Source organism: Mytilus galloprovincialis, chromosome 5 (genome assembly GCF_965363235.1).
Source record: "Mytilus galloprovincialis chromosome 5, xbMytGall1.hap1.1, whole genome shotgun sequence".
NCBI lineage: Eukaryota > Metazoa > Mollusca > Bivalvia > Mytilida > Mytilidae > Mytilus > Mytilus galloprovincialis.
Window position 1 is genome coordinate 45,992,435 of NC_134842.1, and position 288,358 is coordinate 46,280,792.

Below are 288,358 nucleotides of genomic sequence, written 5' to 3' on the forward strand. Positions count from 1 at the left end.
GGGACAGCAGAAAGATGCCTCAGGGTGCAGGAGTTTCTCGCTGCATTGAAGACCCATTGGTAGCCTTCAGTTGTTGTCTGCTCTGTGGTCGGGTTGTTGTCTCTTTGACACATTCTCGATTTTCATTCTCAATTTTAGTATTAAATAAACGATATATACTAAGGAATTTGTCGGTTTATTCAACAAAAATGTATAAATACAAATTAGATTGTCACATAATAATTACTAAGTATAAACATTAACAAGTTAATAGGTAAAAAATAAACAAGAATGTGTCCCCAGTACACAAATGCTTATCCGCACTATTATTTTGTATATATAACCTAGACCATGAAAATGAGGAAGATCTCTAATTTGGCCATAAAATTAGAAATATAATAGTATAGGGAACATGTGTACTTAGTTTTAAGTTGATTGGACGTCAACTTCATCAAACACTACCTCGACCAAAAACTTTAACCTGAAACTGGACAGACGGACGAACGATTGTATTGCACCAGGGACTAGGAACATTAAACTGAAGTACTAGTAGTGCAATTTATGCCTTCAATTATACATATAGCTAGTGAGAGGGAAAACAATTTCAACTGCCGTTTAAGGTGAATTTTCAACAACTACCCTAATTGTTTTTAGTACTAAGATATATTGACTTAGTCCAAAGACCTGGGCCCGTATGCATAAAGCTACTTAAGTTAAGATTTTCCTTAGTTAACACTTAAGTTAAGGAAACTCCGCCCTTTTTATCTAAGTGGTATGCATAAAAAATCTTAAACTAAGTATTTCCTACGTAAAATCTTAGTTGTTTTAAGTCACGCCCACAAAACCCCTATTTTTTTCACTTACAGGAAAAATTCAAAAAGTTTTAAGATGTACCCACAGGTGGATATCTTTCATAAAGGGGAGGGATTATTAATGGAATCACTGTTACGGCAGTCAGAAGTCTCCACTACTACTCCCATGGAATTCAAAGTTTATATAAGATCATATAAGGTATTTATGATACCTTACTCGTATCAAATTAATTTTTTTATATTTCCTTATATATTCATGATGAGATATATTGCGGTTTCAAAAATATTGCTAATTACGTTAAGATGTTGAGAATATCCTGACTGTAATAATTTGTTTTAGTAAAATTTGTAGGATGTTTTTAAAATTTGTATATGGATTCCTGGACAAATTTCTACCCTCCCCCCTTTTTTGTTGAAAAAAGGAAGTGATAAAAATGTAAATTTCACATCACAATAGATGTTTTTCAAACCATAAGCATATGTAAGCAAGGGGTCTGGAAAGGGAGATGACAGTGCACAATAAGCTGAACTATTAGTAAATATTTTATTGAAAAAAATGTTCTGTAAAATGATTTGCTTACAATGCTACCCTTAGACCTGTGCTACGCCACTGAAACCTTGATCGTGTACTGTTAGAGTTTAAAACATATTGTTGTATCCAGAAAATATTACACCCATTAAAAGATGATTAAAGATTAAGTAGAGGAAAGTAGTATTACCTAAATATTTTTCTTCCAACGCTCATCCGTCAAAACATCAACCTTAAAAACCGTTGTCTTATATACATGATATATGCGCCAATCGTTCATCATTATACTATATAAAAAAGAAGATGTGGTATGATTGCCAATGAGACAACTATCCACAAAAGACCAAAATGACACAAACATTAACAATTATAGGTCACCGTACAGCCTTCAACAATGAGCAAAGCCCATACCGCATATAGTCAGCTATAAAAGGCCCCGATAAGACAATGTAAAACAATTCCAGCAAAAGAACTAACGGCCTTATTTATGTTAAAAAATGAACGAAAAACAAATATGTAACACATAAACAAACGACAACCACTGAATTACAGGCTATGTTACGTTCTATTGAATTGTGTTATATGCCTGTATCAATTTAACCACAGCTCTTTAGAACAAAAGCATGCATTGATCAATAAATTTAAATAATCATAATAAACTTTTACATGGATGAGTATACATGTGATGAGCTAGACTAAGTATATATCATATGGTAATTAGAGAAAGGTTCCGATTTAGTTAAGTGAAGACTTAAGTAAGTTTATGCATACCACCTAAGAATTTTACTAAACTTAGGAAATTCTTAGTAAAATCTAAGTTTAAGGAATACTTAAGATGTTTTATGCATACGGCCCCAGACACTTAGGATTATTTGAAGAGTTATAAAAATCTTGTGTCCATGCATACTTCCATAATGTGAACAGTAAACCTATTAGGTATTAAAGATGTAGCTAAACAATGTAGGAGGATAACCGACTCTTTATATATCTTGTACCAAAACGTTAATGTGTCAAAAATACCGGACATTAAAAGAAAATTTTATAAAAAATCAAAATCATGTAGACATACACACCTATTATCAATAAAAAAAACCTTTTAAGCCTAAAAAAACTGAAGAAGATAGCTAGACTTATATATCCGGACAGGAACAGATGAACGAACGGATGGATGGACGGACGCACAGATCTAAATTGACGAACGTGTTCGAAATTCACGTGGGGAATGGGAACAAATGTAAAATAGAATTAAGAGGGCATAGTTTACCTGTACATTGAACAGGTTAAAATTACCAGTCCATTCCTGGATTCGGTATAGGTTTGGCAAGACATTTTGTCATCTACATAGAAATCAAGAGAAACAAAATACATATTTAAAATGGCAAAAAAATACAGTCATGTTTTATTTGAAAATCCATTAAAATCATTAGTGTACCGATATATAAATAGGCTGGTAATACATAATTTACAGTATAGCTTAAGTGTCCTGAACTCAATTTCAGTATCAACTGCTCTTAATTTACATGGAATTATGTTTATAACAACTGCACGAGCATAGCGCATGAGTTAAGTACTGTAAACAGAATTATTGCCTATCAGCTAATTTTTGATCTTTTTCTATTCAATTTCATTATTTAGAAACAATGCTCGTTTAAGGTTTCCCGCCACAATTGCGAGGAGCACGAAATAAATATTATATATAAATCTATTTTCTGTAGATGGTTAAATAGCAGAAAATTTCAAAGTGCAATTATTTAAGTTTTGATGAAATGATTTTCTTCAGAACTGCAAAAAGAGTTTGAATGTATTGAGAACTTATTATAAAATTCATTTGTAAGATTTCGTTGAATATTTTAAAATATTAATGAATAAAAATTCATTTACCATATTTCGAGGGACACAAATCCGAATTTGTCTGTACAGTGTTAGAGTATTGTGATCATGGTGGGTCTAATTTCACGTACAACATAATTTTATTTAAGAGAGACATTTATTAATGACTGGATACGACGTAATACTATCCGTACGTGATATTCTGATCGATTATGTATCCCTGAATAATATTATACCCGTGCCGTTCCCTATGACGTATTTCAATGACTTGCCAAAATTATGTAAACTATCGGATTATTTTGCAAATTTTTAGACATGAGCGCCAACGTAGACCACCATGCTAGTTTATTATGTTAAAGATACAGAAGAGTACAGTTGATGGTTAAAAATTTCAAGATGGTCTACGTTGGCGCTGATGTCAAATTTCGTCTCCGAACATGACGAAATTGTAGAATTTTTACACTTTTCGTCGTTTAAACCTTTTCAAGGTCTAAGTTTGAACATAATTGAGTACATATACTGCATTTCAAATGTCAAGATAAACTGTTTAAAAGCAAATGAAATATAATTGAATGCTTCGAACACATATTTGGTAAAAGAATTCATATTGTAATTAAAGTTGTCAATAACATGAATATTATATTCATGAAATTAGCTAGTTTTATGGTTCTCTGTATATTCATTATCAATCAATCCCTTAAATACTCGTTTGTTGCATTTATTCATATTATGCTTTGCATTTCCAAATTTAGACCTGTAAAGCGTGATTGGTACAGGTGGTTTTTTGTAAAACGTTATGTAGGAAGTCAGATTACAATAATCAAAGGGGGATAACTCAATTGTTTAAAAAAAAAGTATATCAATAGTTGTCAGTTATAAGTAGTTCGAATTAAATGTGTGGAGAAAGATGCAATTATAACATGCATAAATCACTACAAATTAGTAATATACCTAAATAATTACATAAGATGTATGTTTCATTATAATACGTTATTTTTACTTGCTAACTGCAATCTCGATTTATTCCTTAATCAGCTTCATTACACAATGAAATTTATCATTCATGATGATGGTTCTGTACTTCATACAAAATGTACTTCGGTCAACACCCCAAATAAGTTACAAAAAGAAGCATTCAATTCTTAAAAAAATATGCTGTTATTTATACTACAAAACAATAAACTGAGGAAACGAATAATATATAAATACTTTCTGAATAGGCCTAGAAATGTAATTTCATTAAAAAAAATTGAAAAATTCCACTATGTTAGATTATCAAATTCTCATATAAAAGTACAACAACGAATTGCTATCGTTGATTAGATTCGTTAAATATTTGAGATAAGTAGATAAAAGTTTGGTAAGTGATGCATGCAGAACAACTATAGGTTGAACATCCCGCCATACTGCTGGTTTGAACTTGGTGCAATTGCTGTTCTGTCGAAGAACGATATGAGACGATTTTTTTTTTAAATTCCCTTTCGGTCTTAACGACATGTTTGTTGTCATTGTTGTCAGTCATGAACATTATAACATCATTGACGGGTGTTTGATTGAGATTACCCTGTCAAACGGCTTCATGTGCTAGATATACTATCTTCCTCTGGTTTTGATAAGGTATTAACCTTATGTCCACGTTCTTTTTATTTCTTTGCCCTCTTTGATATTTTGGAAGGCTTAAAGCAATTCAGTTCTCTTGTGAGATTCCCTCTATTAACTTATGTTCGGTTATGTTTTTAATATCACTATCGTATACTCAATCGTAAATACAAATGCGTTTAATTTCATTGCCTTCTTTTTCCATTTTATTTGATCACAATTTTTTTTATTCTACTATGGACATAAATGAATTAAAACTGAAAAAATCTTTTGCTCAACTGTTTATAATAATTATTGATTTATTGAATAGTAAGATATGTCTTTACTTTCAAATTTGTCTTTCTTATCTCGAAGTCATTCAAAGTCAATATCTTTCTTCATGCCCGCGTCACACTGTCCCGATTTTTACGCCGATGGCAACACGATAATGGAAATTTTCAAAATCGGGACTGATCGTATACAGATCGGGCTATTCGTAGTGCCGTCTTTAACCATCGTAGAACCATCGGCCACTTTTTCTAACCTTCGGGGACAACTTCGGGAAGGGTTCTAAATTTTTTAACATGTTAAAAAATCCCCGAAGGTGCGTCCGATGTTGAGGGTTCGTATTGAGTTCGTATCACCATCCTCACGATCGTAATGTCACCGGGAATGCATCTTTGCACATCGTATTGCATTCGTGTTTCCATCGTTTCCATCGGGCAGTTTTGACATTACGATGTCTACACGAATGAATCACGAAGATACCCGAAGGTCTTACGACGGCAACACGACTTCGTGAAGACATAGTAATCCCGTCGTGTTGCCATCGAATAAAAGTACGAAGGCGACAAGATGGAACTACGACGGCAATAAATCCAGCTAAATGTAAGTTAATTTTCGCGCTAAAATACATTTGAAGTGCCATGCGCGAAATACACTGGTCAGTCTAATACGACAGTTAAGAAAGACGTTCACAAAACATGGAGCTCTTATCATATGATTCTATGAGAACAAGAAAGGCGACAGCGTTGTTTCTATTAATTCAAATGGAACAAGAAGAGCAGCTATTACAGGCTCAGGATTTACTTTTACAAGTAAAATATTATTTTTTGTCAATTTTTCATATCAAGTAACATAATGAAAATCATAAACGCGCCTCGTACACCAACACTGCAGGTAAAAGTATACAGGGAAACCAACTTTTTCTTCATTATTTTGATGTTTTATGTATCGTCTGAGTTGTTGTCACACAAATGTTTACTCCATAACCATTTTGTTTTCTATATGTCATATTTTGCCGCATTTGTTGCTTTCCCAACATCCTTCCTTTTGTCTATATTATTATGATATTATCCTGGAAAGAGCTCTTTTTGAATAAAAGGGATCAACGAACCCATTACCTTACCTTTAAGATAGATCAGTAAACATTGGCATAATTATGGGTGATTATTCAGACTAGTGCACACATTTTACAGTTCAAACAAGGCAATACCGAGCGTGGCATCCCCTTGTATGTAACATATTGGGGACAAATATGGACACTATATTTGTATATGACACATGCAGAAAATGGTAAATTGAATATGCATATTTGATACATAAACTATCTTTTTAGAAATCAACCAAAACATTCAGTAACTGGAAATACCTTTAATATTGTCTTTAGAACCAGCAGTTAAAAAAAAGAGCAACCAATTTCCTGTGTATTATGCTATTTCAAGGAGAAAAAACAAGTCCATCTGCATGACCTTGAACGTAAAAAATTTCAGATCATTACAAGGAGGAACAATATACCAAATGTGGTTAAAATCTTTTGAAGCATATTGGTTTTAGAGTGTCCAAAAGGGTGATATTGCTTGTATTACAACTGTCACTGTGACCTTGACCTTTGAACTTTAAAGTCAATAGCGTGTAAGATATTCTTAACAAGTAACATCATACCAAGTTTTGAGCATTTTGGTTCTAGAGTGTCCATAACAATTTTATCTACACGCAACTTACATGTAGTAGGCGAGGGGATAATAAACAAAGTTTTATAAAAATTAGAAAAAAAAGAGCGATTTCCAGCCTTGCATGGCAGACTTGTACAGAAACGATATGTTATCGAAATTCTGTTCGTATCTTTTAGACATCGTATGACCATCGCGCCATCATCGTAATCCATCGTGTAGCCTTCGTAATCCATCGTGTAGCCTTCGTGATCCATCGTGTAGGCTTCGGCTGAGATATGAAGCTTAAATACCCGTCTTCGGTTAACCTTCGTATGTCCACCTTTTGCTATCGTATATAATTTCGGCACCATCGTATAGACTTCGTTATTCATCGTACTTGCTTCGGTCACTTTTTGATATTTTAACGAGATCGGGACCAACTTCGTACGAACTTACAATTTTCGCATTCGGGTGTCCATCGTATATAAAAATCGGGACAGTGTGACGCGGGCATCAACAGTTAACAACATGGAATTAGTAAACTATCATATATATTTATATTAGGAATTTTAATAATTGTTTATCGGAAGAAGGCATAATCGAAATAGATAACCTCAATGATTGAAGTCTTGAAACTTTAAATAAACTTCCGTGTATATTGTTTCCGCTTTATGAAGGAATGTTTATCAGTTTTGATCATGATCGTAAAATCCTTCGAAACTAATTGTATTTTTCTTAAATTGGCAAAAATACATACTCAGTATTAAAGATATAAGCATAATCATGTAAACTAAGCATAATTAAAATATTTGGTAAAATGCATCCCATTCAAGTTGCATATGATCTAAACGATAAAATGCTAACATTATATATGATGAAACGTTATATTGACTGTCATAAAATGTTGTGTAGATTGCAACTAAAATAATGTGTGTTGATATAAAAGTGATAATTAAATAAAACAAAAATTAAAAGAGGAGTTTTTAAAAGTTCTTGTATGACTTTTACTAAAAAAAAAATAGTTTTGGATTCATAACTCATTAATTTCTATGTTCACCAAATATCTTTTTTTTCAATCACATGTTTTAATCATTTAAAAAAAAATTGTCAAGTTTTTTGGGGTTTTTTTTTTAAATGCAAAACAAAGCTTTCTGAAATTTCTTGTTGCACAAATTTACCATTGGTTCATCAGTAATTCGAGTTTAGTAAGCTTAAATTTCATAAACTCATTATTCAAATGATTTACACAATTTGAAAGTAACAACTATGCGTAAGAATTAGTGTTTGTGAAAAAAATACTTCTTGCTTATATGTTCTTCCCGACCGGGTCTTCTAGATCCGTTTGTACTTTATTACCAGACACAAATTAAAAAGTGTATTGCACATTTTTTTATGAGTCAGGAACCAACAACAACAACAACAAAAGACATGATTATATAGACCTGGATATAGAAAGATGTTGTATGAGCGCCAATAAGACAAATCTCCATGCAAGTAACAATTTATAAAAGTAAACCATTATAAGTCAATGTACTGCCTTAAACACGGAGCATTGGCTCACACCGCACAGCAAGCTAAAGTGCCCCTTAATTACTAGAGGAAAACCATCAACGGTCTTATCTATATAATATAAAAACAAGAAACGAAAAACACGTATTTGTTTCATATTATGTACAGTGAAAGTATATATTTTGATAAAATATAAAAATTAACACCGGAATCTTAAATCATGCAAAGAGGAATCGCGGCTCATCAGAACCCTTAAATTTTCTTGTATTCGAATATACTGTGTGTGTCATAATGACAAGGCCATTTTAATCCTTGAAATTAAAAATGGAATTATCATAAAATTTCCAACTTAATCCTGCAAATGTGTATAGCCCTTATATTTAGGAATTGTTTTTTTTTATATATATATTTGCATTATGACTTATTTTCAGATGGTGTTATTAGTATTTAAATATGAGCCAAGTTATAATACTTCTTTTTTGGTATACAAGCTATTTTGCTTGATTATCTATTTTAAAAGATCTTATTTGTGTGTAAAAAAAAACTTTTTATGTAGAGGCTTGGCTAAAAATATATAGTTATATTGTCAAAAACCTATGAATAAAATTTTAAATCAAATATGTCAAGTGCGGAATGTAATGGGATCGGGGTTTTCATGAAGGGCTATAGTTGGCCCTTAGACGTTGAATTTTTATGAATCCGACCAAATATCTTATCATTTAACATAGACAAATGATAGATATACTTGTAATAAATTTGGGAGTGAACATTGAACATATTCATTATCAAAATGGCCATACTTTGTACAATATACTGTTCTTTTATAAAAGGAACTGATTTATTTAGCACTTATATTTTTGTAATCATCGTGACCCATTAACGACCCAAATTGTGACCTTTTTGGGGGTGTCTTCTTTTATAAAGTTGATATTTTAGGCTGTATTATGCCATAATTGAACCTTGTCCTTAATCCCTAACTTGGGTTGTTCATTCGTAAAAAAAAACAGAATTACAATTTTTAAAAAGGCTAAAGAGCATTTCAAGTTTCGTTTGTTTCTCTTTAAAAATGATGATGTGCTTCTAATCATTTTGTTCACGGAAAATTTCTATATAAAACGTTAGGGTTGGCAATGTTTGTTCCTCTTATTAATGTAGAGCTAATTACTCCATGAATGATAAACCTAGTGATTTTGCCATCTCTGTTTTGAATATTTGCAGATTGTTATCTCATTAAAAAGTCAATTACGTTACTAAGTATTTTAATACAAACATATTTCTGATTTTTTTTAAATACACACCCCACCTATCTAGACTCGTTTATCTATTATTGAATAAACTTTATTTTTGATAAATGGGTACTTAAACTGTTCACATATGAAAACTCTGAAATAAAGTACATAATAATGCATTAAACAAAAATTAAAAACAACAATCAGTTTGATATTCTGTCGGAGAGGTTCTGCAATACAATTAATACTAGTTCGAGTTTCTATTCGATTAACATAGAAACACATAATGCTACATTGTATACATGTAGTTCTAGTTTCCTTTTCAAGCTTAAGCTTAAATTAAAAAATATTACGTAATAATAATAAAATCAAAATAACATGAAGTTCTAATTTCTTTTCCAAATAAACCTAAAATACATGTTGTAGTTATCTTTTTTAATTCATGCACATCCTGATTGTTTACATAACAATTATCCACAATAAGACTTGGTAATTGCAATTACTATTAAATGTTTCCATACAAGCAACAAAACAATTTCCTCCAACTTTTGATATATAGTTGTGCAGTACGTTGCCCGAATATTTGTCTCTTCTCAGTACTTTTAAAACTATAAAACGTATAAATTAAAACTGTATTGAACAATGAAATGCTTTTCGAAAGAGCAATGTACACATATATCTATATTCAAAGATCTTTTCCAAATCGTTGATCGAATTGCATATACAAATAATGTCTTTGTCGGTTAGCATACATAAATAGGGGTGGCTCACAATTTGCGTACATTTCTAACTTTAGATTATGATATTCATTTTCGAGTTGGTGTGTTTAAAATGAAACAAAAATTTCTTTTGGCACTTTGATCGTCAGACTAGTCTTTATTTTGCAGACACGTGTATAGGTTCTCACCCATGACATGATACTGCAACCTTTTTTATAAGAAAAAGCTGTCTATACATTACTTCCTTCAAGAAAAATTTGGGAAACAAACCAATAGTTTTGATATATTCGATTAAAAGCTTTTTTTAATATTCAGAAAGATTAACTGCTAGTTTAGTTATAAGTAGATTTTTTTTTAACTTTTATTATTTAAGTCATAGCTTTTGATAAATGAATTTGTTAATACGCATATACGTCAAAGTTTTAAAATGTTTGATGAATTTTCTGAAAACTAATATCTTATCACAACTGCACCCTTCTAATATGTATGTATAAGATCAAACGAAGTACTTACCTATAAATTTATGAATATGTCTGGGTTTTTTAATTTATAATTGGCATTTGTGCAGTAGAATGTAGGTACTTAGTAGTCCCTTAAAATTCTGAGATTGATTGCGAAAAAAAATGTTTGTTATATTGTTGATATAGACACCCCTATCTTCATTTATTTATATTAATCGTTATGTTATAGTTAAACAAACATGGAAGGTAATGTGAACTACATTACTAAGATAATTTCTATTTGTGATCCAAAGTTGGCGTCATAGAAAAAATACCTATTGGGTGTAACGATTGATAAACTTGATTTTTAAATGCTATATTCCAACTTCACGATAAACTGTTCGGCAGATAAAAAAAAACATTTTAATGCATAGAGAAAATACTTGGTACCTTGTATATGTACCTTAAGCAGTGAATAATATTATTCATTAATTAAGTACAAGGTGTTTTTATACTGTACTTTAAATATTAAATAATAAGTTGTGAACGCTTCTTGTGTGTCTTAAATATTTTAACAGCTCTCCGTCGTTTTTTTTTTTGTTTTTTTTTTCGTCATTTGATCTTTTCATTCGTTTTTATTTTAGAATTGGATAAAAGTTATACGATTTGGATTTGCACACAATTTATTCTCGAACATCACTTATCGAAAATTGATATTTAACTCTTAAATCTAGCATTAGAATACACTTTCGATGAATAGGTGCTTAATCAGTAAACATTCAAAGACATTAAGTACACTATTGGTTCATCAACAAAAGGGAAACATTGTTGGTATGATATTCTATCGAAAGAAAACTTATTCGTTTTCAATGCTATGTAATTATGATATGGTTATATCATTTCGAGTATTTTTCCTGGTAAACTTTATGATGTATCTTGATATCATCAATCTCCCTTCAATTACTCAGTTTTATTTTACATTAAATTTTCAAAAGCTACAATTGTACTTTTTAATGCATATTTTTACTTTCCAAAGTTAAGTATATTAGCAACAAACGGGAAAATGTGTGCAAACTTCTCTCTAGATTACTGAATATTAAGTTTCATCCTTCAGGGCAAACAACTGTAAAACTAAATATTTTAACTGATGCACCCTGGGTTTTGTATTATCTTTTTTTTATATTTTTGTACTCCCTAATTTTGACCAACTGATTTCATTGACAGTTTAAATTGAAGTTTGACAATATCCATGAAAGCTTTGGTATAATCAGTAGTTTGTATATGTGTCTTAGTTTACCTGTTAATATCAACCTTGTAAATCAAATAAACACATGTCACATAATCCAGTGATTAAGTAATTTTGGTTTCAATTATTTGAAGAATCGTAATACTTTCCGTTATCAGGAATAAGGGTGTGAAAAGGATGTGAATTGTTGGTCACAGAAGTGACCGCCTCTTTTACTCTCTAGTATTTAAATATTCAAACTACGTCTCTCCTCAAGTTGTATTCTTTTTTTTTTTAATATTTTGTCAGGAAGCAAGTGCGTATTAGTTAACAGTTAATAGCAATCATATACATTTTGTTTTATTTTTAGCATCATGTGTCAGATAGATCTTTTTTTCTCTAATTCAAACATTGATTAACATATCATCAAGTAGAGGTAGGTTTAGACATCTATAATAATTGTTTCAGAAATTTCCATAAAACAAAATTGAACCTTCCAATTGTATTTTACAGGAATCCGCGGAATAGAAATTCAAATGCGCATAGTGGGATTAGAAAATAATTTTGATTAAAAACTCAAGTTCTCTAAAAGTCTCTACTTGTTATAATAGTGGGTTTTTGTTCTAGTTATGTAACTAGCAATATATAACTAAGCTGCAATGAAGTATTACGAATATTTTAATTAGAGAATGTGTTCATAAATATGCGTAAACAAATAATTAAACATAAAAACAAGAATAAACGTACTATGTGGAAGTTAATTCAGTCGTTATTATATCAAAAGGTTAAGCGGCACTGATATAAGTTTCATATTTCAATAACATTTACATTGGGTTTCCGTACATCCATGACGTAAGTAATTGTGCAAATTTTTAATTATTACAAGTAAAAAACAACGTATTACGTCTGTCACTCTAAAGGCAATGCTTTATTTCAACTATTAAAGTATGGATGGATCGTTGTCATGTACAAGTAACCAAAGTCATCAGGTAACGTAAAGAGCAGGTGTTTTTTTAGTTTTTTTTTTATCTTTTTATATAATTAACGAGAAAGAATGGTTTTTAATCAAGCCTCTTCTTTTAAAGCTCTAATTATTCCTTATTTAGTTTGAATCTCACATCAAGGGTCTCCTCTCTTTTATGGCCAAGTTTCTCCGGTCCCGAATCAGACTTTTATGAACATGTTTGATCGACATGACTTTGCGTTACTGATTCTAAACCATTCTACTTCTTCAACAGAACAAGTCTACAATAAATCAATATTGTTTTACCGGACAGATTAGGAACATTTCACCGTCAGCATCAAAATTTTTATTCATAAAATTGTTAGGTTTAAAGTATCCAGTCTAAGGTCTATTACTAACAACAAGGAGTCGAAAATATACATAAGAAGGAAATATACAATGAGTAGATTTGAGTTGGATTTTGTAAATTGTTTATTACGGTTCATTCTGGCTATTCCTACATTATGAATTTTATAGGTAAAATAGTAAAATTTTATGTAGGAATAGCCAGAATTTTTTTTTTAAACAATGGGATTATGTAGGAAAATGTTGTAACAACACTAGACTAATGAATCAAGGTAAATCCAGGTAAATCTTGTGGAAAATAAAGAAAAAGAATAGTTTATATTACTATATTTTATTTAATAATTCCATAGCACATTCATTCATTCATTTCTTTATTTCCTCTATCAAGAGATTCAATGAACAACATATATGTTAACAAATTAAATTTCAAAAGTTTACAAAACAGGCAACACAATACAATATTACAATATTAGAATATTTACAATAACTATAGCATATTACTAATACCAAAAGAACGTTTTAAGAAAATTGCTCTCACTAACGGCAGTTCGTGTACCTAGCACGCTACTGTATCCTCCTTCTCGTTACTCTGCTATACTCAGCAACACAGAGTACAACGTGTACGTGGCACAAACTAAGAAAACTGTCAGTGTCGATATTTACTGTTGATCTGTGCTTGCCCAAAAGAATGCAGTATAAATGTTCATCATCGTATGAATACAGTTCGACAAATAATTGCAATGGAAACCTTTCAATAATAAAATCCCACCATGCGTCTCTGATTGATTGAGTACTACAACACGCATGTACCTACACATCTAGAAATGGTCTGTCGCATAGCTTGCAAGTGCTTCCCGTGTTATTAGGGATGTCAGTTAGTAATTTTGTTATGAAGTATGCGTTTATGATTTCTCTTGATGATCTAGCGCATTTCCAGAAATCAGGGACTTTGACCGAGAGTTGAATATTTCTAAAACGAGAAAAGTTATTGTCACTCTGTATTCGCCGAGTCCATTCATCAGTTTGTACTTTGACAACCGTATTATTTACTATAATTTTCCAAGATTGCCGTAGTTTTGTAGGGAAAACTCCATCTCGCATAAAGATAATCACATATTCATGAAGATAATATTTATATAAGATATCCATAATGAATTACAATTATTTAGGTGCAAACATTAATTTATGCAAGTAAATAATATCAATTGAAACATAAATTAAATTTTAATGATTATTCCTTGAATCACAGCACTAAATTTGATTTATACCTAACAAAGCACCAAACATACACAAAATTGACATTAATCATACACTCACACAGTAATGCATTGCACTTATAAATTGAATATACAAGAGACTAAAAAGTCTTAATCGATGTACAGGACATGAAAAGCAACATGCATCTCCATACTCGACTGGAGTAAGCTCACAATTTTGTAACCTTGTTTCAGTGTTTGCAGTCTGTAATCTATTGCCTTGTATTTTCTTTTTCTTGGAACATGTTTCCAACCGGCTCTCAGTACTGGATAAGTTTGAGAACATTGAAGGCTTCTTCTTGTCTCAACAACTTGGTCGTGCATGCTGAAGATAATTTTGTGAGTTGCCGCTACTAACTTCTTTAGTTTACTATGTCATCCTTCTAGATGGTTTGTTGTTTTTTGACCTTCTGTTGCGTAGTTGGTTGTTTTTTTTTCAGGAGTAGGTTTCAAAGTCTGTAAAAATAAGGGTTAGGGTTGGTGTGCTAATATCTGCATCATCGATGTCCCCCAGTGCGTTAAATCAAACCGCCATCTTCAACTGTATTGGGTGGTAAAAATGGTAGAACTGCAGCTCTTCGAACAAGTTGGTGAATGTCGCCCTTTTCACTGTATTCAGTCTTTAAACCATGCTTCTGTGCAATTCGCCGAATACACAAAGTGTAGTGGAAAAAGGACCTATTAATATTGATTCTTGGAAAGATTGAGGCGGCTGTGAAAAATCTATTTTGTAGTCGAGGAACATCGCGGCTATTTGTAGTAGAATGTTGAAGGACATTTTAAACCAGTTCATGATAATAGCTTGGCTTAATCTATTAGGCCAATTTGTATTAATAATAATTATGTACTGTTAGCGTTACTTTTGATAATATATTCATGTTGAAAAACGTATTTTATTAAAAAACAGAATAAATTTAATAACTTCTATAGGCTGGAATTCAAGGTGTGGGTTACTTTTAAGTTTTCTTTCAAATACGTTTTTCCAGACTTAAAATGCTTTTACTAATTTTTTATTTCCAGAAATTCTACAGTAATTGAAAAAAAACACCTATTAATTTTAAGATAATATTTGATGCATGTTTGCAAACAAACAAATTCCATTTTTTTACGTATAAAAATACTTTTTATTTAATTTTCACATTTAAATTTACCTTTTATCCAATTAGACATTAATGACTAAAACAACAAATCTTGCAATAACAACATGTATTGTTCTTCCACTAATCCCCCATGTAGGAATAGCCAGAATAGTAAAATACAAAATGTAGGAATAGCCAGAAGACACCGTTTATTACATCTTTGCTGTTTTAGTTCTGTTGATTTTCGCATTCATAGCAAATTTTCTCGTTCTTATAATATATCATGTAGTAATCTTGGAAGTGGCAATTAGTCTGCACAAATAATCGTATATAGGTTCCGTCCAACTAAGCTGCATGTACTTGTGAAAGAAGTGAAGTCAGAAGCAGATAAAGAGATATTTGTCTAAAACATATCTTTGAAAAGATATCTCTATCTTTTAAGGTTTTTATGCATTGTTCTCATGTTATTGTGAAACATCTTAACACAATAAAGCCATTTTTATCAACTATTTAGGTTAACTGAATTCAAGTTGGTTTGTAGACTGCTGTATTTTAACTTGCTCACATACCATATTTATATTTCACGATATAAAATAAATATACCAAGCCTACAATTGAGTTCTACGGAGTGCGTAAAAAAAAATTGAATAGTCTGATCAATTTTGAAGTTCAAAATTATATTTACGATGTGTTAACATGAAGAAGATGTTATCAGTTATAGGCTATAGCTACCGTATGGCCTTTAACAAAGAGAAAACTCCATACTATTCAGTCGGTTATAAAAAAAACAATGAAATACCAAATATGAAATGTCTATTCTATAGTATACATGCACATTGGATCACTTCTTTTTTTATCTTTTGAGACGGGAAAATTCGTGTTTCTCGTAATTTAGTTGGATATGAAGTGTTGTGTATATGTTTATGTCTTTTCGTCATTTTTTTTTTCATTTTACACCTTGGATTTGTCGGTCAATCTTCGACTTATGAATTTTGATTGTCAGTATGACCGGTATCTTCATTTTGTTTATACTTACACATATTGGTACATGAGAGACTGTCAAATTTGATTGATCTATAGAGTAAAATAGCATAGCATTCAATTTGCATGTTTTCCTCCTTTTTTTTTTTTTTGTTAATGTGCTCTTGATAGGTTCGAAATACTATTTCACCGAAAATTAGAACTACAAGTTTTTAATTAACCAAAATTTATGCTGTTTAGAACATAAAAAAAGCAGATCCCATATGTATAAGAAATTAAAATTAAAACTCAATTGATTAAATGTAAATTTGCAATAATAGTTCATTAGCTACGTGGTTTACAACGATTCAAAGTATGACTTTTATTGCTTCATACATTCATAAAAGCGGAATGGTGGAAAGACAGGCTAAAAATATCGATAGTTTATAATTGACTTGCAAATCAACTCATGTAAGTCTATATTCATGCAAAGCGTTAATCTAACCTTTACAATGATGGGCTACGCATTGGGTAATCATTGCAAAGTGAACCAAGGCAGCTAAAGTAGAAAATAACGTCATAATAAGTGCTGGCCGATGTATCTATATTAATTATTTTTATGTTAACAACCAAATGACTAAGCGATTACCTACTAAAGCCAAAGTATTTATTTTAAATAAATGAAATCATTCACTTTTCTAAGGGTGTTTTTTTCAAACAAAGTCCTCTACAACGTTTCATTGTAATCACTTGTAAAAAACATGTCAACTGTCTATTTAGAACCCTTTTCAAGGTTTATTGACATGCTAGTTCCTGTAAATAATCAACCACTTTTATTTCAGATATAAGAAACAGGGATTTCTAACAAAATCATGGATTTATCAACAACCTTCATCTTATGTCTGGTAAGGAGCTGTATTGTTCTTTGAGTATATTTTAATGCTGTCAATGAATTTCGCAATACTAGTCATACTTATATTTTGAAAAATGCTGAAAAGCATAAATTTGTAAGCATTTTGTTTAATTCATATCAATCTGTATTATAAGTCTGGTTGATCATTATTGACCTTTCATTCCGGAAACATAGTTTGAATTTTACGTACATGAAAGGGTAATTTTCTTTTGAATACAGATGAGTGGCTTTCGACGGTTTAAAAGTACAGACGTTTTTAAATAAACTGTTCATTTCTAAAATTGATATTATAATTTCATTTCAGTTTTGTTGTTGTACAATAGTCCAAACCACTTCAAATATTACAACAGTTCTACCACCAACAGCAAAGTCAACAACAGCGCAACCACCAAAAACACAGTCAACAACAGCGCCATCACCAATAACACAGTCAACAACAGCGAAAAAACCAATAACAAAGTCAACAACAGCGCAACCACCAATAACACAGTCAACAACAGCGCTACCACCAATGGCACAGTCAACAACAGCGCAACCACCAATTACACAGTCAACAACAGCGCAACCACCAATAAAACAGTCAACACCAGCGCTACCACTAATAACAGTGTCAACAACAGCGCTACCACCAATAACACAGTCAACAACACCGCAACAACCAATAACACAGTCAACAACAGCGCAACCACCAATAACACAGTCAACAACAGTGCAACCCCCAATAACACAGTCAACAACAGCACAACCACCAATAACACAGTCAACAACAGCGCAACCCCGAATAACACAGTCAACAACAGTGCAACTCCCAATAACACAGTCAACAACAGCAGTGCATCCGACAACAGCAAAATCAACAGCATTACCACCATCAACATCAAAGTCATTAAAAGCACCAGCAACAAGAACACTTTCTTTAGAATTCAGTGAGTACATGTACAAGTATCGTTTAGATAACCCTCCCAACATTTTATGAAACGAACCATTAAGAAATGAAATATTTGGAGTAATATTTAATACTTTGACATTATTTATAAATTTACTTTGAAATACTATATAGCTCTGACTAATTGTGACTACTCATAGATCTCAACTTTTTTTCATTTTATCATTTGAGTGTGTGCATATTTCTGTCAAATGAGTCAAGCGCTTTCAAACTAGTTTTAACAGTTTTTTCATACGTTTTAGGATCACATCGCACTCCAATGTTAAGAAAAGGGGCTGGAGTACACAAATTCATATTTAACCCCGCAATATTATAAATGTGCCTGTCCCCAACACAGAATGTGTTGCGGTTGAGCCGGTACGGTTTGAGAAAAGCAATCGAGTTAAGATGACCAATTATAATCTCTTTATTGCTATTGTACCTTTTACGACTGTGTCAATTTCGGATCAATTTTATTGACAAAGGCACGTGTGTCCTTAGTTTCTATGAATAATGTTTCATATCACTCGACTGTGCTATTAAAGGAAAATTATCATTCAGTAAGATCAAAGGAAAATTTTGTAAAAAAGCGAGTCAGAATAATAAATAATTCAATAACCTAGACATATCAAGAAAAATCGTAAAAAAGCTCAATCGGAAATAAAATATTTGAACATGATTTACGATTGTCACAATCAAAGATGGATGAGAAACCAATTCTGATGCTGACGAAATGTTTAAAATCAAACGCTTATTAAAATCGTTGACAAAATTATTGAATTTTTCTAAGCTACAAACAAATGTATATATAGGAGGAAACAGCCTTTGAAGAATACCTCGGCGACCATAAAATGTAGAGAAAAAATTGACCACGTATATTGGAGACAATTTTTTTTATTATTGAATATTCAATTTCATCTTTTGTGATTTACACATATTTGTTTTGGGCTACATTTTTTATTCTGACTTTTGTACGTATTCATATCCTGCATTTTGTAAGATTACATACAGTGTATTTACCTTTTGTAATGGTATATTTCTTTTAACGAATTTCTCGGTAGGTAGAATTATGTGAAAAACAATATACATCAATATAAAATTGGAAATGGAAATAGGGAATGTGTCAAATCGACAACAACCCGACCATAGATATGTTTTCAGTATACATATTTGTTATCATCGGAAATACGGAGAAATTAAGTACACGCGTTAGATATTTTTTATGAAACGTTCATGCATCTATAGTACGATAAATTGATCGATGAACTGCACACTAAAATCATAAATTATGACCTTTGAGTAACTTTTTCTGGAAATACTGGACGAAGTTATCTTTAAAATGACGCGCTTTTGCTACTGAAATGTACTTATCTTAGTATACATAATTACTATTACAGGACATGCTTCATCCAAATGATGTTGTCAGTCTTAATGATAGTTTTTATGTCTGTTTGACTTGTCGCATGGCAGTTTTGGAAATAAAAGCATTATCGCAAACATTTAAAAGTTAACTTATTCGGTTAACTTTATCTAGGAAAGAAGGAAAGGTAATTATATATGTTGGACTGGGAATCGCGATGGTAGTCCGAACCGCGATGGTCACGTTGAAGTGCGATGGTCCACGCTAAAGTGCGATGGTTAACACGCTGAAGCGCGATGGTGACATTAACTTGTTGATGTTTACGCTTAAGTGCGATCGTGGTTACGCTGTAGTGCGATGGTCTATCTGGAACATTGAGTAAAAAGAAAAATGTACATGGGCTGTTAAAATGAAATCAAATTATTTAGATTTTACAAAAGTAGCTGCTAGCCTCGCGTTTGGAAAAACTTGTAATTTCTGTTCAAGTCATACCAAAGACTTTAAATTTTGATTTTGTTAATGTAATTTTAAATTTGCCAATTTTCCAGTTAGCGCGCAATAGTAAAGAGTCAGATAAAGGGTGTTCAAAGGCGATTTTTTTTTATTAAGGTATTTCTATACGATAACACTAAACAGGGTTCATATCAGTTTATCAAATGTTATGACAAACACAACAATTATTCCTATTTAGTATTTTAGGAAGTACACATAGGGAGCAGTCAGGTGAATTTCGGCCTACCATGTTGCAGAAAATTAGCACTATAACCGCAATAGAATAAGACTAGAGCGACGGTGTTTTTATAAATCAGAATTTATCTCCAGATTAAACAACATTAACAAAAACATTATTTCTTTTTATTAAATTGTCAACATTAAATCACGAGAATCTTACTAAATGATAAATTAACTATAATATTTGAAATTATATCAGTGTACTTTATTTCACTTGTATCTATCGTGTGGCATTATTCCTAACATAGGATAGTCCATTTGCTGACAAAAATCAATATTCAGTCCCGTTGCTCCCCATATTTTGCTGCCTGACATGGTTAAAAATATGTTTTTAACTCCCAAATGTAATGCTCAAAACTGTTGACTTGAATCGTACTTTTCTTTCTTTTTCCTTTAATTTCCTTTGTGAGCATGAAACATTTATCTACATAACCCTATCCTCCTGCTTGAAACTCAATGTTGTATTTGAAAGTTAATTTAGAAAAAGTCACAATATTCGAACGTCATGCAATACCATCGCACTTGAGCGAAAGGGCCATCGCACTTCGGCGTAGACCATCACACTTCAGCGAGACCATTGCACTTTAGCGTGACCATCGCACTTCAGCGTCCCCATCGCACCTCTGAGTCCTTCATATATATTTTATATGCGGATTCATATGTTCTAGTTTATTTCAAAATTTCATAAAGTTCTGTGATATCGTCCGTTTAATATCTATATATATATGTGTATCTGTTAACTGTTATCCTTTTAATTATTTAAACATTTGAGATAACTATATGATTTGTTTTCAGAATGTGCAGCTAACGGTGTTATCACAGATATATCGGGCGTGGATAAGGGAGAGGTTGTGCTCCTTAATGGTTCTAACTATTGTCACTTAAATGAACCACATTGCGACTGGAAGGTAAAAAATGACATTGACAGCAAACAAAATGTTGAATTGTTGAATTGCTGAATTTTCTTTAACAGACGAGAGTAAAAAAAATCTGCAGGCATAAGTAATTGTATGAACCCATTCAGTTTTAATTTTGTCAAGGAACAACTTTCTAAGTGTGAGAACGCGTCAAATCGAAATTACTTTTTAGCGACTTTATGTACAACGTATAGTTATACAAAATATAAACAGCTACACCACGAGCGTATGATACTTTTCCTCCCATATATATTGAACTTGATATGAAACTACGATTAATCATTTTATGCATATGAAAATTGTTTCATTTTTGATGTTAAATGTCCTTTGGATGCGGTAAAGGAAGTCTTTAAAAAATGAGCTTATGTTTACCAATTTAAACAGTGTTTAATCACAAGGGGATGTGATATGGCTGCCAATAAGACAAATATCCACCAGATTCCATAGTATGTGGATATAAGACTGAAGTTCCCATATATTATATACGTAGATAGGAACATAGTAACAAAATACCAACCTTGTGGCCAATGCAAGTTGCTTGTATGTTTCCAAGGACAAAGTCATCCAATGTAACAGTAAAACATCAGAACAAACTATAAAGATCAACTAAAAAGGGTTTAACTCATCACATCGAGAGAAAATAGGGAAATACAGCTAACAAAAGTGTGGATGAGGCAGTGTAATTATACACCCCAACAACAAAAAAGACACTAAGTACATATATTAGTCGTTTGCAGTTATTTGAACCTAGTTCAAGAGAAAAAAAACAACTAATTAAACGAATTCTGCATCTAAGATGTCTATATTTTTATCATATATCTTTTTCTATTTTGTTAGAATAAGACAAAACTTAATGTACTTCGTGTGAAGGGCGAAAACAGTTCAAATATAGCTGGTGGAAAGAATGCACAGTTTTATCACCTGGAATGTAAATCCGCCGGTGCTTTTGTAGCATCAGCAAACACCAGCATGCAGATAAAAGTGTAAGAAAAAAATTAGCATAAAAGTTAATCTTTGTGTCATTTCTTAAATTAATGTTATTACATTTTTAAGTTTTAAAACATTGAGTAAAAAAGAGAAAGATTGATTGATTGATTGATTGTTGGTTGCTTAACGTCCAGTGGCAAGAGAAAGAAGAATTCAAAGTAATAATGCAAAGTAATAATGCCAACAACAATGACGATAGTCAACAAAACACGACAAAAAAAACCTGAAAACTGAGTAACAAGAACCCCACTAAACACCTATAGTCCGGCCGATTGGTGCAGATATAGAGCAGAAATGCTCACTTGATGAGGAAAGCATGAAACTTTGCATAGTAGTCTTTGGTTATATACCCTTTGATTTCAGCTATGGACCCACTCTGAAAAATCCAATATGGCTGCCATTTTCAAGATGGCGGAAAAACGGTATAAACATCAAGCTTGTCCTAAAGGTATTCTACATAATTTAGGAAATTAAAGTAATGATTCTTTAAAAATGGACTTTGTGTTAAAACAATTAATTTGGTTGTTTTTGCAAATATGGCTGCATATATATACAAAAAACAAATAGTAAAATTCAAAATGTCAATCAATATGTTACATGTTATTTGTAATTGTTCTTTAAACGCTTTCAGTTTTAATGGTTGGAATGAAATAGGTTGAAACGAGTCGGTCGAACGTGAATATAGATCGGTTAAATGTGGTGGAATAGTAGGTAACTCATCTGAACTTTGAGGCAGTGCCGAAGGCACCTTGTCTCGTGTCTCTCCAATGCCACGTCTTACGTCACCTATCGCGTTTTCATCTGCCGTTCTCACTACATCGTCAAATTATTCTGTTATCAATAGGTGTGACTTTCTTCAGGCGGATTAGACGATTGTCATCATTTAAAATGGTTAAGGGACAACTATTTCCTTTTCCAACTACGTGCAAAACCAATTCGCAACTATTCAGAGAGCATGGTCATAAAATGCACTCCTGGTCAGCACTTTTATTAGTTTTAATGGTAACAGTCATTTCTGAGTTTGGCGGAACTGTGATGGTTCGTCGTATGCAAACTTGCTGAGTTGAAATCTCGTTTCCACTGTTAACAAATGCCGCATTTATCACTTTATTGTTGATGGTAAGTGTGGGAGTACTCAGGTTTATCACTGCGCTCAATGTGTCCAAAATATCTAGCCTAAGTATAACATCGTCTGTTAATGGCTCTTTGCACATATCCAATTGTATGTTTACTCTATTAATGTCGAGAGTCGTTCTTTATAATCTTCACAATAACAAGCTGTTAACCCAAACCACGTAGCGTTTCCGTCTTCAAATCTCCATTTTCTGCCTGTAATCATTTCTAATTTATCATTGCAGCAGTATCCACAATCATGCTCACCTTCTGATCATGTATAGTACGTCGTACTGACAAGCTCTTTCAAATGTTTCGTCTTATGACAATATCGGACGAGGCCGTGGGCCTCTGTTCGATTTTGTGATGGTTCATGGCCAATTGACTTTGGAATCGTGCGTTGGCCTACTTGCCCGACCCTTTGCTGTGTAAAGACTCCATTTTGAGGTAGCACTTTGATTTGCTCCGTATCCTGGTGAAGGTGACCGTTGTCTGAAATAACCAGGAATTCTGGAGTTTGTCCGAGGAGATGCTAACCGTTGTCTTAAAGAACTACATTCATATGATCTCTAACTTAGTGGGGTGTTGCTGATCGATAGGCATAAAGATTGAGTGTGTTTCTATCTGACGATCAACCGCGATTGTATTGCGTAGGAGATCTTCCACGTGTATATTGATCAGGTGATCTTCCATTAAACTGGTGATCTTTCATGATTATTTGATCAGAAAAACCGAGGTTATATTGATCGACCAATCCACGGTTATGCTGATTAGTTGAAAGCATAACATCAGCTAGTTTTTCTGTGAGGTTATGCACCTCATTATCCAAAGGACTTCTTATATTTCCTTTATCGCTCGGTGATACTGTGCCATCAACAAAGTAGACTTGTCGATGGTCATAATTGGCACTTTTTATCCAAATATCGCCATCTGGTTTGCTATTGAGGTTTTCAATGGTTTTAACGCCTTGTTGAATGTTTATGGTTTTCTCTCTATTAGGATTACTGCTGTACCCATATTTTGATTATTTTATTTATTATGTCTGTTTAGTTCACGCATCATTGTAAATATAACGGAATTTGATGAGACTGTCGTACAAAGTGAGAGTTTAGCGCTATAAAACCAGGATTGATCCACCATTTTCTACATTTGAAAATGCCTGTACCAAGTCAGGAATATGACAGTTGTTGTTCATTCGTTTTTGATGTGTTTTGTCTTTTTATTTTCCCCTGAGTTCAATATTTTTGTGATTTTACTTTATACATGCCATGAAGAATCTTTGTCTTTACATCCTCGAAGGAATTCGTCGGTTCAAATCTGGTTTGATCGTCTTTCTTGCTGAAGCGCTGCTCCAATGCTTTTTTTGTTAAGGCCATGGAATCATCATCTGTGTTAACCTTGCGAGCTTACCAAAGGCAAACATCGCCCTGGCAATCTGGGGCCTACACACATTTTTCCTGTTTTCCCATTGTCATCTACCGACAATTCAAGGATCCTCTTCAATTGAGTTTTTGCATTTTTTGGAGCTGTTGGCTAAGGCTCCGGTCCCTTTCACCAAGATTTTCTTGCCATCGGATATATTTTCTCTCCAATGAGGAGTCTGAAGAAAAGCTGTTGCCACACTCTTTTGGTTTCCTCTGTCCTTTCCTGGATCGGTTTCCTCTGTCCTTTCCTGGATCGGTGGGTGGAGTCAGCTTGCTGTTATGGGAAGCCTGTTAGAGCTCCAAGAGCTGACGAGGTTGTTATAATTGGAGTGATAAATGTGGGAATTGCCATTGACTCGACGGGGATAATACCGTAAGAAGGCACTGAATTCAGCATCGGAGAAACTTGATAGGATCCGCTTGCAGCCAATTGTTTCTGTAATGGTCTGCTGCTCTGAACCAAATATTATTGACTCAAAGTAGATGTTAAGCCTTTTGCTGGTACCATTGATTAGTACTAGAGGTTTATAGTATAATCTTAAATGGAGATTGTTGTTAAATAATTTGAACTGTCTCATGCAGGGCCAAGGGTCCTGACATAGGACTTTTGACTTAAGGTGAAGACACCCTCAACAGAGTTGGCGCGGTTGATGGTTCATGCGAATAACAATTGGGAAAGACCCAAGGCATGGATTTTGTTGAGTACTTTTGGTAAACTTGCGTTGTACTGGCTAAGGTCAAATTTTGGCTTAGATGATGTGTCCATTGCAGGAATTTTAACTTCTTTATTTCGATTGTCTACTAATTCATTTACAACAGATGCCAGTTGTTGGAAGGTACCCTGCTGTTAAAATGCACTTTTAAATTGAACTGTGTCTCCTTCCTCAGTTGTTGTCAGCTTGTCCATCCGTATCACCATATAAACATTGAATATCTTATTGGTCTGACTATCAATTCCACCAAGCAATTACCACTTGCCTTGTGGTCTATCCTGTCTTTAAACTGCTGAAGTTGCTGAGATATTGCCCCCATCTGTTCCTTATAAATATTCATTGCCTCCCTCTGTTCAGCTTGAATCGTAATGAGACCAACACAACACGGTAAATCTCACCTGTTCTTTGAGCATTAGATTTTCTATCTGCTAAAAATTCTTGGTACAATGTTTAATAGTCATTTCTGTCGTCTGTTTAAGCGTTTTCAGCTGTTGGTTTCTCCATATCCCCAAGTGATTCAGTTTTTGCCATTCAATGTTCTTGTCCTTGCTGTCTTCAATTCCTGCCATTTCACTGATATAATATCTCAAATTGCAAAGTATTGCAACCCAAGAAATAAGATAGGCACTGAATGATATTTTAAGGCAGACAAATCCCAAATCACAGCTTTTATGTGTGACCCAAGACAACACATAATGCAGCTTTTAATGAAAGCTACTACTGCAGCTTTTTATGAAAGCTACTACTTTGTGTATGAAATGACAAGAAAGGCAAAATCAAAAAGGAGAGAACTGGGACAGATACTAAATGACACTATACATAAAAAAAAAATAGTAGTATTCAGTTCAATTCTCAATAATTAATATTTGCTTATTTTTCAAGGTGGCCATTTTGGAAATAGCCGCCATTTTGTATTTCAAAGATAGATCAAAACAAAATCTTACTTATCTTACTAAGTACACCAAGTCATTCAAATATGTTGATTTTTGTGCTTCAAGCATCAAATCCACTGTGTTTTGTGCAATACTGGAAAATATTTTAGAACGTACGGCAGCCATCTTGAAATAAGCCGCCATATTGAATTTTGAGAGTGGGTCCATAGCTAATATTGCTCAGTACACAAAAATGTACCATCATGCAAAAAATGGTTCTTTCCTCATTATTTGAGCAATTTTTTCACCGATCGGCCGGACTACTAGGGTCATCTAATGTCGCCTTTTAAGAGTATGTTAGAGCTCTGTAAGTGTTTTGTAAATAAAATGTTTCAGAGCAAGATTTCTGGTATTCTCGGAAATGCTGTCTTTTAACTGTTGTAATACAAATCTCTCACAAATTTTCTCACATTATATGACTTTGTACTTTTTACACGCCATACACACTTCTGTGTTGGTTGGTGACTGTATAGAGACTTCAGGATATCATTTATGTTTTTGGTTTTTTTTATGTTGATACTTGTTTAATGTTTTCGTGCATGGATTTCATAATGCCCGCGTCACACTGTCCCGATTTTTATATACGATGGACACCCGAATGAAAAATTGTAAGTTCGTACGAAGTTGGTCCCGATCTCGTTAAAATACCAAAAAGTGACCGAAGCAAGTACGATGAATAACTAAGTCTATACGATGGTGCCGAAATTATAGACGATAGCAAAAGATGGACATACGAAAGTTAACCGAAGACGGGTATTTAAGCTTCATATCTCAGCCGAAGCCTACACGATGGATAACGAAGCCTACACGATGGATTACGAAGGCTACACGAGGGATTACGATGATGGCGCGATGGCCATACGATGTCTAAAAGACGTCGTGTACAGCTTACGATGCATTTAAATTACATGTATATGCCGAAGGCATCACGCGTTTTAAATTGTTTGATCAATATTGAATATATATTATATTGTACATTTCATTTCTGGTTTAATCATAAGACAGAAGTCCGTGGGCTTGAAGGGTAAAACTTGACTCTGAGTCTCTGCATATAATGCCACTAAAATCAGGGAGAGGAAGAGGAAAAGGGAGGGTATGAGTCTAACAGGAAAGTACAAGACCAAAAGAAAAATAGATATAGAGGTGAACTTTAAATGTGTGCACTAGTCTGAATAATCACCCATAATTATGCCCATGTTTACTGATCTATCTTAAAGGTAAGGTAATGGGTTCTTTGATCCCTTTTATTCAAAAAGAGCTCTTTCCAGGAGAATATCATAATAATATAGACAAAAGGAAGGATGTGGGAAAAGCAACAAATGCGGCAAAATATGACATATAGAAAACAAAATGGTTATGGAGTAAACATTCGTGTGACCTCAACTCAAACGATACATAAAAAAAATCAGAATAATGAAAGTTGGTTTCCCTATATACGTGTACCTTCAGTGTGGTGTACGAGGCGCGTTTATGATTTTCATTATGTTACTTGATATGAAAAATTGACAAAAAAAAAAACATTTTACTTGTAAAAGTAAATCCTGAGCCTGTAATAGCTGCTCTTCTTGTTCCATTTGAATTAATAGAAACAACGCTGTCGCCTTTCTTGTTCTCATAGAATCATATGATATGAGCTCCATGTTTTGTGAACGTCTTTCTTAACTGTCGTATTAGACTGACCAGTGCATATCGCTCATGGCACTTTAAATGTATTTTAGCGCGAAATTAACTTACATTTAGCTAGATTTATTGCCGTCGTAGTTCCATCTTGTCGCCTTCGTAATTTTATTCGATGGCAACACGACGGGATTATGAGGTCTTCACGAAGTCGTGTTGCCATCGTAAGACCTTCGGGTAGCTTCGTGATTCATTCGTGTAGACATCGTAATGTCAAAACTGCCCGATGGAAACGATGGAAACACGAATGCAATACGATGTTCAAAGATGCATTCCCGGTGACATTACGATGGTGAGGATGGTGATACGAACTGTTTACGAACCCTCAACATCGGAAGCACCTTCGGGGATTTTTTAACATGTTAAAAAATTTAGAACCCTTTCCGAAGTTGTCCCCGAAGGCTAGAAAAAGTGGCCGATGGTTAAAGATGGTTAAAGATGAACTACGAATAGCCTGATTTGGGTACGATCAGTCCCGATTTTGAAAATTTCCATAATCGTGTTGCCATCGGCGTAAAAATCGTGACAGTGTGACGTGGGCATTACAGATCAAGAGTAGAAAAATAATATACTTTTACATAACATGATATATATTTCAATGGTTTTAATCAATTAGTCCAGCACCAACAGATTTTAACCAAGAAATCAAGAAACCTACTGAACCAACCAAGACCATCAGGCTGGTTATAAACGATAAAAAAGGAAGCCCGGCAACATCAGTTCACATTGGCGATCCATTGTTGTTAAAAATAACTGGACCAGGTAACATACTGTTTTGCGCATTTTAAATGTTGACACATTTGTGGATCCATAATTTGATTGCAACACATTTTCAGAATACATGATATGTTGCACAATTTCCTTTTCTGTTTTCATCAGAGACCTGTGATGAAATCATTTCTTTTATAGTTCAATCACATATAATTTTGTATTTAAAGCTCATTATAAAAATTTGTTATAATATAGTAAAAAAAGAAATGGCGCAAAAAGCCATTTTCATTATTTAAATTGTCATAATGTTACAAAGTACTAGACTAAGTATAGCCAATCAGAAGACTACTTAGAAATACTTTATATATAACTTAATTACAAACTTAACCACACGTGAGTCTTAGATCAATTTGGTAAAGACTAATGATTTCATATTTATAGAGAGATTTTGAGTATACCTAAAAAATACAGCAAACCAACAAACACACGTACATGAAGACAAGTGTATATAGTAAAGACACATTCAATCTGAATTTACATTGGCAGTAGTTGGTGACGTTAAAATTAAGTTATCGAATAGATCTGTGAACAAAGCAACACATATATATTGTACCGTATCATAATTTACACGTGTACCATGTGCATATACGTTATGAATATCGACACATAGGAATAAAATCGACTGTTTACAGTTATTTGACAATCGACACAATATTATGATTAGAGACTTGCATAAACGAGGACGAAAGAGTATTAGTGAAAATTCAAAGTAATGAATTCATTTACGTAAATTGTCACAATCCTCAACGAATAACGTACAACATGTTTTGTTCTTTTATAGCTGGTTATACAATCGAACCTATTAGTTGTGCTGCATCATCATCTTTGGATAAAGATTACGTTCTGTGGACAAAGTAAGTTTCTATGCAATAACTGTATAAGCTTTGTCGATATACTTACCTTGTAAATCAAAAGATTTGATGTTTAAACCTTTGCTCCTTGTCAAATACTTTTATAAATAGTAGAAATATGCCAATGGTACAATGGATCATCAATAAACAGGCCTTAATAGTAAAACAACATGTTTTTGAATTATGCCTTCACTTTGTTTATCTGACAGATGCAAACTAATGCAAGTAGGTACTACGTACATGCATTATAGATATTTGTGTATATATATAAAAAAAAATGACAATTACTATAAATATATTACAAATTTGTACTTATAGTAACATTTCTTATATTAACAGAAAATTTGACTGAGCAAATAAAAAAATAAATATTTGTAATAATTTCAAATGAAGGTTTCTGTGAATTTTCATTTAATGATTGATTTGACTTCATTTACCTTACAAGATAAAGTAATCGCTACACAACAACAGATAATAGATACTTGTTTGTTCTTTTCAGCAAATCTTGTTCTTCAAAGGATACAGCTGTAATAGAAGATGACTGGAAACACAACACAACAATTCCTAATATGGTTTCGATATCAATGTATGGTTTTCGTTTTGTGAAATCCAACACTGTGGTTGTAACATGTTCTGCCTTGTTTTGTCCAATAGGGTTGCAATGCTCTGCAAACGTAAGTTACCTTTAATGTTATGTTGATTTGAAATAAGAATTGCATATTGTTAGCTCTTTTGCCCATCCGTCGTTGTTAACTTTTACAAAAATCTTCTTTAAAACTACTGGGCAAAATTTAACAAAAAATTCGCCACAATCGTTACTGGGGTATCTTGTTTTAAACAAATGCGTCTGGCGATCTCGTCTTTCGTTCAAGATCCTTGCTGACATCACTAAAATAGAACATGGGGGTAAAAAATAGAGTTTTGTCTCTTATTTTAGAAAAAAATAACTTAATTCCTGGGAGCGTAATTAGATCGCGGTATGAATGTTGTATGATCGTAGTATGGTCGTGGTAGGAGCGTGCTATAATCGTAGAAGAAGCGTAGAAAGACCGTGTTGCAGTCAGAAAGATCGTGATGGTCGTAATAAGTACCTGATGAGCGTAGAAAGATCGTGATAATCGTAGTGAGGTCGCAGATTAAGCGTAGTTAGAACAAACAAATAAAATATTTATCTCGTAATTCACGATATTTTTCTCGTAATTACGCGATAATTATCCCGTAATTATGCCATAGTTTTCTCGTAATTATTTATTTTGTTGTGTGACCCTAATAGGCTTTCGTAACAATGCGACATCAGCAGTAAGATTTATATATATATGAGAATGTGGTCTGTAAATACATTCATAGAGTTGTAATATTAGATTTAATCTTTCACTGGGGTAAAGCTGATGACCGTAACTGCATTCACGGTCATCCCAAGATGTCGGATGAAAAATTAGGTCAGTTTCTGTATTGTCTGTTAAAGTGTTTCTATATCATTTTCTTTACAAATGATGTAAATTTATAAAAGAATCACTCGAAAATCACTAATTACTTCCGAGAAATGTGCATGAAACGGGAAATTCGATTTGAAAAAATCGTTAAGATGGCCGTAAATCATAATCAAAATATTTACAAGATGACCGTAACATAAAACAAGGATGACCGTGATTGGTAAAAAGATGACCGTAACTTGTAAAGAACACTGTGCGGGACAAATTTGCCATTCCGGTATCGGCAAATCTGACTTTGTCGGTTTACAAGATATCAAAAAAAAATTTTGTCCAGTGATAGATTATTGAAAAATTAAAAAAATGCCATATGTCCCAACTTGTCACTGTTGTCACTCTTGTCACTGCAGCTGATTAAAAGTACATTTCCCATGGGAAATTTGATAATTCCCATGGGAATATTAGAATTTCCCATGGGAACATTGAAAGTTCCCATGGGAAAAATTACTTTTCCCATGGGAAGTTTAGAGTTCCCATAGGAACTTTAAAGTTCCCATGGGAACATAAGTAAATTGTTTGTTCCCATGGGAAGTTCTAAATTTCCCAAGGGAAACTTTAAATTTCCCAAGGGAAACTTTAAATTTCCCAAGGGAACTTTTCTTCCCAAGGGAACTCCTTTTCTTCCCATGGGAAAATACTTTTCCCATGGGAACAATATTTTTTCCCATGGGAACAATAATTTTTCCCTTGGGAACAATAATTTTTCCCTTGGGAACAATATGTTTTCCCATGGGAACAATAATTGTTCACATGGGAAGTGATATACCTAAAAAGAAAACATAAAAAAAATCCTCTAATTGCATGAGTGAAGCAATTTCACAAAACGGACTAAGTTATTATGGGTACAAGTATTTCTTTGAATCTTAATTGTAGAAATATATAATTGTGTGTTCTACGATTTTTGTCTTGGCATGCTTAATTGAAAGTAAATCACTACGTATCAAAAATTTAACTACTATAAATTCAGAAATTATTGCTGTTTTTATTATTGTGAAAATAGTGACAGGGTTATAATCACAATAATATACACTTGCATATTGAAATTTTTTATGAACTAAACAGGATTATTCTAAATTTTGCACACAAAAAAATGATGAAATTGAGAAAAATCGCACTTACAATTGCTAGCAATAATTTCTGAATTTTCAGTATATAGTTTTGCATATATAGCTTTCACACCATTGCACACAGTGTCTTATGTTTATCCATTTGAATGTTTTTGTGTTTTTTTCATGCAGACATTTAAATGTTGATAGGTCTTGCTCATTGTTGACGGCTGTTCAGTCACTGGCTGAAAATACCTTTATCTCTGGTTTTTAGTTGTCTCATTGGTAATCACATACCATATCCTTACTTAATTTCAACACTTCTTAATTTAAGTTATATACATTTGAGAATATCATTTTCAAAAAGACAAAACATTACAATTGGTATAACAAATAAGGCACTTGTGTTTTAATATTTCATCTTTCACTGAGATAACACCATCAAGTAAAATGTGTAAAACAAAAACAGAAAATTAAACAAACAGCAATAAAATAACTCAAGCAAGTGTCAATAAACCTGCACAAATAACATGAATAACATATCTAAGGTCATAAGCAAGTGACAATAAAACATACAGCAATAATATATCTAAGGTCATAAGCATAAACATGCAGCAATATAATACATTGTATATCTAAGGTCATAAGCAAAAGACAATCAACATACAGCAATAGTATATCTAAGGTCATAAGCATAAACATGCAGCAATAATATATCTAAGGTCATAAGCAAGTGACAATCAACATACAGCAATAATGTATCTAAGGTCAAAAGTATAAACATGCAGCAATAATATATCTAATTTCATAAGCATAAACATACAGCAATAATATATCTAAGGTTCTCTGATATTTGTCCTAAAAATGTTTGGCTCTAGCACCACTGTTGAAAAAGTAATGCCCCTTTTTTCAACAATTTCCTCACAGGAAAAAGAGTTTTCCTCAAGGGAAAAAGATTTCCCTTAGGGAATTTGCTGCATAATTATTTCCTTTGAGGAAATTCTTTTTCTTTTGAGGAAATTTGCCGCTTCAAATTTTCCTTTGAGGAAATTTCCTCTAAGGAAATCATTGTTCTTCAAATTTCCTCTAAGGAAATTTTTGAACATCAAATTTCCCTTAAGGAAATGTTTTTCCTCTATAAAAATTTCATAACAGTACAAACATTGACAAACAGTATAAATATATTTTCTCCTAGACTGAATTATTGATCATGTTTATACAAAAGATTATATAAAATAAACACTTTTCATGTCAAATTAACTTGTCTTCTGTTTCAGCTGCTGTGTATAATTATTCTACCCCCTACATAACAGTTCAGTGCATAAATAATTCCATTCACAAGACATCTTCCTTCAATTGGTTGAATAAATTTTGGCAACTTGTTCTTCAAACATCTTCTCTGTATATTTGATATGATGGAGAGCCATGTACATAATATTATGTACATAAATGGATAACGCATGTGTTTATTTCGACAACAAACATGACAAAGACACTTTTTTTTTCTTAATTTCTCCATAATCCATCAGTGAATATGTAGGTTGTTACATTTTACACCATTGTGTCCTTGTGCATCTTTGATAGTACTCCATTTTGTTTATAGCAATTTTGTAGAATTTTTTCTATTTCTTTTTCCAGAAAAACACACAATTGAGTTCATTTCACATTAATTAATCCAATTAGCACATTATGTAGAAAAGTATTAACAAATAAGTTTCCTCTTCAGTATAGACTTGCAGGACCTGACGATGATCATAAAAACCAAGATATCTGACCTATAAATACACAAAATAAAAATAAAAAGTTATAAACATGATAAATGGAGAAAAAAACAGCAATATAAATAGGCTTATTTTATCATGTTTTAATTAAAGTCATAAGAAACCTCAAATTAAAAAAAAATATGTATAATAATTATGTTTTTTTACTTATTTTTAATTGCTTGCTTCCAGGAAGCAATTCGCCGATACATATTTTCCATATACATAGTGACCCGAGCGTAACCCTCCTCGTAAAAATCCGGTGACCACAATATGCAAGGATCTGTCATTGAAATAAACAAATAGCTGATTATACATGTTAAACACGTGCTCAATACCCATGCTTTTTGTGATTTGTTTACTATAAGGTGGCAATCGGTAAAACTCAGCTTCAAAACACGGCATTTAATGAGCAGCATTATTTGTTAAATCATAACAAACAGAGAGAAAAAAAAAATTGACGATTTATATGATATACTTGTGAAAATAATGATAAAATCGTGCACAGAGGACTAAGTTTATGATGTATACATGCATTGGTTCAAAAGTTGGACAAACTTTATTTTTCATCACTCACTCGTTTCATATGACTTTAACATTTGAGAAACTTTCATTTGATATTCTTACTTGTCATGCTTTATATGAGTTCTCTTATTTCAGTGCTTTGTGTCCAAGATTTAATATTCGTTGTTTAGTGCCTTGCAGTGATATTTAAAGTTTAGCCACTTCCAAAAGTTGTTATAGAATGTTCATATGCTGTGTTATTTGAACCACTGTCCTATATTATGGTCAGGTAAGAGGTTGAGTGCTCACAGACATGATATTTTTTTATTAATTGTTATTGTTTTTGAACATGTTGAACTAAATTGGATTGTTTAAATCTTTTCATGTTGGGATCTTTATTGGCTGACCTATAAAGGAAGTGTTGTCTCATTATTGAAGGCCAGCCCATCATTGGCCTTTAATTTCTTGCATCCACTTCTTTGAACTCTGGTGGATAAGTCACTCATTTACCATACCACATCTTCTTATTTTTATAAGAGTCATCATTCAAAGGCAATTACTTTTATCATGTTTATTACTGTAATTCAGAAATTATCCAGAGGTTTTTAGTAATGCGATTAATGTGACTGGGTGAGTATCGCAAAAATAAGAAATCATATTTTGATAACAGAAACATATATATATCATGTATATACATGATATATAATTGATGCAGTTTTATTTTGTAATCACAATAAGTTGTCCATTCCCTGAAAAATCACAATAATAAAGGCAAGCAATAATTTCTGAATTTACAGTATATAGAAGTGGTCTTACCATTTAGGCCTTGTTGTATTCTGTTTATCTTGTTTTGTCGCTCATTTCTATTGAAACTGTTTATATTTTTCATTATTTTTCTATATTTCTTGTCCTATAAAACATAAAAAGGGTAAAAACTATTATTAAACATCAGTATTTTCTTTATATACAATAATATTTAATAAGAATGGAATATTTGTGCTATTTCATTTCACAAACTTTTTGTCAGTCATGACTTTCAAAGACTTTCACCCTGGTCAATAGTTTAAAAAACAAACATTCCCATACTTTTTCTTGGTGTTCGTACTACTTTTTCATTGGACAACAAAAACATGATTCAACTATTCTTCTATGATTTGTTTTGCTTGACTACCTTAAACTCTGAAATATTGTTTACACTGTATAATCTGTATGTGTCTCACTCGTCAAAATTTCAAATTAATATATAAATAACCAATAAGAATGCTATGCATGGCTCAGCTTGATACAAACATACACTTTACACCCTGAACAGTTGGAGCAAGTATGGACACAACATTCAATTCAAACTTTTCTCCATTGGTTAGAGGTATAGGGGGAGGGGGAGATCTCACAAACATGTTTAACCCCGCCGCATTTTGCGCCTGGCCCAAGTTAGGAGCCTCTGGCCTTTGTAAGTCTTGTTTTATTTTAATTTTAGTTTCTTGTGTACACTTTGGAAATTAGTATGGCGTTCATTATCACTGAACTAGTATATATTTGTTTAGGGGCCAGCTGAAGGACGCTTCCGGGTGCGGGAATTTCTTGCTACATTGAAGACCTGTTGGTGACCTTCTGCTGTTGTTTTTTTATTTGGTCGGATTGTTGTCTCTTTGACAAATTCCCCATTTCCATTCTCAATTTTATGGATACAACTCTGAATTGTAAATTTGGATTGTGATTCAATAGTTGATGCAGCATAGGTTTCTGACATTGAATGAATGTGGTCCAAGTACTTAAAAATTTTGAATTGACAATTAACCTCTAAAATGGTCCAATATTCAAAATCTTAATACATGGTTAGATGCAGCATATCAACATGATCAAAGAACCCAAATAATTCATTATTTGATGAAATCAAATAAAGTTCAATTTTGGACCCTTTAGATCTCAATGTGGACCAATTTGTTAACGGGCCAAAATATCAAAAATCTAAATGAATGGTTAGATTCAGCATATCAAAGAACCCCATATATTCAATTTTTTGGAAATCAAACAAAGTAAAATATTGGACCCCAATTTGGACCAACTTGAAATTTGGGCCCATACTAAAAATCTAAGTAAATATTCAGATTCAGCATATTTTAAAACATGATTAAAGAACACCAAGAATTTAAATATTATTAAAATCAAAATAAGTTTAATTTTGGACCCTTTGAACCTTAAGATAGACCAATTTAAACAGGACCAAAAAACTAGGAAGCTTAATACACAGTTAGATTTGGAATATATATATCAAAGAACCCCAATAATTCAATTTTCTATAAAATCAAACAAAGTTTAATATTGGCCCCTTTTGGCCCCTAATTCATGTAATTTCTAAACTCTGGACAAAAACTCTGGTCACAAACCCTGTGTTTGAGTTTCATAGATTTCTGTTAACTTATACTAAAAGTAATTATGCGAAAACCAAGTGTCTTCGGACTACGACGACTACATGATAAAATTAAGAATGGGAATGGGGAATGTGTCAAAGACCCCCCTTTTTTGGACTATCAATGCATTTGAATGGGGACATGTAATTACCCCCCCCCCCTTTTTGTCCTGGGTTAGGAAACCCCTTTTTAAAATGACTGGATCCGCCCCTGAAGGGTCTATCATTAAGTTTGACAACTTCAGACATACTACTTTACCAAAAAAATTGACACATTTCATCCAATTTAATTCATTCTTTACTTGCTATTTCATCCATAATATTTTAAAGAAAGAAATTTGGAAGGAGTATGATTTTAATTTGCAAGTTATACACTATCCAAACTAGAGACCTAATAGAGTAGATATATACTTGACTAAGGGAGCTACCATTTGATTTTTATGGGGGGGGGGGGGGGGGGGGGGGCTAGGATGAAAAATTTTATCCTGCATTTTTTTTTTAGCTGTAATCTCTGTCCTGCCTTTTTATTTTTCACTCTGTTCGTTCCTGCCTTTTTTTTTTTTTAGTTTATCCTGACTTTTTTTACCTAAATTGTCGTCCTGACTTTTTTGCTAGTGTCTCATCCTGCCTTTTTTTTTTCTCAAACAGTCAGGGGACTTACTTAAATGAGTGATTTTCTAAATCACTGATTTAAGTAACATTATTTCCATAAAGGTTGGAAGTTAGAGTTGTCTTTCTTTAATAATCACCTATTTAAGTAGTACAAATTAATCACTAGAAGAAGTGATTTAATTTTATTGTAGCTTTAAATATAGAATACTAATGATCCAGGGACTAATTTTGTTTCTAAACTTATCAGAACCAACATCTGTGTTGTCTAGGATGACCAGGTCATTTCAGGTGATGACCTTGTACTGAATCTAGGATAATGACATAAAAATCACTTGTTTAAGTATCAGACCTCAATTTCCTTCCCAAAAATCACTTCTTTAAGTATCATTCTTTTAATTATCCCTACTAATTTCAACACCCCCGAACAGTGAGATTTTTATCGCAACAGTAGAATTTTATTACATAATCTGAAAGATGAAACCTTGAACTTCACAGGAAAAATACTCCCACTGCTGGGAAAAATCTTTGAAGAAAGTATCAGTTCATTATGTAAAGCCATTATTATAGCATTTTTTCAACTAAAATAGAATTTTCAGCTAAATGATAGCATCAAAGGCAGAAACCTTTCTACTTAAAAGAAGCAAAAAGTTTTTTTTTTTTTTAATTTTACTAATTAAAAGATATTATTTAAACCAGATGTGTTTAAAATTTGGAAAAAAATACAAAATTTCAATTTGTGACAAAACCACAATTTTGCTACACGAATAATTGATTTAAAAATCACCTATTTCAGTAAGTCCCCTGACTGTCAAAACTCCTGTTCTGCCTATTTTTTTCAAATTTCATCCTAGCCCCCCCATAAAAATCAAATGGTAGCTCCCTAATTTAAATCATACTTGGGGTGACTGGCGACAAAGATTTAAGGAAATAGATGACAGTTTACCTACAATGATCTAGCTTCATGGCAATGGCATACATTACAGACTACATCATGTACATGGTCATTCTTAATTGTGTTTAAACTTTGGGAGTTCATTTTTTTAATGTTTAAAGCTAACAATTTCAACTACATACATTTATCAAGATTTGATTCTACATTTATATATAATTGTGTATGTCACATGTATGTACATGATGTATTTTAATGTAAAGCATCTGAAAACTCATTAGCCGTTTTCATAGCCTATGCCTGAAAACAGAGATTTCTTATTAAGGAGAAAGCCCCGCCCCCCCTTTTTGGTGTGAAATATTTTGTTGATTATATAGGGAATCACTGAAGCATGACTGGAGCAAGCATCCCCCTCTGCCCCCCCCCCCCCCCCCTCCCAAAAAAAATAATTAAAAAAATGGAAATTTCTGGATCTGCCCATGTCAACCTTTCACTCAGGTCATTGGTGAAGAGTTGTCACACAAAATAAATGATATCAAATGTTCATATGTATATGTTTTAGCTCGTGTAGGTGTAAGGAGGCAACCATTTGATTTGTAGGGCGAAAAGGGTGAATAATCTTGCCTTGTAAAACTTGTGCTATAAATAAAAATTAATACATTTCCATTTAAAAATCCGTCAGCCCAATCTCATCCAGTGAAATAGATTATTATCTGTTTTCGAAATTATATGGAAGTACTTAGTAGTTCAGACGCATTGCAAGGCATTTTTTCTAAGGAGACGTGTAGACTCATTTAATTGGGGGAATGGAACCAATAAATTGATAGGATCCGATATGATCTTCCCAGTAAGGAGCACCTATTTTTTTAGGTAATTATTATTAGTGTCGGTGATCTCACAAGTAAATCAGAGAAAATATTGCATGCAAGTTAATAAGCAGAGAAGAGACAATTATCAACTTGTGTATTATTCATTTTCTCGCAGTTATTTACGGTAAATTAACTAAATGTATATATATCCCAAAACAGGTGTTCGGTTCTAGTACTATACAATTTAGTAAAACTGCTATATTTTGGGGCCGAAAAGGGGTCTTACTGAACCTACTCCTTTATAAATCTTAAGTAGGAATGCGTGGGTTCCATTTCATGAGACCTACACGGATTTTTTATAAAATAAATTTAAAAATTATAAATACAGTTTTCAATTCTTTCCCGGCATAGATAAAAAAAAATATGAAAATAAATAATCTTTTGAAAATAATACGATATGGTTTAATTATTTCACTTCATTATAATGATAAATCCTTTAGATCTGAAATGTTTAATTAAAACGAATTTATCATTTTGATCTACCGATAAACTTTAAATTGAAGTGACATGGTCAGTTAAGTAACCTGATTAGTTGCATGGCTGATTACCATCTTACAGGTGACCCAGTAATTTTCCATATGACACTAGCGTGTACCCTCGGGGTGTGTATAACTTATTTTTTGGGGAACATCCTGTCCACGTGTAATACTTAGCATATATTGCAACATTTGACATTAAACAAATTTTCTTTGTAGCATCGGAGGCAATTTCATGTTCAACCACACAGAAAATTTCACACAAAAAATATGATAAAATCATAAGAAAAAGAATAAGAAATACTAACAAATAAATTTGGCATTAATAAAACGGGGATTCGTGTATTCAAGAGCTTATTTTCAGTGGACAACAACAAATGGAAGTTTTTAACGACCTTGACTGGCTATAATATATATATAGCACTTGCACGGTCGTTCCAGTGGACATATTTCATACCAGATTACTTATTCTTTTTATATATATAACAATTATTGTTTAATCTGATACACGTACCTATAATGTACAGTATTTTGAACAGCTTCAAATATATGGGGTCCGTAGTAATACCGCAACGGTACGTCTAAACACTGCTAAGGACTCCTTAGTGCACTAAGGACTATACAATGCCACTAAGGACTAGAAGGAGTGCTGTTGTGTGTATTATTTTTACATATTATGTTAGAGATTGATATTTCATGCATAAATTTCAAATTTTATAGAAAAATAATCATAAATAAACAAGATATTCAACATTATTTAGGCACGTGCCCGTTTTTCTTTGATATGCCGAAAATCAATGAACCGTTTGACACGTGCCAAATGACAAAACAATTCATTAAACAATCATAATCTTTTTATTTTAGGTAATAAACAATTGTATCTAAAAAAATGTATGCTTAATATTTATAATTAAATGTGTTGTTCTTATGAAAAATGATTACAGAACAAATAATTTTGTTTTTGTTTTACTTCTTTCCCGACAAAGTTATTTGCCACAGGTGCACGACTTTGATGTGCGCCTACTAAATGACTAATAAGTTAGAGTGTGGTCAGCTTGTTATGTTAGAAACGTCGCACGCTACTGGTGTTACTTTGGTAAAATCACGGACAAGACACATTCATCTTCTTAATCTTAAGAGATATGAAGACAAAATAAATATATATATTGATAAGTGTTTTGTTTTTATTTTAATTTCGACAAAGATGCGTGTATATATACAAATGGTTTCACTAAAACAATACGCTGGAATTGAGAGAGAGAAAATTATGTGTCGTTCTTGGGGTTTATCCAAACCACTAGTTTTCAACCAGCTTGATATTTGTTTACAAAGGCTTCATACGGTACTTATTTGTTTGTATATTTCGACATTTTATTATTCTTCTAAAAGTAAAAGAAGTTAAAAAAATCATTTCCCGATTTTAAGTCAGATTAAGTTTCATTTTCAAATATATAAAAGAGACAAATGTTTTAAAAATGTTCCACAGTTTTTAGTACAGTATTTACGAATTTTTTTTCAGTATGTGTAAATTTAGAGCTAAAGATATAATTCTGACAGAGAAAGAGAATGCTTCGTATGAATGCCTTGAAAATATGCCTTTACCCAGAGACATGTATATGTCTCTGGTAACTATAAAGCGAGATCCGTGAACAGAACCCCCAAATGAGACCCCATTAGTTGTGGCTTATTTTTGGTCTTTTTAGCTAGTTTCCTTCCCCTACATTACTTGTAAGTTGATCGTTTTTGTAAAGCAGCACTCGATGTCTGACAGTATATTACCAAGAAATGCACAAAATATTGAAAAAGAAGGTTTAGAAAATTTAAATAATGGTATGCACACACACTCCCCTGTCAGCACAGACAATTGTATTTTTGTAAACGCGCCAAACTCATTTCTTCCACAGTGAGACAAGCTTTACAATGACAATGTTGATGGTGGTGAAAATCTAGTCCAAATAATTATTACGTCTTGCAAGGCTATTTTATTTCTGGAACGCTTTCCTCTGACGAAGCCGAAATGTGAAACCAAATCAACAAGAAGTCTAACATCTATCACCAATGGGTCTTCAATGCAACGAGAAAATCCCACAACCCGAGAAGGGGTTCCTAACCAAAGACAAATGGGGGGGGGGGGTCCAACTACATGTCCCCATTCAATACAATACAATACAATATGCTTTATTTGAAAAACACTCCGTCACATTAACATGTGAAACAAGAGGTAAATTACAAAATACAATCACATACAATTAAAAAAAAAAAAAAACAACTTAGAAATAAAATATATATTATATATATTATAATATTTTAACATTATAATATTTTAGTTAACTTTGAAATGAATATAGACACATTTTTAAATATTAAGTTAATATTTGTCAATGACAGTTAGTCCTTTCATTTTTGCTTAATTCTGATATTTCACATAGTACTCTGGAATATGCTGATTTCTGATATTTTTTAACTAATAAAGAATTGCATTCAAATAAATAATGGAATTCATTGCCAATTGCAGTTAAACACAGATTGCATGTCCTTTCTTCTTTTGGAATGACTTATACCATCTTCCCAGCTCTACTGGGATTTTACATTGCAGCATCTTAATTTTGAAATATATTTACGTTCGAATGGTGTTAATTTTAAAATTCAAATGCATTGATCGTCCAATAAAGAACAATGTAGAAAGGGGGGTTCCAACATGTCCAACCCTCAGACCCTCCTGGATCCCTGCCTGTGAGGCATGCTTTAGCTTGCCATTAATGTATACTAGTTGAGTGATAATGGACGTCATATTAAACTCTTTGATATTAAAAAAGAAACTAAAATAAAAATCATACAAAGGTCACAAAGGCCATAACTTCTGGCTCCTGAATTAGGAAAAGTGCAAAATGCAGTCAGGATAAAAGCCTTTACTGTAAATTCCTGAAATTACAATTATATAAATCATCTCACATTTTTGCGCATTTCTTGAAATTGGTCATATTAATAAATGCATGCAATATTTTCAGAAAATTTCAATATATAGGCTTTTTAAAAAAAGTCAATCTTGTGCATGATTTATCAATGATTATACTTGCACAATTAACGCATGTTGTTCTCAAAACTAAGAGGTGTCTATGCTATTTATGACAATTTTCATGGTTCAGTGGTTATAGTTAAGTTTTTGTGTTTTGGTCTGTTTTTCTCATACTTTATGCAATAGGTCTACTATATTTGTTGTATGAAATGATTGTAAGGTGAACATGTCTAGTGGGATGATGTCATCTGACCTTGACCTCATTTTCATGGTTCAGTGGTCAAAATTAAGTTTTTGAGTTTTGGTCTTTATCTATTAAATACTATAAGCCATAGGTCAACTGTATTTGGTGTATAGAAATATTTTATGATCTATATGTCAGTGGCACAGGTTTTATTTGACCTTGATCTCATTTTCACGGTTCATTGATCAGTGTTTTTGTGATTTGGTCTATTTTTCTTAAACTATAAGTAATAGGTCAACTATAATTGTTGCATTGAAGCCTTGTTAGCTGTATATGTCTGCCTGGCATGGTTCATCTGACATTGAGGCTTAAATTAAAATATTATTTGTTTGCCCTTTACCGACCGACTCTATAAATTCGTTCCGACTGAAAATCTTTTATTTGTATTTACCAGCAATATTTTGTTTTAATTATTTTTTGTTCCTCCCGAAAATCTTATATTTGTATTTCCTGCTCAAAACTTTTTTACCGGAATCCACAGGTTTTATCTTCCCCGCATAAGGTTAAGTCCATTTGGTATCACATCAGCGTTTGGCATGAACACTTGCATTTAGAGATTCAAAGCTTTTGATTGAAGTCGATGTTGAAAGTATAACCAACGTTGCCCTTTATACTTGAAGAGCAGGGTTCATTCAAAAAAGTTTGTCCAATACAAAATTATCAACGTGTGTACAAAATATTTTGTTAACGGATGTTGTATCCTATATAACATGTATAAGGATGACGTTTAGTGATTCGTATATCCGGATGATTATGTTATTGCTGCCTATTACCAGCTTTGACATTTTATATATATCTGAAATGAACCGAAGTCCTGTAAATTGGAGAATAATTGGCAGTAAAATCGCCAAGTTTTCCTTGCAGACCATTTATAAATGCGATGTAAAATATGTGACATTTGAGTTTCAAGTCTTTTAGCTTTTTTTTTATAACACCCGGACACACTCAGTCTCTAGGGTTGTAAATAAAGTAAGATAAATGCTTAGTTTTAGCTCTTTTAACTGGTTGCATGATGACGATGGTGGGAAATGCACTGCTGGGCAGTGGCTTTATATTCTAGTCAAATATTTTTTTTTTATTTCACAGATATCATATCTGATAATTTCAGTTCAAATTTTGATAAAATTGGTAGAATGTCGGAATGACACATACTATAGATAGGGGTTGGAGGGTCCGGATCCTGAAATCCCGGGCTTTAAAACATGAAATCCTGAGCTCCCGAATTTAAATAAATTTAAATTCTGCATCCCAAAAATTAAAAAAAAAACCAATTCCTGGAAATCCTGAAATCCTGAGCTTAAAAACACCCAATCCCGAAGTCCCGATAAAGGTCCTACCCCCTAATAGATTGCACATAGTAAAGCTGTTTCACAAACCATGCTAGGGAGATATATATGATATTAATAAATCTTTCGGTCAAGTTAAGCGTACAAGGTACATGTACGTAGTACAGAATATCAGTGCAAGTTAAAACTCTTTAAAAGTTCCAGGCATATAATTGTTGAAAATATGCTCGAGCCCTATATTTTGATATTTAAAAACAAATAGAAGTGCATATAAATTAACTTCACATTATACATGATAATTTTTTTTCATAACTTCCTGGGACTATTCAGAAACTTTAATAAAAGTAAAGATTAGTAAAATCGATCATTCTTAAAACAAGAGCAAATACAGACAAAAATGATATCATTCAGATATTGTATCTATAAAATAAAATATTATACCTACCTGCCTACCCATGACAAAAAATGTACCGAGCCAAGTTATTTTATGGGAAAGAAAAATAAAATATTTTACCTACCTACCTACCTTGTTTAAAAAAATAGGGTCGGAAAAGGGCAAACAAACAATATTTTAATTTAGGCCTGACCTCATTCTCATGGTTCATTAGTCTTTATTTATTTATCTTGGTTAATGTTAAGTTTATGTGACAGTTGTGATAAAGCTTTATACTTAGGACTATCAACATATTATCAATGATTAGTAAAAGAAGGCGAGACATTTCAGCACGTGCACTCTTATTAAACACACATTAATATACATCATGTACATTAAACAGCAAAAAAAAATATTGATGCAAGATGCCATTCAATAATAACTTTTACTCTTTTATGTATAGGACAAGAACTATAGAAGATACAGAGAAATTATAAACAGCAGAAATGATAGGCAATTTAAAATTTGCAGAAGCAAACTAAACCTAAATGGTAAGGCCACTTTTATTTATTTTTTTAAAGTTGTTGAATTTGAAAGATGATAATCATGATTACTATAAAAATTAAAAGATGTGGTATATTAAATATGAAAACTATCATGGCTTTAAGAAAGCAATTGTAGGCCTGTGACGACCTTCAATAATGAGAAAATCCATACCCTATAGTCAAAGTAGGCAGCTATAAAAGACCCAAAGATGAAAAATTGAAACAATCCAACATGTCCAAACTGTAAAACTAATTGCCTAGTTTATTACAAAATAAATTACAAAAAATAAATATAACCGGTATGAAACAACAACAACAACCACTAAATTTTAGTGTCAGACTAAACTTACAAAAACTACAGGCTCTGAACTTTGGACAGGCACAATAGGAATATGGCAACCTATGATGTAAATTTCCTGCAAACACAGACTGGACTAATGTAAATCAACTAATTTTTCGCGACTACTTTATTTTGCGTTTTATACTTTCTAGTCTACATCACAGCTAATTATTTTTCGCAAGGTTCAAGTTTACTTAATGAATTTTAATAAAGAAAGCTACATATGAAAAACATTTATTGCTGTTTCTCTCTCCATTTATAACATTTTATTTGTTTATTTTGTGTATTTATAGGTGATCAGACATCTTGGTTTTCACGATCAATAGGTCATTACTGAAGAGGAAACTTAAAGTTGAAATTTATTTACAAAGTGCATAATTGGATTAATTTGAACTGGAATGTGTGCTTTCCTGCAAAAAAGAAACAGGAAATTTCATCATTATCACATGATAATGCCAATAAACAAAATGGAGTTCTATCATAGATACACAAAAACACTATTGCATAAAAGCAACAACATATTATATATATTATTCGAAAGAAAGGAGAATGCAGAACAAATACTATTTTGTTGTTGAAAAAAGGAACACCAGTTTTATCCACTCATTTACATCGCTCCCTCATATCAAATATACGGAAGAAGATCATTGAAGAACAATTTGCAAAAATGTTTTCTCTTAGAATTGAAGGAAAATGTTAAGTGAATGGAATAATGTATTCACTGAATTCTTACGTAGTGGATTGAAAACTGTACACAAGCTGAAACAGAAGAAAATTTTAATTTAAAATAACACTAAAAGTGTATATTTTATTATTTAATCTGCAAATATATAAACAAATTCTTTAGAACACCACAAATGGTATGACATTCAAATTGGTTGCTTATTAATGTATTGCATTGAAACAATTACATGAATTACAAAGAAAACAGAATCATTTGCTACAAATTTTTGTTATAAATCATAGTTAAATTTTATAAAAAGTATGAACAATACCTAGATCTAAACAGTCAGACTTTATCAATTTTCAATGTCATTAAAATGTTGAGTCAAACATTTATGAAAGTTTTGAATATCATTTGCATCAACTATACAGTCTTGTAATAATTATATTCATACTGTTTGTATACATGGTATAGCGAAGAAATGTTTAACAAGAACAAATAAGGGAAATTTGATGTTCAGAAATTTCTTTAGAGGAAATTTGAAGAACAATGATTTCATTAGAGGAAATTTGTTGTCTTGAAGGAAATCTTTTTCCCTTGAAAAAACAATTTCCCTTGAGGAAAAAACAATTTCCCTTTGAGGAAAAAACAATTTCCCTTTGAGGAAAAATCTTTTTCCTTTAGGGAAATTTGATTTTCCTTGAGGAAAACAACTATTCCTCTAAGGAAATTGTTAAAAAAAAGGGGCATAACTTTTTCAACAGTGGTGCTAGAGCCAAACAATTTTAGGACAAATATCAGGGAACCAATACCAACCAAGTTATCAACTTCATTTTGACTGAACTCCAAAAATTAAGGTGAACAACTTTTGCACTCAGCGGAATTGCAAACTCGTCCCGGAGACAAATCTGCTTTTCTGAGATGTTTTACAAGGTTCCAAAAATGTGTTATCCCCTACAGCTTTCCATCCAGCTAAGGCAGAAGTATATTCTCTTTTATTCTCATATATCCAGTATTTGCAACAAATTGTAATTTTTCTGAAGAAAAAAATTCAAATGGAAAATAATGTTTGTATTGTACATGTTGTAATATAGTATGTTCCCATGGGAAGAAAAATTGTTCCTATGTGAAAAAAAATTGTTCCCATGGGAAGAAAAATTGTTCCCATGGGAAGAAGATTTGTTCCCATGGGAAGAAATATTGTTCCCATGGGAAGAAAATTTGTTCCCATGGGAAGAATTAATTCCCATGGGAACTTTTTGTATTCATCTTTTCCCATGGGAACTTTAAAGTTCCTATGGGAACTCTAAACTTCCCATGGGAAAAGTAATTTTTCCCATGGGAACTTCCAATGTTCCCATGGGAAATTCTAATATTCCCATGGGAATTATCAAATTTCCCATGGGAAATGTACTTTTAATCAGCTGCAGTGACAAGAGTGACAACAGTGACAAGTTGGGACATATGACATTTTTTTAATTTTTCAATAATCTATCACTGGGCAATTTTTTTTTTGGATATCTTGTAAACCGACAAAGTCAGATTTGCCGATACCGGAATGGCAAATTTGTCCCGCACAGTGTTAAAGGATGACCGTAATTTGTAAAGACTGACTGTAATTTATATAGGACGACCGTAACTTTTATAGGATGACCATCAATTCTAAGACATATCCGTATTGTATTCAAAGCTTTTTTGTTGAGTTTGTCGATCTCAATGATAGGGACTCGGTTAGCGGATATAAATATGTTTCATAAATTTCTTTTTTTAAACTATAATATAATTGGCCATATTTAGGATTTATAACAATGATAGTAAATTGCATATTTCTCGTAAACAATGAAATATTTATTGATATCGACGTTAAAATTTTAACACAAATTGACAGCGATATACGACGAAAATTTGAAGAAACATGAATGTGTCCCTAATACACGGATTCCTCATTTACACTATCATTTTCTATGTTTAGTGGACTATGAAAGTGGGATAAAACTGTAATTTGGCATTAGAATTAAAAAGATCATACCATAGGGAAAATGTGTACTAAGTTTCAATTTTATTTAACTTGAAGCTGGACAAACGTACAAACAAACAGACGAACGGACGAACGTACGCACAAACCAGAAAAAGATAATGCCAATAAATGGAGCATTAAAAACATTAATAATACTTACGAATATTTGGTAATCGAGCCCATGTGTATGGTTCCAGAGGAAGCAGATTAAAATCTTAATTTGTCTTGATATATGCAGGCGGAAACACTTTTGAAATAGAACAAAAGAATCGAAGCTCTGTGTTTATCGAGAAAGCGATAAATGTTAACTGTAATGTTAGATATAGTAACAAAATTTTAAAAAGTGAATAGAAACAAATAAAACGACAATTTTCTTATTTTAAAAACACCATTTGCATAAGTTTTCAATGTATCTATTACATAGTAATGCAAAACAATAAGATATCACGTCGACGACATGGTTCTTATCGGGGCCTTTTATAGCTGACTATGCGGTATGGGATCATTGTTGAAGGCCTTACGGTTACCTATAGTTATTAATGTTTGTGTTATTTTGGTCTTTTCTGGATAGTTGTCTCATTGGCAATAATACCACATCTTCTTTCTTATATATGGTATATAGTTGGATGTAGAAAATGCATTACCTCCGATTTTTTTTTTATCACGGACGGAGAACATATCAATCTTTTAGTTCAGAAATTTTCGTGTCTGCCCTTCCATTATGTGAATCAAGAAAAAAATCCCCAAAACAGGTAACGATTGTATCGAAAAGAGAAAAATCGAGTGCACCTTTTTATGTTAGGGCATGTTTGGGGTGTATATTTTGTCTTTAAAACGTACAAAGCAAGAGTATTTTATATAGCATCTCGCTTCAGATTCTATCATTATTATATATCAAAGCTACAGGTTGACTTTATAACGTAAAGAAATGACAGTACGAAAAGATGAAATATATGGGTCAAGTGAGATACCTATCTAATGAATCACAAAAACAGAGTAGGTGTGTTCGAATAGCTATTTTTTCTAAAAGTACTTGACGACAGTCTTTTAATTTGGATGATGAAAATGGATATCTTCGAAAAAATATTATTTTCTTGAGTGTGATAACTAGGGTTTATAATCTTCAACCACTGAAAATGTTTAGTTCGCCCTTCCACGAAATATTTAATTAGAATTTTTTTAAATGCTTAAGAATTTTCAAAAATTCCATCTGACATCCGAACAGACAATATTTTTAAGTTGAATCAATGCAGACAAGATCATTAACTAATGCTCATTTAGCTAGTAGATACATTTGTCTTTTAAAATATAACTGACATATAACGATCGATCGTAATGGTGCTATGTGGATAAATTTATCAGTTTTCAAGAGCAAAATTGGCAGAGCGTCATCCCTACAATGGCTTCCATTTTTACGATTGTGAGCATGAACTGGCGTAATGGGGAGATACTTTTTGAAGAAGTAGACTCCTGACTGTATGAATAACATTTCTGTATATATACAAATTGACAACGTTCCGCCATGTGATACGCTTTTCGTACAATACTATTTTAAGGATCTACTTTGCTGGAGATCACCCTCACTAGTTTATTCGAATGATATTTTCAAAATATTTCTGTTATTTTATTTGCACGACAAAATGAAAGACGATATAATATCAATGGGTGTACATGCAATTTTTTGGCATTTTTAAAAATGTGTATTTATTATGTCATTAAAAGGAATCCCAGAAACAAAACAAAAAAGTCTTTTGTCGAGCAGTTGAAGGCTGTGCACCGCATTTTTTTCATTATGCTTGTAAGGTGTCATTTTATCGCGCTTTTGTAGCATATTTTCCCTTTCTGTTCATTTGCATGTCTTTTGGCAAATTCATTTTAAAAATTAAACCCTCTACTGTAAAAAAGATACATATGGTAATCTTTGCATTTGAAGCACGTCTTATTTTCTTCTACCTATAGGATAAAACTCTCATATTAATATGTGTATACCAACACGATTAATCATTTGATACAAAAAGATAGTTATATAAATACGGATATTTCTTAGAATTGAGGGTCATCCTTTAAAAGTTACGGTCATCATTTACAAATTACGGTCATCTTAAAAGCAGTTACGGTCACCCTTGTTATGAATCGCTGATTCTGTTACGGTCATCTCGATTGTGATTTACGGTCATCTTGGCGATTTTTTCAAATCGAATTTCCCGTTTCATGCACATTTCTCAGAAGTAATTAGTGATTTCCGAGTGATTCTTTTATAAATTTACATCGTTTCAATGTATGATTTGTAAAGAAAATGATATAGAAACACTTTAACAGACAATACAGAAACTGACCTAATTTTTCATCCGACATCTTGGGATGACCGTGAATGCAGTGACGGTCATCAGCTTTACCCCAGTGATCTTTTATTTCTTTCGTCTCAGTTTCGGTTTTCTTTATTTATGAAATTTAGCCCTGCGTAAATGGTAAACCCACTGTAAGCAGTAGAAGAAGGAGAAATGCCGACCAAAAATCGAAGAATGTGTACCTACAAGAATCTGTGTCCACTTCTTTTACTGTTGTTGACTATAGAATAGACACAAGTGGCTGTTCAGGTATTTAATTTGCCCATTCAAAGTAATATATTAAAGATAGTTCCTTCATATCTCATTGCAACGAACATGAAAAGAAAATTCGTATTACCATGTAAAAGAGGGACGAAAGATACCAAAGGGACAGTCAAACTCATAAATCTAAAACAAACTGACAACGCCATGGCTACAAATGAAAAAGACAAACAGAAAAACAGAAAAACAATAGTACACATGACACAACATAGAAAACTAAAGAATAAACAACACGAACCCCACCAAAAACTAGGGGTGATCTCAGGTGCTCCGGAAGGGTAAGCAGATCCTGCTCCATATGCGGCACCCGTCGTGTTGCTTATGTGATAACAAATCCGGTAAATAGTCTAATTCGGTAGGTCACATTCAGGAAAGGGAAGGGGATTGTAGTTACGACGTAAGGAACATATCCGATATCATTTGTGATACGGTTATTCCATAACGGTCAACCAACTCGTGATGGCGTCCGTAAAATTTACGAAGGGATGATTTCAACTTCACCATTTGGAACTCTTGGTTTAATAGCTTCCTTGTGAACAGCAACCCTCTATCAAGAAAATCATGATAGGAAATGCAAGCACGGGAATATCGTATCAATTGGGAGATATAAACGCCGTATGCAGGTGCTGCTGGAATGTTGCTACTTAGAAATGGAAAGTTCACAATTGGAAAGCTGAAATCATCTCTTTTGTCGTAAAGTTTTGTTTTCAACCGACCCTCATTGTCAATTTCTAGATGTAAGTCAAGATATGAGGCCGAGTTAACTGTATCTGTAGTATCCTTTATCTCTAGCTCGATTGGATAGATGCGTTCCACATAGTCACCAAATTTTGAATTATTTAGTGAAAGAACATCATCTATATGTAACTTATTACTTTGACAAATATGCATAATACATGGAAACACACGTTTTTCAAAGATTACAAATGCTATCAGACTTTTGGTAAAATAGCTTTCTCGCATAACTAGATTGCATACGCTAATATATAGAGAGAAGAAAACAGCATAGATTCAACGTATTTCTATATATGCATAGTAGAATTTCTCGTTTAAGACAGTTTTTGAAAACATATACTATATTAAATGTTGGTAGAATATCCTTTTTATAGACATAATTCTCAAAGGTACCAGGATTATAATTTAAGACGCCAGACCTGTTCGACTACTTAAGACTCAACAGGGACGCTCAATTCAAAATGTTGTCTAAGCCAAATAAGTACAAAGTTAATCATTTATGTTGAAATGCAATACTAGTATATAAATACATGGTACTTACAATTAAGTCACAAACACATGTTGCTCCCTACTGTTTGAAAAACCGAGGTGAAATATTTTGATTTATAAGCAAAGTATATAAGCATTTGATATGATCCTTCGTGATATTATTAAAATCCTTTCATTAAAAAAAGAGAGTGAGTAAATATTCTCTGGAAGGGTAGTTCATCAAACATGATTTCAAGGTTTTGATTACTTCCTATCACAACACAATTGAATTAGAACTTAGTTATGATTCGAAAATGTTCTGATTGTTAATAGTATTTCTCATTTCAGGTTCATTTGTGAGTGTGTTCACGTATGTTACAGCATGTGCACTGTTGTTAGCGCTCAAATAACACTGTGACCAATCCGATTTTAGTTCATCAAGAAAAGAAAATATTCAATATTGACATTTTTCTATTTATGCTATTATCCGTCTCATGTATTTGTATGTATTTTAATGTAAATGCTGTTGAATTAATAAATGCAAACAATTAAGATGTTTAAAAATCTACTAAAGCCGAATAACTTTTCTATTTGCTTTAAGAAAATTTGCACACAACACGTCCTTTTAAGAACAATAACCAGTGGTACGATTATATCTATACCGCAGCTCAAATAAACACTGTTGATGAGGCAATATATGTGATGTGATTGAATTTTAAAAGGTTTTATTAACCGAGGATTTCTGAAATATAGAACAAACGTCATGTAAGCAAGCTATACTGTTTGATGTGTTTTTATATTCTTCACTCTACTCCTCAATTGTCTGTTCACCGATCATGGGATTGACATTGTGGATAGTAGTTTACAAATAAACGTGAAATAAGTTAAGCATGAAAAATGAAATACAGCAATTACATGAATTATTCAAATAAATGAAAACAATCTTATATTATCAATTAAATTTACGTTCTGAACTTGCACTATACATTGCAAAGTCTGCTGATATTTTATAACAGAACAGATGATTTAAGCCATCCAATGTGAACTTTACATTTCTAAAAGCAACATGTCGGCAGCACATGAACAATGCTGAAGATTGACTATAATATATCTCCGACTTAATACGATATTCCAGAAATTGCGTTTCCTTCAATAAAGTTAAAGAGCTGCTGTTTTCAAATTTTAAATTTTAAATTGTCCTATCTAAAAATTGTCACAGATGGTGGGTATATAATTAGTGTTGTAGCAAAGATATAATCCTCTTTTTCTTGATGGCGAAATAAACAGATCCTACATGTACATGTACTTATCATCGATTTTCAATTATTGTGATCAAAACAAGAAGTAATACCTCTAAATCAAAGTAGGTCATATCCGGTTGCTAAGGAAAAAGCATTGAAAAAAATAATACATTGAATTTAGCAGCCGTTAGAATTAAAACCCTACATTTCACTGCATTATGTTATGAGGCACTGGATCTTGTGTTGTTGATTTGTAATACAAACATATATATATACACGGAATATAGTGATTCTTTTCCAAGACTTGACCTTTTGTGAAGTCATATGATCGAGATAAGTGGGAAATTGGTAACATCGTACATTGAGTATTCAAAAAAGATGTTAAACCTTTTTAATATGCCACAGGTGTAGCAGGGTCTGATACCATGTTCATGAGCTCACCCTACGTGATTGGTAGGGTTCGTGCTGTCAAGTCTTTAGTGTTCTATTTTGTGTCTTGCGTACAATTTTTTTTGTCTGTATTGTCTTCTTTTTTTAGCCTTGGCGTTGCCAGTTCATTTTTTATTCTATGAGTTTGAATGTTCCTCTGGTATCCTTAAGACGAAACTAGCCTTAAAAATGAAAAAGAAACGATAATCTAAAAAAAATGTGCTTAATCGACACAGGTTCATCCAATCATATTGAGAGTAGATAAAACCATAAATGTGTAACATAAAATCTTAATCGAGGAAATGGTCAGATTTGCAAATATGAGTAAAATGTTAGAACAAAGTGCAAGAAATGTCACAATTTAAACAACATTAAAATTATGTCTATAATTAAGCTACCGCAAGGGTATGTTATACAACAATTTTGGTACACAAACAGCAGGAATTAAAAATATACAATAAAATATCGAAACAAAAGTAAATAAAGGGCTGCGCTTAAGCGCATGATACGCCCGTTGCTCTTTTAACTTGTCTTTTATGCTTTAAATGAATTTATATGATCAACTAGAAATATATATACAAATCAAAAGGGATGTTACATTAATATATTCACCAAAGTTTCATAAAATCCCCCTTTTTAAAGTATAAAAATTCATTACTTAAGAAAACGTAAAATCTAAAATTTATAAAAATGAAAAGGGAGCTTATGTCAATAGATATAAACAATTTATCAAAGTTGCATAAAATTTTGTGAAAGAAATATATATACAAATCAAAAGGGATGTTACATTAATATATTCACCAAAGTTTCATAAAATCCCCCTTTTTAAAGTATAAAAATTCATTACTTAAGAAAACGTAAAATCTAAAATTTATAAAAATGAAAAGGGAGCTTATGTCAATAGATATAAACAATTTATCAAAGTTGCATAAAATTTTGTGAAAGTGTTAGTTATTGTCCCAAAATTGGAAAATCCCCCTCTTTTTTAAGCATAAAAATTCATAACACGGAAATGTAAAATCTGAAATTTATAAAAATTGAAAGGGAGCTTACATCAATAGATATAAACAATTCACCAAAGTTTCATGGACATTGGTGAAAGCCTTTTTGAGTTATTGTCCGAAGTGTTAAAAATCCCCCTTTTTTTATGAATAAAGCCCCATAAATCCAAAACTTAAAATCTGAAATTTATAAAAATTGAAAGGGAGCTTACATCAATAGATATAAACAATTCACCAAAGTTTCATGGACATTGGTGAAAGCCTTTTTGAGTTATTGGCCGAAGTGTTGAAAATCCCCCTTTTTTTTTATGAATAAAGCCCCATAAATCCAAAACTTAAAATCTGAAATTTATAAAAATTGAAAGGGAGCTTACATCAATAGATATACACAATTCACCAAAGTTTCATGGACATTGGTGAAAGCCTTTTTGAGTTATTGTCCGAAGTGTTGAAAATCCCCCTTTTTTTTATGAATAAAGCCCCATAAATCCAAAACTTAAAATCTGAAATTTATAAAAATTGAAAGGGAGCTTACATCAAAAGATATAAACAATTCACCAAAGTTTCATGGACATTGGTGAAAGCCTTTTTGAGTTATTGTCCGAAGTGTTGAAAATCCCCCCTTTTTTATGAATAAAGCCCCATAAATCCAAAACTTAAAATCTGAAATTTATCAAAATTGAAAGGGAGCTTACATCAATAGATATAAACAATTCACCAAAGTTTCATGCACATTGGTGAAAGCCTTTTTGAGTTATTGTCCGAAGTGTTGAAAATCCCCCCTTTTTTATGAATAAAGCCCCATAAATCCAAAACTTAAAATCTGAAATTAAAAAAAAACGAAAGGGAGCTTACGTCAATAGATATAAACAATTCACTTAAGTTTCATGGAAATTGGTGAAAGCGTTTTTGAGTTATTGTCCGAAGTGTGGACGACGGACGGACGGACGGACGGACGGACGGACGGACAGACGGACGGACGGACAACGGTATACCATAATACGTCCCGTCTAAAAGACGACGGGCGTATAAAAACGAAACTAATCTAACATACGAACGCGCTTTTCGTCTACATCAGAAATATCATTGGCACTCGAATCAAAATAGTTGAAAAGCAAAATCATATAGGAAGTAATATTGAAAATAACATATTAAAAAATCGGAAAAGTATGTGACGTTAAATAATAAATAAAGCATTAACATATACCGTTTAAGAAAAAGCAATTGTCATCACCAAATAAGTTATTATTCAAATAACTTGCCTTGTGCAAGCTTTGGTCAGTTTAATTAATATACTATTTCATCACAGGCACTTGTCTTAGAAAAAAAATACCTTTATACCTTAATATAAGATAAATCAATTTACATTTACGACATGACAAGTTGTAGTGGGGTTGACAACCGTTAAATCGGCATGTAACGGAACTTCGCGTGCAGCTAACAATTTTCAAAAAGGCGAGTTAAGTACCTTGTGTTATATTGAGGTATATAGGAATTTTTTTCTGAGTCAAGTGCCTGTGTATTTCATAAGATATTGAGGGCTGATTTCTGATAGTATGTATTAAAGTGTTCAACCTGCATAAGATATTTAAACACAGTTGTATTGACCTTTGCTATCCTTCTAGAGTCCATGCTGGTTCTCTCGATCTTTTACGATTGCTTTTGTAGTACGGCCGAATTGTCTCAAGAGTTCATCAACACTGTCACTTACATATCAACACTTAGGTTATCCGTTTAAATCCCGCACATGTGCAGTTAATTTCGACTCCAAACTTAATTGACAGGGATTGTTAGTTTCCCTACTATAGAAGGTTATCGGTTGGCTACGTATACTCCATCTCCTTTCATCAATATAACTTGACGTCACGAAACGTATAGCCAAGATTGCTGGAAGTAGCTAAACGCCAACAAAGTTGACACTTTATAAATCAAACGTTTGTTATTGTCAACTTTTTTCTGCTTTTCTTTATATTTACAGAAAAGATGGATTGAGTACAAACTTTTTTTTCTTATCCTTTGAAATTGAACCTTACTACTTGTATTTGTTTTTATTAATTTACTTCGTAGGGAAAACACTTCCGCCACTCCTTGACATGAACGTTTGGGAGATATGTTTTATTCTGTTGAACCACGTATTGAAGAGATACATGTAATCACAAACATTTAAGGTGTTTATATATTTGTCGCATGATGCTAGTTAAAATAGTGTCAGTTATGTTTGTGTATGGTGCCATCATATACTAAATCGTAAATATAAATGCGTTAAATAACAAACTCTATTTTTTTCCATTTTATAAATGGCAATTTTTGAGATCCTACTATGGGAATGAATTAATCAAAATTGAATTTCTGATTTGTTCACCTATTTATTTATCAAATTTTTGAATTGTCGGTCATGTGTTTACTTTCAAATTTATCTATCTTATCTCGGAAGTCATTTAAAGTCAACAAGTTGACGACATGGAATTAGTAAAACTTTCATCTATTTATACTAAAATTTTTAATAAATGTTTATCGGAAGAAGGCATTATCCAAACTGATAACCTCTATCAATGATTATTTGACACCATAAACTTCCGTTTATACTGTTTCCAGTAAATGACGGAATGTGTATTATATCCCACCTTGAATAAGTACAATATCGCAAAATACTAAACAAAAGTCTTTGTTTCTGCATCCAACAAATCCAATAAAATAATTTTCTTTTAAATTAGCAAAAAATAAATCTAAAAGCTTTTGCGCAGATAAGTATAAATCGTCTACACTCATTTTAAAAATAACATTTAATTTACATGCATGTCTCATAAAAACCCGTTGCGGGTGCAATCGACTCCAATCTTAATTGACTAGTATTGTCAGTTTTTCTATCGAATGTGGGTGGATTCCTCCGGTACTACGGTTTCCTCCACCTATAAAAACTGACCGCCACGAACTAGCCTAAATGCGGTGCTTACAAGTGGTGTTAAAAATGATAATATGCAGTTGTGCGCCAATCCATAAGGACATTTATTTCGCTGTAAAATGAGACATTAGATCATGATAGCACGTGCAATGATTTTATAGGCGTCAGTTGATTGTGTGCATTTTTAAGTAGCGCTTCATACGAGTTGTCATAGTGCTTCGTTCAAATTTTTGAAACACTAAAAGAATTACAAAAGAGGCATTCAATTCTCACACACATAAATCTGCAAACAGTATTGTGGATGCTAGAAACACATAGAGCTTGAGATTCGATATGCCAAATGCGACGTGATTATGGCATCATAGCGACATCACGAGTTTCGCTTCTGCACTTAAATGTCCCAATAATATCAACATGTTCAAGTTGAAATTAAAAATGTACTGTATATTAAGTGCATAACGGTGTTTCAAATTTCCTACTCTAACCTTGTTATTTCATATGTGAAAACGAAATAGAATGATTTTTTAAGGACTATTAGGTATTCCAAGATTCATGTATTTCTTCTTAATAAGAATGAATTATTTCTTTTAAATCTGTTAAAGATGTAAGGGTGGACAATGTTTGTTCGACTTATTGATATTAAGCTAATCACACCATGAATGATAAACTTGGTGATTTAATCAGCTCTGTTTGGAATATTAGCACATTGTTATCCCATTAAGAAGCCTATTACGTTACTGGGTATTTGAATACAAACATAATTCCACTTACAAGACAAACACCCCGCCTATCCTGACTCGTTTATCTATTATTTGAATAACTTTTCAGTTTTGATGGATGAGAGATTAATAAGTACAAATGAAAAAGCCCAGACAGAAAGTACATTAATCTTGCAATGATAAAAGCAGAAAATCGGATAATTTGATATTTCGTTAGAGAAACTTTCGTAATTTTAACATGTTTAATGTAATGAAGTTATAAAATAATTAATACTAGTTCTAGTTCCTGTTCCAGATTAACCTTTTAATACATTTTGTAACTCCCTTTCTCGTTCCTCGGTTTTACATTAACATGTTCTAAGACTACGCTACGAATTTGTTATTGCATTTCTGTTATTCAGTTTTATCATGCACGCAACAGAAAAATTTCTTCCAACTTTTATAATGACGGTAATATCTGTTACTTAAAAAAGGGAAGACATTTCAGTCCCTACAAAGAAACATAAAACAGATTTGATTAGTAGTGTGTTTTTTTTCTATTTTAATCGTTTCCATTATTATAGAGTCTCTGTTGATTTAAAAAAAAAAGTTAAAACCTCCGCTATAAACTCTACTAATTATGCAGCTGTCAAACCTTATCTTTTTTCTGTTTGTAAGGCCAGCAAAAAAGTTGTCGGGGCCATATTGTTTTACCCTTGTCCGTCACTCCGTCATTCTGTTAATCGGTCATTTAGTCACCTTGTCAATCCGACATTCAGTCATTTTGCATCAAACCATTTTACGCATTTTTTTCATCTAAACTCCTTCAGATTTTTGGTATGTGAATTATCCATGATGAGTTACAGATCATCAACCTTAAGTTTTGTTCCGCTCTGTTTTTGTTTTAAGAAATTACGGACTTCGGATTCGATTAATAACTGGAAGTTACAGTTATACGGACTTTTTTTCTAAACGCCGTCAGATATTGGGCTGGTTTTTTTTTTGTATGTGAGATAACAATACGTTACATATCAAGTTTAAAAGAGGGACGAAAGATACCAAAGGGACAGTCAAACTCATAAATCTAAAACAAACTGACAACGCCATGGCTAAAAATAAAAAAGACAAACAGAAAAACAATAGTACACACGACACAACATAGAAAACTAAAGAATAAACAACACGAACCCCACCAAAAACTAGGGGTGATCTCAGGTGCTCCGGAAGGGAAGCAGATCCTGCTCCACATGTGGCACCCGTCGTGTTGCTTAAGTGATTACAAATCCGGTAAATAGTCTAATTCGGTAGGTCATATTCATGAAAGTTTAAGTTTCGTTCTGTTAAAAGTAAAATTGCAGAAATTACGGGCTTTGAACTGTTTTTCTAACCACCTTTAAATATTGGGCCGATTTTGGTATGTGCATCTACCATGATGAGTTACATATCAAATGTATGTTTCGTTTCGCTATGCCGATTTTCATGACGTTTCAACACATCTTGTTAGATCTACAATACATCCACTTCCTGTTTGCTGATATTTGAAATTAAATTACTCATTTATCAAGGAATTTTTTTTCATCAAATTAGTATTGACCTTGAGAGCTGAAATCTATTCATGCATGTTTGACCTACAATGGCTAATCTTACTAAATTGTGACTTGGATGGAAAGTTGTCTCATTGGCACCCATACCATATCTTCTTATATCTATGTTTGTGTCCACATGTGATGTTGAAATTGCAGTGTTTTTTACCTTTTTAAGACGGGGCCGTTTGTTTCGTCCGGACACATCTAGTTTTCTTTTTGTTAGGTTTTATGTTTTTGTTTTGTTTTGTGTTTTGTTCTTACTTTTCCGGAGCACGAACCTGCTTTCATTTCCAGTTGAGATCGAAGTCGGATAATAAATTAAATGATTGAATTTGTTGTTTTAATTAGGTGTTCATAACTGTGTCTTATTTTAATCTGTAAAAATTAATTGTGTAAACAAATGTCACAATATCCAGAGTGATTGAATAATTTTGATTCCTCTTATTTGAGGAATCTTCTGATCAAGTTGATAATTTCCTTTATCAGATATTAAGGTGTGCGATACGGGAATGTGAGAAATTACAGGAGTAACCGCCTCTTTTAATCTCTCGTATTTAAATGGTCAACATAGTACGTTTCTTTTCAGACAGAGCTGTTGTATACTTCGGAGTGAAAGGAATATTGTTTCCGTTAGCTATAATAGTACGTATTAATGGACAGTTAATTAGATACCGCATACCATGAAAACATTTTATATCACAGTTTTTTTTTCAGAAATATGTCGGATATTAAGTTTTAGTTTTAGCTTAGTATATACATGTATATAGAGGGAATTTAAAGGATTATTTATACAGAAATACTTCGGTTTTTTTTTATGTATACTGATAATACATGTACATATAAATTAGCATTCCAGTAATATTTTTCTCGGCGGTAAATCAGTAATCTCAAAGTAGCCTTTGAAAGAAGATTTGCTTTTATTTTTATTCTTTTTTGGTTTTACAACTTCCATTTTGGTCTGATGCATCAGTGAGCTCCAGGACATTGATTGCCTAAATGCGCATCTGATACAGTACAATTGGTAACGTTACAAGTAATAACGCCGCCATAAAATGAATACCTCTCCTTGTTTCCGAGTGTATCAACACAAGGCGCTAGTATTTCGGTTCTTAAGAATATTTTCATCGGCATCCGCTATAATTATAAAGTTTAGGAAATCATTTTGAATTCAGGAATATTTTCTCCTGCGTAGCTCTTGTTCGAAAGTCGTCGATGCATATAATATGTGATGTACATTTCATCATTCTTTCAACAATAACATTACCCTCATTGTATCGCAAGTCTATAATTAATAGCACTAGCTGAAACTTTTAAACGTCTTTCATTTATATTATGAAAATCTTTTTAAAATCAGTGTATTTTATGTGTCTCTATATTATATGCTATCAAAATAATAACATCTTTCAGTTTAAAGTACAAATACCGCTCCTATTACGATCGTTCGTCAATATCCTGGTCATCTCTAATATAACCTATGGTGGCCGGATGCGGCCATTTCAAGGCTCTCGTTATCTCGTTTTTTCGTTTTACTTTGAAAATGCGACATCGAGAAATTGAGAAATCGGAAAATCGAGAAATCAGAAAATCGAGAAATCAGGAAATCGAGAAATCGAGAAAGCAAAAAACACGAAATCGAAAAATATATATTTCCCGTTTTCGTGTATTCGCCTTAGTCTCTTAACGCTTTTGCAATCTTTATTTCTCGATTTTCTCGATTTCAGGATTTCTCGATTTCGCGTGAATATGATAGGAAAACACGACATGACAACGATACTTACCTTATCTGAACACTTTCAACTTGGCTAAAACTGTGTGATTTGTTTGCATTTAGATCATCATTTAATTCTTAATTCAATTATGACGCCATTTCTTTCCTGCTTTCCTCTGAATTCCCCTTTGTCATGTTGCAAAAAAAAGGCGACCGTGCCTGTTGATGTCACACATGGAGAACATACTCAATGCTTCAACTTCGTACTGTATTTAGCCTTTGAAACTTTTTTTTTTATTCGAGCGTCACTGATGAGTTTTTTGTAGACGAAACTGACATCCAGTCCTGGTATCTATGTTGAGTTTATAAATATTTACAAATTACGGAATAAAGAGGTATGGCCAATTTCCCCTTAATTCTTTTCATTCGATAAAATAGGTAAATAATGTTTAAAATAAGCCCGATAGATGCTAATCATAGTACAGTAAAATACGTCTCAAGACATCATCTATTTTCAGACCTTGAACAGGTATTCCTACAAAAAACAAGGCCAAGACTATTGATTTTTACACCCTTTCTGAGCATAAGGTACCATACCACGTAACTTGTGAAGAAGCCAAATAATATTGAACAAATTCAAATGGGATGTAGTTTTTCTCATTCTGAATATATGTATATCTGTTTTTGTCCTGGTCTTTTAATGTTTTATCGTCTATAACATAAGATAATATATATATTAACCGGAGAACATCTTACATCAGCTGGCCATAGAACACCTTGTGTTACTAACACATGCTATATAGCCTTTTCTGGCATTTTAACAAATTGGCCCTTCGTTGTGATACAGATTCAACAGCTTCGTGATGTTTTACCTATGCAATCACGATTTCTAGTTTAAATGATTTGTTCTGTGGTGTTGCCTAATTTTCTGATGACTTAGGTACCGGTGTAGGGACGGTGGTAAGAATTTCAGTACTAGTATCTACACAGTTAGTGAATTGGCGACAAAACTGATTGCTGTTGACTGCATTTGTAATACCGCAGTCCCACTAGGCCACGAGCGCACTACGATCTGTGAAAAAAACATGCAAATTTTGATGATCGTAGTACGATCGCGTAGATCGCAGTAAGGTCGTATCACGGTCGTGGTGAGGTCTTCAAGATCGTGATGAGCGTGGCCAACTTTGAACATGTTCAAAACAATCGTGGTGCGGTCGTGGATAAATCAGGTCGTAGTAGAAGCGTAGTGAGAGCGCACTAAGGTCGTGGTAAGATCGCAAAGGTCGCTGTACCATCGTAGCGAGAGCGTAGCGAAAGCATGAGTCTATTCGAACAGACAGCGCTACGATCTCACAGCGACGTTATTTCGACATCACTACGACCATCACGTTCTCCCCGCGACCCAACTACGCTTCCACTACGATCATAACACGTTTACAATACGCTGTTCAAGACCACAGTACGATTCTAGTACGCCCTTGCCGTCCTCATCATGCTCTTCTTACGACCTCAGTACGTTCATACTACGACCATCATTCTCATTATCATTTTCACATAAAATATATTAAATCTCTCCAGGTTTTATTTGTCTGTATGTAATTAGGACTTCTTTTTCTCTAACGGTTCAACCATGCTTCTCGTTTTTATATATATTATGCCAATGGTTTTCCCGTTTTAATGGTTTTACACTGGTAATTTTGGGGCCCTTTATAGCTTGCAGTTTGGTGTGAGCCAAGGTTCCATGTATAAGGCCATACATTGACCTATAATGGTTTACTTTTATAAATTATTACTTGGATGGAGAGTTGTCTCATTGACACTCATACCACATCTTCCTATATCAATTGACACATCTGTGTCATCTCTGCTATCGTTCACTAAAATATCGTCATTTGAGCTTGATGGACCAGCAATAGGTTGTAATTTTGGTTGGATTGGTCGGTCCGACATCTCTGCTGGATCAGGATTCGTTACTTTCAGAGCTCCCTTTGCCTCTACATCAACCCCTACCACCACGCTCACGTGTTCTAGTAGATTTTGTGGCCTGACTGCATTGTTTCCGAGAAATCTACGTATTAATCAGATATTATAGAAGGAATGGAACTGTAATGATATGGAACACGATGTTGACGTTATTGCTGAGAACATACTTAAGATCGCGGTATGAACGTAGTATAATCGTGGTAAGAACGTGCTATAGTCGCAGTAGAAGCGTGGTAAGATCGTGTTGCAATCGGATAACTCGTGGTATGGTCGTAGTGAGAACGTGGTGAGCGTAGAAAAATCTTGATAAGCGTAGTAAGGTCGCAGAATAAGCGCGATGAGAACGTGGTATAATTGTAGAAGGATCGTTGTAGAAGCGTAATGAGAACGTAGAAGCATCGTGAAGCAACGAAAATTACATTTTCGTGCCGCTCAAACCGCGACCTCACCACGATCTGAATGTATTTTAGATCGCGGTGAGCGTGGTGCGATCGTGGTCTAGTGGGACTGGGGCTCATATAATACCATGTTCAAATAAAGTTTCGACAAATTGTTTGTGTTGTTTTGAAACTTGTATGCAATGGCCTAATTTTATGTTATGTGTATATATACACATGCAACATTTGGGATTCATTGCTTTAGAATCAATTCTCGTGTTATTGGTTATGTATAGGCACCTACTTCAGTTGGACGGCAGTTGTTCCTTGCATATATGTTATCAATGTAAACACATGAATAGAAAGTAAGTCAAGAGTACAGACAGTCATAGGAATGCACACAATAAGCGATACAGTATTTTTTTTAATAAAATGATTTATACTATAAAGTCAAAATGAACCAGAATGACTATGAATTTTAGCAAACATCCGAAAAAATATGATAGAAACATTAGAATTTAATATAACAACACAAACAATGCAAAAATTCTGAGCGAGATTCGAACCCTAGCTTGAAAACAGTATTTCATTTGTAGTGCTATGCTCTACTGATTGAGCCACCGCGATACTTGACCATAATATTCTTAAGGAGCTATATCAGTACAATTTAGAGATGTAACAATTTTTTCATTTAAAAGTGTTTTTTTTTTTTTTATATAATAAGGACACACTAGAATAGATTTTATAGAATTCTATTATATATTTATAGATTATCGTTGGTTATCTCAACGAGATTGATTTTCTCTCTTGAGCCGGTTACGGCAAAAGCGAGAAAAGCAATCGAGTTGGGTTGACCAATGATAATCTGTTTATCGCTATTGTATCTATGATGAGTTGTCAATTTCATGTCAATTTCATTAGCATCGTCAGGTGTCTCCTTAGTTTCTTGCGATGATTTTCCATCTCAAGCGAGTCACATGATATGAAAATTATCACAAAAAAGATCAAAGGAAAAACGCACAAAATAGCGATAAATATATATATATATATGAGTAGAGAGTATTTTTATAGAGTATTTCTCAAGGTGTATCAAAATATGGTTCCAGCAATTCAGCAACACTTTTTTTTTAATTTCAGATTTAGAAATAAGAAACAGAAACTTCCAGCATAGTTATGGGATTGTCAGCAGCTTTTATTTTATCACTAGTAAGTATTTTATTCTTCAATTTAAAAAACAAACATTATTTTTTTGGTCATATTAATGTGTAAATCATGATTTAATTCACAAGTAATTTGAAGAAATGATTTTGATAATGGAACTTTTGGTATTATTATTCTATATAGGTCTGATTGAAACATTTTTACTTTCAGTTGTGTGATTTGTTTTTCAATTTTGCAGAATTAGGTTAAAAGAAATAACCGTGTCCGTGAAAATAAGTGATAATTTACGTATCTCCGAAGTTTTCAAATTGTGTCATCTCATATAAAAATCTGAGATCCATAAAAAATTAAATGTTTCCCTTTCAGTGTTGTTATTGTACAATAGCGATATTTATAACGAATACACAAGCAGCATCAACACCAACACCAACACCAGCACCAACACCAAAACCAACACCAGCAGCATCAACACCAGCACCAACACCAGCACCAACACCAAAACCAACACCAGCTGCATCACTATTAGCAACAAAACCTCCCACTTTGGAATTCTGTAAGTTTATTCACAAACAACAGTTTGATACTTAATTCACACAAGTAAGTTGTGGGTAAAATTAAACTTAAATCGTTGTAGGTATGGTAATAATTTGTATTAAATTTAGGATTACATGGTTTATCTGTCAGTTGAAATTTGGCTTTGTATTAGCCCTAGTAACTGTGAGTACTCGTAGATCGGTATTTTGTACCTTGTTATTTTCTTATCACGGGGCTTTACAAATACTTCTTATAGTTTGTTCTTGAGTTATGCTAGTACACTCTGTCAAATGTTAGGGTGACTTTGGGCTACCCCGCGATATTCTTGTTTCTGTATATTGAAATTCTTTTCAGATAAGACCGTCTTTCGTACACCTACATGTATACGTGATGGAGTATCTTTTCTGAAACAAGATAAAATAACATTTAAAATTCATGTAAACCTAAAAAATAATAATCCATTCTGTGTTATAAGAACAAATCAATGGCAGTTCAAGTGCAGAAAGTAAACGGTCCGGGTCATTAGAAAAATAACGCACGGACTTCCCACGACAGCATGATACTTTGGCGTCTTATGATATATTGAATTTAAATACAAATGATTGTATTGATAAGGGACATTGATATGATTTTTTTTTAAATATACCAAAATCATAATTCCTAACAATTCGGTATGGAATGAGTAATGTGTTTGTTCAGCAGGATAGAAACATTAAACACAATATATACTAGTCAGCAAACAAAACGATACAAGACTGTTTTTTCCATATACATTGTACATTTTTATAAATGATTGCAATATTGGTCTAGTTTTACAGAGTGTTATTATGTCATCAAAACCATTCATTTAAAGGCAAAAGCGCGAGTTTTTTTTTCAAAAATCGATCTGAGAGCTTAAAACCTTTAAACTTTAACATGATGTGCTTAAAATTTTGAATGCCTTTGCAGATATTTGAATACTTAATTCTCATCTAAGTAAAGTAGTTCATACAGAAAAAAAAGTATACATCAATATGCACAATGGTAGTCTTTGCTGCTTTTTGACCCGAAAAAAATAGTTTAAAAAAATTACGTATATACTAGTACACAACCTAAAAATCCTTCGGCATGTTTATGTCACCAGTTGTTGGAGTGTTCCACATAGTCTTTGACGTGTGACAAGTTCCCAAAATATACTAGCCCTTAATTTTTCACATTTAAGTTTACGAGTAAACTGGTCTGATCTTGTCACATGAACATGCAATATATAAACATCCAATTTGTCTTTTCGTGAATATAGAAAATTAAGAGACGTTCCTGTGTAGTTTCAAAAGTTGGTATTCCGTTTTGATAAGAACTTCAAAAGAGTCCAATCTGTGTTGCATATCAATACATTCCATTGGAATATTTTCCCTGAACTTCCGTGATCTAGGTGCATACGAAGACGGGTGTAACGTATCCTATATAGAGGTATAAAGCCAGTTGCTACTCAATAAAATTGAGAAAGGAAATGGGGAATGTGTCAAAGCGACAACAACCCGACCATAGAGCAGACAACAGCCGAAGGCCACCAATGGGTCTTCATTGTAGCGAGAAACTCCCGCACCCGTAGGTGTCCTTCAGCTGGCCCTAATATGTATACTAGTACAGTGATAATGGACGTCATACTAAACTCCGAATTATACACAAGAAACTAAAATAAAAAATCATACAAGACTAACAAAGGCCAGAGGCAATGCAAGTATTCGCATCAATATCCAAGGTTTAATGAACTTTCAAGCTACATGTAACTCTTTGGGGGTGGGGGAGGGGGTATATTTTTGTCGTTAAATTTCCTTCTGTATACCACTAACATGTAGACCTACCTTGTATCTAACAAACGTATGGTATGAATATGTTGGAACCATGGAACCAACATTTCAAATTAGAAAATTAGTCGATTGGAAACGTTTTATAATTGTAAACTATGAAAACTTTTTGGTATTAGCGTTTGTTTTTGTTTTTATTTTTATACGACCGCAAAAATTGAAAATTTTTTGGTCGTATATTGGTATGACGTTGGCGTCGTCGTCGTCGTCGTCGTCCGAAGACATTTGGTTTTCGCACTATAACTTTAGTATAAGTTAATAGAAATCTATGATATTTAAACACAAGGTTTATGACCATAAAAGGAAGGTTAGGATTGATTTTAGGAGTTTTGGTCTCAACAGTTTAGGAATTAGGGGCCAAAAAAAGGTCCCAAATAAGGTTTTTTCTTGTTTTTTGCACAATAACTTAAGTATAAGTAAATAGAAATCTATGAAATTTTAACACAAGGTTTATGACCACAAAAGGAAGGTTGGGATTGATTTTGGGAGTTTTGGTCACAGTAGTTTAGGAATGAGGGCCCAAAAGGGTCCAAAATTAATCTTTGGTTGATTTCATCAAAAAATGAATAATTGGGGTTCTTTATTATGCAAAATCTAACCGTGTATTTAGATTCTTAATTTTTGGTCCTGTTTTCAAATTGTTTTACATTAAGGTCCAAAGGGTCCAAAATTAAACTTAGTTATTTCATCAAAAACTGAATTCTTGGAGTTCTATGGTATGCTGAATCTAACCATGTATTTAGATTTTGGATATTGAACCATAATAGGTAAATGTCCAATTTAAAATTTTTAAGTTTTTAAGTTTAAGTTCTTAGACCACATTCATTTTGTGTCAGAAACCTATGTTGTGTCAACTATTTAATCACAATCCAAATTCAGAGCTGTATCAAGCTTAAATGTTGTGTCCATACTTGCCCCAACTGTTCAGGGTTCGACCTCTGCGGTCGTATAAAGCTGTGCCCTGCGGAGCATCTGGTTGCTCTTTATAGCCTTTGAACGGAACTTAATGTTTATGACATCCGAAATATATTTCAATTAATTACTAGTTTCAACATGCTATATTTGCATGTCCCATGTAAGGAAGTGTCTTTTTTCAGTGGCTGTCGTTGGTTTATGTCTGGGTTTTTTTTTCGTAAACTGTTTTGTTAAAAATGCGGCCTTCAATGTCTCATAAGCAAGCTTACCGCATCTCCATATTTTTATGTTAAAAAATGTTGTGCAAATAAATTTTCAGTCCAAAGAAATTAATGGAGTTGGTGTCTTTCTCACCCGTGTAACAATGTTGTCATCATATCAAATACATGTATAGATGCAGCACTTTTGTATATTGGTACATGGGTTTAAAAGATGCCAAAATTTTGGTTATTTACCGACTTGTTGAGAAGTGTTTTTTTTTAAACATTTTCATTTAGGATTTTCTTTAGATGAACGTACTATGTGAGGTCATATTCATTTAATATCTCTGAACACAGCACACGAACCATCATGTACAATTAGTATTATATGAGTCAAAACCAAACCAATTTCATATGTCTGAAGTCTGACTCGTCAAGCAATAATTGGGCTACCAAACATATGCAATCATATGCAAGTATCAAGCACAACTATTCTTTCATGATGTTATATACAAATGTAATTTAACGTAAAAGAGTAAAATAAGCCAGGGAGGAAACCTTTTATTTGTTCAGTGCTTGCCTGAACCCATTGTACATACATTTTGTATTTTCAAAAAGGAGACTAGATACAATGGGTGTCAGAATACGTACGGACCAGAATGAACTTATTTCTACTGTATCAGAATTAATTTTGTATGTACCCAACAAATGTAAAACCCTTTCTAAATCGTATGATAAATAAATAAATAAATTGCTAGTAATCGTTGCAACGAACGGTTTGTAATTAAGATTTATTTCCCCTGAAATTCCACAGGCAAAAACAAGCTATATAGCACATTCATAATTTATCTTATGTTTGACTGTTATATTAATGTTACAGTATAAAATGGAAAAGTTAGCATATTTTAGGGGTAGGTTTTAAGAAAAGATAATAGAATAAGAGCTATTTCAACATTCAAAATTGACCCCATTCAAAATGTAAAATGTTAAAGTTAAATACAAAACCTGTTTCAATATGGAGGTCGTTAAAAAAATTAGAAAATGTATGCAAGGTACTACACAGTGAATAAATATAAACACGACGACTTGAAGTAACTTTTTATCGTTAAATTATCATTCTATTTTGATATAATTTCATGTTGTAGGTTATTTAGTTTTTCAAATTCATTATCTTTATTACCATTCATATATATTTTTCTGCAAGCTTCAAAAGTCATCATTCAGACGTATGAGAAATTTTACCAAAAGTTAAAAGTACGAATAAAGTATCAAATAGAAGATACACACATAAAATATTCAAAGAACACAAGTGTCAGTACAATTGTATTTTAGTCATGATAACAGTGGCGGATCCAGAAATTTTCATAAGTTGGGGACCACTGACTGCCTAAAAGGGGACCCGCTCCAGTCATGCTTATCTATATTATTAATCATTTTTTTTCCAGAAAAGGGGCGGACCCCTTCCCCTTTCCCCTATCCCCCCCCCCCCGTCCCCCCCCCCTAAATCCGCCTCTGTATAATTATATGACAATTATTCTAGTCAATGAAATTAGATGATTCAAGAAATGTGTTTTTTTTTTATTGGCAACCGAATAGTAAATACTAATTTTTCAATATTTTTCATTTTACTTTCTAGAATCGTTTCTAGAAAAAAAATATCGAAGAATTCCCTTTTCTCACTCAAAATGAAATCTCAGCTCCCTCGTCCTCTAAAACAAAAAATGTTGTGTAATGATCGAAATAGATAATTTTAATAATAAAAACTAAATTCAAAATCATGCAACAACTAATTAAGATACGAGGGCCCTCATGGGGTTTTTGATTATGTGATTACTTGGCCGTTTTTTTAATGATTATTTGATTATTAAGCCAAATATTTCATGATTATTTGATTACCTAGGACTGTATTTTTAGTTTGATTATTTGATTACTAAAGATAAGCAAATATTTAATGATTATGTGATTATATTGGCAAAAAAATGGTGATTATGTGATTACTAGGACCCCCCATGAGGGGCCTCAGATACGAAAACTACGCAATTTTGAAACGTTAACAAATATAACCAACACCAGTATCATGTGTTTTAGAAAGTAGTTTATAGTTATTATTTTAATTATAATTCATTTGTCTGTATAAAAACAATCAACCAAAACAAAATACCTATAACAAACAGAAACACAAATCTATATTTAGAATCTAAAGGTCGTGTCAATTTCAACTCAGTTCGTTTAAGGTCTGTTTGATTCATCCACTTGTGCATAACAAAGTTATTCCATAAAGAATCATAAACAAAGTGTTCTAGAAACGTTAAAATCGCTATCAAATAAATCGTTAAGCTAGTTTTTTGGTGATATGCAAATCAATTCTTTAAATTTCATCTTGATTAATAAGATAATTTCTACGTTAAATGATACCTCCAAAACAGCACCAACGATTGTGTTACGTACCAACCGTACCTGATACGTAGCAAATCTGGAAACCTCTAGTGTGCGCTACCCGACGTCATAGAACGATGACGTCAGAAAATAAGCATTTCTACGGAAAAATACCGAAAAGCCGAAAATCATCACATCAAGGAAATGTTAACAAACAATGCTAAAATGTGTTATAATAGCCTTTCTTTTTGTATACATATAAGATGTATATTAAGGTGGCTCGTGGGTACAAAAATTTTAGCAAAAAATTAAACCTTAATTTTTTCATTACAAATTTTATTTATTACACTACTAGTTGTTACTTTATGATATGGTACAAAAAACAACCCCAAAAAATTGATTTGGTTTGGCCCCAGATAACTTTAAAAATTGAAAAAGCTCCAAATTATCTCCCTTTGGTGCAAAAATGCCATTTTTTGGCCTTCAATTTGAAATATGTTTTTCAACTCATCGGTGACATATATTTTTTATGATTGTTTTCAAATAAGCTGTACATAAACTAAATAATTGTAAAATTTAAGCGATTTCTCATATTAGGTTATTTTTTTATTTCGATATTTCCTCTTTTTCTCCTATTAGTTCAACAGAAAAAAAGGACATTAACAAAAATGTATGCTTCTTCCAGAGGCAAATTTTAGCTTAAATAAACGGTGACTCCATGTTTTTATTTCATTTTTCTTTTAAGTATATGATAAAGTTCATTTATGAAAAAATATAGCGAAATCCTATGTTAGGAAAAAAAAATCATTTATACCCAGGAGCCCCCTTAAGTACAATTATCACTTAGATTCATTCAAATCTATCTAAATATGTTATTGTAAATAGTTTAATCATGTCACATATTCAGTTTGCTTCGTTCTATTACGTCAATTTGATAGTGCGTTTATTTATTGGAATGGCAATAATCCAAAACAATTGCCATATTTGTCCTATTAGTATCGAAATAATTCATGGGGGCTTGAATATATCGTGATTTTACCACGGGTTGTCCCTATACCGATATTTTATCCCTCGCTATCCCTCAGGGTAAAATATTTGTCATTAAGGGACAACCCGTGGTAAAATCACGTGACGATATATTCAAATCCCCAGGAATTATTTCTCAGAATAATATAAATATAAGATCTAGAGGTATAATAATCTTGGCATTAATGAGACAATGAAGGACGTCTTTTGGTTGATATTTCAGAACTTTACAAGTATTTCTGTCATAAGTGTTCGCCTTATTTTCCATTTTTGCGTTACTACTGAAATACACTTATGCATACCTAGAACATACAGTACTGTACGTCAAGAGTGATTTATGATTCTTTAGCGTAGAGCAAATAATCCGAATCGAAATAAATAATATTGCTTACTGCTGCTTACGTTGATATAAAACATTATAGAATGTTTTTTTACACGATATCGATCGTGTGTTTTTGTTTGTTTGAAAAATATTTAATGGATCGCTACATAAATCTGTTTTGACTTTAGATGTGAACAGAACTTCGGCTAAGAAATGTACATTCATTGTTCTTAACACGATCTTGAAGTATACAGCGATTCTTGATGGTATCGTTCGGATTATATGAAGAAATTATATAGGACGGTTGTACTGAGCAAGATTTATAAATTATATGTTCTCAATTATCTAATTATTTCACAAATGTGTTATAATTGTTTCCAGCATGTTCACCAAGTGGTACGATTGAAGAAATATTGGGCGTGAATGAGACAGATATTGTGATCCTAAATGGTGCTAAATACTGTCACTTAAATGACACAGGGTGCAACTTGAAGGTAATTAAGTCGTCATAATTGTAGTGTTCGTTTACATTATCAACTCTGACAACCTTAAAATATTAAATGAAACGTTATTGGATAAAAGTGTACATAAACAAGTATTATTTATGGTGGCCGGATAAGGCCATTTCGCGTGTTCGCCTTTCATATTATATAGGGTGAAATCGCGAAAAGGCGAAAACGCGAACTCGCGAAGTCGAAAACGCAAACACGTGAAAACGCGAAGTCGAAAACGCGAAATCGAAAAAAAATCGGCCGAGTTGAGACAAATGAACTGAAATGATCGATGACTCGTTTTTATCACAGTACTCCCATGCTATCTTTAATTGGAACACTATTGTGTGTTGATGGAATAAAAAAATTAAATTGAGAATGGAAATGGGGAATGTGTCAAAGAGACAACATCCGACCATATAACAGACAACAGCAGAAGGGCACCAATGGGTCTTCAATGCAGAGAGAAACCCGGAAGCGTCCTTCAGCTGACCCTTAAACAAATATGTATATACTAGTTCAGTGATAATGGACGTCATACTAAACTCCAAATTATACACAAGAAACTGAAAATAAAAATCATAAAAGACTAACAAAGGCCACAGGCTCCTGACTTGGGACAGGCGGCTGGGTTAAACATGTTTTTTGAGATCTCAACTATTCCCCTATACCTCTAGCCAATGTAGAAAGGTTAAAGACAAATATGCATATGTCTTAAAATATGCTATTAAACATAAAAGCAATCAAATGAATAATAAATGGAAATACAAAAATCATTTTAAAAAAGAGTGGTCTCCAATACACATTATCAAAATCAGCAGACAAATGTTAAATGGGGACAAATCCTCAGAAATTTTGTAACAGGACATCGCAAAAAAATGCCTAAAAAACTTACTTTATCTAGTGATTCATACACATATAGTTTTGTCAAAACGAAGGGGAAAGATTTTGACTACATACATGTACTTATTAGGGGGAAATTAATATACAATATTACAAATGAATTTAATGTATATGAAACAAACAAACACAATTCAAATTCAATTTCATACGCTGATTTCGTCCAAACCATCTTAATGAAAGGAAAAGCTAAGATGATTGGCGTCGTAGAAAATCTTGCTGTTCATGTTTGTCATCAGAAAATGGGTTTAATTCTTATCGCTCTAAACGAAACACATAAGGTCAAACAATACGTAATTGGAATTCGACTGCAAAACACATTTTAAGATATCTGTTGGGCTGTTTATGTATCACGGCTGGTAATCTACACACGCAGAACATTTGGTTCTGCAATGAAAACGTACGTACCGTGAGAGGATTTTCCGGTTGTGCTTGAGTGGAGCAATTGTAACCGCTTCGAAAGGTATATTCATTTCTAAATCGCAATTTTCTTATTCGACTGATCGAAATATTAAAAATCGGAGAATGCTATGCTGTGGTGAATACTTGAACAAAGAGATAGATGTATCATTTACTGTTGTACGTGGAGTTGAACTCCTACAAAATCAGTTGCCGCACGAGAATTTGCCTAAAAAGGTTACATTTAAATTTTGAAATGGTTATAATTACAGACCCTCAAGTTAAAATTTACTTTTTATTTGGTCAATGGGTATGAATATCGTTTTGGGCGGTGTGTACGCTGTCCGGTGTTGATCGACATCTTAATAAATCTAAAAATCTCATATTTTCATTATGTCATGCGTGAGGGGATCGGTTCTGATTGAGGACATCGTGAATGCGTGAGAGGACGTGAAATCATAATATTATATCCAAACTGTTAGTCTTTGAAAGTTGCCTAAATGTGGTCAGATTGTTCATGAAAAAACACATTTTGTGCATAAACAAAATTAATGAGATAGAATTTTAAAATACATTGTGGGAAGATAGGTTTTACGAACAATAAAAGGAAAAAATTTGTCAACGATTTGTTTCTAGCTACAAATAAAAGTTGAAAAATTTTATATCAGCCCAGTATACATTTTTTACGAAAAGAGTTAACTCCCCTTGTATTGAGTATTTAAAAAAAAAGATGGATCGCGAAAATACAAATTTTGATATTTGTTTGAATAATTTGATTTATACAATACATCACAAAGTTTCTGTATATGAATAAACAGTCTAACCAATAAATTGCAAATATGTCTCCAATAAAGGCAACAGTAGTAAACCGTTGTCGAAATTCGTAAATTGATTGAGAAAAAACAAATTCGGACTACAAACTAAAACTGAAGGAAACACATCGAATATAAGAGGAAAATTACGACACAAACACAACATTAAACTTTAACACACACAGAAACGAATTACAATTCAACAATGGCCATTTTCCTGACTTGGCACAGGACATTTTAAGAAAAAATGATGGAAGGAACCCGGTTTTGTGGCATGCCAAACCTCCCGCTTCTACGGCAATGGTAAATATATCATTTAAAGACAACATTACATGACAAGACTACAATACAAATAAATGAGAGAACATATAGGTCAGAAAAACACTCCAATTATAGCTAACAAAAGGTACCCGGTTTAAAAAAAAAACTTATACGTCAGACGCGTCTTTCGTCCACACAAGGTTTACCAGTGACGCTCAGATGAAAAAAGTTCGAACGTCAAGACGAGTACATTGAGGACCAAAAGTTCCAAGAAGTTGTGCCTAATACGGCTAGGGTTTCTGCCTGGAATAAGAACGTCCTTGTTGTTTCGAATAATTCATAATTTTGCAACCAGTGATGTTTTATAAAATGACTATATAATAGATATACATGATAAAATCGAAGCGGTGACTAACTACACAATAAAAACGGATACATAAAACAACATAAACCAGCACATAAAAATTCACAGCCGAGTTTGCCAAAACCATAAACGCACAAAGTGACGTCACATATGAATTTCTTAAACAATATCCCAAAAATAGGATAGACAGAATTCAGGATTAAATTCGCAATACTGATATAATTTAAAATTTATCAATAACAATTAAAATTACAATATTAATTAATATCAAATTGTGGTAGTAAACTATACCGATTATTTGCATAAATCCACGAATTTAGACACATGTTTGAAATTTATTGGTTAGACTTTTATTCATAAAAAGAAAACTTGGTGATTTATTGTCATTTCAAAATTCTATCTCATAATTTTTATTTTTGCACACAAATTTGTTTTTTCATAAACAATCTAACCATATTAAGGCAACTTTAAACGACTGGTAGCTGTATATAAAGATATGATTTCAATTCCCCTCACGCATTCACGATGTCCTCAATCAGAACCGATCCCCTCACGCATGACATAATGAAAATATGAGGTTTTTAGATTTATTTAGATGTCTATCAACACCGGGCAGCGTCCACGCCGCCCAAAACGACATTCATACCCATTGACCGAATAAAAAGTAAATTTGAACTTGAAGGTCTGTTAAGGTAGATGAGGTGTATAAATTATAATCCATAGGATCTTTTAATAATTTGCCAAAATGTAGTTTATATCCTGCTTGTTTAAAAACATTAATAAAAAGAATGGGTCACGGGACTTATTTTCACACTATAGGTTGTGCAAAATTGTCAAGATTTTGTATAGATTATGCATGGAAAACCCAATTTTTCGCCATAAAACGCAACCCACACCATAGAATTTTGAGATAAAATATGAGAAGATAGCCCCAATATTATGCTTTCAGATAAGAAAAAGAAAAAATGGGGTCACCGGACTCGTTTTCTTGCTACATGTAAAAATGGGTAAATTCCTAATACATTCTATAGAAAAAGTAACACTATCTGAATTATCTGCCCTTGCATTTGAGTTGCCTCCCCTTATTTGACAAAGTTGGAAAAAAATAAATCAAACAGAAGAATTCTTTTTTTTGTAAAATACAATCATAAATATGATCAAACATGGCATTTTCTATATTTTAATGACAATTCTTTCACATGAATTACCTACTACTATAAAAATTTGCACATTTTATCAAAGATCTAGACCTTGTTTTCTAGTATTTCAAAATCCAAGATGGAGGAAGACACTCTATCTACCTTAATAGAACCATTTCAAAATCTAAATGTCACTTTTTTAGGCAAACTCTCGTGCGGCAACTGATTTTGTAGGAGTTCAACTCCACGAACAACAGTAAATGATACATGTATCTCTTTGTTTAAGTATTCACCACAGCATAGCATTCTCCGATTTTCAATATTTTTATCAGTCGAATAAGAAAATTGCGATTTAGAGATGTACATACCTTTTGAAGCGGTGACAATTACTCCACTCAAGCACAACCGGAAAATCCTCTCACGGTTTTCATTGCAGAACCAAATGTTCTGCGTGTGTAGATTACCAGCCGTGTGTATGATGAGACACGTAATTGCAGGATAAATAAGAATAGTTGTTTCGCGAAATCAAACGTTATCAAACTATAATAGTTTATTCATATGAAATCATTACAACACAAGTAACATTGTAATGGTTTGCACACACCACAGGAGACAAACTAAGCCAAAGTACTGTGAAAATGATTATTAATTTGAGTATATCTTTCTCTAACAATTAGTTTTATTAAATAGTTAAATTTCATTTATATTTTTTTTTTTTTTTTATTAGAATATGACAAAAGCGAATGTGTTGTATGTACAGGGCGAAAAGAGTCCATCAATTGCCGGTGGGAAGAATGCACATTTTTATCAACTGGAATGTCAAACTGCCGGATCCTTTGTGGCAAATATATCACAAAGTATCGCGGTAGCAACGTAAGATAAAAAAAAGTATCATAATGTAAATGCATCGTTATCGTTAATTATCTAATTTTGTTTACGTAAAGTTTTACTTTCCAAAGAAACAAAAGATAACAAAGGGACGACACAATAATATCACATGTATAAGTTGAAGAAAAACAGACTACATTTGTAAAAAACGAAAACGACGAAAAGAACATTATTATAGTAATGAAAAACACTACATAAAAACTGAAGACTGATCAACATTAAAAATAAACAGGATACGTGTGATTCAGAAATGTTATCAGAAACTGCCCTGCTAAAATTGAAAACCATAATGATCATAGTATTGAAAAGTTTATTGTATGTTTTTCGATTCTTTCAGTTACATGTATGAGTTTTTGATATATGTGAAAGTCGAACATGTAAACCTGAGTGTGTAGTCTCTTGCTATTGTGTGAGCCTCAACGATTAGGGTTATAAGTTCAATTTTAAAATTTGGAAAACCATATATTCTTTAAATTTGTTTGATCTGGCTCTCAGCTAATTCAAATAACAGAATACTCAGCTCTGAGACTTGATAATGTTGTGTAATATGTCAACCTTCCATACAAAACAAGTCTTATACATGTTAAGCCTAAAGTCTCACCTGAACATTTGCAGGTTCTTATCTTGAATTGGTTACCTTATCTAGATAAAACATAACTTTCAAAATCGTTTCATCTCAGCTTCATGTACGTGTTTTACTAATTATCTATGTATGCTTTCAACAAGTTCCCTTACTAGCATTTAAAACAAAAAATATCACTTGTAACTTTTGTAATAAAGAATGTGCGAATAATAGAACTTAGTATGTTTGGATATTTTTTTCTCTAAGATAAACTAGGTCCTTTTGATGGTCCTCTAAATTTGGTTGACAGTTTGGACTTTCCGACACTACACTACACTTCCGCAAAATCTTATCTAATAGAAGTTTTCTTTTTTCGTTAAATATAATAATCTGAATGTGTGGTATTATTTCAAATAAGACAACTAATAACCAGAGACCACATGGCAAAGAAATTAACAGCTATAGGTCGCTATACTGCCTTTAACTATGAGCAATATTCGAAGATCGAATTGCAGTGATAAATTTGTAACCTTTTTTAATTGTATTTGACAAGTTGGATTGAAGATTTATTTGCTGTAATTCAATGATATTCTAAATGCTTGCTGTGCAATACAGGGCTGCAATGTCGACGCCAGGATACGCGGACAGTACACATGCATGGCATGCATACGTTTTTTCTCGTTTCCTTCATCTGCCAACCATAAAAGATGATGGATCCGATTGACTTGATAAAAGATTTATTTACATAACTGTGTTACTGGCACGTTCTCACGTCCTTTCTTACTGGGAAGCCAACTGTGCTGCACTCTTACCCAGAGCTTCTCGCCTAAAACAATAACCAAATAAATCTTCAATCCAACTTGTCAAATTACAATTAAAAGAAGGTTACCAATTCATCACTGCAATTCGATCTTCGAATATTGTTCATAGTTGAAGGATTCTTTGATTACTAGTATACTGTAGACATTTACCTAGGCATCATGCATCTTACTTTTAAAAATCTCCTTATTATCCTGTTCTAAATTTGAATATTTTAGTTTCACAAGGGGAAATTAAGAAAATCAAATCTTACAAATGACCTGTTTTTTCGTTCTCTATTGTTATTTTTCCATTTTTGAACGATGTTGTTCTTTAAGCCCCGTCTTACAGAGTGCATATCTCCCAACTTTTTACACTAATATAAATTACTCAAAGGTTTATTAAATTCTTTCATACAGTGAAGATACAAATATTTGATATTGAAGTTTGGCTGTTCCTGTAGGATTCTAATAGAATGGAATATCAAGTCATAATTTTAATAATGACGTTGTTTGCAACCAAGTAAAATTAAAAACGATCTATGTTAACTCGTTGATCCCTTGAATAACCATTTTCTCTTGGCATTGCACAAGGTCCTGAGTTTCTCAGTTTGTAACTGATGTATTTTCATTACATCTCTTCGATGTTTACTAATTGATACTTAAGTCTGGGATTACATGGTTTATCTATTTCTCGTTATTGACTTTGAACTAGTTATCAGTAACTACGAATACTCGTCGAACCATAACGTATTCATATTAGATGTGTTTGTATTTTTCAGTGATTTTACAATTTATATAATAATTATGTCTTTTATTTCACTGCTTATGCATATTGTTCAACCAAATTGAAATCAACACGTCGACTTTTATTGACATCTAATTTCCAAAATACTGCTTTTGGATACACACATATGGACACCTAGCATCGTAAGAGTTTAAAATATTTTTCATTCTTACATGATTTGAAAATATGCATTCTTTGGGGAAAAAAATGATCCGAAGTAGACTCCTTGTATGTCTAATATGGTAATTGTTTTATTTAGCCCAGCACCCAACTTATATAATAAGGAAACCAGGAAACCAACTGATCCACCCACATCGACAAGTCTAGCCATTACAGACAACAATGGAAACTCACCGAATGAAGTTCACATTGGGGATCCACTATTATTACAAATAACTGGACCAGGTAATGATAATATGTTGTAAACATTGTGAACACAGACACATTCAAATGCATCTTCGTACATGTAGTATACTTACATTATGTTTTTGTGAATGAGTTTGATTTTGTCCCATTTCTTTTAAATCTCATACCAGCAATGACATAATTCTTTATACTTGCATTGCCAGGTACATTTTAATTATTATGTTCTAATAAAATTCAAACGAATCAAAATATTGCTTGAAAGAAATGTCGTTATGCAACATAATATTCACGTACAAACCAGTTACAAATGCAAATGGCAAAAATAGCTATCAACATGAAAATAAAAATGCTTCCGAAATACTTTCATACGAAACGCTAAAAGCCAACAACTGAAACGTCTAGGCTCATCGTCGACACACAGGTTAGGTAAATGTGGTAAATATAAGAAAGGAGATGAAAAAGGCGTATCTCATCGGATGGATACAAATAGAAATACATTTAACAAAAAAACAGAGTGGACGTGGCCGGGTACTTTTATATCCTAACAACAAAAAGACAATTTAAGTACAGATCTGAGAGTACTCGCATTTACTGACAGCTAGTTCAAAGCCAATAACAACTTATACATGTTATAAAAAAAGCATGCATCTAAGACTAAATTATCAATCAGTACAAATCCAACATCCAATAGATTTAGATTACAGACAACATAAACAGTTAGAGAAAAGAAAATACAGGTATGGGCAGATTGTAGATCCATCAATATGTAAAAGACTATTTATCTCATCTAATAAAAGAAAACAAAGTATACCACAAAATAACAAAACAAACAACCAAAACACAACAGAACAAAGAAGCAAACGCCAACAAGAGGTAGATGTCTATTTTTATGTCTAACTAATCCCAGGGGTGTATATAGTCGGACGGATCATGCCTTCCTGACATTTTTTTACCTGTGCATTATTCGCGCGATTCTGTAAGCTAAAAAAAAATCTGTGATACAAACACATTTAGGTATTATAGAAAATATGAATAGTACATCATGCAATGACACCGCTAAAAAAGTGATGGTCATAAAATATTTACGACTTAAACAGTATGAGCATATATTATCTTAATCTCCTTTACAGACATAACACAAAAAGCAGTACCTACATATTGACTAGGTCCTTTATCTGTCAACGATAAAACGGCAGACAAAAGTTTCCCTAATGGTCCATAATTTATTTTAAATAATCGAGGCCACAAGTTGAAACTAAGGAACACTACTGACTGTCTGCAATTATAGGTACATGTATATCAATACAAGTATTTTTGTTCCACATTATTGAAAGCTACGATGAATGAGTCTATTTTATTTTTATTTTATAGGCCTTTATACAGTCGAACCTATTAAATGTGCTGCAAATAGTGCATCTTCTCCAAATAGTGATTACGTTCTATGGACAAAGTAAGTGTTTTACTTTGGTATCTTATTCGATTTGAGAACCGGTGATTAAACTTATGAAGACATAACGCGCGTTTAAAGTACTTATTTGAAGCCTGATATTTTTGAAGAATTTTCACAACCTCTTGGTTTATGTGCAAGATTGAAAACGCTCAAATGTAAGCTTAAATATGAAAAATCTATCAACGTCACTTTTCAGATGGTTTTTATATAAATGTATGTGGCTGCATTCGTGTTTATATACATGTATGTTATGTATAATCATGAAATACAACTTGCTTCTTAATATTAACACTGAATACAAAATTAAGTTCGGCCACTTTCATTTTAGACGACAACCGTCCAAAAGTTATCACAAATGCTAAAGTTCTGAATATATCAGTACTATTAAATGAATTACTGAATCTAGTACCTGATTTTTAGTGCATTGTATTATAAAAAAACGAGCTCATATTTTTGAAACTAAAGTATTCTTTTTTTCAAAAAATCGCTTAAAGTGTATATTTTAAACAAATTGTAAAAATGCTATACTTTGGGATCTAAACGGGGTCTTATCGGGCCTACTCCTTTTCATTTAAAAGCTCCCAAGTGTAAAGATTTATTTTGATGTACAATAAATAGAACACAAACTTATAACTTTTTGACATTATGCACTTTTTCAGTGATACATGTTCTTCGAAGGATGAAGCTGTGATAGAAGGTGCCTGGAAACAAGACAACTCATCACATAATAAAATCACAATACAAATGTATGGTTTTCGATTTGTGGACTCCGATACAGTGCAGGTCAAATGTACTGCCTTGTTTTGTCCTAAAGGCGTAGCATGCTCTTCAAATGTATGTTATAATTAAATTGATATGAAGTAAAATATTTCAAATGCGTACGTTAATATAAATAAGTGAACGATTTTAAAGTTTCTTCATAGTTTTAAATGAGGTATTAACTACATTGCAGCTATCGGTAACTGCGAGTACCTTCTGTCATTTGTGTTTTTGTTAATTGTGTTTTGTGATTCGTATCTCAGCTCTTCTAAACTGATTTTTATGGTATTTTTATGGTATGTTCTCATGTTTTAATATTACTCCACTGTCCAAGGTTAGGGAAAAGTAATGAAGATGTATACATGTATGTGACTGTGCCAAGTCGGTAGCCTATAATTCATCGGCTGTCATTTTCTTCTGTTTGTCATATCTGTATTTTTTTGCGTTTTGAATATCATTCAGGCAGTTAGTTTACTTGTTTGACTCGTTCATTTCGGGGACTTTTATATCTTGCTGTGCGATATCGTTTTTGCCGATTTTTAAAGCCGTACGGCAACCTATCATTTCATGCTTACTCCTAAATCATTTGATCTCTGACGGAGAGTTGTTTATTTGCAACCATGCTACATCTTCAATCTTTTATACACTGCAATTGTTCGAGCTTTCATAATAGTGGCATTTATGTAACATAGCTACATTGAACAGGTAATCAATGTTTGTTTGTGTCCTTCATTCCAAAGTCTAATTGTATTTCCTTTTTGATTTAAAAGTAAAACGATGTAGTGTCATTGTTATGAGACAAAAATTCCCTAGAAACATAGATCTAAGGAACTATTTGGCATCAGACGACCTTCAACGATAAGTAAACACGTACCATAAAGATAGATATAAACAAAAATTCCCAATATGAAAAAATGTGAACTACATGTAATTCAAAAAAGAAAACCACAGCGATTCATGATAAAACAATAAAAAAATATCAAATATGATAAACAACAACGAAAACTGGTACTGTTGTGTAAACAACTTTCAATATCTAAATCATTCTGGAAGAGAACAAAAGGTGAAGTTAATGTTAAGTTTGTGGTTTTTTTTTTTTGTGTTTTTTTTTATAAATATTCTGATATTCCTTTTAAACATGTTACTTTATTACTTAATCTATGTTTTATTTTTTTTCTCTTGTTGTATAATAGAGCTGTGTGACTGGACAAGGTATTGTAAATGGTAGGAAGAAAAGAGATGCCGGTGTAGAAACTAAATCAGAGAATGGCTACATACAAAAACATATCTCTACTTCGTTCAGAGTTACTGACAATAGAATGGACACGAGTGCTTGTTCAGGTATTTATAGAAATTTTTCTACTTCAAGTTTACAATTGTATCCTCACATCATATACAATGAAAGAAAATATAGGATTCCTGTTACATCCAGTACCCGAAACCATGAAACGTGCAAGTGATAAATATACACAAAAAGGCAGACCATATTGTTGAAAAACCTCACGCATCGTTTCACAATTTATTAAAATAGCTTTCTATTTTATCAGAGCGAGAAAAAATAACACGGTTGTAAGTATCTAAACTTATGTTAACTTTTGTTTATTGAAACTTTAGCAATTACTATGGTAGGTGTATTTAACGATGCGTTGTATTTAGCTGCAAGACAGCTCTCCACAAGAGACCAAAATGACACATAAGAAAAACAACTATAGGTCACCGTACGGCCGTCAACAATGAGCAATGCCAATACAGCTATGAAAGGCCCCGAAATGACAATTTAAAATTCAAACGAGAAAACTAACAGCCGTATTCATGTACAAAAAATGAACGAAAAACAAATATTTAACACATAACCAATATAGTGATGCCAAATAAAAGTAGACAATTCCATGGTAGGAGAGACAAATAAAAATAGCAAACCACTACACACACAAAGGAAATATTTAGACACACAAACCTCACCAGAATTCGGGGAACTCAAAAGCTTAAGAGGAGTTATAGCAGTCAATTGACTGTATGTTATTGAATACGAAACAATTTATCATTTGATATTATTACTTACAAAAAAAGATAATTTAAAATCTGGATAAAATTAAATGCAGCGATCGGTATCATAACTTCATATTTCAATGTTGTTGGTTTTTTTAATTTATATTGAAAAACATTTTTTATTTTATAATATAATATTTATTATGTACTTTCTCATTTCAGGTACATTTGCGAGTGTTTTTACATACGTAACAACATTTGCACTGATGCTAATGCTCAAATGAAACAGTGACCATTCCCATTTCACTTTACAAAGAAGAGAAACAGACATTTAACATTTACATATTTCATTTCATATTGTTATCCTTGTCATGTATTTGTAATGTAAATAATAAATGAATGTGAACATATATGCTATTAATGAAGTTAACTGAAGTCGTGCCACCTTTTAAAAAGCTATGACAAATTACTACATACAACAGTTTAAGTAAGAACTTAATGCTGAGTTCACACGTAATTCGAATTCGATTCGCATTAACTAATTCGAATTAGTTTAATTCGCATTCGAAACGTTTAACGTCCTAACGTCAATTCTAATTCGAATTGGAATGCGCGTCAAATTCGCTTTACTGTCCTCACGACGTTAACTTTTAATTCGGATTAACAAAAACGTATTTCTTATGCGAATTAGTTAATTCGAATTAGCCAATTCGAATCAATTCGAATTAAAAAAAGAATAGTGTGTGAACGCGATTAGCGAATTCGATTCGCATTCGATTCGAATTCAATTCGAATTAAAGGTACGTGTGAACGAGGCATAAGAAAGTAATAGTTATTTTCTACCTCATTTCATTTGTACTAAAATAAATATCTTCTGATCTAACTTAAATAAATAACAAACAAGAAAATGGGTTGTGCGTTCGTTACAAATATCGCATATATTTTATATAATAAGCGAATCAACAAACACAATACATATAAAAAAGAAGATGCGGTATGATTGCCAATGAGACAACTGTCTACAAGAGACCAAAATTACATAGATATTAACAACTATATGTCACCATACGGCCTTCAACAATGAGCAAAGCCCATACCGCATAGTCAGCTATAAAAAGCCCCGATATGACAATGTAAAACAATTCAAACGAGAAAACTAACGGCCTTATTTAAATAAAAAAAATGAACGAAAAACAAATATGTAACACATACACAAACGACAACCACTGAATTACAGGCTCCTGACTTGGGACAGACACATACGTAAATAATGTGGCGGGGTTTAACATGTTAGCGGGATCCCACTCCTCCCCTTTACCTGGGACAGTTGTATAACAGTACAACATAAGAACGAATTATAAAAATCAGCTGAAAAAGGCTTAACTAATCAGATGGACAAAAATACAAGTGGACGTGGCCGGGTACTTGTACATCCCGACAACATAAAGACACTAGGAACAGATCTGAGAGTACTCGCAGTTATATGACAGCTAGTTCAAAGCCACTAACAGCAGTTAAAAAAATCATTCATCTAAGACTAAACTATCAATCCGTACAAATCCAACATCCAATAGATTTAGTGTAAAGATGTCATAAACAGTCAGAGAAAAACATGACCTTGTGCAACGCCATTTATAGGTATCGACATATTATAGATCCATCAATGTGTATATGTATATAACATGCTAGTAATATTTAGTTTGCTTTGAATTTACTGATAACAAAATCAATAGTTATAACAATAAAAACAATTTTCAATGATCTTATTACTGTGTTGAATTGGTAACCTTTAAGAATAAGTTCATTTCAAGGAGCGAGAAGTTTACAAGGATCATTTCTAAATTTCCGGGCACGGTTAACAACACTTCCGTAAAAATGAGGAATTGCTATCCCGTTTGAAATAAGTTTTCTACAGGTACAACCAAACTTCAAAACCAAATCTTTATATCTATGGAAAAATTTAGTAAAGGTTCTAAGTAATTTATGGTAACGGTATCCCTGGTTTAATAATTTACCAGTAATACATAGATTGCGTTCTAAAACGTCAGAACAGACACGAGCATAGCGAACGAGCTGTGAAATATAAACACCATAAGATGGTGCCAAAAGAACATCACGATCTAAAATGGAAAATTAACAATAGGGAACGAAAACTCGTCCCTCTTGTCGTAAATTTTAGTGTGGAGTTTCCCGTTTAAAACCGAAATATCTAAATCCAGGAAAGGACAGCTATAACCGTACAGTGTGGAGTTTCTTGTTTAAAACAGAAATATCTAAATCCAGAAAAGGCCAGTTATAACCGTATAAGACCATACATATGTATCAATATCAACATGACATATAATTACATAAGTATCAAGCGTACAAATCTACTACTATAAGGAGGGACAGCTTACGCAAACAACTGTAGAATACACTAAAACACGTCCTTTCCAACTTTGTTACAAACGTTGCAATTATCAAACAGACCCATACAAATTCCTTATATACCCTCATCCCAAACCGCCCGTGCTAAACTATAGCGCAGCCAAAACTCCAACCCTTCTAAGGCTATGGATGGCATAAAGAGAAGTATCCAAACCTATATCCTTAAATATAAGTGCTGACTGTATATATAATCTCAAAAAAAAAATCAATTGAAAATCTTAATCAGAAATCTGAGTATTACATTGTAGCTTGTTCACTATTATATCTTAAAACACGAGAAGACGCACGAGAAATTATGATTATCTACCGAATAGTGCTGAACTAATTTTTAACAAAATATCTTTGGTAATAGGCCCCATTTTGTTCAAAGATTTGCTCGACATTCGTTTTCTGCCTTTCAGAATAAGTGTAAGGAAATCATCTAAACCAGGATTAATGTTGAGTGAAATCTTATATTGCCTGTTGTAGAATGAAAGAGGGACGAAAGATACCAAAGGGACAGTCAAACAAAATAATAAATGAGAAAGGCTATTAAAGTTGACCATAAGGCATAATAATAAAACATGTACATGTGTTTGTGAAAATTCTAAAAAAAAAATTTAAAAATTAAACTACAAGCAACATTGGTTGACTTCTCTTCTTGGAGGCTCTAAAAATGGCTGCCAATAACTTTTGTCAGTAAGGTCAGTATCGGAGTATTCTTTAACCATCCCCAAACATGTAGGAATACAATTCTGAGATATTTATTACGACGAGAAAGGACCTTCTTCTCTGAGTCGATAAACTCGAAAACTTCTTCCACACCACCCTTTGACAAAAAGTGTTTGATGCATTCTAGATTACCGAGTCTCTCTTGATTACACGGAAATTGTATTCTAATCCCTTCCCCTTTAAACTCCGTGTTCACCTGCAGCTTTTCTTGCAGTTCTGACACTATATAGAAGCAGGCTGTTTTTCTAAAGCAATGTCTATATTGTTATGAATAACTTACTGCGTCTACTGCACTGAACTCATCTTTTGGATTATGAACATTTGTATGATTATCGACAGTTAATTCTTCACCTGAGAATCGACCATTTCACTAAACGAACACTTTAAACTAAAAAGTTAACACAAACAACTAGAATATACTAATAACACGTCCTTTCAAACTTTGTAACAAACGTAGCATTAATCGAACAGGTCCATACAAACTCCTTATATACCCTCAACCGAAACCGATCGTGGAAAAACATAACCCGGGAAAAAAACAAGTAAGGGAAACCCCTTTAATGACATAACGGAACGCAAAGAAATATATCTACGGGTACGGGTATGTCTAGACCGCCGCTGCAAAAGTAATTTCTGACTTTTGATGACGCACATACATGTTTGTGATTTTCTTGACTTTAAATAATAATAATAATAATATTAAATTTCAGCGTTTTGAATTTCAGAATCACACATCATTTTTGGCATGCTATAGTAACTGCTGGTACTCCTTTGTTAGTTTATTCATCATTTTCATTTTGTTTAGTTTCTTCCGTTACAAATTCCGATATCGGACTCGGATTTCTTTTTAACCGTGTTTTCTGTGCGTATTGTTGGGTTTTCCTTTATTCTACATGGTCTAGATGAAATTGGGGGGGGGTTTTAACCCTGCCACATGTTTGCACCTGTCACAAGTCAGGAGATTCTGGTATTTGTTTATAGTCCTCTTATGTTGTTTTTCATTTTAGTTCATTTATATGTTTTAGAGTTCGTTGAGATGTCTATTATCACTGAACTAGTACAGATTTTCATTTAGGGGCCAGCTGAGGGTACGCTGTGTGGATGACCTATTGGTGGCCTTGGAATGTTTTTTTATCTTTAGTCGGGTTGTTGTATCGTTGTTGTATCGTTAATACTTTTTCCATTTTCATTCTTTCTTTTATATATGGTGTGTGTTGTGTTTATATGTTCTCTACTCATCAAGTTCCTCTTCACCGATCGTGGGGTAATATTTGTGAGCAAAGATTCAAAGTTAAACTTAAAACAACGATTGCATTTTGAGGTTTTTTTTAAACATTTTTTTAATTTACTGCATCCTTAATTAAAATATTCGTATGCTCTAACTACCAGATAAACATAACCGAATTCGGCTACCTTGATATTAAAAAAACACCCATTGTATTTCAAGTTATTACACTTACGTCGTTTAGTAGAAGAAATTAAAAGTCAATGGCTTAAAATGTCTATGTTTGATATGATAATTTTTGTCATGTATGATGATGTATAAACTTATTTGGTGATATATAATTACATATTAAAATGTTATATGTGTCTTTATTTCTATATCATCACAAACATTGAGATACACACCTTGTTTCGTAGTCTTAATATTTCTGCGTTATATTTTACGGACCACTATTTGCTTTTTATAAGTTTTCTGTTACTTCCGTGGTCTGTTTGTCTTCAACTGATGATTTATAATTATCATTTGGTATTGTATAAGGCACCCTGCCTTTTGTCGCTAATTTGTAATACACACACTATAGATTAAAGCTTTTCTTCTCCATGACTTGATCTTTTAGGAACCTTTTTTGGTGTGATGATCGAGATAAGAGGGGCACTGATTGCATCTAACATTTAGTATTCAAAGAAGAATAGTAGAAACTTCCCTTATAAAACAGAGAAATAAACTTTATGTTTTGAACATAAATACGAACCATAAGTGAAAAAAAATGTGCCTTATCAGCTTAAGAATACCCAATAACATAAAGTTTGGTAAACACTTAGATCATGAAACTAAAAAGCTTCATCTAGAAAATGGCCATATTTGCAATAAATAGAATAAAAATATTTTTACAACCTGCAGTACATGTAATAAGTTTATAACAACAGTCCAAATGAAATACGAAATTGAAAATTAAATACCAAAAAATCCGAAAAAGTTGTTGAAGATATGAGAAACATAAAAAATATAGACTTATATATTCTACTTAAGAAAAAGCAAAAGTAATCACCAAATTTATAAGTTATTCAAATGATTCTCATTTAGTAACAACAAGTTAAATCACAAGAATACTGAACTCCGAGAAAATTTAGAAAATGAAATGTCTAGTCAAAGGACAAGATCATAAGATATGGTCTCGTTAATCAATTATCGATATCGAATGGTCTAAGCAGTTTATCTACAGCATCTCTAGCATGTCAACATTGAGGTCGTAAGTTCGAACACAGAATGTGTTTGGTGTTCGTGTATTTGATTATTATCTCAATTGACTAGAATTTCTCCGTACACTCCAGCTCCTTCTACAAATGTAGCTGAACGCCACTATATAGCAAAGAGAGCTACAGGTTGCATAAATCATCAACAATCAATCAAAAAATCAATCCTTATTTGATGACACATACTTTCTACGTTCTGCATACGTAAAGAAAAGAAGAGTTTAACATATTAAGTGCACATTTTGTTTGTGTTTTTTTTTTCTTCTGTCTCCTTCCTTTCCTTTTTAGAACCCAAGGGTGACTGGGGAATAGAAATATGGTCACTTGGTCTTCTCCCGACCGGCAGTAAAACGCTTGCCGAAGTGGGGCGTCCGTTTGACTGTGTGGGATGTATCAAGTTCTCAGTCACGTCCGGTCAGAATGTGGACGTTAAATCCTATGCCTCGTGTAGAGAGAGTGCAACAGTCTTTGCACGTTAAAAACCCTAGCAATAACTCTTTTTAGGGGTCCGTATGCGTAGGTGGCCTGTTGCAAGGCAAACTTTCTGTCCCTATTCAATAAACCCTCATTTTCCAGTGGCAGTCCAAATTTCCCCGCCCATCATCCCATATGGCCTCTCTAGTGACAAGACCTACCTATTGTATTTACTGGAACTTGTTCTCGTCCTGAATATGCATGAAATATTGCCACTGGACGTGGACGTTAAGCAACCAACAATCAATCAATCATCTTTTTGTTTCTGTTGATTTCGTCAATGTTTTCAATCCTTGACATTAAGGTTATGAATATAAATTTTTATTTAGTTGAATCCACGATCTTAATTTAGAATGAAAATAATTAGTTGTTCAACTATTTCTACACATTATTTCGTAAATTGTGATTTATATGTTTAATTTCCGATTTATCTATCTTATCTAAAAGACATGTTAAATCAGTGTCAAAATACAACACTTATACAAATAAGTTGACAACGTGGAATTTATAGTAAAAATATCTTTTATTTATTTTACAATGTTAATAAATGTTTTTTTGGAAAAGGATAACCTGACACCTTTAGATTCAATGTTTACTGGTTCGAAGTATATAATGGAGATTATACCATTATCCACAAAGAATAAGGACAGAATCGTAATATAAATAAAATGTTTTGTGTCTGCGTCTAGAATTCTCATAGCATATGTATATTGTATGATGCCAATTCAGGTTGCACTTATTATAAAATATTTATTTATTCATTTATTCATATTCATATGAAAAATTACTAAACCCGAGCATATGATTACACCATCTATCCTCGAAATTAATTTTTGAGGTTTTTAAACCACAGAAATTACGCATATGATTCATACAATTGGGTGCGAATTTAAAAAGTATAATATGTCCACGGAACGACCATTTTTCTGAGGTAGAAGAGTGTTATTAATGCGATATTGGGGACCATTTACTATTAAAAAAATGGGTACAAATGTTGAATCAACAATGACTAGTGATACTACTGTTCCAAAAAGGGAAAACACTATTTATCACAGTCTGTTTTACGGCCCATGTTTGTATGTACCGTGAAATTCTATCGCGTTTTTCAGAGGAATCACAGTTCGAAACTTCTAAAATATGTCATCAGGTTTCCTGTGAATATGTTTGAACTTGTAATGAGGTTTCAGATTAATCGATACAAACCTTCCAGTTCACAGAAAACTTTTAATGCTCAACACATAATCACCACGGAAGACGTTAACTTGTTGTCGCATTTTATTAGGAACTAAAAATTAAGAAGATCTTCCTGACATGTGTCACAAGACTTCATATATATATGTATGATGCGTTTTCAGATTTATGACCCATGAATTGTTGTTGACTATATACTATTTCTTGCATGACATAATGATTACATTTTCCCAGGAAAATACAAAAAAAAAAACATTCTTCCATCTGGTATTAGTCTTTATTCCTAACAAATTTACCTCATTGGTGTATTGCATTTTCGTTATTCAAAATGGCCTTTATATACAGCCTTTTCCTTATTTTTGTCATGGTTTTTCTTTTTCGATCATTTTAAATTAGATTTTGAATTTGTTTGGTCTATTTGTCCATTTGATAATAGAATTTCCGATTTCAATTATAATATGTATTTATCTATGTAATGTGTACATGATCAAGGTTATCCAAATTATCAAGCGTGACAGGCTTATTCCTTGTTAGAAAACAAAACAAAAAAGAGTACCAATACAAGTTAGCAGTCTCTGGCCTTTGTAAGTCGTGTATGATTTTAATTTTAGTTCATTTATGTATTTCGGAGTTTAGAATGACATCATTTATCATTGAACTAAAACACATTTGTGTTAAATTTGCCAGCTGAAGAAGCACGCCTCTAGGTGCGGGATTTTCTCGCTGTGTTGAAGTCTCATTGGTGGCATTCGGCTGGTTTCTTCTCTTTGGTCGGGTTGTATTTGCTCGGACACATTTCCGATTTTCATTCTCAATATTATTAAAATCACAATTTTAAATATAATGTTATGTGCAATATACGAATGAATTACTTCTTTTTAATGAAGAGCTTTTAAACCATTTACATTTTCGTTGGTTTGGATGAAGAATGAATGCTCCTCTAATAAATATTAATTAACCTAATAGCTTTATAAATTATAAACACCCTTGGTTTTATCAACTACATTTTAATATATAGTTTTATCTCTTTGTGGAGCATGTTACGTTACTAAGCATTTGAATGTGTACAAAGTACAACTTTTGAAACACCCATTCGTCGTATCCCGACGCCTTCAACTAATATTTGAATAAACATTTCGCTCTCCATAGATTGGTACCTAAGTAAGCTAAATATCTTCTAAAAGCTGGCAGATCTGGGATGATTACATGATACGGCAAAAAGGAAAATGATTATTTAGATATACTTTAACAGAACATGAATGTTGTAATGCTGTTTAATATGCAATTTATTTTATTTTATAGAAACCTACTATTATGTCAGGCCTAGAATAACTTTTAAAACTATTGACTCATATCCTATCTATTTTATTCAGTTTCATATTTATTTTGGAAAAGATATCACAATGTCTACGTATATGAATTGTTTTCACTACTCAATATATCTATATTTGGTTGCCTTATTCAATTTGAATATTTTACCGTTTCTATCACCAGATATTTAGCAGTTGTAACTTACTTAGTATTCAAAGCAAAGGTATTCATTAGGTCAACTGACATGGAAGCAAAAAAGATAATCTGGACTACTCATTGTTTGATTTTGGTATTGTTTGGTTATTTTTAATACAAAGATACACTACCGTGTGTACAATGAAATCATTAAAGATGTAAAACCCAACAACCAAATAAAACCAATATAAAAGCTAATACATATAAGAATACCAGGAATTTTCAAATGTGGAAACAGTACTGCAGAACATAGACTTTCAAAACAGCCGTCTTGTTTGATAAATATAATTACAAGCAAAGACAAACACCAACGAACGGCAAATGGTCCAGCCAGCCGAAAGTTACTTGGTGCGGCAATACACGGTCTTTATCAATACATTCTTTATTTCGAAATATAAACATGATAAATATCGCTTCAAATCATTTAGTGAAAAAAGTGATCTAATAGATATCACCCATATCACTTTAAAAACAATGTAAACACGCAATTGCCTCTGTGCAAGTTGAAATCCTTGGATAATATATATAACAGAAACAAAGTCATATAAAAAAGTAATCTCATGTTTATAACAAGTAAACCCTTTTTTTTTTGTTCGAAGGCAGAAGACTGAAATACCATTTTTAGAAACATAAACTAGTTTACTTTTTTATTTCTAGGTGAACTTATTTTTTGCAGTGTATCATTAAATCATTGTTAATTATTAAGCCAATAGCATAAATAGTTTTCTCACAACCATTTCTGTGTTTGAGTTGTATTAATTTTGCACAATAAAACACTTATTCGTCTGAGATTGAGATTTCTTTCGTTGTTTTCTTCTTTAAAAATATACAAGATAGAAATCTTTTGACAGAAGTAGATACTTAAAGTCAGTGTCTATTACTGGGCGGACCTTATTGTCATGATTTCATTAATCCTTCTTTTAAACTAATACTCACACGATTTTATTATTACTCTTATTACAATGTGTCTTAATTTCAGGATCAGGTTCAACACATGTTAGCCAAGGAGCACATGTCGCAACTGTATGTGTGATCCAGTTGGACCGTTTGCAAGGCAGACTTTTTGCTCTTTTGAAATCAAATACCTTCATTTGTTTAGTGAATAAACACACTTTCTGTCATTTTCTGCCTCCATTACAGGCAGATATCTATTTATTATATAAGATTATAGCTCTTCATCTTTTATATAAGCTTTGGATTTCAAATATTTTGGCCACGAGCATCACTGAAGAGACATGTATTGTCGAAATGCGCATCTGGTGCAGGAAAATTGGTACCGTTAATGTTATTATGATTAAATTCATAGTGTCTGAATATACATTAAATAGTTGCCAGATGCAAACCTTATACAAAATGCCACCACATTCAGTGATCAAGAAGTGTTGATTCCAATAAGCTTTTTAAGATAATTCTATATACATTTTGTAGTAGAGATACATTGAAGCTATGAATATTCATACAGGAGAGACCGCCTCTTTTAATCTGTAGTATTTAACTGTCCCCTTGTTTCCTGACGTGCTAATTGTGCACTTTGACGTCAAGGAATATGTTTCGTTGTTAGCTGGTATGTATTTCGTTAGAGAATTCAGACAATCGTATGCCAAGCCTTTTTTATTAATATGTCGGATAAAGGTTGAATTTACAAATGAATAACGTTTTGAATAAAACATAAATTGTATTATTTTTTGCTTAATTCAATTTCGTAAATATACGGTACTTTTTTTTGTTAAAGTTTTTGAACAGTTAATTTTGTCATAAATAATGTTTAATTATATTTACGTATTTTCATCTTTTAATGCCTTATAAGAAAGCATCTTATATGTATTGTTTAATCCTATTCGCTACAATTTGATTTGATTTATTATATTCATGAAAAAATATACAAGAAAAATACCATTTTTAACTCATATGTAGAGTTATACTCCAAAAATATTAAACTGTAATAATTGAATATTATTTCAGGTGCTTTTACACAGTTTGTCTTAAAATGGCAGGATTAACAGTTTTTATTCTATCTTTGGTAAGTTTTCAAGAAGGGGCGAACGGTTAATTTATGATAACATGTACATGTATGCACACTTTAAGAAATTTTGTATCATTTATGACTTCTTAATTCAAGATTTAATTTGATTAGAACAGAATCAGTTATTGCATGGTATCCGCTTCAACATATATATGAACGTACATGCATACAGCTTTAAGCAATTATTATTTATTGAAATACGATCAAGAAGAGTTTTATCATACAAACTACGACGTTAAAACAAATAGCAATAAACAATGTACCCAACGCTACACAGAAAACTAAAGACTGCAACACGAACCCATACAAAAACCTCAGATGAACTCAGGAACTCAGATATTCAGCAGTTTCAATTTCCGTATATGTTAAAACTGTCCAATAAGTTGTAGTACGTTTATCGACATCATACAAAAACGGATGGGTTAATATCTTCAAATTAATTAAAAATAATTAGAACACGCTTTAATATTCATATGATGAAATTGTCATTCATCCCATCTGATTTCAGGTTTATTTTTCAACAATAGTTTCAACATCAGGTTTTCCCGATTTGGAATTTAGTAAGTGTTTAATATATGTATAATACATGTTACACCTGGTGTTTCTTAACCTTTGAAGGTAAATTGTTTTAACGGATGCATCTTAAGAAAGTAAATAAAACATTTACATAAAAAGATATTGAAAGAGCGATTTGTATCAATGATTAAATGATTTAAAGGAAATGGCTGGTACACGTAGTCAATGAAAATGCATTTTTTCAACAAAGAGGCTTTAAAATTTTCATTCATACTTTTGTATGTCAATATCTTTTTTAACTAGAGGTATATAATCAACAGTGATGGATAAGTTTGACAGAGACTTTCAATGATCCGATTCATGTTGCAACAAATGTAACAAGATTTCTGATCTAGGACCAGCACCAAGTCTAATGCTGGGTAAAATTACTATGGTGGTATATTTTTTCTATATAATAACCCTTTCCCTTACCTGTTTGAAATATAGATCAGGGGAAATCAATATGTAAATCAAGGACCACACAATAACAATCAGTGCGAAGAAAGTCTATGACTTAATAACAATGGTACTGTAAATTATGCATCAATCGTACAAAAACATTAATATTTATATCGTAGCAAGGTAACCAAATAATCTGCTGACATGACATCATCTCGCAGTTTTATATCGATGACTAGTACTTTACTGAAGTGCAGATTTCATATAACTACGCGTTAAGGATGCTGTACTTTTTCGAAAAATAAATCCTGCACAAAATTTCAATGAATATATTCAATGATTGAACAACAACAATAGATTTATCAATTGATTGATTGGTTTGTGTTTAACGGTTTTTTTCGACAGCATTTGCCTTTTTGTGGCGGTCAGGTTTTATTGATGTAGGAAGCCGGATTGCCTGGATAAATACCCATCGACTTTCAGCAGGAAATCAAATGAATACTCGAATATTTCAAACATGAGATATTTAATAAGAATGGTGGCTACTATTACAACATACCCACTGACACACATGTATTATTGTATTTAAGATTGCTCAAGGGGACAAATTCAAAACATTTTTGGTGTCGGAATACAGGAGCAGGCAGTGGTAATTGACTTTCGAAATGGGACAATGTGTCATATTTCTGATGGAACCTGCAAGTGGCAAGTAAGTATTGAATAAAAGAATTAATCTGTCTTTAAAATCTTTGTTGCGTAAACGCAATCAATTTTCAATTTCCAAAAAATATTTATTCTGAACCGTCTTAGAGAAATAGGCTAGTAGGTAATTTAAAAGTAGCAGTCTGTTATTTTTATGTCAGAATTCATTTTAAGGAGGTTTGCTACTAAGTTTCCAAATTACAAGCATTTCATAAAACTAGTATACATTGATAGGATTATTAAAGCAACCAAAAAAGCCAAAAAAAAGTATATAGGTCAATGTGCTTGTTTTCATGATGTTAGCCATTGAAATTTTTGTGGGAAAATGTTCTCTCTTTAGTTTTCATAGCTTTATCATTGACAAGTTTAAGTACCCAAAAACTATTAAAAAAGAACAAGGGTTTTATAAGACTTTTACACAAAATGATTTCTAAAAAGAAAAATGGGGGTCAATGTGCAAATTTTTTTCAAGGCATTCAAATGGATAAAACCAGAGGATTCCGAAATCTGACAAAATTCCAAAACATGACAAGCGAACGTCCTTAAGAATTAGAAATAATTTTACCGTGTACTACTGTATTGTTGTCATTTTTCATTAATAAATATTATCTTGGTATCATCCAGTGAACAATGAAAGGTTTGAAAAACAACAGAAATATACAAAATGGCAGTTATTTTGAATTCAAAATTATATCTGATTCTTCTTGCTGTAGTTTATCAATGATTATATCAATTACTTCAATTCAATTAACAGTTAATATCTTACATATACATTATATACATGATACATACCTGAGAGGTTGGTAGAGCATATTGTTACCCCGTGGAAAACATTGCCCACTCATAATTTAATTTAGCATACTGAATGTTCTTTTATTTTGGTTTTTACTGTCAACATTTTTAAATTAAAAGTACTTAACTAAGACTATATGTAAATAACAACGTTACAGTTATAGCAAAAGCAACAGAAATAAAGCAGGGTACATTTATTTTTATGTTGACTGTCTATGAAAATTTCTAAGGACACAAAATCAGTAATTTATTGATGAAAATTCATTTCATAGTCCTTTAAATTCACGACTATTTATTGGTCAGCACCAGAGGATGACATTAAAAAAACTGTCTATCGCTAAGCCATATTGGATAAAAATGAATTATCTCCTCGTGTCATCCATTCAAAATATTGCATTTTGAGGTGAAGTAAAATAAAATTCGGGAGATTTTTGGGAAGAGTTGGCTCCATTTAAATTTATTGTTCTTTTCGAATAAACTTTTTCAGAACATGTATCAAAAACTGTATGTGATGTATGACAAGAAAGAGACGAACTCAAAGATTGTGGCCGGCCGTCCATATTATTATGAATTGGAATGCCAATCTGGTGGTTACGTTGCAAGAGCTACTGCTGTTCCCTTTGTTGTAGGGTATGTCTTTATTTCAAACATCCTTTAGCTTTTTTTTAGTTATCGCAGTCTAACGAAAATTTGTTTTTATTTGTTGGCAATGTTGCTTGACATCTGATCTCATTTTAAAACACAAAATGTACGCACAAATCAAATAAGAAACTTTGAAAATGTTGGATAATTTATCGACTTTAATCTTTCCATTCTTAAAAAAGTGTAAGCATTCTCAAAATGTTAGGCAGTATACATTTATTCTTTGCAGTCTCATTGACCTATATTCCACATTTATTGTCGAGCAAATTTAACTCATATAACCACTGAACAACGAGAAAAACAAATATACTCAAATAGTCGCTGAGAAACTGATAAAGCAGATTGTTACCACGAGAAAAAAAAACATTTTCAGTTAAAGCCGTGGTGTAGTGGTTAGTGCATCGGACAACTAAAACAAGGATTCATGATCGATTCCCGTTTCGTGGAGAAATTTTCGGAGACAGGGACTGAATTTTCGGCTTTTTTTACACCATTTGCGAGTACAGTCTTGAGGAAACGAGTATTGTCCGTGGGAAGGGAACGATAAATGGCTGACCCGTGTTAAGAGAGAGCCATTTCTTTTGCACGTAAATAAACTCATCATACATACCAGGATTGAAATTTTATATTTAGGCCAAACGTGCGTTTCGTTTCGTTACACAAGACTCATCGGTGACGCAAAAAGACACCCTTGTAGATTTCGACAAAAGAGTAGGCTAATCCCGCTACAAAGCATCACTCGCACCCACAAAGTTGAAAGGGATTAATATAAGATTTTTTTCTGTATTGGCCGAGTTATTCTATACTTCTTCTCTAAGTAAATTCCTCCGCAACGGAGCACCCGTGTCACACGGTATAAAAAAAATCCCTTATTTTTATTTATTGCTGTTTAAAAACATGGAGCAGACTAGATCAGAATATATACAATCCTTAATTTAAAAGATTATTGTTGTCCTAAAACCGTTTATTAAATAAATGTAAAAAAAACACTAACATAAAAATATTTACACCTACTATTTTATGTACATTAAGCAAATAATAATGTTAGTCAAAATATCTTAAAACGCACAGATTAAAAAGGAGTAAAATAGATTTACTGTTAAAAGGTAAAAGGACATAGTTTATTTATTCATTTATTTCTTGACAGAAAGAAATAAAAGGATTAATAAAAATATAGATTGTTATTTAATGGTCTGGGATTTATCATTACTATGTACACCACTAAAATTAAAACTAACTGTTATGTTACTGTACAGAACATGCAGAATTTATATCAGTATATTTCTATTTTACCAGTTGTTCTACAGTTAAAATAGAGGTTGATTATATGGAATCATGGAACTTTTATAAAATCTAAAATATTTGATCTGAAACATTACTAATTTAGGCTTTTTTTTAAATCTAAAATATTGAATATTCCTTTTTTGTGTTACTTTGTCCATGTACTTTTACTCTTAAGCTTCCTTTTAAGATATATGTCTGATAATTAACTAGGTTAATTTTTTTTAGGGGGCTAAAAATTAATAGTTATTTATTTAGACATTGCACCGGGGTCTTTTGCCACAGACTGCTTTGATACTGCTATCCTTCTGTGTAATAATGTTCTTCCACAATGGAGGTCATAGCATAGTTTTCTGCTTATTTTTTCTATCTCTGTTGAAATTTCTTCGTTGAGAATTAGAATATTTTCCCGTACTATATTGGCCGAGTTGACACAAGTGCAGGATTTCGGAACGTCTCTAGACTTTACGTCGAAAGACACGATAAACACAAACTGAAAGTAAACAGTTGTTTTGAAGAAGTTATTAAACATGCTGAAAATGTCAGTATGGCATACATTTCAGGCGAAAGACGGTCACATTCATTTAAAAGGTACTTTGAAAGCAGACTATATAACTATTTTAGGTTTGGGGAATGGGTAGATTATCACAAAGTTCATTTCTTGACGACCTCATAATTTCACATCGATTTTAAATTAGTTTCTGCATAACACTTGCAATGGAAGTACCTTTCCAATTACTATTTATGTGTTGCGACTAAATTTAAGTTGTAACACTTTATAGTGACTGAAAAGGGTAGAAAAATTCATCAGATGAGAAAATGCTGAAGACACCTGGAAACAGCACGAGATCATTATGTATTGCATCTAATAAAAAGAAACAAACTGAGATTTGGATAGTTCCACTTCAAGGTAAAAATATTTATCTCTTTTGAAATGAATTTAAAAAAATATTGTAACACTGTAGTTCATGTAGTTAATTAATAAAGATATTATTACGTGTATTTCTGTATTGGCCTTGTTATTGGTCCTCGGCCAGCTGTATTGGCCTTCGGCTTCGCCAATACAGAAATACTTACGAAATAATATCATAATAACTTGTTTCCCAATCCACTATAAATAAATATGTTTAAACTAAACTATAAATGCCCAAAGTAAAATATAGAACTCAAATACAGGAAAAAAAAGAATTTTTCCAACTATTTTGTAGGCGAATTGATATCAATCCCATAAAAGAAAAGTCTTTATAATTCAACAACAACATTATAACATTTACCAATTAACCAATTTAGCACAAACAATTTTAAAGGTGCAAATTCTAAAAAGGTTTGCTTAATAAATAGCATGATAATAAAGTGCTGTATGTGAAATATTTAAATTCTTCATCATTAGTCCATCAACCAAGTTCGTAAAAATACATTCATATGCGGTTTCCAATATGACACCGAATGTTATATCAAAAGGTGTACAAGTAAAAAAAGCAACTAACAAATTTGAACCCATAAAATTACAAGAAGATGTATTTGTACCCGTCAAATTCTCATGATTACATATTTTATTTGTTTAATAATGACATAGTTACTAGAACGAATTTTCATCTTATAAGTTTAAAATTAATAAAATTCCATATCATGCTGAATCTTAGATACAGATTAATTTTCAAGAATATATAAAAAGATCAGTTTAACTTGTTTTTACTCAAATGTTTACATATTTAATTATTCGTATATGATTGTTTTATGATAAATTGTACTTTTTTCTGTATCATGGCAATGAATATTTGAAAACAAATAATGGTATTTTTTTATGATTATGTCTGCATCAGCCCAATAAAACATGAGATAACGGATTAAACAGAAACAGTCAGGTCTGCCTAATATCTTGATTTTCATTTAGAAATCGACAATGAGGGTCGGCAAAAAACAACACTTTACAACAAAAGAGATTATTCCAGCTTCCCAATTGTGAACGTTTCCGTTTCTATTTTGCAATATGCCAGAAGCGCCTGTACAGTATTTGCCACTGGATACAATATTCCAGGGCTTGCATTTTCTATCATGATTTCCTTGAAAGAGGGTTGCTGCTCACAATAAAGCTATTAAACCAAAAATTCAAAGTGGGGAAGTTGAAATCATTCTATCGTGAATTTTACAGACGCCATCATGAGTTGATTAATAACTGTAATTGAACATTCGTTTCACAGAAGATAGCGAATATGTTTCTAACATCGTAACTTCAATCCCGTACCGTTTCCGAATGTAACCTCCCAAATTAGACTTATTACAAGGTATATACTCACATGAGCAACACGGTTGGTGGCACGTAGGGAACAATATCAGCTTACCCTTCCGTATCACCTAAGATCACCCCCGGTTTTTGGTTTGGTTGGTGTTGCTCAGTCTTTAGTATATTGTTTGTCTGTTTGTCTTTTTCTATTTAGCCATGGTGTTGTCATTGTGTTTATGACTAATGCATGTCCCTCTAGTATATATAGTACTTCGCCTAGCCGGCCTTTCTTATAGGACTATGACTTGTCTGAAGATGATTTTAGGATACGTCTTAGTTCTATGTCAGGTAAACATCGTTTACGAAATTCCTTTTAGATATGATATATCCTATGATAAGTTAGGACATATGCATTGGCGTCTTTTGTGTGGTCTTATGGTTAGTCATAAAAGTTACAATGACCTAGACGAAATTAAAAAAAACATGTATGGCCTACTGTCAGTTTTTGAGGAATTTATCTTCGCGAAGATACTACCCCATCTCTTCCCCTCAATATTATTTATTGACACATTTTATAGCTTGCTGAATAAATTCCACTTTTCTTATTTACTTTGTAAATATCTTTAATAATTTCCTATTCCTATAACATATGTTTTACAATAAGGTCCTGTCTTAAATACATGTATTACAACATAGACTATAAAATTCAATATCTTAAATACTCATACAAATCTCAACCCTTTGTACTGTCATCAGAACTTTAAAAAAAACTAATATTTTGATTGTTCAGTTAAGTGACATTGTTTTGATTGAAAAGTCTATTATATTAACGAGGAGCGTTTATAGTATTTAGTTTTACTTTATGGATAAAAAGCATATTACAAGTACTTTGTCTGAAAGCAAGTTTAGTTTTTTTAATTACCTTACCAATGACTCGGGAATATTTCAATGTATTTATCGATATGTGCATCCTGTTAGTTCTGATATTTATATTTAGATACATTGGGATATTCAAGAGTCATTTGGTGAAGTAGTTTAAAAATTAAAAGTGCTTTTATATTACAAAATAATCTTAAATAAGCATCAATTGAAGCTTTCCAAAAAGTACGTTTGTCGATGTCAAGTTATTATGCTCATTTTAATCAATGCGTGCGACCCTTTCGAAGCTTAAAAAAGTAATCAATGTAAGCTACATTTTGTTTGGCACCTTATTAAATGGAACAACAATAATTGATTGAAATGTGGAAAATATTTCAACTTCTGTGTTAGAAAACAATGGACTTCTTCTACTACTAATGGAGATTCAATGAATGTAATACAATCGAATGGACATACGGTCAAAACTAGCTTTAATTGTTGCATAATAATAGCCTCTCACAAAGTTTGGGACAATTTTCTTTACTAATTGAATAAAATTCATTCATCAATTGTCATTGTATTTTAATAGTATATAGTACTGAATCTATTTAATCCTTACTTTTTCCATAAATTGTTAATTACCTTCCTCTCTTTACGTATATACGGAAAAAACTTTAAACCATATTTCATGTTTTTCAACATATTTTATTATTCACATAATTGTATTAGATGGGTCGTAAGACATCCGAAGTTAAAAATGTCCTACGATAGCTGTGTCTTTCATCTTAAGAAACGTGCTAATATGATCCTTTATAATGTTCTAAACAACATTACAAAAAACAATAGCTCTCTAAAGTTAAAACAAACATATAAAACAGAGTCCAGATCATTGATTATAAAGTCCGGTTGGTTATTATTGTCAAACTATTCAGCAATTCCTTTTCATTATTTTTGTAGACGAAATTTGTTTCTTTATTTTAAGGTCAACATCGCCTTCGTATATGCATAAAGTGTTACAAGTAGCACCTTCATACAGACCAGGAATCGTAATTAAAATTAACAAAGATAAAAAAGAACTATCAGCTGCAGTACATTTAGGAGAATTGTTATCCTTAACAATAAAAGGACCCGGTATGTATCGAGTAAAATTACAAAAAAACTGAACTCCGAGGAAAATTCAAAACGGAAAGTACCAAATCAAACGGCAAAATCAAATGATAACAAAACACATCAAACAAATGGACAACAACTGTCATATTCCTGACTTGGTAAATGTACAGGCATTTTCAACCGAGAAAATGGTGGATTGAACCTGGTTTTATAGCGCTTGACTTCTCACTGGTATGATACGGGTTATGTTCTTCTCATATATTTTATGATGATATAATACTAAACCCCTAACGGGAGGGATTGTTCTTGATACTCATATGATGATGACATACTCTTTCAATTGTTTGATTGAGGTCTGGAGCTGGCATGTCAGTAACTGCTAACAGTCCTTTGTTGATTTATGTATCATTGTAATTTTGTTTAGTTTCTTTTGTTACCTATTCTGACATCGGACTCGGACTTCTTTTGAACTAATTTTTACTGTGCGTATTGTTGTGTGTTTGTTTTTTCTAAATTGGCTAGAGCTATAGGGGAGGGTTGAGGTATAAAAATGAACATGTTGAATCCTCCCGCATTTTTGCGCCTGTTCCAAGTCGGGAGTCTCTGGCCTTTTTTAGTCTTGTATGATTTTTTAGTTTCTTGTGTATATATCGGAGTTTAGTATGACGTCCATTATCACTGTACTAGTATACATTTTTGTTTAAGGTCTTGCTGAAGCACGCCTCAAGGTGCGGGAGTTTCTCGCTGCATTGAAGACCCATTGGCTGTTGTCTGCTCTTTGGTCGGGTTGTTGTCTCTTTGACACTTTACCCATTTCCATTCTCAATTCTATGTGAATCATATTATTATATGCATATAAATTTTTCTTTCTTTCTTTTTAAGCTCGACCTTTTTATATTACAATATACAATTATGTATTATGTCTAAAAAGATAGATAATCGTTCATTTTTAGCTCACATGGCCCGAAGGGCCAAGTGAGCTTATGCCATCACTTGGTGTCCGTCGTCTGTCGTCGTCCGTCGTCTGTCGTCGTCTGTCGTTGTAAAATATTTCAAGAATCTTTTCCTCTGAAACTACTAGGCCAAATACTTCCAAACTTTAACTGAATGTTCCTTAGGGTATCTAGTTTATAAATTGTATCCGAAGTTTTGATTTATCAACAAACATAGTCGCCATTGCTAAAAATAGAACATAGGGGTCAAATGCAGTTTTTGGCTTATAATTTATAAGAGCAAATCTGACTGAGTAAAATTGATTATCAGGTCTAGATCTATCTGCCCTGAAATTTTTAGATGAATCAAACAACCCATTGTTGGGTTGCTGCCACTTAATTGATAATTTTAAGGAAATTTTGCAGTTATTGGTCATTATCTTGATTATTATTATAGATAAAGATAAACTGTAAACAGCAAAAATGATCAGCAAAGTAAGATCTACAAATAAGTTAATATGACCAAAATTGTCAATTGACCCCTTAAGGGGTTGTTGTCCTTTAATGACAATTTTTCACAATTTGTTCATCATATTTGCTAACTTTAAAAAATCGTCTCCTCTAAAACCACTCAACCAAATTCAACCAAACTTCATTTGAATGTTAAGTAGGGTGTATAAAATAAAGTTTGTGTTTTATTTTCTATTTCGTCAAAAAACATGGCCGAAGGCATTGTTTACCAGGTGAGCGATTCAGGCTCTTGAGAGCCTCTTGTTTAATGTTACCAATAGTTGCAAAAGTTGTTCAATAAATATCCTAAATATCTCCTGTGGGAATAAAAAAAAATGAAATATCCATATAAAGATGATGGTAAATTATATGAAATTCCATGGAAAAATACTTCATTTATTTCCACTCTGGATACTTTCCCATCCTTTAACCGTCTCTGAGGATTTGAGCTTGATAGTCAAAACTTATTTGTAGTCAAATATCAACATTAATTTTATTACTGTGCATTCGTTTTATTGCTGTACATTCGTTTTATCCATGCGTCATTCGATGAAGGTTTTCTTAAGCTTCATTATTTATATTTGAATAAGGCGATATGTTTTACTTTAATAAAGGAATATGTGTATTGTCGTTTGCTAAAAATTTTGCAAAGTTATGAATGATATCGTCGCTGGGCTTCTAAAATGTCGTATATGACGTTTTTGGCTAAAAATACTTTTTGACACCAATGGTCTTGGCGGGAGAAAATCTTTGGTATTAAAAAATGGCATACAGTTAGACCAATCAAAATGTGTGAAATAAGACATATTACAAAATTGCCAATGTCAGTTGTTTGTAAAGTTTGCTTCCAAAATGTTGTATGAAAACTTGAAAATCGTTGTAGAATGGCTTTGGAATAAAAATAAGTGTACATTTCTTTATTTCTGTGAAAATAATTTAAGTTCTTGGATAATCCAGAAATGTCAAAGTTTTTATTTCACTGCTATTTACAAAAATGTTCAAGTTCACATACGACATTTTGGAAGCATGCATTTTGCCAAAATTTTCAAAGCCTGTTTGTGAGATATTTTTTTCTTGAAAAATTTGTAATTTACAACATTTTAGAAGCCCAGAGACGATATGTGTTTTATCACCATCAAATTTATAATTAGCAAAAAGACGAAGTTGAAGTACTTTAATGTTTAAAACAAACGCATCATAGGAACAGGCATTGAAATTTATATTTGCGCCAGACGCGCATTTCGTCTACCAAAAAACTCATCAGTAAAGCCAGAATAAAAAAATGTTTAAAAGGCCAAATAATGTGCTGAAGAGCCTTCCGAACCAAAGATTATAGTTAGTATGACAATGAAAACTTCCAAGATAGCAAGTTGAGGAAATAAAGAATAAATACTAATTCAGACTATGTCTAAGTCTGTTTTAGTGGACACGATCATTTAGTATTTTTTTTCAAAATGTTTGTTTTCCCTTTTATCATTGACCGCTGTATTAATTTATGACTTTCCCTTTCCATGAGTGTGTATCTAAGATTATTTTTTTGATCACCATAATAGATATTTAGTGATATATACGTTAAGTTGTTGATAAAGTGTGATGGCACACTTGAACATAGAACAGAATAAGAAATATCACAGCTACATCTAATATGAATGGAAAAACAAACAAAAAACATCAAGATAGACAACATTGTTAACAATTTGTATTTATCGATTTACCTTAAAATTGCAAAGAATGGCACAGTTGTTTTTTTATTCATTAAATCCATAAAAACCATCATAATTTATGGTTAATTTCTAATTTCAGCAAACACCAGAGTTATTCCTATGGGATGTAACGCTGCAAGCAAGAATTATTTATACCTTCTATGGAACAAGTAAGTATGCTGAAATAAATAAGTCACGTTCTTGGATATTTGCTTTTATATAACTAATGGTTCAAAATTCTATACAACTGATATATAGAAATAAATGACATTATATGAAATTTCGGTATCCTTTTCATCTTCTAAGTATATGGAGGTTCAATTTGTTTGATGATAAAAATTTAGAGTGAAAACCTACATGTACCGGAGACCGCTTAAAACAGTGGTTTTTTAATGCCCAAATTCCTGTTGATGTCATTTATATATATTTGTACGACTTTGTCCCCCGCAGAGCTATAGAAAAACAGTACATTAACGGGTGTTACACGGACTCTTTTTAGACGATACACGGACTCTTTTTAGATGTTACACGGACACTTTTTATGAATAGAATCACTCGTGCATGATCAGTGAGTTCATGGGCACTTTAACTTTCAATTAGATTTGAACTTTTTGGTTTACCGACTTATTTCCTGTCTTTTTATTGAATAAAATATTTACGTTAGCATCAATATCTTTTTTCAAACATTTCCAGTTAAATACTATTCATATCAGTACACTAAGGGGTTAGACACTTAACTTCAAAGGGGGGGGGGTAATGGTTTTCTCCTAAAATAGATATTTTGATCCCAAATTTTATGAGAAAAAAATTATTATGGTCAAGCAGATGACAAATTAATGTTTTGCATGATTCCTGATTTTCCGAATACCGTTAATAGTGCTAATTTAAACAAAAACATTTGGGTGATGGCGTTAAAAAGTAAATAGTTAATTTACTGAAAAAGAACATACCATCCCCTTTATGAAGCAAAATATTCGGTCAATAAATGTTTTCGTCAATATATGGACATGAATAGTATTTTGGACAATGCTGAAAGTAAAGAAATGATGATACTGACGTGTATATTTCAATGAAAATTAGACAGGAAATAAGTAAATAAAAATCGAATCTAATATCAGAAGATAAAGTCCCTATCAACTCACCAATGCACTATTGATCCTATAAACAAAAAGTGTTCATGTAATACACGTCCAAATAAGCAGCAAATCTAGAAGAAAATCATTTAACTTATGTCATCAATTTTGGGCGGTAAGCTGCGATTGGATCATATATTAACACGTGTTTAATCCCGATCAACACTTGCAGATTTAGAGACGAGCATGAATTTAAAAAGAAATCAAAGTATATGCCTGAATATATATAATATTAAGACAAAATCCATTTTTTCATAAACATTTCATTCACTAATGAAGTAGGAAATTCATTCTTTTGATACATTTATATTGTTATCGAATTTACATCAATGGCGGATTCAGGTCCAAATACAGGACAAAACAGGGGTGAGGCAACTTTATGTTCCCATTTAAATGCATTGATCGTCCAAAATAGAGTTGTTCCAACCCTTTTTTGGACGATCACCACTGAATACTAAATTCATGTATTTGGCAACAAACGCGCGATTTTTACGATTTTTTTATGAGGGGATGGAATGGCACATCCTACATTTTTTCATCAAAAATAAAGATCACAGCCTGTTTATTTTTAAATGAATTAGACCTCCCCCTCTCCGCTTTCCGTTTCATTCATAAAAATCAAACGTTATCTTACTTACCACTAAAATATTTCTTTAATATATTACTTTTTAACGAAGTTGCATTTTAAAAAGTTTTAAATGCGTACAATATTTATCTTTTACTTGAAATGGTTCTTTTTTTTTTATCAAATTATAAGATTCCTGATTTTTTTTCTTGAAAAAAAAATCTCGATTGAAGGGAAATGAAAAAAAAATGTGTTTATACTATAACTGACATTTACTGCTTTATGGCTATCTAAGTTTCTCAAATGTTTAGTCTTGCTAAAAGTATTATTACTTTCTTGAAACGTCGTATAAGTCAGATAAAAAACAAAAGTAACAAAAGAAACAGTCCGGTTACAACCAGCCGAATAGTTTTTCTGCACTTGTAGTCAGGTCAAGGTCGTCGGCTATCGCCTCGGACCTTGACCTGACTACTTGTGCAGAAAAACTATCCGGCAACTGTTTCTTTGTTACCTTTGTATTTTATCTAATACATATATATAAACTTACTATATACTTAATATTATTAAGATTGAGATATCAAAATGATCTATCTAACGCTCTGTGCCCTTCCATCTGAATTTTTGACGATTCTTATGTGAAAAGAAACAAAAAGCCCTCCGTACATATCCAAGATGACATTATTGTGGGACTTTCTTTTAATAGCATTTGTATATATACAAAGTCTACAAAAGTATTTAATTTTATGGATATTGAAAGACCAGGGAGGTCTCCCTGTTTTGTCAGCGGTCTCCTGTCTGTTTTTGCTATTAATTTTGAATATCAATATGGCACTTTGAGCCCTCACCAAACACAAAAGAGAATAAGTTACACACATTTTGTAAGTGTCATTTGTAGCTTTTATAAATGCACACATTTCATGCAGTAGTACGTCAGTTGCATGAAAGGTTTTAAAATAATATGTTTAAGTCACTGTGACATGGAGTGAAGTTTGGAAGTGAAAATGAATAACACACCGGAAATTATGTAATATTTTTCTTAATAATAAACTTATCTTCTTATGTATATCTTCACAGAAACATTGTACAAATGTGCATATAGGCAACATATTTTCGGTCATGATAGCTAGATTTATCTTACCTCCTATACATTTCTAGGAATATGATTGGTTAAAAGCGTCCTCGTGGAAACCGTGTATATTTAATATTGGGTTAGTTGGGAGGCGGGGCTTATTTCATACACGGTTAGTAGTGGAGTTACGTCCTTTTATATTCCATATAAGGTAATAAGGAGGCGGGGCTTATTTCATACACGGTTAGTAGTGGTGTTTAGAAAAACAAAACAGTACTGAGAAAAAATCTTAAAGGTTTCAACAGACGAACAAAGTGATGATCAAGTGAAATAAATTCATAAAACACATTTAAATCTAACAAGTTGTCATTGTTGGCATCTGTTTTTGTAGGATCAAAGGAAGTAGTTTCTTAATCATGTTAATGCTAACTGTATTGAAGACTTGCTCATTTTGATAGGTCATTAGTCTAAATTTCACACGTTAAGATAGTCGGTAAGATAAATTCGTTACATAGTATGCTAGTGATGTAATACGGTATATATGGGGTCAGTAAATTCCACATGGGGACTCAAGCTTCGCTCTCACCCCATATGGAATTTACTGACCCCATATACACCGTATTAAATCACTAGCACACTATGTAACTAATAATATTATATAATACGGGTTCATTCATTTAAAAGTAAATGCACATCTTTCTAGAAGCCCGTTTGACATAATCAAATGGCACTAAAACTTAATATAAACATGATAAAGACAATATTTAAAATCGTTGTATTTGTTACAATACGTTTATAGATCTTTACATCTGATTATCATACACAGTTATAACAATGTTTGAAAATAATTACCGTACTCACCAGTTAAATAAAAACCGATAATTTTACATTTGTAAACAATCCGAGGGGTTCATTCCTCTGACGTCATACACTAAAATATAGAATTACGAGATAGAAATCCGACATATGAGCAAAACACAGCCCGAGGCAACCAACGGGTCTTAAACGTACGAGTGGAAATCATCATTCGAAGTTCAACGCTAGCCCTAGAACAATAATGTATACTAGTTAATCGAAATGTACGATACACTTAACGCTGAAACATAAAAATGAGGAATGTTGTAACAACGTTCAAAAACAATTGAGAAATTGTCGAAAATGATGGAACTCATTTCTTTATCTACTTTATATAGATATAAGAAGATGTGGTATGAGTGTCAGTGAGACAACTCTCCATCAAAATATTAATAACAATTTATAAAAGTTAACCACACAAAGCCTTGGCCCACACCGGACAGCAAGCTATAAAGGGCACCACAAATGACTAGTTTAAAAACGGGAAAACTAATGGTCTAATATATATATATATATATATATATATATACATATACATAAAACATCTGAATAGTAGTCAACGATTTTCCCCACGAGGGCGCTGGATCGTTACGAGTAACGATACATGTACACAACAGGCGCGGATCCAGAGCTTGAAGCAAGGGAGGGGGGGGGGTGTGAGAAACGTTTTTGAACATTAGAGAGTTTTACCATATGTTTTTCAATAATTGGCACGCTTTTTGTTCATCCGGCATATGGTTACTCAAAATAAACGAACGTGTAGGGTGCGAAAGTGAAAGGGGGCGTACGTGAATTGGTGCAAACGTACCCGGATTCAAAGCCTTGTGATCTTAATAAGGTTGTTTGGTGGTACTTTTTTTTGTTTGTATGTGAGATTAACATTCTGTGGTCACCATTTGCTTTACCCAATTCTGAACGGGTTTTTTTTTAACTGTCCGGGGTTGTCGTCAGTAGCCAACAAAGCGCAAAAATAGCAGTAAATTCCGGCCTTTGAAGTTGAATATACAATCCATAGGGGATAGTTCAGCCACGCATATTAGAAGCATCTAGATGGAATCCAGTTTTCATTTAGGGAACTACCTTTTGATTTTTATAGGGGCTAGGATGAAAAATAATGCTATACATTTGAGTACTAGTAAGGTACAGATGTGGAAATAAAGTTTGCAATGTCCTTAGATTTAGCAGGTGTCATTTTCTAAAATAAACATTTTATGGATATATATGATAGGGTTAAAAGGTATTTTTTTTTTCAAATCAAGCTAACATAAAACGTCGTTTTAATCATAAAACAAACATAGTAAAAAAATATGGAGATAGTAGCCTTGGATTGTCTTAATTAAATCCTTTGATCCTCTAATTATCAAGTTCCCCTCAGGCCAATGTAATTATGACATGTGTATATTTAAAGAAGTGTAACGTTGTCGTGTCACCCTAATCAGTGCTGGATATTCTATATTATAGTAAAGATATTAACATTAAAACAAGAAATGGTTAATACAAAAATTATTTTAAGATTTCTAAGCGGGTTTTTTTTTTTTTTTTGTGAACCCCCCTCCAAACCCCCCTAAATCCGCCAGTGCACAATAAATAAATTATATAAACACCTAAAAAAGTGTAGAAAACAATACCAAATACCAAAAAAGGTAACTATAAATGTAATTATTTATTAATATTTCGGTATCAGATATCCGTCCTCAGTCAGAATTCTGATGTTAGATGAATCATCCTTAAGTCTTCTTAGATTAAACTATTACAATCTTGAAATTTATACAATAAAAAGGTCAAACCGAACATCAGTTAAGACGCTTGCACCATTCTTAAAATTTGTTAAATATGACATAGTTTATATGGCTTATTACAACAAAGAGTTAAAATATCTGCTTTAAATACAAACAATAATGTGCGATATGAACTAGCACAATTCTAAAACTTTAATGGGAACGACAATTATGATGGTACAGGAATGATTACGTCAATTAAATAACCAAATAGACAGCACTGAACGATCTAAATTTATCAATATTTCAAATTGACAGAGTAAAGTAAGTACAAAAGAGTCTGAGTATTTAAACATCGCGAACTATAAGAACATGGCTTGGTACTTTTACATCCCTCAAAAAATTAAGCAATTCAAATTGGTATCTTCAACAAATTTATTTAATAGATGAGAAATGTTAATAGTACGGTGACCAGACCCAATATTTTTTAGATTTAATCGTCAAACATACTATATGGATATATTATATATCATTGAATTCGGAAAAATGAGTTCTTTTGAAATACCGATGTCGTCAAAAAGAAATGTGGTGACAGTTATGCATAAAATAAGGTCAAAGATCAAATTCTGTTTTTCTTTTTTCTTCTTCCATACTTTTAAAATTTAAAAATATATATACAACAATTAAGTTTAAATTTCAGATACAGACATTTTTTTCAAATCAATTAACAATGAATTACCTCGAAAATGTAAAAAAAAAAGAATTAGGAAATCGATTTATTCTGGAAATTGGCGTTTTTCAAACACTTGATCTATTATACACATATTCTGTTAAAGTTACAGAAGTTATCTTGCTGGTTGACAGTCAACGTCAGCAATAAAGGATAACTATTATTATTTTAACTAAAGCCTACTATCATGAAGGCGTATTTTGCCTAAGCTCATTCATGTAATTCATAACTAAAAAGCACTCAATACCTCGAAAACAGTTGCAATCAAAAATCTAATCAAAGAGATCCACACAACAGAATTATTGCAGAAGTATCTTTTGGTTCGTCTGTCAAAGAACATGATTGGAAATGTCTACATAATTCTGAACTTTCCAGGAGCAAAGCTCCGGACATGTAGGGTGTTGTTGTGAACAAACACATGACTATTTTACATGGAGATTTTCCTTTTAATACAAACACAAGATCCTGTAAGAATTCTGCTGACATATGCCTTTTACAATACACGGGGTGTAATGAATCATTTAACTATCGCCAGTCGTATTGTAAAATTGACGTAATAGGGGGTTTAGCAATGTGTAATGCGGTCTAAATTTTTAGTTTGAAACGAAGTACGTAAAACATGCTGTTCCAGTGCCGCCTTACAGAGAGCTAATCTGACTAAACTTACATCTTTACTAGCGGCAAGCTTGACGCGCATTGTATAATAACTATAATGGAATGGTTTTAAAGAGATTTTTCTGATCATAGAGCTTTGAAATTAACTTTCATGAACAAGCAAGGGCTTTATCTTTGGCAATATTATCGAAACTCTAAAAACCACTGAAATAGTCGTGCGTGTCCTTCAAAGTCTGGTAGATAGTTTGTTTACCTACTCCAAATAGAGACAAAGTTGTGTCGCATCCGGTAGGCATGTACAGCAGTTAGTAGTTTACAAACTGTTGGGGAAAACAGACACATAGTTAGTGAATGGGTGAAAATCTCCGCCCATCCTTTACACTGCTAATGCTCCCCACCTGCACCCACAACTCGCTTGAATGTGTCATATGTTTATAGTAGTGAACACGAACACACAGAACAAACACATTTGTATTAGAGGTCTGTATGCTTGTTCTTTCGCTTTTTCCCATTTCTCTAAACTTCGTGTCAAAGTTTAAGGCATTGAGTATCAGCCTAGGTTTCCTCTTGAGTGCTAAGAAGTTACTACAGCCATGAACAGTGTTGGTATAAATAACTTTGACAATTTCGGAATTCACAAACGTTCTGGTTATGTAAAGCTCACATCAAGTGGAATCATAAGGGATTTGTCAATGTTTTGCAGTCAGGAATACTTCTCCCCTCAATAATCTTATACACTTTGGTGGAAGCTGTAGTCTTTCTGCAGCGTTCCCTTTCGGCAGACGTTATAGAGTTGTTCATGTCGTAGCGGTCAAAAACATCTGCTACTGTGTGCGCTATAGAATTCATCAGAACATATGTTTTTATAGTCAGCTTCAAGGTCACCGAACGTTTTTACCTTTCTTAATATCAATACATTGAAGCAATGCCATACCATCTCTGATGTAAGTTGAAAGTGATGGTACAAAGAAGGGTATGGAAAGTGCACAAGAGACTCAGATTCTAATTGCTTCGCCAAATCAGACTTGCATGATTTTTTCATGGTGCCGTCATCTTGAAAAAAGGAATTTGGAATGGAACCTACAGGGTGCGACAGTACATGTTCTATGGTAACATCATCTCTACATTTTGCCAAAATCAGTGCATGTCTAAATACAAGTTATGGATTTATTTGAGCTAAAATTATTTTTACACGTTTTTAGTTTTGACTTTGATATTGGACTATAAAGACTCCTTGCCTGGATCTAAAGAAAGAGCACTAGTGATAAAAATTTTAGACATTTTCAAGCCTTCCTATACAGCTGTGAGCAAAGAATCTCGAATATCTCGTGTAGCATGCATTCTAGAAGAGATGTTAATAAGACACGGAGGATGGGATTCCACATCAAAGGGATCAGTCATGGATCATTCAGATGGTCCACAATGGCAATAACATGTTCATCTCTTTTCATTGCTTTTAGCTTTATTTCCCCTTGAGATAATACATTATTTGCAGCAATTCCAGCCCCTTTCAGCGTTACACGACTAAGACATTCTTAGAAATGTATAGAAAGGGTCCATCTAACAAGCGCAGACTTTTGATTTGTTATGCCTACAGTGCATGATCCCCTTGAGGCTTCTAGAACGGTCTTTCTGTTGCCATGTCTTTCTATGAACCGTTGAAATGTCCAGGAGTCGTGTCTGAAAGCAAAGTAGCCATCTATTAAATTCTCAGAAAGTTGAAGCATATCGAGTGTGTAAACTTGCATACACCTTCAATAATTGGTACGGTTGGTTATAAAAACATGAGGTTACATTTGTGATGACGATCTCAAGGAAGTGACAAATTTCCCTCTCGTTCTACTCTAATATTTGTCAGCAAATTCTACTGCTTCAAGGAACACATCCTAGTATTTGAATTTAGTTGATACAGCACATTCCCTTTGGTTATATGAATCTATAATAGGCTGTATATATGATCTTCGACTAGCTCCGTCGTATGAGCAAATATTGGATACCCAGACTTTTAACAGTCACTCCACTGGTACAGAATACACATATCTTGCAATGTTAATTGCAAGACTTCAAATGTTGGTGTATCTTACAGTGTAAATGTCGTAAACAGTATGTTGGCGAGCCAGAACAGCCGTTTCACAAACCAATGAACGACCATCGTAGCGACTACCAATGCAAACCAGACCTCCCTCTCAGTCGACATTTTAGATTTCCTGGCCACACTAAGGCAGATCTCAATCGACTGACCATTAAAATCATTGACCACAACTCTGCTTGGTCTAAGGAGGAAAGACTCGCTCGGGAAAGATTTTGGATAAGAAAGCTAACAACTTTGGCACCAAATGGGATAAATGAAAAGATTTAGTTCGAATCCGTGTAGTGCTTCACATTTAGGTTATATTACTTATTATTACAGTCTCTGTTTCTATTTCTTAACCTTTCTCATCTATTAAATAAATTTGTTGAAGACACCAATTTAAAATGGTTTAATTTTTTTAAGGGATGTAAAAGTACCAATCCACGTTCTTCTAATTATACTTAGTCAAAACTTATTATTACATTTTAACGGCCGTTTGTTCGGGATGTTTAAATACTCAGACTCTGTTGTAGCTACTTTACTCTGTCAATTTGAAATATTTATAAATTTAGATCGTTAAGTGCTGTCTATTTGGTAATTTTATTGACGTAATCATTCTTGTACCATCATTATTGTCGTTACCGTTAAATTTTTAGAATTGTGCTAGTTCATATCGCACATTATTATTTGTATTTAAAGCATATATTTGAACTCTCTGTTGTAATAAGCCATATAACCTATGTCATGTTTAACAAATTTTTAGAATGGTGCAAGCGTCTTAACTGATGTTTGGTTTGACCTTTTTATTGTATAAATTTCAAGATTGTAATAGTTTAGTCTAAGAAGACTTAAAGAAGATTCATTTAACATCAGAATTCTGACTGAGGACGGATATCTGATACCGAAATATTTATAAATAATTACATTTATATCTTTTTTTTTGTATTTGGTGTTGTCGTGTACACTGCACGTTTTAGCCGTTTATATATCTATATAAAAAGTGTAGCGAGAAATTCTTATGAAACACATCAACAAACGACAACTAATGAACAATAGATTCCTGACTCGCACTTGTTTGAAAGTTAGTGGCGATCAATTATTATCATAAGAGTAACATTGAGTTGTGCCACTTTGGCATATTAGATTTATTGAAATGTTCGTTGAAAGCGCTAAAATGTGTTAAAAAAACTTGCCAGATTTTTTATGAAATTTTCTTTTGTAAGCAATGTCTCAGACAAATTAAAAAAACCAGTGCTGATTAAATACTTTTGAATAATGCCCCTTTGAAAAAAAATAGTTTTTGCCCTTGGATAGATAAAATATGTACAACACACGGGACAAAGGAACTCATCTATTTTTTAATAGAGAACAACGTCCTTGTGTGTAAATAAACTCATCATAGATACCAGGACTACATTTAGTAAAGCAATGATGTAAAAGCATCGTTACGATGGTTTTGTGCTTATACGCTAAATTTTGTCATTCAATATTTCAGCACTGTATGTAGATCCTTTGATCAGGCTATAATGGAGGATACGTGGACACTTGCTAATGAATCAATATCGATAGACATGTATGCTTTTCGTTTTGTTGATTCAAGCATTGTTACAATTGAATGCTCCGCTTTCATTTGTCCATCATCTGATTCAGCATGCATCAGTGCAGTAAACGTGTGTATTTATAAGAGTTTTATAGCTTCTGTATTATGATACATCATTATATGATAAAGTAGGTTAAAAATGTGTAATGCATTGTTACACATGTTCATTTCGGAGCCCTTTATAGCCGACAAAACGCGGTTTGCAATGAAACCAAATCTCTTTCATTTAATATTGTATCAAATACAAAGCATACATAAACGAGGGACAAAAGTTAACATACAGACATTAAAGCTCATAAGCCTAAATATACTGACAAAGAAAATTTAAGTATTTCCTTAAACCATTCTGTTTGCTAACCAACTACATGAAACAATAATACCATATTTATCGTTTGACTACTTTAAATCCGTTTAACCATTATATGTTTAAGACAAAATAAATCTTAAATACGTTATATTTGACGAACAATATTTAGACAACTACCAGGTTTTGAAGGCTATTTAATATCTTGATTTTTTTGGTGACGATAAAGGTTATAATCCTGATAATTTTTACACGAAAATAGTTTTTGGCTGGAATCAAGGAAGAGATAGCGGTATTTCTGTAACCCTCTTTTACCGTAGGCCCAATAATTAGTATGACTGTGCATCTGTGATTTTAAAAACTTTACTCAAATTATGCGTTTTGCCCTCAGAACGTTTTCAAAGACTGTCAAAATAAAAATTACATTTGCATTCACTTTTTGTACTTATTTCTATAACGTTGGTATGTACATGCAGTCATAACTCGAATTATGCAATCCCTCTCCGTGTCCGATTTCCTTCCACGCGTTAATGTAGCCATCGTAGATCGGAATATAACGACTGAATTATTCGGGTTGATGAAGTCATTGTTATTTACTTTCAGTTTAACATTTAAAAGACAATAATGACAGAACCTTCAGTATAATTAATTTCATTAAATAGCACAAAAATAAAAAGGTGATAGAGCAGAGTGTTATCCCGAAAAAAACGTTGACAACCTAAACTAACCAAAGTTGACTACGGTTTCTCGGGGTACAATCTGATCTATCACCCTCTCAGTTAAGTTGTGTTTAATATATAATATCTGTTGTAATTTTATGTAAATCATTGTTTGCAAGATGTGTAACTTTCTATACATCAAATGAAAAGTTTAGTAAAGTGGATTTATATAGTTTGTTTCATTATTCATTTTATAGTTATCATGGTTAAAAAAACTTTATCCAAAAATAGTAACTTTTTTAAGTCTCTTAGAACGATTATAAGTCACTGATTCTTTCTAAGGAACACATAATTCCAAACCTATTTGAAAATGCAGTATTGTTCATATATTAAAATACCAAAACCATGCATTTTCATAGCATTTAATTCTTTTTTCATAGACCTGTCAACCAAAATCAGACAGACGGAGACGTAGCTCAAACATAGAAACTCACCATCAACATAAATACAATGAAGACTCTTCATCTGTATCATTTACTGTTGCTGATAGCTTTGTTAATGCAAATGGAAGTGAAGGTACTAGTATTTAACACTTTTTTCTTTCTTTTTTATACTGCAATTTAATTTAGAGTGCAACTTTTTTTATTGAGGAAATTTAACAAAAACGGTTTCCATATATAGCAAGACATTAGTTTATTATACGTTTAGAAAGTTTTGTGAATACGATTCTTTATTTAAATATTTAGAAAAAAAAACAAAATATACAAATGATTATCTATTTAACATACATTTGAAAATAAACTTTCACCAAAACTTTTGTATAATATTACATTATTGCAATGAAATGTTAATGTCAAGTAAATATCACCGGAAATGATCCAGATAGTTTACACAATGATGCATGCAACACGTGTGTGCAGAACCATTTTTTTTATAAATAGAGTATATGATTTGACACAAAAACATGCGTGAGGCGATTTAATCGAACCGTTTCTTGTTCTTATTATCGTTATCAATGACTATACGATCTATTGAAATAACAAAATGCTTTCTCAAGAAAGAGTTGTTGGTCTTTCTTGTCCTCTTTTTTGAAAGTTGGTTCCAATTTATCTTGAACAACCTATCTAGATCTTTATAGATATGTATTTCTATATAATTCACGACAAGACAAAACGGAAATCATATCAAACTTTTGGAAATTTAAGCCGTCAACAATATTTTATATTTCATAATGTCATCACTCTTTGAGATTTTTTGTTCGTATCATTAGGTAGATTCTTTATCAATTGGATATATAATGCAATTTTCTATAAAATAAGATAAAACAGTACTAGTATGCCTTAAACATTATTAGATGTTCAATGGTTTCCCCTTCTCATTACTAATTACACCCTTTGATAAAGTTATAAATAGATACAATTATATATATCGTCTTATTTTCAGGAGTATCTTGGGACATCATCCTGTATCTTACAGCAGTGATTATCACCATGTGTGGCCTTGGAAGAGAGTGATAATATAAAACACATCAAGATTTTACCCCTAATGCTTTTCTTATGGCTTACTTTTTAAATATGATGTTTATATGTGTCATTACATTGTCAGCAATACATTCATTTTTTAATGACTTATTTGGTTTATTCTATCTGAAACAGTTTTTTCTCTTCAGGGCTTTATTTCTCATACCTTATTATTGGTAAAGTAAATATAAGAAAAGAAGATGTGATATGATTGTCAATGCGATTACTCTTCACAAAAGACCACATGAGACAGAAATCAACAACTATAGGACACGGTAAGGCCTTTAACAATGATCAGGTACGAAATGACAACTGTAAATCATTTGACAAATATTAAACGAGAAAACTAACAGCCTTATTAATGTAAAACAAAAATGAACGAAAACAAATATGTAACACGGCAACAAACGACAACCCCTAAATTACAGGCTCCTAACAGGCACATACATACAGAATGGAAGGGGTTAACATATGAGCGGGATGATTACCATCCCCGAACCCGAGACAGTGGTGTAACAGTACAACATAAGGGACGACATCAAAAGATCGATGTAGGATAAAAAACGTAAATCAAATAGTTTGGGGGTGGGGGGTTAAAATTCTGCAAGTTTTGTATATCTAAAATCGATTTTTACATATATCCCTATTGGTAAATCAATTTTTTCCAAATTAAGTAAAGAGGGGGGTGGGGGGGGGGGGGGGTCAGTGAAAAACTATGTGAATTAAGTTTTTTATCCTACTTTTGATGTCGTCCCTAAGAACGATCTGAAAAATATCAGTTGAAAAAGCTCAACACATCAGATAATAACAAATAGAAATACATCTAACAACAACACGGAGTGGACATTGCCGGGAACTTGTACATCCCAACAACAAAAACACACTAACCATGCATGTATAACAAAACAAAATTATTATGTTAATGAAAGAAAAAAAGAAGATAAAGTGTGATCGCCATTTAGACAACTTTTGTCAACGTATATTTGTTTGGCCACGTAACAACAGATCCCATTGAAACTTTGTTATAATGTTTATAATCAATGCTATGATATAAATTTCTGTTGAAACAAATACTCTTTACCATTAAATCCGTTATTAAAAAAAATTGTTTTCATTTTAAACTTTTATTATGAAGGAACTTCTATCTCATGACACTTTCCCCCATAGTCCAAATGACGTATATAAAAGACACTATCTGTCAACATAGGTTCTTCAATTATGAGGAAAATTTATACTTACAGTCAGCTTTTTAAAAAGCCATGAAAGGACTAAATGTGACAGAAATCACAGACGATAGAACCAACTCCAGGATAAAAGAAGTATAATATAACTTTGATGCAAAAAGTTAAACACTGACAGATTTAAATGTAAACATCAAAAACACAGATTACATGAAACATATATACAATACATGAAAAAACTGTCAAACAAGTTGATATGAATAATATATATATATATATATATAAGTTTATAGATAATTGATCCACGTTGACCTTATTTTTGCAATTTCACAATTCCATTATAATAAAAACAATCGACAAGAAACAAACATAATAGACTGGACCAACATGAATATTATTTTACTCTAATATAAAACACCTTTCAAGAAACATTTTTATTTAATATCAAAGTTGAAAAGAAGTGCATAGACCATTATATAATTAGTTCAAGTTTTATAGGTTTGTATTTTTTTGTATATGTTATTTTTCAATAAATCGGGCCATTGATTTCAAAAAAACCTGTAATAATTTTTTTTATAATGATTAAAATTCTATTAAAAAAAAACACAAAATTACGATTGAGAATTAAATATGTTTAAGAACGTTTGACGACAACATAAACTATCAAAATAAACAAAATGCATCCCACAGAACACAACCCAAAAACTAAATACTGAACAACGTGAATTACGCAAAAAAAAGTGAGGTCAAACTAGTTAATAGAAGCTGCCCTAGAAAAAAACCCTCTTTGTATGTGATGGTGTATCTCATTTGTTCCAACTGTAAAAAAAAAGAAGATCCGAGGTCACAAAAGATTATTGTGCAAATAACCGCATCACGATTCGAGTTAAAAGAGAAGAGTGTGTGAACGTGATTAATGATACCAGACTAATGATTTTGTACACAAGACGCGCATTTCGTCACCAAAACACTCAACAGTGATGCTCGAATCAAGATGTGGAAATGCCAACTACATGAAGGTATCGTATAGGTAAACATCTTATTTGTTATCCTTACAGATCATACAAATTCCCATTGCTATCAGTATATGTGACTCAATCTTTCCATTAATGTTAACACAAACAGTTTAACACGACAAAGGACGGACAAGATCTTTATTAGCAACAACAAAAACACTGAAACAAAAACATGACGTAATACAACAACAAATATTTATAACATGAACACCCATTTCAACTATGGGACAAGGACAAGACATCTTAAAGTTGGCAAGTACACAAATACTCGATAAGATATTTCCTGTATAGAGGGACAATAAGCATCCAATTAACTTTACGTTTTTTACAAAATCACAATCGGAATGTGCAGTTTGTAATGCTCTTAAACTTTGTATTCGATTTCGACATTCAACTGTTTTGATTTGAGCTCCACTGACAAGTCTAATATGGTTGAAACGACCGATGCGTAATATTTTATTAGCCTCGTATCTTTAATGAGTTTTTATGATTGGAAAACGATCAGATTGATGTTACCTTTTTAATTTGATTACTTTTTTCGATCGATGTATGAATATTATTATATGAACAGAACAATTGTACTGCCGCTTACGTTGCATCGTTTGACACGGTTTGTAAATAGTTATCAAAAGTACCAGGATTATAATTTTATACGCCAGACGCGCGTTTCGTCTACATAAGACTCATCAGTGACGCTCAGATCAAAATAGTAAAACAGCCAAATAAATACAAAGTTGAAGAGCATTGAGGATCAAAAATTCCTAAAAGTTGTGCCAAATATGGCTACGGTAATCTACTCCTGGGGTAAGAAAATCCTTAGTTTTTCGAAAAATTTAAAGTTTTGTAAACAGAAAATTTATAAAAATGACCATATAATTGATATTCATGTCAACACCGAAGTGCTAACTACTGGGCTGGTGATACCCTCGGGGACGAAACGTCCACCAGCAGTGGCATCGGCCCAGTGGTGTAAATAGTTATCAAAAGTACCAGGATTATAATTGTATACGCCAGACGTAGGTAATAGAACTGTAGATAATAGAACAGGTAAAGACTGTAGGTAATAGAACAGGTGATTTACGTACTGATATATATCCAAATTTTCTAGAAATGCACTTTACTGACACCTTCATTAAGCCTTCTTTCATATTTTTTTGTTTAAGTCATGCGACTGAATCCGAAAACGTTATGAAAGCAATTAAAGCAAAAGAGAGGATTCGTACTTACATTACGAGCGACTTAAGCGGTAAGACATACATTTCTGAAAAGAACAAAAGAATGAATTGTGTTAAGCAGTATCCTTTGTTACTCTTAATCAGCTTCAAGCATTACCTTACTGTTGATGTGTATAACATGAGAGAAAAAAGTGAGCAAGGTTTTCATTGAAAAAAAGCTTATACGGAACTGACTTATTAATGAGAAAAAAGCCTCAGAAAGTTTCTGCATTTTATTTTATTTTTTATTTTAAAAAATAACGTCTAACCCCATCCATCATAAGAACATATGTTCACTGAGGAGATAAAAAGGATAACCGTTGAATTAAAGACATTAAATTTCATTTCTTTTTTCAACTTAAATTTTCCTAAAAAACAATATCAAAATACAAAACTTTTGCAACCCGGACATTGTCACCCTTTGAGACTTGTAGTGCACAAAGAATGTATCGTTTCACTTGTAGTAAAATAAGAGTCCAAGCTAGTGGGGGTTACTCAGAAAAAAAGAAAAAACATATACCATAGGGAGATTGAAACTCAGGTAAAATACGTAATAAATGTCATAACCGTAATAAACTAAGTCAAAATTAAACTGACAACGCCATTGATAAAAAAAAAAGATATAAATAATACTACACAAAACACAAAATAGTAAAATAAGAACTGATCAAAACAAACCACATAAAAAGCTGGGGTGATCTTAGGTGTTCCGTAAAGGACAGCAAATCCTGCTCTACATGTGGCACCCACCGTATTAATACACTACACACCAGTAAAAGTCTGAAATGGCCTATTATATTTGTACTCAACTGTACTGATTTTTACTCGACCAGTCTGAATTGGTCTGACTTTTACTTGACATTACTCGACCCCAGTCTGAACCATACTCGACTGTACTAAATTGTACTTGACCCATATCTTTGCCATTGAAAATAGTCTGAACTATTACTCGACCAGTCTGAAACAGTATTAACCCATTCTCGACCTGTATTCGACCTATTTTTCCAGTCTAAACCATACTTAACCAAAGGTCTGAACAATGCTCGACAAGTCTGAACCATACTGGACCAAACAACCTCTACTTTTTTTAACTGTTAAAATAAATTTCTTTTTAACTAACATATATAACAACAGCCAACAAAATCAATGAATTGTTTAACCGTATATTAGAAATATATTTATTATTATAATTATGGATAAAAAAAAATTATATTATATATAATTTATATCAGAAAGGGATAAAATTCAAGAAATTAATAAAATTGTTCTTCTGATTAGTGGTGAAGTAGAAAGTATTACCTCTGCTTGGCGCAAACTCATTAATAAGATCACACCTGGTCAGAGGTATTAAATTCGAAATAACATTTATTCAAAATTGCAACATCCTGTTTAACTTATATAACAAGGCCTTTCGAAAATACTAGATAAGTAATACACGAGTTTAAGAAAATAGGGCTTTCTTTTTACCTGTAAAACACACATGTACTGAAGTAATTAAACCATATTAGAGTGCTTTTTGAATGCCATGTCTTTAATTTGACAAAAAATACTTAAATTTAATTGAAATACATTTTTAGGTACCTTAATTTGGAACACATTTCCTTTTTTTAAAAGTTATCAAGGATTGCTATGGAAATTCTATGATTATATTAAATTTTTAATTTAACCAAGGACGTATATTAGTTATACGTCCTTGGTTTAACAAATCAAAACAAAGGTCTAATTTTTTCAAATTTATTAAGTTGCTTTATATACTATTTTATATGTATATTAATAATAAAAAGAAACTAATAACTGCATTATTAACTAAACTCAACTGACACCCTAAAATATATACTAGGCTTAAGTTAATGGAGAAAATAGTCCAGTTATACAATAAAATACTTCTGAAACATTCAAACATTTTTGAATAACATTGAAAATATTATGTAATTAGTTACAATTCATTAATGAGATTATTTGATCAGCTTGTTTTATGTATATTTTAAAGATGATATATATAATTATGTAAGTGTTTGTGAATATTGTGTTGGAGTTACATTATGATTGATTATTGTGAAATTTTAATTTCAATACTATATTGAATACATTTTTAATTTCAAGTTGTTGTTCAAATTTCATTTTTTTTTTTAAACATTTCCTAAATTGATTAAAATCAGTTGATATATACACAGAATAGGTCTAGGTTGGTTACGACTTGGTCGAGTATGGTTCAGACTAGGTCTAGTATGGTTCAGACTATGTCGAGTATGGTTCAGACAAGTCGAGCATGGTTCAGACTCATATAAAATGGTTAAGTACTGGTTGAGTACAAGTTCAGACTGTTAAGTATGGTTCAGACTACAGTCAAGTATTATCACGTAAATTTCAGACCAATTCAGACTGGTCGAGTAAAAATCAGTACAGTAGAGTACAGATATAGGCCATTTCAGACTTTTACTGGTTTGTAGTGGTAGTGTTTGTACAAATACGGTAATAAGTCTAATTCGGTAGGTCATTTTTGGGAAAGAGGATGAGATTAATGTTACGACATAGGAACTTAACTGATGTGATACTGTGTCAGGTATGTATTCATTAAATTGAGAAATGAAATAGGGAATGTGTCATAGAGACAACAACCCGACCAAAGTTCATAAAACAGTCTCAAAAGCAACAATGGTCTTCAACATAGCGGACAAGCGTATACATAATGCCATACTTATTGTAACTCTTTGTTGAATCCTTTATTTAATAAAAATATGTCTGTTAAAAACAAGAGTTTAAAGAATCGGTTGTCAGTTTAAGAGGTTTTGTTTTGATAGTTGACAGTTGCTAAACGATGATGACTGGTGTACCCATATTTTGACTATTATATTTATTGTGTCTGTTTATTTAACGCATCAATGTAAAAATATCGGAAATTGATGAGACTGTCATTAAAGTGAGAGGGTTAGTGTTATAGAACCAGGTTTAATCCACCATTTTCTACATTTGAAAATTCCTGTACCAAGTCAGGAATATGACAGTTTTTGTCCATTCGTTTTTGATGCGTTTTGTTATTTGATTTTGCCATGTGATTATGGACTTTCCCAATTGATCTTCCTCTAAGTTCAGTATTTTTGTGATTTTACTTTTTGCAGTACTATAATACACGCACAAAATCTTAACAGAAAAAAGGCATATCAAACTTTACCAAATGTTATTAACCTATGTGTCTGTATTGACACAATTTTGTTTTATCTTCCACAAGCGTATTAATAAACAATTTTGGTTTAAATGTTAACAATAGTATGCGACACATTCCAAATTTAGCTCGTTACATAGATGATTTTTAGATCAATAATAAACATATATATTACACACATTTCTTTTAAAATACTGCAAAACAATGTATTCTAATAAGTTCAATTTTAATGTCATAATATTCACCTAGTGAACATTGGTATACAAACATTTATTCCCAGACAAATTCTTATCACTCACTATAGATGACCTAAAACATATTATAAACACTGTATTCTCTACTTGTTATCGATTGATAAATACGTGTTAGTTACGTAATTCATATACGTGTAGAATATTGTTTTCTATAAATAACATTTATATATTTTTAGAAAATACTGTCGATCATGCGCATAAAGCTTTGTCGGATTTTCCCCTGGTTAGCGACCATTACTGAAATTTCCAAGCGGAAACAGTTTAAAATCTGCCAAATGATATCATGTGGATTCTGTCTGTGATTGACCGGTAAATTACATTGTTATAAGATCCGCGATTACTTTTCATTTATATTTAGCCATTTTCATCTTGTACATATTCAATGTTAAAGTACAACTTTGTGTGGTTCTCTGAATTTTATACAATACAGAAATCAACAATTAACTAAACATATACCAGTAAATCATAAAACGCCCCACGATGATCAGCTGTAACATAATTGACTAAACAAAATAAACAAAAACGAACAGCCTGTTGTTAGCTGTTTATTTAAACGAAAAACATTCATAGCAGATACGACAAATTAAAAACGAAAATACAATCATAGTAAACAGTTCTGATGTTAAGTGTACAAATAATGTGGTGTAGTAGGACATGATTGTCAGTGTTCAACCTTTACCTAACATGGAACACTGCTGTAACCAAACGTCATCAGTATATACTGTAAATCATGCTCATATATATTGAAAGATCAGATCGACCGTTAGCAAATAGTTGACAAGGATACTCATGTTTACCTGAAGCTACTTCGTTGCCCAGTGTCATTTAAAAGATAAACATTTAACAACAAAACATTCACGGTGTACTTAGATATCAACATATTCATCTCCAACAAATAGTCCATTTTGTGCAATATATCAATTTATAAGTATCACATGTAGACTGCAGTATAAAAAAATTATCAATAAATCTAAATAGCAATATGTTGAATTAATGATTACACTATTGAAAATAAGATCTTTCTACAATATTTCAAAATTGAAAGGCCTAACAATACATATGCACTTTCATAGGTCTATAATCTGTTCATACCTGTATCTTGGCATTGCCCTAGGCCATGTTTTTCTCTGATGGTTATGACGTATTTAAGCTAAATCCATTGGATGTTGAATGTGTACTGATTAATAAAGAAAGGCAACAGTAGTATACCGCTGTTCGAAATTCATAAATCGATAGAGAAAAAACAAATCCGGGTTACAAACTTAAACTTAGGGAAACAAATATAAGAGAACTACGACACAACAGAAACACAACATTAAAATGTCACACACACAGAAACGAACTCTAATACAAAAGCGGCCATTTCCCTAACTTGATACAGGGCATTTTAAAAAAAAAATGGTGGATTGAATCTGGTTTTGTGACATGCCAAACCTCCCGCTTTAATGGCTTTGTTAATTATAACATTAAAATGACAATATTACATGACAGGACTACAATACAAATAAATGAGAGAAAATATAGGACAGAGAAACAAATGAATAATAGCCAACAAATGTACCAGGTTAAACATTTAATACGCCAGACGTGTGCTACGTCCACACAAGACTAACCAGTGACGCTAAGTTTGGAAACCAAAACAAGTACAAAGTAGAAAACACTGAGGACCAAAAGTCCCAAAACAAAATGTAACCAATACGCCTTTGACAAGAACATCATTATCATGTAGAATTAAAAATAATTCATAATTTGTATATAATAGATCTACATGATTAAACTGAAGTGGTGACTAGCTATAGAATAAAAACGGACACATTACCAAAAAAAAACACAGCCGTGTTACCTAAAACCCAGTGTAAGGCTCAAAATGACGTCACATTTGAATTTGTAAAATGTAACCAATACGCCTGGGATAAGAACATCCTTATTATTTAGAGTTTAGAATAATTCATACTTTTATGAACATTAAATTTTATAAAATGACTATATAATAAAGCTACATGATTAAACTGAAGTGGTGACTAGCTATAGAAAAAAAACCAGACACATTACAAAAATACACAGCCGTGTTAGCTAAAACCCAGTGTAAGGCTCAAAATGACGTTTGAATTTGTATGGAATTCAAGATTAGATTTGTATGACTATCTTACAAATTTTATTAAAAGTGAAAATTACAATACTAAGTAATATAAAATTGTAATAGTAATCAGATAACTAATAGTATTCTCTAGCTATGTCGGTGTTTCTCCTGAAATAAACTGTAAACTGTAAACTAAATATATCGTGTAAAGGAGTAGGTTCAGTAAGACCCCTTTTGGCCCCAAAATATAGCAGTTTTACAAAATTATGAAATTGTTATCCTTTAGCTATTTATTGGAAAGTAGAATGCTTCTGCTACATAAATATAGGCTGTTTTTGACAATAAAATGTACATATATCGGGTACTTGCATCATTAAGTCATGCTAAATTTCTTCACGATTTTAGCATTTAAGTTAAATTTAGACGTTTTCCGTCTGAAATGAAAGTGGTCGCATTCGTGTTCATTCATAATATTGAAACGTAAGTTGTATTTGATGATAATACATAAAATATATAAAGGTTGATGATGAACACGGATGCGGCCACTCTCATTTTTGACCAAAACCTTATGAAAAGTGACTTTTTTTGGCATATTTGCTAGATTTTTCATATGTAAGCTTGAATCTGAGCGTTTTAAATGACTAAAGCAGTTAAAAACTTTCACAAAAACTAATCAAATCAATTGAAATAGACACTTAAGTGTTTAAAAAGTGTCCAAAATCTTTCGTTGGATAAACCTGAAATTTGAGGCCAAAATCGGCCCTTACCGGACCTACTCCTTTCGTAGATCCAAACTACAATTTAATAAATGAACTGAATGAACAATTATCTTTACCATATCACACGAATACAACAGAAAAACTAAGATTTACAACTAGAAACGTTAAGACATTTGACAAAATGCAATGACCATTACAAATATAACATCAAAACTAAATAAATGAATTTGGGATGGAAAAGTATCGTCATGACCGTGGCACCGTCTTATAGCAATGCGAATTCACACTCAGCAAAACAGTCACAATCGGGAATAAGTCACGTTCGGTAATAAAAAGATCAGACGTAATGACAAACTGAAATCTAAAAAAAAATGTCAGTAGTAAGTTTGGACAAAGATACATCGTAGGGATCAACCAATTCGTGATGTTGTCCGTAAAATTTAAGGAGTGTCATTTTTAATTTGTCCTCCTCATAACTTTGTTGGAGCAGTTTCTGCGTTAGGAGCAAACTCCTGTATATGAAGTCCGTATAGTGTGAACATGCACGAGAATAACGTATCAATTGATAAATGTAAACACCATACGACGGGGCAGAGGGTATGTTCATACTGAGAAATGGAAAGTTGATAATTAGGAAGTTGAAATCGTCACGTTTATCATAGATTTTCGTGTGAAGTCGTCCATCTGTGTCAATATTGAGGAAAAGATCAAGGTATAAAGCAGTCCTTCTAGTATCAGTAGTATCCTTAATTTCACTGGGATATATGAGATGTACGTATTGGCTGAAATATGGGTTAATTAATGATAGGACATCATCAATATATCGGAAAGTAAAATTAAAGAACTTCGCAAGGAGCTTTTTCTGTTTGTATTTTAGAAGGTTTTGAATGAATTTTGCTTCATACGAGTACAAAAATAAATCGGCTAGTAGGAATGCACAATTAGTACCCATTGGAATACCGACTGTCTGTTGAAATATGAATCCTCCAAACTCAACAAATATATTGTCGATCAAAAAGTCCAGCTGTCTTAGATGCATGATTTTTTTCATTATTATTTGTTATTGGCTATGAACTATGTCATTAGCTATCAGATCTGTACTAATGTTGAATTAAATTTCAGACTATTGAAAATTATATCTTTCTACTGTTACGGCCAGAAATCGCCTTTAAATTGTAGCCAACAAAAGACACAAATCAATAATAAAATTTAACAATATTTATTATACAAAAGTTTACAAGAAGTATTACACAAATATTACTGTCAACTTAACTGTCAAAATATGAGTCCAATCTTTTATCTTTATCTGTATCCGGATATCTTTCGGAATCCAATCTGAATATTACGGTCACAATCCAGTATGATGTTGTTTGTAGAATAAAAGTGTCAATCCAATTGCTATGAATATTAATGTCTATCGATGTCTAAGTCCAAGCCCAAGAGTGAGTGTTTAACTTTAGTGTCTGTATATATATAGTTGTCATGGAAGATTCTAGAACAGTCTATAATGGAACATCCTGGAAAGTTACAACAGAAGTTTCTAGTAAAATGTAGAAGTTTATATAACGCATCTTTTATTAGGATCATTCTGGAAAGTTCCAATCATTCTGTAATTGTTCCAGTGATTTCTAAACTGCACAGTTCTAAAATTATTCTGTAAACAACTATCAGGCCATACAACACAAATTAGGCCAACATAAATAAATACAATAATTACAATATCATAACACTACAATGTTTTAAAATTGGAAGGCCTAATAATACATATGCACTTTCATAGATTTACAATCTGTCTATACCTGTACTTTGGCATTGCACAAGGTATTGTTTTTCTTTAACTGTTTATGACGTCTTGAAACTATATCCATTGGATGTTGAATGTGAACTGATTGATTATTTAATCTTAGATGTAAAAAAAATTTATAAGTTGTTATTGGCTTTGAACTATCTGTCGGTAACTCTCAGATCTGTACTTAGTGTCTTTTTGTCGTTGGGATGTACAAGTACCCTTCCATGTCCACTCTGTGTTTCCGTTAGATGTATTTCTATTTGTATCCATCTGATGTGTCAAGACTTTTTTTAAACTTTTTTGGATAGTTCGTTCTTATGTTGTACTGTTACTTCACTGTCCCAGGTTAGGGGAGATTTGGGACCCAACATGTTTAAACCCACCACATTCTTTTGTATATGCCTGTCCCAAGCCATGAGCCTATACTTCAGTGACTGTCGTTTGTTGCTGTGATACATATTTGTGTTAAAATTGAGAAAGAAAATGGGGAATGTGTCAAAGCGACAACAACCCGACCATAGAGCATATAACAGCCGTTAGTTAGTTCATTTTGTACATTACATGGGCCATTATTTTGTTCGTTTGAATTGTTTTACATTTGTAATTTTCGAACTTTTTACTGCAGACTATGTGGTATTTGATTTGCTCATTATTAAAGGCTGTACGGTGTCCTATAATGATTTTTAATATATGTGGTATAATGGAAAGAGTTGTCTTTTTTTGCAACCAAACTTAATCTTTTTGTATATAACAAGTTTATATTGATATTATAAGCCAATAGCTGCATGTATAAACAACATCAGTGCGGTATCCTGTTTGTTGTGAGACCTCTACGGGTAAAGTCACACTTTAAAAAGAGATTAAGAATTTTTTAAATAGGTAAAGGAATCCCTAACGTTTTTTGGGGTTTTTTTTTGGCAGCAGGACACTCATATCCCTTTGAATGAAATACGATACTGTAAATGTATACCCTTAACACTTTTCAAAATTGCATTGATAAATACAGTTAACTCTTCGCCTTTATGTTTTTTAACAAGAACTTGTACTTTTAATAAAACTTTTGGTTGAAATACATTGTAGGATCCGTTGAAAGCTAGATATGGCTGCTACAGATACTGTCAATCGTTCAGTTGGTGTGGGACTAGCACCAGAAGACTTTCTCCCAGAACCTCCATCTGAAGACTGGGAATTAAACATACTTCTAGATGACCTTGCTCAGGGAATTACTGAGGAGGATTTTAAACGATTGAAATCATATTGTATAGGTAAAAATTAAACTTAATAAGTTAACACTGTAACACAATAAAATTGTAAATATTGTTTACTTCCTTAAAAAAAAGCGGAAAGTATATAATAGCTATATGTACAAAGGATATATTTTTTTTCCTACTAAACAAAATTTATGAAATAAGTAATGCTTGATTCTTTAACTAGATTTTGCAAACGTTTTGAAATATATGCAAAAATTTCAATTTTATTTTCTATGACCATGTAGGACATGTGCTGCACTAACAGAAATGTATCCAGGCTAAACCAAAACTGTAAGAACTTGAATGATATTGTTTTTATGGTATATACCCGCTTAGCTGTTATTATTCTACATTTTACTCATTTAGGTGGACCTGGTAAACGAACTCTTTCGGAAATGAAAGATGCTATGGATCTTTTCACACATTTACGACAGACTCGTCGGCTCACAAAAGACAACCTCATTGTACTTCAATCGATGCTGTTTCACTTACACAGAAGAGATTTACAGAAAAAGGTTCTTGAATATGCGAGAAGGCTTGGAAACGTGTTACACTTCTATAATCCTTCGGACCAACCAGGTAATTGCATCTCATATTTATTTTTTTCTTTTGTTTTGAACTGGTGACTAGGTTCCTAATTTGAGGGGTTGACTTTACATCTGTGTATAAGTTATATCAATTTCATGGATTTCTTTTGATGTTTCATATATATTAAAAATAAACATGCTAAACACGGTTAATGCAAAGTAACAAGGCATATTACTTGTAATTTTATGCACAAAGTTTGTCGAATTCAGTTTTCATTTCACATACATGAACCATTATAAGTGGGATGGTTTGGTACAGTTCTTGGATAATAAAGCAAAAGTTAAGAAAAGGATTTGTTGATTCTGTTTACTGTATTGCAGCTTGTGAAATATTTTCCAGAACTGATAGTATGCATCAAAAAATCTTCGCTTTATTCGTGTTTTTACGCGCATAAATGAAAAAAAAATTTCAACTCTATTGCATAAATGTGGGTACTTTTTTTCAGAAAACGGCTACCAACATTTAACAATACATGTAGAAGGAACCGTACATTTTGATAGGATCAAATTAGAGAAACTAAGAGATGGAGTTGCTAGACTTCTTTGCATACCTTCTCAATTTGTTGTCGTGGATGGGATTGAACCAGGCAACAGTTTTCTCATTACATTTACGATAGCAGAAGATTACATTGGTTTTGTTTTTGAAATGGAGCAAGGCGATGCAGATTTCCTTATAGCCGAAGGTGTCGATTTTGTCAAAGTGAATGAAAAAGTAGTCGACTTGAAAAGTAAGATCTTATTGCACACTATATAGCAAAATGTACATAATATACGAAAAAATTGTATGCCTTCTATTCCCAAAATCAATATATATTTGAAACTTTTTAAAGTTTGTTATGAAATGATTATTATTGATCATTGTGAAAAATACTATGTGGTGTAAATTTTTGTATCATAACTCAATCGATTATTAGTCAAGGAGAAAAGTAGATCAACAAACAATTTGATTAAAATATGTTGCAAGTCTAAAACGAATGGTTTGAATTATTTACGCTAAAATATACTTTAACTGACACAATTCCAAATTTAAAGGTAATGTATTAATCTTCATTCCACCATGTGAAGTACCCGAATTGTACCTATTTTGACGTGTTTGGTTTTTTTCAACTTAAAGAAGTTTATTTATGATCCAAACAAAGATGTCTATTCTTTGTTTATTTTGTAGATGTATCATTATTCATTTTATGGTTCCACCAATTTTACTTTGAATCCATCTTGTAGCATTGAAAAAATTGTTTTAACAAACCCACACACGATGTATGATTCTGCAATGAGAAGTACACAAATTGAATCCATGCTAAACATCAAATCCTTAAGAATTGAAAAAAAAACAACAAGAACAATTTGACATACATCAATGCTTACTATTTTTTTTAATGAGAAATGAGAGATGCTTGTAACGTATTTTATTTACTCATGTTAAACGATGAATTTGTTTGGACGTTGCATGGCGACGTTTTCTTTTTACGTTTTCCAATGAATTCGTCATCTGTTGTTTATGCTATGAATATTTTCTGTCTATTTGAATTAATAAAACGTTTTGCTAAATAGTTGCAATTTGGGTGTTCGGTGCAATATGGGTAGAATGATGTTAATAATACACAAGCAAATGTTGATTGTTAAGTGAAACAAAAACAGGAATGAATTTATATAAATACAGCTTGTCAATATGGTATAAAGATATATAATATCAGTACCTCTGCACAAATCGTAGTACTTTACTGACACAAATGCATGGTACAAACGATAATTAAATAAAATATCTGCTTAACCTTCCGGAGCACCTGAGATCACCCAAATTTTTGATACGGTCGTGTTGCCTAGTCTTTAGTTTTCTATGTTGTGTCTTCTGTAATATTATTTGTTTGTTTGTCTTTTTATTTTTAGCCATGGCGTTGTTAGTTCATTTTCTATCTATGAGTTTGACTCATCCACTGGTATCTTTTGTCCCTCTTCTTTGACAAAACATGCAAAAGTCATGCCGGTTTTATAGTATTTTACATCATTTCCCTACCCATTTTAAAAACAATGAATTTATCTCTCCACCAATTTTTGTGAAATAGTCAAAACATAATTGAAGTTGACTACCATTTCCGTCATATATAAACTCATCATAGATACCAGGACTAAATTTTGTATATACGCCAGACGCGCGTTTCGTCTACAAAAGACTCATCAGTGACGCTCGAATTCCAAAAAGGTAAAAAGGCCAAATAAAGTACGAAGTTGAAGAGCATTGAGGACCAAAATTCCTAAACGTTTTGTCACATACAGCTAAGGTAATCTATGCCTGAGGTAGAAAAGCCTTAGTATTTCAAAAATTCAAAATTTTGTAAACAGTAAATTTATAAATATAACCATATCTATGATAATTCATGTCAGCACAAAAGTGCTGACTACTGGGCTGGTGATACCCTCGGGGAAATACATCTCCACCAGCAGTGGCATCGACCCAGTGGTTGTAAATAAACTCATCATAGATACCAGAACTAAATTTCGTATATACGCCAGACGCGCGTTTTGTCTACAAACGACTCATCAGTGACGCTCAAATCCAAAAAAGTTAAAAAGGCCAAATAAAGTACGAAATTGAAGAGCATTGAGGACCAAAATTCCTATAAGTTTTGACAAATATAGCTAAGGTAATCTATGCCTGAGGAAGAAAAGCCTTAATATTTCAAAAATTCAAAATTTTGTAAACAGTTAATTTAATCAATGATAATTCATGTCAGCACAAAAGTACTGACTACTGGGCTGGTGATACCCTCGGGGAAATAAATCTCCACCAGCAGTGGCATCGACCCTGTGGTTGTAAATAAAATCATCATAGATCCCAGGACTAAATTTTGTATATACGCCAGACGCGCGTTTCGTCTACAAAAGACTCATCAGTGACGCTCGAATCCATAAAAGTTAAAAAGGCCTAATAAAGAACGAAGTTGAAGAGCATTGAGGACCAAAATTCCTAAAAGTTATGATTTTAAATGTTTATTTAGAAAGTAAATTCCTTTAAAACAAACATTTCACATGAAACAAACCGGGGTGTGGTATTCAGTACGTAGGAGAAACTGGACGATATTTATCTAAACGCACCCAAGAACATCTGTATCGTTTTAAAAGACCCAATAAATTCAAAAGTATCATTTACCAACACCTTAAGAAGCACAACCATTCTTTTAAATATTTAGCAGTTCAACCTTTAGAAGTAGTAAATAAGCAGCCTGGTGAATCGCATTCAAAGTTTGTACGATCACGGAAAATAATTGAATTAAATTTGATTAAAAAATTACAGACAGTTTACCCTCTCGGTCTAAATGATAATATCATGGGAATTGGTAATATATCTAGAACCAATTCCGTTAACATTTTGGATATAGTTTCTAAAACTGTTTGTAAAAAACGTTCTCACGGTCGTAGAACAAATCGCAATCAAAGAAAATTTCGGGCCAATCATACCAATATTTCGGACCTAATTTCTATTTCAAAAAACAACGGCAGACATTATCTGTTAACAAAACTCTGTTCGTTACCGGTTAATAAGTTAAATAAAATTTTGGAAGATTGCCTCACAATTTCATATAGCAGTCCTAAGTATAAATTGTTCAAATTATTATGGCATATTGTTATTCTAAATTATTTTCAAAAATTGATCGCCCTGAAGATCACAAAAAACATTTTATTAAAATTAAGTATGTCAATAAAGGCTTTGATTTTGTAAATATTGCCGGTATATTTAACGACCATTCTGTTAAAGAACAAATTCCTGGATATTTTGACAATACTGAGCTACCTCTTTTTTGTTATATTTACAAGAAATCGACCCGGAAATTTGTGTTTAATTATAGTCAATTGTGTAAAGATGTTAATATCAGTGAAAATACACCTACTTCATGTAATTGCAGTAATTCCGAATATATTTATGGACCAATTTCCCATGTTATAACAGGAGATCTCAACATCGTTCAAGACCGAGAGTTAAAATCATTCCTCAGTAAAGGACCTAAATATCGTCCCCCGTCAATTATTAATTGGAATGAGTGTCGTAATATCATCCACGACTCACTCCATACTTACTGTATGAAATGGATAAAACGGGAAAAAGCTGACAAAATATCTTTGGACTCTTTTTTTAATTCAGTAATGAAAATAGTTGATATACGTATTCAACATTTTAAAGAACATTTTACTATTAACAATAACCACAATAAACCTATTTCTCGTATCAAACATAAACTAAAAGAACTAGCCAAGGAATTTGTTTTTGTCCCGGCCGATAAAGCTGCTAATAATATTATTATTGTTTGACGTAAATTTTATATTGAGGTTCTGAAAAAGGAAATCACCAATTCACCAACATTCCAACTGACTCCATTTTCAGAAAACGAAATCTGTAACAAACATAAACTTTTAGCCACCGCTTTACAAGCAGAGCCAAATACAATGAAAGTCCCAACTATGTATTGGCTTCCGAAACTACACAAAACCCCTTACAAATATAGATTTATTTCGTCTTCAAGCCATTGTTCAACTACTAAATTGTCTATTCTTCTTACCAGCACACTTGGTACAATTAAAAACCTGATAATAAATTGTTCAAATAAGGCCTTCGAAAATAGTGGAATAAATTACTTTTGGAGTGTCAAGAACTCGTTGGAAGTACTTGATAAATTGCATGCTTATATTGGTGATTTTGAATCTGTTCAAAGTTTTGATTTTTCTACCCTGTATACCACATTGCCTCACATTCTCATTAAGAAACAATTCACACACCTAATTAAATGGGCATTCAAAAAATCAGAATGTGAATATATATGTTCAAACTCTTTTAGGTAATTTTTTAGTAGCAATAAACTAAAACTATGTTAATTGGACATGCTTTGATACTATATATGCCCTTGAATTTTTACTAGATAACATTTTTGTTCGCTTTGGGAATTCCGTATATCGTCAGATTATCGGAATTCCAATGGGGACTAACTGTGCACTACTTATTGCGGACCTGTTTTTGTATTGTTATGAGTTACAATTTATGACAAAAATAAGCAAAGACCCATCGAAACAACATCTGATAAACAAATTTAATAATACTTTTAGATATTTGGATGATATTTTGGCTCTCAATAATGACGACTTCAGTATGTATATTAATGAAATTTATCCTGTTGAATTTACTTTAAATAAAGCTAATACTAACAATGACCACTGCCCTTTTCTCGATCTTGATATCTATATCACTAATGGAAAGCTGAATACTAAAATTTATGATAAAAGGGATGATTTTTCATTTCCTATCGTTTATTATCCGTTTTTAGATGGTGACGTTCCCTTGTCACCATCTTACGGTGTTTATATATCTCAACTTGTACGATTCGCTCGTGTATGTAACAATGTTTTAGATTTTAACGAGAGAAATTTATGTATTACTGAAAAATTATTACACCAGGGTTTTCGATATCACAAACTAGTCAAAACATTTACTAAATTTTATCATCGGTATAAAGACATCATTCGTAAATATAGCTCAACATGCAGACTTCTAATACGTTCAGGTATTTCACATCCAATTTTTTATGGAAATATTCTTTATAAAGCACAAAGGTGTCAGTATTCATCTCAGAAACTTACAAAACCTTTGAATAGACTTATTAAGAAGGGATATAATTACGATACTGTTGTCAAGTCATTAAAGATTGCATATTTTGGCGTTAATATTGAGTCACTGATAAGGTCTTTGCATCGGAACTAAACACATTTATTCTAAAAACAGTTGTTGGCATGACACGGGTTATGTTCTTCTCATATATGTTATGATGGTATGATACTAAACCCCTAACGGGAAGGATTGTGCCTGATGTTCATATGATGAAATCATAATCTTTCAGTCAGTTTAATTGAAGTCTGGAGCTGGCATGTCAGTTAACTGCTAGTAGTCTGTTGTTATTTATGTATTATTGTCATTTTGTTTATTTTCTTTGGTTACATCTTCTGACATCAGACTCGGACTTCTCTTGAACTGAATTTTAATGTGCGTATTGTTATGTGTTTACTTTTCTACATTGGTTAGAGGTATAGGGGGAGGGTTGAGATCTCACACACATGTTTAACCCCGCCGCATTTTTGCGCCTGTCCCAAGTCAGGAGCCTCTGGCCTTTGTTAGTCTTGTATTATTTTAATTTTAGTTTCTTGTGTACAATTTGGAAATTAGTATGGCGTTCATTATCACTGGACTAGTATATATTTGTTTAGGGGCCAGCTGAAGGACGCCTCCGGGTGCGGGAGTTTCTCGCTACATTGAAGACCTGTTGGTGACCCTCTGCTGTTGTTTTTTATTTGGTCGGGTTGTTGTCTCTTTGACACATTCCCCATTTCCATTCTCAATTTTATTTCAACTCATGAAATATTACAAAACAACTCAAAATGATCAATTAAGTAAAAGGATATGACTGTTGTGTCACATGATGAATATAACAGTGAGCGTTACATAACATTATAAATTGTGATCAAAAGTTTGAGATACACTACATGTAACAGTAAAATTGATGTCGGATATATTTGTGTCCTTATTTACGATACTAGTCATTAATCTAATAAAATGATACATAGCGCATGTCATTACAATGCTAGCATAAAGCGCTAATTTTTAAAAGTAAATAGTTGAGTTCATAAGGTTAGTGCTTACAATACGGACGGAAAACCTAAGTTAATCGCGATTGTACATGTTGTAGTACTTTTTGGACATAATTTCCTAAAATTGATAGTGTGACTTTTCCTGATTTTATACGGTCAAATTATTTTTCGTTAACTTCATTCATTGATTTCGGAAACAATCTTGAAAACAACGAAGCAATAGAAAACAAATAACTCAAATTATATTACACAAAAGTAATAGGACAAGAAATGAAGTGAAAATTGATAAGATAAAACATGACAATTTCACAAATAAAATAGTCTTCTACGTGAGTACAACTATCCTTCCTCATTGATTTACAAAACATTCAATTACCTAATACAAAAATACATCAACTAATGTAATGTTATGTTCAGATGCTTGTGTTATGTCAAATGCTATTAATATAAGATGAAATGGCAATAACGATTTGGTTTGAATTGAATTGGGTTGAATTTTATAAAATTATGTGTAAATACAATAACTCAAATCAGTTGCTGTACAATTTATAGTAAACTAGTCTTCTACATTAGTATTTCCAGGTATAGTAGTTGCTTGTGTTTATTAGGTCTAATGTATCTCCATTGTAATTTTTCTGCAGGATATTACAATATATAATTAAAAATAATTTTGTATATGTTGTCCAGGCTTAAAGAGAGAGCATTCTAAAGAAGATGTACTGGCAATAAAGCACGAAATGCAGTCATTTACAAAGCGAATACAAGCATTGGAATCAGATTTAGATGATACACAGGCTCAACTGATTAAAGTAGAAAGAGAAAAGAAGTTGTATAAAACTGAAAATTCAGTTTTTAAACAAACTTGTCAGACAAATAATTTCATAACAGTTATGGTGCAAACATTGTGGTTTTATGTGCTTTATTTAAAAGCTTTCAAGCCATTTGAAAAGCTATCTACGATGGCAGCATGTGCTTTATTTCGTTGTATGCTTAAGGAAACAAGGAGACTTAACTATGATTCAAATGTTATAAGATCATTGATAGAAGCTAATGCGATGATGATAAAAGCAAAAGTTTCAGAAGAATTGCATATCCACATTCTAAAGTATAAAACTCTATTACAAGAAATGGCGTCAATGATTAATTTTTTGGAATATGAAAAGGAAAAACTGGCTTATTATTTGAATATTGGAGAACATGCTCCTATTTTGTCGCAAAGAGAAGAATTTTGGTTGCGAACACTTGAAAGATCTTTCTTTCAACCAGGTGCACCTATCCCTGTGATTTCAGGTATACTTGATTAAGATTTTTTTTATCTTTTTTTATCTAGAACTAATTTGTTTTAATTTGCTGATATACAAATGAGTTCAAACATCATATATCAAGTAAATCAAGAGTTGAACATCAAGGACAAAAAAGTTGAACTAGGTTTTTACGTTATGATAGCAGATAGCAGATTTACAAATGACACTCGTCATGTCGTTGATCATAATTATGTTTTGATAATTTGCTTTGTGTGAGTAAAGTAACTTTGAAGTGAGGATGGGATAAAGGATTAGACAAATCAAACATATTCCTCGCAAACTAATTTTTTTTGTAATGCACTGTAATTCAGATTTCATCCTTACAAAGTTCTACAAGAAACATTACACGTTAATATGGTTAACGTTTTGTATTTTCCTTAAAAGCAGGGACACTCTGTCCAACGAATCCGTTATCGAAAACAATACATAAATATCGAATCAACAATATCTGCGAAATTATCTGCTTATAAAGTGTTGATTAAGGTGGTACCCAACACTTTCACTAAAATTAATTTGGCTCGTTTAATTTTCATAAAATTTTGTCACAGTATTTACTTTGACACTTTAACAAAAATATAGAAATTTAAAAAAATTTGAACCAACCGTTTTGTCAGAAAAATTACACTGGTTATATAGCAATTTGATAAACACCAATTTTGATCATTGAGAAGCTTAATATTCCTTATACAACACAACGTTATTAAAACGTTTAGCTGACTTTACAGAGTTATCTCCCTGTAGTGTTAGGTACCACCTTAAGGGCTTTACTTTAACGCTTCATTTTGTCGAAAAGATCTAGTACTTATAACTCAAAGGTAATAACAATGTTTATCGTCTGAAGGGGAAACTGTTACTTTTTTAAACAAAGTTAAAAGGATGACGAATTTGTGACAAATCTGGTATAATATGGAGAGTAAAATATTCGCGAAATTATGCAACAGGGCAAACTCTAACTTTTATACAATTTGAACCAAATGTGTTTTAAGAAACAATAATTGTTATAATTGAAAAATAATATTCATATCTTATATGTAATGGTATCTTTAACGGGCTAATCATCGTCTTCAAAAGCATCTATCTAATCGATTTATAGCAATACATAATGCCACTTCAAATAGTTTGTCCATGCATAATTGTTCATTATCCGGGTTATTTTTTTATTTCAATCAATAGCGTCCATTGGAATTTCCGATCCAGATCTTCACGTTATATTGACTAAACTGTCTAAAGAACTCAAGAAAAAAGATAGGAACAAATTGCTACATTGCTTGCCAGATGGAGAAAAGAGGAAAATAGAAAAAACACCAAATACCTTATTACAGGCACTATGGGAAAAGGAAAAAAGAAAATCAAATGGTCGAACAAATTTAGGTAAGTTAGAATACATCTTTAATTTGGTTGTTTTTGAAGGGTTAAAAAGATATATGTTATCCTTCCACTTTTTAGAATCTTAGAATTTACACTTGTTGTTGTTTAAAAAACACCTTTACACCTAAACAATTCGACTGAATTGATACAAATTTTCAAAAAGATACACCGAAATAGTACTTAATTCATGGATTGGATATTTATATCCTGATTGGTGACATGCACTGCTTTCCGTATTATCACATTTGAAAAGTCGCCAAAGAAAATAATCTTGATATATTGGCATTAAAAACTTTTTTTAAGGACTTAAAAAAAATCCGCCAGCAAGAGCTGATTATCGATTTATTCGGACCTAAACTCACAAAATGTTATATAATCAAAGAGTTGCAGTACTATATGATTCGAACTTTGGACAAATATAAGGGTTTTGTTTCATCTTAAAATAAATCGGTTAAATCTATTTTGAATCAAATTTAGTTGTATAGATACTAGTAAAGTTTTACATTTCGAGTATACCACTAGATGTTACATTACGAGTATACATGAAGTTCCAATGGAAAATATTTAAGGTGGAGATGCGAGTACAATTATGAACTTAAGTTTTGTGTATTTGATTTACTCCAACTGGACATGCGCACTTTCCAATAAAGCTATTATCGATTCAAAGTTTTTAGTTTACATTATAGAATGTTATAAATAATTTTCTCTGCTAACATCATTTGATGTTGGTTAAGATATAGCAATAAGAGGATGTGGTATGAGTGCCACTGATACAATCCTACATCCAAGTCACAGTGCTTAAATTGTAAACTTTTATAGGTCAAAGTACGGCCCACACCGAACAGCAAGCTTTCCTGTATGAATTCAGCCGCATATTAGTTGAGATTTATCTGCAGGGATAGTTGTGTAAAATACTCGCGCGTCTGGCGTACTAAATTATAATCATGGTACCTTTGATAACTATATACTCCCTAGTCCCTACTAAATATAACAACCAATTTTAACGTAGCAATTATCGATAAATTTCAAAGATTATCATAACTTCTTCATTCAAGTTGTGTTATTTCGTCATTTTGATTTGAAGTAAAACAATATTTGTGCATTTTAAAAAAATAGACTAGCATGAGGTTGCTAAATATGTTTAATGTGAGTATATGATTACTACAATGTATATTAACTTTTCTATTTTGTATCATTCAATTTTCCTTCTATTCCTTTCATTTGTTATTCTACTTTTTTATTAAGATATGTGGTTTCATGCTATCATGAAAGAAATCAACAGACTCGATTTACACACTCAATTTCGTGAAATGGTTGAAGCAACAATGATTCATCGGCCAAGGGAAGACAAAACATCGAAGATGTCGTCCACCACTTCAAGATCTCCTGGGCCTTCTAAAAGTCCAGGTAGAAGACAGCGTCGTAGAGTTAATAGTACCTCTGGCACATCTGGAATGGCTCATAATGATTCTGATCAGTCATCTGGATTTGGTGAAATGGATCAGGAAAGTGAAAGTAGTTTAATTGAATTCCAGATCCTGAATAAAAAAATGCAAAGAATAGAGACTGCATTAGAAACTTTAACAATGAAGTCCAAAGGAGAGTATCAATTTTCACCATTTACCAAAGATACAGAAAGTGCTTTCTCCTCGATTCCTTCATACATTCCGAAACATAAATAATGTATATTTATAGTAGTTATTGACTGTTACTTTTAATGTTGTACAGTAGTACAATTATATCATGTATATGTTACTGTTGGAAATTTAGTACATAGTTTTAGTCAGTTATCCTTGGTACAAAAAGAGCATTCACTGTTAAATTGTTTTTTTTTATTCAATTGCTACATTCTCATACAAGTATAAATATATACTACAAGTATAAATATATACTACAAGTATAAATATATACTACAAGTATAAATATATACTACAAGTATTTAGTTTTACCAAATTGTTGTAGAAAACGCGTTTGTGTTTACTGAAATTTGTGAGCCAGAACTTGTAAATATACTTTTTATGAGATTAATTAGCTTCTGTGCAGAAGTGTTTAACTATCCTATACATACATTATTATTATTGTTTTATTACTGAAGTCCATAATAGTTTTTAAGGGATAATTGTTAGTTAAAACTGACAATTTGATTAAATTGTCAAGATATGAAATATACTGAAGCTATTTAGAATATCTGAAAATTGTAGTATTGAATATATAAAATAAGATACAAATGTTGTTCTTACAACAAAATATGTAATTTTGTATATTCATGCAAATTTCAGATGTTATTTAATATTGATTGTAACATATATTTCTATTAAATCAATGTTGCTTATCAGGCTATATAGCTTCCAATTTTTTTTTTTTTACTTGGTTCTTAACCTTATGGGATGGTTTTTTTTTATAAAACTAATCTCCACATTGATAATAAACCATGTTTTTTGTGAAATTTCATATCTACCAAATCGGATAGAGTGACGTGATACTCTAATAAATCGGTTGTGTATTGTTTTGAAGGAATGGGTACTCGCATAGTGGATGAAACATAGGTCATAACGGTCCGTGCACAGGCTTTCAATCGTTTTGAGGTTCCTGATATTTCCTAAGGGTGATTATTTTTATAACTTAATTTGTCTTCGCAATCGAGTTTTGAGATTTGAACATTGATAAATTTCTAATTGTGGCACCACTAATTTAGGTTTGTTATCTGAGTAGTACAATGGGTTTTACATAAAGGCAACAGTAGTATACCGGTGTTTGAAATTCATAAATCGATTGAGAAAAAAACAAATCCGGGTTACAATCTAAAACTGAGGGAAACGCATATCAAATATAAGAGGAAAACTACGACACAACAGAAACACAACATTAAAATGCAACACACACAAACTATAATATAACAATGGCCATTTTCCTGACTTGGTACAGGACATTTTAAGAAAAACATGGTGGGTTGAACCTGGTTTTGTGGCATGCCAAACCTCCCTCTTCAATGGCAATGTTAAATATAACATTTAAATGAAAACATTACATGACAGGATTACAATACAAATAAATGGGAGAAAAAATAGGACATAGAAAAACACGAATAATAGCTTACAAAAGTTATCAGGTTTAAAAATTTACATGTGATACAGGATATGCTTACTCTTCTTGAGCACCTGAGATCAGACCCAGTTTTCGCTTACTAGTCTGTTTTTCCTTGTTCCGTTGTGTACTTTTGTTTTCATTTGGTCTTTGGGGGATTTTTTTTTGCATGGCACTGTCAGGTTTTTTTTTTTAACTTTTTATGTCAAACCTACGATAGTAGAGGTTCATTATGTTTTCTGGTCTTTGCGTCTGTTAGTTCGTCAGTCCGTTCGTTCACCCGTCCGTCCGTCATTCTGCCTCGCTTCAGGTTAAAGTTTTTAGTCGAGGTAGTTTTTGATAAAGTTGAAGTCCAATCAACTTGAATCTTAGTAAACATGTTCCCTACGATAGGATCTTTCTACTTTTAATGCCAATTTAGAGTTTTTTCCCCAATTTCACGGTCCACTGAACATAGAAAATGATCGTGCGATATGGGCTTCCGTGTACTTTCGATACAATCTTGTTAGGATATCCATCCTGTATCGTTGGCGCCTCTTCCCGCGTCAATGGATATTGTGACGATTACCACTATATTGTGTAGCTATTTAGCTATTTTAATTCTTATTTCATAAACTCACTTACAAATCTGAACACTTGTAATCAAGCAATAAGATATAACAGATACACTAAAGGATCATTAGAAGCAGTGATCACAAGTAATTTACAGAAAATGGCAGCTATCTGAATATAACTCGAATCCAAAGAACATGTTTAACCCTTGAAGATGAAAACCACTTTGTCCGTTCCTATCACAATACTGAAATATAACGTACAAAACTGTCTGATGACATTGCAATTGATAATCCTGTTGTTTTGTGTACCGTCAAACACACTTCACAATAACAATAGGCATTTTTCATAAATGCTTCGTCAGAAAAGGGAATTCAAATTATTTTACTACTAGACCCCTGACATCCATTGCATAGTCATGTCAATAAAAACAAAAAAATGAAGTACTGTTTTTTTTTTATTTGTAACACTATGTTAGACAATGTAACCTTATTTCACATGCTTATATAAACAATGCTTGCACTCTGTATATCACTGTAGTCTCTTCATACTAAAAGCAATCTAACTGTTTATTCTCTAATCATCAGGAAAATGTTTCTGCTTCACACAAAAAAAACCATATGTCTAAACATACTAAAATTAAGGTACACGTAAAAAAAAATTAACAAAACAAAATCATCATACATCTTGGTTAGACTATAAGGTAGTTATATCCTGCAAAATGTATGTTGATTCAATCCAAACCGTTACTTAAAATCTATTGATTACGCTGTGAATGTCATCTTTATATGTCGTGTATATACTTGGAATTAATGTGACGGTGCGTTGAATATCAATTATATATATTTTGGGTTTTTTTCCTTTGCGTTTATCGAGTGCATGTAAGGGTATTGCATCGTGAATCAAAGCACGAATACAGTACTTTTTAATACACCCATTGTTATATTGCTTCTTTCTGTCTCTCATTTATGAATACCATTTGTTAATCAGCCGGGTAAACAAGTGTCTCTCATTTTGCGTGCACTGAAGGTCGTATAGACAAGTTCCCCGTTTTAGATTAAAAGATGAGATGATGGACATGTTCACTCCTTAACTGTGGGGTAAATAAGCAACGTCTTATTTCTATTGTTGAATATTCCTCTTGATGTGAGCATGCAAGGACATATTCAGAAAACAAGGTCTCAAGCCCCATCGATGACATTTTCAGAGAAAAGCATTTTAGAAACAGCGGTATCAACAAAACAACTTCCAAACAGTTACAAAAATACATAGATGTTTGAAACCGGAGATCACAGTACTGCCTTTGACAGCTATCATACCATATGTATAGTTAGCCATACAAATTCAAAACGTCTCTAACGCAAACATTAACAGCATTTTTAATGCGTAATCAATACGTGACAAAAATATGATAGACGATAACTTACAATTAACTTGTTAAAATAAATTTGACGCGAAAACAATAACAAAAGCCACATCGTTCTTTTTAAAGAGTACTTGCAGCTACTGAAAGATAGTTCAAAGCCAATCGACTGATAAATACATCAAATTGAATACTAAGAATAAAGACTGAACGAAATTAATTTATACGAATAATATCTAGAACCGATATATCTTAGAGCCATGTAGAGCAATGGTCATACTATTGATATATTTACACTTATACATATGAAAATGAGCAAAGTCATAATCAAATCTGTCCCCATCAAAATTCAAAAAGCAAAGAATTCAATAGCATTCGAAACATCACGCCATTTTATTGCGTCTTCGGTGTCATTTATTTTAAGGGATGCACTTTCACTCGCACATCCATCTTTACCGTTGGTGTGTTCTTTCTCGTGTGTATCATATTGAGTCTTATTTGTCCAACAACAAATTATTCTTTGAAGTTTTACAGCAATTACAAATATTTTAGATTTTTCGTTGTATTTATGTCTGTGCTGTATTCCCAACTGGAACGAATTAACTACAAGGACTAAAATACAGTAACTTAATTGAATTACGATGTAAATACTCAGGATAGATGTCCTTTCTGAATTGACGGGTAGTTGTGCTGTTATTATTGTTAAAAATACCGCGAACGACAAAAACGCAGTAACTGAATAAGACATTTTCTCACCAGCATCGGTAAGGATAATAAATACTATGGAATTAAGAAAGCTCAGGAATAATAAAGGTATTATGATATTGACTATGTTGTACGTAGTTTTACGACGTAGGTTAATCGTGAAAACGATCTCGAGGCTACCTAAAACCCCGTTTATCTGTACCGAAGTTGAAGTTATTGCCCATTAACTATTTTCTACGTATCCTCCCAGTCCTAATTTGGAATCAGGATAAAATCCAACTTCGTAATACCGATACGTCCAAATGGTAAATATAACATGACAAGTCTGCTCATCAAATGGATAAAAGGTAACATCCATGGAACATTGGCTTTCAAACATGTGATATGGATACCTGGCTACTAGGCCGTTGTGACCAACAATGACATAATAAAAACTTCCGCCTAATTCTTCAAACTTGTCTTGTTTCCAAATTGTATCCTGAAATACATCAAGCGTATAAAGATATATGAACCATCATTACTAATTGACCCTTAATGGCTATTCAGTGGAGATTGAATTAAATATGCTCGGTTTTTTTACTGGTAGCATTTTTCCATCAAATGTTCAGCGTTAAAAGAACACGATATTCAAGACAACGATTTTTTTTTTATCAATTCATTCATAATAAGTATTAAACGAACGTTTTATCTAAAGTTTATTGTAAATAAATTTGAAGTCAAAGCTGGACACAAGGATAATATAACTCGACTGTATTTGTTCACCATTAAAAGGATTATGCGTACAATTAAATTATTAAACCTAAGTGTTGAATTTGAAATTATCCTTTCGAAAATTTTCAAATTTATTACGAGTTTGTTGTTTATCATTGGAAATAAGTTGCACAGATGATAATGGATTTTTCAATTTTTCGTTACAACAATCCTATCCTTTTTCCCAAGATCTATCTTCAAACGGGTTCTCACATCGTAGGGCATTGTCTGCTTATCCTTCTATATCAACTTTTATTTCCCCGTCGTTTGTTTAAAAGTAGTTTTCGTTACTCCCGCTGATACTCATTGTTGTTTAGTGGCTTTAAAAAGTATTTTTTATGCTATATTTGTGAAAATAACATTGCAAATTGTCACTTGAGGACCTTATTTCGCCTATTTTCAAAGTAATTATGTTTAGATAAAGAATATACTACTACCTAAATTGAACTATATATCTCTAAAACTAAATCTACGATGTCCATTAACTGAACCTCTTATGTTTAAAAAAAACCACAATTTCAGTCGTTTATAAAACTTTAATCTATTATGGGACGCATCAGCAATATACCGTACTTTTAGAATATTTTTGAAATGAAGAACACTTTTGATCAAACGAAATAGTTTACGTTTGAAAATATAATTTTTGTTAGAATAAAGATGTGGAATGTCTTTAAAAAAAGATGAAATTAAGTTGAAAGAATACATTTCAAGTCCAAAAGTATAAAGCTTTTAAAAAAAAGTTAAAACTGTGGTTGATAAAGAAAAAGTATTATAATCGTTACTAACCTAAAGAAGTAACGTGTCGTAAATATCGTTGTAAGCCGATCTATTCCAAACTAGCTGGTCATCCCACCATATAACATCCAAGTTACAAGAAACAGCAATCTTTTTTGCCACTTCATCAAAATCATGAATGCTGAACAGCTCGAAATCGACAGTCACAATAATGGTATCATTTTGATCGTTAATTGGTCTCACCTGTTTATTGTAACTTTTATTGATGAATGAGTTGTTGAACAGATTCTTGACAACATCTGAACTTTGATGAAAACCATTGCATACTGTCAACAGAAAACACATAATGTGTAATTTGTTTGTCATTAAACTTTTTTCCTCGTTCCTCTAAACTTATATGATATTATGCAGAGATTGTGCTTATTTCTAACGTATTTTATGTAAACATGATGCAACCATGTATTTGAAATGAGAAAAAAAATTAAATAAACTAGAAATGTATATGCATATAGATAAACATATTCATGTTTTCAAAAATCAATTCACATATTTCTTTCATTCTCTCATCAAACATACTAAACTCAAATGATGATTAAATGTTTTTTTGTATGACATTTGCCAACCAACGAGGGACTTGGATAGAATTGTTGATTTTCAGAGAAAAGAGGCCAATGACACAAAATTTACATTTAACCGACAACGCCAACAACAATGAACGCTACAGACTGAACAACTGGAACACCACCATAAAACAAGGTGATATCAAGTGTTCCGGAAGGGCAAACAGATACTGCTCTACATACATTTGGCCCTAGTCATGTTTGTCATTTAAGTTCTAATAATCAGAGAATTGTCAAATGATGCTGTAAAAAAATGCATCAAAAACTAAAATACATAATTACATAATAAAATAATGAAAAGCATTAATCTAATTGATAAGTGATTTTTGGTTGATAAACGTCCAGTGGCAAATACTTTATGTATGTTCAGGACGCTTGTGTTACTTATATACCTTTAGTGTTTCAAACATGTTGATTTGTCTTTGAACTATCTTTAACCAAATACTTCAGACAAGTAAATCAAAAGGCTTCCCCACTCCAATAAACTGTTTGTTTTAACAAGAGATATTTTTTGTTAAAAAGTTATGTACGTTAAAAACTTTGTTAAATTTGTTAATGTGCCTTTTATATTCCCTTTTGACTTAATTGTTGTTTTATTTAGAAACACATATCTGTTGTTATACTGTTCTGACATTGACATTTTCATAATGCACCTTTTACATTCTTTAAAAGACTTTTTGTTTTGTCAAAGTTACTGTTCTGACATTGACATTTTCATAATGCACCTTTTACATTCTTTAAAAGACTTTTTGTTTTGTCAAAGTTACTCTAGAAGCATAAAATTGTACAGATTATCATGTGAATGAGGTTGATGAACTTAATAACTTACAAAATATTTTCTACTCAGTTGTCTCGCGAGATAGCTTAATCATGTGTTTTTCAAGGCTGCTATATTAAAAAGAAAATGAGATTGGAAGATAATCTTTGATAAATAATTGTTAATGCTTTTGTGCAGCTCATTACAATTTCCAAGCGGGAAATCATTTCATATATGTTCACCTTGCATATTGATATATATCTACAGCCAATCAAACTGAACAAAAATTAATGAACGATTCAGAAAGAAAAACAAATAAGAGCAAGGTTACTGATATCAAAATAGGGAAATTTGCTCTCATGAAAATTGAGGTATGTAACTTACAAATGTATGTTAATTAATAATTATAGGAACTGCATGTGAACCTTACAAGAGAAATTGCATTGTGTAAGATTTGAATTAAATTTTAGTAATTCGATGTAATTAAATAAGATTATTTTTATAAAAAAAAAGATGAATTTTCATTTGAAATTCACGTGAGTTTCACTTGAGAGTCATATAAGTTTACAACCGAGATAAAATACGTGTTTGCGAGTTTCACGAATAATACTGTTTGAGATGAAATTCAAACGAGATTGACATGAATCTCAATATACATGAAATTCGTGTGAGTGAAATTTCTCTGTGTATCTTAAGCTGATTTTATTTCGTTAATAAACATTTGTAGTGTGTATGATAACTGTTTAAACATTCACAACTCTTGAAGATTTCCAATTTGATATGCATGTACTATATATATATATTTCGCTTATGTTTAGTACCATAGTGTCAGGATAATTATAACTCGTTCATTATTCTGTTTCATCGAAAAGTTGATTGCCAATAAAAAAAAATGTGTATACATTAAACATGTTAAACTAAACATTAAATTATTTGTTAGAGAATTTCATTTTTCAACTGTTACGTAAACAGTATTATATTATTTTCTTTATTTTTCATTCTCTTTCATTGTCGTGGTATTTAACGGAATTTCCTTAGATCAATAATGAAAACATAAAGGGATGACGAAACCAATATGCCAATTATTATATAGAAAAATTACATACAGGTCCTTAGATACACTGGTGGCTGTGTGGCAGGAGTTTAATGTCAATATATACCAAAACATTGAGATGATATAGGCTCATTCGGCAATCCTCGGTAGAATCCGCTACTCTCCTTCTATCTAGATGCGGGTACGGAATCGGCCGAGTTGAGACGAATGGGTATAGGCTTACATTTTTGTTTACTTTGATTGTTAATTTTGATCCAAACATATATAAAAAGAGCCCTTTATAATACAACTTTAAGCCCCAGTCACAGTATAACGTTTCAAGAGCTACTTTTACTATGTTTTGAAAGCGTAGCGAAACGGGAATATACGTAACGAAGCGAAGCGAAACGGGAATAAACGTAACGAAGCGTATCGAAACGTAGTGATCCTTTGTTCAAAACGTGACCTGCCGCGTATGCTTTGAATTGAATAACAAACGTAGCGAAAATTAAAACGAAGTAGAAACATAGTAAATACGTATCAAAGCTTAGCGGAACGTAACAAAAACGTGGTAACTACGTTTCGAAACGTACCAATGTGTGGTGGAAACGTGGGTCTACACGTACTGATAGGCAGCTAAAATTGATAAGAACGTAACACAAACCTTGTAAAGTCTAGCTTTCTAAATAACGGGACATTTTTATTCAAAACGTAGATGAAACGTGGCATTTAAAAACGTAGGAAAAGTGTGACTGTGGTTTTAACTCGGTAATCGGAGTACAAAATATTTGCTTGAAACACCAAACCCTGGACTTTAAACGTGTATACAAACATTTATTCAAATAAAAATCTCTCTTAAATCAGTTTTTATCACATTAATACTCATTTTATACCCCTCCCCTGTTTCAATTTTTAAAAGAATTTGAAAACAAAACTTGAATTATTGCCAGCATACCCTATTTGCATATTTTCTGATATAAGATGCTTAGAACCTTTGATAACATATTGAAAGCATGTCAGAATACTCTTAATGTTATGTTTAGCAGTCAATCATTACAACAATCAAGATTATATAAAATATCCAATCCTGTCTCCAGTCCACATCTTACTGTATGCCTATTTGTCAATTAAATTTCACATTTTCTACCTCAAATTGTCAATATAGAACTCTTGTCACAACAGTATCATCTGTTACCATATATCTGACACAATTTACCTAATATATATACTAGAAGTGTTCAAACAAAGCCATATTTGCAATAGTGGTATTTATGCAGATATAAATTCACTTAAAATGTTATAGAGAGGACTGCTGTCATCTGATTTTTGCATACCTTCCAAGAACAGTTATTATTTTCTATATTAAGAAAATAAAACATAAAATCATAGCATTTACAAGTTAAATTATCTGTTTTATGACCCAGGGGGTAGGCAATTGTCTATGTTTTATGCCCCTGGGGCCTCAAATTTCCTAAATTATTCTGCTGTTTCTAGCAATTTGGAATATTTAGTACATATACAAGATAGAACACACTATTTTAAGTTTTGTTGAGATATTTTTGTATTTCTAGCTTGTATTATTTATGCCGTGGTGATAAAAGGAAGATTTATGTGTTGCGGCTTACTTTTGGGTTATCGACAGGGCACAAACACCCCATAAATAATATTCAGAAAGGATTGATGAGTTTCAATGACTGCGAAGAATAAATATAAGCACTTAGAACAATTTAACTGACAAATATGCAAATATTATAAATTAATTTTGTATTACGGACTTTAAGTAAACTATGCATACTGTAATCTGTGAATTTATGCTGAGTCATTATATCTAAGGACCAGGATTCTATCAATCTTTATAAAATATTTATAAAACTTCATATTTGAGTTAATTTCTTTAAAATCTGTGAGATAAAGCAAATTTGGTTAAATTCTTAATGTTCTCTTTTTTCACCCTATATAGGTTGCATTTCTGTAAATATTGACAATGCAATTTCCCATCGGAACTCCTATTACGGATAAAACTGTAACGCTTTTACTATGATGTTTTGAAAAAAATCTTATCCTAGAATTGAAAGTTATATGCATAACAAATTTTTTCAAAGGTCAAAATATAGGGCTGTGTCGTATATTTTCAACGTTTATATGCCCTGAACTTTTCAGAGTTTAAACTAACACGAAACAGTTGTATTTACAAAGTGCAATCTGTAGGTTCTCCAGCTTACAGATCACAAGCAGATTAGACACCCTACTTGGACGGACACATTTCAACCTCCGAGCCGTCAAGTCTTAACACTATAGTGCCGCGTTTTTAGCGCTGAAACACCTAATACCAATTTTAACGTCTTTGCTTGACGCGATGTTGATTCGATCCAAATATCTCCTGCTCTCGAGGCGGGTGTATATAATATCATACAAAAAACCAAGTATTTTTACAATAATCAATACGGAAATATCACAACTCAACACGAGCAAAACGTATCTTACCTATATAAGATGCCTTATATGCATTTTAAAAATACATGTGAATTCCGATATCCAACTGCATACTATATACATTGATCAACACTCCCTGCCATTTAAAAGGAAACTCTTCTATTAAATATTTGAGGGGATAAGTGTTACCAGCTGTTGTAAGTCTATTTTTTTTTCATTATTCAAGATGTCCTCATTTTCCAACTTTCATCCAAGAAACACCGTATACCTCACTGTGGACCTCCTATTCCAAGACCTCCTTATTGTATTTTAAAATTAACGTGTTTTCGCCATGAACATGCATGCAATATTTTCCACTGGACATAAAGCAAACAACAATCAATCAACTTTATAAATTATACCATGTACATAGTACACGACGACAAGATATTGTAATGTTACTGTATCATGTGTATTAAGTGCAATAATACTTCAAAAGTTTGTATTGTTTTAATTTGTTGGTTTGGGGAAAATTTGTCAATTTTTGCAATTTGCTATGCTGGGGGAAAGGGATTGATGGACGACTAACATAAACTATACTCTAACGAAAACACTTCATTGTAATCCTGAATCATACATGTATTGCCTGTCTTCATGCCAAATTTCAACTACTGTTTTAAGTCTCCTAACGAAAAAGTACCGTTCGAAAGCCAAATATTACTAAAAATATTGCTTGGTTTTCAGGAAATCAAATCCTTACCCTAGTGTGGGTCAGTTGTGGTAACACAACAACCAACAAATTGTCATAATCAGTTGTATAGGGTTTGAATCCTCAATTTTGGTCGAAAATAATAAAAAAAAAAAACGTGATATTCCATTTTAAGAGCTCTGACATAAACAGACAGATAATTCAATGCCAATCAAATGATATATAAAACATCTATATCAGACTAAAACACCAATCATTAAATATTTGACGAAATAACAATGAAAACGTTAAATAGCATCTAAGCAAAGCATAACTTTGTGCAATATAAACATATTGATCTAGACGTATTGTTCATGTTGTGTGACAATCAGTGTTCAAAATATGGTTAAAAATATTTTTTATTACTTAAAATTTTTTAATGTTTTTTTTTATTATAAGTAGCTGTTGTAAATCAGGGTATTTGACTTACTAAAATGAAACATTGCAGCGAGTATAGACCTGCAGAAATCAATACAAAAAAGAATGCTTTGAACCCATACATCGTATAGTCATGTATAGCGTAGGTGTATTTCATGTATATCATATGATTGATTTATTTACACTTATATGTATGAAAATAAACAATGTTATAATCAAGTCTGTTCCCATCAAAATCCAAAAGGCAAAGAAATCAATAGTAGACGACACATCACGCCATTTTATTGCTTCTTCGTTGTGATTCCTTTCAGGGGTAGCATTTGTATCTTCATTGTTGATGCGTCCTATTTCGTTTGTATCAGAATGTATCTTATTTCTCCAGAAACACATTCTTCTTTGCAGTTTAACAGCAAAAACAAATATTTTAGATTTTTCATTTCCTTCATGTCTGTGGTGTAGTCTTAACTGGAATGAATTAACGACAAGCACTAAAATACAGTAACTCAGTTGAACTACGATGTAAATACTGAGGATAGGTGTGCTTTCTGAATTGACGGGTAGTTGGGCTGTTATTATTGTTAAAAATACCGCCAACGACAAAAAGACAGTAACTGAATAAGACATTTTCTCGCCTGCATCGGCAGGGATGATAAATACTAAGGAATTAAGAATGCCTAGGAATTTTAAAGGTATGACGATATTGACTATGTAATACGTGGGTTTACGGCGTAGGTTAATCGTGAAATCGATCTCATGGCTGCCTAATACTCTGTTTATCTGCACCGAAGTTGATGTTATTGTCCATAAGCTATTCTCTGTATATTCGTCTAGTTCGAATTTTGATTCAGGATCTATTTCAACTTCATCATACCGATACGTCCAAATGGTAAATATAATATGACAGGTCTGCTCATCATATGGATAAAAAGTAACATCTATCGAACATTGACTTTCAAAGACGTGATACGGGTACCAAGATATTCGACCGTCGTATTTAATCCGAACATAATAAAAACTTCCGCCTAGTTCTTCGAACTTGTGGAAACCATTTTTTAGTACAAGGTCCGGTTTCCAAACCGTATCCTGAAATATATGAAGTAAATTAATATATTAAAAATATCATTTCTGCTAATTTATGATTATTTAGTGGAAATTGAATTACATATGTTCGCTTTGTTATGACATTTCAAATATAACTAATTATCTAAAAGAGCATATTATTAGTTATATAGTGTGCTAGTGGCCTAATACGGTATATATGGGGTCAGTAAATTCCATATGGGGTGACCAAGCCATTAAAACGTTTAATCCTGCTGCAAAGGAATGTTTGCACCTGTCCTTAGTACAGTAGTTGTTGTTTGTTTATGTAATTTATACGTGTTTCTCGTTTCTCGTTTTTTATATAGATTAGACCGTTGGTTTTCCCGTTTGAATGGTTTTACGCTATTAATTCTGGGCCCTTTATAGCTTTTTGTTCGGTGTGAGCCAAGGCTCAATGTTGAAGGCCGTACATAGTGGAGAGTTGTCTCATTGGCACTCACACCACATCTTCCTATATCTATATAAGCCAGTCTTCAATACTTTTAGTATTAAGAAACTTCTTCCATTGATCCTACAAGAATAGCCAAAGATAAAAACTTGTGGTTTAAATGTGTTTAATGAATTTATTTCAATCTTAATCATCAATTTCTTTGTCTGTTGAAACCTTTTAGATTTTTCCTCAGTTCCGTTTTTATAAAGGGACGTAACACCACTACTAACCGTGAATAAAATAAGCCCCGCCTCCCTACTACCTAATATGGAATATAAAGGGACGTAACGACATTACTAACCGTGTTAGAAATAAGCCCCGCCTCCCTTCTAGCCTAATATCAAATATACACAGTCTTCACGCGGACGCTTTTAACCAATCACATTCCTAGAAATGTATAGGAGGTAAGACAATATTCAAGACACGTTTTTATTTTAACTCATATTCATTATAAAAAGAAAGCGGATGTCGTATCCATAATTGATTGTGAATGTAGATTAAGTTCGAAGCTGAACACAAGCATGACTAGAATCATATGGCTCGACTGTAGTATACAAGCCATAAACATATATGTGTGTCTACCATTTGATAACAATGTACAATAATATTCCAAAATACAAGCTTAAATACAGGTAGAACATGATGGTCCAATTATATTTTGTAAAAAAGACAGGCCTTCCTAGACATGTATATCTTAATTTTTGGAGAAGAAAAATCGTGCTTTTTAAACCAAATCAAAGATTGAAAAAAAAAATTGACACCATATATATTACGTTTTGAGGGGGCATTTTCCACCAAGCAATCAGTACTTCTGTGTGTGTTTCTCATCTTATGGGGGTTTGTTTTCTTTTTCACACGAAATTAGAAACCAATTCAACATTTTGTTTAAACAATTAAAAGTTATTTATTTTGAACACTGTATCAACTGTATGTTGACTTTAATATATACATTTATTGAACGTCTAATGTTTAGAAAAACACTATTTCGTCCTTCATAAGATTCGCTCCTTTTATTTCAATTATGTTTGAACGCAACAGCAATAAGCCAAAGTATATAACATAAACATTGGTAATAAACATTAAACTTAAGATGCAGAAAACGAAATAGGTAACTTCTGAACATATGCATGATAGTTATGATAGCTGGTTGCAAAAAAATGAATTATTTAATCATGTTCAAAGAAGAAATCCACATGCAATATATTCTTCAGTTCAGAGAAAAAAAACCTGTGATTGATAAATAAAGGCAACAGTAGTATACCGCTGTTCAAAACTCATAAATCCATGGACAGAAAATAAAATCGGGATAACAAACTAAAACTGAGGGAAACGCATTAAATATAAGAGAACAACGACACAACATTAAAGTGTAACACACACACACACACACACACACACACAGAAAAACAGTAAGTTTATTGTCACAAACCTGAAGGACCAGCATGTAGTAAATATCATTGTTAGTCGCTCTATCCCAAACTAGCTGGTCATCCCACCATATAACATCCAAGTAACCTGCAACAGCTATTTTTTCTGCCACCTCATCAAGTTCGTGAATGCTGGACAACTCGAAATCGACAGTAACTCGAATGGCATCATCTTGATCGTTTGCCGGTCTCACTTGTTTATTGTAACTTTTATTAATAAATAATTCAGTAAATAGTTTCTTTTTATCAGCTGTAGTTTGACAAAAACAATTGCTTATTGTCAATAGTAAAAATATAATAATGCATATTTTGTTAGCCATTTAACCTCTTTCCTCGTTATTATAAACTTGTATATTATTATACAAGGATGGTTTTCAAATCTAGCAAATTTTGTAAATGATTGATTTAACCATAAATTTGAAATGAGAAAAAAATGACTCGACTGGAAACTTTAAATGATAGTTTGTATGCCTATTCATCTTCATAAAGATCAATACACATGGCAGCTTTGTCTTATTCTCTCATCAAACATATTAAAACTCATCTAATGATTAAATGTTTTCCCTTGAAATATTTGAAAACCAGCAAGGGACATTGATTGAATTGTCATTTATCAGAGAAAAAAGCTGAAGGACACTAAATTGACATTCAACAGACAACTCCAACTGCAGAGAACACTTAGGACTAAGGACTGAGCAACTCGAACACCACCATAAAACAAGGTAAAATCAGGTATTTCGGAAGTGAAAACTGATTCTGCTTTACATTCATGTGACAAAAGTCCTGGTTGTCATGTTTGGACAAAAGATGAAATAATACTCAACTAGTGCTGTAAAAAGCATGCATCGAAAACAAATTACGAAAATAAATGATTTAAAGCAACTATCGGTCACTTTACGTATGGCCTCTTACAATATACAAAATCCTATAATCTAATTCCGTAAGGTATGTGATCAAGCATATCAATCGACTCTTTCAGAGTATACACACTCGTTTATTAAATCATTCCAATGAATTTCATTCAGTTTTCATATTTTACATATATTACCAAATTAAACAGTAGTGCACTTTTGATACTACGAACTATAGATTGTTCTCATTGACGTCGCTCGGTTGTTTCAACCGCTTGTTGGACATGTTTTTTTGTCATTGACCTAGCTATATAACCGAAAAATACATTTACGATGATAAATCAAAATTCTTGCCAACTCCAATAAGCTGTTTGATTTAACCAGGCATATTTGTTTTTACAAATTTATGTATTTAGTACTTTGGAAATTTGTTAACGCACCTTTTACTTACCTGAATGACTTTATCATTAGTTTATCTAGAAACGAATAGCTGTTGTTAAAAAGTTCTGCACGTTGACATTTTATAGTTCACCTATTAACCTCCATTAAAGGCTCTTTTGTTTGTCAATGTCATTTTAAAAGTATAAAATTGTACAGGTTATAATTTCTCTCAGGTTGATCAACTTACTTATTTTACAAACTGTCTTCTACTCAGTTTTCTCGTGATATAGCTGAAAAATGTGTTTTTCAAGGCTGCTTTATTGAAAAGAAATGAGATTGGGAATTGTTCAGGCTTAAGGTACAGCTATAGGTAGTTAAAATATTCATTCGGGAAATCATTCATCAATAATATTTTGTTCATATGTCTTCATCTTACAAGTTAAAATATATCTGGAGGCAACCTTACTGATTAAAAACAGACACGACACATAATGAAAAACAAATAAGGGTAAGGTTTTTAATATACACAGGGGAAATGCTTAAAAGAAATTGTACGTAGATTGACATTCATAGCAATTGCACGTGGAATTTTCAACTTGAACTTTACCAGAACAACATGTTATTTCTCATGATTTTGATTTTAAGTAAACTCATTATAGATACCAGGATTAAAATTTTATTACGCCAGACGCGCGTTTCGTCTACAAAAGACTCATCAGTGACATTCGAATAAAACAAATGTTAAAAAGGCCAAATAAAGTACGAAGTTAAAGAGCATTGAGGACACAAATTTATTTAGAATATCGATGCTATTTTAGAATATGTTTGGTTTTTAAGACAGAAAACACTCATTTGATTTTTACTTTCAATTTCACGTGAATATCAATTGAGAGCTATATATTAGTTTTTAAGAGAGAGATGAAATTACTTTTTTTTAATTTCATGTATAATCCCGTTAGAAGTAACCTTTATGTAAGATTAAGAAGAATCTCAATTCTAGTGAAATATTTTTGTGTATCCTGAATGAATTTTATTTTATGGACTGAAATGGCAAGTGTTGAAGATAATTGTTTAATTGCAATACTCAAAGAAGGAGACCCTATACTAATACTAAACGAATTACAATGAGATTAATAACAACGATCAATAGGTGTTCACGTATTTTCTAAACTATGTTGAAGTTCTTCCTTTACTCACACAGTGATTAAGAATTGTTCTAGAGTTGTCTAACTTTCTCTGTTGTTATTTGTAATTCACACATACCAAAAATTAAAATACTAGTCTTTCTGTATATAAAACTCATTTGTGTAGAGGTTCAATTCTCAGTTTTTCATATATTTAACTTTTACAACTTATACAATGACAATCATTCTAATTACAAATACATTTTATTACACCAACTTGTATTTACATTTCCATGACTAGAATATACATTTTTACATTGTGGCATTACTTTGGCTACATAGTTTTCTGCAATATTTTGTTGAGGCGTCAGGGTGACTACCAATTACTTTTACACAACGGCTATCAGCTTACCTATGTTGACATAATATCATAAAACCCCTGGTAGTTAAACACGGTTACACCACCATCTACCATGGGGAGTGAACGGGGAAAACACTCATATTATGAATGCTCCAGTTATCAGTGCCCCACCTGTTGGCAGGTGAAAGCCGCCCCTCTATAAGATGCGGTTGAGGAGGTCCCACAGTAACCCATCTGTAGACCCCACTGTTACCACTAACCACATTTTCCAAACCTGCAAATTGTAGAACTTGGCGGGCCAAGAGTAAGGGCCGAGTTAAATAATCCCCCAATCACTACCAGTCTCCCTGGACCCACATGAGAGCCTAAGTCAGCTACCAAATCTGACTTGGGTTCTCACCTCCGTTGGAAAAGTTGATTTTGTCGAGCGTAGGAAAGACTCAGCAAGTAATCATATGAATGTAATCTTATAGTAATCTAAAAGTAATCATGATTACACCTGTTTTATGCAATGTAATCGATTACATTACGATTACTTGTAATCAAATATGGCATAATTACTGATGTCAAGGGATAACACGTCAAAATTCTAAAGATTAGAGCTGATTACGATTACTGATTACGATGACCTCATGCATGGCCTGCACATGTTTTTGGTTTTTGGTTTGCATATGGCAAATTCCGACTAGCGACCATGTTGCAAGGGGGTCTCGTATAATATGTCCTATTTCTGGTTGCATTGCAACATTTAGACTTAGTGTGAATTCTTCTAGCGGACGATGCATGCACAGCAGGAAAAACTGAAATGAGGATAAAATGCCCAAGCTCGTTGTTAAGTTGGTACCAGACATCTTGATTTAAATTAATTTAAGTAGTTTTATTTCCATATCATTTTGAAAAAAAATAACTTTGATTTTCTTACAAGAAAATAAAAAGAGAAAATTTTCCTTGTATATATAGCAGTTTGACAAACACACATTTTGATCATTGAGAAGCTTAATATTTACTAAACAATCGAATGTGATTTAATCGTTCAGCTGATTTTACATAGTTATCTCCCTGTAGTTTTATGTACCACCTTAACAATCGTTTGATTAACTCCAAGTACATAGAAAAATAGCCAAGATACATGTTTGCACCAACATGGAACATAGTTTGACATTACACATACAGATATTTCTTTAAGCAACATGTTTCTACAATAAATGCATACTATATACCAATAATAATACCATTGTTCCTCATGTGTGAATTTGAAACGATCTCGAGCTCAATTTCAAGATGGCAGATACTACAACACAAATGTATTTTGTTACCTTACCAAAAAAAATATATTGCAAACAATTTAATATAATCAAAATAAGTTCGGGAAAACTATGATGTCCATCTGATGAGTTAAGCCTTTTCCAGCTGATTTTTATAGTTCGTTCTTATGTTGTACTGTTATACCACTGTCCCAGGTTAAAGGCAGGGTTGGGATTCAGCTAACATGTTTAACCCCGCCGCATTATATATGTATGTGCCTGTCCCAAGTCAGGAGCCTGTAATTCAGTGGTTGTCGTTTGTTTATGTGTTACATATTTGTTTTTCGTTAATTTTTTTTATAAATAAGGCCGTTAGTTTTCTCGTTTGAATTGTTTTACGTTGTTATATTAGGGCCTTTTATAGCTGACTATGCGATATGTGCTTTGCTCATTGTTGAAGGCTGTATTGTGATCCATAGTTGTTAATGTCTGTGTCATTTTGGTCCCTTGTGGACAGTTGTCTCATTGACAATCATACCACATCTTCTTTTTTATATATAATATAAGAAATGTATATAATCTGGTTCATCCGAACTCTCTAGCATCAGTTTGAATAGAATTTCAATTGTCTAATAACAATTACAAAGTCCTGTATATTCATTCTTTTGAAATAATATTGGTTTTCCTCACTCAGTGTTTGTTTATGATCATTGTGTTATACAGAGGTGCCACTGAATTCTTCTGTTCTTGCTTTTGTAGTTTTCTCATCTTTGTTTTTGTTTTGTTGGTGTTATATGCAGTATAATATCCATCAAACTTTCCCGCGATAATAGCAATTGGCATAGTAATGATTAGTACACCGGAAGTTGCGGTAATAACTCCAGCAAAGTAACCAGTAGAGGATTTTGGAAAATAATCTCCATACCCAACAGTCGTCATAGTAATAATGGACCACCATATTCCTATAAAACTATCAGGAAAGGTTTCGCTTTCTGAAAGTTCACAGTAGTAAATCAAATTCCCAAACAAAACTGCAAATATTCCAAACGTAACGGACAATAACATAAGTTCTTTGATACTTTTTTGAAGGGTTATTAATAATATTCGAAGTTCTGTATACAGCTTAGTTAATCTAAACATTCGAAGGATTTTTAACATCATAGTTACATTTGCGAAAATATATAGAGATCTGTATTGTGTGTATTTCATGTAATCAACTGCTAGTGGAGTAACACACCAATACAATAATGTTACAAGAAATAACAAAAAATCGATTTTATTGTTGTTGTCACTTAAAAACCGTTTCTTTTGTGGACTAACAAGAAAATGGAGTAACAACTCTAGTATGAAGAACCCTGTAGTGACATAATCAATATAACTTATGTAATCTAATGGTTTGGTTTCTATGAAAAGCTTCATCTTCCAAGTTAACCCGTCATCCTTCACGTGACGAGCGACAGAAGCATTACTTGTGTTAATGGCCGTTGTAGAGTTAGTCCGTATAAGCTGGTTTCGGTTATTAGTTGAACGGTCAGGTGGTGGTGGCCTTTCTACCCGGAATTGTGTATCTGTTACCATGCAGGACATCAATACAGACAAAACAACCATTATCATGAAGACTGCAAAAAATATCTGCAAAGAAAGAGGTGTTGCAGAAAAAAAGTGTTGATGCTTTGTATATATATGATCTTAGAATAGATATATTAATGGGTTTATCTTAACATGAAAAACACTACAGGTGCAGCATGTTGAGCAGAATCTGCTTACCCTTTAGGAGCATCTAAGATCACACCAGTTTTATTGTGGGGTTCTTGTGCCTCAGTCTATTCAAACTGCAATAGTATACACACAGCAAAGATAATGAATTATAGAGATGGGCCATATTGTACATGTACAAAGAGGAAACTTCAAGCAAGCATTATTATTTATTGTTTCATTGCATTTCAAAGTTAGACGGGATTTTGTGGCAAATAAACCAAGATTTTTGTAGAAAATTCATATATATTTTTGTTATAAAATTTTAAGTCTAGATTACTCACTTGATTTTCTATATGATGTGCTAGTGTTTATTGTTTAAAAAAATTCCTAAACAATCTTATTTTTATTATTTTCAAATCGTGCTAAGTCACGAAAGTCGAGCGCACCCTATGAAGTGTACTTGAATTGGTCCATATTCATATGTAATTAAACCAATATCTGAATTTATAAACTTGATTTTAGGAAATCATTACTAGCACTGCTTGCAATAATCCTTCATTTATCAAGCACCAAATGCCAAATATGACAGTAATAATCACTTCATGGTTGAGCTCCAAGGAAGCTAACCAAAGAATCTACCTGTAGCTTCATACTCGTTGGAATCTTTTGTTTGTATCTTCGTCTTTGTTTTTCTTTGTCGTTTTTGAAAGGCGGTATCAGTTTTTTTCTACTTTTGGTATCTTCACTTCTCTTTTGGAAAGAGACAGAATATACGAAAGAGATATTTAAATTCATAAGTCATTGACAAACTGACAACGATGAATAACAACATTATACGAAACACGGCATATAGAAATGAAGACTGAAGCACACCACAAAAATTAAGGATTTCATATATGCTTCCGAACCGAAGCAGATAGTGTTGATCATGTATGTAAAAATAGGTGACTAATCTAATTTGATTGTAACAAGTCCTTTGTGTATTTTTACAGTGTTTAAATATCACATTGTTACATTTTTCTCAAAACGCTTTTGAAAAAGGCAGTATTCATAAATCGTAAACTCCACAATTGTATTCATTATAACTTGTTTAAGGATGTTAGCTTGTCATGTTTTGGAACGTTTGTCAGATTTTCTGCATGACTTCTCAGGTTTTATCTATTTAATGCGGGGTTCACACATTGCCGATTATTGCTCCCGTTTGAGATCAGACATCAATACGACTCGAAAAGTGGAAAAGTCGGGTTAGTATCCTCAATTATCTGGAATGTCCTATCATTGTCTGAACGCAGTCGTTTTAGTTCGTAACAGATTCCTACGGGTCGGGAAGGGTCCGAATAGTTCGGCAAAGCATCCCGACAGTTAGGCGCGTCCCGTAACATTCGGGGCAACTCAGCCGATTTTGTCTAGTCGGATTACAATCGTGGCTATGTCGTGACAGATTCTGCTGTATCGGATCGAATTCCGAACAATGTCTTGTGTATTCTGGACGGTGTCCTGTGGAACGGGAATGATCTGGAGTAATTTTTCATACCTGTTTTTCTGCCGATTGAGTCCTGATTGCATCCAGATCTTGTCGATTGCGAACCGTTTTTTGCCGACACCGTTCCGAAACAGTCCCGTTATTAATACGAAATTCGTCAATGATACCCACGTCAAAGTCCCGACAATTACAGAATACAATACGTCAGAGACCAGACAAAGCCGTTTGCAATGCGATAGAGCGGACCGTGATAGGATTACGTTCCGACAGTACCTGATTATCCCGAATATGACAACAGTTTTCGAACGGATAACTTCTGTCAGAATCGGTTCACTGTCTGGTCACTGTCTGATATCTGTCGGATAACATTCGGCAGAGTCGGGACGCAGTCGTGACAGAATCGGTCGAATTTTACCTGGCAAAAAATACAAATCGGATTAGAAGCGGATTCAGAACGGGATTATCGGGACAAATTCGCTTTGAAACGGTTGAATATCGACGCTTCCTGAACACTATCTGATTGTTGTCGTGATCAAAATTTTTTTTTTACAAAATTTTGATTTAAGTTTGAATTTCCATCCACGATTCACAGGATCTTGATCAGACTTTTAATTAATCGGGAATGGTCCTGTCAAGGAGGGTAGGGGTGAATTTTTTACCCCAGCTTAAATGCCTTAAAAAATGCCTATTAATCCCTATTCTTCTTTTGATAAATTTTCTACATGTTTAATGATTAGTCATCTGTAAAAGTCTTATAAAATTTTAATTATTTTCTTAAAGTTTTTTAGAACTTTAACTTGTCAATGATAAATCTAAAAAAATTCAATGGCTAATATCTCAAGCACATTGACCAATATATTTAGTTTTGCCTTTTGATTCCATTATTGATTCTCTATCAAAATAAATTAGTCTTTTGAAAAGCTTATTTTTTTGAAACTGAGAAGCGAACTCCCTTAATACATGTAATTGAAAAACTATATGCTTACCTGTGCAATTCGTGAGGAATTCGGTTGGTCCAAAACTAACCACAGCTGTTTTCTGATTGACTTGGAAATTGTAAGGCTATTGCCTATTTGTGTATTCGAATTACATGTATCCAAATTATGTTGTATATCTAACTCATCTTCATGTTTGATATATATATGGAAACAACAGTCCGCAATATTTACTAAGGGCAAACCCCAAAAGTCAAATTCTTGTAATAGAACTGCTCCACACGTGTAGTTCGGTATATGTAATTGTTGTCTATCATATCTATAATAATCTAGAACTACGTTGAATAGCTCTGGATTCCTGTCAAAGAAATATTCCTTACTGCTTGGTAAATAGTGTTCTGAAGATGTTGTTAGACTTCCTAGTTTAGAATTCGGATATTTAATTAACTTTGACTTGTACGTTTTAAAAATTGATCCTCCAATATTCAATATTATCAATTCATCTTCCATATTGAAGCAAAATACTACACGATGTTTGACAATGAGAAGATATTAGCTACGTCTCCTTTCCCCTTTAATTTTGACGCCACGGCTTACCTTTCCGAATTTTTCAAATCAATTTTTTTGAAAACGGTTATGCTTAATTATGGATGTATACTCTTTAATCAGGTCAAATTCACCATACAGAATGTACCTTAATGATAAAAGATAAGTTGCGTACGGTTGCAAATAAGACAACTCTTCACAGGAGATCAAATCACACAGAAACGTTTAAAATCAAATTCGAACAAACGATTATTGAAAATAAGGGATGTTCAAGTATCCACGTGGTTAAACTATCATAGGATGATTAAAGTAGTTGATGAAACACTCTTTCATTATACATAATAATACTAAAACACGAGCAATAAAACAAAATCAATTGTAGGTTCTATAACTAATAAGTTAAATATCCACAGAGTGTACTTCAAACTATTGTATGAAATGGTCAATGGTTTATTTATTATTCAATTCTGCAGAGTGTCATTAAATTAAATATATAATTGTCAGTGGATACAGTTTTCATTATCAGTTTATTCACAGAAACACGTCTTGAAAACACTAAATTATACAAACATGTTCCAACTTTATTTTGTACGCCTGACGATATTTATTTTAATATTATTTTCAATTTCTTTCTTTTTTTTTCTTTTTGTTTTGCGAACCTGATAATTTTGTTAAGAATTATAAAAGAAAATAGTGAAAATACAAAGTAAAACATGTAAAACGTTTAAATGCAAAATTATAACACCATTTTATAGTTTGGTCGTTTTATTCCTAGAAAATATATTATATATAATGCAAAATTATAACGTTCTAGCCAAAATTCAAAATTGAAACATGTAACACACACTTAAACAAAAATATTTTGTTATTTATATGCTCCTTTTATATTTATCATGTGGGAATAGCCACCGTTCCAATGTTTTATGTTTATGTCTATTAATTAAAACGTTTGCTGATTATTACCAGATTGTACTCTATTATTGTCTATAGTATAAAGTATTCATTAATTGTTGATGAGCAACAGGTCAGGTTCCGGTCACAAGTGTTTATATCAATATAAATTAATCATTTAATACAATTGTTTGCTGAAAACTGAATTCATCTTCACAATTGTGACTTAAGTTGAACTATCGGTTGGCCTTGTGTACAACATGGATGAAACTCTTCAATAAGAAGGGGTTTTTAATCATGTGATAACTTAAATGTTTTATAGTGATTATTTGATTACCAGACTAAATGTTTCATGATAAGTGTAAACCAACTTATTTTCGCGCGCAATTTATTTTCGCAACTTTCGAGAGTAGAAAAATAACGCGAACATAAATCGTCGCGAATATGTAAAACTTAGATCTTTCTTTATTAAACTATATCCAGAAATTGGAAAATCGGGAAATCAAATAGCAGCGAAATACACTAGAAAAGGTTAAACGCGAAATAAAATATCCGCGAAAATTAGTTGGTTTACATTATTCGATAATCTAGGACATTTTTATTATGATGATATCTTGTTTAAGGTGGTACCTAACACCTGGACTTAAATTAATTTGGTTCGTTTAATTTTCATAACATTTTGACAAAATATTTACTTACCATTTGACAAAATAATATATCAAAAACCATAAAAAAATGAACCACACACTTTGTATGAATAATTTCATAGCAATTCGGATTACACTACTTTTGATCGTTGAGAAGTTTAATGCTTCCTTAACAATAGATGGTTTTTAAACGTTCAGCGGATTTTACAGAGTTAACAAAATAATAATTATGCGATTGAATTGGCAATAATAGGAAAACTGAAAAATAGTAGAAAAACATATCGTAGCCGTGGTTTATTAGAAAAATAAAATAGTTAAAACATCTGGAATATATTTTAGTTGGTACAGAGTTCTGACATAATTATTTATACCATATTATAGCAACAAATGTGTTTTACAAGTAGCAGGGTCAATGCTGTTGGAGATTATATGATGCACACCACAACTTGAAAGAGGGAGTTATTGACAGCATAATGAAACATGTGTTATTCACCTGCATACTGTACCTCAAATAAAAGTAGATAAAAAACTTTTCTTAAGATTATTATCATAATGCAAAAATACATTAGAACGTTATGCGTTTTATTTATAAAAGGGACACACACATTTTGGTGTAGGCTTTGTGTGAACCATTTAGAACTTCAAGGGAGGAATCTACGTCATCACGCAGGGTGTCGAAGATGGAAATTGGACCACCATCTTGTCGCTTCAAGGTAAGAATTTTACTTATTATGCCAGTTGTATGAGGGTAATGATTATACAAAATAGTCCACCAAAGACTATATAAAGTAGGAAAATAAATGAGCCATCGCTCAATATTATTGGTTATCTCAATTTTGCAAACACTTCGATACCAGTTTTATGAATTAGGTCAAACATGCAGGATATCGGCAAAAATTTTCATAACAAGATCTTGATTATCAAGAACCGCCTACTTTATCAACAAATGAACATGTCCAAATTCTTTATTGTACTCGGGGAAAATACTTGTTACTCACAAATATCCGTCATTATGGCCGAAAAACGTCTTATTTTAAAAAAATGGAAAAAGGATGTCGGCAACACATCGACTATCAAAGGATGTTGGGGACACATCATATACTATTTTTAACACATATGTTATTCAACATGTGACTAGATCTAATTTCTTATTTTTTTCAGATAAAACTAATGGTCATGACAAGACGCAAATCAAACTTAAACTTGTGCAGGCGGAATCGATCGCGAATACAACCTGATGTTGACCAGCCGACCAGATCGCCCACTAAACCGCCATCCGTAAAAAAATCAAAACCATGCAAATCCTCATTTGTAATCAAAATAAAAACGCCTGCCAAAAATATTAAGTTTCACCCATTGTCAATTACTTAAGAAATTTCAACAAAACCGCCAGAAGACTTGAGCAAAGGTCACGATAAAGGACCAACATGCATACGATTGCTCAATCCACCATTTTTTTCTTCTTTAAATGTCCTGTACCAAGTCATTGCCATTGATATATAATAGTTCGTTTCTGTGTTTGTTATATTTTAATGTTGTATTTCTGTTGTGTCGTAGTTTTCCTCTTATATTTGATGCGTTTCCCTCAGTTTTAGTTTGTAACCCGGATTTGTTTTTATTTTTCGATTTATGAATTTCGAACAGCGGTATACTAATGTATTTTCGAATTTAGATATTTCGCTGTTATTATATTTATTCTTATTTTTACACTATAGAATATTTTTTTTTTATTGGCTATTCTAAATGCTTCATAAAATATCTGTGATGTTTTCTGTTGTATTGATGTATGATTGATGTCACCCGTTGTATTTGCTATCCGTTGTGCATTGTTAAATTCTAAAATTCTTTTAAATTTTTAAGTTTGTAAAGTTCTATCATCTTATTAATATACATGCAATAACGTGAGTATAACAAAACAAAATTTATATATTTTTTTTTTATTATTTTTGCTATTCTAAAGTTTCAAGTATTCAAATATTTAATAATTTCCCATTTCAGTAACAAATGATTTCTCTCATATCTCAAACCTTGTTTGTTTTGTTTTATATATTTTTATTTTTTTTCGTCTTTTTTGGACTTTTCGTCAGTTAAGTGTGATGATGTGTGTGGTTTTGGTGGTGTATATATCTCGTTTTGCTGCCTGATTTTACGTAGTATGATTTCCATGTTAAAACCCAATGGGTAATTGTATAGAACAGTATAGGGCAGCTATCGGGTTATTTAACTTATGTAGTTGCACATTTGGTCTCGGTAGTTTAAACTCACAAACAATTGATAGCTCTATAATAGAAATATTACTTACCAATTTCAGATGTTCGTTTCTCGTCGTCTCTCTGTCACTACTCCAGAGCTTAAATCCGAATATAAATATTGTTTTCCTGCTATATGTTTTAAATTTCATTCTTATTATTGGAAATATTGAAACTAATCCAGGTCCTAGCTCAGATATTATAAATGAGTCTACCTCAAGTATAAAAGAAACTGCCTCACTATCCATATGTAACATAAACATACGCAGTCTAAGACATAAGCTAAATTTTATCCAAAACTTTGCTGATGAATTTGATATAGTAACTATAACTGAAACTCATTTAGATCCAAGTGTTAACATTGACGATTTGCAATTTTGCTCATTTTCGAAGAATATAATCCGAAAGGATCGTAACAGTGCAGGCGGAGGTATTATAATCTATGTAAAAGATGATATATCCATTGCACGAAAAGGTGAACTCGAAAACCATATTGATGAGACAATATGGGTCGAGATTAAAGGTAAAGGTCAATCATTTCTTCTTTGTTGTACATATAGACCTGAGTGGACGGACAATGACTATTGGACACGACTTAATTATTCACTGGGATTAAGTTACCAGCTAAGCGAGAATATTGTTATAACAGGAGATTTGAACTCTGATTTATTTTCCATTCATAATAATAAATTATATGATACATTGAATCTTTTTAATCTAGAAAATGTTATAAATAAACCAACAAGGGTGACTGCACATAGTAGCACATTACTTGACCCGATTATAATCAGCGATACAATTAAATATTCAATTGCCGACGTTCTTAAATTACCGTCTGAAATAAGTGATCACGATGCTTCTGTAATATTTTTAGAATGTCCGATATTTGCAACCAAATCATACAAAAGAGAAATTTGGTTGTACGATAAAGCAGATCTAAATAAATTTTCTTTAGACCTTGATTCTGTCAGTTGGGATGAACTTTTTTCTGATGTTGAGGATGTTGACGAGATGTGCAATATATTTACTCAAAAACTCCTAGACATAGCCAGGCAAAACATTCCAACTCGACATGTTTATATACGAAACAATGACCGACCATGGTTTGACAATGAATTAAGAAGAGAAATTCGTAGAAGAGACCGTTTTCGTAAAAAAGCCTTAAAAACTCAAAAAGATTGCGATATCAATAAATACAAAAAGCAGAGGAACAAAGTAGATAATATGAAAAAAGCTGCAAAAGAAAAATTTGAAAGAAGTTTGGAAAATCTTATATTAAATAACGTGGCTAACCCTAAAACTTATTGGAAAATAATGAAAATGCTTATAAAATCAAATAAAGGTTCTGGTGATTTACCCCCACTTAATAATATTATTCACGATGAAAGCATGGACGATGTAGTGTACGGAGACGACGAGAAATGTAATCTGCTAAATAAATATTTTAGTCTGATTTCTTCCCTAGAGGAGGAAGGTGTTCCTATACCCGAAATTAAGCCAAGAACAAATATTTTTTTAAAAGACTTGGTAATTGAAATAGATGAAATAGTCGATATAATTAAAACTTTAGATCCTAATAAGGCATCTGGTCCAGATGTCATAAGCCATAAAATGTTGAAAATGTGTCCTGAAAAAATAGCAATTCCCTTAAAAATAATATTTAATAAATCCCTACAACAATGCAAATATCCCACCAGCTGGAAGATTGCTAATGTAATAGCATTTTTTAAAAAGGGGGATAGTTCGTTACCATCTAACTATAGGCCAATATCGCTTATAAGTTGTGTAGGGAAAATAATGGAGCGAGTTGTTTATAAACATGTCTTCAATCACCTACACAGAAATAAGTTAATATATGAATACCAGTCTGGTTTTCTGCCAAAATATTCGACAGTTCATCAGCTTTTAGAAATTTATAATTCTATATTAAATTCATTAGAAAATAAAGAAATTAGCTGTTTTGTTTTTTGTGACTTTTCTAGAGCATTCGATAAAGTTTGGCATAAAGGATTGATACATAAAATGAAGTCATACGGTGTTGACGGAAATTTATTAAATTGGTTTCAAAGTTACTTAAACAACAGACAACAGCGAGTTGTTATTAAACAATCTTCCTCTGAACTTTGCAGTATTTCAGCTGGTGTCCCACAGGGTTCTGTTTTGGGACCGCTGTTATTTATTATCTATATTAACGATATTGCTGAACACTTGATTTCTTTATGTAGATTATTTGCAGATGATACATCTCTGGGCTACTCTAGTCGTGACACGACACAAATACAATCAGTGATCAGTCACGACCTGAGTGAGCTCAGCGAATGGTCTAAGAAATGGCTGATGTCCTTTAACCCAGCAAAAACAGAAATAATGTTGTTTTCATACATTGAAACTCCAGAAATGAATTTCACTTTCAATGATAAGAGGATTGAAGTTACAGACTTCCACAAACACTTGGGTGTTACATTTAGTAAAGATGCTAAATGGAACACCCATGTGGATAATATCATAAAAAATGTATCTAAACATTTAAATGTACTTAGAAAATTAAAGTACAGGATAAGTAGGAGCAACTTAGAAAAGCTTTACTTGACTTTTATTAGACCGCTTCTCGAATATGCATGTGAAGTTTGGGATAATATGGGTGTGGGTTATTGTAAAAAATTAGAACAGCTGCAGCTTGAGGCAGCCAGAATTGTAACAGGTCTTCCTATTTTTACAAGTAATAGAATTATTTATGATGAGATTGGTTGGGAAACTCTAGCTGAACGAAGAGAAAGAAGGAAATTACAATTATTCTATAATATTCAGCATAATAATGCACCAGCCTATCTTTGCAATTTAATTCCACCAACAATCCAAAGTACAGCTGTTTATCCATTACGTAATGGGAATGATTTAATATACCCTTTTTGTAGACTTTCATTAACCCAAGAGTCCTTCATACCTTCAACAATACGACTGTGGAATAACCTTAATGTGGTGACACGTAACATTGACTCTTTAGGTAAATTTAAAACCGAACTAAAAAATCTTAAATTAAATTCAAAAGCCCAAGTACCAAAACATTATGACTTTGGCAATCGTAAACTCAATATTATATTGACACAACTTAGGTGCTCAGCTTCTTTTTTGAACTATGATCTTAACAGAGTCAATATTATTTCTGATCCGTCTTGTAGTTGTGGTGCTAAGTTCGAAGATTCACGTCACTTCTTTTTTTATTGTCCTAAATATTCGAATATAAGAACCAAATTATTTAATAATCTAAATTGGTTACCAGACAACTCTCTACTAAATTTGAACACCTTAACCTCCGGCGATAAGTCTTTAACTAATGTTGAAAATGAAAGAATTATAAAGAATGTATATGAATTTATTAAAGAGTCTAAGAGGTTTCTAATTGTGTAATGTAACATATTATAAAGTGCAAATACATGCATATTGTGTATTACCACTCACATCACCACACACCACCTTTTCAGAGTTCAAATAATTTATATATATATACATAATGTATTGTTTGTATGCATGCTTTGTAAATATTCTAATGTTATAAATTGTTATGGGAGAAGACTTTATAAGTTTGATTAACTTGTGTCTCATCCCTTTTGCACATTTACGCAAATAAAATATGTTTAAACTAAACTACTGTAGCCTTTATTAAACACCCGGTAGATGTAGGACCAGATGAAATGCCATATATATATATATAGTATCAAAAAGACTTGGTCCAATAAATGACCCCTGTGGAACCCCTGGCTTAACTAAAACGAAACCAGATTTTCACCTTCTAAAACTGTTTTTTTTTTCTCGAATATTTACAAAAATTGAATCCTGAAATTGAGTGCATGAAATGGAAGCAAGCACTAATACTGTTTTTTTATTGTATCTTCATAATGGTTGATAAAATAAAAGGACAATTACATTAATAATTTATTAGTGTGTCCCCGACATCCTTCGCTATTCGATGTGTTGCCGACATCCTTTTTCCATTTTTTTTTAAATAAGACGTTTTTCGACCATAATGACGGATATTTGTGAGTACCAAGTATTTCCCCGAGTACAATAAAGAATTCGGACATGTTCATTTGTTGATAAAGAAATCAAGATGTTGTTATGAAAATTTTTGTCGATATCCTGCATGTTTGACCTAATTCCTAAAACTGGTATCGAAGTGTTTGCAAAATTGAGATAACCAATAATATTGAGCGATGGCTCATTTATTTTCCTACTTTAAATAGTCTTTGGTGGACTATTTTGTATAATCATAACCCTCATATAACTGGCAAAATAAGTAAAATTCTTACCTTGAAGCGACAAGATGGTGGTCCAATTTCAATCGCCGACACCCTGTTTGATGACGTAGATTCTCCCCCTTGACTTTGGTTTCTTAAGAATTTCAGGATGGGAAATTTATATAAATTATACATCAATTCACTGCCGAAGCACACACCTTACTTTAAAAAGTAATATCCATCAATAAGCATTCTTCGTATGTATTAAAAATCGTGGATGTTTTGAAATAGTATATGCCATGAATATAAACTATATTATGGTCTAACATCAAAATGATGATCAATTTGCTGTAGTATAGAATTTTTTGTTTAATGAAAGACCTTTTGTCTGATTTTAAAAATATACCTCAAATTGTTTTAATATTCGAATTAGTCTCGTCGCGCTATAGCCTGTCTGTGCTAATGCGGCGTAAATCAAACAACAAACAACAATCAACCAATCAATCAAACAAAATGATGTTTTCATTTTTTATAGTATTGTTCGATAATGCTGCTGGTGGACTATCAGCTACTGATGGTATCATCAGCTTATTAGTCAGTACAAAGGTACTGACATGATTCATAACAAACCTTTCTAAAATTGTCGCGGAACTTTAATGAAATGAAGATGCTGAAAAGACACTAAAATTCAATTTTGACTTGACCGACTATCCTAAATCTGTCATTTAACTAATGTTAAAAAGGTTAAGGTTTTTCCCACATGGGTTGCTATCTAATCAGATGAGGCTATATTAAATTTGGAATTAGATTATCTTCCTTATAAACATCTGTTTGTTTATCCAATGACTCCTTGATGAATTCACTTCATTGAACTTCCTGTGGTTTGTAGAATGTTAGACATGTTAAACGTTGTGATATGCTGATCAATATAGATAACATGGCAAATATATACCGAAAATTTACCCCATCGAAACCCCCTAAAAAAAACTACGATAGAAATATGATGCATAAATTTACCTGCAATAAATTGTATACTGCGGACTGGTTCTTCATTACAAAAACAGGAAAAATTAATTAGTGTCAAACATAGCCAAAACTCCATTTATCATCTGTATTTTATATGGTAGGAGTTTATTTTAATTACAACAGTAATTGGTTGAGTGTTATCTAGATAAATACGTAATGAATGCATTTTCACGGTGGGTATGGTTGTCCTGCGAGAGAACGTACTGTGCTGGTGATTCGGTCCTGACGGGTGCTGGTGATCAATGAAAAAATGTAAACAAAGACGAAAATGATGATTTTTGACGTTTTCACTCATAAAAAATGGAAGAAAACAGTTGAGATTTTTCAATTTCGTTTCTTATGGGTTCATATATAAACCATTAAAAAAATGACCCTCTAAACTGTTTCAGTAAGCGTAACACAAAAATGCTCATTTTCAGAAAATCTCGAACTGAAAAAATAAAACAAAAATGCTCATAGAGTCCGCTTTCTATACCGCAATCCACACGACAAAACAATTTTGTGAAAAAACATTGCAATTTATTAAAATTTAGCATTTTCTCAATTTATTCATGTCCTGATACTGTGCTGGTGGGTCCTGTCATTGTGCTGGTGGGTCCTGATACGGTGCGGGTGATTTTGGATAAGAAGTTGGTCATATTTGAAACAAATGTTACAAAATCAATAAAATTAGCCAGATAGTTGTTGCCAACAGGATCTATGGCTCCTATTTTAGCTCTTGTGCATCCATTTGGCTGTTTAATATGTGTTTTCAAATGACCTGAAATTGTATTACATATAACATAAAAGGGCAACATCTTTCGTCCAATATCAGATAACAATATATAGTATCTAAAATAAGTTAAAAATTCCACAATACTATATAATTCATTTTATGTGTCAATTTGTTCGAAAAAAGTCGAAAAGAAGAGACTTTTTTTAATGTCATGATTATATGTCGCTTTCTAGATCTATGCTTAGCATTTATATCAGATGACATGGACTCCTCACCCTGATGACCCTGTTGCCTTTCATAACTTTATCCGTATACATATATTAATAGATAAACAAAAGGCTGCATGCAACACGTATTTTTGTATTTAAAATGATTCGTTGTAACGAGAATATTTGTGGTGAATGGAAACTGTGAGGGTAACAATCTTAAATTGCTTATAAATGTTGCTGGAACCAGTTTCGTTATCTGATCTGAATTTTCTGAAATGTGCAAGGTAGATAGACATTTTGATTTTTTTTACTCGGTAATGAACCATTGTGTTGATCCCATGCTAAACATAACAAAAATCTCTGTACAAAGGTCTGTGAATTTTCTACAAAAATAGTGATTTTATTTTCACTAAATTCTCTTTTTCTACTAAATACAATAATGAACTATAAATAATAATGCTTTGCAAGAAGTTTCCCCTTGATATATGTACAAAATTATATCTCTATTATTCATTGTCTGTGCTGTTTTGATACTATTGCAGTTTGCACATTTCGGAATTGACAGGCCACAGGAGGGGTCATAAACCGTACACGAAAAGATAAAATATTGATATAAGTACTTAATTTGCATCTTTGAACCCCCACCCCGGCTTGTTTTTTTAGGAGCCTGGCGTGTCTAAAAATGGTCGATTACAGACAGCCGAGTACGTACGCATTTTACTTTCCAGGCGTGTTAGCATTGATTGTTAAAGTCCTGAAAACGGATAGATGGAAACAAAAATGTTTGATATATCTGGCTTTAGATTCAGTTTTTTTTAAATATAAATTAAGGCTACATTTTAATATAATAATTCTATGAATTCACAATATAAAAAAATGCAGAAAAAAAAATGAATGAAGTGAAATATCTTAGTAAGGAGTCATTACTACAGAGAGTGTGTGTTTGACACACAAAACTTAAAAGCTTAGTAATATTACCAATATTAAAATAAAAGTGTATTTTAGTTGGGTATTTTTTCCATTTACTCATTTTCAATTATAATCAAGGCACATTTTATTTTTATTCATGAAAAATATTTATATATAGAAAAGAAGGACACATTGTTCACTTCCTCACCCGTAATTCTTTATCAAAAATATTTATTTTGAAATGAAAAAAGCTAAGAAATCTTAATTTTATTAGTGTTCTCTAGGTTATCTCGTCTTCATTCGCTGACATATTCTAGCCTGTCCTTTCATAAAATAGTGATTTTTTTTTATTGTTCTATCGAACTTTCGAAAAAAAACCACCTGATAACCGTTTAGACAAAAAAAAAGTTGTTGGAAAAATCTTACAGCAAGTGATTCTTAATAGCTATAACTTATCCCCATCCCTCCCCCCCCCCCCCAAAAAAAAACCACCAAACAAACAAACCCGCAATACTATTGTAATTATTATAGTCAGCACTCAATTGTTCACAAACAAATGTGTTTTAAGCTGCTAAAGACATGATTCAAACGCTCAGAAAGTCCTTTGTTCTATATTTTTGCTCTCCATTTTTATGCAAAACCTTTTACATTTTTATTTTATGGGTTATTGTTGAAGGTCGTACGATGGCGTATGGTTGTTTACACATACTTCCTTTGGTTTCTTATGGAAATTTGTCCATTGACAACAAACATACCACATCATCTACTTTATATAAGTATGGTATAAATGACAACGTATTTTGGTGATCTTGCAAAATGATCGTAATCCCGAAAATCGTAAACATATTTTCTTATCTTAAAAGGGAGCAAGAAGAAGAAGGGTTCCATTAACAGGCCAATAAATAAGATTACAGTTAGTTTAAAAACAAATAATTAAAAATAGGGGTATTTTTTCTCTCATAATAACAGTAAACAGATTCACAAAAATGTCAATTTCAAGAAAGCAGACAACAGCTAATAAGTCAATAACAGTACAGCATCAATGATCTTGAATATATGCCACTTTTAACTCAAATATAAAGGCACAGAACCAGGACATAGGAGCACAGAACCAGGACCGTTTTGCTTATCACCAGCACAGCGTCAGGACAATTCCGTTTAACGAACTTGCACGACTTTTGCAATATAATATTGTTGTAATATACTTTGCATGGTACTTATGACACATCAGAGAAAAATTAAGCAACAAAACAGTCGTTTTATTGCCGTTCTGATACAATGTAAACAAACCCACCAGCACAGAATCAGGACCCACCAGCACCCGTCAGGACCAAATCACCAGCACAGTACGTTCTCTCGCAGGACAACCATATCCACCGTGATTTTAGAGTTTTTTGTGTTATTTGTTGTATTTATTACTTCAACTTATTCTTTATTTCTACTTTGATTGATAGTAATCTCATCCATAATATATTTCATATATTTCTCTATTTATTGTTTTTTCTCCTTAAACTGATACAGGAAATTAATAATATTTTCCATCTAAGATAGCGTATGTATAACTATTATGAATCGGTGATAATAACGATGATATCTTAGTAACACATCTGACGGGAAAATATTTATTTGTGAACTCTAAATATTGATTTAGTGTTAAAAAAAAGGAATTGAAACAGAAAATGATTTTCAAGTGTTATGCTAATGAGATAAAGGCTTGTGATTTTAAGAATAACTTGATAACAAAAAAACTCAACTAAAACATCTGCTTGCTGCATTCAGATGCTACTGGGAGATTTGGAGATTTTTCTAGTTAAATCAGAACACGCGATGAATAGATTGGAATGCTTTAAATCTTTACAGAAGTTTTAAAATATAGTTATGAATCATAGTCTGTTTTTTCACCCACTGTAAAGTAGAATACTAAGACACATTTTCTGTTCACCCAAGCGTATTTTTGTCTTGTATATTTATATGTTAAGCTTATTCCAAAATATACACGATTTATTGGTTTTATTGTTGATTCATATAAATGCAATGCATGCTGTCACAGTCTCTCTTTTTCATCCCGTTTAGCTATATGCATGATTTCAATGTATAATTGTATGCGTATAATTATTTAAGTTTGTTACTTATTTAAAAAGAGATAGGCGAGGTAATGATGTCATCATGTCTTTCAATGTCATCCATTTTTTGGAGTAAAAAATATGACTAATATTAATTGTTTAAATTAGTGGCATGTCCTACACAGACACAGGAAGACCATATTTTTCCAAACAACTAACCAATAAACTGCAAACACCAAATTGCATCGGAAAAGGAATAAATGTCCATGCCTTTTTTTAAAAATATGCTTTCATTTTTTGGCAAACATTGATCTATTTCAAAACACGGCGCATTCGGGAGGGAGTGACAAGGGGCAATCAGATACAAAATGAAACAATATAATATTATGACTGAAAATAAAATAACGAGAGACCAATAATTGTTCACTAAAATGTTTTACAAATAACTGAAACATAGATTCCTTTTTAGTTAGAGTACAAACCACCTACATTAAAGTTAACTAAAACCTATTGACGAGTCTTAAATATTTGAATCCATTATTGTTTTAATTAAAAAAAAAATTAACTATCAAGCATTTAAACATTATTGAATAGAAAAACTGAAGTCTCAGTGACGATAACCATTGCTAAAACAAATAAAGTGTAACAAAGATGAATATTTCCAGAAAGATTATTTAACTATCAGGTATGTTAACTAGTTTTTGAGATTTTTCTATTCGATGTTTGAGATACTTTTTTAACATTAAATTAGCAACGAAAATATTTGATAAATATGGTCAAAAATAAAGTTTTATCAAATTTGGTCAGATGACTTTGTCTTATCTACCACTTCAAATATATTTCAAAAATTGTTTTATACTGCGCATTATACTCGTGTGCTTGTGAAGGTGGAACTTGGAAGAACAATTTTAACCAAAAAGGGTATGTAGCTGAAATATTTATACAATATGTAAACCGAAAAAATTCAATTAGCTTAAAAAAAAGAAATCAATGAATAGGTAACCTTGGTATCGTGTTCTTTTAATGTTTTTTTTTCAAATATTGTATACTTATTGACTAGGTATGAGTGGACTATTTAGTGTATTTTCTCCCGAGGTGTTACTAATGTCCAGAGGCGTAGCCGAGGGCAATTGTTGTAATAAACTTACTATTCCACGACTTTCCAGTCAGTTAGTGTTTTATTATATCGAAAAAGACAGCAGACAATACTTGGTGGTGATAAATCAACTAGCATACGTTGTATATAAAGCAGAAATGAAATCAAATCATAACGTTTACTTCATAAATAGTCTGAAATGCCACGTATTGCACTGAAGTCCACCCTAAATACAAAAGCGACGTCGGTACTTTTTCAAAATCATCAAATCCCGTAGGTTGGTCCCCTCCGTAAAATATCCAGGATACCTTCGGAATATACTAATATTTTTTAATTGTCAAGAATTTCAATAACGGTCGCGACACAGACTTCAAATCCCGTAGCTGCATTGGAAATTCCGCGAAATATAATGACGCTTGCGGTCAAATTGTTTCATCCAGGTCCAATAGTTGGAAACTAGTGACTGGTCCTATAGTTCAACACTTGCAATTTAAAAAATAGTCAAAATATTGTGTACTTATTTTATATAGAAATTATTAAGTAAGGTATACTAATATTAGTTATGATGAAATACCTATAAACCAGGAAGTCGAACGACTGTATCACTAGCTGGTCAACACTGAGGTGTGCACTTAGAAGGTGTGCCCGACATCAATCTTAATAAACTGGGATCGTCAGTTTTTTCACCGAAGCCTGGTGGTTCTTTTTGGGCTATCCTCCGATAAAAACTAACCACTAGAAAAAAAAAGAGAAATAATGATGAAAGTGGCGTTAATCAACAATTAATTAATCGTACGAACATTGTTGCATTCCCCATTCAAAATACGTGTTACGTTAAGTAAACATTATGTATAAATTAAATCAATCCAATGGTGACTTAGAAATTGAAATATGATCATGTGTGGTCTATCTGTGCCCGATGGTAAAATCCCTGAGAAGGTTGGGTGTACGTTTGGTAGTGTAGAGTGTATAACCATACAGCCGAGTCCGGTTTTATTTCAGATTTTAAATTATATGCCTCATGTAGACTCCCGGTTCTCTAGCTTTTGATTTTGCCATTTTATTAGGGATCCTTTCCGTTTTGAATTTTCCTCGGAGTTCAGTAAATAAAGGCAACAGTAGTATCACGCTGTTCGAAATTCAGCAATCGCATGAGAAAAAAATTAAATCCGGGTTACAAACTAAAACTGAGGGAAACACATCAAATATTAGAGAACTACGACACAATAGAAACACAGCATTATTTGAAGCACACACAAAAACGAATTATAATATGAAAGTGATATTTAATTTTATTCTTTACATAAGTTGCTTGTAGCAATGCAAAATGTTTGTTGCTATCCGATTTCCCTAATTTTACAATGGCAGTCAAACAGTTTCGTCATACACAAAAGTCTACATACAGATAACCTTTGTTTCAAGATTTTATATATTTTTTGAAAAATGCATTTGAGAACAAAAACTGACATTTAAAACTCCGATCAGATTTCAGGATAACCACCTGCTGCCTAAAAACGGTATTACAAAGCTTAAGTATACAAGAATGAGAATGAGTATAACTTTATGTAGAACAAGAAGTGATCATGATTGTAACAGGATGCTGTTAAGGAGTCTCTCAATCAAAGCTCCCATAATTCGCTATTCCCATGGTTCTATATTTCATTTGATTTGTCTTATTGTCAAATGCAAGAACATATATGGTTAAGAGGTGGGGATCTCAACCGTTTGAAAGATAATAGCACATTCTCAAATTGAATGGGATGGGGAGGACCCCTAAGGACTCACTCTGTAATTTATTTGATTTGTTTTATTATCCCATACAAGAATATATATGGTAACGGGGTGGGGATCTCAATCGTTTATAAGATAATAGCACAGTCTCAAATTGAACGGGGTTGGGCTGACCCACAGGGACTCATCCTTATTTCATTTGATTTGTTTTATTATCCCATACAAGGATATATATGGTTATGGGGTAGGGATCTCGACCGTTTATAAAATAATAGCACATTCTCAAATTGAAAGGGGTAGGGATGACCCCTACGGACTCATCCTATCTTTCATTTGATTTGTCTAATTGTCCAATGCAAGAATATATATGGTTTAGGAAGGGATCTCGGAAAGACTGTGTGTGTCTATCACTTACAGTTTTCAAGTTAAAGTCATTTTACATTTTAAAGAATTATATCCCATTGGGTTCTATAGTAAACCCCTCGCTTCTTTATTCCCCTTAAAATACCCCTTAATACATCCCAATGCACAAACGAAAGATTGGTGGCTCCCCTACACATGTTAGTCTAACATTTAATAAAATCCTAGGAAAATCTGACAAGCTGTTTTGGAGAACCGCTGCGGATTAGTTAATTGTTAAAGTGGCGGAAGATAAGGAAGAAGAAGAAGAAGAATAATAGAAATATAAGAACTGAGCAAAAACAACTTTGTTTAGGAGACTTAAAAATGCAAAAAAACATTATACCATGTATATACGTAGCTCTTGTGTTGGATGCTGCTATTAAGCCATATAAGTTAGTTCTCAGAGAGCAATTTCGACAGTGTGATTCTTCTGTTTACATGCAAATACACAAGAGCCGAAACATGCTTATTGTTGGATATTTAGATATATTGCCTGTTGTTGCATTTACAGATTTGTGTTTGTTATAAAATGCTATGTATACGCTGATGTCATCCGTATTATACATATGATGACTGTACATGCTGTACTTATCTATATAAGGAATAAGTTTCAAAGATAAGAGGCTTTATTCAATCAGCTAATGTATGCTTTGTCATCACCGTACAAACCACAGCAACGTATTAGAACGGAAGTAACAAGACGGTTGTCACAAATTAAACAGGAAGTACTGATCCATCCGGAATCTTTCAGTAGTTTTTCTTCATAGTTTTGTGTGAACCTTTTTGTCATGGCATCTTTTTAAGAGGGAAGGGGGTGGTCAGCTCTATCTTTCTTCTTGTAAGGATATTCATGGACCCCTGGTAGCCGTTAATTTTCGAATGTTTTCCCTGCTATATTGTTGACAACTTGGGTAGTCTAAAATATTATCATTCGATTGAAAGATAAAAGGATTATGTACCTTATAAGTATGCTTTTATCATATAAATTCCACGTTAAGGAGATATCTTTTATTGACAATAGTCCAATTCTTTACATCCGTAGTATTGGATATAAAAAAAAAATCAGTTTAAGTTACCCTGTTGTAAGCTCCAAATAGATAAAAACTGCAAACTTATCTTAAGATGTCAATATGCACCTGTCGAAGACTAAAATAAAAACTATCTGCAGTAGAGATAGATGACACAACATCAGTTAATAAGATCCATAATCTCAATCTCGGTCAGGGATTAAGTGTGAAGGTGGAATTCACGATTTATTGTTGTTCCTTATAGCTCTTTGAAGTTGACAAATATTCAACCTTTTTCAATTGAAAATTTCTGACGAATCGATAACAAAGCAAAAACATGTCAGAACAAGAATACTGTCAACAATAGTTTAAGTAGTTGTTCATTCGGGTTGCTTTATTGAAATATCTGTGCCAACGATAATCCACGCAATGTTCATGTTCTCAAAGCCTCAATCCCGTCCTCATGTCCATAAGTGCTTTTTTTTTGTTTTGGGAGGGGGTCACCGAATTAAACTTATCACCGGTATATCTTGCTGTACAAAATGTTAACAGTTCAAGAGCTTCTGGGTTCATCTCTTTTTTTGAAGGATCTGTGATACTCTACCTTTACTTTTATGTCCTGTATTGTATGGACTGGTGTTTGGCTTTATTAAATTTTGCTATGGTTTGTTCGTCATTTAGTAATTGATGGTATCTTCTTAGTTTTATTTTACATCGGCTAGTAACTTGCTGTTAAACCAGAGAAGTTGATAATTATAAGAGATTACAGACGCCAATAGGGAAGCAATCAAACAACTTAAAACTCGTAAGATAAATTATCTGCATAAAATCGCTTCCTGAGTGAAACTCGATTTTGGCGTTGTCTTTTATTCTTTCTGGTAGACTGTTAATTGTATTACTACCACTAGGTCGATGCCTCTACTGGTGGACTATTAGTCCCTGAGGGTATCACCAGCCCAGTAGCCAGTACTTCGGTACTGGCATGAAAATACGGATTTTTTTGTGTAATTAAAATTTGCTGTTATAAAATATTAGAAATTATTATAAATTAAGGAATGTATCTCCCTCATGCAAAGCTCTGATTCCTTTCACGGATTAGGCTATACTTTTGTGACCTTTTGGATTATAGCTCTTCGTCTTTTTTTTTATAAGCTTTGGATTTCAAATATTTTGGCCACGAGCATCACTGAAGAGACATGTATTGTCGAAATGCGCATCTGGTGCAAGAAAATTGATACCGTTAATTTTATTACTACCACTGGGTCTATGCCTCTGCTGATGGACTATTAGTCCCCGAGGGTATCACCAGCCCAGTAGCCAGTACTTCGGTACTGGGTTGAAAATACGTATTTTTTGTGTTATTAAAATTTGCTGTTACAAAATATTAGAAATTATTATAAATTAAGGAATGTATCTCCCTCATGCAAAGCTCTGATTCCTTTCACGGATATGGCTATACTTTTTGGACCTTTTGGATTATAGCTCTTCATCTTTTTTATAAGCTTTGGATTTCCAATATTTTGGCCACGAGCATCACTAAAGAGACATGTATTGTCGAAATGCGCATCTGGTGCAAATTAATTTTATTACAGCAAACTGTTGCCATTTCTATGGGAACAAACTGTGCGCATATCGTTGCCGACTTCTTCTTGTTTTCGTATGAGTAGGAATCAAAAACTAGATGATATAAAAAGCCAGACTATTTGATTCCAAATATATGTATTTTGATTAAATTCTTTCCATTACAATTAAATATATCACAATTGTTTAAAAGTCTTTTTGTTTATCGTTGTTGACATATTTGCTTATTTTCATAGTGATTAAAATTGTAACACAATATTGACAGCTGTGCCTTTGTTTTAGACAGTTTAACCATGTCAGCTATTGTTTATGTTTGTTTTGTTCACAGATTATTGTCAATTTATGTGGTGTTATGCGAATGTCATACAAGTGAGAGGTTAACCTAGCTATAAAACAAAGTTAAACTATCACTTTCAAGTAATTGACTTTCAAAAATCAGAAATATGACAGTTGTTATCCATTCGTTGGATGTGTTTGAGCTTTTGAGTTTGCAATTTCACTATGGACTTTCTGTTTCGAATTTTCCTCGGAGTTTGGTATTTTCGTTATTTTTCTTTTTACTATGTTTCCACTCGTACGACATCTTTTTATTCTGATATTAACTGATTTTTCATTTATTCAAGGTTGTAATAAACTTAATTTGTGTCATACAGGTAGCAATAACAGAAAAAAAATAATCACCCCTCTTTACACCATGCATTAAAATTATCCATTTGGAACGGACATACATGTATTTATACATCCAATTCTATGCAATGAAAATTATTTCAAGCACGTCTTTTATTGTGGGATTGGGGAAGTCCAAATGCCCATATCTAATAGCCCCAGTATACTCGTAAATTGCTCTTCAGCTCATGCAGTAATTCCATTTACATTTCTGCATCTTAACTAAATTACTTAACTGATCATTAAATCATGTTCACATTTCATTTTGTTCTCTTGATTTTCTTGTGAGGTCCAAGTAAAAACACCTGGCCCCAAAAAACACTAAAAATTCCCTAAAATTCTCTCAATACTGATAAAATTATCGAAGGTCAAGTGTTTTATCTGCGACTTTAAAACGACCAAGTACATAGTTTCTTAGATGTTATAAAACATTTCATGTCTAGGAAATACTGATAAAATATTTAATTACATTTCGGTAAGTTAGTTTTATTATACAAATGTTTCAGCTACACATTTTGGCAAAAGTGGTAATTCATCACGTTTATAATCAACAAGTTACATCTGAAAGGTAAACTTGGTTACTTGTAACATCAGATGTTTTATTCTTTAGCAAGAAAGTATGTAATTGTTCCATCATTTTAAAACACGAGTCATTATGTGGTAAATCCTCCATATATTCAATGGTGGTAAATTGTCAAAAACTTAAAAACTGTTACCTATGCACTTAATGTACATTGTCGATCAATATTCAATATACATGTATGTGTACAAACTTTTGGAAACAGGAACAAAAATCAAGGCTCAGAATGTTTTCCCTTCTTGAAGAGGATCCAAAAAAAAAACTGTTACGATATAGTAATTAAATAGTTCGCTGAAGTAGGATAATAGTAAATTTTAACTGTACGAGACAACATTTTCGTCATAAGACCCTTTTTGTCAGTGCGCTCTTTAACAAAGTGCACACAGAAAACCGTTAAAACCTGACAGACGACACCAAAGGATCAACGAAATAGAATACTGAACTGAAACTGTTTTGCAATCTTACGATTTGGAAATGCATGTACGACACTCGTTATATGTAAATACTTGATTTTAAATGTCTTTGTTTGGTAAATATGCATTTATAAAATGTGTAGAAAAACTGATATCCCACAAAATCAAGCAAATGAAAGGAAGAAGGAAAAATACTTAAATCAGTAAATTCAAAATATCATTTGTCAAATAAAATTTCCAAAAAGTTAATAACTAAAGAGATATTTCTATTATCATGGGATATAGATATTTTTGGAGAATATAGTACGGAGAAGGAATGACTGAATATCGCATGACTCATATGTTAAGATTGTTTAACAATTATTAGATCAGCAATAGTTTTCTGTAATGGGATACATAAAACTTGTCAAATACAAATTTCCTGCAAATAACTTTCTAAATGTTGAAAAAAATATTCACACAATAAATTCTGTTTTATTTTTAAAGGTTTAAGTGTTGTTATAAATAGTCACTAAATCTTGTATTTTAATAATACAATTTTGAGCCTTAGTAGCAATATTTTGATAAAACAGGTGCGCATAACACATTACATAATCAAAAAGTAAGTTGATATCAACGTATTCCATATTTGATACATCCAGTAAGTTTGGCCGAAGATTAAAGCTGATTATTGTCTCTGTTCTGTCAACATAAAAGAGGCGGAATATGATAAAGGAATAAATAAAATAAAAAGACAAACGACGCAAAGACAAACAACAGTCTACAAACTCTACATAAAAAACAATAGACTGAGCAATACGAACCCAATCAATAAGCGGACAGGTAAGTTGAACCCAGAACATATGTTGCATCATGATTGTTGCAATTTGTTGCTGATGATAATAAATGAAAATGAAAGAACTATGTGATCCTAATCAGTGTAAAAACCCTTTCCTCTATAATATATAAAGTTTAGAGGGTAATATTAAATAGGTGTCTCAAACGTTCTAATTATTTATAGGTCATTATAGTTGCTTGTAGTATATTCATATTGTTGTGTTATGAATGAATGACGAATTTTAAAAACTGTGACAGTAATCATTATATCACTTTCAGGTTGCTACAATTCAAGCAAGTCATTTCAATCTTTTAAATGCAGATCGATTAATTTCAGAACTCTTTTTTTCCAGATAAAAGTAACTTGATAGCAACATGAAAGGTTTCATAATTCCATTGTTTGCTTATGTAAGTTTTACGTATAGACTTCGTACACAATAATTAACTCATCAAAGATACCAGGCTTGTTTGTTCACTTATCAGGCGCTTCAATGATCAGAGCAAAATAGTCCAAAGACCAAATAAAGAACTAAATGTTTCTGTTGTGCGTGTATCAAATTGGTCAACACAACCTTGTTTGCCTACTGGGTGATGTTCGTTGTCGTTTGTCTGTATTTTCACATTCTATTCTTTTTTTAAAGAAATCAAGTGAACAGTTGAACTTTTCAATTGGTAACTCTTGTTATTCTTTAAAATTTCATTTATATAGTTGAAGGAAAACAACGTGTATTCCTTGTGCACCAAAATATTCATCTATTGAATCTTCAACAATTTTTCAATATCGTTATAATGTTTCTTTTCAAAATATGAGTAAATGATGGAAATTTTATCTTGATTTCAATTAAATCTGTTCTTTATTGTAGGCGATTTTCATAGAAGCAGTAATTGCAGCAGACCCAACCCAATCACCGACTTTACACTTCAGTATGTTAACAACGCAAAATTTGATCAATAAAGAGGAGGACTCAATTGTCCTCTATTTGGTTCACTCACACAAGCGAAATCTTAAAATTAATTTTCAATTCAACCACAATAAAAAAAAATAGCATCATTATCATATACTAGTACCTGAGAAAAAAAAAGAAATGTCTGTTTTCAACGATTGATATTTGATACAAATTAGAATATTGTACATGCTATTGTAACATTTTGCATTGAAGGACGGCTCTACTCAAAATGAATTAAAATGTTTACTCATCTCTAATTTCAACGGTATTGTTGTCATTGGTAAATAAAGTCCTTGTAATACATTATGTTTATAAATATTCAGTTGCCAAAATTGATCAAAACTGTAGGGATTTACAAATACGCAGCCATGTCTTGTCAGAAAGAATACGTTAAATTCGATGCCGCGTGTAGAGATTTCCTCGTGTAGCAGGAACTCTTACGACAACTCTAAGAGGGGTCCACAGATTACCTGTTGCAGGGCAATATTTCTGTCCCTAACCAATACACCCTCATTTTCCTGTGGCGGTTAAAATTTCGCGACCTTCATCCCGGCCGGATTCTATTACATGACATCATTGTTGAAACATCTGTTATTTTGTTTTCGTCCTGAACATGTATGCAACTGCCCGAAAAGCAACAAAAACCAATCAAATATAAGTTCAAATGCAAATGTTTAATTAAAGTCAATAATCCACAACACAACTTTAAAATATTGCCATAAACGTTATGTGTTTCATTGCTAAATGTAATTAAATATTTAATCTTAAGTTCACATTGCAAAATGAGGGAATCTGTAAACATAAATACTCTTAATTTTTTGGTTTCTTTGCTGCACTAAGTTATATGCGCATTGATAACATAAATGAAAGGCGCAAGGTGTATTTTTATTTGTTTTCACATTATATTTGTTTAAATATGTTGTAGATTGTAGCACAAACGGGGCAATAACAAACATATCTGCCAATGGTGTGCCTCTTGGAGAATTTCTAGTACTGGGTGAAGACAAGTTTTGCAAGCTGGATGATTCATCCTGTGTAAAGGTAAGAAAACTGTAATACTATTTAATCATATATATCATTGAGTCTATTTATATGGTATACGATTTTGTACAGTTAAAAAAATAAAAATTAAGCAAGATTGCAGTATGCGCTGCTTCTGTTTGACCAACTTTTACATACTTGTATTAGATAAGATCACTTTTCACAATAGTCACATGTGTATACTGTAGCTCTGTTCATTTTCGTGAACGATAAATATAATGCTTACCATCTTGAACTATCAATTAGAACTTATATACATAGCTTTGTAGATGTCAAACTAAAACTATACTTTTTTATGAAATGTATAAAAAAAAATCAATAAGTTTAATCGATGTCTTGATCTGTAATGTCAGAAACTGTTACTGTGGATTCATTTATTTTCGTGGACACAAATTTTCGTAGATAAAAGATAAAACAAAATTTAAAAAAATGAGTATAAACTAATCGTGTATGTCACGTTTCACTTTTTGTTCGCTAGACGCACGTTTAGACTACACAAGTTGATTCTCGAATGAAGAATTTTTTTTAAATACAGTACGCAGTTAACAATAATGAGAACACAGTTGGTTAAATGAGAATCTAGTGATATAATCTCCCAGCTATATGTCAGTATATATTGATGTCATTTCAATAATCTTTCACTTATATAAAAAAAATCTTTGTACAATGTATTTATAAATAGTGTTTGTTGTTAATAAGTAAATAATTAAGCGTTAGAATCTCATGTCAAAATTTTTTTAAATAGGACAAGAGTGAACTTCATGTGATTCATGTTAAGTCAATAAAAGACCAACAAACATTGATCATTGGAGGAAAAGATGCACATTTTTATGAAATGAAGTGTAAACCTGGTGGTTTTCTTGGTAAAGCAAGTGTCGACATCAATATAACTAAGTATGATTACAACCATGCTTTTTAATAATTTTAGACGCGTATTCTGCTGGTCTTATCTGTTCAAGATTATTTTCGATCAGTTTGTTAAGAGTGATAAGTAATTGTGTCCCAAAAATAGGAGATAAAATTTGTTTTTCCTATGTTTTAATTAGTGTTACTGTTGTGACATTGGTAAACCGCCTCAATTTACCTATTGAATTTGCCATCATTAGTTAACAAATTTAAAACTGATTACATGTTCACACTTTGTTGTAAAGTATCAATTTGTAAAAAATAATAACAGATCATATTGCAGATGTATACGACTCATCAATAGCGCTATGCAATCAAAATAGTTAGTAGGTCAAATCAAGGATTATAGTTGAATAACATAGAAAGCATCAAAATATAACATTTTTATAAAATAAGTTAAGATCATATATGTCTACGGAGGAGAACAAGTAGTGATAGCCGTGCAGGATGATCCCAAAATGCTTTTTACCTCAATAAGATATGACTTTGCCAAAATAAATCAAAAGACGTAATTGAGCTTGCTTAACAAAATAATTAATACCTGTTTATTTATTAATTATGCATGACGTATTTTATGAAATGAAACGTATCCATATTTCATCTTTCTAGTGCAGGGGCAACATATACGCCGAATGAACACACTTTTTCGCCAATAAACACAGCAATTTCGTTAACCATAGAGAAAAAAGAAGGGAGTGGGCCGTTGAAAGAGCCTGTTAAACTTGGAGAACTACTGTTACTGAAATTTAGAGGACCAGGTATTACATTATGCGCCAATTTAAGCATAACTACACATTAAACCGTCACTAGTTTCTTTTGATCGTTTGTCTCAATTTCTCAAATGGCTTTTAGTGTGAACCTATTTTCATTCTGCATTTTTCATACGATAACTACTTATTTCAAACTTAAATAGTGGGTGTCTGACAAAAGCCAATCCAGAGACTAAATCACATGTTTCTACGATAGGTGAACGAGATTTTTTTCAACGGGTAATCGGCATTCAAAACTAACTGTGGTACCCTTCTTTTCGTCTAGCTTTGTTATGAGAAAAACTATATATATAGCCTTCACAAAATAACCGATAAGAAAGCAACCCAATTCGTAAACTTTAAATCTCGCTTTGTTATTGGTGTTCTTTACAGGATCATTCAGAGTTTTGATATAAATATATATAAATACGTCTAAACCAAGTGACAAATTTTTGATAGAATCATCATAAATATCAGCACAACAATGTAACATCTGCATATTTGAAGCGGGAAATATTTGGTCTTCCCCTCGCCGTGATTCGAACTGAATCGATAGGGATATGGAGACAACACCGCCTATACTGTGTCACGCGATTTAGACCACTAGGCCGCCTAGACTGAACTAATAAAAAAACAGCTTTCGATGCCTGAGTGTTTCCTTTCCTCGTCAGTAGAATCTAGAGTTTTATCTTATAACAAAGTAAATACAATTACCGGAGAACTAATTCTTATCTCGACACTCAGAGAGTAGAAAATCGTTTAAGAGTTTAACTTTTTAACGAAAAATAAAAATTTAGATATATTTTTTTACGTGACATCCAGGAATACTTGCATGAGTTCATATTTTAAAGTTAATACTTCATTCAATAGCTTATGTAAAAAAGTTTTTGCTCATAAAACAATTGAAAGACTATTTACGAAAAAGTTAAAGTAATCTCATGAAAGATTTAGTCACGATAATTTTGTTGACGAGCTTGGATTTACTTGGCGTATTTGAGTCCATCGTCTACTGAGATTCGTTTTGATCAATGTTTCAATTTGTGTTTGGTTCTTTTAAATCTGATTATTGATTTTCTTGGACGTAATTATTTTAATTTCTCTTACATATAATCAATTGATCCCAAATTAATGTCTAAATTTTTATTTATACAACAGCTTGTCCCTCCTTGTATTCAAGAACATAACCTTCTTTTTTTTGGTTAATGAATTACGAAATCTCTTTTTATCATCGTTAGTGGTGCGTCTCTTTAATCAAAGCTTAGAAGCCTAGAGTTCACATAGGTCGATCAGATCATGGAATATGAATGAATATGATGAAAACACAAAGTAAAGCCTCTCCTTAAAAGTGTGATTTTCAGATGTGCACTTGGCAAATATATAAAAGAAATCAGGAAAAAACACGATAATGAACATTTATTGTTGTCAAGTCACTCATGACAAGTGCCTTTAAATAAAAAAAAACGTGCTAATTACACATGTTACAGTTGTATTAAAATATGTTTTTGCTGAAACAAAGTGAAATGGTCAACTTGTTTTCCAGATGGTTATATAGTTGACCCTTTAAAATGTACTGCCTACGCAGGTGCGGTTATATCGTCAACAAGTCAAGAGCTCTGGTCAAGGTAAGATCAAATACAATTGGAACATTTTGTATATGATATAATTGTTTGGTCAATTGATTCTCTCAATTGACTTCTTGTTGTAGTAAAGTATAACATGGGCCTTATTTCTTTCTTTTATTTTCACATAAAATTATCAAGACATACATTTATTACAAAATAGCAATCAATGAATGGCTGGAGATACCAAGGGGATATTCACAACTCTAAGTCAAAGGGAAACTGACATCGTCATGGCCACAAACCGATATAATGAATAATTTTATATATCTTGAAAATAACAAAAGAAACTTATATAATAAGTTTTGCGTTTACAGTTAACAAACTTAAGTAAAAGTCGAAATAATGTAGGATTAGGGTTATTTTTGTAAAATAAACAGAAACATATAAGGTAGAGATATTAGTCCGTCCCTTTTCAATACACTTTGATTCAAAAAATGTTGACCAATTTAAAAACACAAGAAAAAATGTATTTAATATATATATGATTTAAAACTCCAAAACAAAAATGTTTTTATAAAAACGGATTTGAAACTTTTATTTCGTAAACGAACATATTTACCAAGATTAATCATCTGTTAAAAAAATGACATAGTAATGAGCTTTTTCTCTCTTCTGAAATGATCGTTTTCTGAAATCACATTAACCAGTTATCTATATAGTCTAGCATTTTGATTAAAGCTGAATTTGGATCCAGTTATTTTATGATGCTATGTTCACAAAAAACACTTTGTTTTTTACAGCGATACTTGTTCTTCCAAAAATACAGCCTATCTAGAGAACATGTGGAAAAAGGATGACTCTGAAACCAACTTAATTTCAATTAAAATGTATGCATTTCGTTTCCCCAATTCAAACAGAGTTTTGATAGAATGTTCAGCCCATTTCTGTCCAGAATTAGATTCGACATGCCAGACACAGGTAAACCTGTTTTTTCATTGTCTTGCTATAATGTACTAGTCAACAAAAGAAACGATACACGACTTTGAAATAAAATTTATCAAAAAGTATTAAATATAAAACAAAATGAGTTACAATACTTTAAAAAGCTTTCATTTGCAATGTTTGCACAGGTGATAATGAAAATCAAAACTTGTCGGAAAGTATCTAAATTCCGTGTATACGATCATAGGGTGCAAATTAGTTTGGCGGAAAGTTGAATAAAAACTCGACACATAACTTTTTAAGTACTAAATAAAATTTCAAATTTGTTTAAAGCTATTCAATATGCTAATCAAGTTGTGATCATGTTGTAACTAATGGGTTGAAATATTGTTTATTTTTAAATGTTTTGGGGAAAAAATGTTTTTTGAAATCTCCAAAAATGCAAAATATTTTTTTTTTCGCCTCAAATCAATGCTTTAGATATGAAAACAACACACAGTAAATTTGAAACCTTTCAGATTAGTTTTAAGATTGTAACCGCTTTTTGAATATCACTTTACACGTACTGTCTATGGTAAATCAGTTGATAATGTATACACCGAAATTTGCTTAACAAATGAACGAAGAAACTGTATGATTTTTAAAAACAAATTGATGGCAAACACGGTCTTTACCTTCAAATGAGAGGTTGGCATCATTAGTTGGAACTTCTGTTCTTAAGATAGTCGTTTTGTGTAAATTTTGTAAAAAAAAAAAAACGCGAAAAAACGTCACGAAAGCAAAAACATATTTATTTTAAACGGATTTATATTTCCATAATGATTAAGTATTACTACCTTCGATATTGGTCAAATGAACGCAAAACTTTATATTTAATTTGAAAAAAAGTCTTGTATCGCTTCTTTTGTATATTTAATTACTAGTTTGTTTACTCAAAAGTTAATAAAAACTCGTACAAAATAGTAAATTCAATGCAACTACCATTTTTGATTGACATTGCAAACTGTGAGCAATCTAGAGTGAAATGAAAAACACTTAAATGGCACACTGCCACTTGTTCATTTTTCAAAACTTTTAAACAATGTTACTGCGATGAAAAGCCAATTCACTTTCATTTGATGAAAAAAATATTTGGTTTGATTTTAATAATCATATATAGATATACAAAGATGATGTATGAGTTTCAATGAAACACCTTTCCTTCCGAGTCACAATTTTTAAAAGAAGACCATTATATGTCAAATAAAGGCAACAGTAGTATACTGCTATTCAAATCATTAATCGATTGAGAGAAAACAATACGGGCTACAAACTTAAACCGAGGGAAACACATCAAGTATGAGAGGCAAACAAGGAAACAACAGAAAAAAAATCAAACGATAATGTAACATACATTGAAGTGAACTACAAGATAACAACTGCCATATTCCTGACTTGGTAAAGGACATTTTTAAGGGAAAAAATTGGTGATTTGAACCTGGTTTTGAGGCTAGCTAATCAACTGCGCTTATGGCAATGCAATGGCAATGTTAAATATCCCGCTAAAAAGGACAAAATTCCATGACGGGAAAACAGGTCTTAATAAATACAAGAACACACAAGACAGTGAAATACATAAATACATTAAATGATAATACATGTCGACTTGTTGACCACAGAATAACAACGGATAACTAAAACTACAGTATTTAGACAAGTGCACAAAAATCTTAATTAATAGAATTACACATTCTGTGTCTGTCACACGAATGCATCAACGCCACAAAAAGTAACGTCACAGGTAAAATTCAAAAATTTGAATTTAATTCAAGATTAGGTTTCTTATAATGTTATTGTGTCACAATTACAAGAATATTAATGTAAAATTAAGTTAGTAATAGCAACTAGTGCAAATAGCTATGTCGGCCTTTCTTCTAGAATAAAATTGCGTAAAACAAATAAATCCTGTGCACATACTAGTAGTTGCTAAAATCATACAAATTAACAGGGTGATTAATTATGTGCAGGTCACGTTCTGTACTTAAAAGACCAGACGACGTTAAGCTGGGGTCACACATTCACGATTTGTACTGCCGTCCTTGACAGGACCATTCCCGATTAAAATTTGTCAAAAGTCTGATCAAGATCCTGTGAATCGTGGATGGAAATTCAAACTTTAATTAGAATTTGTAAAACAAATAATTTAATCACGACAACAATCAGATATTGTTCAGGAAGCGCCGATATTCCAAGCGAATTTATCCCGATAATCCCGTTCTCAATCAGCTTCTAATCCAAATTGTATCTTTCGCCAGGTAAATTTCGACCGAGCCTGTTACGACTGCGTCCCGATTCTACCGAATGTAATCCGACAGAGATTGGACAGTAACCAGAAAGTGAACCGACGCTGACGGAAGTTATCCGTTCGAAAATTGTCAGCTTAATCTGGATCAAAAGGTACTGTCGGAACGTAATCCTATCACGGTCCGCTCTATCGCATTGCAAACGGCTTTATCTGGTCTCAGTCGTATTGTATTCTGTAATTGTCGGGACTCTGACGTGGGTATTATTCACGAATTTCGTATTAATAACGGGACTGTTCCGGAAGGGTTCGCAATCGACAAGATCTGGATGCAATCTGGACTCAATTGGCAGAAAAAAAACAATACAAAATTTCTTCAGATCATTCCCGTTCCACAGGACACCGTCCAGAACACACAGAACATTGTTAGGATTGTGATCCGATACAGCAGAATCTGTCACGACATAGGCACGATTGTAATCCGACTAAACTAAATCGGCTGAGTTTCCCCGAATGTTACGGGACGCACCTAACTGTAGGGGTGCTTTTCCGAACTATTCAGTTCCTTCCCGACCCGTAGGAATCTGTTACGAACTTAAACGACTGCGTTCAGACGATTATAGGACATTCCAGATAATTGAGGATAGTTATCCGACTTATTCACTTTTCGTTTCGTATCGCTGTCTGATCTCAAACGGGAGCAATAATCGGCAATGTGTGAACCCCGCATAAATGGCAAACCCAAAATCTAAGAAGCGGAAAACATGTCCTTAGTTAGTATAGACACATGCACATCGTATGGATCAACCAATTTGTGATGGTGTCAATGAAATTTACAGAGTTTCAAAGTACGATTATATATATTGTCGAATAGGTGAAAATATTCTCTTTGTTGATTCATTTTAAATTTTACGATTTAATGGTCTCTCAGATTTTTACAACTCTCAAATATTTGTCGTCTCAAATTCATCTTTTTTTGTGCAAATGATGGTTTTGAACGTAACCGATGAGAAGTTATTGAAAGTTATTCAACAAAAATAAAAATCAAATTGTAGACATCTTTGGAATATGTTTTTTACGTTCATATGGCGACAATTGCTGTTGGCATTAAGTCCTGTTTTAGTACAGGGCCATTCAAATTTAGGTATAGTTAGAATGCACCATACATATACTGTTTACTTGATTGCCAGTTATTTCAATTTCAATTTGAGTTTATTGGATTTTATTACGTATGTGTATAGCCAAACGGGTGTAGTTGTAGTTAACATGTCTAAACCAAAACAAAATATTTAAATATGAAACTAATTTGAACTAAACCAAAACAAAATATTTAAATATGAAACTAATTTGAACCAAACATAGCTGGAAAAATGTACTTTCATAATATAAAAAAAATATTGACGGAGATATTTCCCGCTTTTTGAAAATTCGGTTTTATGGTTCAAATCTAATTGAATATATTAACCACGTAAGCTATGCATTACAACCTTATTATTTCGACTCTTTGAAGAGTTATAATGTTTTATTAACATCAAACTAATAAGAAATTACCGGAAAAAATAATTGTGCATGTCAACAAAGGGCTACTGTTTACTGCATGTTCTGGTGATGCCTCATTGGGAAATTGATGTGAATGGATAGCGTTTCAGACTTCTCTATGAAAGTAATAACGACAATTATAAGAATAAATTTGAGGAATTGGAGAAAGTATTGGATATGTTTTCCTAAAAAAATTGTTAAGCCATGTTACAATATAATGTCATACAATATACAAAGACATGAACGTTGGTTGTCCAACATCAATATGCTGGCAGCAAACAAACAAATCTGACGAAATAGGTAGATAAAACTGTATATAAAGTTTAAATAATTGGTCTTTGAACAATATATTCATAAAAATAATACTGGTAGTCAAATATATATCGACATTGATAGTTCCACATACATTTTCGAAGCAACCTGAAAATCATCTCAAGAAAAATATATAACATTATGATCACCGGAAAGAAATTAGTAATATCTTATTAACAGCTTTTTTACCAGGAGGATGGATAATGGATGGCTGTTTTACGTCAGGCAAAAGATTAAAAGCATTTTCAATACTAAAACATATAAGGACAATCTAATTATGAACACTGTTACGTATAGACCGACTCGCTGAGTCGGATTTCTAACCTCCTAGTTCGCCAGGTAAAAATTCCGTAGGAAGACTTGTCACCTTACTAGGACACATAAGTATGACTCCAATCCACACAGTCTTTTCTTTTACTTCATAATGCAGTTACTTTTATCGGAGAACAGCAAATATCAGTTGTATTAAGTCTTTGATTTGACTCGGTCCTTAATCCTGCAAGACGCACTTTAAGATCGCATAGGTGGTTACAGAACAACAACAAAATCACGATTTGATAACAAGATAATAGTATAAGGCCTTTTCAAGATCACATCCGTTTCCCGAGACATCAGTTTAATCACGAGAGCTCTCGAGAAGTTATGTTGGTTAAAGGTTGATAAAGTGTGTGATATTGATAAAGTCTTTGACACAATACAGTTAACCACAAAACTAAAATCAAGTTAAAATTTGGGTAGTGCCACTTTTACTGTTTTTCAGTTATGTCTCTTTATAACTTTATATGATATGCATATAACATATACACGTAATTGTATGCTTAAGTAGATGTGTTCACGTTAGTCGTGGTGACATGATGTTTTACAATAAGGGGGTCGAAAAAGCCTTTGCAACAGTGGCTGGTGTCGATGACGTGACGTCATACAATTAGGAGATTGATAAGGTCTTTGCAACCATGATAATCATTCGTTATACCATTATCAGTCGTGAGTATCCTTGGTAGGAGGTGCATATACGTGTCATACAGATATACCTGCGTGTTTATCTGTACAAGATTATTCTAGAAACACAATTCGTAAGAAACATGAGAAATATAACGGCTAGCACGTGTTCAGATTTCCATTTGCTGTTCTTGAGTTTAGTATAACTGCTTCATGCTTTGTTTTCATCGTGATTTCAGTGCTGGCATAAAAATAGTACCACCATTGGAAGAAGCCGAAGGGATACTTTTCAGAACTCTAACAACAAGGCTCATTACATGAAAAGGGTGTCAACCTTTTTCACTGTTGTTGATGACAGTGTTAGGTCAAATCGCTCTTCAGGTATTTATTTTATTAATCGGACTATGCATAATGGTGTAATTTTATGATAAAATTAAAAGTGATTATCATTTGAGTCAACATCATAAAGGTCACTCATTCTAATACTTGAAGTTCAACTGGTGAGACTTGTTGTAATGCATCATGGATATGATGCAATGGTAATTTATATTACTCTGATATTTTTTAAACATAGTGCACTAGGTTAGCTTTGACGTTCTAACTTTTATTTAAAACTTTTAAATATTTTCGGTCCCATTATATGTGCAGACATAGACATTTTGTTTTATGTACCTCTGTCTTTAATTTAGTATAATACGATATTGTGAAGGGTACATATAGTACCGTGTTTTATAGAATTAGATTCATAGTAATTGCATGTTACTTTGTTCCCTAGAAACATAATCCATAAATGGAAGTACTTGTATAAGACATGCTATTGTTCTATCAAGATTATTTAGATGAAGTTTATAATATATGATTATAAATATACAACAGTCGAAAGATATGTGTGTAGCTAGTTTTCTTTCAAAACGGTTTAAATCCACAAAGCAGAGTAAAAACAAAAAAGGTGCTTTGCGTTATTTTGTGTACAGATACAGTGAGACATTTTGTACAACTTTGTGGATACCATTTCAAGGAAAGCTTATAATTGTTATTGTGAATTGTGAATTCTAACCCAATTGTAATTTGTTTTATAAAACCAAACTGTTCAACAGGTCAGAAATTTGAACATACTGCTCAGTCAAGTTGTGAAAGTGCAAGGTGTTTAAAATAAGCAAACTTACAATCCTAGAAGACTTTAATTCTCTTAAATGTTATGTGAAAAACATATTTTGTTTTAATATGAAATGTTTAAATTCAAATAATGTCTTGTTTTTATGAATAAAGAACACTTTTGTATGAATGCATAGTTTGGACATTTTTATTGCAATTCAAAAGTACAACCTATCACCTCTAGCATGACAATGACAATTTAAAATGACAATTGAATGTCTATACAAAATTTTAGACTAACTATTCACATCAACATTAAAGTGAAATTGGAGTCTTATAGGATTGTAAGTATGTTTTATTCTATCATCTTGCACTTTCACAACTTGAACAGTGGGTTTCAACTGCTGAAGCTAGTTCTTTTTATTTTTTATTTTCCAGTTTGGTTTTAAAAGGCATATTGCAATTTGGTCAGAATTTTGAAAAAGTTGCAATAGGTGGAGAGCCCTACTAACCGGCAAGTCACAGTAAAAAATTATCATGATAACTAAAAAAGTTTAAAAACGTTCGAATGACTTCTCGTGTTTTTATACCAATAAAAAATCACAAGCCAGGGTTGTGCAGTTTTTCTGCGTCTTTATGAAATACTTGTAGTATCTATTGATACATAAACTGTCGATTAATATTGTTTTTATTTTATTTTTAGGAGCATCCATGAATACATTCCTGTACCTATTAACGATTGTGATCGTAACATGGTATTTTACCTGAAGAATATATTATTTCTTCGACAAAACGAAAAAAATAAACAATAGATAAAACTTAACTTATTCAAAGATGTATTTACAATTTTTTTATATATTGAGTCTCACTATATTTCATGCAACATGTTAAGCAGAAAATACAAGTTGCTTCAAATCTTCATCATATAATCTGTGATGTAAAAATACTTCATACAGTTTGGATAGTTTTGTAAAATGTAATATAAAGTACGGTCTCAAAGCCAAAACAACTTTTAAGTATTCAAATAATCATGATAATACTGCCAGACAAAGAACAGACAGTAGCATGCTCACAGGATATATACGGATTCTTTATTTTCTCTTGTGTCTTTTTGTTTTAATAACGATATTTGTAAAGTGTAATGTTAGTCATTGTATTGAATGCTATCAATCAGAAATTATGCGTTTTGTTGTATAAATTACGGCTATATTCAATCATGTAAAATGTTTCAATACCTCATAATTACAAACAGGAAAAACATGAAGAACCCAAGTAAATGGCAAATTTGACAATTTTTGTTTGTTATGATATAGTATTCTACTATAAAAGTTTATTGTATTCATAGTTATAACAGTTACGTGTTATAGTTGTATACATTGTTTTATAATTTTAATATCTGATTAGAAGAACGTATAAATATATCAAAACGTGAAAGGAAATCGTCATTTTTATTCCATCCTGTTTCGACCGAAGATACATCGTTCTCTAATTACACAACACTATTAGGGATACTTATAATGTTTGTATATGAATAATCTAATATAAAAACAAATTGCTTCATCATGTATTAATGTCTGTTTTTCTCTAATATCAAATTGTCAACTCGAGATAAACGATAACACTGTCATCACATGTGATTAATTGCCAACATATCTTTTGGAACATGTATATGTTGCAAGGAGATATGGTATATTTTCCTTCCTGTGATACAGATAATTTCCAAACCGTTATAACGTGTAAGCATTACTTATCCTCATTTTGATGCTGAAATATACTTTGGTTTTCAGTTATAGACAACATTTTAGTGAATGTATCATGTGTATTGTGATATCACTGAAATTATTGAATATATTGCTATTGTTACATTGAAATTTACTGATGTTCAACATTGGAAATCATTAAAAACCAAGGAATATATCTCCTTCATGCAAGGCTTTGATTCCGTGTCCAGATTCGGATATACATTACGTCTTTATTTTGTTTTTTGTTCAATCATTCGCTCTTCAACATTTCTTTCTTATTTTTATTTTTTTGATTTTCAAATATGTTCGAATCGAGCATCACTGAAGAGACATACTAGTCTGAATATGCATCTTATTTCATTGGTGAACATTAGTACCGTTAATGTTGTTACTTAAATTTCGGACCAGCACAACTTCATATGTGTGATTTGTGTTTATTTCTAAGCAGATGATCAAATTTCATATACTGCAATTTTGAAAGATGTCGCCACGTTCTAAGTTGCTATATACATGTCATCAAAAAAAATGTATAAGGATCCTGACCATAATAGTACTAAATTGGTGTTACGCTTTATATTGTCATTTGGAAAAAGTTTATTCTATTTTGGATTTGGGTGTCCTTAGATTCGTTTCAAAAATGTACAGAAACATGTAACATTTGCTATTATTATTATTTTTTAATGTAACGCTGAACAACATATGCATGTACATTCAGTTTTCATGGAAATGTTTTGAATTGTTGGAAAATATTCTAAGTAGATAATGCTTACTCTAAATTGCTCCAATTCAGATAAGATGTGAAAACTTCTCATTTTCTTTGTATGTGTCTGTCCCAAGTCAGGAGCCAGTAATTTAGTGGTTGTCGTTTGTTTATATGGTATATATTAATTTGTTTTGGTACATAGATTAGGCCGTTAGTTTTCTCGTTTGAATAGTTTTACATTGTTATTTCAGGGCCTTTTATAGCTGACTCTGCGGTATAGGTTTGGCACATTGTGATCCATTGTTGAAAACGGTATGGTGACCTATAATTGCTAATTTCTGTCTCATGTTGGTCTCTTGTAGAGAGTTGTCTCATTAGCAATCATACCACTTTTCTTTTTTTATATTTCATAGATCTTGATCCTGCAAGTGAAAAAATATACAGTGAAAATAAACTCTTAACGCTTACTGAGGCACATTTCTATAGCAACATACTAGTAAACTTGCAATTATGAAGGACCGGAGGTACAGCTTTATTGTCAATTACAATGCACCGAAAACTCGACAAGGGAAAAATGTTGAGAACTACACATGTAAAGTTTTTACGATTAAAATTATGAACAAAGTTTTCCCTGTTGTACACTTTTCAAGTTTACGAAAAGCTCTAAGTTGATACGATTTTTGAGCTTTTCAAATTGGTGGATATTTATAGGCGAGTGACAATAACAATAAAATTTAATTTTAATGCACCCACCTAAAATACAGCCTATTCGTATACCACTCGAAAGCACATCATTCGTACTATTTTTTCCCGGTCGTCAAATATTTGTTTGGTGCAGTTTCCGTCAAATCACGATGAAAGGTGACAGACAATGTCTTATTTTACAAAATGTCAGCATTTTGAACGTTTTGTCTTCTGAATAAAAATATCGTATAAAATTGAGAATGGAAATGGAAAATGTGTCAAAGAGACAACAACCCAGCCATAGAAAAAACAACAGCAGAAGGTCACCAACAGGTCTTCAATGTAGCGAGAAATTCCCGCACCCGGAAGCGTCCTTCAGTTGGCCCTTAAACAAATATATACTATTTCAGTGGTAATGAACGCCATACTAATTTCCAAATTGTACACAAGAAACTAAAATTAAAATAGTACAAGACTAAAGGCTCCTGACTTTGGACAGGCGCAAAAATGCGGGTTGCACTAATGACAGGACGACTGCCCGGATAGTGACAGGACGGTTGACCGGACGACATATAAATAGTCATAACTTTTTTGTTATTCGGTAGATTTGTTCAATATCTATAGACCTAAAAGATATAAAAATACATTTTATGAAAATCAAAAAAAATATTTTTGAGCAAATAAAGTTGACCGGACGGTATTCACACTCGCCGTTATGCGCTATACATATTTTCAACTGGTCGGCAACAAGTGTTGATTTCTCTTTTGTTTTACAATATTTGTCCAAGAAACTCAGGAATCTGTGAGATTCATAAATAAATTATACGAAAACATAAGTTTATAGTAAAAAAAAATGTTTTTCTGCTAAAAAAGTTGACCGGACGGTATTCACATTCGCCGATATATGCTTTAAATATATTGAAATGATCAATACAAGTGTTAATATCTCTTTTGCTTTACAATATTCGTCCCTGAAATTTAGGAATCTATAAAATTGATAAATATATTATACGAAAATATAAACTTCATGATAAACAAAAATGTTTTTCTGCCAAAAAAATGACCGAACGGTGTTCACATTCGCCGATGTACACGTTGATTATACATGTATGTATATATATTTTTTTTTTCAAGGATTTTAACAATAATTAAGTCATGAAACTGAGAAATCTATGGCATCAATAAATATATGATATGAAAATATAAACTTTCTTGAGAAGAAAAAATGTTTTCTTCAAAATAAAGTTGACCGGACGGAATTCACATTCGCCGATGTATGCTTTAACAGAAACATATGATACAAGAGATTCGCAACTCTAATAGTGTCTATTGTTGTATTTTATGTCTCTGGTTTTAAATATATTGACAGAATCGACACAAGTGTGTTTTTTTTTTCATTAAACCACGAAATCTTGTCAAGTTTTGCTTTCTTCGCGGAAGGTGGACTGTCAGTAAGAAGTATCTGATGATCTTGACTGCCATTATCAGCAAACCTTAATCTTAGTAGATTTCTGTGTTGATACAGCCTTCTGTTCTGAAGGTGTTTTTAACTTGACTGGTGTTTTCAACTTGGCTGATGTCTTTAACTTGACTGGTGGTTTGGGTGTTTTTTTAGACTGAGGTTCCAGGGGAAGGGACACTTAAATAAGTGTGCCTCCTAAGAGTCCGAGAAACTCTCAGGATGCACGATTTTGCGTAATTTCTTTTTTCAGAGCTTCTGTGGGTCTTATACGGCCGCCAGACCCCTCGCCGAATGGCGAATACATTTTGCCTCAATTTTAAAAGAATCTAGTTAAGCCCCTGGATACAGTAGAAACGAAACCTATAGTAATCAAACTTCGAATGCTTTCAAAGAAAAACTGAAAGACTCTAAGGTGATTTTTTTGTATGACTGAATTTAAATGTAGTGACAGACTAGTTAGTGATAGTGCAGTATTATACTAAAGTAGCTTTGTGTTCGGTGCCCGTACAAGGTTACTCCATGTTCCTTTATTTTCTATTATAAAGGGCTAAATACGACTTAATGCAAGTTTACTCCTTGTCACTTTTATTTAATCCATGACAGCTATCTAGTTTTATCTACAAAAAAGAGAGAGCCAGTTTAGTATTCTTAAATAAAAAGTGCAATTCCCTGTTATCTTTCATTGGATTCTGACTGCCAACTGATTATATAAGGTAATTAAATGTATTTGATGTCTCAGGTGTGAAAACTTAAATGACATGCATATGATTATTGGCTTGATTGGTGATTACGAAAGGTGTCAAAATTAGATAGTAATCTAATTAAATAATAAATATTTTAAATATCCGGTCTTCTAGTGTTCTGGTGAACTTACTCAAGTCAACATTTTGGACTCAAAAGTTTTTTTTATAAAGTATATATTTTTGTATAATATATTTATTAATCTCACAGATTCCTTAATTTCATGGAGAGATATTTAAAATGTGTCGATCAGTTCAATATATTTAAAGCATATATCGGCGAATGTGAATACCGTCCGGTCAACTTTTTTTACTATAAAGTTTGTATTTTCGTATAAAACATTCATAAACCTAAAAAAATTCCTTTATTTAATTGCAGACAAATATTGTGAAATAAAAGAGATATTAACATTTGTGTAGATCATTTCAATATATTTAAAGCATATATATCGGCGAATGTGAATTTCGTCCGGTCAACATTTTTTTGAAGAAAAACATTTTTATTTATTATAAAGTTTATATTTTCATATCAAGTATTTATTTATATCGGAGATTCCTTAGTTTCGTTTAAAACATTGTAAAACAAATAAGATATTAACACTTTTTTTTATCAGTTAAATATAATTAACGCGTACATCGGCGAATGTGAACACCGTCCGGTCAACTTTATTTTGAGAAAAACATTTTTTTGCATGAACCCCCTGAGGGGTTCATGCTTATATATTGGCGAGTTTTGGATGTGTCTATGGGCAACTCGATGTCTCTCGACCGGAAGTCAGAATAAAATTCTCGGAACGTCTCTAAAGTTTTCGGTCATTTATACAGGTCTTAACAGGTTGTTATCTACGTCTTTGATATGGTCCCTTGATGGTCCTTGACGACGCAATTATATTTGTTTTAAAACGACCACTATACACTGTGTGTATCTGGGTCAATTATAACGTGGTATTGTCTGTTGTCTCGATAACATGTAAACTAATTATGTTTGAAGATTTAACCATGGAATTACTGTGTATTTCATCAGACTTACGGGAGAGAACATTCTGGTTAAAATATTAATATTTATAGATCGGAAAACAGAAAAATACTAACATGAACGTTAATTTATTATAAAATTTTAATTCAATTTTTGTTTGTTTGTTTAAATAGTTTAACCTTATAGCATCTACATATTTGTACTATAATGATAAAATTGAGAATGGAAATGGGGAATGTGCCAAAGAGACAACAACCCGACCATAGAAAAATACAACAGCAGAAGGTCACCAACAGGTCTTCAATGTAGCAAGAAATTCCCGCACCCGGAGGCGTCTTTCAGCCGGCCCCTAAACAAATATATACTTGTTCAGTGATAATGAACGCCATACTTATTTCAAAATTGTACACAAGAAACTAAAATTTAAATAATACAAGACTAACAAAGGCCAGAGGCTCCTGACTTGGGACAGGCGCAAAAATGCGGCGGGGTTAAACATGTTTGTGAGATCTAAACCCTCCCCCTATACCTCTAGCCAATGTAGAAAAGTAAATGCATAACAATACACATGGTACGGTTTTGAAAATTGTATTCATGTGTGTCCAACTATCCTGCACGTCTTGATTCATTCACATTATAGATCACATTTCAAAAGCACACTAGCGGTTTGCGTTCTCAAAAATTCCGGATAAAATGTCAATGAATCCGGAATCAAAACATTTAATGTAGGCCGTTTGACATTCGAATTCAATATTAAATTACGATATGTGATGACGCAAATGCGTATTCTTTTCCTGAGTACCAGTGAGATGCTTTCTATTTACTATTTCGTGCGCTAAAATACTACTTGCATGTAATACTATTAAATTCACTCGTGAAAGCTTATTTCCGTTTTTGTATCTAAATTCAGGACACGGCAGAAAGAGCTTTACATGAGACTTTCAAGCACGGTCATCATTACTAACATTATTCTGACCTCGAGTTGTTTCTCTCATCGCCGCGATATAGCCTGTTTGTGCTAATGCGGCGTAAAGCAACCAACAATCAATCAATCAATCTTTTGTTTCTTGTTTGAGTCACTGTCCTATTTTAAACTTTGAACTTTTCGAAAAGCTAAGGATTGTCTACCCAAGGAATAGATTCCTTAACTTTGTAATGTATTTAGCCTTTTAACTTTTTTCATTCGAGCGTCACTGATGGGTTTTTTTGTAGACTTAACTCGTGTCTGGCGTTTTTTATATCTTCATACCTTTTTATATACATTGGTTATTTTGAAAGTGTGTACAGGTATTCATAAACTTCTGAATTAAGAAATTCTTCGGGAAAACTAAGTTTCCCTGTAGAATGTTTGAATTGAATTAAGTAAAATCCGGAAATCCTTAAAATTTGAGATGTTTTATGAATCCAAAATAAGTCTCTTCATAACAGGTCCCAATCAATTGCATGCCAAGACAACTACAAATACAAGTTGAGAATATAAAGGCATTCATGTAGGAAACAAATTTTAAATATAAATATATGATAGATAAAACAAATGCATCCAGAATTCCAGATTATAAAGCAAACTGAGTGCATAAATTTATATTGCGATAGGTTTGTGCAATTTGCATAAGTCATCCGGTTATTAGAAATTAGGATTTGCCAAAGGGTTATAATCGGAAAAAATTATGTACATTCCCAAGTAATAGTTAAAACAGTCGAGCTTTAAAATAATTATTCAAATAGAAGCTGTAAATATATATTTTCAACTGGCTTCTTCTATTCACAGTCAATTATTTCAATTCAAAAGCAAACACAAATTTAGCAACAATCTTTTGGTGACCCGGCATTCAGCAGTCTTAGGTTTATGTATTGCTTTTCTTTTTCTTTAAAGAAAGCAACTTGTTTTACTATAAAGTTTATATTTTCGTATCCAATATTTATTATTATCATAGATTCCTGAATTTCATGGACAAATATTGTAAAACAAAAGAGATATCAACACTTGTTGTCAAGGAGTTGAATATATGTATAGCGTATATCGGCGAGTGTGAAGCTTTCGCGTCGATCCGGCCCAAGTCGATCCGTCCCACGTCGATCCGGCCCCACGTCGATCCGGCCCAAATGTAAAGTCGATCCGGCCCCAATAAAAAAATATTTTTATAAGGAATAAAAATAAAGATATATATTGAAGTAATTCATAAATGTTTATGATTTTTATTATAATGTTAAAGGTGTACGGTAAAAAACAAAAACAAAATATTTTCTTCAGATGAGTATAAAACAACTAGGTTGATTATGTTTTTATTACAAGTTTTCAAGATTATTGGGTATAATTATATTAAAACAATTCAGACATCAACATTAATCAGCAGTAATTAGCGTTTTCTTTCAATTGACTGTGATCCTAACAAGTCTTTCATCTTGTGTAATAACAAATAGTTACATACACAACGGTACAAGCCTTGGATTAAAGACAGCATACTCTGCAGACAAAGCCGTCAACGTGTTCATCAAGAAGGTGTTAGCCCTACCATACCTATATGTCTTTTGTCTATATGTTTTTATAACATTTATTTATTATTCTTGATGAGCAAATATTATACATGTATATGTGTAGAATGATATAGTGCATTTGTTTTTTGATGAGCAAATATTACATATGTACGGCGTATGAAAGTTGCTGTATATCATGTTATTGTAGTGCTGCAAGTGTGACCCCTTTAAGTAAGTGACAGTGTAAAACTGTTAGTGTAAATGATTTAAAAGTTATATATATTTATGTGAGAGTCAGAGATAGTTAGTATGTATGATGTTATTGTTATATTTTAGTAGTGCTGATATTATATTTTAGAGTGTGAAAACGTGCATTCAGTGTCATTGTTTTGTTTTTTTCTTGCAATAAAGAATAATGGATACTCATATAACTTGTGTTTTTTCTACACACAACTATTCAAAATACTGTCAAATTTATGAAAAATATATCGATATAGGAAGATGTGGTGTGATTGCCAATGAGAAAACTCTCCATCCAAATAACAGTTTATAAAAGTAAACCATTATAGGTTATTATTATATACACCAAACAAAAAATCAATCTATAAAGACCCTGTTGATATTATAAAAAAAAACCAAGTAAATAGAAGCCTGTGATGTTCCCTGAAAAAATACAATTTATAATTATTATATACACCAACCTAAACCAGAAGATCAATTAATCAGGATTTGATTTAATTAAGTGATTACATTTGGCATTACCTTAGTTCACAATCATCAGACAACTGTTGAATAAACAAACCAATTATAGACTAATGATTTGATTAATCAAGTCAGTATGATGAGTTAAATTTAATAGGTTCCAGTGGACTGTAAATATTTATTTAGATATTCTGTGTATGAACAAAAAGAAAATGAAATCGCCATGAGTTAAAGTTATCATGGAAAATAACTTCATATTTTAAAATATTTTGAAGCTGCTATACAACCAACGACACAATTAATAACAATCTTAACTGGTACTCCAATACTTCACTTACCTGTTGTCATCCATCATCGGACACTTTTTGCAAATTCCATTTATACTGTGTCACAAATTCCTCCAAGATCAATATAGTTATTTCTTATTTTATTATGGGGCCGGATCGACTTGGGGCCGGATCGACGTGGGCCGGATCGACTTGGGCCGGATCGACTTTGGGCCGGATTGACTTGGGGCCGGATCGGTTTGGGGCCGGATCGACTTGGGGCCGGATCGACGTGGGCCGGATCGACTTGGGCCGGATCGACTTTGGGCCGGATTGACTTGGGGCCGGATCGGTTTGGGGCCGGAACGACCGGATACCAGTGTGAATACCGTCCGGTCAACTTCATTTGCTCAAAAATATTTTTTTTCACTTATTTTGTTTGGTTTTCATAATACATATTTTAATTGGCTATATCCTTATTCTATCCCGTCATTTCCATTTACGGGAAAGAATGAAATGGCATATATATTTTATGTTGTATATCGTCTAGCGTGAAATCATGAATAAAGGAAAGATTGCACTGCCAATATTTACCTGTATTTCTTACATTATTAAACGAAATAAACTTCATTAATTACTAATTAAGGTCAAATTACTAATATCGTTTATTTCGTCATTAGAGTTATAACTTTTATTACGAAATAAACCAATATATAGATTGTACCATATTTATTGAATTTGTATGCATAATACGGCATAAAATGAGAATCAGTTAAACATGAATACAAAAATATCTTTTAAAGACAAAAATTAAATAATAAATATCGTTTATTTCGTAATTAAAGTATTATAAATAAACTTTGTTACGAAATAAACCGATATATAGATTATACCATATTGATTGGATTTATTCATACTAGTATACTAATACGGGATAGTTTAAACTATCCCGTATTTGGCATCACAAATTGAATTTTCATATTTCTTTTCCCCCCAAAATATCTTTACCCCTTTTTTTATAACATCTCCCCAAAGAAAACCCTTTCTTAAACTTTTATATAGATTAATTAATTATTCTTTTCTATTCCGTAATAAAATACACTTTTCTTACATAAAAGACACATTTTTTTATAGAAATTGTCTTCTATATACTGATCCTCATTCTATCCCGTATTTGATATAAAATGACACTTTTTTAATATAAAAAGACACTTCTTTATTGAAATCGTCTATTGAAATCGTCTTCTATATACTGATCCTCATTCTATCCCGTATTTGATATAGAATGACACTTTTTAAATATAAAAAGACAGTTCTTTATTGAAATCGTCTTCTATATACTGATCCTCATTCTATCCCGTATTTAATACAAAAAAACACTTCTTTATTGAAATCGTCTTATATACTGATCCTCATTCTATCCTCATGATCCTGTATTTAATATAAAAAGACACTTCTTTATTGAAATCGTCTTCTATATACTGATCCTCATTCTATCCCGTATTTAATATAAAAAGACACTTCTTCATTGAAATCGTCTTCTATATACTGATCCTCATTCTATCCCGTATTTAATATAAAAAGACACTTCTTTATTGAAATCGTCGTATATACTGATCCACATTCTATCCCGTTTTTAATATAAAAAGACACTTCTTTATTGAAATCGTCTTCTATATACTGATCCTCATTCTATCCCGTATTTAATATAAAAAGACACTTCTTTATTGAAATCGTCTTCTATATACTGATCCTCATTCTATTCCGTATTTAATATAAAAAGACACTTCTTTACTGAAATCGTCGTATATAGTGATCCTCATTCTATCCCGTATTTAATATAAAAAGACACTTCTTTATTGAAATTATGGGAGAGAATGAGGATCAGAATAAAACACATCTTATGACATTTTTTTATGAAGATATAAAATAAAATCTTTCCTTTATTCATCTAAAAAAAAATAGCGGAGTTTGATATGTGTTGCAAATCGGCATTTTTCTTCAATCCCGTACGGGATAGAAACACGATATAGCCTTTATAAATTATTCATTTACGGGAAAGAATGAAATGGCATATATATTTTATGTTGTATATCGTCTAGCGTGAAATCATGAATAAAGGAAAGATTGCACTGCCAATATTTACCTGTATTTCTTACATTATTAAACGAAATAAACTTCATTAATTACTAATTAAGGTCAAATTACTAATATCGTTTATTTCGTCATTAGAGTTATAACTTTTATTACGAAATAAACCAATATATAGATTGTACCATATTTATTGAATTTGTATGCATAATACGGCATAAAATGAGAATCAGTTAAACATGAATACAAAAATATCTTTTAAAGACAAAAATTAAATAATAAATATCGTTTATTTCGTAATTAAAGTATTATAAATAAACTTTGTTACGAAATAAACCGATATATAGATTATACCATATTGATTGGATTTATTCATACTAGTATACTAATACGGGATAGTTTAAACTATCCCGTATTTGGCATCACAAATTGAATTTTCATATTTCTTTTCCCCCCAAAATATCTTTACCCCTTTTTTTATAACATCTCCCCAAAGAAAACCCTTTCTTAAACTTTTATATAGATTAATTAATTATTCTTTTCTATTCCGTAATAAAATACACTTTTCTTACATAAAAGACACATTTTTTTATAGAAATTGTCTTCTATATACTGATCCTCATTCTATCCCGTATTTGATATAAAATGACACTTTTTTAATATAAAAAGACACTTCTTTATTGAAATCGTCTATTGAAATCGTCTTCTATATACTGATCCTCATTCTATCCCGTATTTGATATAGAATGACACTTTTTAAATATAAAAAGACAGTTCTTTATTGAAATCGTCTTCTATATACTGATCCTCATTCTATCCCGTATTTAATACAAAAAAACACTTCTTTATTGAAATCGTCTTATATACTGATCCTCATTCTATCCTCATGATCCTGTATTTAATATAAAAAGACACTTCTTTATTGAAATCGTCTTCTATATACTGATCCTCATTCTATCCCGTATTTAATATAAAAAGACACTTCTTCATTGAAATCGTCTTCTATATACTGATCCTCATTCTATCCCGTATTTAATATAAAAAGACACTTCTTTATTGAAATCGTCGTATATACTGATCCACATTCTATCCCGTTTTTAATATAAAAAGACACTTCTTTATTGAAATCGTCTTCTATATACTGATCCTCATTCTATCCCGTATTTAATATAAAAAGACACTTCTTTATTGAAATCGTCTTCTATATACTGATCCTCATTCTATTCCGTATTTAATATAAAAAGACACTTCTTTACTGAAATCGTCGTATATAGTGATCCTCATTCTATCCCGTATTTAATATAAAAAGACACTTCTTTATTGAAATTATGGGAGAGAATGAGGATCAGAATAAAACACATCTTATGACATTTTTTTATGAAGATATAAAATAAAATCTTTCCTTTATTCATCTAAAAAAAAATAGCGGAGTTTGATATGTGTTGCAAATCGGCATTTTTCTTCAATCCCGTACGGGATAGAAACACGATATAGCCTTTTAATTCCTTTCAGGTCTACAAATATTAAACAAATCTACCCAATAACAAAAGAGTTATGACTATCTATATCTCGTCCGGTCAACCGTCCTGTCACTATCCGGGCAATTGTCCTGTCATTAGTGCTTCCCCAAAAATGCGGCGTATGGAAATATGAAAATCTGTTAGAACAGATGTTAAATTAGCTGTTATATTATAAAACAGTTTGTATGTAGTCTACCATCAAGAATAGGTTGAAAGCCTCAAACCTTAAACTTTCTAAAAATTCAATTGGCCCATAACGATGAATCTATTCTATTTTTGACATATATACATATTCAAACCCCAGGAAGCATTTAGCTTGTATGGCAATTTTATCATTTTTGGAAGATATTTTTTTCATGAAATGTTATTTTCTGTAAATATTGCGAGATCAACAATTTTGTTTGCATTTGATTTGGAATTATGTTTGTTTGTTTTGTAAGGATCAGATAACTTTTACAAACAAAAAATATCATACAAGTACTAGAAAATGGCATTTTGTTTAATTCTAGCAAAATTTTTAAAGTGTTCAGTATTGACCTTTGGACGTGTTTGAACGAAAATTGCACTGATGAATTATTGACGACCGACCAAAACAGAAAATACAGCTTTTGAATGATATATTATATAAACTTATCATAGATACCAGGATTGACATTTTGTATTTGCACCAGACACGTTTCGTCTGCAAAAGACTCGATCATCAGTGACACTCGAATCCAAAAAAATGTTAAAAAGGCGGTATGTTAGGTTGGTGCATTAAAGTCGTTAAAGAAGCACCCTTTTGAAAACAATCACTCACCTTTTAAAAGTATGCCACAAAACAATGATTCTTGATAAATTGAAGTATATATTTCTTCGAATGTTTTAAACTTATCATAGATACCTGGATTGACATTTTGTTTTTGTACCAGACGCATTTCGTCTGCAAAAGACTCGTTATCAGTGACACTCGAATCCAAAAAACAGTCAAAGGTGTAGTGTCAGTTACCAATATGCCACAGTAGCTTCGTTTTTTTAAACACCAACCATTTATAAAGAAAAACATGAAGCTTTATTGTTGTAGTCATCTTACAGTCATCTTGTGTCGTATTTGGCACAACTTTTTGAAATTTTGGATCCTCAATGCTCAACTTTGTACTTCTTTGGCTATATAAATATTTTGATATGAGCGTCACTGATGAGTCTTATGTAGACAAACCATATGTCTGGCGAACTTAATTATAATGCTGGTACCTTTGATAACTATTTACACCAAAAATATGTCTGTAGTAAAACTCACTACATGTATTCAATTCTTTTTTTATTATACTACATCAATCATTTGTTAAAATGAGATGACTAAACAGAGCTCACAAATTCATGAAGCTCCTTCCAAATTTTTAATGTTCTCATCACTGCCACCGTTTAGCAAAACTTTTGGTTCTTTTCATTTATATCTATTCTTCAACGTTCACTTTAGGTCTTTGATTTATATAAATCCTCTTATGGTTCAATGTCAAGTCTCAAGGATATCAGCAGTGCAGTAGCCATTACTTTCTAGGTAAATGTATGAAAATACAAGTATCATATTACTAGTATATTGAATATACTTATTATTTGGTGCAGTAACAGACACAACAAACACTACATGATTCCCTTAAATGGTCATAGTTATAATGTACAACCTTCCATAAAAGACACAAAAACCACTGATATGTTACAAATTTATTATTATTTGTACAGTGCAATCTGTACAGCATATACAATTCATGTACATTTGAACACATTTATTATGTACACAATGAGGGATAAACCAGCTAATATCAACAGCGATCACCAAACCTACTAACAAAGCTCGTCTTATCGACCCTCATCTTGTCATGAATGTATGCAATATTTCCTACACATTTCAATGTAAACAAACAACTTAGTTCAACAAGGAAGGAACTGTAATACTTTTGATACTTCAGCCATTTTTAATGAAAATCAATTTTTTTTAAAGAAGTAAGGGCATATCATATGCTATAATATTGTAGTAAAATAATAATTGTAAAAAATAATAATAAAAAAAATAATGAAGTATAATCTTTTATAATAACAGAGACACCACTCTGACTAGAGATATTGTGATATAACTTGACAAATTCCTTCCCCTACACCCAGCCTGAAAATGATGTTGGCCAATTATCAAAGAGATTTCTCAAACAGAGGATTTGCTGTTCTTTCATCATCATCATCATTTAAGACCTTTTTAATTTAAAAATTTGAAACTAGGATCATATTACATCTTTATACTTTTCATGGAAACTCATCAAACTGTCTCATATAAAAAGACAGTGTGATTTCTGTTTTAAAAATAACAACTTGCATCGAACTGGTTTATTTCAATGATGAATCTGGTTTCTGAATGTTAACCCCAAGTCTATGGGTTTTTGCATTGTTGGGTTGTTGTCTCATTGACAAACAGCAAACACATATTTTTATTCACATTTTCGAGTTCCTCTAGTTTTCTAACTTCAATGTCAATAAAACAAAAGTATGAAATTATGTTTAAGACTAAAATTTAATAAAATATTTGCTCCAAAAATCCTGTTATATAAAAAAAAGTCTATTCATTTCTATTCATTTTATGTGTATTTCACTATTTTATGTAAAACAATAGGAAAATGCCCACTTCAATATTACTTAGTCCTTCACTTATAAAACCTTAATGTTCAAACAATGTGTGTGTGTGTATATATGCAAAGAATAGCAGCACTAAATGTATAACACCAAGAACCATTTACATAATAACCAATTTTTTTGCCAGTTGTTGAATAAATTAAACATTTGTCCAGAGCATTCAAAAATGTTTTTGGTATTGAATTTAAAATTGCCCAGGTAAAATAAAGGCAAGTCTATTGTAAAGTCACCAGACTTGTATGTTTTTGACAGAAAATACTGATTTCAGCACCTAACAACATATTAAAATAGCACTGGAGAACATTTGTAATTATTTCACAACATGACCAAGAAATTGGTTAACACATAAATGGTAACTTATATAATGTACATAATTTGAGTTACACAGCTGAATGTTTGCAGTTTAAATAATAAATGTCTGAAAAGCAACCAAGGACTAAAAAAACAAAGTCAAGAACAAAGAACACATCACTAACACATAATATGTAATGATAAATATTCTTCTCAAACAAACAGCCCTTACTCACAATATAATAGTCACTTAATTGTAACAATATATATATACAAAATCTTGTCAACAAACACCAAGCACTTGTTATATATGAAAAAATTTACATGCCATGATATTTATGGGTCTTTCTATATTATCTTCAAAATTTATCATCTAAACAATAAATAAATGTATCAATTACTCATCCATATAAATGATTAAGGAGGCTCGAGGGGATAAAAATTTCAGAAAAAATTAAACATTTGTTTTTCACTACAAATTTTATTTATTACCTTTTGTAGTTGTTACTTTATCATATGGTACAAAAATCATTCAAAACAATCAATTCGTGTTGGCCCCAGATAACATTTAAAATGTATACATCATTGAAAAAGTTCCAAATTATCTCCCTTTGGTGGAAAAATGCCTTTTTTTGGCTTTAAAATTGAAATATCTTTTTTAACTCATCGGTGACATATATTTTTTAATATAATTTCCATATAAGCTGTACTTAAACTAAATTATTGTAAAATTTGAGCGATTTCTGTAATAAATTTCTTTTTTTATTTCGATATTACCTATATTTCTCCTATTACTTCAACCACCTTTACAAAAATGTATGCTTCTTTCGAAGGCAGATTGTGAGAGCAAATGAACGGTGACCCCACTTTTTTATTTTATTTTTCTATTAACTATAAGATAAAGTTCATTTATAGAAAAATATAGAGAAATCCTATATAAATGATTTAGACCCGCGAACCCCCTTAAGATATAGTTTTTTATTCTTCGTAATGAGATGGTTTTTTGAATAAATGCAAAAGAATGGAGCGCTTTTCTATAGAATTTCTAATATTTTTAATATGGAGAACTGAATTGCAAAAGAAGATAAAATTACAAATCTGTTATCCTGATTTTCAAAAAAATCGTCCTGAGAAAATTAATGAACGAATTACTTAAAAACATGTTTGTGTATGATTCAATTTATAAATTTCATTGAAAAAAAGAAGAACTTAACCACTATTTGACTTGAACAGGAAATCCTATATGGATCTAATAAATCTAACCAGATATCATGTATAAGCCTACATTCAAATTGATTCATGAGCTGAAAAAAGCAGACATGAAAATCTGACGGATGATGACAGCAGTGACCATTTTGACATAAAAGAAAATTTTAATTTGAATATTCAAATTTCCACTGCATCTGTTAACAACAAAGAGGCATTCTTGTTTGATAGAATTTGAATTCACTAAATTGACTAACAGTTTTAAAAACACAACCATAACAAAACGTCTATTTCCTATCTAACTAACATATGGTGCAATTAAAAGATCTTCGCCAAGACTCCTAACTCTTTTAATAATAAGCTATAAAAATATGCTAAAGGAACAAATGGCATAATTTCATTGCAAGTTTGAAACAAGGTTAGAAAACAACAATTTCATTGGAAATAAATGTTGGGTAGAAAAATATATGTTTATTAACATCAGTAACAATCTGAAAATCTCTGTGTTGGTCATAATTCATGTAATTCTTGGTAAGCGCTGGCCACATGGACATCTTGAGAATAGTGAGACAATGGAGCACGTTTGAGTTTCTGAAACAAGAAGAGGTATATAAGTTATACACTGTATATCATGAATATAGTCTAGATACTAAATTGACAATAGTATGTTATGAAATAATATCAGTCAAATAAATAAAAGTGTAATATATAATGTTGTTCCAGTACCTTTTTGCATAGTTCCTTTTTAAATTCCAAGGTGGTGTTCAGAGATGAAGGTCAAAAACTAAAGTAAAATATTTGTCGACAACAAATAAATAAATATAAATTCCAAATGATTTTAGTTTCCTACTTACTGAACAGTTAACAAAAATGAGAAAATCAGAGGGGATATCAATTTGATGACAATGATTGAGAAATAATTGTTTAATTGAAATATGTGTACGAGTCTTTTCAGAAAAAAGGGGGTCATTTGTTTACAAATATAATTATGTAGTTATGAAAAGTAAATCGACCAAGATATTTAATAAATCAAATTATTATAGAAATAAACTAGAATATTTCATCTATCATCTAAATGTCTTCAGGGACAAACATGATATCATACAGCTAGATAATGAGAAATATTACCTATATAGTTTAATCATAAAAAATTAAGTAGTAGGCTAAATTAAAATTTTATAACAATAATATTTATTATTATTACCAAAAACGTCTTTAAAAGGAAATGAATTCTCAGCATAAAGTAAACCAAATAATAAAGAACTGACAATTACACAAAAAAAAAATCTAAAATTTCTTTGAGATTTTTCATACTAGAAGCATGTGACAGACAGCCACCTATTATTATAATTTAGCTTTATTACTATTTTGATCGTAGTGTCACTGATGAGTCTTATGTAAACGAAAAGCATGTCTGGCATATCAAATTATAATCCTGGTTCCTTTTATAACTAATTAGCTTACTTCTTCCATTTTTACAGAAAGTCAGGTAAACCTACATAGACACATAACTTCTAACCTACCTCGACACATAAGTATTTACACAGCTATTCTTGATTACTTCCTTCACTAACGTTTCTGCTTCTAGTTTTACTTTCTGCGTCTGCAGCTGCTTCACGTGGTTTGCCAGTACCAAATATACTAGTGTTACGTCCAGCTTCACTCGTCTGAAGAACTGGAGCCGCTACTGTTCTTGGCTTCAGTTTTAGTTTAGGCCTTGCTGCTGCAGATTCTAAATAAATAATTAATTTATGATTTATACTTCAATTGCAAAAATTTTACTTTTAAGATTCAGTTATGTTTGATTCAGACATTTTTCATCATATATTCTAAGCTTCTTGGTAACACAGATTTATTAAGTTCTGATTGACATGAATGCTATAAAGCATTGAACAAAACTGATTATACGGTATAAAATTAATAAAGGAAACAGGGAAAGCTTTACTTATATAAATAGATGTCTCTTTTTAGTAGGTTAAATCTCTTTAATAATTCATTTTTTGTAACATATTTTAGTCAGGGCCATGTAATTGACCATGGGTGGTTTTTCTTTGTTGCTGTTTATCATATTATTCAGGTTTTTTTTGTACCGTTTTTACTTGTGTTGTTCTGTTGCACCATTGCCAGGGGGAGGGTAGGGCATCAATTATCATTATTACCCAGCCACATTCTGTTTATGTGCCTGTCCAACATCAGGAGCCTGTTGTTGTTTGTTGCTGTATATATAATTATTTTGTACATTGATTAGGTTGTTAGCTTTCTTGCTTGAATTGTTTTACAATTGTCATTTCAGGTTTCTTTTAATACTTTGCTATGGGGTAAAGATTTTTCTCATGTTGAAGACTGTTCAGTGAAGAAGACCTATTGGTGACCTTCTGCTGTTGTCTATTATATGGTCGGGCTGTTGTCTCTTTGACACATTTCCCATTTCCATTCTCAATTTTATTGTTACCTTCTACATCATTTAAACTTCTGTGGCAAGTTGTATCATTGGCATTCCTACCACATCCTCATATTTCTATACTTATGTCATACATGTATGTATGACATATGCATTATCAATTACCTGGGGATGGTTCACGAAATTCCTCTTCCCGCATAGGTGGACGGTCTTGTCTTGATCTGCCACCACCTCCATAAGATCCACCACCACGATCGTATCCTCCTCCTCCTCTACTGCCACCATCAAATCCTCCTCTGTCTCTGTAACCCCCTCCTCGACCTCCTCGTCGATCACCATATTGACCATCATGATCATTACCCCTGTCATTCCATCCTCCTCCTCCATCCATGCCCCCTCGTCCACCTCTTCCTCCACCTCTATTTCCTCCACGGAAACCTCCTGAAATATAGCAGACAATTAAACACAATGATGTGAGGATGCTTAAAAAAAAAACATGACAGATTATAAAGTATGATTTTTTTTCTATCTCATCACATTTAAAACTTTTTTCATCATAAGATTTTTTATTTAAAGTTTTTTAAACCAATTACATTGAATTAATAGAAAAATAAAATTCTCATTTTACACTAAACTAAAATGTTTTCAAATTGGTTCTCTTCATTCTGTATATGAATCTCTGCTTACAATTAACTTTTTTTAAATGATATACTTGCAAGAAGTCTTATCCTTTAAAACGTTACCTTGACCTCCACGACCTCTACCCCTATCTTTCCCTCGATCTCTACTTTCTGCAATGTCAACTCTCAGATTTCTGTCTTCAAATAACTGAAACATTAAAATTGTTTTATAATATGTTGTGAATGCAAACTTAAAGACTGCACAATATATAAATATTCAATCTTTACTTTACTATGCACATTTTTGAATCAATTTGTTGTCACTTGTTGTTTTTCTAAATTTGAATTCTTCAATAACTTATTCTATAAATATGTGTCTGTAGGATATTAAGAAGCAACAATTTGATTTTTATACTGTATGACAGATATTTGGAATAAAAAGGTTTCTGGCCATTCATTGGCTAGTCTTTTTATTGTCAGGGTAACACTCAGTGTCTGTGCTTCTGTGGTATAAGCTTTGCTCATTGATGAAGGCTGTATGGTGACCGATAGCTGTTAATTGCTGTGTTATTTGGTATCTTAGTGAAGAATTGCCTCATTGGAAATCACACTACATCTTCTTTTTTTTGGAAATCACACTACATCTTCTTTTTTTTAATTTCCCTAAAGTGTTGTTGTTATAAGACTCTCTACATTTATTTTTTTTTATCATAACGACCCTGCATACCCGAGGTATCCACTTTAAGAACTCTACCGTATTACAGACTCAACAGGCGTTGGTTCACTTTTGTTTGTAACTGATTTTTTTTTAATTAGTATCCAATGACTCAAATGCTATTAATTGCCCTTTGATCTTAAATCCAACTAGTAAGTATAATTGTTTACTTACTGCACCATGATAGGTGAGAGCTTCTTTCAATGAATCTAAATCTTCAAATTCTACATAGGCAAAGCCTGAAAATAATCATACAAATATTGTAAATTTAGAAATTTTGGCATCCATTTGGTATTGCAACTGCCGAACTTTGGACAAAAAAGTGAGATAAATTATTGCAATTTTAGATTTTAGAAAATGTTGCATGTATTCTATATATAATGTTATCAGATTTTAAATGAAATTTTCATTAAATAATCTATATCATAAAAATTGTTGCAATAAGCTTCGACTTCATAGTCAACAGACTTTTACATTGTCTTATGTTTATGCATTAGCTGTATCTTAATGTTAATCAAATACTTTTACTTAGCTCTTCAGGGCTGATCCCTTTGAATACACCCCTTTCCGAGAAAAGCCACTCTTTAAGTAAGGAACTTGACCCCAATGGTTTTTTTTTCATTGAAGTTTGTCCTGAATAAATATTTTGATTTGCACTCATGTAGGTGTATTTTCAAGTTTTCTATTTGTTATTCCATTTGCATGAATGTTTACCATGTATATTAAAACCTCATGACACAAAAAGCTTATTTTCAACATTCAAAGGTATGTTGTCCATCCCATGTATGTTGTCCATCCCCACCCCCTTCCATTCTTCAGCTGTTCACCAGAGTTTTTGTCGTATAAGGTATTAATCCCTTCGATTGTAAATATATTTGATTGTGTGTACAACATTTTCTGTTAGTGTTAATCAGTTCTGTATTCAAAATGTAGGGTCTGATACTTTCATCGTTGGAGGAATAATAATAGTTTATTCGAAAAAAATATCATACCTTTAAATTTATCGGTATCTCGGTCTCTGACAAGCCGTACACTTCTAACCTGTAATCAAAAGAATAACATTGTTCACCATGCATATCATGTTCATTAATTGTTTCAACATGTTCAACATTAAAATGAAAATAATTATAAATTATAAAATGATGCTTGCCAATGAGGGGTTTTAGATGACCAGCCTCGGCCAAAAATAAAATAATGTTTGTTTACCCCCACCCGACCGACCCTGTAAAATCACCGCGACCTGAAAAAATTTATTGGCCATTCTTGTCCACTATTTTTTTTTAGCTATGTTGGTTATTGGTGATATCTTTCTGATGCTGTAGTCAACGAGCATTGGGTTTTGGTGATACCTTTCCAATGCTGTAGTCAATAAGAGTTTCAAATCAAGGTATTTTTGCATTGAAGCAACTACATGATTCGGAATCAAGGAAAACAAACAAAATGATTTGCCAGACGATTTGTTTGTATGCACATGATGCAAGGGTGATTTTTTTGAAAATAAAAAAAAAAACTGAAGCATCTTTCAACCCGCTGATTGCATCTTGATTTGCTTTGTGTCTAACCTCTGTTCCTGTTTAAAGGATAAAATATTAAAGACTTTGAGTAAAAATGGTCTGACTCGTGCTTTATTATCTATCTACTTTATCTTTGAACATGTTGAACAGGTTGGGCACAAGTCAGGAAATGTAGGATACATGTATTCCCTGCTTTCAGGGAACGTCCCTGTTTTCTGGTGTAAAACAAACCCAGTTTAAATGGGGTTTCCTTTTTTAATTTATGGCATGAAAATTACAAAAGGGCACGTTATAACTGCATCAGTAGTAAATACTTATTAAAAGTATTTTAGGAAATACAAAACATGAATATAAAGTGAAGCCTTGTTTCTTCTAGAACTCGAAAAAAAAACATACAAATCTTTGTTTAGGAATCAATTGCATGAATTGACCAAGCTGCATGATCCAGGTGTAACTGAACATAACTGAATTATGTTCACTTCTATTGAAAAATTTTATTCATTGAATTTTGATTCCCAAGTGATTAACATACATGTATCTTTTTGTCATCTCATAATTGATGATCAAAGGAATTGTTTTGTTGTGAGTTATGCATCAAATTTGACTTGAAATAAGCTTGATTTTTTAACTTAAAAAATACTTGCTATCACTAAGCATTGTTATCACAAGTAGAATATGCGCTTTTGTAGATTTCATTACATTAAATGAATAGGAAAAAAAGGAGGTCCCTGAATACTGTTTTCTTTTAACACCAGAAAACTGAGTTCTACACTGAATTAAAATACAGGGAATACCCAACTTTTCTTGACTTGAGCCTTACCTGTTGAATTTTGTACCAATTCAATATAGAAAACCATATCAAGGAATAAAATAAAATAATTTGCCTACCTACCTACCCATACCATGCATACCCTAACAACCTAAGTCGGGAGAGGGGAAACAAAGATATTTTTAATGTTGTCCCTACAAAGTCAATGCTTCCATTACTGATTACATTTCATAAATTTTTTTTTTAATTTTCAGGTTGTATAAAAATTAATGTCTATGTCTTGAATTTCTTAATTTCTAATTAAAAATGTGTAACAATATCAATCAGTAACTAGAAGTAGACATTATTTCTCGCATTTTTGCGCCTGTCCCAAGTCAGGAGCCTCTGGTCTTTGTTAGTCTTGTATTATTTTAACTTTTAGTTTCTTGTGTACAATTTGGAGTTTAGTATGGCGTTCATTATCACAGAACTAGTATATATTTGTTTAGTGGCCAGCTGAAGGACGCCTCAGGGTGCGAGAATTTCTCGTTGCATTGAAGACCTGTCGGTGACCTTCTGCTGTTGTCTGCTCTATGGTCGGGTTGTTGTCTGTTTGACACATTCCCTATTTCCATTCTCAATTTTATTATTTCAATAAGTGAAGTGAATGACAGGAAAGCATGTTCTTTTAAATACAACCAAGTACCCTGAACCCTGACTTATTATTTTTTATGTAAATAAATAACAGAAGATTTTCTTGGAAACATCACATGAACATGTACATGATAACTGTCTGAAAGCTTATAAAATTGCCAAAAAAACAAATTTCTTTATTGGTTTGAATTTTCATTGCAGGCATGTATTACTTTAGGTATATTTATATTCCAATTTATACTTACTCGTAAATCTTTAAATATTAATTCTAAATCTCCCTGCACTAAGCCATTGGGTAGATTACCAACATATGCTGTGAAAGGGGGTTCAGTGGGTAAAGGCTTCTGTCCACCTCCGCCCCCACCTCTTCCCCCTCCGCCACCACCTCGATATCCTCTGTTTTGACCACCTCCTCCACTATTGTAGTTATCGTAATTATCACTTCTGAAGAAGAAAACATATAATTGAGAGTTAAATAAGTGGGAAAGCATGTTTTTTTATTTTTTATTGTTGAAAAAATATGTTCATTTGTTTTACACCTTTAACATTCAGTGGCAAATGTTTGGTGCACATTTTGGACAGATACAAATGAATTATCAAAGAGTGAGAGCGCTACAAAAGAAACTGCGCTAAGGTAAATGTTTTAATGATTTTATATTCCTTATACATGATATATAAGTTATGTATAAGTAACAATATATATATATATACCCTGGTTCTTACAAGTTAACATATAATTCAATATTTAAATATCCCTTACTCGGTTAGACAAATACATGTACTGAAGTCTTCCATCAGGGGAAGGGGAGGCAAAAATTTCTTGAGTAGCTCATTAGCAACCCAGACATGTTGTTCACAGTGGTAACTTTAAAGTTTTGAAGAGAGGTTTCTAACAGAATGAACTGTTACAATTGACTTGGTATCATTTGAGAACAGCTTCATCATGATCATAGGCTAAACATCAATAGGACTTAATAAATGAAAACGTTTGGTTTTGTGAGGTCCATTTTATCCTCAAAATTAATCTTATACTCATTAACTCATACTAGTCCAAATAATAATGACGTCTTCAACACTTGAAAGGCTACGGCATAAGGCTTCAAAGAAAATAAAATATAATAGCCTTTCAAACCTTCTTAACCCTAGTACTGCCAGCTATAAATAGATTATCAGTTCACTGCAGTGCCATGATGCTAATTAGCCTCTGCATCTCACTGTCATGACTGTGCCGAGTTGTTTTCCAAAAAATTATCAGTTTTACACCACGTTATTGTTTTGTTAATTTTCTTTAATTTCTGAACATTTTAGAAAATAACATTGAATGAACTTGTTTTGCAGAATTGAATGCATAATTTCATATAGTAAAATAAGTGACAGTGGATTATGAAATTATTAAGTTAAATGAAATAAAAGTAGAAAAATTATGTTTTTATTTATTTGATCATTAAACATATTTGTTTATCTTATTTAATAGACACTTAAAAGTCAAATAGCTGTTTCAATTATTATTTCATTACTTCGTGAAACACGACTTTATGTCAAACCTGGTAATTTAAATATGAACCACGAGTGTGGTTTCAATGTTATTTACTTATTGTCCTTTCCGACGAAAAAAAAGTTTATAGTGTTTCGGTTTGTTTCTTTTAACTAATTTATTTATGAAATTTTAATCAATAATTAAACTAAAGAAATCTATCATCACTGGATTTTGTCCAACGGCAGAGTTTTAATTTCTTTAAAGCATCAAAGCGAGACCATGTGTATCCAGGTTTCCACTTGTTAAACATCGCTATTTTTTCATCATTTTCTAATTCATCCTCATCAAAACATAATCAAAGAGCTGAATAGCTCTGAGGGGAAAGACGGCCCTTGTTTCTATTCAATTTCTTTTTTTTTTTTTGGGAGGGGGGGGGGGGGGTATCTTTTGATAGTCTTCATATAAAGAATGAAAAAAAGAACAGCTAGAACATGTAGAAAGGTTGACAATATTGAAATCAATTGTTGTTTAATGTAATTTCCTTTCCTTAGTTTAGGATTCAATTTGGACCAATGGAAGAGATCTGCATCTTCTAAATATAAACAGGGTTCGACACTAATGCTAGCCCGCCAGCCCGAGACTAGTAACTTTTGTGTCGGGCTAGTAAATGTCCGTGGCGCGGTAGCCCGAGGGGCTAGTAAATTTATTTGTCATTGAACATCAATCTGTTGTACTTTCGGAAAAGTACAGTCCAAACGCCGGTCATATCTGACAACTTCGTCGAATGTTGTCTACACTGGTTCCACGATCTCTTTATTTACATACAGATACAGATACTGGAGGGTAAAATTTCTACCGTAAACCAGTCGCCATATATAGTCAACTCGGCCTAAGATTACTCGGCCCTTAAAGTAAGAATGCACCACGTTTCAAGATTACCCGTTTTGAAATAAACAATAATTAAACTGCATATACATATACATTTTGATTTTATTATATTTTATCATTAATCACATCAGAGATCCTGATAAATCGTGTGCATAGTTTATCCTAATTACATAGTCGTCGCGTAAATAGTTTAAATTGGAAATGTCCTTTCGTTCTTAAATTAGAGCATTGAAAGGTTCCCTGTTGAAATTTTCCTTTACTCCAAAGGTACACGTGGTGATGAAAACTTTTCGAACATCTCTGTCTTTATCGAATTAGCTTTTGTCATGTCGTCATAATTCATTTCGTATTGCTCGGGATTTATCATTACAGTTGCAATGGACTGAAACGAAAGTAAATTTCCGGTATTAATAATATTAAATGCGATTAGCTTCTTTTTGAGAGCTGAGGGGTGATGATGATAACAAGACTAAGCCATTGGTATCAGAAAGCGTCCATTGCACGTATCGGGATGTATGCATGTCATAATGCATTAACGAGAACAAGGTTAAAACTCGTCATGAGACAAATTACTCTGACGTCTAACGGCTGTTTTGCCAGACAAGCTGGGGCCGTGGGACGTCAGAGCTCGTCCCACGGCCCTAGCGTGTCTGGCAAAACAGTCGTTGGACGTCAGAGTAATCTCGGACTAGAGACAAATCAGTTGGAACATGAAGACTCCGCATCAGAAACCAAAAGTAAAATAGGGGACAAGTCAACTTATTTATGTAAATAAAATTAATCAAAAACATTGGTTTTTTTTTAATTTGATTATTTTATTTTATGAGTTTTTTGTAAGCAAAAAAAGTTTCCCATGAAATTGTGTCTTCTTGAACTATATTTCACAATTCATCTGTGAAATTTCGTTCAGGGACAGAATATCACATTTTTAAACTATAAAATAGTGTCCCCCTTAGTGAAAAATTGTCCCAAGTGCTTGGACATAATTTCATGGATGTTTTATAAAAATATGTCACAAGGGACAATTTTTCATAGTGTAGCTATTTTTTTCTGTCCCTAAAAAAGGGAAATAATTTAGCAATCATTGAAATGTTTTAATCAATTCATTAACAGTAAAAATGCAAGTTTTGACAAACAAATTCCTGCCGTTAGATTTCTTTGGTGTTCATTTTTTTTCATTTTTTTTTTTTTTATGAAGATGACAAGTATGAAATAGTTATTTTTCAGACTGAAAACATCTTCTTAAAAGGCCTCAGAATGCAGGATTTTGCATCTAAATTTCAAAAAATTTAAGGGGGGGCATGCCCCCAGACCCCCCTAGCAAGTTCGCTGGCCTATGGCCAGCTCACTCGTGGGCCGTTGGCCCACTCACCGGGCTACCTGACACAGAACAGGGCTAGTTGAATATGATTTTTACTAGCCCTGCGGGCTAGTGCTTACAAAAGTTAGTGTCAACCCCTGATAAACATTCGATTAAAGTTGATAGTTAATTATCTAAAATTCAACTGAATTCTGTCATTTAACAACAACTACAATATTTTTGGAAATTTTAATTGTGTACCACTGAACTGCAGGCTAGGGCCATTTTCCATTTTTTGTGACAGTACTCTAAGATTTTAAAGTTTTTTCTTAAGAAAGTTTGGACTGAAAAATCTATTCAGTTATAGATTTCCATTGATAAAAGTTCCCAGTTACAACTCTCATCACAGGGATACAGGTTCTAATAAAAAAAAAAAAACAATATGATTGATGTAAACTGTGTGAAGCTTGTTTCCAAATCCTACATTTTGAAATATTTCTAAATTTCATGAATAGGTACACACAACAAAATGCAACATTTTTAATTTAATTCAATTTATTTTTACCATTACAATGATTATGTTGGTACACAAAGATTTAGTTTAAATGGAAGACTACTAATCACATATCAAATGAAATTTCACATTTTAAGTGTTCAGATACATCAACTTTTATTTAAGTGGATAATTACTAATCAATTGAGGTGCTCCTGAATTGGAGGAAGATTCTCAAAACAGAATTTTACAGAATAAAATGAAAAAAATCGTTTCTCTCCCCTATCTCATGTATCCCCACGATCTTTGTTTACTTGAAAGTTGTTAACCTACAAATTAAAGTATTGCATGTTGATGTTTAAATCATCTACAGCAAACATTACTATGTTTAAATTTAAGAAATACGAATTTTTAATAAGTGCACGATCTCTGAGAATGATTTAAATAACCAGTGAAGGATATCCCTGCTTCTGCGTAGTGTGGCATTCCAACAATGACGTCACTTTAAAATACAATGTAGGTTGGATATATTTAGAAAATCTCGTCATACTGATTTTTCAGGATTGTAAAAGAAATGTGAATAGTGTAAAGGAGAGCTCAAGATACGATAATTTTGCGAGAAACAGAAGGGAAATGTGTAAAAAAGTGTTTAATGTCAAACTATTCATTTGTGTGTCTCCCCCTCATCAATTTCAGTAAGATTTGTTGGGGGGTTTCCACACTATAAAAACAAAATGAATGATGTGAGGGAATGTCACTCTGGTCAACCCCATAGGGGATTGACGGCTTGAAGCCGTCTTTCCCCAAAAATCCTTTATTACAATCATCATTTAGAATTATTTCTTCAACACAATCACGATTTTCAGGGTCTACTTGCTATAAAAACGCATCTCCGTCCGCTACTTCTTTGATGACTTCCGTTGTTTCGAATGTAAACAACAAACTACAGGGTGAATTTTGTCATCAAATAATTTTAGAATGGAATGCTGGAAGCAACCAATGAAAACATCTTTCTACGGGGAAATCCTTCTTCTGATGTATTATTGACTAAAATTAGAATAACTGCGTGATTTGATTGGCTAGAACTCAAAACCTTTACCTTGTATAGAAAGTCAATATAGCGACGACCGGCAATGAATGAAACTACCGGAAGTTATCAGTATATCAAAGACCGGCAGTAAAGTTATACAGGTCATCACTATATTTACGTCCTGCAGTACTAGGGTTAATTATTTGGACTAAATTCATACCTGCCTACTTTTCAAATGCCCATAGGGGTTTTACATGCATGAGGGTTTTTGAAGTCATAAAAAACCTTCCAGCGGGCCTTAAAATGTATTTTGATTTTATTTTATGGGCTTCTTCATACATGTACTTTCATTAAAAGCCTATAGCCATTATCAAATTAACTGTTTTGTTTGAAATTGGGGAAAAAAATCACTCTATGAAAATATCCAATAGGGAGCTTTCATGGGGGAAATCCCAAACAAATATTGACAGTTGGCAGGTATGCAAATAGTTATAAATTAATCATGATAATTGACCACTTTTGAGTTTGTCCGTGACAGGAAAAAAACTCGTCAAATATGGACATGATGAATGCCATCATGATGTCATTTACCAGATTGAGTGCATCGCCTGTATCCCTACAGTATAATTGTTCATTAAGCCTCTTAGTGATTATCATTGTACAGGATAAACTAGAAATAATTCTTGTTTGGTAGGTACTTAATCACAATTCCCTAATGACAGCAGTGCTGATTGACAAGTATGAGAATTCAATTTGCCAAATATTCATGCAATATAGCATCATAGTTTTCCAACCGATTGCTCAACATGTGAATGGAAGTGACCTAGGAATGATATTCACTGAAACCAGAGTTTTTGACCAAAATGCATGAGCTAGAAGTTTATTCTAAAAATTTTGGAAGATCATGAACATGAATAGAAAAAGAATGCACTGCTAAGTCAGTTATCACAGTCAATTAAAAAACATTCTTCAGATCTACACACCATAATGTATCTAGATAGAGGACACGAAAATTTATAAGTATAAAAAAAATCTAAAACATCGGAATTTTTTTATTGTATGTTTGCACGTGTGGTGATTTTGGTAGTAGTTTGGGTCAGCATGGCGGCTGTTTTTCGCTTAAATGGGTTATAATTGAGTCTAGCGTGGCAAAAGACAAGCCACTGAACACTTTTACATTGAATTTCAAGCAAAATGAGTGATAAACAACTGCAATCGGACCTGAATCTATCTCCAGATTGATAATTATTGTGTTCACCGTAATCGGCCATATTGGTTTAGAAAACCGGATGTTCCGGTCAATAAGAAGAGAATTGCGATGCGATCACATCATACAACATTAACAATGTCGTCTGCTGCACAATCATCAACCCAAAATAAAAAAATTGCACACGCGGATTTAGCTCCATTAGGCGGGGGGTAGAGGACCGAGACCTCCTTCATGTGGAAAATTTCAAAATTTCAAAACTTTTTAAAAATTTGAAATTTTGTTTTTTAAACTTTGATCACATGAAATACAAAAACTTAAAATTCTAAATATAAAAAAACTGAAAAGCCGAAGATGTGGTATGATTTCCAATGAGACAACTCTCTACAAGAGACCAAAGTGACACAGAAATTAACAACTATAGGTCACCGTGTGGCCTTCAACAATGAGCACAGCCCATACCGCATCTAGTCACTCGGCTATATAACTATCAGGCCCCGAAATGACAATGTAAAACAATTCTAACAAGAACACTAACTCAATATCGTTTTCAAATTTGATTGTTTATATATTTTAATATGAGGCAGGCATTACCTGTAAATGGGACGAAGTCTGTATGAATTTTTTTTTTGTAACTTAAAGGAGGCTCGAGGGTATAAAAATTTCAGAAAAAAATTAAACATTTGTTTTTCATTACAAATTTTATTTATTACCTTTTGTAGTTTATCATATGGTAGTACAAAAACATTCAAAACAATTAATTCGTGTTGGCTTCAGATGACTTTTAAAATGTAAACATCATTGAAAAAGTTCCAAATTATCTCCCTTTGGTGGAAAAATGCCATTTTTTTTGCTTTGAAATATCTCTTTTAACTCATCGGTGACCTATATTTTTTTAATATAATTTCGATATATGCTGTACTTAAACTAAATTATTGTAAAATTTGAGCGATTTCTGTAATAAATTTCTTCTTTTATTTCGATATTACATTTATTTCTCCTATTAGTTCAACAGAAAAAAAACACACTTTTACAAAGATGTATGCTTCTTTTGAAGGCAGATTGTGAGCGCAAATGAACGGTGACCCCATTTTTTTATTTTATTTTTCTATTAACTATAAGATAAAGTTCATTTATAGAAAAATATAAAGAAATCCTATATAAATGATTTAGACCTTAAAAATATTTGTTAAAAAAAAGACACGGAAATACGGTAACGTTTCCGATTTTGGTTCTGATGTTAGGGATTTTAGTTGTGACGTTATCAATCGTAACTACTCGGCCATTCTCGCTACGCAGTACAATAGTTATTTCTTCGTGCAACCAGAAAGGCCGAGTTGTTCCGATTGGTGACGTTATTTAAGTTATGACGTCATATGCAATGTAAATAAAGAAACGCTATCATCAGGTAACGTTTTTTTTCATATCAAGGAATTATTAAAAATGAAATTGGAATTGTGTTCCTTCCTATTTTATACTATACTAATAAATATATTTTTTACTCAAAGTTTCATACAAACGAGACCGGAAAAAGGAAGTACATTGTAGATTTCTGCGCAAATCCGGAAATTCAAAAACGCGACAAAAAAAAATTGAACGATTTTGAGTTCATTAGTACAATGAGAATATCGGGAAAATTTTCCCGATTTTTTTTTTTATTGAATTTTCTACTGTTATTGGGGACTTCGTCCCCATAATATGAGGCAGGCATTACCTGTAAATGGGGACGAAGTCTGTATGAATTATTTTTTTGTAACTTAAATATTTGTTAAAAAAAAAGAAACGGAAATACCGTAACGTTTCCGATTTTGGTTCTGTTGTTAGGGATTTTAGTTGTGACATTATTTAAATTATGACGTCATATGCAATGTAAACAAAGAAACGCTATCATCAGGTAAAGTTTTTTCATATCAAGGAATTATTAAAAATGAAATTGGTATTGCGCGTTCCTTCCTATTTTATACTAGACTGATAAATATATATTTTACTCAAAGTTTCATACAAACGAGACCGGAAAAAGAAAGTACATTGTACATTTCTGCTCATGTCCGGGATTTCAAAACATGACATAAAAAAAATTGAACGATTTTGAGTTCATTAGTACAATGAAAAATTCGGGAAATTTTCCCAATTTTTTTTTTTTATTGAATTTTCTACTGTTATTGGGGACTTCGTCCCCATATAAACTCTGAAAGTACTAATTCTTAACGTGCAAAACTATGAATTTGAAACTTTGATGTAGGAGCTATATATAGCCTAGTTAGCCGACTGGCAACGTTTGGACCGCGGCTGCTTATAAAATGGATATGCATTTATCATATCTGTAGCTCTGTTAGGGGTGGGCGCCTCTCCGCTCTGTTTTTGATAGCGGACTAAAAGGAAACGGTATATTTTTTGTATTAAGCAGTGATCCATAAATTTTCATAAGTCACGCCGGGGGCACACTGCATGACTCGGTGCCTAAGAGGGGGCCCGCTCCGGTCATGCTTGACGCTCGGGCCCGCAGGGTCAAAAACGACCTGATCTCTGGGCCTTTTAGAGGCGACTTCCGACCTGCATGAGGGCCTTCTAAAAACGACCTGCGACCTGTACATTTCCCTTAAAAACGACCTCTCGATGAATTCAAAAGCGACCTTGCGACCTGAGGGGGGTACCCTGTGGGAGCCTCATGCTTCATTGATTCCCTATACAACAACCAGAAAAACTAGGGGGTGGACCCCCTTCCCCCTAAATCCGCCTCTGTCAAGGGACAGTTCCGCGTATTTGTTATTTGCTCATTTTTAGGTTTTCGAACCATAATCAACTTTGAGTAGATTGAGCACAGCCCATACCGCATTTAGTCACTCAGCTTTATAAGGCCCCGAAATGACAACGTAAAACAATTCTAGCAAGAAAACTATCTCATTATCGTTTTTAAATTTGATAGTTTATATATTTGATCAAACTCTGAAAGTACTAATTCTTAACGTGCAAATCTATGAATTTGAAAATGTGGGAGCTAAGTAAACCTAGTTAGCCGATTGGCAACGTTTGGACCGCAGCTGCATCTAGTCAGAATTGAGCGTGTGAATAGAGTGATACGATATACGAATTTGTGGTATTTTGGCCATACACCAATGGTGCTCTCGAAAACTTGAACCAGGACAATGTAAAACGCTGAATTTTAAGAAAAGCAATACAACCTGTGGAACGGGGAAATTTTTCAAATATTTGAAAGTCAAGTAAATAGAAGAACCGAAACAATTGAAGAGGTGTTTGGTCAAAAGGAAAGTCAAAAACTCAAATTCCGTCTATAAAGTAGATGTAAGAAAATGTGATACCAATGAGACAACTCTGCATCCAAATCATTTATTGCTGGTTGCCAGTGGCAAATATTTCATGCATGTTCAAGACGATAACAAATTAACAATATATACAACAGGTAGGTCATGTAAGAGTCTGCCGTTTATGATGATGATCGGCATATTTATATACACTAGCTGGAAAATGAGGGTATATTGGATAGGGACAGACATATTTCCCTTGCAATAAACCAACGAGTTACTGCAGGGGTTCTTAACCTAGCTTGGCCTCATTCTTGCCAAACATCGCTGCGTACTTTTACTTTGATGAAAGTTGATTGTCGTGCGACACTGCACACATTATATGTAAAAATACGGATCTATCCCCGAATACGCAAAAAAATCGTATTTGTTTTAAAATTTATTGACTATTTTAAAACAGTGGCGTATGTTGGAACCCTTATGGAGCTACATACTAGTATATGCTAAATGCATATATATATTTTACAAACATCAGTCCAAGGGAGTAACCATTCAACTTCAAAAGAAGGTTGGGTATGGTTTTTGTCGAAGTGAGTAAGTTTTTAAACGCTATCAATCAAATTGTTTGGTTCAAAATTGACCCCCGCATAAGACATGGGGCAAATCTGCATTCAGAATATTTGTTGTCCTCTGCTTATTTTTTGGGGGATCAGAATATTTTTTAGAAAAAAAATACCCCTTTTTGAAGTTAATGGTCAGTTATCAGCACCGGAAAAATGTACCATTATTCCAGCCCCTCATGGAAGTAAATTTAATGTCACCTTAGTGAAAAATATTTATATTTTCGAAACCCAAATTGATAACCATTTATTGTTAATATAAACTTTTTAAAATTTCAAATTTTAAAATGCCGACATCTATACAAATAAAAAGATGAGTGCCTTATATACAGCGGCAACTATTACATAAACATGAAGGCTGAGAATAATTGTCATGGTGTAAATTTCTGTGATTTTATTTCATAATTTTCAATACTGTTTTATGTTGTTACAAATTCATTTGTCGTAATCTTCTTAAAGTACAATTAGTAAAATAGAACTTAATGTCATTTTGAGATAACGGATTATATTTGAAAGCCAACTATTTATTAAGATCCGAAATAGTTAACTAAAGGTTAAAATAATCGTTAAAAATGTACATTGAATTTCAATGATATTATCTGCTGACATGACTGCAGATAGTAACAATTCAATATAAAAAAAGAAGATGTGGTATGATTGCCAATGAGACAAAAATACAAGTGGACGTGGCGGGGTACTTGTACATCCCGACAAGAAAAAGACACTAGGAACAGATCTGAGAGTACTCGCAGTTATCTGACCGCTAATTCAAAGCCACTAACAACTAATAAAAGAAATCATGCATAAAGCAAAACATTTTTTTTTCTAATCAGGTATAGAGCTATTTTATTGTTTAAAGTTCAGTAGAAAATATATCATGATACATACTCAACCCTATCATATATACAATTCGGTCTAATGCGAGTTGTTAAGTTTTCCCTGTTTCTCCGAAATGATGGACTCTGGGATAACCGAATAGTTCTAAACTAGTTTTAAAACACCAGACACTTGTTCGATGCTAGTTTAAATGGCGGTTGCAAATGCCTGCCTCTGGTCTTTTCCCACATAAACCTCTAAGTAACAGTAACTGTTGATTTCATTTCATGACGGGGCTTTTTATAGCTGACTACGCAATTTGTGTTTTGCTCATGTTGGAGGCCTACAGTGACCGATATTTGTTAACTTCTACGTCATTTAATTGGTCTCTGGTGGAAAGTTATCTTATTCAGGCAATTGCAATTATTCCACAAGTATATCACATCACATTGCCTGTATAACAGCGTAGATAAAAGAATATACAACACTCAAAGAACTCATATTGTTTTATCACATTTAGGAAAAAAGACTGATCCACATGTACCGGTATTTGTAGTAATACTATATGTATTTGTATCCATCTGATGAGTTAATCCTTTTATAGTTCGTTCTTATTTTGTACTGTTACACCACTGTCCCGGGTTAGGGGAATGGTTGGGATCCCGCTAACATGTTTAACCCAGCCATGTGCACATTTTTTATGTATATGTGCCTGTCCCAAGTTAGGAGCCTGTAATGCGGTAGTTGTCGTTTGTTTATGTGTTACATAATTGTTTTTGGTTCATTTTTATGCCCCACCTACGATAGTAATTAAAAACATTTTGGTCAAGGTAGTTTTTGATGAAGCTGAAGTCCAATCAACTTGAAACTTAGTACACATGTTTTTTATGATATGATCTTTCTAATTTTAAAGCCAAATTAGACTTTTTGACTCCAATTTCACGGTCCACTGAACATAGAAAGTGAAAGTGCGAGTTTCAGGTTAAAGGTTTTGGTCAAGGTAGTTTTTCAGGATAAAGTTGAAGTCCAAACAACTTGAAACTTAGTACACATGTTCCCTATGGTATGATCTTTCTAATTTTAATGCCAAATTATATTTTTTACACAATTTCACTGTCCATTGAACATGGAAAATGATAGTGCGAGTGGGGCATCCGTGCACTTTGGACACATTCTTGTTTGTACATACTTAGGCCGTTAGTTTTTTCGTTTGAATTGTTTTACATTGTCATTTCTAGGCCTTTTGTAGCTGACTATGCGGTATGGGCTTTGCTCATTGTTGAAGGCCGAACGATGACATATAATTGTTAATTTCTGTGTCATTTTGGTCTCTTGTGAAGAGTTTTCTAATTGGCAATCATACCACATCTCCTTTTTTATATGACACTGAGATATATCAGAATTATGTTAACCTTGAGATTTTTATTTACTGATTGTGTGTTGTTGGGTTGCTGTCATTTTATAAACAAATACCCACATATCTCTGTTTAAATATATCTGTTGAATTTATTCACACATTCGGGTTTCCTTGATAGAATGATGCTGCTTAAGGAAGCTTATGAACCACGGGTTCCGAGTGATAAAGTTGAAGTTACCCCGTCAAGAAATTCATTGACTCCATCACGAGTTGGTTGACTGTATTATGGAGAAAAAAAATCCGGCAGATCCGCAGATGACTATGAGATTCCTTGTCTGTAACATCATTGAATGACAAATATTATCCATTGTGTACTAATCACAATCAACATATGACGAAAGCTATCGTGGAGCAGGATATGCTTATCCTTTCGGAGTTATGCCACCTCTCGCGTAGTTTTTGGTCTTTACATTTAACTAGGTTTAGTGTTTTGCATACACATTTTTGTTGTTTCTATTAATTAATTTTTGCCATAGAGTTGTCAGTTTCCCTATAGAATAGAATAGAATAGAATAACAAATCGCCAGAATCCCCAGTTCTTAGTACATATGATAGTTTGATCCTGTAAAAAGGGTGGACATAGGATGGAAATGTACACTGACTATGAAAAATGAGAGCCTTACAACGTACGGGCCACATATATGCGGAGTGATGATATTTCTATTCGCCAGTACTAGTTTTTTTTTTATTTATCAAAACACTGAGCTTTAATATTGCCTTTTAATTATATATGGTTCTAACGACAATTATACCATGATAAAGTTCTCTTAAAATAGATTTGTTACCATTTTTAAAGATTAATTCTCAACTTGGTCATGATCATGTTCCAGTTGGCCTTCAAACTGTTTTCACTGATGTTAAACTGATCATCGTAATTGCAGTTACGACGATCCCAACATGGCGAGGCCAAAAACCAGTAAAATTGTCCTCTTCTATGATTTCTCTGTGTACACGCAATGTTTTCAAGAATTACTCAGCCGCTATGTTGATATTTATGGTATTGTTGTTTGTGTGTGTGTTCCTACTACTATCATATGTGACCTTATTAGCGAAAAATAGCTATAGAAAATTTACGGAAGATCATCGTAATTCCAAAAGAAGATGGTCGTAACTTGTGCACAATTATAATTGAAAGATAATCGTAAATGTATAAAATATGAATGATTGGTCACAGTAACTGATTTTATCAGTACCCTCTGCTAACAGAATATTTATTATTAAATGGGGAATGTATCCATTGGACACTAGCTGATCTAGGATGCCTCTGCTTGCATATTAACACGTTATTTATAAAGGAAGGAACATAAATCAAGAACAGTAAAAGTGGTATATACTGCTCAAATGTGTTCTTAGTTTAAGTTTTGTGGTAATAAGCATTATGGTTCACAACATTTGATTGAGGCAAACTTAAGTAAGAGAACGGAAACAAAAAAATCCGATCTTTTCCAGTTGTAAAGGGGCATAACTCTAAAACGGTATTTACAAGTGATGCATGCCTTCAAAATTCAAAACTAGATCTGTGTTTTGTAGCAATACATTGTAAGCATTGTATTTTATCTCATCACGATTTACGAGTTGAATTTTTTGTTAATCACGATTCACAGAAAATAAATTTCAATGATCACGGATCGCGAAAATATAAAAAAAAATCTGTAGAAAAACGGAATGATCACAATAGAAAAGATGCGCCGATCACGAAGAACGAAAATAACCCATCAGGACCCTCTTAATATATGGCAACAAGCATTGTGTATAAGTTTCATACCATTTGGTTATGGCAACCTAAAGATAGAAAACAGAAACAAAAAAAAACAAAAAAAAAACACAGAAATTTAACCATAGGTAAAAGGGACACCACCAAAATTCACACTTATTTTGTGGTAAGGGAGCTACCATTTGATTTTTATGGGGGGGGGAGGGGGGGGGGCTAGGATGAAATTTGAAAAAAATAGGCAGGTCAGGAGTTTCGAGTTAAAAAAAAAGGCAGGATGAGACCCTTGCAAAAAAAAAAAGTCAGGATGACAATTTGTGTAAAAAAAGTCAGGATAAACTAGTAAAAAAAAAGGCAGGACCGCATATAGTAAAAAATAAAAAGGCAGGACAGAGATTACAACTAAAAAAAAAAGCAGGACAAAATTTTTCATCCTAGCCCCCCCATAAAAATCAAATGGTAGCTCCCTAATAAGCATTGTGTGTAAATTTTATAACATGTTGAGGGGTGCAAACTAAATTTATATAACTAAAACGAAAATTCAGCAGTTTGTACATTTTTACGGTATGTTATTAGGGGCCTAACTAAAGAACGGTAAATGTTTATTGAAGGGGTCTAACTAAAGATAGGTAAAAGTTATGCCACCCAGTTTCGAACTTGATCTGAACTTGCCATGATGTGTGAATAAGCATTGTATATACGTTTCATAACATTTAGTTGAGGCAAGCTAAAGTTAGAATGGTAACCAACTTTGAGATGTACTAACGGACGGACGGACGAACAGGCGAACTATTGCAAAACTCAATACCCCATCTCGGCTACGGGGCATAGAAAAAGTAGATTATTTAAAGATAAGTATAAAACATGTAACAACATTCAGGATCAAAATACTTTTTTTCAAATTAAGGTAGTCTTAGATGCATGATTTTTTTCCCTTTCACCTACACTTTTTTCTCTAATACTCTCTATTTTGTAAATCAATCCTGACCCTTTCTCCTATATGGATAGGTATGTTTTAACGTGGAGGGTATTTCATCCGGAAATTTTTTATTAAGCTTAACCCGTTACGTTTTTGTGTACTATAGCTATTTCTTGAGGTTATCTCCCTTCTTTGGCGGCATATTTTCAAGTTTTTTCCTGAACACTGACACTGTAATATGATTGATGATGTTTGGTATATATTGTAAAGTTTATTAATGATTGAATCAGCAGTTTGATTATTCATAAACCGTCAATTCTAAATTAATCAAAGAGACGAAACTGGACCCATAAACATGATAAATTTATTCATTGTATGAATTATTTGGGTAAGTCAACAACGATCATGATGATCAAGAAGTTACTTCCAGTTTCAAACACAATTTTTAATTTATCTATTATTCTATGACTATGTATACCGTACAATAAGTTGTCAGAAACCCATATATGACAAATGTAAAACAATTTAAAAAATATCACCAAAAGTATGGAACGCTTGATCTATCATTGTTTATACTACAATAAACAAAAACAATGACAGCAATTTATTATTTAAATTATCTGTACCTCGAATGACCAAATAACACTGTTATTATTTGAATAATACTTGTAATTACTGAATAACAGTTGAAATTTTAGTATAAGCACATATTTGGTGACTTTTAAACATTGATTAAATTAATCATTATTAGATTATACATGCAGTATATTATAAATGTATTTTATTACTTAAAAATGATTTACAGAAAGCAGGTAAGTTTATAAGGATATTCAGTTTTAATGTAGCAAGGATTTGATATAGTGTGTACATCCAACATGGTGACCATGGAAATCACAATGTTCGCCACGAAAACGGGAATTTACAGGTGGATTATAAATTGAAAAGGAGTCTGGATTCATCTGCGGTTTGTTTTTTGTTTTATAAACATGATCATATGATAAAAGCAGGAAATTATAATTTTTCAATTTAGATATTTTTAGTAAGAGATATATGGACTATAATTTGCTATTGGGCTCATTTCCTATAACGATAGAAAAGTGATAAAAATGTGTATTACTGTAAGAAAAGTTGTAACTACATCAAAAGATGCCCTTATTTTTATCAACATACAAGTGTATGCTACTCTTCCCTAGAAAAAAAATTGAAATTAACAAATTTCAAAGATTATACGACCGTATTTTTGTGTCGTTTCTCGCGTTACTTTTCGCTTCCGAAGTGCATAACGCTGACTGATTTATAGATAATCGTCACCGGCAAATTCGTAACTTTTGCTTTCAAATAATAAAGAACATCAACCAATAAGAATAGTGAGAAGGAAATTGCCGAGAACTATAAGTATTTCTGTAGCAGGTGTAAGAACACTAGCGTTACTTTGGTTTCCGATTTCGTAACGCAAATTTTAGATGATGTAATCTGCTTTGTTGTAATAGAATTCTTTATAACAATATGCAAATATGAACTCTCGCGATATGTTCAAACAGGTAAATCAGAGATGATTTACATTCTAGTTTTGTTCTTCGTAATAATTAAGTTAGAAAATGACGTTATCGTTATGCGTTACATTTCACACGAAACAGAAGTCCAGTTATTTCCTTTTTTTATTAAAATTGTTTTTGTCGTTAAGTTCTAATCATTTCCGGTCATACGTGAAACGTGACTAACATGTGATCACGCCCTTACGCGATATATGAAATACTAGGTCTAAACATTGTTTTTGTTTCCAACGGGATGTTAGCAAACATAATCCATTAATCTGTAGACTTGTTTTGTCTTGTTTAAAAAAGGAAAATACAATTTTCAAAGAGATTGCGCCGGGGGTCTATTATTTTTCCTATGAGCATAATGTTACATACGATCTTGTGTGAAAATAAATGCCCAATGACTTGACAAAATCGATTTCAGATTTGACAGACGTTATAACACACTTCGTTTCCGGATAACGATGTAAAGGGTCCTTGGAAAATTCAATAGACATTATGTCTCTTATCATTGTGCTGATGCTCGTTGGATTGATTTTGCTTCAGCAGTAAATATTACTGGATATTTTAGGTGAATAAAGATAATTTAATAAAAAATACATGTTAATATACCGTTACACTTGGAATGTACAAAGTTGGTATCTTTGTCAAAATTTTTAATTATTTTTTTTTATTCATGTTCTGCAAACACTTTTCAGAAACGCAATAAACTTGTCAAAGGTGAAGTAAACTTTTACCATGCATGACTTGAAAGGAAGTACTTTATTGATTTTAGCCCACTAAAGTAGGTTAAAATGTGGAAACCATGTAGATGATGTACAGGTCACAAATATCACATGGTGCCTATTTTAAAGATTTTAATTACTACAAGTTCAAAGTTTTTTTCTTTACAAGATTAAAGAATTTTACATTGCCAATGATTTGGAATAAATTGTATATAACTGGAATTTCAAAACCAAATATAAATACATTTTTTTTGGCTAAAACATCAAGATACAACGATTATGGTATCTTGTATCAATGAAGAAAATATGGAAATTTCTGAATAAATTGTACTAATTGTTTTCAAAACAAGCACATATTTAGGAGTTTTATAATACTGTTACATTTAAGATGGATTTTAAGAAAAAGTATACTGTTCAGATTATTTTAAGCAGATTTTGCAATAAAATAAAACTGAAAAAATGCTTTCGGTTTCTTATGGTTTCCTGTCGCGTTTAAAAAAATCTTTAATTTAACATTGAAAATAGATTTTAAATATTAACATGAAGCAAGTAACACTAGTAATGGTGTTCATTTATGTCTTTTGAAATATATTGTGCAAAATAAAGAAAATAAAGATTGGTTTCCTGTCACGTAAACGGTGAATCAAAATGTATTAATTTTTTCTTGAAAAACTCAATTGTTCCATTAATATTATTCTAACACCAACACAACCCACAGAATAAAACTTAAAGTTTTAGAACTTATAAAAAAGGATACAAAAAGAAACCAAAGGCCGAATACCAAATTATGGTCCATATATTTGTCTCTCTTGTGTAATTGATAGTAAATGATTTGTATTTTACGTTTGTAGTGTCTATAAATTCAAAGGAATACTTTCGCGCATGCATAGTATACAGTACAGTACAGGATGCACATGTCTGTGAACACATTTCTGAACGTTTTGAATGATTTTAAATGGAAATTGTAGAAAGTTCAAGATGAAAATTTATATCAAATATGATGAAAATGCATTTAAATGATGAATCTACGAAGAACCTAATTCAAATTGTGATCAATTGAGAAAAAGTTATGTAAATTATGAAAATGACCAGCGCTAGCAAAATCTCTGTTTTATGCTTGTACACACGATTAAGAAATAGTTGATTATGCTCTCAGTTTAGTTAAAAATAAATAAAATAAGATAAAGGTTCTTTCTAGACATGCTAGATAAAATGGACAAAATTGGCAGGTACCACAATTCTTCAGGACAGCAAGAACTTATTAATTTCCCAAGGACCTACTGATTTGTCATGAACATTTGTAATCATGTAGTTTTACATGGTGTTATACTACATTGTACTTAAACATGTTAAAACAATATTAAATATAAAAAAGAAGATGTGGTATGATTGCCAATGAGACAACTAACTGTCCACAAGAGACCACAATGGAACGGACATTAACAACTATAGGTCACCGTACGGCCTTCAACAAAGTATACTAATTTAAGTCATATTCACTCAATAATAGTGCAATTTAACTTCAGGAAATTGATTAGCATGTCTTGTATGCAAATTCCTTGAAAACAATATGGCAGTATTCAAAAGTAGACAACTTTAAAAAACTAAAAGTATTAAAAGTACATGTATTGTAAAAATAAGTTCTTTAAAACACCTGAAATGATGAAAAGTTACATGTAATATCAGAGACAAACATCATGAACATGTATAAAACACTTAGAAATCAATCATGGTCATTCACAAACAATCCTAAAAAAAAACATTTCTGAATCAATGCAAGTCCAATAAAAAATGAACCCAATAAATAATTTTGTTTTTTTTAAACTTTGAGACCCTCCTTCTCAGGTAACAATTGTATTGTATTGATTGTCCTTCAGTAACATGGATAATAGAAGACAATAGATACATGTATACATATCTTTAGGCGATTTTAAGGTTGTTTACAACTGAGTGGACAGTATGAATTGCAATTCAGGTGTACATTTTTGTAGTTTATGTTTACACAAACAACAGGAAAGAAAAAAGTATAAGCCATAGGTTTGTAATTATCATTTAACCTGGTCTGAAAAAAACATTATTTTTTATCAGTTCTAATCAACCTGCATGATAATTTATTTTTGCAGAAAAATAGCAATGGCATCTGATGAAGATATAGCATCTAGATTACATACATGGGCTTTACAGGAGATGCACTTCCACCCCCAGGGAAGACATGTTAATACACTTTTACCCAATGCCAGCCAGTTCAAACAGTAAGACAATATACATAGTTTGCTATTTAGCATTTTAATTTCTTCATCCAGTAAAAACGGCGAAAACAATGTGTCTCAAGAAATACCATGAAACAACAATCTTTTTTATAGGAATATGCCTTTATTGCTGTAAAAGAATTAAGATGAGCAAAAGATACTATAACTAAAGGTACATATGAAAATGCAAACTCATCATGCTCATATTGAAAAAAAAGTAAAAGACAAAAGACAAACAACAGTCATGACAGGATACTGAACACAATATAGAAAACTTATTATATAAAGACTAAGCAATGCAAACCAAGCAAAAACCTGGGGTGAAAAACTGATAAAAAGTGTATGCTATTTAGAGATGGTCTTCAATTTAAGGAGATCAATTATTTTGGCATGTATAATGGATATCACAATGTATCATGCAAAAATATTTGTCTTTTTGTCTTTGAAAAATAATTTTAAACTCATTTGGCAAAACAATAAAAGTGCTCTTTTTAACATGTCAAAATTTAAAATAGACAATTTTTAAACAGGTATTATTATCAATACTTATTTATTCATATCTTTCAGAATTTTCCGTGGTCCTACAGCAGATTTTTGGAAGTTTGTTTTATCAAGAGTTAGATCTGCACAGTATGTATAGATGTGAGAAGATTTGGTATGAATGCCAATGAGACATCTCTCCATTTAAGTCACAATATGTAAAAAAAATAACCATTTTAGGTCGAAATACAGCCTTCAACAGAGCCTTGGCTCACACTGATTAGCAAGCTATAAAGGGCCCAGTGAAGCAACTCAAATTATTTCATGGAAAGAATATATCCAAGAAAATTCATACCCCCACGAAAATTTAACCTTCATATACTATCACTTCCATTTAATGGAAACCCCAAAAATAAATCCCCACGGAATCTTATATTATTACAAAACCATGAAATTTTAACCCCACAGAAATTAATTTTTCTACAGTATATAAAAAACAAGAAAAAAGAAACACTTATGAACTACATCAACAAACTACAACCACTGAACAGCAGGTTCCTTCTATAAAGTAACTTCATCAAGAAGAATATCATATGATATCAAGATGAAAAATTTATCGAATAAGGCAGGACAAGGTCAATGACAAGGTCAATGACAACCAATAAATTAGCTAATAATATCTGCACTTGTAAACTCAGACTTTATCTTAAGCTTATATTCTCTGGCTGGATTGGCTCATGATGTCATCGCGTTCTCACTCTTTTCGACGTATAAAACATGTTGCAGACAAATACATGTACATGAGCTACAGATAGAAAAATTATTACACATAAAAATCAAAGACAAATATAAGAAATTAGCAATAATCACATAACAAACTCAAGGTTCAGTGGGAATGTTTCCAGAAGTGCATTAGAGATTGCTAAGTAGGACTATTTGACCTTGATAAACAGGTTACTTAAAATTTTAAAATCAATCAATATTTATTATTTAGTTATTAGCATAAATATTATGACAAGAAAGTTATATTTTATTTTCAATCTGAAATAACTACTGTTTTTATGAAAAACATTTAATTTGATATAATATTGATTTGTAATGGGTAAGGACCTTTCTTCTGATGATTTTAAGGGGAAAAAACATACATGTATATGTCAAAGCCGTTATATTCACATAATTTGTTTTACAAGTAAAACATTTTAGTTTCAGCGTTTCTGATTAAGGCACATCCAGAAAAAAGATAAGGACACAGCAAATTTATAAATTGTTTGCCTCACTACATATAAATTTAATATGATTATATTTAATTGACTTAATTTCTGATTTACAGGACAGTAAAGAAAGTGAAAGGAAATTTGGGATTGTATCCTTTATTTACCAGTACAAGTGTTATTAGGACTTTTAAAAATGCTTGTTGTTTCAAATTTTTAAATGCAAATGTGTTCGCCAATAAGAATTCAATAGATTGACTATTGCTGAAGTGATATGGCATTTTGAATTGTGTCCATGTATTCTAAATCTACTTTATATCAATTCAGTTCAAGCTGAAAATATCAGTTTACATTTCGCACATGTGGCCATTGAAAATGGAAAATGATGGTGATTATGAGAAACTTCTCTCCAATCAGAAGCCCTTTCATATATGATATCAAAGGGTTGTACAGAGATATATTTTCCAATGAGTCACTAATATATATACTATGAAAAATCACTACCAATAATTTTATACGGTTAACAAAAATGACTTGTGTTTGCACAGTTGATAGCTGAGTACGTATCCTGAAAATGGAAAAGAAATTTACACGAAACACCTAGTTTGGACTCTACATAAATATGAAAGAAGGAAGACTGTAGGGAAACATCCATGAGACAGCAATCCTACACTACCATTAAGCAAATTAAAAGAAATGTTTGTAGATGCACTATGAAATATAAAATTAAATTACTGCATGGCAAGGAACACAATTATATTTGTGTGCTTCTAAATGGTTTAAGACTACACATAACTAAACTTCATAAATATCTCAAGGGTAAACAAAACATGCTTAAAGACCTGCAAACAGATAAAAACTAATTGTTAAGTTCTATAATAGACAAGTGAAAATAGAATTATTCGCCTTAATTATATAAAGAAAAAGACATGCAGATAAGTCATATAAAGTGAAATACAAAACTGGTAATAAATTTGATGAAGAAAAAGAGAAGCTTCTGGAACAGAGAAACAAGTTAATAGGGGAGGTAACTTCATTGTTTACTGATATTAACCATCTGGAAAATGACTTCAAAAGACTGGAACAGGAAGTGGTAGATGCAGGTACGTGAAGAAATAAAAATACATGAATTATTTATTTTGATACTTTTAACAGAGAAAGAGAGACAATAGAAATTATAAATATATTTGTTGACTTTAAGATATCATAATTTAATGTTGAGTTCATATGCATTAATTTAAAAAAAATAAATATATCACACAATTATTATTCATTTCTGTTATTTGGAAATATAAGGTATAAAATTATATTAGTTTATATTATATAAACTATATAGTGTGAATCAATTAAGAGTCATAAAAAAAATGATGAGTAGAAAATAATATTGTTTTTCAAGGAGATGTGATGATAAGTATGTTTAAAATAGAAAATACTTTCATTTTTTAATAGCATGTGTTTATAATATTGTCTTTCAGATTTCAAATTAAGGAGATATTCATTTAGTTCAATCAAAAAGAAATTTTAACATTTAGATTAATAGCATTTGGTCTATCTTTCTGGCAACATCAGTAAGCTTGTAACATTTATCTAGCTTGGTAAGAATGAATCTTTATACAGAGGGAAGATATAGCAAAGAAAAAAAAGCTTTTTTTTTTGGGGGGGGGGGGGGTAATAGGTTAAAAGTCACTGTTAGTGAATATGATTTAGGGAAATATTTTGCATTGTATAATTTCTTAATCACAATATATATCTTTTCAGAGACCAGATATCAGACATCCTGTAATGAAATCAGTGTTTTGAGACGTCAGAGAGCTTTAGTGCAGACATACTCATTACAAACTAATGATACAGCTAGACATTATGAAGAATATACCAAGAAAATAACAATACAGGCTGATAAACTCTTAAATAAGGCAAAGTATGTATAAAACTATGGTTTACCATATTTACACACATACAGAGAATTTTCCTAATATTGTGTTAGACAGTCTCTAAGAATCGCATGTGGATATAAGTAGATATTAAGTGACTGATGTCATAGTATTTTCATATATATTTAAGTACAATTAAAATATAAACAATATGCCCGATTAAATTAACTACTAGCCTTAAAGTTTTATGAGATAATACACTATCTTTTAATTAAAATATTTTCACAGAAAAATTTGACATCTCAGAGCAAATTTCTTTATGTCACAATGCCTTAATTATGATGATTTTTCCCTCAAATCGAATCCAGGTCAAGTAGGGCACCTCTCAAAAAAACAAAATTTGAAAGTGGTCTTTCGGAAAGACACATGTTTAAAATTTGCCAGACAGTGAGATATTTTTTGAAAACTCCTTTTTTATTACAAATTTTTGCAAACACTATATACTTTAATGTTGCAAGCTTGTTTAATATGAAATCCCAATTTTATGTTACAGGAAAGGATCAGAGTATTACAGTAGGAAGAGAAGTTCTACAGACGATGACCATTATAATTCATCACTGGAGACCAGACAGGGGGTATATTTATTAATCATTGATTTTAAAAGCACTTGGTGCAAAAGACCTTATCCATATTTGGATTCTGCCACACTTGACCTCATACTTTGCAATCCTTGATTGAATATGTCATTCAAAAACCACTTTTCTTTTGTGGCGTCAGACATTTTTTATTGTGATGTCAACATTTTACAGGAACCTTGAATGGCAGACAAATAGCGATAAGGCGTATGAATGATTTGTTGTTAACTTTCTAAAAAATTGACTTTAGTGACTGATGCATGGTAAAGTATTTTCATACAGATTTGAGCACAACAAGATATAAATGGTCCATTAGATTCTGAAGCAGGGCTTTTTTCGGGGTTTGTTATTTTGTTGCAAGAAAAATTGAATATAGTTGAAATATCTAACCTCACAATACACTTTTAATAATTGTTGCATTTTAAATGACAAAATTTATGATAATTTTATAAGATAAATCAAACTAACCAGTACTAGTTTCAACTTAGGGCTATTCCAGAATAAAATGTATGGGAGGGTTGGAAGGCACAGTATGTTAATAATACATGGGTGATGGGTATCAGAGCAACTTTTCACACTACAATGCACTATAATTCTCAATTACAATTGTCTGGGTGGCGGGTGCTGACAAAAACTGCCTTTCAACCCTCCATACATTTTTTTCTGGAATAGCCCTTAGAAAGTTGAAGCAGCATATTTTATATTTTTACCGAACAAAAAGTCAATGCAAAATTCTAAATGTCAAAATTGAAATAATTTTCTTAATTATTCACTAAAATAAGAAGAAATATAATGAAAGGTCTTCACAAAACTTTTACAGTTCTTGGATCTCAATACACATCTTACTGATATTAAAGTCATTATTTTTATGCCCCACCTACGATAGTAGAGGGGCATTATGTTTTCTGGTCTGTGCCTCCGTTCAGCGTCTGGTTAAATTTTTGGTCGAGGTAGTTTTTGATGAAGCTGAAGTCCAATCAACTTGAAACTTAATACACATGTTCCCCATGATATGATCTTTCTAATTTTAATGCCAAATTATAGTTTCGACCCCTATTTCATGGTCCACTGAACATAGAAAATGATAGTGCAAAGTTTTTGATGAAGTTAAAGTTACATCAACTTGAAACTTAGTACACATGTTCCCTATGATATGATCTTTCTAATTTTAATTCCAAATTAAAGTTTTGACCCCAATTTCACGGTCCACTGAACATAGAAAATGATAGTGGGAGTGGGGCATCCGTGTACTATGGACACATTCTTGTTAGTAGTTGAAACAGTTATTTCTTGAAATTTTATGTTTTGATGTCTCATTGTCATACTTAATTACAGAAACAAGTAAGAGAGACATGTGAAGCCATAGGATCTTTTCTACAGAAGATGTTACAAGGAGAGTTTGGTACAGATAAAACTGTGTTGTAAGTTTAAATTAATGTTATATGATAAATAAATATGAGATCTGGTATGATTGCAAATGAGATAACTATCAATCTATATCAGAAACCAAATAAAGTAGCAACAATAGGTCACATAATGACCTTCAAAAATAGTCTATTCCATCTCTATTCTTAGAAAAGAACTAATATTCTTAATAACAGCCTAAAAAAAAGAGGGACAATTATAACAAAAAAAATTATGAGTTTGTAGGAATCACCCTGTCTTTCTGTCTGTCTGTGTGCCTTGTAACTGTTACTCCTCATTATGGACTTAAAGGATACTGGAACTTTACAGTTGTGTATGCTACCTCAGTATAATATACAGAAATATATTAAAATTCCAACATGTTAGTAAGGGGAGATAATTGAATTAAAACAGGACAGAAATATCATTTTGATGGTCACTCACATTTCTAGGTAAATCTGAGGTATTTAAAACTTTAATAATCTTATTTTACAAATAGATACTGAATATCTGTTTTTTTCTTAAGGTGGTACCCAACACTTTCACTAAAATTAATTTGGTTCGTTAAATTTTCATAAAATTTTGACAAAGTATTTACTTTGACCCTTTTACAAAAATATAAAAAATCAAAATTATTTGAACCAAGCGTTTTATCGGAAAAATTACACTGGTTATATAGCAGTTTGACAAACACTAATTTTGATCATTGAGAAGCTTTATATTGCCTTCACAACACAACATAATTAAAACGTTTAGCTGATATTACAGAGTTATCTCCCTGTAGTGTTAGGTACCACCTTAAGTAGACTATTTTTTTTTGCATTGTAAATATTTCAGTCAGTCAAAAAAAGATATATTATGGAAATCAGTGGAAGAATTATTAAGTGAGTTTAGTGTGACACAGATACTGAACGCTTTAGTGACTAACACACAGGAGTCAGCCTTTACTCTGAGAGATATGACATCCAAAGTAGACATCAGGAGAGATGCTGAAAAATTGAGGTAAATTTCCATACATGTAGGCATGTATTTTTTTTTCAAATGATTTTTGCACAAATACAACTAGACATTTCTAACAAATTTCATGTAAAAGGAACTTTAAACTAAATTCACCTGAAAACTCTCATGTTTCTACATATTTCTACATCATTCTTAATTTTTGGATCAACTTGTACCTGATGAACAAATGATGAAGTTAAATTTAGAAATCAGTTATAAAGCACAGAACTTATAAAGAATTATTTCCATTTCAAACAGATTTATCTTGATTTACAAACCATCAATTCTTTTTCTGATATTTACGGTTTGTGTTCATTGATCTTTTATTTGCTTAAAGGTAAACCATTTAATTCTGATATGCTTTTATTTTGTTTGAAAACAACTTATGCCGTATAAAGGCAACATGAAGTTATATTGCGTTCATTAATACGTACTCTAGGCAATTCTTTCAGAGTTACATGTTTAAAGTTCTACTACCAGATTCTACATGTGAAAAGTTAATTTGTTTATAAAAACTTTAAAATATAAGAATTGAATGCAGTGAATATAAAATGGTTAGCAAGAAATGCTGCATGCAAAATGTGAGAGCCACTTGCTTTCATTTTATAAACATTAAAAAAAAAATCCCAACATATTCAATTTTATACTGTTGTGACTTATCAATTCCATTAGATAAAGCAGTGCATAAATATATTTATACATGATTGCAAATTATTTTAGTAAGCTGGTTATTTTAAATGTCAACATTAAGCTTGAGCATAAAATTTACCAAATTTTCTATCGGTCTATATAGTTGAATGTTTAATTTTTAACTGATGAAAACTGTTAGTCTGATATCAAAGATTTTGTGTTCCTATCATGCTTTTAAGGAATATTGTTATCCTGAAATAATGGCAGTTATACATTTATTATTTGATATGTTAAAAACAATGATTCAGTTCTTTTGTGTTTTATATTTATAGGTTTAAATATGAAAGAACGGGACAACTAAGAGATGAATCTCATCCTCCAAATATCTTACAAAGTGTTCACCAACTGTTAGAGGTATCAAGATATAATTTTATTGTGTGATCTTTCAATCTTTTTATTATATTATACCTTCATCCTTTTTTTAAATAGTTTTATAAAATGATAGGGGTAGTTATCCATTCTTCTGCATTCTGTATCCTCTTCTTCCATCATAACAGCTTCAAAATCTTAAAGTTGAAATACCAAGAAGGCAATCATTAGAAGAGAAAAGCAGACATAAGAATTCATTAAAAAAAAATGAAAAAAAAACTCTTCACAGAGAACCTGATATTGAGCAACTCAAACCCTGCCATGGTAGGCTCATTTGCTTTAGAAGGATCAGCAGTGTTCACTATTTTTTTTTTTTTACATTTATACATGTTTCACATAATGTTCAATTTAAGGTATTAATAAATTGGTTTCTGAATAATAAATTTGTTTTGTTCTTATAGGAAAATCAAGTAAACCAGATAAAAAGATTTGTAGAAACAGAGAAGTTTTGTAATGAGACGTGGAAATTAGAACAAAGATTTGCTGAAGTCAAGGAAGAAATAGATACTAAATTACAGTTTGTCTTCAAAAACCATAAAGATTTAAAATTGGCAAGGTAGTTAATGGACATGATGTTAGATGAATGGTATTGACAATAAAAGTATCAACAGCATCAAACAAAACAAAACAAAAATATGTGCACCATGATTGATTAACATCAAATGGCAATTATTTTAATCATATCTCACACATTTAAAAAGCTGACCATATGACATAAAAAAGATGACATGACCCATATATATAAAAAAAGAAGATGTGGTATGATTGCCAATGAAACAACTTTCCACAAGAGACCAAATGACACAGAAATTTACAAATATAAGTCAATGTATGGCCTTCAACAATGAGCAAAGCCCATACTGCAGAGTCAGCTGTTAACAGCCCAGAAATAACAAATATAAAACAATACAAATGAGAAAAAAAGTTCTTAAAAAAATTAACGAAAAACAAATATGAAACACAACAACAAACGACAACCACTGAATTACCATATGCATATATCATGCTTAACTGGAGTTTTAAAGTAAAAAAAAATTAAGAAAAGCACTTCAAGAAACAACACAAGATTGATAAATACAGTTAAAAAACACATATTTACTACAAAACAGTGCCAAATATTACTTTAGCAACTAATGATTGTGTTTATTCAGAAAATCAGCTCATATTTTTTTTTTATAATGTTATGAAATGAAATCATATTTTCTCACACTGAGAACTAGCCTTAAAATTCCATGTAGATTTAATACATACACATTTTGTAACAGCGAAAAGAATCATGTTTGTGTGCAATGCAAGTAAAACCAAATGAATGTGTTTACAAAAATTACAAAATGTAAATACAAGGCAGAAAAGATAGTAAATTCAGATATTTTTTATTGTGTTATTTCACTCCATACAACTACAATGTAATAATATTCAATGATTTCTTACTTGTTTTATTCTTTTGTAGAGAATTAATTGAATGTGATATAGATCTTGTGGGTAACAAAGCAATTCTAGCTAGTTTGAACTGTGAAGCTAACAATTTAAGAGAACTTATTTCAAAATCGTTAAAGGATAAAGACATTTTATGTGCCATATTCCAAAGAATTCAAGATTTTAAACAAATAGTGGCAAGTATAATATAAAAGAGATCTTCAATAATAATACAGAAGCATGTATGGATTCATGATGCAACATTATTAAAGGATAACTATTTGCGAAAGCTCACACATTTGAGAAGCTCCCTTCTTTTGCAATAGCAGCCAGGTGGTCTAAGTAGTTCATCTACAATATCACTATCCTGTCTTCATCAAGGTTGTGAGTTCGAATTTAGTACATGACAGCTGAATTCCATTGAAGTCTATTAGCTAGAATTGACAGTTTTCCTATCAGAGGACGGGTGTTTTCTCTTGGCAGTCCTGCTTCCTCTAACAATTAAAAGTGGCAGCCAGGAAATAGCCAATAATGCTGAAAATGTTTTTAAATACCAAAAAAAAAAAAATCCATCAATCATATGCAATACTGAATATAACATGTAATTTTCTAAATAATCTTTATTTTAGGAAAGAAAACAGAATTTGATACAAGTTCTTGCCAGACAGAATTACAATGCTAAATCTAGGTTAGAAGATCAAAGAAAGGAGGTAAACAAATAAAGATTTAATAATAGTCTTAATTTAGTGTTGAATGAAGGCTTCTGGTTTAAAGGTTAAGAGATGTTAACCATGATAAGGGTCCAAAACTTTGATTTTAAACGTTCTTTATGTTTGGTTAAACCTCAGAAATGCTAAAAACAGTATTTAAAAGTATAATGCATGTTTATTCAGGGAATATATTAGTCTGATATAGAAGTAAACAAATAAACTTGATGTGAGAAATATATCATTTAAAAAGAGAACATCTACAGATCATTATTGAATGATTACCATTGAACAAATTTTCTTTGTGGAAACCAACTATTATTTGCAAGGTTTTAAGTAAATTTTAAATTTGAATTCATTAGAAGCATTCGACAGTCAGACTTGACTCTAAAAATTCCTGTGAAGAAAATGAACACAAATATGAAGAGACTAATAATGGCAATCTATGATGAGGTTCTAGACATGGGTGTTTACGACAATATAACAAGACAAAAAAATTTGAAGACGAAATAAAAACAATTAAATAAATGAGAAAAAGTTCTGAGCTAAAGTAAAATTGATACAGTATCACAACTACTCATCCAGATTCCATCTACAAGGTGCTGGCATGCTTAATGAACTAGTGGATTTGTATAGTATGCAAGGTTGGTCTCCCTACAATTTATTTACTCAATTTTGTAAATTGTTGTTTTGTGGGGAACTGCGACCAACGAAATTCATTACATGATATGTAAATTATATTTTTGGTCTAATTTCTTTTTCTTTAGATTGATCAGTACATAGCCAAGTCCTTGTCAACACACTTCACAGAAACACAGTCACTGACCAGTGGATTGCATGGATCTGTTGTAGATGAAATAGATAAATTTACAGCTCTGGCCTTACCTAATTTATTATTTACTGTTGTCACTGAAAGGTAAAATATAATACATAAATATTTACTATTATATTTATGCATTAGGCATTTGCCTTACAGGAAAGCATAAACAAATTACAATATGAAAGCATCCATTATGTGATTGAATAATAGTAGAATTATTGCTATAGGTCTGAAAAGTTATTTCTTAATATTTTGATATAGTTTTCAAATTTGTAAAATGTTAAGGCAAAAGCAATTATAGCTAGAAAATTATGTAAAGAATGAGCATTGTAATTTCACTTCATGTTTTGCATTTGATACTTTTCTCAGAATTGGAATTATATGACAAATGCATTAGTGAATTGAAGAAAAGAGGCAGAAGACAACAAAAAGCACAATCAAAAATTACATTGTAATACTACTATGGAAAAGAAAAGAACACAACCAAAAACTGGGATGCTCTGGTTTTGTAGGCAGATCATGTTCCACATATGTAGATTGTAGAATAGTACCTTATAACAATGTCCACGCAGTAGGGTAACAAATGAGAGAATTCATAATAAGAATAAAGATTGTGACTTAATTACTTTTCAGTGCTTTGAAGTCTCCAATATCAGACATCTCTATAAACCAGACAACAAATCCATCCTACCAACAGTTACAACAATTACTGGATACTGTACAGTTTCCACCATATAAGGTAAAGTCATGTAGATTACTTTATCAGAAATCTTACATGGAGTAAAAGACCAAGGTAGCTAAGTAATACACTGTACAGATAAGTTCAGGGATGATGTATTCATAGATTTTTAAGAGGGATAGAAGGTCTTTTTGACCAGATTTTTGTGACAATTGTGTCAGTTATTGATTTGGGGATGATGGTGGTTAGTTGGGCGGGCGGCAGCCAAATGTTGTCCGTGCATTTACACATCAATCGTTCAACTAAAGCTTTTAAAATTGTTATATGTTGTTACTGACAACAAATTTAAAATGGAGGTCAACCTAAGCTTTTCAATTTAAATCTGTTGTTACTGATGACAAAATTGAGTTCAAGTTTAATAATGGCACTTTTCACTTTTTCTGTTCAGGAGTTATGGTTCTTGAAAAATTGAAAAATTGTGATTCCAGTCGTGTCCGTGTATTTACTCATGAACCGTTCAACCTAAGCTTTTTAAATGTTGACATGTTGTTACTGATAACAAAATGGAGGTGAAATTTGATATTGAAGCTATTCACTTTCAACATTCAGCAGTTCTGGTTCTTGTGATATTCAAAAATACCAGGACACAAATAAAAATGTGAATAAATGTGTTTTGCTGTCGCTCTGACAGCCTCTTGTTAAATGTTACTGTGAAAGTTGAATTAATTGAGGGCTGTTACCCTGTACATTAAAATAAATATGGAAATATGAATATTTGAAGAAATCAGTATTTTATCACAAAATTCAAACAAACAGTGAAACAGTTACATTGAGGAAAATTTTACTCCTGAAATTATAGTAAAAACTGATAAACGATTTTAAAAATTATAAAAAAATTTTGTCTACACATTTCGCCAGCACTACTGAAGAATGAGCTGCTTGGCATCAATTATTGGAGATGTATGAACATTTTGGCCTAGAGATATATTGATACTTTAAAGGGTTAAAAAAAATACCATGGGGATGTGGGTTGTTGGCACTTGGTATATAAAGGGCATCTTGTGTGGGCTCTGGTTCTAACGTTGCAACCAGATACCAGGGACCTTTTAATATTATACACTGTAAATTATACCTGAGAAATTACCATCAGCAACTGTTCAAACATTGTTACCAGTTTATATTGAGTAGGTTTCCCCATTTAATGATAGACTGGCCTCTGACCTAGATCGTTTCACTACTACTACGGAATTTACACCGAAACATTATGATTGATGCTTGACATTCCACTGGGAGGGGGACACTGAATCGTTTTATTCTCTGGGGATTATTATATTTGTATGAAATATTTCTATTAACTGTGTATTAAGGAAGTTGGCTACTCAGTTTCAAAATAACAAGCTTGTCATAACACAAGTATATATTGATAGGGGTTTAATAAAGGAACCAAAAAAGCAAAACATTAATATAGGTCAATGTGCTTGTTTTCGAGATATTAGCCTTTGAAAATTTGGCGGGAAAATGATCTCTTTTGATTTTTCATTGCTTTATCATTGACAAGTTAAAGCTCTTAAAAACTTTTAAAAAATAACAACGATTTTATAAGACTTTTACAGATGGCTTATAATCATACATATAAAAGATTTATAAAAAGAAAAATGGGGGTCAAAGGGCAAATTTTTTTAAAGCATTCTAATGGATAAAACCAGAGGATTCTGAAAATCTGACAAAAATCCAAAAACATGACAAGCCAACATCTTTAAATTTATTAGGAGTTGATTTTGACTCTGTTATTAGTTTAAAGTGTTTTATTATATATACAAACCATTGCCTTTACAAGCCATGCTACCAATGGTTGAAAACCAGTAAAGTAACCTACTACCAAGGTTGACTTAAACTATATAGTGTAACATAAAACTGTTTGAGGTCTACAGACCCGAACCGTAACAGTACTACTATTTTTTTTTATTTTTAAAAAGAAGAATAGATGGTATTATGTTTTAAAAAACAGAATAAGTAAATCAAATCTTGCCTTTATAAGAACAATAACCTCTAGTGTTTTTTGTACTTTTATTTTTAGGCACCAGAATGTATATTACTACACTGTTTGAAAATGAAGTATGAAGACACATTAAAGAAAATAAATTGGTCTGATGAGGACATTTCTTCATCACAAATTGAAGGTATTTGCATGAATTAATTCTCTAAGTGGAATAAGAGTTTTGTTAAGAGTGTTATTTATTGACTAGTAATTTGCACTTAACATTTCTACATTTCTATTTTTGTAATTTCGCAATATTTTGTACCAATATTTTGAATTTGGACTTTCCCACTAACAGCAAAGTGTTTTCCCCAATGTTGTGTCACTTATAGGGAAAATACATTTCCAACATTTGGAACATTATCAAGGTGTCATGTCAAACTTTAATGTTGTAGCAAAAGTAGGCAAGGTTATGAGAAATTCAATTTTTCTACTATTTTGTTCATTACGTTGTTTATTAAGGGAAATAGAAATATTTGGATTGAATAAAAAGTTGCATAGAACATAACATTAGAGGAAATAGTTGTTCCAAGAGACTTTACTGAAATACAAAAGTTCAATTTAAAACATAAAAAAAGTGTCCCTTTTGCATTTTTAGAATTTATATCAGTTAATTGAAAATATAAAAAATTGATTTGTTTGATTAAAATAATAAATAGAACTTCATCTCTTTATAATGAACTAATGAAAACAATTTTTGATTTTCAGAGTTATGTAAAAATGTTCATGAACATGACCAGAAGTTGTTGGATAAAATGTTACCATTACTGAATCAAAGAATAAACTCTACAGGGAAGGCACTGGCAGACTGTGTACATGTTAAAGATACTATCAATGAATGGTTTGTATTTTACATACATTTCAATAAACAACACATTCAAAAACATTAATTCCAGATTCTATGCAATTTGTATGTAACAATTTTTATACGACCGCAAAAATTAAAAAAATTTCTTGTCGTATATTGGTATGATGTTGGCGTCGTCATCTGCGTCTTGTCGTCGTCGTCGTCCGAATACTTTTAGTTTTCACACTCTAACTTTAGTAAAAGTGAATAGAAATCTATGAAATTTTAACACCAGGTTTATGACCACAAAAGAAAGGTTTGGATTGATTTTAGGAGTTTTGGTCCCAACATTTTAGGAATTAAGGGCCAAAAAGGGCCAAAATAAGCATGTTCTTTTGTTTTCGCACTATAACTTTAGTTTAAGTAAATAAAAATCTATGAAATTTTGACACAAGGTTTATGACCACAAAAGGAAGTTTGGGATTGATTTTGGGAGTTTTGGTTCCAACAGTCAAGGAATTAGGGGCCAAAAAAGGGCCCAAATAAGCATTATTCTTGGTTTTCGCACAATAACTTTACTATAAGTAAATAGAAATCAATGAAACTTAAACACAAGGTTTATGACCACAAAAGGAAGGTTGGGATTGATTTTGGGAGTTGAGGTCTGAACAGTTTAGGAATAAGGGGCCCAAAAGGGTCCAAAATTGAACTTTGTTTGATTTCATCAAAAATTGAACAATTGGGGTTCTTTGATATGCCGAATCTAACTGTGTATGTAGATTCTTAATTTTTGGTCCCGTTTTCAAATTGGTTTTTATTAAGGTCCAAAGGGTCCAAAATTAAACTTAGTTTGATTTTAACAAAAATTGAATCCTCGGGGTTCTTTGATATGCTGAATCTAAAAATGTACTTAGATTTTTGATTATTGGCCCAGTTTTCAAGTTGGTCCAAATCGGGGTCCAAAATTAAACTTTGTTTGATTTCATCAAAAATTGAATAATTGGGGTTCTTTGATATGCCAAATCTAACTGTGTATGTAGATTCTTAATGTTTAGTCCTGTTTTCAAATTGGTCTACATTAAAGTCCAAAGGGTCCAAAATTAAACTAAGTTTGATTTTAACAAAATTTGAATTCTTGAGCTTTTTTGATATCCTGAATCTAAACATGTACTTAGATTTTTGATTATGGGCCCAGTTTTCAAGTTGGTTCAAATCAGGATCCAAAATTATTACATTAAGTATTGTGCAATAGCAAGAAATTTACAATTGCACAGTATTCAGCAATAGCAAGAAATCTTTAATTGCACAGTATTGTGCAATAGCAAGAAAATACAATTGCACAGTATTCAGCAATAGCAAGAAATCTTTAATTGCACAGTATTGTGCAATAGCAAGAAATTTTCAATTGCACAGTATTGCGCAATAGCAAGAAATCTTCAATTGCACAGTATTGTGCAATAGCAAATATTTTCAATTGCACAGTATTGCGCAATAGCAAGAAATATAGAAATTTTCAATTGATTGGAGTTATCTTTCTTTGTCCAGAATAGTAGTTGAATCAACTTTTTAAATCATTGTTTTATACAATATACAATGTATATTCAATTTTACTACCAACTGATAAATTAAAACAATCTTTACCATTCAGTGATAACAAGCACCTTTTGTTACATTTTAATATTTTATGATGTATTTAAATGAGTAGTTATTGTTGCAAACTCCATTAGAAATTTAAATTGAGATCAGTTTTGGAAAAAAGGAAAGGGGGATGTGAAAAAAAAATGGGGGGGGGGGTAAATTTTTCTCATTTCAGATTTCAACCTCTGCGGTCGTATAAAGCTGTGCCCTGCGGAGCATCTGGTTTTCATTGGCTTAAAGTTGGCGTCAAATCCACAGTTGACCAGGCGTAACTAAGGAGGGACAACCATTTTGAAATGATTGAACCAACAATGTTCGATTACTACTATATAATCCAAAATAAAACAACACCTACCTCGAATTCGCCATTTTAAAGTTATTTTATCCGAATTTGAAGCGTACAGGTAATGTAATAACCTCCAGTTTGTAGGTTTTCATTTGTCTGACGTCACGTTTACCCATGACGTCTTTGCGGCAAAACTATTCATGAAGTTTCGCGGATTTTTTTTTTATTTGTCAAATTTAGACATTTTTCCAAGTTTTATCGTATTATTTCTTTTTGAAATGCATTAGAATCGGAATAACAGTACTGTAGTTGAACAGTTGCCACCGTCAATTTTGATTTGACGGTCGCAAATCTCCGTTTTACTGTCTCCGCTACGCGTCGCCAGTAAAACTACATTTGTGACCGTCAAATCTACATTTGCGACCGTCAAATCTACAATTGACGGTGGCAACTCTTCAACTACAGTACTGATATTCCTTAATTGTAAAGACAACTAAATCAGCAGTCTATATTTATATTATATGTTTGTAGTAGAATATATAAAGGTATGGGATAGAGTAAATTCTAAATGCTATTATTGTAGTGTACTTTTGCATGGGAACCAGAAGTTGCATCAGTGCAATGTATTTGTGCAGTTCAATATTTAGTGGATATCCTGGTTTGGCACATAAAAAATAACAAAATAAAATACAAACATAGTTTTTCTTTGACAAGAACAATCATACTACAATATAATTAAAATTCATTCTACATTCTTTCTTCAAATATTACACAAATCAGTGTACTTTTGTAGTCATTTATATATAAGGTGACCTTGCGACAAACATTTCTTAAGGACATTTCATATTGACTGCACCAGAAAGTTATTGAATTTGGAAAAAAGTCTGGTTATCAAAATTTCAAAATTTCAGTTGAAATTTGTTTGAGTTGTCTCCCATAGACTTAAACAATGATGACATGTCTGGACTATTACTTATTCAAGTTTAATTTTGTCGAATATTATTGTTAAATACCACAATAAAGTAACAGTTGTGTTGGTTTTAAAAGATTATGGTAAGATGACATTGCTTTCTCATATTTAAAATGAATGCATTTACTAATTAGATATTACATGTATATATTTATATGTTCATGTCAAAGATTTTATTGTATCAGGCAACTCGCATAGCTTTTGTCATGACTAAGGCATAAACCTTATCAATTTCAATCAAACGTTTCACAGCATTACAAACTAGATTTTTTTTACTAAAAATACATTTTTTATACCCCCGCTTTAAAAAAGGGGGGTATACTGTTTTACCTCTGTCTGTCAGTCCATCAGTCCGTCCGTCAGTCAGTCCGTCCCATGAAACTTTCGTCACATTTTTCTCAGGAACTACACATCCACCCTTTCTGTAATTTGGTATCAACATTTATATATGTCAGCCATACCGTGTGATGCGTTTTCAGATTCATCACTTGACAACTTCCTGTTTACCGAACACTTGTCTGATTTTACACATGATAGCCAAGTTGAAAATTTTCGTCACATTTTTCTCAGGAACTACAATACAAGGATTTCTGAAATTTGGTTTCAGGATTTATAAAAGTCAGCTATATCGTGTGATACGTTTTCAGATTCATCACTCGACAACTTCCTGTTTACCGAACACTTGCATATTTTTACACTATTAATATTATCCACTTGCGGCGGGGGTATCATCAGTGAGCAGTAGCTCGCAGTTTCACTTGTTTATCTAGCATATCTAGTGCTATTGTTGGTAAGATGATTTGTATATTTTAAAATGTCTAGGCCAAAGTTAAAAGTAACAAACAAACAATATTGAAAGCATAATTAATGAGAAAAGTGTTCGTCTCAAGTTTCTTCTAACACAGAACTTTCTTTGATCATACTGACCGTGCTGAGAGAAAAAAAAATCAATGCTAAAACTTTCCCAATCAATTAAATACTGATATGCAGTGCTTTTATTTAAGACCCACAAGAAACATTAATTTTTTAAGCTTTTTAGCGATCCTTTATTCCCTCGGCGCTGGTGGCGTCCACAAATTTTCACTCTGTGGTTAAAGTCTTTGACATTTTAATAACTTTCTTAAACTCGCCTTGATTTCTACCAAACTTAAACAGAAGCTTGTTTATGAACATAAACTAGTATCCAGAAGTAAATTTTGTAAAAACAAAAATACTAGTTTTTCCGTATTTTTGTTATAAATGGACTTAGTTTTTTTGCCAGGAAACATTACATTCACTCTGTGGTTAAAGTTTTTAAAAAATGTTTATAACTTTCTTAAACTATCCTGGATTTGTACCAAACTCGGACAATAGCTTGTTTATGATTAAAAGCTAGTATCTAAAAAATAAAACTTTGTACATGCTTATCCGTATTTTACTTATAAATGGATTTAGTTTTTCTTCCAGTAAACATTACATACAGTCTACAGTTAAAGTTTTTAAAACATTTATTAGATTCCTAAACTATCCAAGATTTTTCTTAACTTGGACAGAAGCTACATGTACTCAGAATCTAAAGATAGTATCTAGTGGAATATTTTATTTTTTTCCCCTCATTTTTGTTGAGCCTGTGATTAACAGCAAAAGTAGGCGGCACACTGGGTTCCCCGAAATCTTTACAAATTTTTGTCCTAGCTAATCAGATATGAATGTATTGTGTTTGTAGCCAATTCCAGTAATTTGTGAAAAAAATAAAAAAACTTCTTTGCAAAAAATGCACTGTAATAATAGTCTTTAAGGTGGTACCCAACACCTTCACTAAAATTGATTTGTCTCGCTTAATTTTCATAAAATTTTGACAAAGTATTTACTGAAACGAAATGGGGGTCCTTTGGAATGGAACTTGTTTTCCCTAAAATTGTGTGATGATGTTGTTTAAACCTTACCGTTAATTGACTGTTTTTATTATATATTTCTTGTATAACCATGTTTGTTAACTTTTTATTATTCTTGTCTATGTTTTTACAATCAAAACACCTGTGAATTGTTTACTTCAAATGACGTACAACACAGTGACGTCATAACCTATTTTTGTTAAGACGTCGGCTTGTGATTTGGTAATTTAGGTAAATGGTAAACCTTTTCGGTAAATGGTAAACCTTTTTGGTAAATGGTCAACCATTTCAGTAAATGGTTTACCTAAGTATAAATACGGTGGAGAAAACGGATAAGACTTCAGCACAACTTTACCCTGGGCAAGTAACACACGCTAATTCCAAGTGATTTAAATATACATGTACCGAAACCATTTACCAGACTAAGTAGTAACCAGACTATTTCCGTATAATGTGGGCTTGTTAGTTCCTTAACAAGTTGCATTTAGAGAATAACTTCTTGATAGAAACATTATTTTTTTGACATTGAATTTGATTTACCATTTGCCGATAACCAAACTTAACTTTCGAGGTATTTATATTTCCGTTATCCATTTTCTTTACGATATTCTAAGGTTAATAAAGTATTTATTTGTTAGAATAGAATACTGCTGAGAAATATACTATTTGTATGAAATGTAGATATTTAATGCATCTTAAAGTAAATACAAGTTGATTTTTATTTAATGAGTCTGTTATTCTTACAAAAACTTAAAAACGGAACCAAACTAAGATCTACCAGAATACCACTAAGTACCACAAAACCTATATAGAACCAACCATAGATCTACCGGAATACCACAAAGTACCACGATACCAGAGTACCACACTACCAAAGAAAGGTCGCCAGTTATAACTTTAGTTCATATATACTTATACATTGTTATAAAACACATTCTTATAGCAACACACTAAGGGTTACACATTTATAGTTTAACACTAAAGCCTGACCGCTCGGTTTTCGTTACATTACTTTGACCCTTTGACAAAAAATATAAAAAATTAAAAATATTTGAACCACCCATTTTACCAGAAAAAATACACTGGTGATATAGCAGTTTGACAAACACTAATTTTGATCATTGAGAAGCTTAATAATCCCTAAACAACACATCATAATTAAAACGTTTAACTGATTTTACAGAGTTATCTCCCTGTAGTGTTAGGTACCACCCTAAATAATAATGTTTCATATTGAAGGTGCATGAGTTAATTGGAAATTTGTTTGAGTAGTCTCCCATAGACTTCATGAACTATTTTAACAATCTTTCACTTTGTTAATTAAAAACGTCTCATTTATCAATATTTAAAGTTAGATGAACAAATATTACCTAAAGCATGATATGATATTTATTGCTTTGGGACTTGAAGAATTTTTGATATAGACAGATTGTCTAAATAACAGCTCATGAAATAATTTTTTTTTTTTAACATGTTAACTAGTGTGTTATCTGCTTTTTATTTTATTTTTATGCCCCACCTACGATAGTAGAGGGGCATTATGTTTTCTGGTCTGTGCGTCCGTTCGTCCGTTCGTTCGTCCGTTCGTCCGTCTGTCCCGCTTCAGGTTAAAGTTTTTGGTCGAGGTAGTTTTTGATGAAGTTGAAGTCCAATCGACTTCAAACTTGGTACACATGTTCCCTATGATATGATCTTTCTAATTTTAATGCCAAATTAGAGATTTTACCCCAATTTTACGGTTCACTGATAGAAAATGATAGTGCAAATTTCAGGTTAAAGTTTTTGGCTTCAGGTTAAAGTTTTTGGTCAAGGTAGTTTTTGATGAAGTTGAAGTCCAATCAACTTGAAACTTAGTATACATGTGCCCTATGATATGATCTTTCTAATTTAAATGCCAAATTAGAGTTTTGACCCCAATTTTACGGTTCACTGAACATAGAAAATGATAGTGCAAATTTCAGGTTAAAGTTTTTGGCTTCAGGTTAAAGTTTTTGGTCAAGGTAGTTTTTGATGAAGTTGAAGTCCAATCAACTTGAAACTTAGTATACATGTGCCCTATGATATGATCTTTCTAATTTAAATGCCAAATTAGAGTTTTGACCCCAATTTTACGGTTCACTGAACATAGAAAATGATAGTGCAAATTTCAGGTTAAAGTTTTTGGCTTCAGGTTAAAGTTTTTGGTCAAGGTAGTTTTTGATGAAGTTTAAGTCCAATCAACTTGAAACTTAGTATACATGTGCCCTATGATATGATCTTTCTAATTTAAATGCCAAATTAGAGTTTTGACCCCAATTTTACGGTTCACTGAACATAGAAAATGATAGTGCAAATTTCAGGTTAAAGTTTTTGGTCAAGGTAGTTTTTGATAAAGTAGAAGTCCAATCAACTTGAAACTTAGTATACATGTTCCCTTTGATAAGATCATTCTAATTTTAATGCCAAATTAGAGAATTTATTCCAATTTCACAGTCCTTTAAACATAGAAAATGATAGTGTGAGTGGGGCATCCGTGTACTGTGGACACATTCTTGTTTTACATATTTTAAGAAAATTAAAATGCAGCATACACATAATGAAATGTGATAATTTTAAGATACATTGTTCACCTACCTAAAATTATCATGTTAATTCTTTTCAGCTGCCTTAAAACACAAGTTTTTCAGGCTACAAGATGAATATAGTTATATATATTTTTTTTTAATTCCAGGTGGAACCAGCCAGCTCAGTATTTAGTACCATGGGTAAAAGTAGAGGGTAACAGTTTACAGAATTGGAAAGAAAAATGGACAATAATAACTACAAAACTCAGACAAATGATGGTCAAACAACATTGAGATTACTTTGTTATTATGTATTAAAAGTGAACTTTGATAGCATGATAGATGTAAATTGAAAGCAATAATAATTTGAAAAAAAATATATATGTCAATTTAAAGAGCAGACAATTTAAAAGGTGAAATAAAGTATTTATGAGAAGAAAAATATTTTTGTTAATTTGTAACAAACTTGTGACTCATTCTACTGGCTTCAAGCTGTTAAGGTTTCAAGGTACAAATGTACAATACAAAACATTTTTTTAACTCACTTGCCCAAAAGTCCAAGTGAGTTTTTCTCAATACTTGGCATCCGTAGTTGTCATCCATTAACTTTTACTAATATATATTCTCCTCTCTTACCACTGCACAAGTTTTGTCAATAATTTGGAAAACCGTTATAAATAGAGAAAATCTGTCGATTAGAAATGTTCTTAATGTTAAGCTCTACCTATTGTCATTTTAAGTTCAAATTGTCAGGGTACTTCTTATATATAGGAGTAAAGGTCCTTTACTGACAAGTTTCACCATGTTTTGTAAATTCTTTTTTCTTGAACTAAACAATATAAATACAGTACTTGAAATTGCCAAAATGATCAGCAAGACAAGATCTATCAATATTTAGTGATTGTAATCATCAGTCGACTCCTTTTTAGTGTAATTGCCCTTTGTTGATGATATTTCTTTTTTTATGCCCCACCTACGATAGTAGAGGGGCATTATGTTTTCTGGTCTGTGGCTCCGTTCGTCTGTGCGTCCGTCTGTGCGTCCGTCCGTTCAGGTTAAAGTTTTTGGTCAAGGTAGTTTTTGATGAAGCTGAAGTCCAATCAACTTGAAACTTAGTACACTTGTTGCTTATGATATGATCTTTCTAATTTTAAAGCCAAATTAGACTTTTGACCCCAATTTCACGGTCCACTGAACATAGAAAATGAAAGTGGGAGTTTCAGGTTAAAGTTTTTGGTCAAGGTAGTTTTTGATGAAGCTGAAGTCCAATCAACTTGAAACTTAGTACACTTGTTGCTTATGATATGATCTTTTTAATTTTAAAGCCAAATTAGTCTTTTGACCCCAATTTCACGGTCCACTGAACATAATAAATGAAAGTGGGAGTTTCAGGTTAAAGTTTTTGGTCAAGGTAGTTTTTGATGAAGTTGAAGTCCAATCAACTTGAAACTTAGTACACATGTTCCATATGATATGATCTTTATAATTTTAATGCCAAATTAGATTTTTTACCCAATTTCACGGTCCATTGAACATGAAAAATGATAGTGCGAGTGGGGCATCCGTGTACTTTGGACACATTCTTGTTTTTTAGTGTTTTTGCCTTATATATTAAAAATTACAATAGATAGATAGAAACAAAAATCACCAAGACAAGATCTACAACTAAGATAAAGACAGAGAAAATTGTTTCTCTAATTTTTGTGCTATTTTCACATTTCCTTACTAGTGTGAGAAAAATATTTCTCCTCACTAGTGAAAAATCTGTTCTCGGCAAATGATTAGTCGAAATTTGATTATGACGTCTAAATGTTTTGTTTTCTTATTAACTTTCCTATTGTGATGTCATGAAAAAAGGCGACCATGCCTGATGACGTCACATATAAAGAACACAAGTTTCTGAAAATCTTTGAAAAAGAAGGATAAAAATCGTTAGAGAAACAGATTCCGACACTATAACTCGTGTATTACGATATTTCTCCACTCTCGACAGTTAAATTTTAGTTATTTAAAGAGCTCAGCAAGCCTTGCGCTTTAAATAATAAGATTTAACTGTCTCGAGTGGAGAAATATCGTAATACACTTGTTGCAGTGTAGGAATCTATATTTCAATATCCTTATTGGAGTTTTGCCCTTTATTGACAATTTTTACCAATTATTTTGCGTTTGCCTTCTATGATAAAAGTTATGATAGATAACTAGAAATAAATAGCAAAAATGATCAGCGAGGCAAGATCTACAAACAAGTCAAATTATGTTGATATAGTGAGTAGACTGTCACTCTTTATAGGATTGATTGCCCTTAAATGAAGATTTGTTTACTGTCTTTTGTGTTTCATAAAAAAAACTAAAGTAGATAGAGAGAAACTAAACCAAATAATATGACCAGCCTTACAAAATCAACAATAAAGAGGTTTGTGTCAGAATTCTATTCTTGTCTACAATAATGGATAGTGTCCTTTGTTGAATATGCACTTACACCTTGTAACTACACAGATTTTTATGAGCCTCTAGTTAAACCCATAATGCCACATGAGATGAAGAAGACCATTACTTATTTTGAAAGTATTATCTCTAAGGTCAAATTCAGAGCTGCAGTAAATAGATTGTAATTTGGTTTAAAAAAAAGATTTCTGGAAAATATATTTTTCAAACCTCTTAAGTGTTTTCGTCACAATCACATTCTTGTTCCAACAGAGACAAAAGAATTTGATTGTGTCTTAAAATGAGAATGCTATTCTATTATTAATGAATGAAAATCATGGTACTGCATGCATGTATGCATTAAATTTTTATTATTTTTATGTTGCATAATGCATATGACATGTGACCTTGAGTTAAAGATGATATAGTATTTCTCAAGAAACAACATTGTAAGAAATTAGAATGAACATGTTTAGGAATGAATCATCATATTAGGATTATATTTCTTTATCTGATGTTTGATAAACTGAAAGTAAATTCAAGTCTAGGCAAGTGAGTTGATATTCATTTGATAAAAATTTATGAGAATGATATGACACATGACCATCATTAAAGTCTTTCAAATTCAGCAGTTCAAAAACACTTTAAAATTAATGTTACAGTATATAACTCACATTATGAAGTAGTATAACATGAATCTACAGTAATGACTAATGTTGTTACTTTTTTCACTTGAAATTAAAACACAAGATAATTATTCAAATAAACTCATCATAGATACCAGGATTAAAATTTTATATTTACGCCAGACGCGCGTTTTGTCTACATAAGACTCATCAGTGACGCTCAAATCAGAAAATGTTTAAAAGACCAAATAAAGTACGAAGTTGAAGAGCATTGAATACCAAAAATTCCTAAAAGTTTTACCAAATACAGCTAAGGTAATCTATTCCTGAGGTATTCTATCAAATGGATATTATTTTAGTGATCTCTTTTACAGACCATTTGAGTTCTAAAATCAACTTTTTAAACCTAAGAATAATAATACTTTACTTTGTACAGGTTATTAGGTATAAAAAAAACACTTTGATATATATAGGTATTCCTTTTGAATTGACAAATAAGATATTTTCACCAGATATTTAAAGACAAAATTTGCAAATTTAAACTATATAAAGATGTAAAAAAATTAGTATGAATTAATATCATGTAGGGGTGGTGATGAGAATCTTAAAATTAAGTACTTTATACATCTATTAATAATACACGGGAGATGCAACTTTTGACATTTTTAAAATTCGCACCTGTGACTTCAAGTTAAGGTAGATGAGTGTCTAAATTATAATCCATAGAATTTTTTAATAATTTGCCAAAATGTAGTTTATATCATGCTTTTTAATTTTTTTTTTAAAAAGAATGAGTCACAGGGCTTATTTTCATGCTACAGGTTGTTCAAAATTGACAGATTTTGTATAGATTATGCACCATTGAATTTTGAGATAAAATATGAGAAAATAGCTTTAATAGTATGCTTTCAGATAAGAAAAAAAAAATTAGGTCACTGTACCGGCTTTCTTGCTTCAAAATAAAATAGAGAAATTCTTAACACATTCCATTTCTAAAAATACCTTTATCTAAATTATCTGCCCCTACATTTCAGTTGCTTCCCTTTATGTGGCAAAGGTTGAAAAAAATAAATCAAACAAAAGTTTCTCTTTTTTGGTAAAATACAACCATAAATATGATAAAACATCTCATTTTTAACCAGATTTTTGTGACAAAAATGTCGGTTATTGATTTGGGAATGTACGGCGGGCGGCCGGGCGGTCGGTCGGGCGGGCGGGCGGCAATCAAATGTTGTCCGTGCATTAACTCATGAACCGTTCAACCAAAACTTTAAAAATTTTAATATGTTGTTACTGACAACTAAATAAAGGTCAAGTTCAATAATGGCGATTTTGACTTTTACCGTTCAGGAGTTATGGTTCTTGAAAGATTGAAAAATAGAGTTTTCAGTCGTGTCCGTGCATTTACGCATGAACTATTCTACCAAAGCTTCCCAAATTTTAATATGTTGTTACTGATGACAAAATGGAGATCAACTGCAATAATGACGATTTTGACTTTTACCGTTCAGGAGTTATGGTTTTTGAAAGATTGAAAAATGGTGTTTCCAGTAGTGTCCATGCATTTTCTCATGAACCATTCAACCAAAGCTTTTCAAATTTTAATATGTTGTTACTGATGACAAAATAGAGGTCAAGTTCAATAATGACGATTTTGACTTTTACCGTTCAGGAGTTATGGTTCTTGAAAGATCATAAAATGGCGTTTCCAGTCGTGTCCGTGCATTTACGCATGAACTGTTCTACTAAAGCTTCCTGAATTTTAATATGTTGTTACTGATGACAAAATGGAGGTCAAGTTCAATAATGACGATTTTGACTTTTACCGTTCAGGAGTTATGGTTCTTGAAAGATTGAAAAATGGTGTTTCCAGTCGTGTCCGTGCATTTTCTCATGAACCATTCAACCAAAGCTTTTCAAATTTTAATATGTTGTTACTGATGACAAAATAGGAGTCAAGTTCAATAATGACGATTTTGACTTTTACCGTTCAGGAGTTATGGTTCTTGAAAGATCGTAAAATGGTGTTTCCATTGACATTGTTGCATTTACTTACGAACCATTAAATCTTAGCTTTTCAAATTTTAATATGTTGATACTTATGACAAAATGGAGGTCAAATTTGGTATTGACGATTTTCACTTTCACCAATCATCAGTAATGGTTCTTGTGATATTGCCAGGACACAAATAAATGTTAATAAATCCGGTTTGCTACCGTTGTGACAGCCTCTTGCCTATATTGAAATGAAAATTCTTACACGTAAATTACCTACTACTCTTAAAATTTGCACATTCTTTCAAAGATCTAGACCGATGTTTTCTGGTATTTCAAAATCCAAGATGGAGGAAGACACCCTATCTACCTTAAAGTTAAAGTAGGGGCGAAGCTTAACAAAAAGGATGTGGAAGCATGTTTGCCAAGAGGGACTATTTTAAGCATTTTTTTTTTTGGTTTTTGTCGAGCCTGCAACTTTTGTTGCAGAAAGCTTGACATAGGGATAGTGATCCAGCGGCGTCGTTAACTAACTTCTTAAAAGCTTTATATTTTAGAAGGTGGAAGACCTGGATGCTTCATACTTTGTATATATATGCCTCATGTAACAAAGTTTCTGTCAGTCACATGTTCAATGACCTCGACCTCATTTTCATGGTTCAGTGACTACTTGAAAAAAAAATTAAGATTTTTTGTAATGTTAAATTTTCTATTAGGGTGCAATCAACAGTTTTTTTCTATGACGTCATATTTTGAGGGACCATGCACAAGTGACCCTTTGTGGTGGACTGATTAATAAAGATACTTGTATAAAACTAGATATCACTGGAATCAGAATGTTCTCTAGTTTATGATGAAATAAATATAAAGAGTATGTTTAGCACATTAAAAAAGTTCCACCCAAAGAACATGGAAGGGAAAATGCCTAATTTGAACATAAAAAACCTGAAATCAGGTCATGTTCATACCCATAAAGACATGATGCGTGCAGATTTTTCATAATCAAAACTATGAAATTTATAGGTTTTTACCAGGCCTTTCAAAAAAATCTTGTTTCAGGATACGGTCTCCTGCTCCGAAAAGAGCTACAGTGGCTGCAAATAAGTTTTCATTTTTCACTGCCTAAAATACAGGATGTTTACAATGTTGTCTCCCCTCAAACATGAATATTCAATATAATTTTTAAAATTATTTCAATTATTTATCCTGTTTTAATTGAAAGCTACCGGTAATTAACTATTTTTTACAATCAAATACAAAAAACATGATATTTTTTCACCAATTAGGTAAATAAACAGGGGTTTCCCTCCATGGTTATTTTTAGTTGGGGAATAACCCCTAGTTTTTTTTTTTATAAGAAACTGTTTATAGCACCCTTAAATATAAGTAATAGGATAACTATATTTGGTATGTGCGTACCTTGCTAGGTCCTCATGCCTGTCAGACAGTTTTCACTTGACCTCGACCTAATTTCATGGATCATCGACCTTGATCTCATTTTCATGGTTCAGTGGTTATAGTTAAGTTTTTGTGTTTTGGTCTGTTTTTCTTATACTATATGCAATAGGTCTATATTTGGTGTATGGAATGATTGTAAGGTGTACATTTCTAGCTGACAGGTGTCATCTGACCTTGACCTCATTTTCATGGTTCAGTGGTCAAAGTTAAGACTTTGAGTTTTGGTCTATGTTTCGAGTACTATATGCAATAGGTGAACTATATTTAGTGTATGGACATATTTTATGATCTTTATGTCAGTCGCACATGTTTAGTTTGACCTTGACCTCATTTTCACGGTTCTTTGCTAAGTCTAAAGTATTTGTGTTTTGGTCTATTTTTCTTAATTTATAAGCAATAGTTCAACTATATTTGTTGTATGGAAGAATTGTTAGCTGTACATGTCTGCCTGGCATGGTTCATCTGACCGTGACCTCATTTTCATGGTTCATTGATCTGTGTTTTAAGTTTTCTTGGTTAATGTTGAGTTTATGTGACAGTTGTAATAAAGCTTTATATTAAGGACTATTAACATAATACCAATGATTAGTAAAGAAGGCGAGACATTTCAGCGTGTGCACTCTTGTTAATCATAGGTGGGTTGTGTGAGACGACAACTATTGTACATCAGATTCCTGACTTAGACAGGTGCAAACATTTGCAGCGGGATTAAACGTTTTAATGGTACCAAACCTTCTTCCTCTTTAACAAGTGTAGTTTACTTATTAGGGTGCAATATTTTTTTTGACTACAACTGTTCTATCCTATCGAAGATCGGTGTATCTCTTCGGGCACTCTGTATTACTCAAAAAATAAAAACGGACCGCCACGAAATAATCAACAATCAACAACTGCTCTGTCGGAATATCATGTTTTATGCATACGGTATTTCTATATATATATATTAGTTTGATAATTTAATCAGATGATTCTTCCTCCAAATCTTGACATGTGTAAACTGTAAACCAATATCTATTATTATAATTCCAGATCAACGACTTTAAAATCAGTTAACCCTTGTTTATTCCGAGATAATAACAAGTCCATTGTGTTTGTACTCTCAAATTTACAGAATGATATTTAAATTCGTTAAATATTGACTAACTTATTTTTAAACATGGTCACAAATAACCACAAACCAACCATTTCTATAACACATAATGTAATTGTTGAAGATATTTTCAATAATGTTTTAACATGATTCAGTAAGAACCTTTAAAAAAAAAACAGCAGTTCGGTGGCTGACAAAAACAGCCCCTACTGACCTCGAATGACTAAGTTTGTATTTCCATTGTATTTACTTTGCTGGCAGATTTTGTTTGACCTTTTAATAGTTATCAAAAGTACCAGGATTATAATTTTATACGCCAGACGCGCGTTTCGTCTACATAAGACTCATCAGTGACGCTCAGATCAAAATAGTTAAAAAGCCAAATAAATACAAAGTTGAAGAGCATTGAGGATCAAAAATTCCTTAACATTGACAATTGCTTGCTGATCAACAGTTTTAACAGGTCTTTTGATCCTTTGGAAAACGAAATTGAATGAAAAATAAATTTAACGATCACATGTCTACATTTCTTGCAGGATATTTACTATAAAAAACTTATTAATTGTTGTGCTTTAAAATTTATAAAAACTCAATAAGATAGTTGAATAAGATTTCGAATTCGTTGTACATGTATGTTTAAGGTGTATACCAGTTTTGAATTGACGGAGCTAAAAAGTTGACTGGAGGATACACATATAGTCACCCCGACCATCAGTAGAGCCATTGCCAAAATGGACGTCTGTGTCCTGTGCCGGATGCATCCTTTGCCTCGTGAAGCGATAGTGGTACACTCTCCACACGTACACTACTTCAGTTGCAACCAACCTCTGGGTCCATTGGTGGCGTGTTGAAATGCAAAAATTCTATCCATATGAAACATACCCTCTTTTTTAAGTGACAGTCCAAAATCACACTCTTCATCCCATTCGGCCTTTCCTTGAGGGAATTCCAATTTTATTTATTGCTTTATTTATTTTCATCCTGAACATGTATGAAATATTTGCCACTGTATGATAACTTAACAAATAATCAATTATTCGATTTGACGATAGAGTTCTGTAAAAATAAACAACAACAAATGGTATGAGTCTGTGCTGAAAAATTCAGCTGTCTTTACAATTGTATATTTTTGATTTAAAGACTTTTCAATGATGAAATTATTATAGAAACATGTTGTGTGGAAAGAGATCATCATGCCATCATTTGTTTAAGTGATTTCGTGTTTGACATGTATGCATTAGTTGGATTTCGAGTTCAAGTTGAAGATTGAAAAACATGTGGCAGTTATAGCACTAGGTGCAAGTATTTGTTTAAATGGTTTTACCATGGATTTCGAATTTAAATTCAATTATATATGCATTGGAAATCGAAAGACATGTTTCTCTTGTATGCATAACAAATGTTGGAAAGAAATAGAAAAAGATCTTTCATTGGTCGTAAAATTGTAACCAGGATTTTGTTTCACAATTTAATTCCCAGGAATTTCGTTACAATGCAAACTTACTCCTTGCTTCCATTTGTAGATATAATAGCTTATAGAAATATAATCATAAAAATATTGAAATAGTTGTATTGGCTTTGAACTGGCTTTCATCAAGCTCAACTACGATAAGTTCATTATATTCTATCTTTTGTCTTCCTTGTGTAGAACTTTTGAACCGGTTTTACATTTTGTTCTTATATTGGTCGGTTACACAGTTGTTCCAGATTAAGGGAAGAGTTGGAAACTTTCAAGTATATTTTTAACTCCGTCACATTCTTTATTTGTTTGTCCCTAGTCAATGCCAGCATTAAGTTGTTGTAAGTCATATTTGTTTTCTGTTTATTGTTTTAGTACAGAAAAACCTGTTGTTTTTCTTGTTTCAATTGTTTCAAATTGTGTTTTGCTTTGACTTTTTTAGCTTTAATTTGGCTAATTTAGCAATTTTTTCATAGCAAGCGTATAATAGTTATTATTATCATACATGCGAGACTAACTAGCGTAGTGTACATTGTTCCAATTGATCCATTTCCTTTTTCCGAGCAAGAAGTGCATTTAAGAAAACAAAGTATTATCTGGCCTATTTTTGAACAATAGAATTACAATGCTGGTCTATTCTTTGAGTTCTTCATTTTCGAAAAATGATGTTATTGTAAAACCAAGGATATGCCTAAACATTCATAAATATTGAGTATGCTGATCATGTACTAGCCTGCTCTTTTCGCTCATTGGATTTTCATTTTTTTCTGCATGATTTTAGTTCCGCCTATGGTATTTGAATACGCCCACTCTTATGTGATAAAATATCGACGCTTTATTCATCGAAAGATACCTGAATAGTTTTCACGGTAAGACATATTTTATTAAAATAACGGTCAACATAAATTAACGTTAGTGTTATTATTTTATTTTAAATCTATTAAATACTTAAATACTTGTTTTTTAGTTATTGTTACAAGAACACACTTCATACTTTTTTTTACCCTTTATTTGGTACAAAATAGAAGGTTAATCTTGATAAACGCTGCTTATTACTCTATTATTCCGCATATCTGTGGTAACTATCAGTTAACTCATTTAATATGGGAGAATCGCGTAACGTTTTGGTTTATGAATGCTTCTGCAACATTTAAGCTAAAAGTGTGTTGTGTTTGGGTTAATTGCAAGTCGACATTCGGGCGAAATATTGAAATCGGCTTTTGGGTAAATACCATGTATTTATGTTAACTTGATTTTGTTTTATGTACATAATCCGTTAGTCAGACAGTTTCTGCTCTCTACCGATTTTTGATTTTTGAAAGTTGGATTTTTTTTATGTAAATTGTTTTTTGTTTTTGTTTTATTGAATATCTTGCGAATATATATATTAAAAAAAAAAAACATAATTAGCCCAAATGTAAGCTTAGGTTTACGTAGGTTCAGTATTAAAGACTCCAATTTGGCCCCAAAATATAGCAGTTTTGCAATATTGTGAAAGTGTAATCTTTAAGCTATTTACTGAAAAGTAGAATGCTTCTGTTACATAAATATGGGCTGTTTTTGACAATACAATGCACAAATATCGGGTACTAGCATCCTTGCTAAATTACTGAAATCTTCACAATCTTAGCATTTTTGTTACTTTTTAGACGGTTTCCGTCTTAAATGAAAGTGGCCGCATTCGTGTACATTCATAAAATTGAAATGTTAGTTGTATTTGATGATAATACATAACATATTTAAAGGTTGAGGATGAACACGGATGCGGCCACTTGCATTTTTGACAAAAAACATCTGAAAAGTGACGTTTTTTGGCATATTTGATAGATTTTGCATATTTAAGCTTGAATCGGAGCGTTTGTAATGACTAAATCAGTTACAATCTTTCATAAAAACGATTTGAATCAATTGAACTAGACACTTAAGTGTTTAAAGTGTCCAAAATCTTTCGTTAGATGAATCTGAATTTTGAGGCCAAAATCGGCTCTTACCTGACCTACTCTTTTGCTTTTTTTAAACTTTATTTTTGATTTGACGCTTGATAAAACCTTTTCAGATGGCCTGTACAAACTGCGGATTCAAAGCCAAGTTTTGTACAGAATGTGGTACTAAGCTAGAAATTCCCTTTGAAAAAGGTAAGCAAACTCAATTAAGATGGCTCGGCCCTATTCGACTTTTATGTCAGAATTGCCGTATGTTTTGTTATATTAATCTTTACAGAGAGTTAATCAAATTGGTCGAAAAAAATAGGAGGTCCAGGACCATTTTTTAAAGTTCAAAATATTACTTTTCAACAGGTCTGTAAAAGGGACCATTTTCCAATGAAATGAAAAAGAATTTTCTCATCACTTGCCGTCCGTCGTCCGTCGTCGTCGTCGTCTGTTGACATTTACAAATCTACTGAACCAAATTTGACCAAACTTGGCCACAATCATCACTAGGGTATCTAGTTTAAAAAATGTGTCCAATGACCCGCCTGCCAACCAACATGGCCGACATGGCTAAGAAAAGAACATAGTGGTAAAATGCAGTTTTGACTTATATCTCTGAAACTAAAGCATTTATAGCAAATCTGACACGCGGTAAAAATGTTCATGAGGTTCAGATCTATCCGCCTTAAATCCGCAAGGAAATTTAGCATTTTTTGGTTATTATCTTGTATATTATTATAGATGGAGATAAACTGTAAACAGCAATTATAATGTTCTGCAAAGTAAGATCTACGAATAAGTCAACATGGCTAAAATTGTCCGTGAACCCTTTAAGGAGTTTTTGTCCTTTAAAGTCAATTGTTAACAATTTTTGTAACCTTTTACAAAAATCGTCTATGAAACTACTGAGACAAATTTAACCAAACTTGGCCATACTCATCATTAGGGTATCTAGTTTAAATAATGTGTCCGATGATCCTGCCTGCCAACCAACATGGACGGACATGATTAAAAATAGAACATAGGGGTAAAATGCAGTTAAACTAATGCATTTAGAGCAAACCTGACAGATGGCATAAATGTTCATCAGATTTTGATTAATCTGCCCTGAAAATTTCAGACAAATCCGACATCACGTTTTTGGGTTGCTGCCCCTGAGTTAGTAATTTTACGGTAATTTTACAGTTTTTTGTTATTATCTTAGATATCATTATAGCATCTAATAATATCTAATATCTAGTACTATTAATTTTGTTTTAACCTTATTTTACATGATTTCCATAGCACCAGTAAATACTCTCTTGAGAGCCTCTAGTTTTATTATCATTTTTACTTTCAATTTTTTGAATGGAGGCGATGAGCATGATGAGGGATAAGGGATAACTAGCTTCCCTGAATTTGTAAGTTTTGCTTAATTACTACGAAAGCTGTATACTGAATAAATGTTAACTTTCATATGATTTGAATTGAAAAACATTTATGTTTTGAGCTATGCAATTTCGGTTACAATGAAATCAATTACATTGCAGAATTGTCCAAAGACCACACGGAACCTGATTTAAGTTCAGCAGTTGGTAAGTTTGAGTGATTTACATATGGATTTTTTTTTTGTTTGTTTGTTTGTTTGTTGATTGTTTGTTTTTTTCGGGGGTAAAGTAGTTTTCCAACAGTTGCAAATGATAAAAAGCTTAACTGAGAGGGTAAACATTTCTAACGACGTCATTAGTGTACTATTTGGTTCATTTACTCCCGTTTATGTTTGAACTTTTTAGCTTATACATGAAATTTTTAGGGAAAAAATCACAAAAAAATATGTTTTATTTACTTATTACTGTAAATTATTTAAAGATTTACGTTGGAAAAATTTACTCCCATAGCCGAAGATAGGAAATTTGACGAAATAGATAGTGTCGTAAATCTTATTTTTTCCCCATCCTTTCTTACTTTCAATATTTTGAATGGAGGCGATGAGGTATACGGGATAACTACATGTAGCTTCCTTGAATTTGTAAGTTTTTGCTTAATTTCTACGAAAGCTGTATATTGAACAAATGTGAACTTTCCTATGATTTAAATTTATAAACATTTATGTTTTAAGCTATGCAATTTCGGTTACAATGAAATCAATTACATTGCAGAATTGTCCAAAGACCACAAGGAACCTGATTTAAATTCAGCTCTTGGTAAGAGTGATTTGCATAGGGATTGTTTCGTTTGTTTGTTTGTTGATTGTTTTTTACGGGGTTAAGTAGTTTTCCAGCAGCTGAAAATGATAAAAAGATTAACTGAGGGGGTAAGCATTTCTTACGACGTCATTGGGCTTTCAATGATAAGGTACTATTTGGTCCATTTACTCCCCTTAAAATTTTGACGTTTTAGACAACTTGGGTGCCGAAACACCATTACGTAGTTGAAATTGATGGCTCTTTATAACATATCTCCAAATTGCGGAATGCAGTTTAAATGTTCGCGCCTTCGTCCCAGTCAACCTTTACTGAATCTTAATTCTGATGGTATAATGAGATTAAAAAACCTTTTACCTAATAATATAAAATGTTGGACTGTAATCATAAAAAAAAGAAATATTATTGTGTACATTATAGCTGAATATCTCCAGTATATTGGAATGTTTACATTTTAGCTGTACACAGTTAATAAAAAGAATAGTTAGAATTGAGACTCTGATAATCTGTATATATTTTGAAGGTTCTTATCTCATTTCCATCAAACTCAACAAAAAATCTAATTATGAAAAGGGAAGCAGGCTAGAATTTTTTTTATGTCAATTTATTCAATTTTCAAGATATCTTATAAACTTAATAAGATATCTTATTTGATTTATAAGATATCTTATTTGATTCATAAGATATCTTATTTGATTTATAAGATATCTTATTTGATTTATAAGACTCATGATATAATTTTATAAGATATTTTCATATAATTTTCTTTATAAGATATTTTCATATAATTTTCTTTATAAGATATTTTCATATAATTTTCTTTATAAGATATTTTCATATAATTTTTTTATAAGATATTTTCATATAATTTCTTTATAAGATATTTTCATATAATTTTCTTTATAAGATATTTTCATATAATTTTCTTTATAAGTTATTTTCATATAAATTTTTTTATAAGATATTTTCATATAATTTCTTTATAAGATATTTTCATATAATTTTCTTTATAAGATATTTTCATATAATTTTTTTTATTAGATATTTTCATATAATTTCTTTATAAGATATTTTCATATAATTTTCTTTATAAGATATCTTATATAAACTATATGAAAGATCATAAAAACCCTATAAGATATCTTATAAAATATACGAAATATGTTAAAAAGCATATAAGCTATATTATATACATAGTTTGTGGTGGAAGAGGAAGTCCAAGTCTTCTGAAGTCCTATACTGCCGGACATAGCAGGCTGTGTTTGTTGGGACTGCTTTTATTGTAATTCAAGTTACCTTTTATCTAACTTCTTCCACATCAAAGCAATCAGCTCGTTGATTATAAGATATCGAATCAATTATATGAGATAACTTATACACGACATGATATATTTTATAGACTATATAAAATATCTCACATAATATACAAGAAATATTATATCTAGATTTTATTTGATATTCTATGAACTTTATAAAATGTTTCATATACTTATTAGAATAAAAAGTAAAACGTCTTGTCATATATTTCAGAGCACAACCTCCTGTTTGTTGTTTATGAAAAATATACAAACTATACTAGTATCTGCTATTTTTAATATAGGTTTAGAAGAATACAAACTGATAGTTTATGGTTTGACTGGTTCTGGCGTGAGTTCAACTGTCAACACACTTCTTGGTACAGAACAAATGGAAACAAAATTATCCTTTGATCCAATAACCAAGACATGTTGTCTCCAAAAATGTGAACGCCAGGGTTATCAATTAAAGGTCGTAGATGTTCCGGGATTTAATGCAGAAACAAGCAGCAATCCAGAAATTGGCAGATTTTGGGGTTTAAAGAATGGTATAGAACTACTAACCCCAGGACCGAACGTACTCATCCTTGTTACTCCAGTCGATCGATATAATGCAGAAACCCACTTCTTAGTTAGTTGTCTCCAATGCTTAGAAGGAATTGCAAAGTATACCATTATTGTTTTCACAAAAGTGGATAAGACCGAAAACTCAATTACAAGAGAAAAGATATCTATGAGTGAAAATTTGCAAGATATTCTAGCTTTGTCAGAAGGAAGGTTTCAACTTTTTAATAACACAAACAAAGATGGCCAACAAGTGCGAGCTTTAATGGATATGGTAAATCAAATAACAGATTCCAACGAAAAAAAATACTTCGATAACTCTATCTTCTGTACCGGTTACGAAGAGAAACTGCATAGAGTAGTTGCACAATGCGAAAATGAAAGAAAAGATATTATGCAGACACGCATGGATTTCTGATATTGTTCATATCTGCTAACATCTTAAATTGATATAGGATAAGGCATAAGATGTTGAACAGCATTTTGGATGATTAGATGTTTAAAACATATGTTTAAGAATCTTTTTTACACAATATTTAATTTTAAATGTAGCATCTGCAAGTAAAACACAATTTATTGAGTTTTTGTACTTTTTTTGGATAAATTTCAACTTGCCATACACAACACGACGGGTGCCATAAGTTAAGAAGGTCTGATAATGATCTCTTTATAAATCTTTAAATAAAAGTTTTGATAGTGTTCGTTATTGTCAGTAGTATTTCGATACAGTTTTTTGCAGACTGTTTTATTGGTCTTTTGATGGTTTTTCTTTTTTGCCATGCTATTGTATGTACTTCTCCGACTGTATCTATTATCTCGTATACCTCCTGGCGGCACATATATGCTAGTTTCTTAATAATGTATAAGCTAGATGTTGGGCACGATGTTGGTACACATTCTATTTTTACTATAGAATATCATAAAAATTAATACGTAGATTGGTTAATTCGATTAAAATATAGTGATTTCTGGTTTAATTCATTACAATAGACTTGAAAGTAAAGGGGAAAAAGGAACCCAAATTTAAAATACCAAAATTTGTAGCACTTAATTATCCAATTTTTACATAAAACGTTATGTCCAACGTTACATTTTTAGCTCACCTGGCCTAAAAGGCCAAGTGAGCTTTTCTCATCACTTGGCGTCCGTCGTCCGTCGTCGTTAACTTTTACAAAAATCTTCTCCTCTGAAACCACTGGGCCAAATTTAATCAAACTTGGCCACAATCATCATTTGGGTATCTAGTTTAAAAAATGTGTCCGGTGACCCGGCCAACCAACCAAGATGGCCGCAATGGCTAGAAATAGAACATAGGGGTAAAATGTAGATTTTGGCTTATAACTCTGAAACCGAAGCATTTAAAGCAAATCTGACAATGTGTAAAATCGTTTATCAGGTCAAGATCTATCTGCCCTGAAATTTTCAGATGAGTCGGACAACCGGTTGTTGGGTTGCTGCCCATGAATTGGTAATTTTAAGGAAATTTTGCCGTTTTTGGTTATTATCTTGAATATTATTATAGATAGAGATAAACCGTAAAAAGCAATAATGTTCAACAAAGTAAGAACTACTAATAAGTCAAGTGACCAAAATGGTCAGTTGACCCATTAAGGAGTTATTGCCCTTTATAGTAATTTTTTACCAATTTTTCGTAAGTTTTTGTAATCTTTTACAAAAATCTTCTCCTCTGAAACTACTGTGCCAAATTTAACCAAACATGGTCACAATTATCATTTAGGGTATCTAGTTTAAAAAATGTGTCCGGTGACCCGGCCAACCAACCAAGATGGCCGCCATGGCTCAAAATAGAACATAGGGGTAAAATGTAGATTTTGGCTTATAACTTTGAAACCGAAGCATTTAGGGCAAATATGACATGGGGGTAAATGTGTTTATAAGGTCCAGATCTATCTTCCCGGAAATTTTCAGATGAGTCGGACAACCGGTTGTTGGGTTGCTGCCCCCTCCCCCAATTGTTTTTTTTTTTAAATTGCCGTTTTTGGTTATTATCTTGAATACCATTATAGATAGAGATAAACTGTAAACAGCGATAATGTTCAGCAAAGTAAGATCTAAAAATAAGTCGACATGACCAAAATGGTCAGTTGACCCCTTAAGGAGTTATTGCCCTTTATAGTAATTATTTTTTTAATTTTTCGCAAGTTTTTGTTATCTTTTGCAAAAATCTTCTCCTCTGAAACTACTGGGTCATATTTAACCAAATTAAGCCACAATCATTATTAGGGTATCTTGTTTTAAAAATGTGTCCGGTGACCCGGCCAACCAACCAAGATGGCCGCAATGGCTAGAAATAGAACATAGGGGTAAAATGTAGATTTTGGCTTATAACTCTGAAACCGAAGCATTTAAAGCAAATCTGACAATGTGTAAAATCGTTTATCAGGTCAAGATCTATCTGCCCTGAAATTTTCAGATGAGTCGGACAACCGGTTGTTGGGTTGCTGCCCATGAATTGGTAATTTTAAGGAAGTTTTGCTGTTTTTGGTTATTATCTTGAATATTATTATAGATAGAGATAAACCGTAAACAGCAATAATGTTCAACAAAGTAAGAACTACTAATAAGTCAACGTGACCAAAATGGTCAGTTGACCCATTAAGGAGTTATTGCCCTTTATAGTCATTTTTTACCAATTTTTCGTAAGTTTTTGTAATCTTTTACAAAAATCTTCTCCTCTGAAACTACTGTGCCAAATTTAACCAAACATGGCAACAATTATTATTTAGGGTATCTAGTTTAAAAAAATGTGTCCGGTGACCCGGCCAACCAACCAAGATGGCCGCCATGGCTCAAAATAGAACATAGGGGTAAAATGTAGATTTTGGCTTATAACTTTGAAACCGAAGCATTTAGGGCAAATATGACACGGGGGTAAATGTGTTTATAAGGTCCAGATCTATCTTCCCGGAAATTTTCAGATGAGTCGGACAACCGGTTGTTGGGTTGCTGCCCATGAATTGGTAATTTTAAGGAAATTTTGCTGTTTTTGGTTATTATCTTGAATATTATTATAGATAGAGATAAACCGTAAACAGCAATAATGTTCAACAAAGTAAGAACTACTATTAAGTCAACGTGACCAAAATGGTCAGTTGACCCATTAAGAAGTTATTGCCCTTTATAGTCATTTTTGGAAAGTTTGCTATAGCTTGCTATTGCTACTTTCCTTCGGCGTCGGCCTCAAACTTCCGGTTGACAGATTATCGCAATATATTCTGCTCCGAGATAGTGTAGTACTAGTGTCTGAGTTTTGATACTTGGAAGATTCTATTAAAATTTTAAGTTACTACTCTTTTGACTGAAAAGATTACAGCTTGAATAAAAAAGAAATGAATGTTCACCGACGATTCAGATGAATTTAACTTCATTTTAAAAATGAGTAACACAAACACTACTTCGCGGATCTGCCATGCGCTGAAGAGAAAATCACAAGAAATCTACGCGAGATTGCGTTTTCATTCATTCATGAATATTTCATGAATGAACATTTTCCCGCTCTACTTTCACCTATTTACTATATGTACGTACGTAAACGTGGTAAAATCCCGAGAGTATCGAAAGAATCGGTAATGACTGATTAAAATGCGAGAACAAGTTGACATTTTGACCAAGCCGTCGGACAATTGAAAAGTGATAAGTGATATAAACAAAACATAGGTGAAAGAATATAAAATACTCGATAATTAAAATTAAATTATATGTCTAACGTCTCACGCCAAGGACGAGTAAAGGTAAATACCGGATTTGATAAAAAAAAAAAAAAAAAAAATTAAAAAATGCATTGTTTTTATCTAAACATCGATCGGAGGATTTTGATGCTAAGAATCATTTGAAAACTTAGTTCCGTTATTTAAATACTAATTGTTTCACATTCCAATGTGGATATAAGGAACTTTACTCGTTCAGCATGCTCAAGTGGATCAAACTGACAGCAGAAAAACATTGACCCAACGTCAGTTCTTCTTCAGTCTTCTTCCAATAATTTACATCGTACCACTGGTGTATTATTGTAAATTCGTATCATATAGCACCCGTATTAAAAGCAACCGAGTCAGCATCTACTTCTTTGAATATTTTAGCTCAGGGTTTCAAGACAAGTTCTGTAGAAATGATTAATGATGTGTGCCCTTTGGCTCAAATGGCTGCATTTTCACCTCAAACTTTAGATAGATTACATACAAACCTGTGCATCTGGAAAAGTTTTAAGGCATACCATGCCCTATATAAATAGATTTCAAATGCGTTGTCATCCAAACACAGAGGCAATGATTACCGTAATATATCAAATCAAATGGCTTAAAACAAAATTCTCAAATGTTATTTACTCATAAGACAATGCTTAAATTTCACAACAGCAACTAAAATGTGTTACAGGTTATAAGTACCTCTATGAATCTAGTGTATATATTTTTTTTTATTCCTGTGGTCATACTGCTGTTGTTATGCTCCCACCGTATTGAGTTTTACTCCTTGTTCTGCTGTAAGTATGTACGTCCTTTCCTTACTTGTACGTACATGTACCTCCGTACATCCCAAAATTCGTTTCTGTTCTCTTACTTTAGTTTGCCTGAACCAAATTGTATGAAACTTATACGCAATGCTTATACATTGTAACCACAATTCACCAGTCAAGTTTGAATTTTAGTTGCGTCACTTTTACCATTCTAGCGTTTTATGCTACTTTACAAATAGGAAAGTTTCTGGAAATTTTAGTTTCTGAACTCTAACTTTAGTTTGTCTTAACCAAATGCTATGAATCTTATACACACTGCTCATTACCACAAACACTGATCAATTTTGAATTTTGGTGGCGATAGTTATACCATTTTAGAGTTATGCCCCTTTACATATGTAAAAAAATTGCTGAATATTTTCGTTTCAGTTATCTAACTTTAGTTCGCTCAACCAAATGTTATAAAACTTATACATCGTAATACTTTTAACAATAAAACAAAGACCAAGATTGAATTGTGGTGGAGTAATTTTTGCTGCTCTAGGGTTGTGCCTCGTTACAAATGGAACCAGATGCTCCGCTGGGCACATCTTTATACGACCACAGAGGTCTAAACCCTGAACAGTTGGGGCAAGTATGGACACAACATTCAAGCTTGATATAGCTCTGAATTTGGATTGCGATCAAATTTTTGACATAATATATAGGTTTCTGACACAAAACAAATGTCAAGATCTTACAAATCTATTGCGCAAAACTGTGTAATTAGAATGTATACACAATGCTTATTACCCCATAACTCAGATCAAGTACACATTTTGGTAGCCTCACATTTACAGTTCTTGAGTTGTGACCCTTTATAACATTAATGCTAGCGGGGGCATCATATGTGTCCAATGGAACGTTCCCTATTTTTGATAAAAGCCTTTAACAGATTTCTGTATATTTCAATATTTTAGATCTACAGTTTTAGGTTGCAATAGAAAATATCAAAACTTTTTATGACAAACATAAAAAAGTGATTTTTGATAATTACTGACGAGACAATGGTTTAGTTTAAAACATCCAAGTTGTGATGAAATACATTTTTGAAATAATACACGTCTATAACCTTTTGGGAATAATACACAGCTACAGTTGCAAACTTTCCAGAGGTGCTATCCAGCACTTTGATTTACCAATTTTTCGTAAGTTTTTGTAATCTTTTACAAAAATCTTCTCCTCTGAAACTACTGTGCCAAATTTAACTAAACATGGCCACAATTATCATTTAGGGTATCTAGTTTAAAAAATGTGTCCGGTGACCCGGCCAACCAACCAAGATGGCCGCCATGGCTCAAAATAGAACATAGGGGTAAAATGTAGATTTTGGCTTATAACTTTGAAACCGAAGCATTTAGGGCAAATATGACACGGGGGTAAATGTGTTTATAAGGTCCAGATCTATCTTCCCGGAAATTTTCAGATGAGTCGGACAACCGGTTGTTGGGTTGCTGCCCCCTCCCCCAATTGTTTTTTTTTAAATTACCGTTTTTGGTTATTATCTTGAATACTATTATAGATAGAGATAAACTGTAAACAGCGATAATGTTCAGCAAAGTAAGATCTAAAAATAAGTGAGCATGACCAAAATGGTCAGTTGACCCCTTAAGGAGTTATTGTCCTTTATAGTAATTATTTTTTCAATTTTTCGCAAGTTTTTGTTATCTTTTGCAAAAATCTTCTCCTCTGAAACTACTGGGTCATATTTAATCAAATTAAGCCACAATCATTATTAGGGTATCTTGTTTTAAAAATGTGTCCGGTGACCCGGCCAATTAACCAAGATGGCTGCCATGGCTAAAAAAAGAACATAGGGTGAAATGTAGATTTTGGCTTATAACTCTGAAACCGAAGCATTTAGAGCAAATCTGACAATGGGTAAAATCGTTTATCAGGTCAAAATCTATCTGCCCTGAAAGTTTTAGATGAATTGGACAACTGGTTGTTGGGTTGCTGCCCCCAATTGATATTTTTTAAAGAAATTTTGCCGTTTTTGGTTATTATCTTGAATACTATTATAGATAGAGATAAACTGTAAACAGCAATAATGTTCAGCAAAGTAAGATCTAAGAATAATCTATCACATTCTGATATTGAACACTAAATACAATAATTGTTGACAAATTCAGAACAACACACATCACCCTTTTTAAAAAAAGGTAGCGGATATATCTATCAAAAAGATCCAAATATGTGTCCAATGTTTTTATAATAGATAATGAAATCCATTTCTTTTTAAAGGCTGACTTGAAGATAAATAGTTTTTATTGAAAAAAAAGTTATGATATAAGCTAAAGTGTTAATAACATTAATACAAGAATAATATAGTCAAAGACAAATACAAGAAAAGCAGTGATGTAAATAAATAGATACGCAACATCAGCACCTAAAATCAAAAATTCAAAACTATCTTGAATTATTAACAATGATTAATGAATAATTCTTTATAAGGTTTTGGTACTTTCCGAAAAAAAAAAATACTTAGTAGGAAAGACGAGGCATTTGTGAATGAAATCCTTGCTCTTTGATTTTTGCCCGGACACTGATGACTTTTTATATAGTCTAAGTATCATTTGCAAGCTCTTGAATATCGCATGGGTTGAGAAGCTTCTACTTTTTGCAAGTCATATGCTATTTATTTTATGTATATTTTCTCTTCAACGATTTTCGATACTTATCAATTTTCGGATTTCAAATGTTTGGCTTTGAGCGTTCCTGATGAAGTTAAATCCAGAAAAGCGCGTTGGACGGAATAAATTATTAAACGTGTTGTTTTCCATTTTTTTCCTAATTTAAAGATATAAATAAAACGTTTAAAAGAGAACACTGCACTATCTTTTGAGTGTCATGATACAATTGCTGTAATGTCATGTTCGGACAGTAGTTAAAGATCTTACAATTTCTGAAATACTTGACTTTTTTTTAATTTGTGCAATAACTTTTTATAATTGAACAACGCATAGACACATGTATTTGGTAGATATGTATTGAAATCAGTTAACTCCAACTTGTGTTTTCTTACAAATTGTTTTAAATCTAGTAGACAAAGAGGCATTTTACATTTCATTTATAGT

At 32.1% G+C, this 288,358-nt stretch overlaps 9 protein-coding genes and 2 long non-coding RNA genes across 14 annotated transcripts; 8 read left to right on the plus strand and 3 right to left on the minus strand.

Moving 5' to 3' along the window:
* Positions 1-17,224: 17,224 nt before the first annotated feature.
* Positions 17,225-52,608, plus strand: LOC143075919 (uncharacterized). The gene is made up of 9 exons (XM_076251503.1): positions 17,225-17,293; positions 17,606-18,227; positions 21,114-21,226; positions 22,073-22,218; positions 28,698-28,843; positions 29,634-29,706; positions 30,203-30,377; positions 50,700-50,841; positions 52,405-52,608. The coding sequence occupies exons 1-9, from the start codon at positions 17,261-17,263 to the stop codon at positions 52,464-52,466; spliced, it is 1,512 nt and encodes a 503-aa protein (XP_076107618.1). The 5' UTR covers positions 17,225-17,260; the 3' UTR covers positions 52,467-52,608.
* On the minus strand, positions 31,388-39,359 carry LOC143075916 (uncharacterized). Of its 2 annotated transcripts, none has more exons than XR_012978462.1 (3): positions 39,039-39,359; positions 35,320-35,413; positions 31,388-34,014 (listed from the first exon to the last, which is right to left on the minus strand). It is a non-coding gene; the product is annotated as an uncharacterized LOC143075916 (long non-coding RNA). The 2 variants fall into 2 exon arrangements; XR_012978461.1 differs by having other exon boundaries at positions 39,074-39,337.
* On the plus strand, positions 41,504-46,627 carry LOC143075920 (uncharacterized). The gene is made up of 3 exons (XR_012978463.1): positions 41,504-41,589; positions 45,142-45,229; positions 45,857-46,627. It is a non-coding gene; the product is annotated as an uncharacterized LOC143075920 (long non-coding RNA).
* A 7,876-nt stretch (positions 52,609-60,484) lies between the features above and the next one.
* LOC143075921 (uncharacterized) lies at positions 60,485-84,736 on the plus strand. Its single transcript, XM_076251505.1, has 10 exons — positions 60,485-60,552; positions 65,119-65,187; positions 65,509-65,695; positions 72,744-72,856; positions 77,456-77,601; positions 80,022-80,167; positions 81,500-81,578; positions 82,238-82,412; positions 83,531-83,678; positions 84,549-84,736. Exons 2-10 carry the CDS (start codon positions 65,155-65,157, stop codon positions 84,608-84,610), a joined length of 1,089 nt encoding a protein of 362 aa, XP_076107620.1. The 5' UTR covers positions 60,485-60,552; positions 65,119-65,154; the 3' UTR covers positions 84,611-84,736.
* A 9,900-nt stretch (positions 84,737-94,636) lies between these two features.
* Positions 94,637-119,747, plus strand: LOC143074564 (uncharacterized). Its single transcript, XM_076249959.1, has 10 exons — positions 94,637-94,677; positions 95,076-95,133; positions 95,645-95,696; positions 96,681-96,799; positions 98,072-98,214; positions 103,572-103,720; positions 106,945-107,014; positions 117,096-117,270; positions 118,604-118,739; positions 119,607-119,747. Exons 2-10 carry the CDS (start codon positions 95,101-95,103, stop codon positions 119,675-119,677), a joined length of 948 nt encoding a protein of 315 aa, XP_076106074.1. The 5' UTR covers positions 94,637-94,677; positions 95,076-95,100; the 3' UTR covers positions 119,678-119,747.
* A 6,949-nt stretch (positions 119,748-126,696) lies between these two features.
* On the plus strand, positions 126,697-144,057 carry LOC143075922 (uncharacterized). Its single transcript, XM_076251506.1, has 7 exons — positions 126,697-126,820; positions 132,180-132,364; positions 132,716-132,928; positions 133,383-133,664; positions 140,251-140,853; positions 142,041-142,238; positions 143,481-144,057. Exons 2-7 carry the CDS (start codon positions 132,199-132,201, stop codon positions 143,915-143,917), a joined length of 1,899 nt encoding a protein of 632 aa, XP_076107621.1. The 5' UTR covers positions 126,697-126,820; positions 132,180-132,198; the 3' UTR covers positions 143,918-144,057.
* Positions 144,058-153,891: 9,834 nt separating this feature from the next.
* LOC143074051 (neuronal acetylcholine receptor subunit alpha-6-like) lies at positions 153,892-158,485 on the minus strand. The gene is made up of 3 exons (XM_076249602.1): positions 158,333-158,485; positions 155,648-156,455; positions 153,892-153,896 (listed from the first exon to the last, which is right to left on the minus strand). Exons 1-3 carry the CDS (start codon positions 158,345-158,347, stop codon positions 153,892-153,894), a joined length of 828 nt encoding a protein of 275 aa, XP_076105717.1. The 5' UTR covers positions 158,348-158,485.
* Positions 158,486-180,725: 22,240 nt separating this feature from the next.
* LOC143074565 (uncharacterized) lies at positions 180,726-202,433 on the plus strand. Its single transcript, XM_076249960.1, has 10 exons — positions 180,726-180,818; positions 188,543-188,597; positions 189,053-189,113; positions 190,062-190,177; positions 190,923-191,071; positions 191,693-191,841; positions 193,373-193,454; positions 194,195-194,372; positions 199,647-199,788; positions 201,206-202,433. The coding sequence occupies exons 2-10, from the start codon at positions 188,565-188,567 to the stop codon at positions 201,268-201,270; spliced, it is 975 nt and encodes a 324-aa protein (XP_076106075.1). The 5' UTR covers positions 180,726-180,818; positions 188,543-188,564; the 3' UTR covers positions 201,271-202,433.
* Positions 202,434-215,552: 13,119 nt separating this feature from the next.
* Positions 215,553-231,157, minus strand: LOC143075923 (eukaryotic translation initiation factor 4H-like). The gene is made up of 8 exons (XM_076251507.1): positions 231,083-231,157; positions 224,919-225,117; positions 222,750-222,798; positions 221,932-221,996; positions 221,166-221,250; positions 220,588-220,863; positions 219,545-219,753; positions 215,553-218,612 (listed from the first exon to the last, which is right to left on the minus strand). The coding sequence occupies exons 1-7, from the start codon at positions 231,130-231,132 to the stop codon at positions 219,569-219,571; spliced, it is 909 nt and encodes a 302-aa protein (XP_076107622.1). The 5' UTR covers positions 231,133-231,157; the 3' UTR covers positions 215,553-218,612; positions 219,545-219,568.
* An 8,829-nt stretch (positions 231,158-239,986) lies between these two features.
* Positions 239,987-266,185, plus strand: LOC143075924 (uncharacterized). 3 transcript variants are annotated; one of them, XM_076251509.1, is made up of 18 exons: positions 239,987-240,069; positions 244,201-244,329; positions 244,894-244,956; positions 246,137-246,169; positions 246,939-247,120; positions 247,776-247,935; positions 248,442-248,523; positions 249,859-249,944; positions 250,765-250,929; positions 251,889-251,970; positions 252,387-252,541; positions 253,436-253,598; positions 254,031-254,111; positions 254,876-255,024; positions 255,562-255,667; positions 257,685-257,787; positions 258,354-258,486; positions 265,911-266,185. In XM_076251509.1, the coding sequence occupies exons 2-18, from the start codon at positions 244,211-244,213 to the stop codon at positions 266,035-266,037; spliced, it is 1,989 nt and encodes a 662-aa protein (XP_076107624.1). In that variant the 5' UTR covers positions 239,987-240,069; positions 244,201-244,210; the 3' UTR covers positions 266,038-266,185. The 3 variants fall into 3 exon arrangements, with proteins under 3 accessions (XP_076107624.1, XP_076107623.1, XP_076107625.1); XM_076251508.1 differs by having other exon boundaries at positions 239,998-240,202; XM_076251510.1 differs by having other exon boundaries at positions 239,998-240,047.
* Positions 266,186-275,561: 9,376 nt separating this feature from the next.
* Positions 275,562-281,348, plus strand: LOC143074566 (GTPase IMAP family member 9-like). The gene is made up of 5 exons (XM_076249961.1): positions 275,562-275,664; positions 276,852-276,930; positions 278,256-278,300; positions 278,865-278,909; positions 280,510-281,348. The coding sequence occupies exons 2-5, from the start codon at positions 276,852-276,854 to the stop codon at positions 281,184-281,186; spliced, it is 846 nt and encodes a 281-aa protein (XP_076106076.1). The 5' UTR covers positions 275,562-275,664; the 3' UTR covers positions 281,187-281,348.
* Positions 281,349-288,358: the final 7,010 nt, after the last annotated feature.

Bases quoted from the DNA above. Each gene is read 5' to 3' on its own strand.
- LOC143075919 (XM_076251503.1), top strand. From the start codon at position 17,261: ATGGATTTATCAACAACCTTCATCTTATGTCTG. The intron at 28,844-29,633 runs GTAACATACTGT...GTTCTTTTATAG, and splicing joins GTTAAAAATAACTGGACCAG to CTGGTTATACAATCGAACCT. The intron at 29,707-30,202 runs GTAAGTTTCTAT...TGTTCTTTTCAG, and splicing joins GATTACGTTCTGTGGACAAA to CAAATCTTGTTCTTCAAAGG.
- LOC143075921 (XM_076251505.1), top strand. From the start codon at position 65,155: ATGGGATTGTCAGCAGCTTTTATTTTATCACTA. The intron at 65,188-65,508 runs GTAAGTATTTTA...TTTCCCTTTCAG, and splicing joins CAGCTTTTATTTTATCACTA to TGTTGTTATTGTACAATAGC. The intron at 81,579-82,237 runs GTAAGTGTTTTA...GCACTTTTTCAG, and splicing joins GATTACGTTCTATGGACAAA to TGATACATGTTCTTCGAAGG.
- LOC143074564 (XM_076249959.1), top strand. From the start codon at position 95,101: ATGGCAGGATTAACAGTTTTTATTCTATCTTTG. The intron at 95,134-95,644 runs GTAAGTTTTCAA...ATCTGATTTCAG, and splicing joins CAGTTTTTATTCTATCTTTG to GTTTATTTTTCAACAATAGT. The intron at 95,697-96,680 runs GTAAGTGTTTAA...ATTGTATTTAAG, and splicing joins TTTTCCCGATTTGGAATTTA to ATTGCTCAAGGGGACAAATT.
- LOC143075922 (XM_076251506.1), top strand. From the start codon at position 132,199: ATGGCTGCTACAGATACTGTCAATCGTTCAGTTGGTGTGGGACTAGCA. The intron at 132,365-132,715 runs GTAAAAATTAAA...TTACTCATTTAG, and splicing joins ATTGAAATCATATTGTATAG to GTGGACCTGGTAAACGAACT. The intron at 132,929-133,382 runs GTAATTGCATCT...ACTTTTTTTCAG, and splicing joins TAATCCTTCGGACCAACCAG to AAAACGGCTACCAACATTTA.
- LOC143074565 (XM_076249960.1), top strand. From the start codon at position 188,565: ATGAAAGGTTTCATAATTCCATTGTTTGCTTAT. The intron at 189,114-190,061 runs GTATGTTAACAA...AATATGTTGTAG, and splicing joins ATCACCGACTTTACACTTCA to ATTGTAGCACAAACGGGGCA. The intron at 191,072-191,692 runs GTATGATTACAA...TCATCTTTCTAG, and splicing joins GTCGACATCAATATAACTAA to TGCAGGGGCAACATATACGC.
- LOC143075923 (XM_076251507.1), bottom strand. From the start codon at position 231,132: ATGGCCGATTACGGTGAACACAATAATTATCAATCTGGAGATAGATTC. The intron at 221,251-221,931 runs GTAAGTAAACAA...TTAATGTTTCAG, and splicing joins CTCTCACCTATCATGGTGCA to TTATTTGAAGACAGAAATCT. The intron at 219,754-220,587 runs GTAATTGATAAT...TTATTTATTTAG, and splicing joins ATTTCGTGAACCATCCCCAG to AATCTGCAGCAGCAAGGCCT.
- LOC143075924 (XM_076251509.1), top strand. From the start codon at position 244,211: ATGGCATCTGATGAAGATATAGCATCTAGATTACATACATGGGCTTTA. The intron at 244,957-246,136 runs GTATGTATAGAT...TCTGATTTACAG, and splicing joins TCAAGAGTTAGATCTGCACA to GACAGTAAAGAAAGTGAAAG. The intron at 249,945-250,764 runs GTAAGTTTAAAT...TAAATATTTCAG, and splicing joins GGTACAGATAAAACTGTGTT to TCAGTCAAAAAAAGATATAT.
- LOC143074566 (XM_076249961.1), top strand. From the start codon at position 276,852: ATGGCCTGTACAAACTGCGGATTCAAAGCCAAGTTTTGTACAGAATGT. The intron at 276,931-278,255 runs GTAAGCAAACTC...ATTACATTGCAG, and splicing joins AGAAATTCCCTTTGAAAAAG to AATTGTCCAAAGACCACACG. The intron at 278,301-278,864 runs GTAAGTTTGAGT...ATTACATTGCAG, and splicing joins TGATTTAAGTTCAGCAGTTG to AATTGTCCAAAGACCACAAG.